Genomic DNA, 257,926 nt, shown 5'->3' on the forward strand with positions numbered 1-257,926 from the left:
GTCATGAAACCAGACCCCTTGTCCAACACAGAACAAAACTTTGCGACCAAGGGGAGGAAAAAAAAATGTTGTTGAGGCCACTTTTTAAAAAAAAAATTACTTCTGGTATTTTCAGATGCGTTGCTCCTTCTATAGTCGAGAAACTTTTTTTTTCAAAAGGATTCCATCCCAGTTGTAAAAGCTGTTTACTTGTGAAGGTGTGGGGGTTGGGGAAGTGGAGGCAAGGTGGATGGTTAACGCTTGTTAGCATAGAATTAAAATCTGTTCGAAAGTAAAACGGTTTCTTTTTCAAAATGAACCCCCCCCCGCCCCCTCCCAAAGCTAAGTGATTCTGGGAAAGCATTGAGTTGAAGAGAAAACTTTTTGTAAATGACTTCCCCCAGTGTTAATCTGGTAACTAACACGTGCTGGACAATATCAATTTCACAAATCTTTCTCCATTCTGAGGCAGAGGAGAAACAATTATTACCAGCACCTAGCTGTTACAGTATACAGTCAGGGCTTGCTTTCTTGTCATAGTCATAGAGCACAGAAACAGACCCTTTGGCCCATCTAATCTAAACTAAACTAGTCTCAAATGGGCTGCTGGCTCATTTCCCTCCAAAGTTTTCTTATCCATGTTTTTATCCAAATGTCTTTTAAACATTGTAACTGCATCTACCGCTTCCACAGGAAGTTTATTTCACATGTGAACCACCCTCTGTTTAAAAGAAATTTGCCCTTTATGCATTTTTAAAAATCTCTCTCCTCTCTCCTTGAAAATGTGCCACCGAGTCTCGAAATGCCCCATTATAGGGAAAATATAACTGCCATCAACACCGATACCCCTCCTGATTTTATAAACTTCTATAAGGTCACCTCTCAACCTCCTACACTCCAGTGTAAAAAGAAAGGGTCACAGCCTATACAGCCTCTCCTTATAACGCAAACCTTCCACAGAGAGGTGCAGCACGGAAACAGACCCTTCGGTCCAACCCGTCCATGCTGACCAGATATCCCAACCCAATCTAGTCCCACCTGCCAGCACCCGGCCCACATCCCTCCAAACCCTTCCTATTCATATACCCATCCAGATGCCTTTTAAATGTTGCAATTGTACCAGCCTCCACCACATCCTCTGGCAGCTCATTCCAGACAAGTACCACCCTCTGTGTAAAAATGTTGCCCCTTGGGTCTCTCTTATATCTTTCCCCTCTCACACTAAACCTATGCCCTCTAGTTTTCCCTCTAGGGAAAAGACTTTGTCTATTTATCCTATCCATGCCCCTCCATGTCTTTTATAAACCTCAAGGTCACCCCTCAGCCTCTGATGCTCCAGGGAAAACAGCCCCAGCCTATTCAGCCTCTCCCCATAACCCAGTAAACTCTCCAGGAGATAATTTTAAAAAGTGGGGGTTGTGGAGCCACACAGAACGAGCTCTGTCTCTGCTTTCTAGTCAGACTCTGGAAAGGGTTAGTGTTTTGATATCTTGATATCCCCCCCCCCCCCCCCCCCCCCCCCAAATGGGCTGTGTTATCCCTCTCTGAGAGGGTATGGGGTGAAAACATGATGTGAGTGCCTGCTGGTCCCATGTGCAAGGCAACAGCTTGCATGTGGTTTAAAAGCAAGGCATTTTTGGCTGCTTAGGTGATGCCCCTCACAGTCCAGTAGCTCTCTGGCACTCCCAGAGCCGATTCAGAGCCAATCGCACACAAGTATGATGGGTGGCACGGTGGCACAGTGGTTAGCACTGCTGCCTTGCAGCGCCAGAGACCCGGGTTCAATTCCCGCCTCAGGCGACTGACTGTGTGGAGTTTGCACGTTCTCCCCGTGTCTGCGTGGGTTTCCTCCGGGTGCTCCGGTTTCCTCCCACAGTCCAAAGATGTGCAGGTCAGGTGAATAGGCCATGCTAAATTGCCCGTAGTGTTAGGTAAGGGACAAATGTAGGGGTATGGGTGGGTTGCGCTTCGGCGGGTCGGTGTGGACTTGTTGGGCCGAAGGGCCTGTTTCCACACTGTAATCTAATCTAATCTAAAAGTAAAGACAGACAATTTGCGCACAGCAAGATCCCATGACCAGCAATTTGAGTAGATGCTGTGCTTTGAGTTGGGGGGGGTTGGGGGGGTGGTTGACCCAGGGGAGAGGAGAAGAAAACTCCCGTCTTTTACATTCTAATTGAAACACCTTGCCCACACATCTCTGAAGGTGGCAGGGTGGGTGGATAAGGCAGTAAAGAAAGTATTTGGGATGCTTTCCCTCACTGGGTAAGGTGCTGAGTCTAAGAGCAGGGATGCAATGCTGGAAATCTCATGGCCACAGCTGTGGAGGTTTCTCTACAGTTCTGGTCCCCACGTTACAGGAAGGATGTAATATCTCCGGACAGAGTACAGGGGAAATTTACAAGAACGTTTCCAGAATTTGTAAAGTGCAGCGCTGCAGAAAGATTGGATAGTTTAGGGTTGTTTCCTCTTAGAACAGGGGAGGCTGAAGGCTGGCTGAATCAAGCAGTACAAAATAATGAGGGGATTGGGGAGATCTATTCCTCTCACGGTCAGTTTCTAAGGGGTACGGATTTATGGTGATTGGCAGAAAGATAAGAAGGGACGTGAGGGCAAATCCTTTTCACCCAGAGGCTGGTAGGTGTCTGGAATTCTCTGGCCAGTCCAGTGTTTGCGACAGGAAACCCCTTCACTCATTTTAAAATGAAGCTGCAAGGTTACAGCCCCCCGGCTGCTGGTCGATGGGATTTGAACGGGTGGCTCGTTTCCTCGGCACAGACACGAGGGGCTGAACGGCCTCTTTCTGCACTGTAACTTTTCAGCGGTTGTTCAGTTCTAACAGACTCAAGTTCTGTAGAGGGAAGGAGTCCCATGCCTCCTCTCCTGGCCCGCACTCTGGTATGGTGCAGTTCGGTGGCTATGATCTTAGGAATGTGTCTGAGACTGGAACCTCGGAATGCCTCTCCTCTGTCGCTGAGCGGGTTAGTCTGGGAGGGCAGGCCAGAAGTGGAGGAACTTGTTTTGAGTTTTTTAAAAATTATTATGCACCCCTTTCCAACAGCCAGCGAGGTCTTATTTCTGCGTGGGCTGTTTGTCTTTTCAGAGATTGAGATTTTGCTGGTCCATTTGAGAAGTTGGTGCTCAGCTGCCTTCTTTAGCTGCTGCAGTCCACAGGGGAGATGGTGGCCTAGCGGTATTATGGCTGGACTGTTAGTCCAGATAAGTGTCCTAGATCTGAATCCTGCTGCAGCAGATGATAGAGTTTGAATTCCCTAAATACCTGGAATTAAAAATCTAATGATGATAAACTGTGAAACCATTGCTGATTGTTGGGAAATCTGGTTCACTAATGTCCTTCAGGGAAGGAAACTGTCATCCGTACCCAGTCTGGCCTACACTTGACTCCTGACCTACAGCAAGGGGTTTGACTCTGACTTGCCCCCTGGGCAATTAGGGATGGGTAATAAATGCTGCCCCATCTCCTGAATGAATAAAGAGAAATGTTCTTAGGGAGGGAATTCCCGGAATCTTTTAAAAATTCATTCCTGGCCAGCATTTATTACCTATCCCTAATTGCCCAGAGGGCAGTTAGGAATTAACCCCCTTGTTGTGGGTCTGGAGTCGCATGTAGGCCAGACCGAGTAAGGATGGTGGTTCCCTCCCCTGAACCAGGTGGGTTTTCCCCAGAATCGGCAATGGACTCCTGGTCACCATTAGATGCCCGATTCCAAATGTTTTTTTAATTAACTTCAAATCCCACCATTCGAACCTGCTTCCCAGAACACGACTGGAGTCTCTGGATTAACAGTCCAGCGATAATACCACTAGGCTGTTTGACTCCGTGACACTGAAAGAATGGCAAAGGATTTCCAAGCCAGGATGGTGAGTGGCTCAGAGGGGAACTTGCAGGGGGTGTGGTGTTCCCATGTACCCCCTGCCCTTGTCCTTCCAGATGGTAGAGCTCTTGGGTTTTGAAGGAGCTGTCGGAAGGTTTGGTGAGTGGGGAGCCAATTGTTATCTCTCCCTATGCGAAGGTGTGTGATTTTACAATGAAGGGTATGCTGTGAGGGGTAGAGGTGAGGACTTGACAGATCTCACTCTGTCTCTCTCACTCCTGGTGCTGAGGTGGGTAGGCGGTGTCCCAGATACAAAGACCACTGGTTTTTCCAAGGTGGAAGTTTTCATTCCTGATGACACAGGATTGTCAGTCAGCTATGTCAGTACCCATCTCTCCCCTCTACCCCCACAACCCCTGACTCTCTGTCTCTGCCTCTCTTCTTTTCCCCCACCCCCCCACCAATACCTCAGTAGTGAGACCTCTTCCCTGTGACTGCCCCCACACTCTTCCCTCACCCTCTTCCTTGCTACTGCTCTCTTTCTCTCCGATCCCTGGGAATATTAATGAAATGATGCTTGTCTCCTGATAGATCTCATGATTTGAGATTTTTTGTTTGCCTTGCCGTGTCCCCAAAAGCACAGGACTTGAAATTGTATAGTGTCTTTGTATGATCTGTGGATTTATTAATTGATTAAAATGGTTTCATTTGCACGACAAACAAAAAAGTAACATCCGTTGATGTAGCTCTGGCCTTTAATGTGGTAAACTTCCCCTGAGCTTGTTTAATGCAGCAAGTGACCTGGAGAGAAACGTCCAAGCCTCTACCACCTTGACAAGGCCACCACTCAGCCATGCCCCCCACCCAAGCCTAGTGCTCCCTCAGTCTCCACACTCAGGGGGATTGGCTGGGGTTTTGGGGGTTGGTGAGGGGCATTGGTTTGGGAGAGGGGATACTTGGCTAGGGAATGGGGGGGGGGGTTGGTGAGGGGATTTGGGGGGAGGAGGCTTGGCTAGGGAATGGGGGGGGGTGTGGGGGAGGAGGCTTGGCTAGGGAATGGTGGGGGGGGTGTTGGTGAGGGGGCTTGGCTGGGGAAAGGGGGGGGGGGGGTTGGTGAGGGGGCTTGGCTGGGGAAAGGGGGGGGGGGTTGGTGAGGGGGCTTGGCTGGGGAAAGGGGGGGGGGTGTTGGTGAGGGGGCTTGGCTGGGGAAAGGGGGGGGTTGGTGAGGGGGCTTGGGGGAGGAGGATTGGCTGAGGAATATGGGCGGTGTTGGTGAGAGGATTGGCTGGAGATTGGGGGGGGGAAATGAAGAATTGGTTGGAGATTGAGGGGGTTTGGTTTGGGGGGGGGATGAAGGATGGCTGAATGAGGGGGGGTAGTGAGGGACTTTGGGGGGGGCAAGGTTAGTTGAGGTTTGGTGAGGGGCATCGATTGAGGGTTTGTGGGTCAACGTTGGCGGGCATTGGTTGAGGATTTGGGGGTCGTAGTTGGCTGGGGATTTGGGAGGGGTGGTTTGGGGCATTGCTCGGTTGGAGATGGGTTGGTAGGGGATGGGGTGCTGTTTGGGCAAGGTGAAGATGGTGAGCACTGGTTCCTCTTTAGTCTTGGTGTTGGTCTCTGGGGTGAAGGGGGCTCCTGGTTGGAGTCTGTGATCGCTATGCCTGTGCTCTGGTTTCAGGGAGAGTTTGGCTCCGGTTGTATCCTCTACGGCGTGGCTAAGTACAACTCCACGGCAAAATCCCTGGTGGTGGAGCAATTTGGCAGCGTCACCCTCTGCGGCTTCGTCAGTGCTGTCTCAGTGGGTGTCGCCATCTACTGTTTTTGCACTGTCTTCTACTTCATTTACAGCAGCTTCATTGAGGAAACAGACAGGTGAGTGTTGGAGCTCCTGTGCCCGCTCGTGGTAGACTGTCCATGGTGAAAGACCCTCTGGAGAGATGTACTCCAAATCCCTCCCTTGACTGCCAACTGCGCGATGCAGTGCACCGGTTTCTTGGAGCTTACCTCTCAGCCCCAGTCACCTCCACCCACTGAGAGGAAGCCCCCCCCCCCTCCCTGACGTCTGGGTGTCCCCTCGATAACTCTCCCTCTGGCCGAGCCCCCGCACACCCCCAAAAAGGTGCCCTTTAAATCCGACCGACATCAGCTCCTGATGAGGTGCGGCGTCACGTGGTCGCCTGTGCCCAACTTCCTTCCAATGGCGCTATAGCAATGCACGTTTTCCCCTCCCACGTCACAGCGGGGTAAACTGGCGTGCAGGCTACAGCCAGGGTCTTTAACGGAGTTGGGGTGAGGATCGATCGATATTAGGAAACTGTGAGAGAGGTGGAGGAGGACATTCAGCTTCTTGGGCCCCCATTCAACATGGCCACAGCTGATCGTCCAACTCAGTCCCTGTTCCTGATTTTCCCCGCCCACCCTGTGCTCCGTATCCTGAGAGAGTCCTTCAGGCTAAAAGGATCAAACTCCTCTTTGAAAACATTCAATATTTCATCTTCACCTGCTTTCTGTGGCAGAGTCTCGCAGGCTCCCCACTCCCCAGGTTAAGAAATTTTGAATCTCAGTCTAAAACAGCCTCTTGTAGAGTGTGAGCCCCTGGGTCACCAGGAGCATCCTTCCTGTGTTGACCCTGTCTAGTCCTGTTAGAATTTTATAAGTTTCTATGAGATGACCCCCTCGTTTTTCTGAACTCCAGGGAACGTTGTCCTAACTAACTGATCCAGTCTGTCTCTGATCTACAGAATCAATCACCTTTGACCTGTGACCCGGGGGGGGGGGTGAGAGATGAGGAAGGACAGGGTTGGGTGGGGGTGGAGAGATGGACAAGATGGTGAGAGACCAGGATGTAGACTGTGTATGGTGGGGGGTGGGGAGCGGGTTGGGGAAGAAACCGGGAGGAGTTAGGGGTGGGGTTGGGATGGAGAGCTGGGGAAGGGGTTTGGGGAAAATGGAGATTATCGAGGGGGAGTGATGTTGGCGTGGGAAAGACAGAGGTGCCTGGGTGGGGATGAGACTGGGGATGGAGGGAGAGACCGAGGGGATGGGGAAGCGATGGGGTGAGACTGTAGTGGGGGAATGGGGTAGTGCAGAGAGATGGCTGGTCACACTGAGATTCTGTTTGTGTTTCGGATGCTCAGGGGCTCACGATGGCTCACTGCCTGTCTGGTGACAGCCGGCATCTTCCTCTTCCTCCTACTGGTCGCTGGCTGCCTCCTGCGAGTCGGCCTCAGCTCGTTCTGTCAGTCCCTTCTCTCGGAGACCAGGGTGGGCATCAAGAGGTAAGGAGGACCGGTGCCAGGGTGCGGTGGTGCCATGTGGCTGCAATTGCCCCAGTCCCTGGCGGAGGGTGGGGGGGGGAGAGGGGTGTTTCGATGATGAAGCATGGGGCTTCCAGAGGCAGGGAGTTGGAGAGTGCACCCCTCGCTCATTACAAAACCAAGAGAGAGCCCGAAGGACCGAGGGCAGAGAGAAGATTTGCATTTCCCTAGCGCCTTTCACCATCTCGGAACCTCACGGCCAACAAATCACTTCTTTTTTTGAACTGAGGCCACTTCTGTCGTTGCGGCCAACTGTCTCACAGCAGCAGTGGGAATGACCTAGGTCATTTTCTGTGTTTTTTTTTGGGGGGGTGGGGTTTTCTTAGCTGACTGCCCCATCTTAAAGTCACCTCATCCAATGGTGCAGCGCTGACCCTCTGACGGTGCGCCCGCTCCCTCGGCGCTGACCCCTCCAATTGGGCAATGTTTCTTCTGGGATTGTGTTGTCCTGGATGTAGTTTTGATGTTTGTCTGAGTGAGCTGGGAGTTATGGGAGGAGCAGGGCTTCGTGGCAAGGCTGTGTGGTTGGGGGGGGCGATGGAACAAACACAGTGTCTGGCTCTAAACCCCCTCTTGTTCCTCAGTTGCGCAGATAGTGAGAAAATGAATTGGACATCATCATACAACGGTTCCCGATTCTACCAAAACTTTACCAGTGCTGAGGTGAGACCAAGACCGTTTTACTATTGTGTTCTTTAGTGTTATGACCTTTCTGTGTCTGAACCCCCACTCTGTGGCAACTTCAGCTTACCTTAAATTATGATACCCCTCTGTCGGCCCAGTCCCCCCTCGCTCCGTGTACTCAAACTTTCTCCTGGAATCCAAGTGAAGTGGGACAGTCTGGTGAATTTGTCGTGCGTCTTGTAGCTGGTACACCCTGCCGCTACTGAGCGTCGGTGGTGGAGGGAGTGGGGATATGGTGCCAATCAAGGAGGGGCTGCTTTGTCCTTGGACGGGGTTGACTTTCTTGTGTTGTGGGGCTGCCCCCAACCAGGGGCAAGTCGGGAGTATTCCCTCACCCTCCTGACTCGTGCCTTGTTCTCACGTGCAACTGATCTACCAACCACCGAAATCACCATCTCAAAATTTTTTTTTGAAACCAGCATTTGCCACTATTAAAAACACCCCTGTGTAGCCAGTTCAACATTTTCCAAGCAAATGAAGGACAATGCAAACCATAAAGTGGAGGGGAGTGGGGAGGGGGTGGTAGGGAGGGCAGTAAATGAAAATGGAGTTTAGATTAGATTACATTACAATGTGGAAACAGGCCCTTCGGCCCAACAAGTCCACACCGACCCGCCGAAGCGTAACCCACCCATGCCCCTACATTTACCCCTTACCTAACACCACGGGCAATTTTAGCATGGCCAATTCACCTGACCTGCACATCTTTGGATTGTGGGAGGAAACCCACGCAGACACGGGGAGAATGTGCAAACTCCACACAGTCAGTCGCCTGAGGCGGGAAGGGAAATGAAGCCCTGAACCTATCCCACAGTGCCCACCTCCTCTCTGAAGGCAGTGAGAGCATTGAGCATGCTCCCTCTCCCCAGGTCAAACATAACCATTGGGGAGGGGTGGACAGTTGCTAGACACCCCCCCCCCCCCCCACACCCCCCCCAATCTCCACCTCCCCACAGCCCTCTGCCTGGACCTGTTTATAGCCAGTCTGGTTAGGCCCATATGGAGATCCTCTGACCTGCTCACTCCCCTCCTGGATTTGTGGCTACACAGGTTTACCTGCATTTTTAAAAATAAAAATCACACCACACCAGGTGACAGTCCAACAGGTTTATTTGGAAGCATACTAGCTTTTTGGATTTACCTGATGAAGGAGCGGCGCTCCGAAAGCTAGTGCTTCCAAATAAACCTGTTGGACTGTCACCTGGTGTTGTGTGATTTTTAACTTTGTCCACCCCTGGTCCAACACCGGCACCTCCGTGAACCACAACGTTCAAAATAATTGCGTCTTCGCAACACGCTGACTGCTCGGAGTACCATCTTGTTTCTGCAGACCTCGACCTGGGTGAACTTCTTCTTCTGGCTCGTGGTGTTAACCGTCCTCGTCGTGCAGTGGAGGCGACTCGACGGCTTCAGGCCGATGAACGGGGCCGATCCCGAGTGGAGCACAGCCGTGGCCGGAATCACGTCCGAGACCAAACCCTTGATCCCATCGGGAACCCGACCGTGAAAACCCCCTCGCGGCCGCTGCAGTGGAAACGTGGGATGAGCTGCAAGAAGAGTCGCGTGAGGATGTGTGTATTTGCCTGTTTGTGTTTGTAAGGGTTTCCCCTCTCTCTCTCTCCCCTGCTCAAAGGATTCCGTACGACTGACTAAAGGCGAGTTCCTGTGATTCCAGCCTTGGTGACTGCCTAACTGGGACTTAGTGCTAACGGGGGGGGGTACCATTTTTGCCTGCGTGTGCATGGAATACATAAAGCAGCTGGCTGGTGTCTGTTCAAAGTGACTTCCTCTTTTGAAATGGTTTTGTTTTACTCTGGACCAGCGTCCAACCGGAGTTGATTGTAGTCGAGTTCCTTATCTGGGGGGGGGTGGGGGGAATGGTCTGGGAACTGAGAGAGGTTTTCTGCAGGTGGGGGTGGGAAGGGATCATGTCTGTGGGATGGGGGGGGGGAATGAAGGCTGTCGATTCATAGGCACAGGGTGAGTGCTACGTCGTCCTGGCAGAGAACCTGAGACAGTCACCAGTCTGATCAGCAACAGCTTTTCAGTGACATGTGGACAAACTGGTTTTTTGTAACAAATCATCTGCCAAACTAAAGCTTCCTTCTCTGCGCTCCTTGGGACAATTTGTAAACGTGTGAGTTAAAGCAGAACGTGACATTTGTCTTGAAGGGAGGGAGGGCTAAGACCTCGACCACGCGAGGGTACAGTTACCTCCTCTCAGTACAGTATGAATGTCGACTCTCCCCTTACATTGGTATTCTTGCAAACTGTTCTGATGAGTGCAAAACAAAATAAAGTATATTTTTTCTTTCCCAGCAATAATCAAGCTCTGTATCACCAAGCAACCAAATAATTCATCTTCTAAACCTTCCTGTAGTTGTTGGGGCTGTTCCTGTAGTTGATAGGGACTGTCCATTTACCACCTGCCACACACACCCCAGCTACCCTGGTTAGTCTATCTGACACTGCAGTCCCCTCATCCCACTGCTGCCCTTTCTGCGGGATGCCGGTTGTACTACAGCATGTTAAATTTCAGTGTTAACCACTGCTGTGTTTGGTGGCACGGTGGCTAAATGGTTAGCACTGCTGCCTCACAGCACTGGGGTCCCAGGTTCGATTCCAGCCTCGGGCAGACTGTGTGTGGAGTTTGCACATTGTCTGCATGGGTTTCCTCTCACCGTCACAAAGATGTGCAGGCCCGGTGAATTGGCCATGTTAAATTGCCCATAGTGTCAGGTGCATTAGTCAGAGGGAAATGGGTCTGGGTGGGTTACTCTTCAGAGGGTCGGTGTGGACTAGTTGGGCCGAAGGGCCTGCTTCCACCCTGTAAGGAATCTAATCTAATCTGAAAAGACAATTACGTACAGTAGGAAATAGAAAAGGTCCAGGCCAATGCTTGCAATAAGTCAGCACTGTCTGTAATATCGGACTTGGAAACAGGAGTTGTCTACTCTGCCCTTTTGAAACTGCATACTATTCAGCAATGGCCTCCACCTGCTTATCTATTTGCTCAACTCTCCCCTGAGCCTGTGGTGAAGGGTGTTTTGTTGACTGAGTGTGAAATGAGGTGAGCCAGTCTCTCAATGCAAACTTACTCCTGGACCTCACTCCTAATTGCGAATCCATCGAGCTGCACTCTGCAATTGTATCCCATCTCAGCCGGACGGTCAGCAGTTTGAACCCCACTTCAAACTGGGCTGTGACAGCATCAAGGGGAAGGGTGTGCTGGCTGCTGTAGTACTTTGCATAAAATGTAAAGCAGAAGGGTTGCACCTACCCCTCTAGGAGGGTTAGACGTCCTGTGGCTGAGATTTTGAAGAGAGAAGCTCTTGTGGTACAGTGTGTCGTATCCCAGGTTCAAGTCACAACTGCTCCAGGGATGTGAAACGATATCTGTAAACAGCTTTGGTCAGCAAATGTCTGAAGAGAAGATCAGGGTTTATGCCACTCTTGCTGTCCCTGACCTGGTGTGTGAAACAAGATGGACTATCTTCCAGCTTGCTCAATTTTTTTTTTGAAGCACAAATGTAGTTTTATTCAAAAGGAGGAGACAAGATTTTGAGAAAACTACCACCTTCTACTTCCTTCTTATTCTCCCAAGTGACCGCGAAAAGGAACTTTTGGTTATCACGGACACTCATCACTTCTTCAGGAAGATCCCACCCTCCCTAACGGCAGGCATATGGTAGTGAGCATTCACACAGATGCTGTGTCAGATTCATACATTTGTAGTGCAGGGATCTGTAACAGGATTTAAGTTGACTGCTCACCTGTAACTGATTCCTGGATTCATTGATTTGCTGTACTGAGATAGCGTGGGGAAATGTTTTGCGCGCTGCACAGGCAGATCATACAACACCAAGTGCATCAGGGTGGCAGAACAGAGTGCGGAATACCGTGGCAAAGCTGAAGAGCGAGAGAGATCTGAACTAACATTTGAGCTGTCTGTTCAAAAGTCTGATAACAGCAGGGAAGAAGCTGTTCTTGAGGCGTGTGCCTATTCAAAGTTTTATATCTTCTCCTCGACAGAAGAGAGTATAATTGGAGTGGGAAAGGTGTTTGATTATGTTGGTTGCTTTCCCAAGGCAGTGAGGGGGGGGATGGATGGAAGGCTGATTTGTGTGATGGACTGGGCTGAGTTCATGACTCTGTAGACTCTTGGCTTCCTTGGAAGAGCAGCTATGCATCCAGATAGATACACCATAGAAAATATCCTATCAAAAACTGGCAAGATTGTGGGCATGCTGAATTTCTTTAGCCTCCTGAGGAAGCAGAGACGTTGTTGTGCTTTCTTGACCGATGTGTCAACATGGGTGGACCAGGACAGATTGTTGGTGATAGTCAGTCCCAGAAACTTCTGACGGTCTGGAATATCTCCATCGCAGTAGCTTTGTTGCAGACTGGGGCGAAACTTCCACTCTGCTTCCTGAAGTTAATGACCAGCTCCTTTTTGTTTTGTTGACATTGAAAAGATTGTCGTCTTTACACCACGCCCACCAAGCGCTCTCTACTTCCTGTATTCTGTCTGGTTTTTCTTTTGAGATCTAATGGTGGTAGCGTCAGCAGACTTGTAACTGGTGTTAGGGTGAAATTTGGCCACACGGCAATGAGTGTATAAGTAGTACAGAAGGGGGCTGAATACACAGCCTTGCAAGGTAACTATGTTGAGAAGGATGATGGAGGAGGAGTTGCTGCCCGTTCTTACTGAATGCAGTCGATGGGTCAAGAAATGGAGGATCCGGTTACAGAGTAGGAAAGCTGAGACCTAGGTCTGAGTTTATGAATAAATTTATTTGGAATTATGTTGTTTGAAGGCCAAACTGTAGTCAATAAGTGGGAGCCTGACGTAGGTATCCTTGTTATCCAGATATTCCAGGGATAAACGTAGGGCCAAGGAAATGGCTGGGGACCCGTCGCACCGATTTTCAGTGAATTGCAAAGGACCAAGGCAATCTGGAAGGCTGGAGATGAAGTGAGCCATGACCTAACCTCTCGAAGCACTTCATAATGATGGCGGTCAGAGCCACGGGGTGGTAGTCATTGTAGAACGCTGCATCATTTCTCTTTGGCGCTGGGATGATGGTGGCCTTGAAGCAGGCAGGGAACTTCAGCTGGGAGTAAGGAGAGGTTCAAGATGCCAGCGCATACGCCTGCCAACTAGTCCGTGGACTCCATCTTGGCCGGTCACTGTCCGTGGGTTAACATTTTTAAAATTGCGATTGGAGATCTAATGGAAGTGTTTGAACTAATACCATGGTGCATTTATAAATAAATAAAATCTGTTTTTCAGTTCTCAAACTTGGCTCCAGTGGTTTCTATGGGGTGTGGCTCGGGCAGGGATTGAGACATTGAAGGTCTGGAGTGGAGGGAGTGTGATGGAAAGCATGGTGGGGATGAGGTTAAATAGCTGAGAGCATCCCAGAAACAGGTTGGAGGACGAGTGTTTTTAAAATGTTACCACTCAACGGGGAGGTATTACGGGAATGGAGTCAAACAAAGCCGCTTTAGTACAGAGATACTGCTGGACTTGGCATTACAATGGCATGAAGTGACAACTCCCCTGTTAAACAGAATCATCATCGTCATCATCATTGTCGTCATCATCATCCTCGTCGTCATCGTCATCGTCATCATCATATGCTGAGGTGAATGAATCCAGCCACATCACCAAACTGGATTTCCACATCTGGAGATCTCTCTGCCCTTCTCTGTGGCCAGCAGGTACCCAGAAAGGTAAGTGCTCCCGTTCACTGAAGCTTGGTTAAGTTCAGTCCATCTGCCTGTTTACCGGGCACACACATTAAAAAGGGCCCTTGGTTGATCATAAAGGATTAGGAGCCCTCTGGGGAAAATAATTCCAAACAGTAAGAATGCTCTGAGATTCTTCCTCATTGTTAACTATGAGACTCCCTATTTTGAAACTGTGCCCTCTCGCTGTAGTCTCCCTTGAGGGGGAACAGCTTCCCTGAATTTACTGTGCCAAGCGCCTCAGGCGGGTGACTGTGTGGAGTTTGCACATCCTCCCCGTGTCTGCGTGGGTTTCCTCCGGGTGCTCCGGTTTCCTCCCACAGTCCAAAGATGTGCAGGTCAGGTGAATTGGGCATGCTAAATTGCCCGTAATGTTAGGTAAGGGGTAGATCTAGGGGTATGGGTGGGTTGCGCTTCGGCGGGGCAGTGTGGACTTGTTGGGCTGAAGGGCCTGTTTCCACACTGTAAGTAATCTAATTTAAGATCTTGACACAGAATTGCCCACTCATTCTTCTGAACTCCAAATGGATACAGGCCCATCACGTCATTGCTTTCTGCATGTTTAGGGAAGGGAATGACCTAGTATTACCACTAGACTATTAATCCTGAGACCCCTGGGTTCAAATTTTGCCCTGGCAGATGGTGTAATTTGAATTCAATAAGAAGGTGGAGTTAGAGTCTTAACGATGACAATGAACCTAATGCTGATTGGAAAATCCATCTGATTTCACTAATGTCCTTCAGTAAGGGTTTAATCAGTCTGATCTACCCCCAGAGCTACAGCAATGTGACCCTTTGCTACCCTCTGGACAATTAGGGACAGGGCAATAAATACTGGCCTGGCCAGTGATGCTCACATCCCAGTGAACTAAAAGGCATTGCAGTTGAGTGAACCCTCTCTCCCAAAGATATAAATACACTGAAGAGGTCAAACAGGGAACAAGTAAGGCCCCAAGGGGTGCAACCTGTGTGAGCGAGAGAGAAGCTGTAGGATATTGGAAAGTTATTGAACGAATACCTTTCTTCGGCCTTCACTCTGGTAAAGGAGAACACAGATAGGGAGTTCAGGAAAAGAGATTGTAAGGAACTTGCTCAGTTTGACACAGGAAATGGGGAGATACTGGAGGTTCTGTGGGACATAAAAACAGACAAATTCTGTCATGATTTGGAGATGCCAGTGTTAGGCTGGGGTGTACAAAGTTAAAAATCATACAACACCAGGTTATAATCCAACGGTTTAGCGTGCTTCTAATGAAACCTGGTGTTGTGTGATTTTATTTTTTGACAAATTCTGTGGCCAGGATGAATTGCACCCCAGACTGCTGTGGGAGGCAAGGGCAGGAAATTGCAGGGGGAATCTGACAAATTTTTGATTTCTCTCTGGCACAGGGAAAGGGCCAGAGGACTGGAGTATGGCCGATAATGAGTCCACTTTAAGGAGGGGTGGTAGAGATGAACCAGCAAATTAGACCGGTGAGTCTCCCGTCAGTGCAAGGGAAATTATTGGAGATAGTTCTGAAGGAGTGAATTAATATCCACTTGGAGAGCCATGAATTAATTAAGAATAAAAACAGAAGGCAATGGAGAAACTCGGCAGGTCTGGCAGCATCTGTGAAGGGAAATCAGAGGTAACATTGCGGGTCCAGAGGCAGCGTTAACCTGCGACTTGTCTGAACAGATCCTGCTGAGCATTTCCAGCAATTTCTGTTTTTTTGTGTTTGATTTACAGCATCTGCTGTTCTTTCAGTGTCTGTGGGTTAATTAGGGATAGGCAGCATAGCTTTGTCAGAGGCAAGTCACACCTAACAGCTTTGCTAGAATTTCTTGAAAATGTGGGGATGGGGGCAGTTGGTGTAGTTTGTGTGGATTAGAGCAAAGCTTTTGACAAGGTGGCACACGGGAGACTGACTGAGGAGGTCAAAGCACATGTAAATTCCACAAAACGTGGCGAGATGGATCAGAAACCGGCTTAGTAATAGGACATTAGCCCAAAACGTTGATCCTCCTGCTCCTTGGATGCTGCCTGCCCTGCTGTGCTTTTCCAGCACCACACTCTCAACTCTGAGCTCCAGCATCTGCGGTCTTCACCTTCTCTTAGTGTTCTATTACTAAGAATAGTGGTAGAAGGCTGTGACTGACTGGAGGCCGGTGTCCAGTGGTGTACCACAAGGATGAGTACTGGGACCCTTATTGTTTATTCTGAACGTCAATGATATTGATGAAAACGTGAAGGGAAATGTTAAACAAAATTGACACCAAGATTTGGAGTGTTGTCAACTGTGAAGAAGATTGTTATAGATTACAGGAAGTTATAGATGGGTTGGTGAGATGGGCAGACCAGTGACAGATGGTATTTAACCCTGATAAATGTAAGCTGATGCACTTTGGAAGAAATAACAAGGTGAGGTGTATTTAATTAATTGCGGGTCACTGGATAGCTTAGAGAAACAGAGGGATCTTGGGGACATCACTGACAGATCACGTGAAAAGAATAGTTAAGGAGACATATGGGATAGTTGGTTTCATCAGTTAGGGCAAACAGTTTAAGAGCAAAAGGAGGTAATGTTGGAGTTGTGAGCTAAAAATGTGTTGCTGGAAAAGCGCAGCAGGTCAGGCAGCATCCAAGGAGCAGGAGAATCGACGTTTCGGGCATGAGCCCTTCTTCAGGAAGGATTTTCCTGAAGCAGGGCTCATGCCTGAAACATCGATTCTCCTCCTCCTTTGATGCTGCCTGACCTGCTGCGCTTTTCCAGCAACACATTTTCAGCTCTGATCTCCAGCATCTGCAGTCCTCACTTTCTCCTAGAATGTTGGAGTTGTACTAAGTATTGGCCAGAGTACAAGGAGTAGTTCTGGTCACCTCACGACAGGGAGGTGAGCACACTAGAAAAGTTCACCAAGACATTGTGCGAGAGGGAGAAATGGAGCTACAAGCAGAGACTAGGCGTGGATTGTTTTCTTAAGAGCAGAGTAGACGGAGGAGGGGACACGATTGAGGTATATAAGATTATGAGGGGTATGGTCAGGGTGAAGAGAGAGCAGCTGTTCCTCTTGGTTGAAAAGGTCAATTACAAGATGGGGTGGAATAAAATTTTGGAGAAGGAGCAGGAGATTCAGAGGGGAGTTAGAAAAAAAAACCTTTTCTCTCAGCGGATGGTGGGACCCTTGAACGCACTGCCTGAGAAGATAGTGGAGGGCGGAAAAATCTGAGTGAGTATTTCAACTACAACATTGAAGGGCAAATGCAGGAAATTTGGATTAGCGCACTTTTAGTGGTACTGAAGACTTGACGGGCCTTTTCTGTGCTGTATGAATCTACGAAAGTTAGGAGACCAAAGCTGGATACAGTGCTCCAAGAACAATCTCAACAATGACCCTGGAACAAGACTTCCTTACTTCTACCATCCATCCCTCTTGCAATGAAGACCAACATTCAATATGCTTCACCACTTGATGCACCTGAATGCTGTCTTTTTTTTTTGATTCCATGTCCAAGATTCCTCTGCCTGGCAGTTCCTCCCCCTTTAAATAATATCTTGCAATCCTACTCTTTCTGTCATCGCTGATCTGTGCAAAGGCACTTGAGAACGGTGCCTGTGGCACAGACCATTTTAAAAACAGGAGGTTCTAGTATTTTCTGACCGGACAGCCTGGTGCGCACAAGGGCAATCTGGAACAATTCATAAACGGAGCAGAGGTGAACATATAAAAACTTGCCACGTGGTGTGGAAATATGGTGTCTAGCATTGTGCCGTTTCTAACTGTGGAGCATTCGCGATGAAGCAGACCACTGCCAATGGAGATGTCATATAGCAACCAGTGCCAAATCAATAAATCGGCAAAAAATTATACACCTCAAATATCACTAAGTTGACTGTATTATTCTGTCCAATTATTACGGTGACTCAGTGGTTAGCACTACTGTCTCACAGCATCAGGGTCCCAGGTTCAATTCTAGCCTCGGGGGACTGACTGGCTGTGGAGTTTGCACATTCTCCCAATGTCTGCGTGGGTTTCCTCCCACAGTCCAAAGGTGTGCAGCTTAGGTGAACTGGCCATACTGAATTGCCCACAGTGTTAGATGCATTAGTCAGAGGGAAATGGGTCTGGGTGGGTTACTCTTCGGAGGGTCAGTGTGGACTGGTTGGGCCGAAGGGCCTGTTTCCACACTGTAGGGAATCTAATCTAATTAGAGCTTTCAAAGATTTATGATTGAATGACCACACGAAATATCAACAATTGATTCAATGTTGAATACTGCGATGTCCGGATAGCCAGTTGAAGGTGTAAGTGAGAAGGCTGTCTGTTGCTAAGTTGTATTTAAGCCAAAATTGCATTATTATTTACAGCATAAATCACTTAAATAAAGTATAACAGTGACCTGTATACCCCCTGCATTACATTTCTCTTATTTAGTGTGTGCTTTTACATTGATCGTGTGGACCTCTTGATTATCTGAATATTGAATCAATCAGCACACTCCTGGTCCCATAGGTGCTGATTAATAAAAAAATGTTTGCTGTGGTTCTAAGTGGTCACTGAAGCTCTGTTTACAAGACTGGGATACTTGGGTTATGAAGAAGCACTTCAGTGGGTTTGAATGATCAAGAAAGACTGGGACGTTTTTCCACTGGAGTGTAGGAGGTGGAGGGGTGACCTTATCGAGGTTTATAAAATCATGAGGGGCACGGATAGGTGTCTTTTCCCCAGGACGGGGGATTTCAAGACTAGAGGACTTTTTTTCGAAGGTGAGAGAAGATTAAAAAAAGACACGGGAAGCAAAAGTTTTACACAGGGTAGTTTGCATGTGGAATGAACTTCCTGAGGAAGTGGTGGATGCAGGTACAGTTACAACACTTAAAAGACATCTAAGTAGACAAATAGGAAAGGTTTGGGGGGGGGTGAGGGGGATTTGGGCCTGGGGCAGGCAGGTGGGACTGCTTTAGTTTGGGATTATTTATGGAATGGACTGGTTGGATTGAAGGGTCTGTTTCTGTGCTGTATGACTCTATGAAGCAGAGAGAGAGTTTTTAAACCAGAAACAATGCTATTTACCTTAATAAGTGAATTCTGGATAAGGTTTAAAACACTCTCGGAGAATGCTGAGGGAGAGAAAGGGTATTTCCTGTACAGACTGTGTTTAAACAGCAGATGTAACGTTTCCCCGAGCCCAGTCTCCAACAGACCGCACAGAAATAGCCGTCTCCAATCTTCCTTTTATTTACACCATCCATTCACAGAAAAAAATTACATTCATTAAAAAATTGCTACTTGCAAAAATGTGTTTGTTTTTGCCTGAACAAGAATTTGTACAGAAAATGAAAAAAAAAGGATTCACATTGGAGGTGTTAGGGATCTGCTGTCAGTCACTGGTGGGTGCGAGGTGGAACACAAATCTCTGGCTTATCAACTCACGCCAACTTACAGACTACCATCAGCACTGTGCAACAACAGGCAGACAACGCTGGTGAGAACCTGTCCGTTATGGTAGCAGCAGAAAGGGATCAGACAGCAAGATTAGTGTTACACCTGAGGTGGGGCAGTGTCAAGGGCATTCAGCCAGGAGAGGACCCTGCCCAGCCGAGACCCACTCACGGGACGCACTCACTGTCTCGCTCACGGCAGCTTTTACCTTTTCAAAAGGTAAGGGGGGGAGGAAGTGGGGTGGAGAGTGAGGAAAAGGGAAGACAGAAAGGCCAGTGTTGCGGTTGGGGGAGTTAGCGGCTGACTCTGGGTCGCAGGCTGCTCACATCTTTGAACAGACGGCTGAGACAGACTGCGAAAGTCAAGGGTACGAGACACGAGGCAGTCTTTTAGAACGGCCGTAACTCTTGACGTGAAACTGTACTGGGAGTCATGTGCTTGGCTACTCCGTGTAACTGAGCACTGGGTAAATCGCAGTATGAACTAGCACGAGATTTCAAGTACCTTTCTGGTGTAAGCCGATGTACCTGTGCCAAGTTATTAGGCCTCGCTTCAAATTCCAAACCTCTCCTCCCAGGAAAACGGCTCACTTACCTGCAGGCTGCCACCAGGGGAGGCAGCAAGTGCTGTCACCGGAGCCACAAGGAGATTACAGAAAAGGAAAATCTTTGGCTTGTGGAAACCAGGTCAGAAAGACCAACCCATCTCGCTCTGTCTCAGCTGCTGCACAGAGCCCCCCTGCTTGGTAGTGCACGGTGAGGGAAGGAGCATGAGATGTCAATCCAGATGTTCACTCCCAGCAGGGGTTATTGGGTACAGACTCCACCTTGGGGGGAATGGAGGAAGGGCCAAAGAAGCAGAGCAGGTGGAGGTAAGGGGGCAAGGGAGCCTGCTCTCTTAAACCCCCCCCACCTTGGAGAGAACAAAGCGAGCACATAACGACACACCAAACGTTACCCGAACCCTTCTACAGATTAAAAAGTTGCCCTTGCCTTCTTGCTCTCCACGCTAAACATAAGGAAGAGGGCGGCGAGGAAGGAAGGGTGCCTGACGCTAACACCTGTCAGGAGGAACTGCACGCAAAAGATGCCTGGTCTCCCCGAAACGGGCGTCGTTTTCTTCAGGGGTAACATCACAACCGCACAATGGACACAAAACACCTCGCGGATTCGATACCGGTGCCTGGCTGTCTCTTCCTGCTCATCAGGGGCTGGGGATGGTGTTTTATGGCTGAGGGGCTTTAGAAAAAGGCAGGGTAAACAGAAATCGGTCCCTTTTTTTTCCCCAAGTATGTACATAGTTCACACGCCTTCGAGCCACCCCACCGGCTCGTCTCAGCTGTGTGGGTAATACTGACTGTAGTTCCATGGGTTCTGATATCCGTACGATCCATAAGGCTGCAACGAGAGAAAAAGACAATCGGAAAATTGGTGCAAGCCTCTGCCTACCGTGGAAAGCCCAGCCCAACCTTCATTTGCAACTAAATGCTCTCGACTGAGCCAGAAGGGCTCGAGCTATCGGTGAGACTCCAGCTGACACGGGGTGAAGAATCTGAGCGCTGCTGTACACTTTGCCCCATTGGACAAACTGTTGTTGCTGTTTTCACAGATTTGTTCCTCACTCGCTCCTGGGACGAGTGCATCACTGGCTGGGCCCAGTAATTACTGCCCGTCCCTAACTGCCCCCCCTGAGAAGGGGGTAGTGAGCTGCCTTCTTGAACAGCTACACCAGTCTGAGAGTGCACCTACACCGACTACGCCGCTCCAGAATTATGACCCAGCGACACTGAAGGAGTGGCCGATATATCCCCGAGTTGGATGGTGAGGGGCTCAGCAGGGGAATTGGCAGGGGGTGGTGCTCCTCTGCATCTGCTGCCCTGTTCCTCTCAGGGGGACACGGCTTTCAGAGATGTCAACAAAACAGAGTTTACCCTGGGAGAGGTGGGCAGGTAGAGAGCAGGCGACATTGTGGAGTGAGGGCTGGGACTGTGCACTGACAGGAGGAGAGACCATTGTCCACAGACATATTCAGACTGACCAGAAGGGCTCCTGTTTGCTGCCTGAAGGAGCAGTGTGTGTGTCGAGGGGACAGGGAAATTCTGGGGGGGGGGGGGGGGGGGGGGGGGGGGGGGATGAGGGGGTGGACAGATAGAGCCGTACCTGATACCATGCGCTGTAGTTGTATGCTGCCTGGCTGCTGGTCACATCGCCACTCATGAGGGCAGTGGAGCTGGTGCTGGTCGTGGCAGTGCTTGCTGTGCTGATTGTGGAGGCATCATCCATCCTCGCTCGCTTCTCCTCGAGTTCCTCAGTGCTGCACAGCCAAGGGTCACATCATCAACAAACACATCAGTGTTCTCAGGGAGAGGGTCAGTGGCAGACTCCTGTCCGTGAAGGGATGACTCATGGCCTTGGAGATCTTGGCCACTTTGTGCCCGCGTGAACCCACACCCCCATTCCCCACCAACCTGCACCCCAGTGTGTACAACTGGAGGGGTTTACCTCTTATACGCAGAGAAGGGGCCTTCTGCACAAAATCCAGGTCCAGCAGGGCTTACACTGGGCCCGGGGGGGGGGGGCAGGTGCTGTTGGAAGGACCAGGGGCCCTTCCCTGAGGGAGCACTGCACTGGGAGGACCAGAGACCCCGAGGACCAGGGCTCAGTCAAGAGGCTGGAGTCTGGAGGACTGATTCTGCATTTGATACCTCAACCAATATTAAAAGGAGACAATTTGATCAACGCAGATTTAGCAGGATATGGTAAATACACTGTTGTCTGCAAGGGGCAGGGACGCGATGCCTTCAGGAACACCAGAAGTGAGCACTGTCCTTTCATGCTCAACTCAATGGGATCTGGGCACTCTCTGCCAACTCTTGGAAGGCTGACTGCTCCCTCACATTGCAAACAGATAGTAGGCCAGGAGCAGTGAGTGACACTCTGCAAAGGCAGCGAAATCAAACAATCAGCTAGCACTCACCCGTTCTCAGCTGCTCGCTTCTTACTGGAGTTCTGCTTGAGGAGTTTCTGATGCTCATCATAAGCGTGTAACAAACTGTAGTTGGGATTGGGGGGTGGGAAGGGAGATGGGGATGGGGAGGAGAACAAACACATGGGACACTAAATCAGGCTCCGACAATGGGATACAGCAGGCACACACCACCTCAGGTTGCAGCCTGTAGCTAGTGAAGGGGCTAAATCACTCACCGCTTCCGAGAGAGAAGCTGAAATGGTTGTTTAATAGTCTCCAACCTCAGATCCCCAGTTGTTAACAGCCCAGCTCTTTCTAATCTTGGCTGAAAGTAGCAGGCATCACCAGCCCGCAGAGCAGAAAAAGGGCTGACTTCTGACAGTACAGCCAGGCGGATATTCACAGGGGTCCTGGTATGGTAGACAGGAAGGGAACCACTGTGAGTGCCCTCTCACAATAAAGGATCCAGTCTGAATGGGACACCCTTCACACTTGAAAGACCCAATGCACTCAATATTAAAGAACACAGTCACACCCAGTCATATTAACACAGGGGCACCTCGAATATCCAAACGAGGTGGGTGGGTACTATTTCGTTTGCATAATCGATTATTCGGTGAATTAATTAAATGCCTTTCCTCTGGGGCTTGGAGTTTTAAAAGTCTGCTCCCCATTTAGGTGATGAGACACACGAGTCCCCAACCCCATTTCCCTACCTGCCTCTCCCAACCCCATTCAACATTGCTCTCTCCACCCCCGCCCCTCCACCCCCACCCCTCTCCTGGGCAGCTGGACTGTACACCAACAAGACTGCTGCAGCTGCCTGTGTGGGGTCAGTCTCCAAATAGCATGCGCGCGCACACACACCACTTTTTACTGCAACTTTTGACAGGTTCCACTCTGCCCTGTACAAGGCAACGTTAGAGAGATTATCTGGGGAAGGGGGGGTGGGGCTAAGGGTACACCCCTCTGCAGAACTGCAGGGAATGTGTGTGTGTGTTGGGCGGGGGGAAAGAGAGGGGGGAGAGAGAGTGGAAGGTCAGTCATTTGGAAACGGTGCCTGTTTAATCACTGTAAACAAAAGACGCGATCAGTGTTGGAAACACGTCTTTGATGTTTCTATCGGGACTTCGAGATCTCCTTTGGATAATCGAAGTTCCTCTGTACGCCAGTCAAACGGAAGGGTAGGGAGCCGAAATGGAAGGGGGAATGGTTTGGAGTACTGGTGAGGGGGATTAAGTATTCCAATCAGCCTGAGACGGAAAGTGTGTGGGCTGGCAGTGAGACACTCAATTGTCAGTGTGGGCAATGACTGATCCACAATCTAGCATCCAGCACAGATAGGGCTATCTGCATCCTGCTGGAGTCCTGCTCCCAGCCTCTTTATCCCCCTCCACTGGCCTTTGACTGTCTGATATTGATGCCCCCCACCACCCTTCTGGTCTTCCCATTCTGAGTGGAAATATTCTCCTATGCTTTCAGAATTGGAGATATTCCGGAGTGCAGGAGGCGCAGCATGTCCGACAGCACAAAGATTTCGCGCCCCCCCCCCCCGCCACCACCAATACCAAACGGTGACACCCACCTCTGTACGTTGCAGCCAAAATCCTCCAGGAACTCGACTCTCCGCTGGGAGAAGACAATTTTGGTTTCGAGGGGGAGAGAGCTGACCAGCACTTGCTCGAAGCAGCCCAAGATGTTGCCCTCGTTCACGCGGATGTCACTGCTGAACTCCAGCTCCAACAGGTTGAGGTACAGCTTGGGGTTGTCCTGCTGAGGCCAAAGGCTCTGCATCAGAGGGAGGCAGCTACTGCAAAACTATCACCTCCCCACCCCCTCCCCCCCAAAAAACTCACGGAGAAACATACAAGGCATTCCCCCTCCTCCACCACACACACACAGAGACCGAAAACGTGCTAAAATACACTGCTAAGGTGGCTACCACCTCACGCCAGCCTGCATGGAGAAAGTCCATTCAACAACAGCACAGGCAGACTGTCCCCAACTGGACAGCCAGCTCCCAAGGAGCTGACACTTTGGTGGAAACCACCAGAAATTTGATCCCCAGGGACACTTTGCTCTCCTTAACCTGGAACTGGGAGAGATGGATTCTAGCCGCCAGTGCCAGCTGGTGTAGGAGCTTCAGAGTTTAGCGTGCAGCACCTCAACCCCTCGAGCCAGGCCCAGTATACCTTCATCCAACTTGCAAAAATAAAAACCCCTCTAAATGCAGCTTTGGCCTATTATTCCAGTTTGGGAATTGGAGTATTTCTCCAGTACAGGAGATGGGACACTACATTACAATTGCTATCTATTATCTTATTTCTTTATTTTTCTACTTACTTTAGGAAGGTAATGCTTAAATTATTCAAACTTAGGTACAAAGTGTTAAAAGAAACAAAGTGTTCAGGCACCTTTGTACTAAGATGGCACCAGGTCTGGCAACATTATACACTTTGCACTGTACTCCTGAACAAGAGTAAACATGACAGTAAAATCTAAAACCTTAAAAGGATGGGCATGGGAATCCACCTGCAATCCAGTCACAACAGCATCAAGTGACCGGAACAGGAAGACAGCTTCGACAGGTGTTCCGGACCGGAAAACACGGTTCCACTTTAATGTGCAACGTGTCAGGAAATAAACACAGTCGATGGTCTGAAACCTGCAGAGTCAGCATTTCAATGTTAGTGTTTTAAATACTCAGTGGAAGCCCTTGTTATTGCATAAGCAGTCCCTGGGATAGATGCTGAACAACATTTCCCTTCACAGATCTTATCAGGAGTAACAGGGTCACTCCTGTTAACTGGATGTCCTGTAACAGTGGGAGCGGTTGCAATTATTTGTAAATGGCACTTGGCTGATACAGGAATTTCGCAGTAGATTTGTTGGTTGGATGTGGGGGTCACTGGCTAGGCCAGCATTTATTGTCCACATCACCGTGGGTTTGGAGTCACCGGTGGGTTAAACCAGGCAAGGACTTCAGATTTCCTTCCCGAGAGGACATCAGTGAACCAGATGGGTTCTTCCAACAATTGACAATGTTTTCACAGTCACCATTAGGTTAGCCTTTTGTTTTGATGGATTCACATTTCACCATCTCTCTGATGGGACTCAAACTCAAATCTCCAGCCAGAACATCAGCCCGGGGCCCTGAATTACTAGCCAGTGTTAGTATTATGACACCACTGCTTCCCCCAAGTGTTATACATCAACGTGCAGTGCTCAAAGCAGCAGTGGGGCTGGCCACAAACACAGCTCTCAGAAATTCAGCTACTCACCACCCACTGGGTAAAATAAAAACCTGTTTCTGCTGACTATATGCCCTCCACCAGTTCTTCAGTCGTTAATCTTCAACCGGGGCCCAACTTTACTCAGTTCCCCGGTCGAAATCTCTCTCGTGATCTGGAGGAACTCTGCCGACTTCTACCTAACCAGCTTCAATTAAATCAGCTTCAGTTTGCTTCTGTATCTCCTTCGACAAGCTAACGAAGCTGCCCACTTGGGCCACATGGAGGTAATGGGCATGATACTGTGCAACGCAATTACCACAGAAGAAAAACTTGCATTTGTATAGTGCCTTCTATCAACCTGGGACATCCGTGAGTACTTCCACAATTAACGAAGCTCTCTGCTTCCCCCACCTTTTGAAAAGGAGCTCCAAAGACTCACATGCCACTGTCTCTCGCTTTAAACAGGGGATCTCCTTATTTTTCAAGAGTAACGGTTAGACTTGGGTTCTTCCAAAGGAGGAAGCATCCCTGTGACATCCTGACAGAGCACCAACTAAGAACGTTCCTCAAACTGAAGTAATAAAGGCAGCAAGCTTTCAAAAGGGAATTCAATAGATGGTTGGAAGAGAATAAACTTGAGAAGCTAGGGGAAGCAACAGGGGAGCGAGACTAATTGAATAAGTCATGCAGAGAGCTAGCACAGGTATGATGGGGTGAAGAGCCTCATTTTGTGATGTACCATGATAGGAATCATCACTTTGGAACACAGCATCTATCCGAACCAACCTCTCCCCATCTCCCTCACCTTGTCTCCCTCGATAGCCTCCAGCAGCACCTTCCGGGCCTTTGCCATGTTCTTCTGGACTTTCAGGAGTTGCCGGGCTAGCTTGATGGAGAAGAAGGAGGCCAGGGTGGTGCCCCTGTGCTGTTCAATGGCCTCACGCAGGAGTTCTTCTGCCCGGTCCAGGTGCCCGCAGCGACGCTCCAGGCTCACGCGCCGCAGCAGCACCATGGCCAGCCCTGGCACTACCATCTGGAAGGACTTGAGGATTCGGCGGGCTTCCTCCAGGTCACCTAGGGCAGAATTCCGTATCAGTCAGGGAGGGCTGAAGGAAAATGGCAAGATACAGCTGATGCACAAACCAGCTTCCAGCAGAGGCAGAAGCGTGTCACATTTCTGAGGGGGCCTCCCCATTGTCAAGCCCATCAAGCCCTTTCTCCAGCTGTACAGCAAGTCAGTATTGTGGAGTATCAGAGAGACTTTGTAAACTTCCTTCTCCTTGCATTTTAAATTTCACACAGCACCCCCCACAATCCTCACTCGTATCACCTTCACCCTCCTTGTAATCCCCACATAACAGACCGGTCACCCCTTCCCACTCGGACCTCTATACACCTTCCCCGTTAAACATGAGAAGCTGGGTCCGAGCTTGACATGTTGAGAGCTCTCTGTGACAGCCACCTGGGCCTTGACTGCTCACCCAGCTGACGCCCACCGAAGCTGCTCACCGGTTGCTAGCCTGGCCTCGTACCCACCCCTTGGTGAGAGCTGCGGTTCTGAACAGGTGAATCCCGCTCACAGCGGCTGCCCCTCAGTTGCTTCAGCCAACTCAGGGACAATACCAAACACCTTGCAAACAGCGAGCCTGGTTGACAAGCTCCCCTAAGGTCAGGCAGGCCATTAACTCCCGTGATTGAAAAAACAAAAGGGCCACTGGTCTCGAGAATCCAAGATGGGTTCTCTCGTCTTGTCTGCAGCAGGTTGAGACATTCATTTTGTGTGATTCACCCGTTTCTAGCCCAGCGGTCAACCGCCACAGATCGCGGGTTTGCCTCAGAAAGGACTTTGCAACAGCACGGCCTGACTCGAAACTGTGCAACAAATCGAGGTGGAACTGTTTGGACATAGTGTGCACTGAAGCAAACGGACTCCCTGAACTGTTATTAAAAGAGACACAATGGCCTCGTGTTAATCTTTTTTTTTTGCTGAACTCACATCCTGCGTAATGCTAAACAACACATGCCTCTGGATTTATGGTTCCTGTCTCCATTCTGGAGTGCCTGCCAGTTCAGCTCCGTTCACTTGATTAACTACTCTCACTTTGTCTGGTTGGCTCTCAAAGTTCAATCCCATGACTGTAACCCTCCCCCACACATACCAACACTGAAACGGTGATTAACAGAGCTCCCTGAACAGACCTTCTTACCAGGACGGGTTGAGTACAATGAGCTTATATTCAAATCAGAGTGAGGTGATTACATCAGATTATGAAGTATGCTCGACAGGAGGGAGGATGGAGAGGGTGCATCTTCCTCCTTTTCCCCCGACTGGAGGGTCTACAAATAGGAGGGGGCTCAGAATGAGGAGCTGTCAGTTTGAGGAAGAATTGCTTCACTTAGAGGCTTCCGAATCTTTGGAATTCCTTACCCGAGAGACAGCTGTGGCAGTGTAAACTGGCGGGGGTGACATCCATTGGGGGCAAAATGGTCAAATGACTAAATTATGCAGATAGATTGCATCGGTTAGGCTTGTATCCTCTCCAGATGTACATGATGAATGGATGAAATAATTGCCCCAGTACGATTTCACTGAACCGAGGCACAGGGAAGCCATTCGGCCCATGGTGACCATACTAGGTTTCTGCACGTTTGAATTTAGAGCCAAACTCTTGGCTTCAGCCTCACCAACCCTGCCCACTGTCATAACCATTCAAAGCCCCCTTGAATGGCTCAGCTTAACCTGCCTCCTCTACACTTCCAAACCCTACCCACTCACTGCGTGAAAAACAGACACTTTCTTCACCATACGTACTTCTTCTGCACAACACGTTTGAACTGTGCCCCACGGTTCATGACCATTTTATTCCCCTCCAGCCCACTGTCCAGACTTCTATCAAATCCCCTCCCTAGAGACAACAGTCCCAATTTCCCAATCTACCCTCAAACCTCTTCCATACTCTCTCCAGGGTGTTAACGTTCATCTGATACGATGTGGCACACCACTCTGGCCTTGGTCCAAACAGTCTTGTATAAGCTCATCATAACCTCCCTGCTGTTGTATGCGATGCTTATATTAACCAGCCTGATATACTGTGTGTGTAAATACCAGCTCTCTCATTCCACTATCTTTAATGACTTCTGTAGATTTACAGCGCACACTGTGTACAGTAGCTATTTCACAGTCACCTTCTTACTCTGTTGTGGGACCTTGACATTGTCGACAGAGCAAGTATTTGCCACCCATCCCTAATTGCCCCTTGAATGGAGCTATTTGCTCAGCCATTTCAGATGGCGGTTAAGAGTTGACCATATTCCCGAGAGTCAGGAGTCACAGGTAGGCCAGACCAGTTCCCGGCAGCAGATTTCTTTCTTCAGAGGAGATCAGTAAAGGAAGCAGGATTTTATAACATTGGAGGAAAGTTTCATGGTTACCCTCAGAGACTAACTAAACTCAACCACAGATTAATAGCTGTTTAAATCTGAACCAGAGTATTTAGACAGGCTTCTGTCTCTGCCAATAGGTAATAGGAGGGGGAGGGGGAGGTATTTTTAAGAGTCAAAGTTACAAATCACACAACACCAGATTATAGTCCAACAGGTTTAATTGGAAGCACTGGCTTTCGAAGCGCTGCTCCTTCATCAGGTGGTCGGAGCAGCGCTCCGAAAGCTAGTGCTTCCAAATAAACCTGTTGGACTATAACCTGGTGTTGTGTGATTTATAACTTTGTACACCCCCGTCCAACACCGGCATCTCCAAATCATGACTACTATCGACATTTTTAACAGTCAGAGATGTACAGCACAGAAACAGACCCTTCGGTCCAACTCGTCCATGCCGACCGGATATTCTAAAATCAATCTCGTCCCATTTGCCAGAACCCGGCTCATATCCCTCTACGCCCTTCCTATTCACATACCCATCTAGGTGCCTTTTAAATATTGTCATTGAACCAGCTTCCACCACTTCCCCTGGCAGCTCATTCCATACATTTTGGTGAGTAACATACCCCCTAGGTCCCTTTCCCCCTCCCCTCACCTTAAACCTACACCCTCTAGTTTTGGACTCCCCTGACCCCGGGAAAAGACCTTGTTGGCTAATCATCCTATTTGTTCCCCCCCCCCCACCAAGCTCACGATTTTATAAACCTCTATAAAGGTCACCTCCGATGCTCCTGGGAAACAGCCCCAGCCTTACGCAGCCTCTCCTCACAACGCTGGCACCGGGGAGCGACCGGCTGGGTCCTCACCTTGCTGTTCCTCAAAGGCGGCCCACAGCAGGTGCAGGGTGGGCTTCTTGGGCAGGTGGACCATGCAGGCCCTCTGGAAAACGTTGCGGACTCCCTCGACGCTGTGGTTCTCCAGGTATTTGGCATACTGCAGGCAGAAGGAAGTCGGAAAGGGGATGAAGGCAAACAAGATCGACTGCTCCGACGCGCTGGGCGCCGGTGTTAAAAAATAAAAAGGCATCATGGTACAGCTTATTGAGAACTGGAGGGGGCACTCACAGTGATAACACGCTTATACATTTCTTCAGCAATCCCTTAACTTCTTTAGTTTGAAGCAACACGTGCAGATAAAACAGCAATGGAATTAAAAGATTATGTTAGAAGTCAGATCATCAAAGTAAAATGTGAAATTTTTTTTTGTTGGAACGCTTGCAAAAACAAAAAAAATAAACCAACAAACACAAAACTTCAAAAAGGAACAAAAAAACACAAGCTGCCGATCGAGTAAGATCTGCAGAACAGCCGGGGGGGTGACCCCCCCGGGTGCAAGCTTCTGAGAAAAGGGGCTTCACCTTGATCCAGAAGTCCTCGTACAGAGCACAGGCGATCATACAGCGCTCGAACAATACCAGAACCCGCTCATTAGTGCCACTGGCAATCTCAAAATCCAGGTAGTCCTTCCAGTTTTTCAGCTGCACTCTCTCAAGGGGCTTGACGTGGAAGTATGGCCGCTTAATCTGAGGGCAGGGCGACAGAATAACCAGCAGCAGATGAGGGAACAGAAAACTCCACACTCTCCCAATTCTAGCCTCATGCACATTCCCCCTTCCTTAAACTATTCCAACCAAACGTAATTTATGCAGATTCTTCAGGGTTGATATATTTTCTGAACAATTCTTAGGCCCCGCCCTTCAAAGGGGGGCAGAGACGCGGGCAAGCAGAGACGGGCGGGCAGGCAGAGACAGACAGACAGGCAGGCAGAGACAGACAGACAGACGGTCGGGTGGGCAGAGACAGAGGGAGACAGACAGGCAGACGGGCGGGTAGAGAGTTGATTCTCCAAAATGAACATTGCCCACCCTGGAAGCACAGAGCATTGTCAATCTGAGCGAGGGTGAGCAAGTTACACACCGGGCAGTGGGTGCATCCTTACCGCCTCCTCAAAATTCCACCTCTTGCTAACTTCCTCCTCATTCAGCAGGTACATCTCATGCCGAGTGGCTGCCAGGTGGGCTCGGATCTTCTCCAGCTCGGTGTCGGCCTGGGAGGGAAGGTTATAGTGATAGGAAACTGGTCAGTGAAATTAGGGCTGCAAAATGGCAGACCTGTAAATAAACCTGAGAAAGAACCCTCCCCCCTACCCATGCAACACCAAGGCCACTCGGTCTGGTTTCTGCTAAAGCAGCAGCTCACAGGAAGGTGAGGGGGGGAACCGAGTCAAACACAGAGTGAGGAAAGTTGATGATCACAGCACTGTCCCTGGGTCAGGATGAGCAGGAGCTACTAACATTCCTGTGGCATGCTGCAAGCCTTTAAACCTATGGAGCAACACTGTGTCTCAAGGAGGACAAGTCTTGCTGGACTACGATCCAGAGAGCGTCAACCCATCGCCCAAGTGACAACTCCCCATCCCTGGACTCCTTGTCAACTGTCAGCTACGACTCTGCCATCACCGACTCTGCCATCACCACACATTCCAGCAACAAGTACCTGCAGCAGATCTGCAATCACCATCGGCTCATTCTGCCCACAACCTCGGGTTTGATCACAAAGGACTGACATACCAGCTTCATGAGCTTGGGAAACGGGACAAGTCACGTAAATGAACCTCCAGTGAGGAAAAACAAATTTGAACGGGTCACCTTCTCCTCGTCGGTGGTCCCCACACCGGGCGGAGGGTCGTCTCCAGGGGGCCCCTCGTCGCACTCCGTTTCAGCTGCCGCCAGGTTGCTCACGACCTCTGACCTCAGTCTGAGGAACTCATCAGTGGACAGGATGTCCTTCGGCGAGTAGCTCTGCACATGGTCCTTAAACCTGCATGACAGTCAAGAGACCCGGAGTTAGAGACAGCCTCTGGTTTGGGTAAAACCATCGCTGCGTGAGGTCTGGACCACAGGCAGGAGGGAACAGTTCCCCTCCAACTTCACTATCCTGCTGCCTAGCATCCTAACTTGCACAGAGTCCCATTTATTGTCGCTCCTTGCATGCACTGACTCACAAGAGCTCCCGGTCCGACAACACTTCAATGCTAAAATGCTTAGTTACGCCCTCATCTCTCCCTACCTCTGCAACTCCTCCACAGCCTACCACCCCCCCCCCCCGGAGATCTCTGCTCTCCTTTAATTCCAGTCTTGTGAACACCCAACAGGCTGGTTTGAACAGCTCTATTAGTGGCTGCGCCTTCAGCTGCTCACAGCCCCTGAACTCTGGAATTTCCTAAACCTCCGTGCCTCCTCCTTCCACTCATGACAGTCCCAAACACTGACCTCTTTGACCTTGTCTGAAGTCATCCATCCCCAACATCTCACATGTCAAATGTTGATTTGTTTGATAACTATCCTTGGGATCAAGGCTCAGGATGCTTTACTGTGCTAAAACACTGCGTTTTAGCACAGTAGGCATCAGGCCTGGGATGTGCGGCTAGCATTCTCCCCTACCTTGGCACAGCCTACTGTTCCTGTACCGTGAACTAATTACCAATATCCTTTGGGGGATGGAACTGGATGTCCTGAAGCAGACTGGGTCTCCATGGGAGACATGACACTAATTTGCTGCTGCAACAGCAGATCTTTAACAAATATCTTGCTGCCCCAGCCGACGTGAGCAACTGTGGACAAACAACTTCCGGCCTCATCTCGTTTGCGACTGCTTGTTTGATTTGGAACCAGGGAGAGGATGCATTGCTGCTACACAAGTGAACTGGACCAGTTATCAGCAGGGTTGCAAATCAACTTGGACACAATTGCACACTTACAAACAATTCAGGGTTAATGGCAACTTCCGGTCTAGTTTCAGTTGTAAACTGGGCAGTGGGTCAGAGGAGAATTGCCCACTTCTGATTGCCTCTGGATTTTAAACTTGGTTTCACATCTCTCCCAGGAAACCTCCACTACCAGGTGACGGGAAGAGTTCCAAGTGTGGTGCACAGAACATGGCGTTTGCTTGGGATGGGGTGGATGGTGAAGAGGGTCTTTTCCTGTTGGTCACTGGCTCCCAAACTGACACAGCGAATCCAGGGAGCGTCCTCTCTTTAACCAAAAAAGAAAAACGCATTTATGCAACACAGGCATCGCTGGCAAAGCCAACAGGCCCCCAACCATCTCCAACTAAGGAGAAAGTTCAGAGCAGAGAGTCTGTGGAACACACACACTTACAGGGAGTGGTTGAGGTGAAAGATGTTGATGTATTTAAGGAGAAAGCTGGATAAACATAGAAGGGAAAAGGGAGACAGAGGGGAGGAGTAGGAGGCGGCCTGTGTGAAGCAGAAACACGGATGTTTCCTGGTTTCTGTGCTGGACACCACTCGGGTTACCGAATCAATGGTGAGCATAATTTACAACACTGTGCATTAATCGTGCAAGAGCCCTTCCTTTACTTACTTCTCAAAGTGGTGACTGTACAATTGCGTAGGTATTGATAGCACCCGGTCATAAATGGCAGTTACAGCCTTCAGCTGACCCTGCTCCTTCTCCCAGTTCACATATAGATCCCAGAGCCGGTCAGAACGGAAGTCTGTGCCGGCTGCAGCCAACGCCATTTCAAACACACTGCAAATAAATACATAAATAAATAAACAAACAGCCCAAGGGGATCCATCAACAGTCCAAAGCAGTGCAGGCTACAGAGAGGCCAATAAATATGAATCTTGATTAGGAGCATTACATCAAGAACACCCTACCCACCATCTCAATGACTGTTTCCACTGTTGCTCAGGGGCATCACTCTACTGTAGCCTTTCAGATGAGACATTAAACTGAGGTCCCATATGGGTGGGTGCAAAGGTTCCCACAGGCACTGGTAGAAGAGCAGCTGGTGCCTGCGTGTGTGCGCACACGTGCATGGTTCAGTGTGCATGTGAGTATGTGTGCATACGCGTGCATGGGTCTGTGTGTATGTATGCAAGTCTGCGCGGTTGTGTCCGTGCACGGAGAGGGAGGATTCTACCCGGTGTCCCGAGGCCAACATTTCTCCTGCAAGAGCTTGCTGTGTGCCAACTGCAGTGCCTCCAACATTACAACAGGGTCTTTACTTCAAAACGTCCTTCCATTGACGAGAAATTCAAGTCTTATTTCCTTTATTTATGCAGCTCCTGGAAAGGTGGTGACACAGCAGCCAATCGGTTGCTGCAAAGCTTGCTCAATCAGCACGGACAGGTTCATCGGTTTAGGATGGTGCCAAGGACAGCCGGAAGAATACTCCTGATCTTCACCCGTGAGCAAGCTGCATTTTCTCAGCACCTCATTGGAACGTCAGCTATGCCCACAGCCAGCAGCTCAAACCTATCAGCTCCTCAAGACAGGGGGAGTGCTGCTGGTCGACCTGGAGAAAGGTACCACAGCCCGCGGAAAGAGAGGCCAGCTGAATGAAGGTCGCGGCAGATGGGCCCAACTATTGTTGGACACAGAGACTTTCATCATGATGACAAGTTTCAAATCCTTGGGGAGCACAAACGCTGGCGTGTAGGCTCAGAGTACGACTGCTGCGCATTAAGATGGTAGTGAATGGCAGTGAATCAAATAGGATAACCGAGAAGGAGGGACACTTCTGGACGTGGAAACAGTGCCTGCCAGGTCGTAGCCACTTGCTGCCAAACAGGACCGCCTGCAGTTTGCTTCTTTGACCAAATGCTGCCATCCCTTATTTTCCGTTTGTTAAGCCGGGGTGGAATTTCCCACACCCAAAAGATTCTGTGATCTTACATGCCTGGCCTGCCTCTGCAATTCTGTGTGCTGCAACAACCTGGGCTCTCCGTGAAGCCTTGCTGAAAAACAAGGGGTTGAAATAACACCAGTTCAGTCAGAATCCAGCTTGCTCAGAAACAGACAACAACTCAGGTTTGGGCACCAGGCACAGACTCCCCCCCCCATCCCTGTCCACTTCAAGGTCAGATGACATGGGCTTACCTCCGGAGTTTAGCAGGAGTTTCAGGATTGGTAGCATCGAGGATCTCCTGTAGGAATGTGATGTAGTGAACCCAAAGATCGACACTGAGTGGGATGGACTGGAGTCCTCGCTGGTAAACCTGCAGCAGAAAAACAGCAAGCTGCAACCATCGGAATGTATCGGGAGAATTATGGTATGTTTCAGAGAACGTGGCTCTAGGCACAGTGAAGCATGAAAGGAGCTTTATTCGGTATATAACCCCATGCTGTCCCTGTCCTGCGTGTTTGATGGGAACAACAACAAGGGAGCTTTACTCTGTATCTAACAAATCCTGTACCTGACCTGGGACTTTAATGGGGACAGTGTTGAGAGCTTTTCTTACACTTTAAAAGGGTACAGAGAGCTGTACCTGTTCTTGGAGAGTTTGATGGGGACACAGTTGCAAGAAAGCTTTACTTTCTGTTTAAAATACTAGAGGGAGCATTAATCTGTATCAAACCTTGTGTATTAACTGTCCTGTGGGTGTTTGATTGAGACAGTGTCTCTATTCTGTAGCTAATGCTGTGCTGTCCCTGTCCTGGGAGTTTTTAATGGGAACAGTGTAGAGAAAATTCTACTTTCACTTTAAAAAGGAATGGAAGCAGCTTTTACTTTCAGTCGACAGAAGATTATTCTGTACCTTACTCTATGCTGCCCCTGTCCTGTGAGCGTTTAATGAGCAGAGCTTGTGCCAACGGTGAAGAAGCTCCACCATCCTGCAGCACGGATTTCCATTAACTTGGGAAGGTGGCAGTAATACAGTCATTAACGTAAAGAGAAGAGAGAGGAAGGAGCAGGATCAGGAAGAGATTATTCACACGGTGAATTGCTGGATCTTGGGGGTGCTCTGATACGGAGAGCTGTTCAGGCAGAAACCATCGCAGAGTGGACAGAGCAGACACTGGTGTTCTGGGTGAGTGAGAGGAGGGAGGATAAACAGTTTTCATACACACTCTCAATCTCTACTGTTTACTCTATGCTGACAAGCAAAAAGGACATCTGCTTCACAAGATGTGCATGGGCAATGATTTAACTTTTTGCAGACACAAGTTGGCAGCTGTCATCACATCCAAGCAGATGACTCGAGCTGTAATCTGACAGATAGTTTCCCTGGAATTTGCCTGTCAGCTGGATCGCCTCTCGATAGAATGCAAGCAACATTTATCAGCTTAAATAACCCAAAAGAAACAGCAGCCCCCGAAGCTCCCCACGTCAGTGCCCTCACCTCCTCTGCCTCTTTGGTGAACCCCAGGCGTTTCTCTATGTCGGCATATTTCTTCCAGTAGCCATAACAGTAGGGATAGCGGGCGAAGAACGCATCGAATGCCTTCCGCACGGCCCAGATGTGATTCTGAAAGAAGACCAGAATGAATAAGAGAGCAGCCCAGCCCTGCACCACGCCCCGAGACACACTACCTTACATTCCAGTCGGAGACATTGCCAAACCTGCTGAGCCAGGAGCTCTGGGATACACTGCTCTCGGCCTGCCTGCTCGGCTGGGATTCACGTCCATAGCCTCAGCAACTGAAGCAGGCAAGGGAGTGAGGGAGCACCAACTCTCTGGGGAAGCTACAAGAGCCAATGACAGTGGAACTGCAGAAGAGAAAGTCACCTGACCTTGGTGCCCCAGCCATTTTCCTGTGGGGACAGGCTCGGTGACTGAAGGCGGGGATGGAGATCACAAATCCCATTTGCCTTGGAATATTCCTGTCCTGAAGGGATGGAGGAGGACAGGTGGGCCCCAGATAAAAAATAGAGCGAGCAGTTAGGAACGTTGGCCAGGCTACCCATGGAAAACACTCTAATTTTCTTCAAAAATACAGTTGGGACTTTTCTACACCCACCTGATATAGCCAGAGTTTAAAGTCTCATTCGGAAACAGCAGCTCCGACAGTGCAGCACTCCCCTGGTGCTGGCCCTGGGGGCATCAGCTTAGATCATTTGGTCAAGTCCTTGATATTGGCTTTAACTCTACAACCAACTCAAGTGACTGCGCAAATAGTTACTGTCCCATAGTATTCCACCCTCCCACTGCTGATCACTCACTAATTAAGGAACCTCACTGAAAGAACAGCACAGATGCCCGTACATTTCTTCACCCCCTCCAGAAGCATCCTCTCCCATTCCTCTACCAACCCACCAACTGACTGCTCTCTCCCCTCGGCCAATGGTGTTTCCTTTTCTCCAACCCATTACAGATTCACACCCATTGACAGACACTCCCCTACCACTAAGCCATACAGCTCTGCCCTGACCCCATTGTGCATTTGATCAAGGACCCTAAAATATAGAAGCAGAAGTTGGCCATTGAGTCTGCTCCGCCATGTGATCATGGTTGATCTGTTTCTCAAACCTTTGCTCCTGCCATCTCCTGTTAACTATTGACCCTCTCGCTAATCGAGATCGTTTAGGCCTCAGTCCTAAGACATTCAATGACTTGGCCTCCACAGCCTTCTGCAGCAGTGATTTTCACAACCCCCTCTCCACCCCCCCCCCCCCACCTCCTCATTTGTTCAAAAAGGTTGCCCCTTTACTGTGAGGCTGTGCCCTTGGGTCCTCGCCTCTTCCACGAGAGAAAACAACTATTTCACACCCTCTATCCAGGCCCCTCAGTGTTCTGGAAGTTTCAATCAATCAGATTGCCCCCTCAGCCTTCTAAACCTCACCAAGTACAGACCCAGAGTCCTCAACCACGCCCCTCATTCCCGGGATCATTCTGGTGAGCTTCCTCTGGAACCTCGCCAAGGCCAGCATAAACGTCCTTCGAGAAGGAGCCCAAAATTGCTCATAACATTCAAAATGCAGCCTGACCAGAGCTTTCTACAGCTTCAGCAGTACATCCTTGCTTTTGTATTCTAGCCCTCTCAAAATGAACGCTAACATTGCATTTACCTTCCTAACTGCCAAATGAACCTGCACGTCAACTGGAAGAGAATCCTGAACCAGGACTCGCAAGTCCCTTGGTGCCTCAGATTTCTGAAGCTTTTCCCGATTTAGAAGACAGTCTACATCTCTATTGTTCTGACCGAAGTGCCTAACCTCACACATGCCCCACGCTGTATTCCACCTGCCACTTCATTGCCCACTCTCCTGGTCTGTCCTTCTGCAAAGCCGCCACTTCCCTAACACTACCCATCCTTCCACCCTTCTGTGCATTACCTCCAAAGTTAACAACAATGCCCTTAGTTTCTCTGTCCAGATTATTACCATATAATGTAAATATAGAATCCCTACAGCACAGAAAGAGGCGATTTGACCCATCAAGTCTGCAGTGAGCCCCGCCCCCACCTCCGAAGAGCATCCCATCCAAATCTTCATCCTGTAACCCACATTGGGTTTTTATCATGGCTAACCTACACATCCTAGGACACTATGGGATTTTTTTTTTAGCATGGCCAACTAACCTAACTTGCACATCTTTGGACTGAGAGGGGAAATTGGACCACCCAGAGGAAACCCTGCAGACATGAGGAGAATGTGCAAACCCCACACAGGCAGTCGCCTGAGGCTGAATTGAACCTGGGCCCCTGCTGCTGGGAAGCAGCAATGCTAACCACTGAGCTACCTCACCTTCCAATAGTCATGGTTCCAACACGGACTCCTGTGGAATTCCCACTAGTCACCTGCTGCCATCCTGAAAAATCCCCCTTTGTCCACACTCCCTGTCTTCTGTCAGTCAGTCAATCCTCTACTGATGCCAATATCTTGCCCCTAACATCATGGGCTCTTAATCTTATTCAGCAATCTCCTGTGTGGAACCTTGTCATGACACATCGCATTAGTTGGTAACCCATCCAGTCCCATCGCTTTCATTGTCCTGGATGAGAAATATCACCTCTCAACCTCTGTGGGTAACACAGTGACACAGCAGTTAGCACTGCTGCCTCCCAACGCCAGGGACCCGGGTTCAATTCCTGTTTGGGCAACTGTCTGTGTGGAGTTTGCACATTCTCCCCTGTGTCTATGTGGGTTTCCTCTGGGTGCTCCGGTTTTCTCTCACAAATCCAAAGATGTGCAGGTTAGAGTGGATTAGCCATGGGAAATTGCCCATAGTGTTAGGTGCATTAGTCGGGGTAAATATAGGGTAGGGAAATGGGTCGGGCTGGATTACTCTCCGTAGGGTCAGTGTGGACTTGTTGGGCTAAATGGCCTGTTTCCAAACGGTCAGGAATCAAATCTAAGAACACCCTCTACCTCCTCCAGATGACTCCAACCTCAGAGAGAGCACCTTCATCCCACATCCTTACCACCTATTTCCACCTCCAATGAAGATTATGTTGTCTTTGTTAATCCATATTACCTCTACACCACTGTTTCCCTTGCTGGCCCCCTGATTTCCTTCCCATACAACCTGCAACTCATCCTGGATGCCTCTGACCAAGACGCTAGACTGTGCCAAGACCCTGTCCCCGCCGTCACATCCCTTCACTGTCCTGCAGGCTCCTCATCAACCTCAAAATTCTCTAGTCCCTGACCCACGCAGTCTCCCCTCTGCAGCAGATTGTCAAAGTCTTTTCAACCCTGCTTTGCTTTGAATTCACTTCCCTCTGTTTGACGTTAAATCGGTAGCCACACTCACATCAGGTGAAATTATATCCACACCCTCACCAGCCCTGCTTCAGAACCGAGCGACAGTCGCAATCCAAACACCGCCTCTGATCCCCACTTGTTCTGGTGTCAAATCACTCTCGCACTTTAGAGCCCCACCCCACTGCACACAAGGCATCACATTACAGAAGTGTTGCTAAAAATATCAGTGTTGGGGAAAAAAAAACTACAGAAGAGAGACCCTTGTCCACTTGCTCTCTTAGTGAAACTGCTGGTGGGAGTTTATCACCAGGAGAAAAAAAGGCAAGTGATATAGAAGGCATGCTAGCACAGTAACACCTACACAACGACTGCCTTACCTCTTGTTCTACATATTGCAGGACATATGTCCATCCTGTAAAATCATATGGATTGTCCTCAACTATTTTCCAATACTTCTCAAAGTCGGTGGGGTACGGAGGGACACTGTCCTCAGTCTCTATGACTCCATAATCACCAGTGGCCTGCCCGTACGCATCCAGACAGGCAGTGGTGCTCTCCGTCGCCATATAGTCTGCAATGTCAGGATGGATCAGTTTGTCCATTGCGTGTTCTGGCCCATTGGTGCTCGCAGGGAGCAGGGTCACTGCCTCCAGCGCTGTCGCACTGCTCGAAGAGTCAGCTGCCAGTCGACTCAAAGCGTCCTGACCATGGTCTATGTTCGTGCACTCGGCAACCAGTGATTCCTCGGCTGTTTCCTTGTCCATACCCAGCCCGTCTATTTCCATCTCTGCCGCAGTGTCCTGGTCACTTGGTGGGTTGGGACTTGTAGCCAGCTCCCCAGAGGAGCTTTGAACACCAGACGGACGTGGGCTTTCAGCAGCCAGTTTCTCTACTTCATTTCGGTCACGTGGGCTGAGACTGTCAGCAGCTGTCTCCCCTACAGTGTCTGTATCACAGGGACCAGGGCTATCTGCAGTCATACCCCCTACCGTGTCTCCATCACAGGGACCTGGACTGTCAGCTGCTGACTCCCCAACAGTGTCCGTATCACATGGGCCAGGACTAGCTGCAGCTGTCTCCACGCCAGTGTCGGTGTCACAGGGACCAGGGCTACCTGCTGCTGTCTCCCTGACAGTGTCGGTATCACAGGGACCGGGACTACCTGCAGCTCCTTGTTCTATGGTGTCTGTGTCACAGGGGCCAGGACTGTCAGCAGCTGTGTCCCCCACAGGGTCCGTATCACAAGGACCAGGACTCCCTGCAGGGCCCTGCTGCATAGTGTCTGTATCACAGGGACCAGGGCTTTCAGCAGTAGTCTCGCCGACAGTGTCCCCATCACATGGACCAGGACTACCTGCAGCTGCCTGCTCTATACTGTCTGTATCACATGGGCCAGGACTGTCAGCAGCGGTCTCCTCCCTAATGGCCCCACCACTTGGGCCAGTGGAATCAGCTGCTGTGTCCAGTAGCCTGTCGATATTACAGGGAGCAGGACTGTCTGCTGCGGACTCCTCGCCAGTGTCACCATCACTCGGGCCGGTGGAGTCTGCGGCTGACTCCTCTCGTGTGTCGTGGGGTCCTGTGGAATCAGCTGCTGATTCTTCCCCAGAGTCTCCGTCACTAGGGCCAGTGGAGTCAGCTGCAGACTCCTCCCCGGTGTCAGCAGTGGAATCTGCCGCGAGCTCCTCTCCAGTGTCTCCGTCACTTGGTGCTGGAGTACCGGCTGCGGATTCTTCTCCAGTGTCCCCGTCACAGGGGCTTGGGCTGTCAGCAGAGGCCTCCTCCACCGCAGTCTCATCGACACGCAGGCCGAGAACCCGAGTGGACACATTCTGCGTAATGCACGGATTACTCCCACCGCAGCGGCTTTTGTTGAATAGTTTCTGCTCATCGCCTGCAAAACAAAAAAGGAAAACGTTAATGCTCACGGACTGAAAGCAGAGTCATCGAGTCGTACAGCATGGAAATAAACCTTCAGTCCAACTTGTCCATGCCAACTAGATATCCAAATTAGTATACTCCCATTTGCCAGCAATTGGCCCAAATTGCTCTAAACCCTTCCTATTCATGTAACCATCCAGATGACTTTTAAATGTTGTAATTATACCAGCCTTCACCACTTCCTCTAGCAGCTTATTCCATGTACGTACCACCCACTGTGTGAAAATGTTGCCCCATAGGTCCCTTTTATAGCTTTCCCCTCTCAACGTAAACCTATACCCTCTAACTTTGGGCTCCACTACCTGGGGAAAAAGACCATGGCTATTCACCCTATCCATGCTGCAAGGTCACCCCCTGAGCCTCTGACACTCCAGGCAAAACAGCTCCAGCCTCTCCCTATCGCCCAAATCCTCCAACTCTGGCAATATTCTCGGAAATCTTTTCTGACCCCTTTCAAGTTTCACAACACCTTTCCAACACCGATGTCCTGTGCAGCTACAACATCCCAACTCCTTTACTTCATGCACTGACCAATAAAAGAAAGCACACCAAATGCCTTCTTCACTATCCTATCTACCTGTGACTCCACTTTCAAGAAACTATGAACCTGCACTCCAAAGTCTCTTTGTTCAGCAACACTCCCTAGGACCTCACCATTAAGTGTATAAGTGTAGACTTGATTTGCCTTACCAAAGGCAACACCTCACATGTGTGTAAACAGCAGTGATAAATAGTCGTAAGCCTCAGTGCCAGATGGGTTAACGATAGTGAGAACAGGTTGAATGTGCAAAGAAAATATTCAGGATGCTCCATGCTGCCGACATAGAATGTTCAGTTCCAAAATCTACCATGGGAAAATAATGAAGTGACAACAACAATCGCTTGCGAACACCATCCGCTACGAATACCCACCGCTCGCCCCGACCCCCCTCCACCGCTCGTCCCCGCCTGCCCCCCTCACTGTGCCCCCTCCCCCCTCCACCACAGGAAATTGCAGAGACAGCATGGATTAAGTTCACGGAGGGATTTGAAAAGCAGGAGTTTTTAAAAGAAAGGAGTGCTTAACTTTGCACAAATGTAGGTCATCTTTCACAAGGGAGAATGATGCAGTGGGACTCAGCAAGTTAGGACACAAGCAACAGAGACTTAAGCTATGTTGAATCAAATTAAACATGAAGTGTAAACTAAAAATAGCACAACAACCCTACGTAGTCATTGTACTACAGCTGTCACACTTTATTACGGAAGATGTCACAATCAATCAGGATTTTATAGAAAGGCTGGTGAATGAAATTGAAAATAGGACCAGTTCCAAGCTGTGCAAATCCTGGGGAAGGTAGCTCAAGCCTTGAAGCAAGAAAACCAAGTTTTGCGGGATTATTCCAACATTTTTCACCTTCATGGAACCTCAGCCGGCAGAACATGCTGCAGTCTTTAAAGGCAAAGACTACACGGGAGGCTGATATCCCCTTAACACAAAAAGCTGAATTTATCACCTCAAAATAAGAGCTTTGGTGACACACTAATAACTCACAGAGCATCACCAGCATTATGGGGAAAACTGACAGCTTCACAGCAGCTTTCACGATGATCAAACACCACAGCATTTTATAATCAAATCAGTAAAGTACCTGAAAGTGAAGCTGGTTTTGAAACATAGGAACCTGGCATTCAGTTTGCACACAGACAGGCGCCAGAAGCAGCAAGGTGGTAACGACCAGATCATCATATTGCTTGTGGGACCAAATTGGCCCCTATCCATCATGGGACAACACTACACTTCCAAAAATAGTGACAGTGGGATCCTTCTCATCCACCTCAAATATGCAGGTGGAGCCTCCATCTAGCTCAAAAGGTGGCTCTTTTGATGGGAGAGCTCCCTTGGCACTGGCCCTCTGACACTGTCCATCGCCTCAGCACCGACTTCTTCCCAACCCTTCCAACAGGATTGCACCCCCTCAATGCTGCATCAGACCATTAGTTTCTTCTGCTCCTCCATAACAACTGTGAATGTAAACTGTGTGATTTATGTACATAGGAAAGTTATTTTTAAAAAATAAATCTAAGTTTGAGTTTGGTTTGAACCTGTGGATTTTCTGTGCCTGAAGTATATTATTAATTTCTAAGTATGCTGTAGCCACGATGGTTTATTTTAAAAATAGTTTTGAAGCCTAGCTTTAGAGTGAATAAGTTTGTACGGACTTTGTTTGTTTTGTGGCCCATCAAGGTAAATAATGAGGCTTTCAAGGTTGTTCTTCTGGAACTTGATTTTTAAGCTTAAGGGAATAACGTATGAGGGGACAAACTGAGTTTTGCACAAAAATTGATGATGCAATGTGGAGAAGGTAGATACAATCAAGGCATTCAGGAGGAAATTGAGGTGATTGGTAGAAGCAATGTTTACAGTCAAAGGGGAAAGGCAGGAGAATAGCATCAAGTCATTCTGAAGAGGCGTGTTACTGGACTCGATACATCCACTTTGTTTTCCTCTTTCTCCATAGGAGCTGCCAGACCTGCCGCATTTCTCCAGCATCGTCTTTTTTTTTTAAAAAAAACACAGTACTAAGCCATGATGCTCATTCAGAGCCAGTGTAGCCATGGTAGGCTGAATGGTGTCCTCCAACACCACAACAATTCTGTCACTATTTACAGCAGAAGGGTGACGGTGGGGGCGGGTGTTACATCTATTCACTTCTGTGGGCCTGTGAGGAGCGAGTTACACATGTGGGGCAGAGGTTAATCCCTGCTAATCAGGAGTAACTAGGAAGATTGATGAGGACAGAGCAGTAGTTGTGATCTATATGGACTTCAGTAAGGCGTTCGACAAGGTTCCCCATGGGAGACTGATTAGCAAAGTTAGATCTCACGGAATACAGAGAGAACTAGCCATTTGGATACAGAACTGGCTCAAAGGTAGAACACAGAGGGTGGTGGTGGAGGGTTGTTTTTCAGACTGGAGGCCTGTGACCAGTGGAGTGCCACAAGGATCAGTGCTGGGCCCTCTATTTTTTGTCATTTACATAAATGATTTGGATGCGAGCATAAGAGGTACAGTTAGTAAGTTTGCAGATGACACCAAAATTGAAGGTATAGTGGACAGAGAAGAGGGTTACCTCAGATTACAACAGGATCTAGACCAGACGGGCCAATGGGCTGAGAAGTGGCAGATGGAGTTTAGTTCAGAAAAATGCGAGGTGCTGCATTTTGGGAAAGCAAATCTTAGCAGGACTCATACACTTAATGGTAAGGTCCAAGGGAGTGTTGCTGAACAAAGAGACCTTGGAGTGCAGGTTCATAGCTCCTTGAAAGTGGAGTTGCAGGTAGATAGGATAGTGAAGAAGGTGTTTGGTATGCTTTCCTTTATTGGTCAGAGTATTGAGTACAAGAGTTGGGAGGTCATGTTGCGGCTGTACAGGACATTGGTAAGGCCACCGTTGGAGTATTGTGTGCAACTCTGGTCTCCTTCCTATCGGAAAGATGTTGTGAAACTTGAAAGGGTTCAGAAAAGATTTACAAAGATGTTGCCAGGGTTGGAGGATCTGAGTTACAGTGAGAGGCTGAACAGGCTGTTTTCCCTGGAGCGTCGGAGGCTGAGGGGTGACCTTATAGAGGTTTACAAAATTATGAGGGGCATGGAAAGGATAAATAGACAAAGTCTTTTCCCTGGGGTCGGGGAATCCAGAACTAGAGGGGCATAGGTTTAGGGTGAGAGGGGAAAGATATAAAAGAGACCTGAGGGGCAACTTTTTCACACAGAGGGTGGTACGAGCTGCCAGAGGATGTGATGGAGGCTGGTACAATTGCAACATTTAAGAGGTATTTGGATGGGTATATGAATAGGAAGGGTTTGGAGGGATATGGGCCAGGTGGGACTAGTTTGGGTCGGGATATCTGGTCAGCATGGACGGGTTGGACTGAAGGGTCTGTTTCATGCTGTACACCTCTATGATTCTATGAGGGAGTTACAGCTGTTTCCTTCTGTGCTGAGGGTAGTTCCAGACAATCCCTCCATGGGGGTGGGGGAATTAACACTTATTTATCATTATGCAGGTAGGAGTGAGTTACATCACTTTCCCTCTATATAGGTGGTATTCCTCAGTACTGGAGGAAAGGGGAGAGAGCTATATCTAATTCACTTGACTCAGAAGGTACTTACATCTATTTCCCTCTATGGTGGTGGGAGCGGTGGGGAAGATCAAGAAAGAAGGTGGTGTGTGTGTGTCAGTAGCATGGTAGTTATACAAATCCTTTTCCATTTGGGACAAGGGGCTGTAGTTACATGTATAGTCAGTCTGAGAGAGGTGGTATTTACACTATTCCCTTCTATGGGGGGGGGGCATCCAGCTATAGGAAAGACGCTGTGAAACTTAAAAAGGGCTCAGAAAAGAGTTATAAGAATGTTATCAGGGTTGAAGAGTTTGAGCTATAGGAAGGGACTGAATACCGTGGGGCTATTTTCCTTGGAGCATAAGGGGTGACCTGAAGGTAGTTTAAAAATCATGAAGGTCATGGCTATGGTTAATAGCCCAGGTCTTTTTGCCCAAGATAGGAAAGTTCCAAAACATGAGGGAATAAGTTTAAGGTGAGAGAGGAAAGATTTAAAAAGGGACCTAAGGGCCAACTTTTCACAGAGTGGTGCACAAATGGAACGAGCTGTCTGAGGAAGTGGAGGAGGCTGGTACGATTGCAACACTTAAAAAGCATCTACCAAATGGCCTGTTTCCATGATGTACAGCTCTACAACTCTATGCCCTTCTATTGAGGTGCAATTCGTTATGCCTATTTCCCTCAATATGGAGGAGGAAAAGGTTGCAGTTACACATGTTCCCCTCAATAAAGAAGAGGAAGGGGTTGCAGATAAAACTGTTCCCTCAGTTACTTGTGTTCCCCTCGCTATAAAGAGATTGCAGATACCTGTGTTCCCTTCGATTGTGAAGAAAAGGTTGCAGTTACATGTGCTGTCTTCTCTTGGGGAAGGTGGGGAGGTAGTTGACTTTGCTGTCTTCTCTTGGGGAAGGTGGGGAGGTAGTTGACTTTACTTCCGGGTTCCCATCCGGGTCTGCTTCCCCCTCCAAATCCCCCGCCACCCACCGGAGTCCGGCTCTACGCATGCGCAGATCGCTCCGCCGGCTGCTCCTCGCCGCCATTACGAACGACTTTCCCAGCCCGACTTCGGGGGCGATGGTAAAGGGGGAGAAAGGAGGCTGACACAGGAAGTGTCTCCGTCTCTTTCTCCTCCGACTGTATCCCGACGACCGAGCAGGCGTCCATCTTCTTCCCCCCCCCTTACCCTCCCCTCCCCCCCCCCCACCACACAACCCCCGCCCCTTCCACGGCGTCGGTGACAAATCTCTCGTATCCGCCATCCTTTGCCCCCACCCCCTGTCGCTTCTCCCCGGTCGATATCGGCGCCATTCGACCGCTCCGCTCGTTCTCTCGCCATCAGCGACAGGACCGCGATCACTCACCGCCCGATGGAGCGGATGCCGGCGGATTCCGCTCGGGCTCCAGCCACGGATTATCCACCGCCTCCATTACTCCTGTCACCATCGTCTGAGGCACCGGAACCGGAAACTGCTCTGACTGGGGGGAGGGGAGGAAAGGAGAAGTTTACTGCAGCTTCACTGAAGATCATTCCAATTTCAATTACAGGTATTCATTTTCCATGACTATGGACTTATCACCGCAGATTGAACTTTTTATTTGGGTGGGAGTTTAAATAATGCACCCTCAGAGGTGTTTAGGAAACAAATCAGTTGATCCTAAGATGTCTGTACTAGTCATCACCAATATTAGGAGAACTAGTCAACGTTTTGCAAGCAATATTTCTGTTGCAATATTTTGGTCATCTACAGAGAAAAGCCGTGCTTACAAAATGTTTATTAAATTTCCTAATGGTGACTGGTGCAGGTGTCGAGGCGGCTTGGGATCAGCTAACTTGTTGCCTAAACTCCACTGAAGGTGTATTCTTTAAGCCCCCACAGTTACACACAAAGAAAAAGTTTAATTTACAATGATAAGTCACAATAATGGGAAATTAATGATTGAATTTGGAATGATCCTCAGCATTTATTTATTGCTGGGCTGACAGTTCTCAATCACTTTGGAATGATAACAGTCACACTTGCTATTGCAGACTCGTGCTTGCAACTATTTGCATGCATTTTTCATTACCACTGGATATCTCAAAGTGCTTTACAGTGAACTAATTTTGAAATGTACAGTAGTTATTTGTAAAGTAGGAATTGTGGTGGTCAATTTGCATTCATCAATCTTCAAACAGCAATGTAATAATCACCAAAGCATGGAGGTTCTGCAATGTTGATTGTGGGTCAGGTCTAGTCGTATCTGTGAAGAGAGATATAGTTAATGTTTGAAGTCCACTATTTCACTTCTAAACCGGAGATAATTGAGTGAAAAATCACACAACACCAGGTTATAGTCCAACAGGTTTAATTGGAAGCACACTAGCTTTCGGAGCGCCGCTCCTTCATCAGGTGAGAGAGAATTGATTTATTCTTCAACATAATGCTATAGTTTTTTTTAAAGTTATCCAGAGCCATCAAATGTTAAAATAAAGTTTTAACATCCTCATCAAAAATACAGCACTTCTGATTGTGTGGCCTTCCCTCCCACATTGGGAATGTCAGCTTTGATTTTAGTTTTTAAGTCCCTATAGTGGAACTTGAATCCAGAACCATTGTCTCCAAGGTGAGAATACGCCCAACTGAGTTGCAGCTGTTTTTAAAGAATATCAGGTTGTGGACATCACTTTCAATGTTTTAAAGTATATGAATAGGAAATGTTTCTCGGGATATGGGCCAAGTGCATGCAGGTGTGACTAGTTTAATTTCAGATTATGAGTGGCATAGACTGGTTGGATTGAAGGGTCTGTTTCCATGCTGCATGCCTCTAACTTGCTAAGCCAGCATTTATTTCCAATACCTCATTGTCCTCTGTGATAGTGAGCCACCTTTTGAACTGATTCAGACAATGTATTGTGCGGACACCCACAGTCCACTAATTTACTATTGTCACATATACAGTACCTAGGTGTGGCAAAAAGTTTTGTGTGGGGTGCAAGCAGATCATACTATACAAAGTGTACAGGGTAATAGAATAGTGCGACATTACACCCACAGCAATGCACACCGAACAAGATCAAAATTAAAATCCACTGTGTATCCCCACACTATTGTTAGGAAGTTCAAGCATTTTGACCTAACAACAGTGATAGAATAGTTCCAAATGAGATAGGTGACTGATCGGAGGGGAATTTGTTCCAATTCAGCTGCTGCCCCTGTCATTCTAGCTAGTAAAGAGATCACAGATTTGTTAGGTACTGTCACTTGGTGAGTTCTTGTGAACCTTGTACTGTAGATGGTATACACTGGTGCCACTGAGAGTTGGTAGTGAAAAGGGGAATGAATGTTTTGGGTGGTGGATAGGGGTACCAAGCAAGTGCTTTTTCCTGGATGCATTGAGCTCTGAAGGATGCTACACTCTCAGAGGTAGTTTGCATCAATCTGATTTTAAATTAAAAACCTTATCTCTAGCAGAAGGACGTTTTAACCATTACAGTCTTAATGGAAGAAGCTTCTGTGACACTACCACTAATCTTACTAAAACATTATCTGATTATCTCATTTTGATTTAGAGATCTTTGTCTAGTACAAACTAATAATATACTCCTCCACCAGAATGACTACTTAATTAACTGTAACCTGAGCTAGGATATCCTGAAGGAGTGAGGGACACTGCTTAAAATCAAGGCAGTGTTGTCAGCCTCTGTACATTAACAAGGTCTTTTAAAAAAAAAACACTTCTACCTAGGCTTGCGGAGAATCTTACATTGGAGTGGTAGCACGCCGTTCCCGAAGCAGATGGTCTGAATTTAAAGCCCACCTGCCCCAGAGGTGTGTCATAACGTTGGAACAATTAAATGCAGTTCTTTTTAATTAACCGGCCTAAGTCTAGTGATAGTGTCTCAACCTCGGTGGCAGAAAGGTGCAGATTCAAGTCCCAGGTGCCCAGAGCTGTCTGAACAGGTTGATAAAAATACTTCAAGTCATGGCTTTTTGGGGGGGGGGGAGGGGCTAGCATTTACTACCTATCCCGAAATCCCCTTGAAATGGTGTTGAGTAGCCTTTATGAACTTCTGGCGTTAGTATGATATAGGTACACCCTTAAAGAACAGTAAAATAGTTCTACAACAGGATGGTTTCCAATATGGAGGAAAAGCTTACAGGAGGCACATTTGCATTTGACTGCTGGATGGTTGTTACTTTAGTACAAATTAAAGTGTAATAGAAAGTATTGACAAAGGAACACAAGATATATTGGCACTGGAATAGGGTTTTGACAGTACAGACATCTGCTAACTTCTTGTTTATGTGAAAATAAACATGACCACTATTGGATTGTTAGAAAGACCACACACAAGACAGAACCAGCAGAATTTATTGTGCAGTATGTACAATTCCAGCTATTAAAATTTTATACAATATGTACAAATTAAATAATCAACCACAAAACCCTCACCTGTATAGAGCTCTTACATTTAGATTCCTTGCATTACGTGGAGAACCTGAAAATGGTTTGTGTAGGTCACATGTCTCAGATCCAAACAACCCTCAAAACCACAGATCTGACACATGTACACACACACACTCTCAAAATTGATACTTCCTGAAATTTTTGGTGGGAAAAAAAAGGGTTTTAAAAAAAAAGAAACATTGCTGATCGGGTAACCAGAAAGGATTGGAACGTTTTAGCCTTCAAAAAGCCAAATCCAAATAGAAATAAAACAAGAGGAAGCCTTATTCCTTAGGGAGCAATATTGTTTTGGGAGCAGTATTCTTCCAACAAACTGCCCGGTTTGTTTGATCTGCTTAACTTTGGTGGTGTCAATGGGTTACAACTCACATAGGTGCCTCTATCAAGACAACAGTGTTCTACTTGGTATCACAGCAACAAAGAGGGTGATTGCAGAAGAAAGGACAGCATCCAACACCATAGGAGGTCTAATTGCTTTCAACAGAACCCTGCATCCTAATTATTGTGTTACAGATTAATGAAGGCCATCACGCCCTCAGAATCTTTCTCTTTCCTCTCCCGCCCCCCCCCCCCCCCATTTTTATTACCAACACATCCTAGGCACTTTACAAATGAACACTGAGCGTTACCCAAAAGAGAGGGAGAGGGGACAATAACAGGCCTCACTGCCCTTCTGTTTTCCACTACAACAACCGGAAAAGATTCCTTGCAAGCTCTTAACACTGTCATTCAGAGCAAGAGCAACAGAAGCCACTAACTGCAAGCTCAATCCAGACCACACTGCAAAATTTACGTGACCCATCTCCCCCACAGCAAAACCATCAAGTGCCTACCTTCCCCAACCCTCCAATTAATGTCAACTGGCAGGTGGAAGGGGTTGTGGAGGTGACAGATCCTTCAACAGCCCCAAAAAACCTGACACACCCATATACAGAATGCTCTATCCACAGGGAGAGCCACACGAAAATCCCATCTCATCCTCACTCAGGGTCTCAGATGGGAGGGCCAATTCTTCCTGCATGCAGTTTAGTGGATGGAGGCTGTGAATGGGGGTCGTGTATTCCAACTAGCATGAGCCAGGTGGAGGAGTCCACATTGTCGCAATAGCACAATGGCTTTGCTCACCTTGCCCCCAGGGAGGGTGAGCTGTACAGCAGCCTCAGAAGTCAATCCCTTGGGATTCCACAGTACAGCCCACATCTCCAGCACATCCCTCACCAACCACCTTGGGACATGGGGAGATCGATCTTCCCCTTCACAAATCAGCCAACTCAATATTGACACTGGAAAGGGAAACTGAATTTTCCAAAGTCCTGGATTATATTGGTCACCAGAGGGAGAAGGGGAGACAGGTTCTCTCACACCGTTACTGCTGGCACCAATACATGCCAACAGGATTGTTGTGAAATACCAGCCAGTCATTCACTCTGTGAAGTGAAATTACAAAGCTTCTTTTTGCAAATAGAGAATGTAAATTTCTTGTGCATGCAACAATTAAATCTTTTAAATCGACAGGGGAACATTGAAGAAAGCAGTGGTGGGAATAAATCTGCACAATGCCATTTCCACTGTTCTTTACGCTGGGCAGAAATTGGCAAAAAGAGAGGAATGGGAAGGCAGGCCTGTCCCCTTCCCTCATGTCTGTTTCTGACAAACGAGTGGATTCACTTGCTTGACCCTTCCCAGAGCCTCTGAAATCACAGTTGGGACCAAAAATAAGAGAGTAAATTGCCAGGGGGCAAACCAGGGTGGGGGCTGCAGGCCCCTAGCCAATCCCCAGAGAACGATCGGCCAGGAGAGCGGGAAAGGAAAACTGACAAAACCCCCCTCTCCTCTTGATTAGCGCATGTTATATGCGCACAAACACAACTCTAATATATTTGACATGAAGTAAGAAATAGGGACTTCTCTACAATGGATTTGAAACGAGAAACAGAAAAGTGCTTTATGTAAAATTTTTTAAAAATCAGCCAATCTACAAGTCCCAAAGTCACAAGCTGTGTCTATTTAGTTTGAAAGAAGCTGTCAGTTTAATCCTATTGCAACAGGTGAAAGTTTAACTGCTGAAGTGTCCCTCTTGGACCTAGTTCCCAGATCTCCTATCCAAACCTCTTCACTCTCTTTCTCCACCACACCCGTGCCCAAGATTGACAAGAGGCTTATCCAGACACAGGAGAGATATTACCTCCCTCTCACAAGAAAAGGAGATGAGCATCTACTTAATTGTGATCATTGATCGCTCTGCTGTTTTATAATGTTTGAGAAAACTCTTGATCCAACACATGTGCCATATTATTAAACCAAGTGAATAGGAAGGTTGAAAACATTTGAAAGACGGGCAAATGATCTGCATGGTATTTAACGCAGCTGTCTTCCAGCATGTTGAGACTCAGTCCATTCCAAGCTGTTTTAACGCATGTAGCTGGAGGTGGATCATGTCACCTCTCACCCTCTGGCTGTTCATGCAGAGAAGGGGAGGGTACATCAAAGCTTTGGTTTTAGAGAATCCAAAGTCAAAAACAATTATTGCAGATGTGGTTGGTTGACAGCAAGTGTTTTTTTGGTGGTGGCGGGGGGCAGGGAGAAAGAGAAAAGGTCGCCAAAGTGCATCGAGGAGGGCATGTTCACTGTATGGATCGTCCCGTTGACAACAGTGGACACAGGGCTACTGAGGTGTGGTCCTGTCGCACAGCAACACCAGAGATAGACTGACTGTCAGATATTATACAGGGGGAGGGAGGAGAGAAGGTGGCAAATACAGAGAGAGAATGGGGCTGGTGGAGAGAGAGACAGAGAGAGAGAGACACACAGCACGAGCGAGCGTGCAAAGACCCTATGCCATATAGCAACAGCAGCCCTGTCCAAACCCAATTGACCTTCTGAAGTGGGGGTAGGCAGAGGGGAGGGTGGGAGAGAAATCTTGCCAAATTTTGGTACAAACATCAGGGTGTGTGCGCATGGAGAAGGACAGAACGAGAGAGCGTAAGAGATCGCAGCTGGTGTATCTGTTGCCTTTTACTGGACGTTTCTCGATATTCTCAGGCTTGCTGCAGAGTATTCAGCAGCGACATTCAAAGCTTGGATTCCCTGCATTAGGGTAGGATCAATGGCACTTGGTGATGGGTCGGGGTGGGTGGGGAATAGAGGGATGAAAAGAAAACACACCTTTGAGAGAGAGAGAGAGAGAGAGAGAGAGAGAGAGAGAGAGAGAGAGAGGAGAGGGAGGGAGAACACAGTGGCACCTTCTCTTGCTGCAGCCCAAGCCCTCCCCACGTTCTCTCTGGCTGTCTCCCATCCTCCTGTTTCCCTCCCATCCCTCCCACCGCCCGCCTCTGACCCGGCGTCGAGCCGTGTAATCTAATCCGAGCAGTCAGTGACGGCCACTGGGCAGGTCGAGTTTCCGCAGCCGCCGTCGGCGCAATTCGGCTGCATCTGGTTCACTGAGACCGTCCTTCTCATCGTCCGGGACTTCGGCCGAGTCAGGTACGGAATATCCCACCGCCCCTTCCAGGTCACTCTGTCCTGCAAACATTGAACAAAGAATAACATTGCTTTTTAAGAAGAATAAAAATAAAACCAGTTCACCCAAAAGCCAATGCAGGACCGTTGGGGGGGGGGGGGGGGGGGGGGCGGGGGGAGGAGGGAGGTGGTGGTGAAAGGACAGGGTTTCCATGCTGTGCATCTCTATGACTGGATCCTGAACGACTACATTATCTAGCCCAGGTCCTGCTCCACTTAAATGTTCACACTCTGGATGGTGAGCTGCTTTTAGACATGAGCCCCTGAGCTCATCTCTTCCCAGTTTGTCACCATGTCCCTCACGTCCGGTGGTTTGAATGAAAACCCCTCTACCCAGAGTTGGAGAATAAACGCCACGCGATGACAAAAGTGGTTGAGGTGAATGAACAGGGCGGAAAAAGGTGGGAGATATTCAACAAATTGTCATTGAGTGTATGCATTTGGTCCCTTTGGTGAAGTTTTTGTTTGAAAAAGCTAGATCAGAAGGAGTTTGTTCTGGAACCTAATCCAGTCTATGTCAGAGTAAATGCCTGCAAATCCCTGAAATTGTAAATGAAGCATTCCTTGTAACATAGTGGCTTATGACAGGTGGCATAAACATTGGTTAGTAATCAAGGACTGACTTCAGCTTACAAAATCCAAGAGATTGAAAGCTTCAGGCAGCTGTTGGAGGTGACCCGACTTGGATTAGAAGCAAGAGAGCGCGGTGTTGAGAGAGCACAGCAGGCCAGGCAGCATTCGAGGTACAGGAGAATCGATGTTTCGGGCCAAAGTCCCTCATCAGGAATGAGGCTTTTTGGCCAGGGGGCTGAGAGATAAATGGGAGTTTATCTCATTTATCTCTCAGGCCCCTCAGCCCACAAGCCTCATTCCTGATGAAAGGAATATGCCCGATACGTCGATTCTACTGCACCTCGGATGCTGCCTGGCCTGCTATCCTCTCTCAGTGCCATACTCTTGATTCTCATCTGCAGTCTTCACTTTCTCCTTGGATCAGAAGCAAGCTTTGTATTCTGCGAGAGACATGTGCAAGACTGTACAGAATTACTTCAGTATGGAAAAGCAAAGTTTAGTTTGTGGAACTTCCACACCAGAAGTGTTTGGTTATTAGAAGCTCGAGAGAGTTTGAGCTCTCAATCTTGAGACTATTCATGCAAGATGAGTTCACAGGTCAGATGTCAGAAACTGAGGAGAAACCAAACTTTATATTGAGGTATTCTTTGGATTTTAAATTGCAGTTTTGGATGTGAACATAGGAGATATAGTTAGTCAGTTTGCAGATGACACTAAAATTGGAGGTGTAGTGGACAGTGAAGAAGGTTACAACGGGATCTTGATCAAATGGGCCAATGGGCTGAGGAATAGCAGATGGAGTTTACGTTTAGGTAAATGTGAGGTGCTACATTTTGGGAAAACCAATCTTAGCAGGACTCATGCATTTAATGGTAAGGTCTTAGGGAGTGTTGCTGAAAACAGACCTTGGAGTGCAAGTTCATAGCTCCTTGAAAGTGGAGTCGCAGATAGATAGGATAGTCAACGTGGCATTTGGTATGCTCCCCTTTATTGGTCAGACTATTGAGTATAGGAGTTGGGAGATCATGTTGCAGCTGTACAGGACGTTGGTTAGGCCACTTTTGGAATATTGCGTGCAATGCTTGTCTCCTTCCTATCAGAAGGATGTTGTGAAACTTGAAAGGGTTCAGAAAAGATTTACAAGGATGTTGCCAGGGTTGGAGGGTTTGAGCTGTAGGGAGACGCTGAATAGGCTGGGGCTGTTTTCCCTGGAGAATCGGAGGCTAAGGGGTGACCTTATAGAGGTTTATAAAATCATGAGGGGCATGGATAGGATAAATAGACAAGGTCTTTTCCCTGGGGAGGGGGAGTCCAGAACTAGAGGGGCATAGGTTTAGGGCGAGAGGGGAAAGATTTAAAAGGGACCTAAGGGGAAACTTTTGCACAGAGTTGAGTGTGTATGGAATGAGCTGCCAGATGAAGTGGGGTGGAGGCTGGTACAATTACAACAATTAAAGGGAATCTGGATGGGTATATGAATAGGGATTAGAGGGATATGGGCCAAGTGCTGGTAAATGGGACTATATTGGGTTGGGATATCTGGTCAGCAAGGATGAGTTGGACCGAAGGGTCCGTTTCTGTGCTGTACATCTGACTCTACTGATGGCATTGGGAATAGATTGAAACTTTATTCTGCTGAATGTTGAAGTTGTTTTTCAAATGACTTTTTAGAATTAGAAATTACTCAGTTTGCTTCCTTTGGCTTTTTGTCTTTTGTGCTCCAAGCTTCTGTTGAATCTCTGCACCCTCATGTGACTGTTTTACAGTGAGATGACAAGGTGGGGTGGAAGGGAGCTGGTGTGGAGTAGAAACACCAGCGAGCAGCAGATGGGCTGAATGGTCTACTAACACGTTAGAAAATTCCTTGTCCTTCCACGACCGAGGATTAACCCTGCTTGTTCCCGGAAAGAATTCTCATGAGTAAATTTCTCTCTGATGCACCAAATGAAGTAGTGTGATGCTACATTCCTGTGCGTTATTTATTGTTGAAGTGTACTGTGTGGAGAATGATGTGATGACAGCAGGAGTTGATGTGTGAAGGTCACCAAAGCAAACGAACAAAAGCTTCAAAACCAAACAAAACCTCAGACTATCTCAACAAGAAACCTTCACACCCAACAACAGCAGAGGTTTTGCAAAACGCTCTTGTAATTCAGTCTTTTGACTTGAGGGACCCTGAACACACTTGCACTCCAAAACGTCAATAATGCCTTGCGTTTCCCCTTAACTTTGTGGCGTGAAGTCCAAATGGCTTCTTTCTTCCTATTTTCAAACCTCTTAAATCTTCCCCTTGGCTTCCCACTTGGAAAGACAAACAGGAAAAATGCCAGCTCAGAGACAGTCCCACATCAGAACTTATTAACCTATCCACCACCTACCAACACCTCCCCCCCCCCCCCCCCCCCCCCCCCCCCCCAAAGCCCCACCATGAAGCAAGTTGGTCAGCTTCTCGGAGACCAAACTGACTGGCTCCCCCCATGCCACCAAACAGATCCAGTAGAAACTGGTACCTATTTCTTCAGGTTGCAGGGGAGATTGTGCAGAGGTGCTGTCAAAAGCAGGAGGAGGGGAGTCTCCAGTAGAATCCACCTGTGATCCAGACGTTGGTTCCGTTGACTCTGTGCTTGGTGCTGAGCTGGTAGTTGCCGTTGGTCTGGGCGGACTAGATAAAGGACAGTAATGACACAGTGTGCATTTGAAAATCTACATTTTACTCTTAATGAGGTCTCCCTCCCTGCAATGGATCCAGAACGTAATCACTTGGTCACTTTTAAAGACCAGCCAGTTATGATCTTTGACAATTAGACTGTGCTGTGTAGCTATCGAGGGTGCCAAAGGTGACCTTGCTTCTAGGAGATATTTGTGACAAGGTCTCACAGGGGGAAGGGGCTGGTAAAGAAACAAGGCAATGGCCATCTGGTATTAAATCGTGAGACATTTAATCCAGAGACTTGGGTAGTGTTCCAGAGATTTGGGTTAGAATCCTCTTGTAATAGATGGTGGAATTTAAATTCAGGATGTAGGTTTGCTCGCTGAACTGGAAGGTCCGTTTTCAGACGTTTCGTCACCACATGAGGTAATATTTTAAATGAGCGTCCAGACGAAGCACTGCTTGTGTTTCCTGCTTTCCATTTAGAAGCTTGGGTTTCCTTGGGCTGGTGAATATAAATAGAAAGCAGGAAACACCAGCAGTGCTTCATCTGGAGGCTCACTGAAGATGTTACCCAGTATGGTGACAAAACGTCTGAAAATGAACCTTCCAGCTCAGCGAGCAAACCTACGTCCAGAAAGCTCGGCTGGAGCTACAAATCTTCTCAAAACTCGTTAATCTAAATTTAATTAGAAAAGAATCTGGAATTATGTCTAACGGTGACCATGAATCCATTACCAATAGCTAGGAAAAACCCATCTGGTTCACTAATGTCTTTTAGGGAAGGTAAATACCATCCCCACCTGGTCGGGCCAATATGAGACCCCAGACCCACAGCAACAGGGCTGACTCAACTGCCTTCTGGGCAATTAGGGATGGGTAATGAATGCTGGCCTAGCCAGTGATGCCCACATCATGTCAATGAATTTGAAGGCAGCTTTCCTTGGTGCTGCAAGATTTTTACTGTACTGCATGGTCAGAGGGATCAGACTTGAATTCAATCATCAGAATTCAGTAAGTCTGGACCAGCAGAGGGTCTGCAAGACACTGCACACATTTGGCTTAAACTGGGTGAGTCTGCACAAGCCTTATTCAATACTCGGCCCTGCGATACGGTAGTGCAGCCTACCTGAGAGTAGCGACAACAGAGAGGTATTGGTGGATCTGCACCATGGCTGCATCCAGAAGTGTGTGAATGTTCTGAAGACACTGCAGCCGCGCTTCCAGGTTCTGACGCTCCTGACCCTCCATTGCTCGGAGCTCCTCGTCCGTCAATCCAGCAAAGCCAGAAGGTGGCATCGGCATCGGAGGCATTCCTGAAAAGAACGAGGGGCAAAAAATAAATAAATAAGAGCAGCTGTAGCTCATATCCCACAGAAAGTGCTACTCCATGGGTGCCAACTCAAAGCTGAGTATCTACAAACAAATAAACACAAATACTGCAAAGCTGAAATAAAAATAAAGCACTAGAGAAACTCAGGTCAGACAGGACTGCAGAGAAAAACCAGAGGTAACTTTTCAAGTCCAATTTAATCCGGCTCTACATCAGAAATGAAGGGAACTGGAAAATGATGGTAAAGGGGAAGCAAGAGGAGATGAAATGGAGATAGTGAGCGTACCCAAAGTAAAAGAATAAAAAACAAAAAGGAGTGCTAATGGTGGTAGAAGAGTGATATAGATGCAGAATTAGGTGTTAATGATAGCAGTAAGAACTGACAGCACAGTGCCTTTGCGAACAGCAGACCCATTCAAACAAGACATCACGGAGAAGAGGAGGGGTTGCAAAAAAATGGAGGTGTGTGTTTATGGTCTGGAATTGAACAAGTCAATTCTCCAAGACTCCTCACCAGCACGAGTCTGACTGCAAGTAGAGCTCAACTTGATCTGACCAAACTGACACTCTGTTCTGTGCCATGTACCATTGTGAAGGTAATCCTTTAAGAGCAACAGGCCGGTCTGTAGCACAGTATAGCTGCAGACTGGGACAGAGTCAGCGTGCTAAACCCAAAGCAGCTGCAATAATGGGAGACTGGAGTTGCTCACGAGCACGTACAAACCATCACAGCGCATGCCTTACTCTTACCAAACGGAGGGGGAGGCATTCCCACCCAAGGAGCCGACGGGAAGGGAGGGAAGGAGAAGGGAAATCCTGGGATTGATCCAGCAGCGGAAGTCTCCAATCCAGTCCCCGACATGGTCTCAGTGCTCCGGGATTCTTCACCAGCTAGAGTTTACGGGGGGGAAGGAGAAATGGGGAGAGAAACAGAACAAGTATATTAATGCAAAGGCTCATTGGGGTTGTGGGAAGTAAGAGGCATTTCAGAAGAGACTTACAAATATCAGTGCGGTTCAGAGTGCTTAAAAATCAGGCAGACTTGTTTTCTGTACCTTCCCCTATACTCAAAAGTTAAGTAACTGAGTGCCAGCCAAACCCTTTGGGATAGACAAAGCCTTAACATCTGCACTCCTGATTGGACAGGGCTAGCTGGGAATTAGAGTAAATAGGGTGACAGTGGTGCTAATGCTATAATCTCCGGGATCATTACATTCCACTTGTCCACCCCACATGTCCCTATCCAGAACAAACTGATCTCTGGGCCTTTTTGGGTCAACAATGTGGAAGCTCAAACAGGGGGATTATGAACTAGTTGTTTGCCAATGGAGCTCAGTCAGGACACCACCTTAAAAAGGTTTATTCCACCTATTTCCTCATCTAAGAATACACTATGGTGAACACACAGCTTTTAGAAATCACTCCACGTCACTGCCCATTTTCTCCCATACCACACTCTGTTTTGAATGCTCTCCGCGGATCAACTGTTAAAAGCTCCGTTGCTTGCCAGAGTTGCTGGGATGGGTGACGTTAGTGAGAAACGGGCTCCCACTGGCAACCCGCCACACCCCTAATCAGTGCTGAGGGGGAATTGCATTCCCTTGCTCATTCCAGACACTGGGCCTGGAGTTGGGATTTGACTCTCGCACTTCGACACCAGATGTCAGCCTTGGATTCAGTGGGGTTCACTCAATCCAGAGTCAGAACTTTGAGTGTGTTCAGGTCTTCAACCCACCAGGGCTGAAACATGGGGCTGACATTCCCACAGCTGGCATGGAAGGAGGAGCTGCCCTGCCAGAGGACTGGCATGGAGGGAAGAGTTATTTCAGAAGCGGCCTATTTCTCCTTCCCCCTCTGTAAACTCTAGCTGGAGAGAACTCTCTCTTTCCCTCACCACGGCATTGCAATTCCGAGTAGCTCCTCAGCTTGATGGCCGCCTTCTCCCTTCGCTTGCTATGGCGATGGGCACTCTTCCTGGATTCCATCAACGGGTCAGAGGTGACTGAGGAACACTTCACCCCCACCCTCCTTTCTCTTTCACAGTCTTGAGTCTGTGACCTGGCTTGCCAGTGACATCACACTGGGATGCCGTGCCCCTCTGTGAGGTCATGGGCCAACCAGATCACGACCACACACAACATACTGACCAGCAAGCACAGGCTTTGGGGCCCACAAGTGCCGACTCCACTGACACCCGAGCACAAACCCAAGCTGACCCGAAGTTGGAGGCTGTCGCTGTCTTTCAGATGGGAGGCTAAACAGAGGTCTTGGTGGCCATGGATTCCACAGCCACTGCGTGGAGGCAAGAAAAGAACACACGTGCTAGGAGAAGTAGAAATATTAGTCGAGCTTTCAATACGGTCATGTGATCTTGACCTTCAACCCCATTTATTTCTCAATCACTGACATTTAAAAACGCCCCACTCACCAGCACATGTAATCAACGGAGATTTCACAATCCTCTGGGGTAGAGAATTCCAAAGACTTATCACCCTTTCACAGAAATAATTCCTCCTCATCTCAGTCCCAAGTGATCGGGCCTGTTAGCCAGAATCTGTACTCTAGATGATTCCCCGACTGCCAACGTCTACCCTGTTCAAGCCTCTCCAGAACCTGCCCTAGTCGCTTTCCTAATAGGCAACCGTCAAACACAGGTGACCCAAATGTCACCTCATTGGTGGGAGCCCGGGACCGTACAAACCGCTCCCTCCATTACTGTGGGTAGGCTGGTTGTCTTTTTTATTTATTTTTTGTTTTGGTTTCCAAAACAATGTTGTTGCTTCATGTTTCTCCCATTTCCCACCACCTCTCACGTTACCACTTACTGCTTGCCTGGCCCTCTGCACCAGCAGGAGCTGACGTGTTTGATTGTGGCACATTCGGAGCTGCACCAGGAGCCTGCGGGAAGAGGTGCTGGCCCATAGGCGGCCAGAAGGGGAACATTCCTGGCGGAAAGGGCGGCATCCCTGGAGGCACTGGGAAAAGGAACAGCAGCAGTGAGGACCAGGCACACCACACAGCGTGAACGTGTACAACTCAGCAACACACAAAGCCCTGTAGGGGGACCATGAAGTACAGTTCTGCCTCTCCCATATTCTCGCTGCAAGTCGTTCCCCAATACATGCAGTTGACCCCCCTGCCCAGTTCACCAGTTTTGCAAAGGTCCCCAGCAGTAAGACTAGCCTTAAAGTAAGAATTTATAGAATTAAAACCAACTCCAGGTGATTCACATTCCAGGTCTATACTTCCACCTTGTGGAAGTAGGCCCTTCAGCCCAAGTCCACACTGACCCCTCCAAAGAGTAACCCACCCAGACTCATTTATCTCCGCTCCCCCTTCATCTGACTTCACTAAAACACTTGACCAGAGTCAGAATCATAAAGCATGGAAACAGACCCTCTGGTCCAACTTGTCCGAGCTGACCAGATATCCTAAATTAATCTAGTCCCATTTGCCAGCATTTGGCCCATATCCCTCTAAACCCTTCCTATTCACGTACCCCACTAGATGCCTTTTAAATGTTGTCATTGTACCAACCTCCACCACTTCCTCTGGCAGCTCATTCCACAAACACACCACCCTCTGCCTGAAAAAGTTGCCCCTCAGGTTGCTTTTCAATCCTTCCCCTCTCGCCGTAAGCCTATGCCCCTCTAGTTTTGGACTCCCCTCTTCTGGGGAAAAAAAAAGTCCTTGGCTATTCAGCCTATCCATGCCACTCATGATTTTATAAACCCTGACAAGGTCACCCCTCAGCCCCCGACGCTCCAGGGAATATAGCCCCAGCCTGTTCAGCCTTGTCCTATAGCTCAAGCCCTCCAACCCTGGCAATACCCTTGTAAATCTTTTCTGAACTCTAACCCTGTCCTATAGCAGGCTGATCAGAATCAGAAGCAGTCCTATTTGCCTGTATTGGGACCACGTACCTGTCCAATGTCTTTTAAATGTTGTAAAGGGGGGTGGGTGGGCATAGAAGGGCCTTTACTTTGGAGGGGATTATTCCCACTGTCCTGGTCAGCTGATGCTGTAATCGTCCTATTGTTTAAGCAAACTGGCACTGAATTATGGATGTCAATAGGTTACTTATCTCACTGCTGACTACAGGGGGCTTACATACAAGGGACCGGACTTACTGAAACATGTCATTTATGGATGACACTTTAGGAAAAGGTGGCAATATAAACTCAAGCTGTTACGGACTGCTGCTATACAGTGGAATCAGTCAGTGTGGTGTGTTTCGGATTCTGAGCTCACGACGATGGCAAAGTTTCCAGCCCTTCCTATTTCAAGCACCTCAGTTGTTCCCCGACTGCTGAGATCCCTTCCAGAGCATCCTTCGAGAACAGCTCTTACTCACCTCCCCCAATTACTCCAATGCATCCCACCTTCCCGGAGATGTCCCAATGGTTCACAGAATCCCCACAGCGTGGAAGCAGACCGTTCAGCCCATCGAGACCCCCTACTGTTTCCCTGTAACCCTGCATTCCCCATGGCTGATTTACATAGCCTGCACATCCCTGGAGACAACGGGTAACTTCGCACGGCCAATCCAACTAATATTTGAATTGGGAAGAAACTGGAGCACCCGGAGGAAACCCATGCAGACACAGGGAGAATGTGCAAATGACAGACAGGGAGATGCCAGAGGGTCCCTGGCACTGGGAGGCAACAGTGCTAACCACTCAGCCAGTGTACTGCACTGAAGCTGCTTCAGACAGTCATGTTCTGCCAACCAATACAAAACCTACACAGCCAAATGTGATTTTTATTAAAGGGTGAATAAAAATGATTAACTGCTCAATGTAGTGGACATGGATAAGAATTCTTTGGCAAAGAGTGTAATTTAAATTAACTGGAAACTTGGAATAAAAACAAAGTTAGCCTAATGGCAACCACATAGCCTCTGTCAACGTTTGTAAAAATCTATTGTGATTCACAAAAAACCTTTATGGAAGGAAATCGGCCGTCCACCCCCATGTGACTCTAGACCCAGAGCAGTGCAGGCTGTTAACTGCTCTTTGAGAGGTCGGAGTAAGACACAGCTTAAAGGCATGTTGAACTGGCCAACAAACGCTACGGACTTGCAGATTTTTCCCTTAAGAACTGACCTATTTCCCTTTGGAAATCCCCTGTTGAATGTGCTCTTACCAGCCTATTCACAAAGCACTCCAGACAACCAATTCTCCTGGACCTTACTGATCTAATGTCATTCATTTGAAGCTACCTTCTTTAAAGCAGGAGATAGTAAACTGATTGATCTCCAGTTTGGCATTTCCAGTAACTCACCACTCGGCATCAACGTTTTCTCCCCGGAATGGTTTTGGCTTGGACTTTGAAACAAAAGTGCTGCCCCCTTTGCTCTGGGATCTTTCTGTCCACCCCAAACACCAGGGGACATAGCTTCCCCGTGGACCCTTCAAATCATCCTTAACACCTCAAATCTAATGGTGCCTTTAAGCTCCTATACCTAGGGTCAACACGTGCTCAAATTATCGCAGAAGTCAACCATTCTGTTCATTTGTTTTGGTGGGTTTTTTTTTTAAGAAAAAAGAAACAGCAAATAATTTAGGGCCAGTTTTTTTTTTCAGGCTCCGAGGCCGGTATACCCACCCTGAGGTAGCAGTATAGCAAAGCTTACTGGTTGTGGATAGAAAAGCATTGGCAAGGCAGGGTGGTGGGGGGGGGGGGGGGGGGGGGGGGGTAGGAGGGAAGCTGGGGAGTGGACAGATTCAGGTTGCGACTCACGATTGGGTTGCTGGGGGCCCAGGGGGGTCTGCGGCACCTGCGGCTGAGGCTGCTGCTGCGGTGGTGGCGGCGTCTGGGTGGGGAGTGTGACTCGCAGCACGTCCATGCGGCACGTGGGGCACGTCTGCTGCCGCTGGAACCACGAACGCAGGCAACTGCAGGAGGGAACAAAAAGGAAGAAGAAGGAGGGAAAAAAAAAAGAAAGCAGTTACTAGCTAGCAGGCGAGGAAAACAGACAGCAACACGCACAGGTCCATGCAGCGGGAGCACCGCACACACACACACCTGACCCAGGGCCTGTCTGGATGGCAGGCTTCCCGTCATGTTAAAGTGGGAGTCAAAGCAGAGATTCCTGGCAGAACGGACTAGCAACCAGAACTGGTTTGGGGCTGTGCTGGAGGGAGGCAGAGCAGGTTAGCACGATGCCATTTACAGATGAATAGTCGTCATGACTCCTCAGTCCCCTAATGGGTGATATTGATCGAGAAATATTGGGCTCTGGACGCCCAAATTCTCTTTAAATATTAAAAAGTGGAAGGGGGTTTTCTTAACAGCCACCCGAGGGGATCAGATCAAAACTGGTTTTAGAGTTTCACCCAAAAGACATGGAGCGAAAGGCTGGAGGAGTCACGCAAACCTCCGAGTGAACCCTGAACACGCAACCCAGAGAGGAAAAAGCTCTACCACGGAGGGATGGAGGCACATGGCAACGTGAGCAATTTCAACGGGCCAAGAAACAAACAGTGAGCTAGTCACACAAGGCCTGCATCACAGCACTACCTGCAGACAAGTGGAGATGCGCGGGAAGGAAAAACAAAAATCAGGTCAGGGCTACAAGTCTCCACATGATCGAATTTCACACTAACATCTGTCACTTGACAAAAAGACAAGATCACAGGGGGTGAACTGCTGGTGTCAAATGGGACACAGCACGAGATGGACAGGAAAATAAGTCGCGGAAGGCAAGAAAAGTAGCAGCAGCAGGCCATTCGGCCCCTCAAGCCTACCCCACTGCCCAATCAGATCCAATCCCTCACCCTATCCAGCAATTCCATAATAGCACCAGAGAATCGAGTCATCTGTTTGGAAGAATGTTATATTTTGCTCTGTGTGGGAGTGTCTAGAATTGATTAGGCGAACAATTGTCAATTGGAAACCTATTGGGGATCTCTCCACTCTATTTCATCACTGGATCTTTAACTTTGACCTGCACAGGTAGATGGGTGGGTGGCTGAATGAGAAACATCTGCTTCCAAGGCAAATTTAAAAAAAATTAAACTTCATTTTGATGTTAATCTACCGACTCGATGGTCCAGTTCATTATTTTCAAACCCGCTCAGGCCCTGGGATATGAGAGGGGAGATTGGAGATTGGAGATTGGCGATACTCACCTGGTGTGGAAGATGTGGTTACACGGTAGGCGTTTGGCTCCAGTCACCATCTCCTCACGGCAAATGATGCAGACGTTGTCGGTTTGCTGGAGCTCCTCTAGGCTGGCATCGGGGTACCTGCCGGAAATAGACTGAAGGTGTCATGGGGGCTTAGGACATCGCAAGTGACTCAGTGTAGCAGTATACACCAGCAGGAGACAGGCGGTGGATCTTGGGCTTCACTGGGTAAGAGTGAGTGACTGCGGACCTTCACGGCTCCAGTGATACAGAGTGACTGACACTGCCAATATATCTTTAGCAGTACAACAACGGGTGACAGGTCCAACTGTGAGAGAGACATTAGGAATATGTACTGGGTATTGTCAAAGACAGGGAGGATACTCTGAACAAGTATAAAGTTTCAGCTAGGCACCAACTACAGCATCATGCCCAGCTGCGGTCACTGCATTTCAGCAGGATGCAGGGGGTGTTCATAAAAATGGTTCCAGGGCTGGTGGAGTAGTTGAGACTGTATGCCATGGACTGAAAGTAGATTGAGAGGAAAGGAGAGCTCATCAAGAATAGGGCAGGATTATATAAAGTAGACAAAGCAAAGCTGTTCCCATTGACCGATGGAACTGTCTCAGGAACACAGATTTCAGGTGTTGCAGAAGCCCGACGAAGAGAAACAACAGATTTTAAGAAACGCAGCGAGGGGCAACTCACTGCTTCACAAGGTGGACTCTGGGTGGAGTGGGCTCCTGTGCTCTAGCAGCTTTGACCTCATGACATCCTGAAGCCCAAGGTTTGTGTGAAGATTTGCAGTTCAGCTGCCGGTTGCAGATGTTGTGGGCTTGTTCACTGAGCTGGGAAGTTGGTTTGCAGATCTTTCATCCCCCTTTCTAGGTGACCTGCTCAGTGCCGTGAAGCCTCCTGTGAAGCGCTGCTATACTGTGTCAGTTGGAACTTATTTGGTTTCATTCCCACTGTTTCTAGTTACTGCTGCCAGCGGTTTTGACCCAAAGCACTAACTACTCTGCCTGGTGTAAACAACATCTCTGGACTGACAGCCAGACTCCTCCGACCACTCGGATTTATGACAGCAAATAAACCAATAGCTCAACAACAACTCACCAGAACAAAAGACCCAATACCCATTGTGTGCGAGACATGCATGGTGTACTAGATTTTATGCAGGGACTGCACGAAACACTATTTAGGACAAACAGGCCGACAACTAGCCATCCACATTCGTGAACATCAACTAGCCACTAAATGCCAAGACCAGCTGTCCCTCATGGCCATACAGAGACACACAGGTGCGCGCACACACAGCCACAATCCATAAATTCGAATGGGCCAACACAACAATAGGACAGGCCAAACAGAAGAGAGTCAGAGAATTCCTAGAAGCTTGGTACTCATCCACGGACTCCATCAATAACATTGACCTCGAGCCAGCACACTGACCACTGGAACAAACAACTGGAACCAGCATCCGAAGCAGCGGGATCGAAACCAAATAAATTCCAACTGAAACAGTACAGCAGTGCTTCACAGGAGGCTCCATGACACTGAGGGTGTCACCTAGAAAGGGGACAAAATGTCTGCAAACCAAATTCCCAGCTCGGAAGCCTGTTGACCATCTAGACAGCAATGGTTAGAAGTGCGATGGAATACTCCTCAGGTGCCTGGCTTCAACACTCAAGCAGTTTGACATCATCCATGACAAAGCAGCATCCTTGATTGGAACCTAATTGTCAACCTTCCACAGTCACACACCCTCCATTACCTGTCACAGAACTGTGCCTGATCTACAAGACGCACTGCAGCCTCTCAGAACATTCCAAACCCATATTTTCTACGCTGAAGGACAAGGGCAGCAGATTCATGGGAACGCCACCCCCTGCAGGTTCCCCTCCAAGCCACACACCGCCCCAACTTGGAAACATACTGGCTGTTCCTTCAGTGCCTCTGGGTCAAACTCCTGGATCGCCCTCCTGAATAGCATCATGGGTGTACCCAAGAACTGCAACGGTTAAAGACAACAACGCCCCACCACCTTCTCAAGGGGTAGTCAGGAATATCCCAAAAAGAATCAACAACCAACTGGGAACAGCATGAGATCAAACAAGTTCTGCTGACCACTGCAGAGGATGACAATCAAAGAGGGCAAATGAGTGAAAGTGAGGTCACCAAGCTCAGTACTCACAGCGTGTTCATGTTGCGAATTGCTCTTCTCGACATGATGGCATCAGTCACTGCCTTCTTGAATTGCCTGGAAACGGAGGCAGGGAGACAGTTAGGTTTGTACGACTGCCACAAGCTCGTGGCCCAACACCAATCCCTTTGCACTGCCAGCATTCAAAAACACAGCAGGCCACAACAAGCTGCAAGGAACCTGTCAGCTAGGGGGGGAAAGCTGGGCAAGGTGGGGAAGGAAAGAGGCACAGAGAGACTATTTGGAAAAGATGGCTGATGGACGTTTATAGATTTCCAGGCCACAAGTCTAAACGTAAAAGAAACAGTTTCCCTTCTCAAAGTCTGGTATTCCTGTCCTGTTTTGGGAAGGCGCCTGTAACACCCTGCCACCAAAATGATGCAAGAAATAAAACTTTAAATACCTGATGCTGTGATCCTTTACTCTCAATTCCCCTCCTTGATAGAACTTCGTTCCAATCCTTTTAAATGCTTTCTCGAAGTATCCTAAGACATGACACTCCCAGCACAGGGAAATTCCCCAGTCACTCCAGTCCATATGCCTCCTTCAGCTAACTGGGTGAACAAAGCTGCTGGGTATTCATCTGGTTGGCTAGTTTGGGGCATCTTGCTGTGCCTATGAGAGGTTGGCAGCATTTGCTAACCTCATCTACCAGGATTGCAACTTTAAAAGGGACACACCATATGAAGTGTGTTGGGCCATCAAACAATCCGTACACACAGTGTGGAAGCAGGCCATTTGGTCAACATTGACCCTTTCAAGAGCATCCCACCCCTCTACCCTATTCCCTTTAAGCCTGCATTTCCCTTGGCTAAACCACCTAGCCTGCACATCCCTGAGGACTTTGGGCAATTTAGCACAGTGAACCCACCGTAAGCTGGACTTCACCAGTTTCCTCATTTCCAACCTTCCAGTTCAGCACTGTCCTCATGACCTGTCCACCTCCCTTCCCACTTATCCACTCCACCCTCCCCTCTGACCTATCACCTCCAACCCCACCCCCATTCACCTATTGTACTTTTTACTACCTTCTCCCCAGCAACCCCCCCACCCCCCAGACAGAGGGAGAGTGTGCAAACTCCACAAGACAGTCGCCTGAGGGTGGAATTGAACCTGGGTTACTAGCGCTGAGGCAGCAATGCTAACCACGGAGCCATCACGTCAAAGAATTGCTGAACTGTTCAAATCTGACCTTGATGGCACAGAGTCTAACTCTTACCCAATCTTGCCCAGCAGCTGAAAACTCAAGTTTCTCCAGACACAGCCCTTTCATCTCGGTGCTGCTGGTGCCATCAAGTCTACCTGTGCAGAAGGAGGGGGTTAAAATGAAACATCACCACCTTCTCATGTGAGCACTCACCTCATGGTCAGGTACATGGGACGGATGGCAAACAGAGGGAACGTGTGAACCTTGATCATTATGGTCATGAAGGCCATGTAGAGCAGCACCTTAATGAACCCTGAAACAGACGGAAAGATCAGCTTTGATAACAAGAGCAGCAGCCACGCACCACGAGAAAGATGGTACTATAACCACAGCCTGGAATTAAGCAAAGGATACCCGGGATGAAAGTTACCAGCTGATCTTCAATCTACCTATCAGAGTTCAAAACACATTCGCCCTTTCAGAGTCTCGTTTGAAACCCCAGAGCAAGCATTGCCACACATCTCACACCCTGCAATTTTACAAGCCGTCCCGACCACCCTGCCTGTCCACTACCCCTCCCGATACCTGTCAAGAGCTCAGTGTAGAGCATATACACAGCCTTGTTGTCCCAGGGATTGTCACTCTGAAGATCGATGGTGTGCAGAATGTATTTGATGAATATGGTCAGCACCATAGTGAGGAGAATGGCATACTGTAAGGGAACACAGGACAGAGATTAAAGCATCAGCCCCTCAACCACGACATCACCATCACTGCCCAAGAGTCTCACTAGCCCAACTTGGGACACAAATCGCTATTGTTTTAATGCCACTGTCAGTATCTGCCATCCAATGGGTCATCAGAACAACTAGGGTAAGGGTAATTGACGGAATCACTGATAAATTTCCAAACCTTTCAGGATATCGCTAGCTAGACCAGCATTTATTGCCCACCAAGGAGGTAGTGTGAACTTTTTTCTTGAAATAAAAACAGACGTTGCTGGAAAAGCTCAGCAGGTCTGGCTGCATCTGTGAAGATAAATCAGAGATAACGTTTCGGGTCTGGTGACCCTTTCCCAGAATGTTCTCTTCACAGATGCTGCCAAACCTGCAGAGCTTTTCCTGCAAGTTCTATTCTTGCTTCTGATGTATAGCATCTGCAGTTCTTTCAGTTTTTGCTTTCTTGAAATGCTGGACGTAGGTAGACCTATAATGCAGGCAGGCAACAAACTCTAGGATTTTGATTCCATGACATGGAAGGAATGGTAATATATCTCCAAGTTAGGACGGTCAGAATGGACCTTGTGGGTAGTGTTGCCACGGATGTGCTGCTCTTGTCCTTTGCATTGGTAGAGTTCACTGACATGGAATATACTGCTTAAAAAAAAAAGCACATGCAAGTTTCTGCAGATGGCATTGCCACTGAGTGTCAGTGTGGAGGGACTGAATGTGGTGGACAGGATGCTAATCGAGTGGATTGCTTTGTCCTGGATAGTGTGGAGCTTCAAGTGTTTTAGGATCTTCTAGGTATACAGAGTTTTCCACTTCACTCTTGACTTGAGCCTTGTAGAGTCAGGAGGTGACTCCCTCACTGCAGGAGTCCTGGCCTGTGACCTGTTCTCCTTGTCAAATCCCAGGAATAAGTGTCATTTCTCAAGAGATGACGACATGTTTGCCACAAACAGATAGAATTAAACAACTCAGCCCCACAACTCAGTCTTTAAACCTTGGTCACCTTTGGCAATGAGCTGAGAACTGAATTGTGGGTAAAATGTTCAGGTATAACCCTTACACCTGACAGAGGAAACCCAACTCCATTGCCTGCTACTCATCCACATTAAGGAGGGGCGGGGGAGTTACAACAGCGGGGGGGGGGGAAAGCAAAGAACCCATTAACTGTCTCCTGGTTGAAATGAAAGAGTGCTTGCTGGACTGTGACTATCGACTGAATAATTTCCCATTTTCTTTGGTAAAACCTGTGAAGTTATTTCTGAATGTATGGCGGTGGGGGAAAAAAAAAAAAGAGAGAAAGGAGAGAGATGCAGACACAGGACATGTCGCACTTTGGCTTTCTAGGGGCAGGGTGAAGAATTCACACATTAGTTAGACAGAAAGTGTTTATTTCCCAGTAACCGGGTAAAAGGCAGCCCTGGGGGGGGGGTTTACGTGAATACAGGTAGACAACTCTTTATCCAAAATCCCAAAATCCGAAGGTTTTTTTGTGAAGTTTTTATCTCAACAACAAGGTTGCTTGGCGAGCAAACAGTTGTCCCAACTCCACACCCACTTGACGCGCGTTACTCAGATGTGACGTGTGTGTGTGTGTGTGGGGGGGGGGGGGACAGGCCTCTGTCTCAGGGCCCGTTACTCTCACAGTCTGCTGTGCGGCAAGATTTTTAAAAATTTCACGGTCACTTATTCCGAAATTTGAAAAATTCGGAAGACCAGCTGGTTCTGAGAGTTTCAGATAAAGGATTGTGCACCTGGATTACAACTTTCAAGAGAGAAGAAAACAAGTTTTCAAAAGGTATTCATTCCCTGTTGGTGGCCCACAGGCATCCACCACTGTCACCCCCACACATTCCCAAGAGGAAATCCTCACCTCAAAGCCAAACACCAGCTGGACGGATGCTCCCCGGGTCATGATGCTGTGACAGGCATGGTTTACAAACAGCAGATCCAACAGAGCCAGTAAACCCATCAGTGCTGCAAGAGAAAGAAGGCAAGATGTTTCTTTAAAATCCTAAGCATGAACATCTGAATGCTGCAAACGAATGCTGTTTGTTAACTTGTGAAGCTGCAATTATTTTCCAGAGGTCATCATACCTAAGCAAGCTTTTGCAATAGCTCCCTGACAATGCCCCTTGTCTTCCACTGTCCTTTCAGGAGGTTCTCTGTTTCTACTCTTGCATTATAAGTTACTTGATCTTTGGTGTTTACACTATTTGTCCTTCAATTCCCCCCTGTCGATGGGACAGGGGCTTCTCTCTACTGTGAACAGCAGTTTGGCAGGTGCAGTTATAATTTCAGAATACCTACATGTATAATATTTAATAGCAATTACTTAAGCCTTGGATTATGGTGGGATCAGACTTTTCTTTCTTCACTTTACTAAATACCAGGTGTTGCACTTTCCCAAAGAGTTTTAGAAGGCACTTCATTATCTTCTGGTTACCATGAGCATAAAGGCCATGATTCTGGCTGTGGAATCTGCTGCCCCATCTGACAATTCTCTTCATCCACATGCAAAGCCAATAATCCCTCCTTTAGGCCCTTGGCCTAGGATCAGTTTGGTGAATCTTTGGTGCACTCACACTCAACGGCAAGACCATCCTCCCTTTGAACAAAACCGTATAATAAGTGTTTCTCGTATCACAAAAACTTGGTACAACTGCAGTCAGACATCACTGCTGTACTCTAATTGGACAGTCAACTTGCACACTACTTCTTTTATAAACTAACTCAGGAACATCGATGCCCAAGTCCCTTCAGGCATCTGCAGTTTCTAACCTCTCACCGTTTATGAAAATAATCTTGTTTCTCCACCACTGAAGGGAATAATTACACACTATTCACATTTTCTAATTTCTGGTCTTCCTGCCCCCCCACTCTAGATTTTCCCTTCTGATCTCAGTGGACAGTTTGCGGGCAGGATGATTTAAGGACAGGTCAGCAGCTTATGAGCAGAGAGACACGGCAGCGTGTAAGGGGGCCACAAGCAGCAGCGCCACCAGAAGGCTGGCTGCTCCCTTGAGCTCGATTTAAAAAGGTGGTCTGCTCTCCACAAGCTGTGGCAAAGACCAAGAAGACACGTCATCTCGAAGCAGCAGCTGTGTGGAGCCGTGAAGGGGGAAGGTCCACTTCAGTATTTAGTAACGTCTATGCAAATCCTGAGCACCTGCTTCTTGTAATTGAACTGGAGGGGACTGGGGATCTTTGCACAAACCAGTCCCTTTGCACAAACCAGTCCCTTTGCACAAACCAGTCCCTTTGCGCAGTTAGCTGCAGGTTAGGGAGTCACCACTTCGAGCCTGAAGGTCCAACGCCTGAAACCTAAATACATCAACGAGGATGACACAGATGGTGACAAACTGCATGAGCACTACACTATCAGAAGAGCCTTCATTCAGATGAGTGCTAAACCCTTTCTGCCATCTCAAGATCTCAAGGCAAATTTTTGTTTAAAATAAAAAGAATCAATTGTGGGTATGTGGGCATCACCAGCAATGCCAACATTTAACGTCCAGCAAATTGGTCTTTGTGCGAGCTTGCGCATCTCAAATAGTAAGTAACTGGCTGCAAACTGCTTTGGGATATCTCACAGTCAGCCAAAGGTGAAGAAATCACAACTCAAGTCATTGTGGAGACATGACTGGAATTGATCGGTCACAGAAAGAAGGGATTGGTGAAGTGACACGAAATGGTAGCGCAGTGACAACGGTCAGCACGGTCACTTTGTCACATGGGACTGCAGGACCTTGTTGGTGATTTAACTGAAACAGAAAACAGCAACCTAGAATCCCTACAGTGTGAAAACAGGTCCTTCGCCCCAACAGGTCCACACCGAACCTCCAAAGAGTAACCCACCCAGACCCATTCCCCTACTACTCTATATTTACCCCTGGCTAATGCACCTAACCTACACATCCCTGAACACTATGGGCAATTTAACATGGCCAATCAATCTGACCTTTGGATTGTGGGAGGGAACCAGAGCACCCAGAGGAAACCCATGCAAAGACAGGGAGAATGTGCAAACTCCACACACACACAGTCACCTGGAATCGATCCCTGATCCCTGGCGCTGTGAGGTAGCAGCGCTAACCACTGAGCCACTGTTCCACCTTTTCTCTCAGGGTGCCTCTGGTTCTGAGCAAAGGGACACACACTAGAGATTGAATTTCTTAATCAGGGCAGGAGGAAAAGATTTGGCTCCAGAGCAAGTGACCCAGAAAAAACCTCACCCCCCCCTGTATGGGAGAAGTTTCCACAGTCTCCCGGATCAGCCTGTTCACAGTAGCTGACCTGCGGACAAAGTCTGTATCCCCACTGGACTAAATGTAGACTGCACGAAACCCAAGAATGACGCGAAACTTTCACTCAACCATGAGGTACAATACTCACAGACAACTCGGAAGTGAAACAGCCACGAGATGTTTGGACTCCGTTCCATCTGTACAGAAACGCAAAATAGAAACACGTTCAGATGATGCACACACACACACAATCCACGACAGTGCAGTGCTATAGGCAAAACAAGCTGACAATGGGGGCGGCTTCCAGGCTCTATCTTCTTGGACTAACATTCAACCCCACTGTCTGCTGAGATTGCAACCTCAATCTAATGAATTTGCAGAGTCCCAGCCCTAGCAGGAAGAAGCTCACAACATGAAACGGTCTTGAATTCACTTGCTGTGGCTGGTGCAGGAAATGGCAAAAGCTTTTGATTGGAATAGCGTGATAGGAGCTCTACTGTGTCAAACCCCATGCTGTCCCTGCCCTGGGAGTGTTTGATTTTGGTGGGTGGGGGAAGAAAACAGTGAAAGCTTTACTTTCAGAAGTAGAGAGAGTAAATAGGGCTTTACAATGTTAATAATGAGCTCGAAGGGGTGATGCCTGGAAGGGTTCCATTTCTCTTCGCAGAGAGATGGGGAAGATCCTCTTCTCTCCTCTGCTTAAAGCCAGTGACAAGACCAAGACTTGGAACGCAGCTGAAACAATCTGAGGCGGAGAGGCGTCTGCTGTAGGCCATCACGTTGCTGCAGTGCACAGCACGGGAACAGCAAGTGGTTTCACATTTGGATTGATTGGGACAAAACTAACCTCCCCCACAATCCAGACTGGCAAAAGACTGTTTTCCAGTTGTTGTTGTAGCACTCAACCTTTCGGCCCATCATGCCTGTGCTGACTTCATTGAACTATCCAATCAGTCCCACAGTCTCCCTTCCATTCTCCCATGCCACTCTGTGGCCCTGCAAGTCTCTCCCTTTCCAAGTCTTCATCCAAATTCCAGTTTTGAAAAATTTCCACTGAATCTGGACAGCGAAGAAGGTTACCTCAGATTACAACAGGACCTTGATCAGATGGGCCAATTGGCTGAGGAGTGGCAGATGGAGTTTAATTTAGATAAATGTGGAGGTGCTGCATTTTGGAAAACCAAATCAGAGCAGGACTTCTACTCTTAATAGCAAGGTCCTGGGAGTGTTGCTGAACAAAGAGACCTTGGCATGCAGATTCATAGTCCCTTGAAAGTAGAGTTGCAGGTAGATAGGATAGTGAAGGCAGCATTATGTATGGTTAGCTTTACTGGTCAGTGCATTGCATAGAGGAGTTGAGAGGTCATGTTGCGGCTGTACAGGACATTAGTTAGGCCACTTTTGGAATATTGCATGCAATTCTCGTCTCTTTCCAATCAGAAGGATGTTGTGAAACTTGAAAGGGTTCAGAAAAAATTACAAGGATGTTGCCAGGGTTGGAGGATTTGAGCTGTAGGGAGAGGCTGAACAGGCTGGGGCTGTTTTCCCTGGTGCGTCGGAGGCTGAGGGAGGACCTTATAGAGGTTTATAAAATCATGAGGGGCATGGAGAGGGTAAACAGACAAGGTTTTTTCTCTGGAGTGGGGAGTCCAGAACTAGAGGGGCATAGGTTTAGGGTGAGAGGGGAAAGATATAAAAGGGACCTAAGGAGCTACCTTTTCAGAATGAACTGCCAGAGAAGTGGTGGAGGCTGGTACAATGACAACACGGAAAAGGCATCTGGATGGGGATATGAATAGGAAGGGTTTGGAGGAATATGGGCCAAGTGCTGGCAAATGGGACTGGATTAGGTTAGGATATCTGGTTGGCATGGACGGGTTGGGCCGAAGGGTCTGTTTCTGTGCTGTATAGCTCTGAGTGTATGTTCTTTCAGGCAGTGCGTTGCTAACAGCAATGACCCATCATCAACTGCGCCCCCTCCGCTCCCCTCAACCTTTTCCACCGTTCTACCAAAACAGAGTCAGCAGGAAGGGGATGGCTACAAAACCAGGTAGACAGTCTAATGCACATCTACAACGTGAATTTCACAGCATGTACATGCTTGATTCATCAGCACTCCAGGTGTGTGAAACACCAGAAACACTTACAAAGTCCACCCTGTCCTCAGCTAGCCAGTGGAAGCACTTGAGAAAGAGCAGCAGGGTGAAGAGGGCCACAAAGCGTGGACTGAAGTCATCCCTGAAGACAGTGAATGCCAAGCAAGTCTCAGTCACAGCGTACCAGGAACGCTCGATTAAATGCTGTAGAAAACAGGAAGAAAACAGCATTAGAATATCCAATCACCATGGCTGAACTGAAGGGATTCTCCACAACCTCGCAATCAGGAAATATTCATTCCGCAGACACCCTGTGGAGGGCTGGTAAGAATTTCATATATGATCACTTCTCATTTCCCTAAACCTCAGAGAATAGAGGCACAGTCTGTTCAAACCTCTCCCACAGGACAATTCTCAGTAACTGTACACAATACTCTCAGTGCAGTCTCACTAACACTCCATAAACCTGCAGCTTTCATCCGGCGCACAAAGCCTCTTGTAATAACAGGCCAACACATTATTTCCTTAATTGCTTGCTGCACTGGTGCAGAACAAGCCACAGACAGAGCAACGAGTGTCAGCGGACTGATCCCAAAACAAAAGGCTCTTCACTCGCTGGGACAGGTCTACTTAGGATGGCCTTCAGCCCACTTGACTGACTGAGGGGGAGGGGGGAGGGAGAGACTGAACACAGGAAAACTTTGCAAAGTCACATCAAGGCACTGCAAGTCAGCTCTACCTCAGTACTCATGTTTTAGCAATAACAGTGAACATACCCTTTGCCTGACGACTTAACCAGCTTTGAATTACACATGAACAAGGACACCTAGATTGTGCTGGACATCAACACTTCGCCAGTTCAGGCTGCCAGCAGTAAGTGTGCAGAGCACGAAGCAATGAATTCGATAGCTACTGGAGTCAGGGGGTTAAGAGCAGTGTGCATGTGTCAGAATATGCCAAAATATAGTTTTGGTTGTCTAAAGCCTGGAGGGACCTCTCAGCTATTAGAACTCTGCACCAGACAGGATTGGTGTTGTGGTGATGCTAATTCAGAGGCATCAGTACTGAGTGGGAGGCACCAATGGAGGGGACAGTGAAAACACTGTACTGTTCCTCCTTCAATACCACAAGCAAGTGCAGCAGTCAGACTAACTTCCTTCTACGTGCCAGTTACTGATCCGAGACCGCAGATGTCCCAGCGTTAGTCAGCCAATTAATCTGCCGTCAAGGCTGACGAGATTTGCAGCAGAGTTCCAGCTCAGAGGAGTGAGTCAGGGTTGGCCACGTGGAACAACATTGATAACGTTCTGACTTGAAACCTTGACACAACGCAGGGAGGTTTGTGGCCCTCTGACAAACAGGTGGCATCTACCTCAACCATGTTACAGACAGGCTTTCCACCTTACTTGTTGGGTGACTGGCTGAAACTTCACAAGGAGAACCCGAAAGGTGCCAGGCTATGTTAATAGCGTAGGGTACAAGGAGCTAGAAGTAGCAGACACAGTTACTGCCCTTGACAAGCCCTCGTGGCCACACAGACATTTCAACAAGGAACCAAGGGAATACAAGATGATTGGATACTTTCCCTTCATTCACACAAAGCTGGAACACTAATCCAGTCACTCCCTCACCCTATTCTTTCCCATCATTTTGGATTCCTCTTTGAAAACTATTAAGTCCATCTGCACAAGATCAGACAGCACAAACCCTAATCACCACTTCAGTTTCAAAGATTCCTCCTCACACATTGCCCCAAATACTGATGGGAAGTGTAGCCTTTGTGGGTCTATTCAGCCTCATTTTCCTCAACCACACCTGGAGGCCATTCAGCCCCCTTACATTGGGGCAGCCTGGCCTTGATACAACACTTCTCACTCCTACAAAAAAAACCCTCTACCTTCAGAAACTCCCCAGTGTGTTGTGCGCAGCCCCCATGAGGGACTTGGTCCAAGTCACTCTGGTCACGTGGGAAAATGCAGATGCCAAGGATGTGCACAGCAAGGTCCCACTCCCCGAAAAGGGTAGCAGAGGCAGGAACCCGAGAGACATTCCAGAACTACAAACACTTGAAATGCCTGTCTACTAGGTATTAGTCTGTGCGCCAGGTGCTGGAAAATGGGATTAGAGTAGGTGGGTGTTTGATGACCAACTAGGACATGATGGGCTGAAGGGTCTCTTTCTATGTCACAAAAACCTTTCCTTGAATGCTTCATCTGTGCGTCCTGGCGCACACACGCACATGAGCAATTAGGAACAGATTCTTATCATTGACTCTTTTGAAACCCTACTTCTGAGTACTCCCTTCACTAGCTCTATTCCAAGGAGAAACAGGCCACAAATAAACATGGAATGGAGAACGGTAAAAACAGTGACTGCAGATGCTGGAAACCAGATTCTGGATTAGTGGTGCTGGAAGAGCACAGCAGTTCAGGCAGCATCCGAGGAGCAGTAAAATCGACGTTTCGGGCAAAAGCCCTTCATCAGGAATATAGGCAGAGAGCCTGAAGTGTGGAGAGATAAGCTAGAGAAGGGTGGGGGTGGGGAGAAAGTAGCATAGTGTACAATAGGTGAGTGGGGGAGGGGGTGAAGGTGATATATCGCGGGGGGGGGGGGTGAGGGGGAGGGAAAAAAAAAAAAGAGGCTGGAGTGGATAGGTGGAAAGGAAGATAGGCAGGTAGGACAAGTCAAGGGGACAGTGCTGAGCTGGAAGTTTGATACTAGGGTGAAGTGGGGGAAGGGGAAATGAGGAAGCTGTTGAAGTCCACATTGATGCCCTGGGGTTGAAGTGTTCCGAGGCGGAAGATGAGGCGTTCTTCCTCCAGGCATCTGGTGGTGAGGGAGCGGCGGTGAAGGAGGCCCAGGACCTCCATGTCCTCGGCAGAGTGGGAGGGGGAGTTGAAATGTTGGGCCACGGGGCGGTGTGGTTGATTGGTGCGGGTGTCCCGGAGATGTTCCCTAAAGCGCTCTACTAGGTGGCGCCCAGTCTCCCCAATGTAGAGGAGACCGCATCGGGAGCAATGGATACAATAAATGATATTAGTGGATGTGCAGGTAAAACTTTGATGGATGTGGAAGGCTCCTTTAGGGCTTTGGATAGAGGCGAGGGAGGAGGTGTGGAATGGAGAAACTCAGGTCTAGCAGCAACTGTGGAAACTGCAGACCTACCAAATTTCGCCAACATTCTCAGCATTTGGCTTTCAATCAAGAGAACAAGCCTAGTGGCGTCATCAACCCTGGAGACATCATGGTATATTCCCTGTGCATCCTTTCACAAAAGCCCACCTCAACACTCCAGCTGGGACGAGATCACTGCTCTCTAAAGACTTAGCCTTCGGTACTCCCAACCCGGTGTAGCTGTTTTGTTAATCCTCCTTGATTCGTGGCTTGTGCATCAACACTTTCAACTAGGTACCCATATTAGCTCAACCTCTCTGCCCTCTCCTTTCCTCAGAGTCTGGCAAAAATTAGAAGACATAGGAGAGGAAGGAAGGCCATTCGGCCCATCAAGTCTACTCCGCCATTCAATCATGGCTGATGGGCATTTCAACACCACTTACCACACTCTCCCCGTAGCCCTTAATTCCTTTAATAAAAATTATAGAGCCATACAACAAGGAAACAAGTCCATGTCAACCATAATGCCAAAGAAAACTAGTCCCACCTGCCTGCGCTTGGTCCATCTCCCTCCAAACATTTCTTAATGTCCTTATCCAAGCGTCTTTTAAACATTGCAGTTGTACCCACATTCACCACTTCCTCTGGAAGTTCCTCCAAGTCTAAACCCAATTCTCTGTTAGTGAATGCACTGCCACGGCAATGTGCCAATGATAACCAAGGAAATGACATGCCGAGTCACCGACTGCACAACTTTGTAGCTGGCTCTTGACAGTTAGGTTGCAATAGCCCACCAGGGCCAGAGATTCCTACAGCCGTTACATTCTCACCTCCATCTCCGCAGCGCGCAGCTGCCCAAAGAACACCTTCCGCATGAACTTGCCGATGAGGAAGACCAAGACAAACGCCTGAATGTACAGCACCTGGTCAGGAAAAAACAAAGAGAATAACCAGCATGTTTATTCACGTTTGGGTAAAACTGCTGGCAAAACCAATCTGCAACTGAATGACGGGGGACGCCCTGGCAGCTAAATGACCAAATATCAGACCAATCGGCATGTTTTTCAGCTTGTTTCATCTGGGTTAGGAAGTTTGCAACTCAAGCCAGCAACCCTGGCTCAGCAGCAGGAGTGCTGCTACAAAACAGCCATCACGTGCCAAATGAGACAATAAGTGGAGGCTCATACAAGTGCATAGACTAGCGAGTGGTGGGTGTGTGCCTTTCACCCTATGCCCTGAGCCAACACTGAAACCAGGTATTTGCGGGAACAATTTCCAAAAAAAAAAAGCACTAACAGCATGTGGATTATTTATCTTCCTTTGGGCAGCTTTGCAATCGATCTTTGATGATACACTTGATGAGGGGACAGTGTTTACTCTCCCAAAAGGAAGATATTGGTTGCAAGAATCCCCTCTTCCCCCCCCCCCCCCGGTCTCAAGATATTGCGGATTTGATTATCCTAAAGTATGAAAAGACAATGAGTGCAACAGACCACGTGTGCTGTATTTGCACACCAGCTCCCTGGAGAGGTTTTTTTTAAAACTTGCACATCTCAACATTAGACAACTGTTTAGCAGAAGAGCTCCAATTTTATGGAAGTCAGACACCTCGGTTTTCAGAACAATCCCCACTCCAAGGGTGAAAGGAACAGTTGTACCACAGCAAGTTTTGCAGCTCCTTCCCAGTTAACTCGCAAATTCTTAAAATTCCTGCCAGTGCCCTAATATCATCTGAACTTCAAAAACCCAGCACCCATGACCACATATCCAGGGCCCCTGGCTCCTCTTCACTTTGTAGCACCTAACAAATTCAGATACCACCACGATTCCACCCAAATATTCAGTGTCACAATGATGGTTGTGTGAGGAACCCAGCATTTCAGTCCCCAATCCCTATCAGCCATTACTTGATTGAAAAGAAATTCCTGGATTTAACTCCAGAAGCTGTTTGGGTGCTTCCTTCCTGGGCACAGAAAAAGGACAGGGATAACGTTGCTTGCCTTTCCTACCCACCCGATTCCAGCACCCACAGTCATTGACCTGTCGGGAATAAGCTTTCTACTTTTAGCCCGCGTCTGCCTCACAGCATCAGGGACCTGGTTTCAATTCCACCCTCGGGCAGCACCATATGGAGTTTGCACATCTTCCTCATGTCTGTGTAGGTTTCCTCTCGGTGCTCCAGTTTCCTCCCACAGTGCCAAAATTAGGTGGATTGGGAAATGCAGGATGAAAGGACAAGGGGGTGGGATGCTCTTTGGAGGGTTGGTATGGACTCAGTGGGCCGAATGGCCTGTTCCCACACTGTAGAGGTTTTGTGAATCTAAATGAAGAAATGCACAGAGCATAAGTGAAGATTAAACTGGCTTCTGAGGCAACTGGGGCATTTGGTGAGGGAACATAAATGCAGCGAGACCAGGGGGAGCAAATCAGAAGGGAATCCAAATGTCTAATTGCAGCCTTAGTTGATGCACTGCACCATTAGTTAATTCTAGCTGTTTGGAGGATCTGGTTTCCGAAAGATGGAACTAGGGAGCTTACAAAGCTTTTCATCAATCCCCCCCGGGTGGACGTTTTTCCCTCACGTAAACCAGCAGTGCTCATTCACAGAGGCAGAAACAGCAGAAGAGAAACTGGAACAGCTTCTGAGGAAGGGTCACTCAACCTGAAACCTTAACTCTGATTTCTCTTCACAGATGCTGCCAGACCTTCTGAGCCTTTCCAGCAACTTCTGTTTTTGAAACGGGAACTGGCTTCGAGTTGCAAACAAGCCAGGCCAGGACTCCCAACGCAATAGGACAATATTCAGATGATTTTTCTCCTAAGTGGCCTTCCTCTGCCCTCCCAAACAGAGATGATAAAGATGCCACAGCAAGTCATCACCAAAATGTCTTCTTCAGCCAAAACAGACCACTGGGCATTTATGCAAAAAAAAAGGCTGGCCATGTTGCTATAAATTAACACAGTGACAGAAACAAAAAAATTTACTGAAAGACACATCTTAAACCTGCACAACTTTCAGGCTTGGGTTGATAAGTTTAAGTACATTTGTGCCACAGGCCAGGTAATCACCACCTCCAACTAACCATTCTTTCACAGGATGAGGACAGCCCTGGTTGAGTCAGCATTTATCACCAATCCCTAATTGCCCCGGGGAAAAAAACAAAAGGTGGCGAGCTGCCTTCCTGAACTGCTGCAGTTCCATAGGGGGTGTAGAGACACCCACAATACAATTAGGGGATGGATTCCAGGACTGGGACCCAGTGACAGCAAACAAACAATGCTATAGTTTTAGGATGAAGAATGGCTGGAAGTGGCATTCCCGTGAATCTGATGTCAGTTTCCTTCACGTAGTATCAGAGTTTAGAAGATGCTTTCTAAGCAGTCAGCATACGTTCCCTCCAAGATACTGTCTTGTGTTGGATACAGCTCCAGAACTACAGCAAGGAAACTGACGAGGGCACAGGAGGTTGCACAAACCTGCAATCCACTGCAAAGTGCCACTCGGAGTAGTCTCAATCTGAACAGAAACCAGTCATTTTACAAGATCAGCTAGAATAAAAATTCAACACCCTCTCATTTGAAGTACGTGAGTGTTCAGTGGTTCCCACTCAGGACCGAGACTCTCAGCAATATGTAATGCTGTGCTCTTGGGGCCTGAAGATTAGCTGAGGTTTGCCGCAAGTTCAGCTTCTGCTCGTAGTGGCAGCAAGAGGAAAGAGCAACTGGAACTATGTTGGAACAGACGCAGTCTTGAGTCTGATCGGCCATTCAACAATTCGGGTCAGAACCCCCACGTTGACAGCCTTTGTGTGACATGATTTGACCACGAAGTGTAAATGCCAAGGCAGACTGGTTGGGCTGAGGGACTGGTGTCAATGGCACATATTCTATATCTCTTGCCAGCCTATTCCCAGATGCGTAATCTGCCCCATGCCACCCCAAGTCATTAAACAACTGTCCTCTGGTAAAAAGCAATGAGCGGGGTGGGGGTGGGGTGGGCTTGGTCACAAAGATAACCATGACTGACTAGCCTGTCAAGATCGACAAACCTTGTGGTTGCTTGGCAAAGGTACCACAGAACAATGAAGGAGCTTTGCAAACTAATGCCTTTTGGGCCAGTGGCAGTTTGTGTCACATGGGTGAATCTCCAAGGGACTAACATTCTAGCACTCAAATACAAGGTCAAAACACTGAATAGAAAATTACCTCAAAACAACCACTTAAGGCCCACATGTATCTCAAAAGGAGTCATTGGGCTCCTTCCATATGGCAAAATAAAACAAAGAACTAGAGATCTGAAACAAAAAAAAAAGAAATTGCTGGTGAAACTCAGCAGTGAAAGTGTGTCACCAGACTTGAAATGTTAATTCTGCTTTCTCTCCTACTGGGTTTCACCAATTTCTATCCTTCCATACAGTACACCAGGCTACTGGAACCACATGGCTATGCGGCACACCAAAGCACTTGCCAAAATAAACAACAACCCCACAAAAGCATCACAAACTCAAAACTAGGCCGGAAAGCCAGACCAAAGTAGGAAACTCAAAAAATTCGGAATTGTTGGCTCGGAGCAACAGATCATGCTCCCCCATGAGTGATATTTCTGTCCTGAAACTTCAAAATCGATAGGCCTACCAAGTTAGCTTACCCTTGACAAAAACTGCTTTGCTCCATTTTCCAAGCCACAAAAATCAAGAGACCCACAAATGAAAAGCACACCGATCTCACTAAAATTAGTCATGCAAGCTCTTGAAGTTAAACATTAATAAATCATACAGACAACTACAGAAACAGTACAGAAAGGCACATCAATGTCACCTATTAGTGTAGCAAAAAGCAGTCCAACAATTGGTAACACAGGTAACATTAAACATTTTACTTCTTCCAGGTTATTAATTTACTCCTCCTGTGACTTCTGAGTGAGCTCCTGCAAATGGATCTTACCTAGGACTCCAGAAAGGTGGCACCTCACCCAATTCCCAGCCAATCCCACTCTCCCCCCAACAGCACTGCAGTAGCACGTTCACACCAAAGTTCGATAGTGCACCCTCCTGTGACTTGACCAGTAAAATCGTGCCAACCCTCCTACTGGCCAGCACAAAGGGAAACATTGCATTGTTGGAAGGTGCTACCTTTCAGTTCAAACATTGAATGGAGAATCCACCAGTCCTTAGTGCCCATTATTTCGAAGAAAAACCAGGTGAGCATTTTCATCTTTCGACCCAAATCACTGGTCACTATTCTGCCACATTTCCAACAACATCAGCCACTCTTAAAAGTTTTTAAGGGATATGATTGATGCTGGTTCAGCCTAGCGTTTATCCGGCATTCCTATTTTGCCCTGAAGAGGGTTGGTGATGAGTTGCTGCAATTCAGGGACAATTGCCACACTGTCTGGGAGTTCCAGAATTTTGTTACACCACTGGATGTAAAGGCATCTTGTTAAAACAAATCTTGGCTGTTTCTTAATCTTTATCAACTGGTCTAATCGTTTTCCATCTGTGCAGCAATCCAAAACGTACTCAAAAGATGGAGGGACTAACAGTTTGCCCCAGCCACACCGCCTCCAAACTTACCGCCATACTTGGGCTGGATTTAGTCAGATACACCACAGTAGGGTAAAACTGCCGCTTCAGGTAATAGGCATGGGTGACCACAGTTGTGGTGAGCACCAGGCTGGCTGCGGTGGCCAACGTCGATCGGACCATCGCGTCCCTCCCTGCGGGAAACAGCTTGCTGGAGATTAACCGGGAACCTGAGTCCCGGAACTGAGCCCTGGCAAAATGTTTTCTTTTCTTAAAAAAGAATAAGTCAGTCCTTCACCACCCCTCCTAAGGGGAGGTGTGTTGCTCCGAATGAGGACCACTTGGTGATCTGCTGGCACTCCTCAGCTAGACTTTGGGGATCCCACAGCTGCTTAAATAGAAAGAGAAACACAGATGATCACAATCTCCATAATATTTTGAATCCATAGCACGATGCAAATTCACAGCAGATCAGACTCTGAGATAAGGCATGCTGGAGTTAACGGAGCTGAAGGGAAACATTTTTAACAGCTGAAGAGTAGTAAGGAGAAGATTTAAAGTTTGTTTCATGTATTTGTGGGATGTGGATATCATTGACTAGGTTAGCAGCCATTGACTCATTCAGGAACAGTCAACCAAATTGCTGTCAGACTGGAGTTATACCTAGACCAGATCAAATCAGGACAACAGATTTCCTTCTCTAACAAACCAGATGGTTTTTAAAACAATGATAGTGATTGCATGGTCATATTTGGCCAACTCTAAACACCAATTTAAAAAAAAATTGAACTTAAAATGTCACCATATACCAGGGAAAAATTTAACCCCTAGTTCCCAAAGCCTTACCTTGGTACTTCTGGATTACTAATGCAGTCACATTACCCCAAAATCTCTCAAAGCAAAACACGGAACATGTCAAATCATCAAAAGTCAGAGGGGAGATATTTAAACAGCTGGAAGGTTTAGAGGAGTGGGGTTATTTAGATAGGTGGATGGGTTTTAGAGGAGTGGGGGGGGGGGGGGGGAAACTTTTTTAAACAGGATGGGAAGGATTTAGAAGAGGAGCTGGGAAGACATCCAAATCAAATCAAGTAGCTGAGGGAGGGAAAGAGAGCAGAAAAGCTGGGAAGACATCTTAAACAGATGAAGGGGACTAAGGGATCAGCTGAGGGGGGGGGGGGGGGACACTAACCCACTCCCCTGTTCAGGGGCAGCCAAGCCTTGAACCCGCAGACGCCACTTCCGAGGGTTCGCCCGGACTGGCGTTGGATATCTCCCCGCCCCCCCACCAGTAACCGCAGAGGAAACCGAGGGCAAGGCAGAGGGTCACCTCACACCGCGGGGTAGTACCTCTCTCTCTCCCACTCACCGACAGCGGACACCCTCCCGCCGCTCCGATTGCGATGAGACGTCTTCAGACAACTCACTTCCGGTCGGGGGGCGGTCGTCCGCCCTCTTTTGCCGTCCCCTACTTCCGTTCTCACGGCACCGGTGCCCGTGCTTTTACCGTCCCCCCGCCCTCCCAAACCCCGCCAACCCAAACACCAGCAGCCGCGCGCGACAAGCCGAATCCTCTCACCGCCCCCCGATGACGCCGATGCTGCCGCTCACGACGGCTCCGAATGCTCAACCCTCTCTCATTCGGTCCCCAATCCCTGCAGTCGGCGACTTATTGTTTTGTTCCGGTTTGTCCTCACTCCTCCCTCCCAGAATAGATCAAGGATACCGAGTCCGTGGCCACTTCCCATTGGTCGGCCCGCCGACGAATGAACGCACGGCAGCTCCGCGAGACCATGGTCGGCCTCGTCCAATCAGAACAGCCAGACGATGGCCTCCCCACTCACCAATCAGGAGCCACGACCTCCTGTTCGACCAATGGGATACCGCGTCGTGTGACCGGCGTGGGCACGTGACTCCACGCACCGTTGTATTTTAAAAACATTTTTAATTTTTAGGAAACAGAAGTTATGATGTGACGGAATGAATGAATCTTCGGATGGTTGAGATTTTCATTTTTCTTTCCTCTTGGGATGTTCATGTTGTTGTTGTTGTTGTGGAAGCAGCGGGAACGAGCTGGAGTCATGCCGGCGGTGCGGGGCGAGCTGTTGGTTGTCATAGTCACCGTGAGGCGGGGCGGGCCGCTGGTTGCCCTGGTCACCGTGCAGCAGGGAGGGGCGGGGCGCCGGTTGCCATGGTCACCGTGCGTCGCGGGGAGCGGGCCGGTGGTTGCCATGGTCACCGTGCGGCAGGGCGGGGAGCGGACCGGCGTCTGGCCGGGACGGAGGGGGCGCGGCGATCGGGTCGGAGGGCGGCCATTGGTCGCGACGCGCTGACCTCAGCACGGCGGCAACCTATGAAAAGCCGGTTGGCGGGCTGGGCGCCGGCTCAGGTGCGGCACGTGCCTCAGTCCAGGTGAGAGTAGCACGACGGCCATAATGGCCGCCGTATTGGGCTGAGGCGCTGAAGTGTTGGGGAGGGTGTGAAAGGGGTTGGATTGAGGCTGGGTATGTTGGGGGTTGGAAACCTGGGGAGGAAGGCTGGACATGAGGGTGTGGTGGTAGAGAGATTGGCCAAATTGGGAGTAGCTAAGGGAAGACATTTGGCTGCTGGGATGAAGGCATTAAATAAGAGAATGCTGATGTGAGTGATAAGTTGTGTATGGTATGGTATGGTATGGTATGGTGAGGTGTGTTGTGGAAGAAGACTGAGCAGGAAGTTTTGTGAGGTAGGTTGTTGAGGTGTGGAGTGGATACAAAAGGAGGTTTGGTGAGAAGTTGCACAATTTGGGTTGTCTGCAAATAAAAAGTTGGGGAGTTGGTTTCTGTTAGTTAGCTCTTCAGTTTAATGTGGTCAGTTGACTCAATATCCTGTCTGTTCTTCTACTCTTTGATCCGAAGTGCTACAGCTCTTTGAAAGCATTGGGTCGTAACCACTTGCTGTGGTTGATAGTACCACTATTTCACCCTCTTCTGGATGAAGATGTTTCTTGTCTCAATTCTCAATGGTGCATCCAACCTGTGTACTTGCACTAACCATGTGGTTCTAAGATCCTTGTTCATTGAGAACATCCTTCAAGACAGGCAGAGAGTAATAAGAAGGGCCTTGGTGTTTGGAAAGGAGAGAGATGGAAGTTAAACTGTGGGGTTGTAGAGTGAATGAATAATTATGTTAAGAGCTAAGGGGGAAAAATCAAAAGGAAGGGATGGATTGTAGGACAAGTTGAAGGGGGAGGCACAGGAAGTTATTGGGAGGATGGTGGAATGAATGAGTGATAGAACATGTGAGGATTGAGGGGAAAGGACATTAAGATGGAACAGACTTAGGGGCTGAAGGGAAGGATGTGGGAGTGTTAGGAAAGACATGCAAATGTGTGGGGATGAAAGAGGAAGAACATCATGGGTTGGGGAGATAGAGGGTATGAAGAGAAACTGCTGGGAAGAAATGAGGTGACTTTTTCTGGGACTCTTCTGTGAAAGAGTTTAAAATGTATGAGGTGAAACCTATATAATCTGGAGGCTGAAGTTGCTGAGGTTATAGAAGGAGGGGTGGATGTGGTGTGCAGGGGGAGGATTGTGATTTTTTTTCTCCATGTCTAAATGAACTAGTAATCTGGAGACCTCAGGCTAATGTTCCAAAGTTGGGATTAAATCTCACCATAGCAGCTTGCAGTGGTCCAAGAAGGTAGTTCACTGCCTGTCTTGGGGTAATAAATGCTCAGGCAGTGATATGTTTATCCATGAATAAATGTTACAAGAAAACTAGTGTATTTTCAATTTGGTTTAAAATTTGAATTGTATGCTACCTAAAGGGGAAAAATGAGCAGTTTAATTAAAATGTGTAATTCTTGAAGTACATAATTCTGAATCCACAGTTTGAGGTATTCATGATTTATTGGACCAATTTGTTGTTCACAAGTTTTTTGTTGTTTTTTTTCTGGGTAATCTCATGGTTACATTTTTATCCATGATTGTAAAAATACATTTGTTTCAGTGCCTCCTGAATGAAGAAATTAATGTGCTGTCCCTGTCTACAAGTGTTTCCAGACCTGCAGAAATATGGCTAACTGATAAGTGCCTCGTAAAAGCCAAGCCACACTGTTCAAAAGCAATTGCAGATGGGCCACCAATGCTAGTTTTGCCAATGTCCACATTTGTTGAGAGGATGGACAAAAATGTTTGGACCTTGGGGTCATTTAAGCATGTGGTGTTACCTACTTCGGCTGGGCAGGAGATTTTTTTCCTGATAAGGTTGAGTCTTTGCCTTTTATGTAAAAGAGTTCCAATGGAAGCAAAGTCTTTGAGCAGATTTTTGATCATCTGGGGGTTAAAGTGCACTGGAGTAGCCAGGAATGTGGAAAGGAGGCCACAGTTGGATCAGTTAGATCTTTGTGAACGGCTGAGCAGATCCGAAGGTCTGAGTCGCCTACTTCTCTCCTGTGTATGGAAAGAGACAGGTGTGTGTGCAAAAGTGCCACAATTAGCCCAAGAATGGGATTTGTCACAGTTAGACTATTTGAGTGAGTGTCTTGATTCTGTGCGTCTCTCTCCTCAAATGGCCATTTGAGATGGTTGGTGTCAGCTGCCTTTGGGGCTTGGAATGTTTTGTTCTAGCTTGGGCAGTGTTTCACTTGTCTCAGTAAGAAACATGTTTGTTCGGAGAGCTGGTGCAAATGTGGGCTGGGAAGTTTGTGCTTGTAACCATTCTATGGTTCTTCATCTTAGTTTGAGTATCTTTTCACTTCAATATCCTTGTAAAGGCATAGTAAGCCTTATCCTTCAATGATTTATTTGGCATTAATGCTTTGAGTTCAACCTGATGTGCAATGTATGATATTGGATGAAGGCAAAAGTCTTTTCACGTTAGTGAATTGATTTGGTGTTCATAAGTATGTGTTCTAACTGTAGAAAGTTGACTGTCTCAAACTAGTTTTGGTAAATTTGTGTTTTGTCCTGCATATCACCTTGGGATATTGATTTTTGCCTGTTGATCTTGAGATGCTCCCTCCTTTGGGAGTTCCATACGTGGTATCTTCCAGCATTCAGTGTAACCTCATGCTGGTACTGTATCACCACCTAATACTATACCAGGTCCTTAGGCTGTGCCCTTCTCCCTGAGTGAAAATGTTTTTCTGTAGAAATGTTGTCCAAATATCTTCCCACCCTCATCTTTGACAGACTGGATATTGAATTTGGTGCCTTGCTAGCTATTACTCAGGAGACGTAGAATTCAGAGCCACAAAGCCCTGATTAAAATGACTGAAATAATTTATTCCTGTAAATGTGAAATGAACTTTATAGAGAAAGCAGGTGCTGGAGGAACTTGGCTGGTTTTTACAGTAACTGAAGAGAGAGTTTCAAACTGAATGTGACTCCTTTTTCAGAACTGAAATTGTTGCTCATGTTCATGATGCATTTGGCTGCAGATGTTGCTACAGATCCTAAAAGGGTGAAAAACTAGGCTAGTTAATACCTTCCCTTTTCTACAATAGCAACTGTATGTCATGGCTTAGCCCTGTAGACCTGGTCCTATATGATGTGAATGATGGTGTATGTACACTCAGTTAATCTTGTGTATCAATTGATTCGGGAAGATTGCCAACAAATAGTCTTCATGCTTAAAATTCACCTGTTGAAGCTGATTTCTTTAATGGTGTTAATGTACTCCAAGTCAGAGTTGCACAGCCTGGGAACAGACCCTTCAGTCGAACTTGTTAGGCTGACCAGATATCCTAAATTATTCTGGTCCCATTTGGCCCATAATCCTCTTAAACCATTCCCCATTATGGACCCATCCCGATACTTTTTAAATGTTGTCATTGAACCAGCCTCCACTGCTGGCAGCTTATTTCATACACCCTTCACTCTCTGGAAAAAATTGCCCATTTGGTCTCCTGTCACCTTTAAACCTACATCCTCTTGGTTTGGACGACAATACCCTGAGTGGGAAAGATCTTGACTGTTTACCCTATCTAAGTCTCATGATTTTGTAAACCTTTGTAAGGTCACCCCTCAGCCTCCAATGCTCTTGGGTGTGGTGGGGGGAGGTAAGCGTGGAAACGAAGCCCCAGTCTGTTCAGCCTCTCCCCAAAGCTCAAACCCTTCAATTGTGGCAACATCATTGTAAATCTTTTCTGAGCCCTTTCAAGTTGAACGACATCTTTCCTATAGCAGGGAAGTCAGAACTGAATGCAGTTTGCCATAATCACAAAATGATGTGCTTAGTCTAGGATTCTATCAATGTTCAACTTCATAATGTTTTTAGCTCATTTTTGCACTCCTGAGAAACTTGGTTGAGCAGCTTCTGGATTGGCAATTATGTACTAGTAAGGTGCATTCAACCCCTCAAATATTGCTTGTAGAGAAGTTGAACCTGAATTGAGCATAATTTCCAAGACTAAATTTCAAATTTTAAGTCTGGTTTACTGGAGAATTGAACAATGACTGTGGAGATTTCCTTGAACCTGCTAATTGGCATGTGATTTTAACTCTTTTTTTTTTCTTTACTGCAGACCACCCCTAACTGCCCTCATTTACCATCATGAGGCACAACCAGACCCGCTCTCAGAATCCCTCTTCGGTCACCGTTCAGGTGAAGCCAGGGGTTTCAAAACTGTCACATCAGGGCCGGGATTTGGTTTCTCGGAAGCCACGGCTGCACGAGAGGGGTGAAGGGGAATCCAGTAAGATGTCAAAAGTCTCAAAGGAAGTTCCATTTGTCATACAGAACCAGGAGTTGGAAGCATTTCTTAAACTTCTCGGTATGTCTGAATTCATTTTATTGTCAAATTGTGTATTCTGATGTTTTATATTTCTCCTTTCAAACTCTGCAGCTGGAACAGATATATAACTGCCAAACTGATAGATGTCACATTGAATTGAAATGAATATTGGGATTGGCGCTGGTCATTTAGTACTTGAACAGGGATGAAGATCTTCCAGAATATTGGAATAGATAATTAACTAACATCCCCAGTTAGATGGGCATAAGGGGACTTGGACTATTGTTTAGAGTTCCTGGGCTAGTTTGCTAACACAAGTTTACATCTCCACAATGCCCTTCTCAACCCTGGGGCACCCCAGAGTGCTTTATAGACAAAAGGTGTTGCCTTTGTAATGTAGGTCCTGTGGCTCTGTGAGCTTCCACAAAAGCGCAATCTGACCACCCTGAGAATGTCTACAACTTGGTAAACAGGCCATTTGGCCCAACGAGTCCACATTGCCTCTCAGAACAGCATCCCACCCAGATTCTTTCACCAAAACCCTTTTGTCCCATGGCCAATCTGCCATCTTTGGACTGTAGGAGGAAACCCACACATGGAGGATGTGCAAACTCTGCATGGAGTCACCTGAGTGTGGAATTGAACCAGGGTCCCTGGTGCTGAGACAGCATGAGACCATTTAGCCCAAACATGGCTAAGTTTCTCGACCCTATTCTCCTGCTTTCTCCCCATAAACCCTTGATTCCTTGATGCTCCTGAACCTATCTATCTTGGTCTTAACCATACGCAATGAGCTGGCCTCCACAGCTTTCTGTAGCAACAAATTCCATAAATTCACCACTCCCTGGCTGAAGAGGTTTCTCCTTCACTCTGTTCTAAAAGGTATTCCCTTGGATCCAAGGGCATAACCTTAGAGTTAGTCTCTCCTACCAATGGAAATATCTTCTCAATGTCTGCTGTCCAGGCCATTTGGCATTCTGTATGTATCAATTAGATCACCCCCCCCCCCCCCAAATATCCTTCTTCTAAACTAGATTGAGTTTGGTCTCAGTCTTCAAAGGTTCCTTATGTTAGACTTTTCGTTCCGGGGACCATTCTTGTGAACCTCCTCTCAACCCACTTCAAGGCTAGTAAATCCTTCCTGAGGTATGGGGCCCAAAACTGTGCACAATACTCCAAATATGACCTGACCAGAGCCTTAGAGCCTCCAGTAAGTCCCTGCTTTTATAGTCAAGTCCTGAAAGTACATGCCATTGTTGCATTTGACTCAATCTGCAAGCTCACCTTGAGAGAATTCTGGTTTAAACTTCCAAGTCTCTTTGCATTTCAGACTTCTGAATTTTCTCCCCAGTTAGAAAATAGTTTATCCTCTATATTCCTCCTACTAAAATGCATGGTCTCTCATTTTTTTCATGTTTTACTCCATCTGCCACTCTTTCGCCCACTCACCTAACCTGTCCAAATCCTTCTGCAGCCTCCATGCTTCCTCAATGCTATCTGTGCCTCTACTTGTCTTATTGTAGGCAAACTTAGCCAGAATGCCTTCCGTTCCTTCATCTAGATGGTTATGTAAAAGGAAAAAGTTGTGGTCCCAGCACTCAGCCTTGCAGAACACCACCCTGTCACTGGCTGTGATCCTGAAAATGACCCTTTTATCCCTACTCTTTCTGTCAGGTAGCCAAGCTTCTACCCATGCTAACACCTTGCCTCACACCATGGGGCCCTTACTTTATTCAGTGGCCTCCTGTGCAGCATTTTGTTGAAGACCTTCTTATAGTCCAGGTAGATAATATCCATTGGCTCTCCTTGGTCTAACGCTTTCTTCAAAGAATTCTAGCAGATTTCAGACATGACCTCCCTTAGATGAAGATGTGCCAACGACTTTGCCGTACTTTACCATACACTTGGTTACCATACACCGTGGGCGGCACGGTGGCACAGTGGTTAGCACTGCTGCCTCACAGCGCCAGAGACCCGGGTTCAATTCCCGCCTCAGGCGACTGACTGTGTGGAGTTTGCACGTTCTCCCCGTGTCTGCGTGGGTTTCCTCCGGGTGCTCCGGTTTCCTCCCACAGTCCAAAGATGTGCAGGTCAGGTGAATAGGCCATGCTAAATTGCCCGTAGTGTTAGGTAAGGGGTAGATGTAGATGTAGGGGTATGGGTGGGTTACACTTCGGCGGGGCGGTGTGGACTTGTTGGGCTGAAGGGCCTGTTTCCACACTGTAAGTAATCTAATCTAATCTAAACTTCCAAGTATTCAGAAATCTCATTCCTCACAATAGATTCCAGGATCTTACCTGCAACTGAGGTTTGGCTAATTGGTGTGTAATTTTCCTGTATTGTCCTACTCTCTAGCAGAAGTGTCACGTTTGTATTTTCCAGTCCTCTGGGACCCTTCCTGATTCTCATGATTCCTGAAAGATCAACAGTAATACCTTCACCAACTCTGCAGCTATCTCTTAGAACTTTGGTGTGTAGTCTCGTCCAGGAGATTTAGCCACTTTTAGGCCATTCAATTTTACTAGCACCTTCTCCTTAGTAACAGCCACCATACTAAGTTCTGCCATTACTCTGATTTTTTGGAATATTACTAGTGTTTTCTACCATGAAGACTGACAAAGCAATTATTCAGTTCCTCAGCCTTTTCCTTGTTTGCCACTACTATCTTTCCAATATTGTTTTTCAACAGTGCAGTGTGCACTTTTGCCTTTTTTAAATTTTTTGTCCTTAATCAAAACTCTTAATCTTTCTTAAATTATTGGTTAGTTCACCCTTGTATTTAATCTTCTCCCTCGCTTTTTTATGTTTCCCTCTGTTGGTCTTTGTAAGCTTCCCAATCCTCTGGCTTTTCCATTGCCCCTCACTGCATTCTCTGCTGTCTCTTTCTTTTATGCTATCCATCACTTCCCTAGTTGAATCATTTTCTCTTTCCCCCCCATATCATGCTGCTTTATCCTCAGGAATCTCTACTGTGTGTCTTCTGAATTATTCCCAGGAACCCCTGCCGTTGCTGTTCGATAGTCTTTTCTGCTAGGCTCCTTTCCTGGTCATAGATCTACAGCATAGAAACAGACTCTTCGGTCCAACTTGCCCATGCTGACCAGATATCCCAACCTAATCTTGTCCCATTTGCTAGCATTTGACCCATATCCCTCTAAATTCTTCCTATTCATATACTGATCCAGATGTCTTTTAAATATTGTAATTGTACCAGCCTTGCCACTTCCATTGGCAAATCATTCCATATATGCACCACCTGCGTGAAAACGTTGCCTCTTGGGTCCCTTTGTCTTCCCCCTGTCACCTTAAACCTATGCCTTCTAGTTCTGGACTCACCCACTGAGAGAAATACCTTGTCTATTCATGTTATCCATGCCCCTCATGATTTTATAAACATCTATAAGGTCACCCCCCCCACCCCGGCCTCTGACACTCCAGGGAAAACATCCCCAGCCTATTCAGCTACTCCCTATAGCTCAAATCCTCCAACCCTGGCTTTATCCTTGTAAATCTATTCTGAACCCTTTCAAGTTTCACCATATCCTTCCAATAGGAATGAGTCCAGAATTTCACAACATTCCTAAAGTGGTCCAACCAGTGTCTTGTACAGCTGCAACATGACCTCCCAACTCCTATACTCCTACTCTGACCAATAAAGGAAAGCGTACCAAATGCTGCCTTCACTATGCTATCTACCTGCGACTCTACTTTAAGGAGCTACGGACCTGCACTCCAAGGTCTTTGTTTAGCAACACTCCCTAGACCTTGCCATTGTGTATAAGTCCTGCTAAGATTTGATTTATGCAGCACTGCACATGTATTTAAATTAAACTCCATATGTCACTCCTTGGCCAATTGGTCCATTTAATCAAGATCCTGCTGTACCATTCTACCCATCTCCTTCCTCATGCTGCTGTAGTTGCCTTTATTTAGCTGTAATACTATTACCTTTGATTCTATGTTCTCCTTCTCAAGTGGCAGAGTAAATTCAATCATTATGAAGGTTTCCTCACCTTAAACACCCTCATCAAGTCTATCTCGCTGCACAACACTAAATCCAGTATTGTTTGTCCGCAGTGGGTTCCACCACAAGCTGCTCCAAAAGCCATCTTGTGGATATTATGCTAACTTTCTTGCAATCCACTGCCAATCTCATTTTCCCAGTCCACCTGCATATTGAACTTCTCCAAGGTCACTAACTTTGCCTTTCCTGCACTGTCTTTGATCTCCTGATGTATCTTGTACCCCAGCAGACAGTTTAGTTTAATCTGTCTGCAGCCCTAGTTAGCAATTCACTAGGACTCTGCTGCTAACCACTGAGCCACATTACAGCCCCATAAACCATACCTGCTGAAACTCAGCAGTGCCCTGTTTAGATTAGATTAGATTACTTAGTGTGGAAACAGGCCCTTCGGCCCAACAAGTCCACACCGCCCCGCCGAAGCGTAACCCACCCATACCCCTACCCCTACATCTATATCTACCCCTTACCTAACACTACGGGCAATTTAGCATGGCCAATTCACCTGGCCTGCACATCTTGGGACTGTGGGAGGAAACCGGAGCACCCGGAGGAAACCCACGCAGACACTGGGAGAACGTGCAAACTCCACACAGTCAGTCGCCTGAGGCGGGAATTGAACCCGGGTCTCTGGTGCTGTGAGGCAGCAGTGCTAACCACTGTTGTTTTAGATGCGAGTTTTCTTGTGCTCAATCTCCGGAGTGGAACTTGAGCCCACAGCTTACTGGAACAGAGATGAATGTTACGACCAATTTGCAAAATTTTTAATACCGACTTGATGGACATAGCTTGGCCTCTCTGCCCTGACTTGAAGGTGCTGACTGTGCAAGGGTGAAATTATACAGGCGTCAGCCATTCTTCACCAAAACCAGATGGACTGCAGCAGTTCAAGGGACAGTCTACTGTTACAGTCTTAAAGCAATTAGGAATGGGTAATGCATACTGCGGTTGTGTCCATGGGGGAAGGAGAGAAAGTTAGAAATGACGGCCACAAAACCTTTATCTTGACATGGATAGTATTTTTGAACGAAAGCAATTTTTTTCTGATACTGCACCAATCCTCTTTTTTTTTAGTTTTGCTGATGGGATGCACAGTCAATATGGTATGATCAAAATGAAAATACTTTGCTGCCTGTGATTCCGTGGCATGCTGAAATAACCCTGAGAACAGCTGCTAGTTTAGAATGGTCCAGTACTGATGGGATAATGTTGCTCAGTGAACTACACAAAATAAACACATTCAGCACGAGCAGCTAATTTTAGAAACTGTGGTCACATAGGTCACTGGCTGCCATTCTTTTCAGCAACTATCCTTGAGCAGCAGTGAGCTGAAGGACTGTCTTGAACTATTATTTCTGAAGAACTAACATTGATCAGCTTTGAGCGATTTAACATTGTGATTTGTTAATATCCCCCAAGGAACTTTGATTGTGTTCTTGAGCAAACTATGATATAAGGACACTTGAGGATATGCTGGAATAGGACACCATGGGAGATTTGCATTTCTTAAAAAGGATCCCTTTAAAGGTAGTGGGAATCAGAGGCTTGGCATGGAGGCAACTTAAGACTAATAGTGAAGTAAACAAAATGGGGCATGACAGAAATCCAAGATTTTAACAGTTCTAGTATTAGGACCAGGCAGGGAAATGTTACGGAGGGCGTGAAAGCCCAAGATGTGCACCTTTTATCATTTAAGCGGAGTGTTGAATCGTTGGAGATGAAATTCAAAACTGGTGCAGTTTGAGAATAAGTGTCCCATTCATGAAGGAGATGGGGAGGAATCTCTCCTTAATCATACAATATAGAAACAAACCCTTTGGTCTAATTTGTCCATGATTACCAAGCTTCCCAAGTTAAATTAGTCATGCTTACCAGCCTTTGGCTCATATCTCTCTAAACCTTCCCTAAGTACCTATCAAGGTCTCTTAAATGTTACAACTGTACCTGTCTGCCACTTCCTTTTGACGGTTCATTGCATTTGTGAGCCACTGTCACCTGTGGCTGGAGATGAAACTAATCTTTGGTAGGGACCCCTTCAATTTTTTTCCCTAACTTCGCGCAATATCCTAGGAAACACTTGATCAGGTCTTGGGGATTTATCCACTTTAAGACCTCCAGCATCACCTCTTCTGTAATGTGAATTGTTTTCAAGGCACCTAAGCTTATTTCAGAGTTTCCTGGCCTTGACTTCTTTCCATTTCTTTCTCCACAATAAGAACTGATGTGAAATATTTTAGTATCTCTCTCCCGTCTCCTGTAGTTCCACACCCAGACAACTTTAAGGGCCCAATTCTCTCCTGGTTTCTTTTTTACTCTTAATGTACTGTGGAATCTCCTTAATCTTAAAACGCTACTTCATCCTTTTTTTTGTTTTTCCCTTCATTTCCCTCTTAAAAATGTCCCCACACCCCATACCCTTAGATACACTTGATTCCCAATTGTCTATACCTAGTGATTCCTTACTCTTGACCATAGCCTCAACACTTTTTTATAGTGGAATTCTCCTCTTGGTGAGCAATGGCAGCTGGATCATTGGATGTATCCTAGACTGAATTAGGCATCCTTTAGATCAAGGACTCGCAAGCAAGGAGAAGGTGATCACATGTGGCCTCAACTCCACTTTCCAATCTAATCAATTATGGCTTTACACCAAAGTAGCTTCAAGGGGCTGAATGGCCAACCCCTAGTTATTTTGTTTTATCTTTTTTGATCAAGGTGGTTGGTACCTGATTTAAACTTCATTCTGCAGGAAGTCCAGAGTGAGACTGGAAAGATTTTAAAAAAAACCCAAGGGGCAACTTTTTCATACAGAGGGTGGTGCATGTATGGAATGAGCTGCCAGAGGAAGTGGTGGAGGCTGGTACAATTACACCATTTAAAAGGCATCCGGATGGGTATATGAATAGGAAGGGTTTGGAGGGGAATTGGCCAAGTGCTGGCAAAGGGGACTAGATTGATTTAGGATATCTGGTCAGCATGGACAAATTGGACCACAGGGTCTGTTTACATGCTGTACATCTGACTACACTATAATGCATTGGTGGCAGTCTTGCTAAAGTGCCAGAGCCAGGATTAAAAGTCAACATTTTTGAGGTCAACTGTATCTTGCTGATACTAGAGGAGCAGTCCATCTTGTGGCTGTGATGCATCTGCATCTGCTCCTGCTCATCAATGTTAAACTCGTAAAAGGGTAATATGTTCAGCTAATTCCTGAATCTCAGTTCCAGATCATTGCCTTGTTAAAGGCTCAATTTGGTGATTCTGTCTTGGTTCTGAACACTCTCTCATTCCAGTGTGAATAAAAACACCAAGTGTAGAATGTGATACCTGACTGCTCTTGAAAAGAATGAGCTTACCCGCTGTCTTGATTTGTTTCTGAAAGAATTGAGAAATCAGAAGCTTTTGTATTTTTCAAAAGTCTCAGCATTTCTTCCTTTTATAAATATACTTTAGGTTGTCTAAAATGTTGTGGACAGTGAATTATTGGAAAAATTCCATTGCATTTTAAAAAAAAATTTCTTGCAGTCCTTGCATGGGATTTTTTTTGCACAAAACACTACATAGGACAAACAGGAACACAGCTAACAATCTGCATCCATGAACACCAACTAGCCATGAAACGACATGACCAGCTATCCTTAATAGCCCCGCATGCAGATGACAACATGAGTTTGACTGAGACAACACGATTATAGGACAAGCCAAACAGAACAGCCAGGGAATTCCTAGAGGCATGGCACTGATCCACAGATTCAATCAATAAGCACATCAACCTGGACCCAATATACCGGCCACTGCAGCGGATAGCTGGAACTGACAACCGGAAGCGGCAGAGACAAACCACTACAAATGCCGGAGGAAAGATCACAGAAGCGCTTCACAGGAGGCTCCCAAGCACTGAGGATGTCACCTAAACAGGGGACGAAATGCCTGCAACACAAATTCCCAGCTCGGTGAACAGAACCACAACAACGAGCACCTGAGCTACAAATCTTCCCTCAAACTTTGAACTACAGCATCGTTCACAAGTACTTTGAGATGTGTTGCTTAAAATGCTACATATTATGCATTATATTAAAATATTTTGATCTGGAGGTATCCCCTTAGGTCTGTGCTCTCAATACGATCATCGGCTGGTCTGATAGTGGTCTCATTCCACTTTGCCTGTTCCTGGACTCCAACTGTTTGTAAATATGTCTAATGCAACTTTTGCAAATATTCAAAAACTGCTTTTTTTGTGTTGGAGGGGAATTCCTCTCTGCAGTGGAATGACCTCACATGGCTGGGTGAAGATGCTTCCTTTTGGATTCCTGTAGTGATCAAGTTTGTAGCCCTGAGCATGCTGTTACTCCAAGCCACCAGAGGGCATCTTTGTTCTGCATTCAAAAAGTCTTGAAACCCTGAGGGAGGGTGGGGGCTGGTTGGAGGTGGTAGAGAGAAACTGAACGTTGCCTTAATGTCCAGTTAAATAATGAGTGGCAATAAAGTGGAGGCAAAAATGCAATTCAACTTGGCTCCTGTCTCTTAAGGCACCAAAATGAGTATTTCTTAATGATTAGTATTATAGTCAATAAAGGTTTGCCAAGGGATACAATTGTAGTTCTTGGGTTCTGCTAAATGGAGAGTTAAATTTCTAAGGCACCCGATTGGAAGTTTGCGCTCTCAATAGGCTAGACTGGCTTGTGAGTTTTCCCATATTGTGTGCAATGGTTTTGCTCCTAGAATGTGGGTGCCGAAAAGCCTGCAGTTGTCTTTTCTCCTCCCCTGTGTCGATGCTTGTTTGGTAGCTTGCTATATTTGGTCTGTATTTTGTTTCTTGCAGATGACGAGATGATTCAGGATTTCCTCTGGATGGACAGTTGCTGCCGAATTGCAGATAAGGTATTGGGCAGTGGCAGCCACATGTGCAGTTTGGGATACTGGGCTCGAGACATGAAATGAGTAGCTCTAACTTACGGGCAGTCTTGAAACAAACACCATTCCAGGCTTGGGTGACTGAAGGTTGCACACATTTTGTGTCTGTGAGTTTCCTCTAGTGCTTAGGTTTCCTCCCACAGTCCATAGTTGTGCAGGTTAGGGTAGATTGCCCATGCTCAATTGCCCTATAGTGTTCAGATGTGCAGGCTAGATTAGCCATGGGAAATGTCAAGATAGGGTAGGGGGCTGGGTCTAGGTGGAATGCTCTTTGGAGGGTTGATGTGGACTTGATTGGCTGAAAGGCCAGCTTCCATGCGATATGGATTCAGTGTGCCCTGCAGGCATTTGAGCAGTGTCCTATGGCATTTATTGTTCACCCCACTCAAGTTTATAATTCTAGCACGGTGTTTGGTTCGGAACTATTTTCAGGTTTTTCAGTTGTAGCTTGAGTGTTCAGATTTTATCTGACCAAGTTAAGTCCCAAGGCTCAATGTATTAAATTTTCAGCAATCTATATTCTAGAGTGTTCAAAAGGCCAAATGTGCTGGCACTTCAGAGCTACAGGTGTTGATGGAAGTGGTGCCATTTAATGTGGTCTGGGTGACAACAGCCTGCTGGTTGCATTCTGTAGATATTTCACTCACCTCCACTTTTGGGTGTCACTCTGATCCCCAGTTGGTCCATATATCCTTGGCTGCCTTCCGGTTGTGATTTTAGATACTTGTTGAATGGCACCCACCTGTGCAGTTAGTTGAATTATGCAATCTGTACTAAAGCAAAAAAAAGCTGGGAATTGCAGTGGGTCAGGCAGCATCTTTTGGAGAGACTTGATGAAGAGTCATGCCTCAAAACGTTAGCTTGCTCTGTCCATAGATACTGCCTGACCAGCTGTGATCTCTAGCATTTTTTTACTGTTTTAGTTCAGATTTCAGCATTTGCAGAAATTAACTCCCATTAGGCAATTTGCCTGTGTACTGGCAGCAATCTCACTCAACCAGTCATTCCACATTCTTGCAAGCTGAACATGACTTCAGTGGTCAAATGCACAATTGTCCCTGTCTTGTTATAATAAATTGTTGGAAGGCACTGACCATACAGTTGACAGTGTAGCTTAATGACCTGACATACTGTATATCAAATGTTGCATAGTGCTAATTGAGTGGTGAGCTGAGTTTACTTTCAAGATTATATCATGATTAGCATAACGTTGAAAGGTCAAGAGGAACTGGTTCAAAACATTGTGAAACGGGCACAATATGCCTCTGCAACATGTGTTTACTAGCTTTTTGCACTACACTGACTCCTCTTTTGGTTCAGGAGTAGGTGCTAGGAGTGAGACTTTCTAATGGAGAGGCTTCTGAACCAAACTTGTTCCTGTTTTGAGCAAGAATAAGTGAATGAAACAGTGCAGTGAACAGGAGTGGGATCACACCAGGGTTAATTGTAGTATCCAGACTGATGAACTAGCTTTGCTAATCTAGGATTCTGTGATGCATGTTTGTTTGTGAGCCAACAAGTCTCATTTACCTCTTTTTTTGTATCTGAACCCCAACTGCTCTTTTTCAGTATTTATTGGCCATGGTGCTGACTTACTTCAAACGTGCAGAGCTTCACATAAGTCAGTACTCCAGAATGAACTTCTTCTTGGCACTGTAAGTACATGCCTCTTAATTGTGGCAGTCAGCCTCCTCCTGTAGGGTTGGGTCAGGTGCTTGTTGTCTGGTCAGAATCTATTTTTATCTTTGCACCTGGAAGGCAGTTGTGACTCCAAGTCTTACTTTTATAGAGTCCTACAGTACAGAAACAGACCTTTTTAGTCCGACTTGTCCATGCTGACCAGGTTTCTGAAACTAAAGTGCTCCCGCTTGCTTGCAATTGGCCCATATCCTTCCAAACCTTTCCTATTCATATTTGTCCAAATGTCTTTAACTGGTGTAACTATACCTGCATCTACCGCTTCTGGCAGATCATTCCACATACTCACCATCCTTTTGTGTGGGATTCACTCTTAAAAGAATATAATGCCTCAATATTTGTCTCTTTGGAAAGCTTCTCACTTGCCAGTGGTCCCTTCACCTGAGAACAGTTGACTCCAGTCAATTTTTTGCAAGTTCCCCTCTCATACTGTCCATTTGCTTTACTCCATTTAGAAACTTTCACTTTTATACAAGACCTAACCTTTTCCACAACTCTTTTAAAGCTTTTAGAATTATGATCACTGGCCCCAAAGTGTTCCCCCACTTGAGTCACTTGCCCTGCCTATTTTCCTAAGCCAATCCAGTTTTGTTCCTTCTGTTAGTAAGTGTATCTACATGTTGATTTCTATTGAACACATTTTAACAAATTCTTCCCCATCCAAGCCCTTAACATTGGCCATCCCACTCTGTTTGGAAAGTTCAAATGCCCTAATGTTCTTGCAAATGTCTATGATCTCTCCATGTTTGCTCCACCATTCCCTGTGTTTATTGGGGGGGCCTACAGCACAATCCATCAAGGTGATCACCTGATGAGTCTTGCCCATATACAGCAGGAAGAGAACCCCTGCTTCCAGCTAAACAAGAAAAACCAAGCCCACATCCAGCTTCAAGACCCCAGCAGTAACTGCTACTGAAAGCTTAAACATCCTAGTTCTGTGGGAGCTTGACCCCACCCATTCATGAATACGCAAAATGGCTGCGTCCAATACAATTGTGGTTAAGAATTTGTTTTTACAAGCAGCCTGACAATTCTTAACAGGGTTAACTGGCAGGTCTTTGTAATTGCACCTGCAGGTACCTGGCAAATGACATGGAGGAGGATGAGGAACAGTACAAGTATGAGATATTTCCATGGGCATTGGGTGACAACTGGAGGAAGCTTGTGCCGAAATTCCTCAAATTGCGGCTGGACCTGTGGGCTCAAATGGATTACAAGGCGGCAGTCAGCCGGCGATGCTGCGAGGAGGTGATATGCTGGACTTGGTGTTTGTAACTTCAGGGTAACATTGATGCTTTATTGTGCTTTTTGCTTATAGCCCTGGGCCAGTGAGTCACTTTAGAGCTCAACTCAGTCTTCGCTGCTGTTCAGTTTGTGGGCTAGCAGACTCTGCAAGCTGACATTTTATGCTAAACTGAGCTAGGTTGCTCTGTGGTTAGCACAACTGCCTTCCAGCACCAGGGAGCTGGGTTTGATTCCAGCCTTGGGGAATCTGCACATTCTCCCCATGTCAGTGTCGGTTTCCTCCAGGTGCTCTGCTTTCCTCCCACTGTCCAAACAGTGCAGATTAGGTGGATTAGTCATAATAAATTGCCCAGAGTGTCCAGGCTAGGTGGGTTAGCCATGGGAAATGCAGGGGAGGGATATGATTGGGTCTGGGTGGATGCTGTTCAGGGGGTCAGTGTGGATCTGGGCTGAATGGCCTGCTTCCACATTGTAGGGATTCTATAGCTTCCTGAATCATACATTGGATGCTTGGGTGATCAGTCTACAAAAGATCCTGTTGCCCTTCAGGGATTTGTACTAAGGACTTGGTGTTGCCGCCCATTGCTTCTCAGAATTATTGGGAGATGGGTCTGCACTCACTGCTTGGCTGAGCCCGGAGTCAATGCCCAATGCACAGAGGGTATCAAGCAGGGGCCACAGTGGTTGTACAAATGTTGAAATATTGCTCACTTCCATTTCTGGTGGTTTGTATGCTGTTTCTCATTTTCTTCACCCAATGAGATGTTTGTGCCTTTGGTTTCTTTGCTGAAGGTGATTGCTACTATCCCTTGCCATTATATTTGGCACAGAGACCGCCCAGTTCATCACAGTGGTGCAATCAGAAGCTACCTGCAGAAAGAAACAGTACCTTACCCACAGGGGCCCAGTGGGACACCACCATTCTGCACACTCTGCAATCGCTACCGGTGCTACTTGGACCTTGATTCGGATTCTTCATCTTCTTCCCCAGAGAACACTGTCTTGTTGGATGGTGACTGGCCCCAAGATCTATTAATATTGTCACCAGCTGTCCTGATAGACCATGGAATAGAAGGTATGGCCTCACTGAGCTCTGGGGTTGGCTTGTTTTTTAAGAGGATGTCTGTAACCAAGACACGAGCTGAATGATGCTTATGTGGATAAGATTGATCGCTCATGTCAGGAAGCTTTTAGCTCAAAGGAATGAGATTACTTAGCCCATGGAATGACAGAGCATGTGCAGTTAAAATATATCTGGTGAGACACCAAATCTAGACCTCAACTTGGTGACCACGCAGTCAGCCATTGTGCTTTCTCAGTCATTCATGGAATCTAGGCTTTGATAGCTGGGCCATTGCTATTGCCTTTAAGGTGATGAACTGCTGTGTTGTCTGTTCCTGCACCAGATCAATGCTGTTAGGGATGAATTTCTAGGACTTGCTCCTGCAACATTAAAGGAACATGTCTGGATGTTTTCTCGGGTTGGAGAGTCTGAAATGGCAGGGGGTGGTGCTCACGTGTATGTCCTGCCCTTGTCCTTCTAGGTGGTAGAAGTTGTGAGTTTGGAAATTGCTGATTTAAGAAATATTGGTGATTTTTCTGCAGCATTGCACCTTTTCAATGATGTGTGCTGCTACCATGCTTCAATGGTGGATGGAGTGAATGTGGTGCTAATCAAGTGTTCTATTTTATATGAATGGTGTCAAGCTTTGCATCCAGGGAAGTAAGGAATGTTCCATCATAATCTTTGGCTTATAACTTGTAAAAATAGTGGACTGACCTTTAGGGTCAGGAGTTTAGTTAATTGGTCAAATTCCTCATCCTTTAGCTACAGTATTTGTAGAGCTGGTCAATGGTAATCCCCAGCATATTGTTGGTGGGATTGAGCAATGGTAATGCCTTTGAATGCCAAGTGTTTGATTAGATTCTCTTGCCTGCCTCTCATATGGCAAAGTACTTGCCAATCCAAGGCTGGATATGTCAGTGTCTTGCTGTATGTGGATATGTTTCAGTATGAGGAGTCGCAAATGGTGCTGAACACTTTATAGCCATCACTGACCATCCCCACTTTTGATCCTTATGGTGGGAAAGCCATTGAAGCAGCTGAAGATGATTTGAGCCCAGGACATGCCCATAAGGAACACCTGCAGTGATGTCAGTCAAACAGACCCTTCAGTCCAACTTGTCCAGGTTTTGAAACCAAGCCAGTCTCACCTGCCTGCACCTGGCCCGCATCCTTCTAAACCGTTCCTATCTTTGTACCAATCCAAATGTCTCAAATGTTGTAACTGTACCTGCATCAACCACTTGCTCTGGCAGTTCATTCCATATGCAAACCACTCTGGAAAAAGTTACTCTTTCGGATCCTTTGTCTTTCCTTTCTGCTTTCCTTTCTCCTGTAGTTTTGAAGTCCCCTACAGTAGGAAAGATCTCTTTTTGTTATGCATCTTATCAATGCTGCTCATGATTTTATAACATCTTAACATCACTCCTTTTAACTCCTTAAACCCCTCTAGTGAAAAATGTCCCAGCTTACTCAGCCTCTCTTTACAACTCCAGTCCCAGTAACACCCTTCTAAGTTGGGGCTAAGATGACCATCACCAAAACAAATCTTCCTTGTGCTTGGAGTCTAATCCAAAGGGTTTTCCTCCAGATTGCCATGACTCTATTTTTGGTCTAGGAGAAAGTGAGGACTGCAGATGCTGGAGATCAGGCGAAGTGTTGCTGGAAAAGCGCAGCAGGTCAGGCAGTATTCGAGGAGCAGGAGAATCAACGTTTCAGGCAGAAGCACTTCCTCAGGAATGAGGCTTGAGCCAAGGGGTAGAGAGATAAAGGGGAGAGGGTGGGGCTAGGGTATGGTAGCTAAGCATGCAATAGGTGCATGAAGGTGGAAGTAAGGGTTGAGCAAGTAGGTGGGAAGGAAGATGGGCAGGTCAGGAGGGTGGTGCTGAGTTGAAGGTTGGATTGGGATAAGGTTGGGTGAAGGGGCAATGAGGAAACTGGTGAAATTCACATTAATCTCGTGTGGTATGAAGGTCCAAAGGTAGAAAATAAGATGTTCTTCCTGCAGGTGTCGGGTGACTAAGGTTTGGCAATGGAGGAGGCCTAGCATCTGCAAGTCCTTGGGATAGTGGGTGGGGAGTTGGTGTTTGGCCATGGGCCGGTGGGGTTGTTTCATGCATGTCCCGAAGATGTTCTCTGAAGCATTCTGCAAGTAGGTGTCCTGTCTCCAATGTAGAGACTGCATCAGGAGCAATGGTTACAGTAAGTTACATGTGGAAATGCAGGTAAATAGCTGGATATGGAATGCTCCTTTATGGCCTTAGACCTAGGTATGGGGGAGGTGTGCGTGCTGATTTTGCATTTCCCACAGTGGGAGGGATGGTGGAGGGCATGATCTGCATTTCATAAAGAATCTATTTCCTTTCCCACCCCTATCTCTAGTCTGTAAAGACCATTCGCTCCACAACTCTTGTCACAAAGCTAGTCCCTTGTTTTTCAAAAAGCTGTTCCTTAGCTCGAGATGACTCTGTCCTTGGTTTTTTTTTTGAGGGTAAATAAACTGGGCCAGGTTCAGACCAGCTTGGCTTGGGACAGATGAAAAAGATTGAGGCCTTTTGTTTATATGTAAACAGATTAGACTTCAGGCCAAAGTGGTCATGTTTTAGAAGTGACCTGTGTAATGAAAGGGAAGTGGTCCGCTCTCTAGGCTGAGCAGTTTTACATGGGTCTTGAACTGGGAAGTTCAACAGGGAGCTGTGTGGAAACTTTTTTTTCTGTCCTTCAACTTCAACCTGTGAGCATGTGTTCCATTTATCCTGGTTTTAAAGGGAGTTTGCTTATTGGGACTGTTTGTTCAGGACAGCATAATTGAGTCTAGTTTGGGCACTGAGTTCTGTTGGTTCTTTATTCTGTTCTTTGTTTCATTGTGTAATTTTGTGAATAAATTTGTTTGTAATATCTAGTAGTCAACCTAGCTCGCTCCAGGTAATTTTCACTGTACACTTACCAAAACAAATTGCAAAGCTATGGTCTGGGGCTGCCTGCTTAATGTTCTGAGTGGTCTGGCCTAGTCCATAACACCCTAGGTCCAAGACCCCCCACCAATCCATCCTTCCCTTCAACACCTTCCTCCGTCACCACCAGAATTGAAACCTGCTCCCTCACCTCTGTCCAGGGTCCCAAAGGAGCCTCCCAAATCCATCAGTGATTTACCTACACTTCCACACAGGTCACTTAGTATACCTGATGCTGTCACTTTTACACTGGGGAGACAGGATGTCTACTTGCAGAACGCTTCAAAGGACATCTGAGACATGCACAAAGCAACCCTGCCACCCTATAGCTGAACATTTTTAACTCCCCCCTCCCACTCTGCCTAGGGTATGAAGGGACTGGGCCTTCTCTATCACCAAACCCTAGCCCCCTGATGTCTGGAGGGAGAACACCTTATCTTCAGCCTTGAGACCCTCCAACCCCAGGACATCAGTGTGGATTTCACCAGTTTCCTCATTTCCCCTTTTCCCCCACCTTATCTCCGATCCAACCTTCCAAGTTGGTACAGCTCTCATGTCCTGTCCATCTTTCCCACTGATCTGCTCCATCATCCTCGCAGACCCAGCACCTTCACCCCCACCTCCATCTACCTATTGCAGTTCCAGCTACCTTTCTTGCGCCCCACCCCGCTTCCTTGCCCTCCCCCCCCCCCCCCCCCCCCCCCTTCCATTTATCAGCTGAAGTGGGTAGGGAGATGAGCCTCATTCCTGATGAAGGGCCTATGCCTGAAACGTCAATTCTCCTGCTCCATAGGTGCTGCCAACCTGCTCTGTTCATCTGACGCCACACTTTTGACACTCTTTTTGGTCTGGCCCCTTAATGCCACAGCCAGGCAGATACAACCTTTATGTCTATACAAATTCTTTTCAACTCTCCTGTGGAGTTGAGGTCTCTCATTGACGCTTAGGCCAAGGCTATAACGAAGTCAGGCAGAACCCAAACTAGGTGTCAGTGAGCCTGATACTAAGCATTGAATGACTCCGATTAGACTGCTAGGCAACAATTTGCCTGGGTTGGACTTGACCTGTTTTTGTGTACCAAATGTACCTGGACAATTTTTTTAAAATGCTAGTACTGTAGCTGTATTGGAATAGCTCAGCCTGGAGAGCCAACTTTGATTACTATTGCTGGAAGTATTGTCAGGGTCATACATAACCTATGCAGTATCCAGTGTTGTCAGCTGTATGTTGATATTATGTGTAGTGAATTGAATTGGCTGAAGGTTGGCATCTGAGATACAGGCTGAGAATTTTGATATTTCTGGTTGTTCTGATCACTGTGCTTCAGTTCAGTCTTTAGTATTGATGTGTTGGACTTTCCTCTAAGGGATGGGGATATTTGTGGAGCCACCACCTCCTGGGAGCTGTTTCATGGCTGGATGTGACTGCTAAACTTTGACTTGATCATATAGGGTTTGACTCTTTTTTTTTCGCTTGCTGTTTATACTGTTTGGCACACAAGCAAATCTGATCAGCTTCACCAGTTTGACACTGCATTTTTCAATATACCTAGTGTGACTCCTGGCATGCCCTTTGCACTCTTCTTTTGAACCAGATTTGATCTCTTGCTTGATGGTAATTGTAGAGTGGGAGGGATACACTGTTGGACTGCAGATCTGTTTGAAATCTATCCCATTCTGAAAGTACCATGCAGCCTGATGGTGGGTATCCTCAGTGTGGATTTTCCCATGTCCATGTTTGTCCTGCTGTGAAATATTTCAGTAAGATCAATGTTGAGAATTCCTTCCTAACTGTATGTACAGTACTGTGCTGCCAGCTCTGCTAGACTGATTCTTCCATTGGGCCAGGACATAACCAGAGGATGTGCAATTGAACTTAAGCTATAGCAGGACATGTGACATTAACTACTGAGATGGTTCTGTAAGCTTTGGCACTAGCCCCCAGATGTTAACAAGGACTTTTCAGGTTTGGCAGGGATGTTTATAGTTTTTTAGGCACGTGGTCTGTTAAGGTTTTGGTTGAAACAAACCATTTCAAAAAGCCTGAAGTTGAGTCTATCATATTTGAGTCTGGAGGTATATGTAGGCCAGACTAAGGGTGGTAGATTCCCTGCCCTGAAGGACATTTCATGAACTTTTTTGATGGTTCCGTTGTTGTCAGTGGACTTTTTTCCATTGTGATCCGTTTTAAAATGTAAAACAAATTCCTCCATCTGCCATGGTGGGGTTCAAACATGGTCTCAGAGTATTACCTGAGTCTCTGGATAATTAAAATACAACTAGGAAGTGCTGGAGGAACTCCGTAGCATTCATAGAGCGAAGCAAGGGGTTAACATCTGGGTCTGTAACCCTTGTCAGACTGGAGTTCTGGTGAAGGGTTGCTGGACTCAAAAGTTACCTCTGCTCTTTCCAAGGTGCTGTGAAACTGGAGTCTCTCCATCAGCTTCTGGATGTTTTCAGGTTTCCAGCCTTTGCAATTGTTATCTTGGGTTACCAATCCAGCACTAAGATCACTCTAGTCCACTAACTAACTGTTAATCCCTGTTAGCTAAAGCCTCACTAATTGACTGCACCTTGGTTTTCCAACCCTGCTGCCCTGTGGCCAAACACTTACCCCAAGACCTTGGGAGGATGAGGTGGTGGTGTGTGTGTGGGGCACATGGCATCAGTAAGGCCTTTACTCGTTTCCTCATTTACAGACACAGACACCCCGCTACAAAAAACCTTATCGCAGTCCTAACCTTCCAGCTTGGCTCTGCTCTCATGAACTGTCATACTTGTCCATCTTCTTCCTTATCTGCTCCACTCCCCTCTCTGACCTATCACCATTACCCCCAACTCTGTCTACCTATTGCACTCTCAGCTACTTTCCCCTCACCCCCACCCCTATTGATCTCTCTTTTTTTTTTTCTCTCTCTTTCTCTTCTCTCCTCACCCCCCCCCCCCCCCCCCCCCCAAGCCCACAAGCCTCATTCCTGATGAAGGACTCATTCCCGAAATGTTAATTCTCCTGCTCTTCAGATGCTGCCTGACCTGTGCTTTTCCAGCACCCCACTCTTGACTCTCATCTCCAGCATCTGCAGTCCTCACTTTCACCTTTGGTTTTCCTTAGTCAGCTGCACCTCATCCAACCTTTTCAAACACAAGTGCCTCTTCTCCCTTGACTATCTCTCTTGCCAGTCCAATTGTTGACCTCCAGTATGTTTGCTGTTCCTCATGATTTCTTATGGTCAGATCCCTGCAACATTCTTTGTTCTGGCATTTTTCCTCACATCTGCCTTGTAAGGCTTTATATATTCACTTTCAATGTTGGTACTAGAATTGGATTGCTTAATACTGCTTTTTGGTTATCAAGTACTTTTTAGATTTTTGTTTCACTTTTAACCATCAACAGGCTTTTGGCAATTATATATGCTATTGTGGAACAATCATCCTGATGTGACCTTTTTAAACGTCACTGGGAATAGACATAACTGCAAAAGTATAATTGTAAGATCAGTAACAATGTTTAGTGTTCTTAGCAGGATTTATACACTTAATGGTAAGGTCCTGGGGAGTGTTGCTGAGCAGAGACCTTGGAGTGCAGGTTCATAGCTCCTTAAATTGGAGTTGCAGGTAGATAGGATAGTGAAGAAGGCGTTTGGTATGCTTTCCTTTATTGGTCAGAGTATTGAGTACAGGAGTTGGGAGGTCATGTTGCGGCTGTACAGGACATTGGTGAGGCCACTGTTGGAATATTGCGTGCAATTCTGGTCTCCTTCCTATCGGAAAGATGTTGTGAAACTGGAAAAGGTTCAGAAAAGATTTGCAAGGATGTTGCCAGGGTTGGGAGGTTTGAGCTACAGGGAGAGGCTGAACAGGCTGGGGCTGTTTTCCCTGGAATTTTGGAGGCTGAGGGGTGACCTTAAAGCTTAAAATCTTGAGGCAGCAACGATAGGGTAGATAGCCAGGTCTTGTCCCTGGGGTGGGGCATTCCAAAACTAGAGGGAATAGGATTAAGGTGATAGAGGAAAGACAAAGGGACCTAAGGGGCAACTCTTCCATGCAGAGAGTGGTGTGTGTATGGGTGAGCTGCCAGAGGAAGTGATGGAGGCTGGTACAATGCCATTTAAAAGGTAACTGGATGGGTATATGCATAAGAAGGATTTAAGGGTTTTGGGCAGCTCAGTGACTTGGCACTACTGCCTCACAGCTCGGGACAGTTTCATCCCACCCCTGGGTGACTGTGTGCAGTTTGCACGTTTGTCTGTGGGTTTCTTCCAAGTGCTCTTATTTCCTCCCACAGCCCAAAGATGTGCAGGCTGGGTGGAAATGGAAGGTTACAGGGTGAGAACAGGTGAGTGTCTGGGTGGAATGCTCTTCAGAGGGTTGGTATGGACCCAATGGGCCAAATATCCTGCCTCCACACCAGGGTTCTTGGATTTTTTTTTTTGAAATGCAGCAATCTTAGTTTCTAAATGATCTGCCTGGTTTTCAGTTGAATTGTATGGTACCCAGTGTTTTATATCAGAGCTCTTCATATGCTTCCTCAAGATAAGACTTTGGGTGTACTTGCTGATCTTGATTTAAAATCGGGAAATTGGACATCACCGCCTCTATTTTGGAGGGGAGCCAGAAAGGACAATGCTGTGTTACATTGACTTGTTTCTGTTAGTCCTACAGGAAGCTTTGGTCAGTACCACACCTGATGGACAAGATTACAGCTGGTGCATGTAGAGTGGTGACCGGTGTGCCTGCCTACAGCTGGACCTTTTAGATTTGACACATGCCAGCACTGGTGTTTCTATTACTTAACCCTGTTGAGCATTTTTATGATCTGATGCACTTTATGATTTTTTTCCCCCTGTCTGGCTGCCAGCCCCCTCCCCCTTGTGAGACTGAGGCCAGGAAGGGAGTTGTTAGCAACTGAACTTTAAATGGTTACACTCAAATGTTAAGACATTTGTTTGCAATTGAATGTATATTTATTGCTGTGGAAATGATTAATGTATAGAATAAATATTGGCAGATGAACATGCATGTCTGTGTTTGACATTATTGCCTCTATTGACTGGTGATCCAAGTAGGGTGATCCAAACTGTTACCTTGTTTAAAATTGTAGAATCTCGATCTTGAGCTGTGGTTTATATCCTAAGGCTTCAAGTTGAGAAACAAGCTTTTGAGTCACTGGGGAAGGTAGTGGGGACATTGTTCAATTTACAAAGGCCAAATGCCCCTCCAAGTCTAAACAGATTGGGACACTACTTCATTTTTCTAAACTTCAGTGAGGTGATCTCCTTGAAACATGAGATTCTTAAGGGGCTTGGCCGGGTGACTGCTGAGAATATTTCCCCCTCATGGGGTCTCTGATTGGAGGGCGTTGTCTCAGAATAAAGGGACACCAAGTAACTGAGATGAGGAAGAATTTCTTGTTGAGTTGTTGGGACTCCTGGCCCCAGCTGTGGGGCCAGACCTAATATTTCAAGGCTGAGAGATTCTTAATCAGCTGGGGAATTGAGGGTTATGGGAAATGTAGGAAAAGTAGATATGAGGACTGATCCAATTGAATGGTGGAGCAGGCTTGAGAAAAGTTATTTACCCCATTATTATTTTGAATGATCTGAAGTCCTAATCTAAATGACACTTGTTACAGTATAACAAATACTGTTAGTCAGTTGTACAGCATGGAAACAGATCTTTTGGTCTAACTCAGCCATTCTGGCCAGATATCCTAAATTAATCTAGTCCCATTTGCCAACATTCTGCCCAATAACACTCTCTCTCTCAAACCCTTCATATTCAAATACCAATCTGGATGCCATTTAAGTACTATAATTGCACCAGCTTCCACCACTACTTCTGGCAGCTCATTCCATCCACACATCAGCCTCTGAAAAGTTACCCTCAGTCCTCTTCAAATCTTTCCCTTAAACCTATGCCTTCTAGTTTTGGGCTCCCCTACCCTGAGGAAAAATACCTCTGCAATTCACCCTATCAAAGGTCTCCTGATTTTGTAAACATCTAAAGGTCACCGCTCAGCCTCCATGCTGTGGGGTTGGGGCCAGCCTGTTCAACTTCCGTCTATAACCTGGTGTCGTGTGACTTCTGACCTTGTCCATCCCAGTCCTAACACGAGCACCTCCACATCAGGATCAGTCACGATCGTAAGACTTTAACACACGAGTGGACACAAGGCCATGCAGCCCATCGGGTCCACGTGTTTTAGTGGATCAGGCTTGAAGGGCTGAATGGGCTACTGTGCTCCTCTATTCTGTTTTCAAAGGGAATTGTATGAACACTTGGAGAGATTTGCAGGAATATGGGAATCCTTGGTGCATGCATGGAATGAGCTGTCAGAGGAAGTAGGGGAGGCTGGTACAATGACAGCATTTAAAAGGCACCTGGATGGGTATATGAATAGGAAGGGTTTAGATGGGCATGGGCTCAATGCTGGAAAATGGGACTAGATTAGGATATCTGGTCAGCATAGGCATGTTGGACCAAAGGGTCTGTTTCTGTGCTGTACATCTGATTCTGATGTGCATGTTGCTGACAGGCTCACTGCTTGTGAGCCCCTAATCCTTAATTTCAGAGGGCAGTTCAAAGTCCACTACGTTGCTGTGTATGTGGTGTCACATGTAGGCCAGTCTGTGAAAAGGGCTCTGACTTCCTTCCCTCAACAATATTCACAGATCACAAGATGTACAAGTGGAAGGCTATTTGGCCCATCACGTTGGTGATCCGGCTGGGTTTAGGAGCACTCTGGTATTCTTGCCGATTCCCTATGATATTTATCTGGAGTTGGGATCCCTGCTTGTAGTGAATCCCAGCAGTGCATGTTCGTGTGCACAAATGTGCCCCATTTGGTCACAATGGGAGTCCACATGTGAACTACTGTAGAACCTCAATTGTCTGAATTTCAGATTATCTGAATGAGATCTCAAGGTTTTTGTTTTTTTTAAAAAAAACAAACTATCCATTATCTGAACAATGTTACCTGACAAAATATTCCCCGCCCAGGTTGTTCAGTACACTTTTTCTCCTGATTTCCCCGCCATCTCCCAAAATACATAGCAGCCATTCAGATAAAGAAATATCTGACAGCAGTTGTTCAGTGGGATAGGGTATAATGCAAAATAGTGGATGTCTGCTATTGAGGATACTGGGGACAAAAAAAGTAAACTGGTTTGACTAGACTGCGTTAATAAGAAACAATTTTTCAAATTCTCAATTTGCTGCTGAAGTGAAAAATGCCCTCCCTTGGAAGCTGAAGTGTATAGAACCCAGTTAAAACAGATTTCCACGGTGTTTACATAATATAAAGTGCAATAGCAGGCTCACTCCAATGTTTAAGTTTGATATACATTATTCAGTAAATATTTAATAAAGGTGAAGTTGCTGAGATTGAGCACTTAGCAGTTTCTCCCAGTCTTGAGCAACCTCACTTCCCCCACCTGCCCTTCAAACACCACACTCCTTCAATAAACATGGGTGAGGTGACAGTGTGATATCAGGTTTGTGCTGCCTTTTGAGGTTAATATGTCAGTTAATTGGTTGCCTTTGTATCAGATTGTCACATGACATTTATACTTATGCAATCTGGTCCCATAAGGAAGTATAAAAGTGTCACACTTTGAGCAGGATTTTGTGACCTCTCAACACCATAGAGTTGTTCTCATCACAGGTGAGTGTAGAGGGGAAGAGTGCTTTAGAAAACTTGCAGATCGCAAACAGCAGGCTATGTCGTAGTCTGTGTTGTGAAAATGATTGTTAACGAGGAGTGTTTGGTTTGAATATTCTGAGATTTGTGCAGTCAATAACCACTTGGCTTGAAGTGCCATCTTTAACATGGTAAAATGTCTTGAGGCATTTAATTGGCAAGATAAACAGCATTTGACACTGAGCCAGATAAGATCATGTTCCCCTCCAAGCCTGCATCAAACCTTTTTTGACAGTGTCTGCCATTCTTCCCCTGTACCTGGGTTCGAGCTCTGGAACTCCTTCACTGTCAGCCCTGCGGGTATCCTAACACTGCACAGGGGAAGCAGAATGCCAGTGGTCCGATCTGTAGGTTCGTGGTGTGTTGTGCCTCATGGGGCTGGGGGAAGATTACAGAAATGCTGGGGAATGAGTGGGTTTTACAAAGTAGGAGGAGTTAAAATCAAGAAATTGCTGGCTGGGGAGCCAATACGTTCCCAAGTAGAGGGTGATGGGGATGGTTTTGACTGATTTTTTTTTAACAATGCTGGGAGAATTTGAAACCTTTTAGAGGACGGTGGACTTTGGCTGCAGAGTATTGCAGCAATCCAGTGCCTGAAGGACTGCGGTTCAAGTTTGCAAGTTTTGCATCGAAGGCTGAGGGGTGATCTGAGGTTTATAAAATCATTGAAGGGGCATGAATATGGTAAATAGACAAGGTCTTTTCCCTCGGGTGGGGGAGTCCAGAACAAGAGGATTTAGTGGAAGAAGGGAAAGATATAAAAGGGACTGAAGGGGCAACTTTTTCGCACAGAGGGTGAGAAGTGTGGAACGAGCTGCCAGAGGAAGTAGTGGAGGCTGGTACAATTGCAGCATTTAAAAGGCATCTGGATGGTATATGAATAGCGAGGGTTTAAAGGGATACAGGCCAGGTGCTGGCAAATGGGACTAGATTAGGTTAAGATATCTGGTTGGCGTGGACAAGTTAGACCGAAGTGCTGTATACCTCTGACTCTGACCATGACTGTCCTGTGTCTCTGCCAGTATGTGGTTGCATTCTCTGTTGCTGTGGTTGAGATCAGTGAACCTCTCAGAAGCAGAACTGCTCCTGCTTTGTGTGGAGAACCTTTGACCCAGTCAGACAGTGTATTGAACCATATTTTTGTTTTATACTGACACTCCCAACCACCAAAAGTTGACGGAATTATCTTTAGTGTGGGTGTGTTGGAAGGAATGGTCAGAATCAAGGCTGTAATAGGCTCTAGGGGAGTAGACCCTCCAGTTATGTTCATCACAAACCTCTTTAATTATCACACTCTAATCTGGCCTTGGCTGCTGAGGTTAACCCCTTAATGTACCCCCCTCTCTTTCACGCTGCTGCTTATAACCAACCTCTTTGACTCAGCCCCTTCTGTTTTACTTCAGAGGATGTGGGTATCCAAGGCCAGCATTTACTGCCTATCCCTAACTGCCCTTGGGGAAGCTGGTGGGGAGCCACTTGAACTCCCCACTGCGATCTGTGTGGTGAAGGGGGACACATGGTGCTGTTAGGGAGGGAGTTGAAGGATTTTGACCCAGCGACAGCAAAGGAGTGGCGAAACCATTCTGGTTCAGATGTGTGGCTTGGAGGGGAACTGCAGGTGTGATGTTCCCACCTATCTGCTGCCCACGTGATGGAGTCCAGGGATTTTAGAAGGCGCTGCACATCAGTGGTGGGGGAAGTGAATGTTGAAGCCGGGGGGGGGGACAGCTTTGTCCTGGATAGTGTCGATCTTCTGGAGTGTCATTGGAGCTGCCTTGCCCAAGTGGGGAGTATTCCAACACTGTTCCTTGTCGATGGTGGACCAGTTTTAGGCATAGCGGTGAGTGACTCACCACAAATTGTCTCCTCTTGTGGTCCAATGCCAAATTTTTATAACACTCCTGCACAGCACCTCAGGATGTTTGTTTATTTTGAGTCTATCCAAGTCCCTGAAGCCGCAACTCTGTCACAACAGAGTTTATCTGAGATTTTCAGCGTTTCCCATTCCTTGGTCTGAAGGATATCTGCTTGGAGATCCCACTCAGAAGGCTGCTCCCTCTGAACATTGCAGGAGGTGCTTAGTTCTCCAATTAATGTTCCGATAGATGTTTCCACCACTCAGACCTGTTGGCACATTACCCCACTCGCTTCCATCCAGGGCCCCAAACAGTTTCACCTGCCTCTCCTCCAACCTAGTTTATTGTATCCGGTTCTCCTGATGTGGTCTTCTCTACATTTGGGGAGACTAAACGTAAACTCGGGGCACGTTTCGCTGAGGATCTCAGCCGGGCCCACGCTGACATCCCAGGCACTGCCCAATTTTAATTCCCCTTCCCCCCCCCCCCCTCCCTTACCGACATGACCATCCTCGACCTCCTCCATTGCCACAGTGAATCAGAGCGCAAATTGGAGGAACAGCACCTCATCTTCTGTGTGGGTAACCTACAGCCTGGAGGACTCGACACTGAGTTCTCCAATTACAAATAACTCCCCTTCCCATTCCCCTGCCTCCTTTCCCAGCTGTCCCCCCCCCCCCCCCCCCCCCCCAATCCTCTGACCTTTCCTTCCAGCTCTCAACCGGATTCATTCCTCTCATTGACCAACCAGGCCGTACCCTCTACTTGTGTTCACCGATCCCCACCGTACCACCCCACTCCTCTCCCCTCCCCATCTTTATCTGCAGGTCCCCTTATACCCACCTCCAGCCCTGAAGAAGGGTTACACCTGAAATGTTGTCTTCTCCACTTCCTGGTGTTGCCTGGCTTGCTGTGTTCTTCCAGCCTCCTGCTTGTCTACCTTCACTTCCCCTCTTGTCTCCTGCTCATGCCCTCTGGAGTTTGGCTTAAATGTCTGAACTTCATCTGTGTAAAAAATGTACTTTATTCATAAACAAAATCTTAATGTGCGTTCACAGGTACTAAAGTAGTTCTGTTGCGTGTCATCTCAGGGCATGCACACCAAGTGACACAATGTACCAAGGTTCATAGAGATCATCATAGAATCCCTACAGTGTGGAAACCGGCCCTTTGGCCCAATAAGTCCACACCGACCCTCGGAGCATCCCACCCAGACTCATTCCCTTACCCTAAATCTACCCGCTAACCTACACATCCCTGAAGAGATGGACAATTTAGTATGACCAATTCATCCTAAACCGCACATCTTTGAACTGTGGGAGGAAATCCATGCAGACACGGGGCGAATGTGCAAGCTCCACACTGACAGTCACCGCGGCTGGAATCGAACTGGGGTCCTTGGCGTTGGGGGGCAGCAGTGCTAACCACTGAGCAGTCATGCCGCCCCAGGTTCTACCTGTCCCCGGTGTTGCTGGTACTGGCCTTGGCATGGCAGAAAGCTCCAAGTGGTTGGACCATTCCGTATCACCTGATCCTTTGTAAAATTTGCAAAGAAGAAAACTACCTTTGACCACTTCCTGATGGACTTGTGGTCAGCACGTAGTGTCCTCAATACCCTGGGGGGGGCGAGGAGAGGGTGGATCCTGTCGCACGGTTCCCTGAGCAGCCTGTCAAACTCATTCGGCAAAACGTCCCATCACCAGAACTTTCCACCAAGCGCCAAGACATAGCTTGGTTGATGGTGCCTGTCAGATCCTTCATGAAGCAGCTGATTGGCTGGGACGATGGTTTTGGAGGGGGGGGGGGCACGTGCAATTGGGTGTAGTAGATTGGGGTGATGGGAGTGGAGGGTTGGGGTGGTGGGGGGGCAATGGGGGTTTGGGGGAGTGGGGGTGGTAGGAGGGTTGGTGTGGGGGGTTCTGGTTGGGGGGGGTTGCAGGGTGGTGGGTGTGTTTGGGTGGGGGGAGGTTTGGGTTCGGGATGGTGATGGTGGGTGTGTTGGCTGCGCGGGGGTGCAGGGTGGTGGGTGTGATTGGGAGGGTGTGGGTTGGGGAGATGTTGGGGGATGCAGGGTGGTGCTGGTAGGTGTAAGGGGTTGGAGGGTGGTGGGTGTGTGGGTTCATGGGGGGTGTGGTGGTGATGGTGGTGGGTGTATGGGTTGGTGGAGGGTGCGAGTTAATGGTGGTACAGACTGTCGAACCTCCTGGAATATTCCTTTGCAATGAAGGTCTGGAGAAAGATGCAATGATTTTTGTCGAGGTTCATGTGACATGGGACTCTGTGCTCTACAGTCTGTTCTCTGGGGCGCACACCAAGACAATCATCAACAGAGTTTGGAGGATCGTTGACTTGGTGAAAGATGCTCTTTGGTATGGCCCAACACTTATTGGTCTTACAGTGTAAAGAGTTGATCTTGACCGGGTGCTGCAGACCGGTGCATTCAGAGGACCAGGACTAGGTGCTGAGAGATGCAGTAAAGCCTGGGGCAGCTGCTGCCAAGACACTGGGGAAGGAGCACTCTCGAAGGTCTTCCTGCTGAGGTTTAACGAGTCTGTTCAGTTATCAGACCCTTTCATCACCTCAATGCATGTGAATACTCTCCCACATGAGTAAGAAATGCCTTTGTTTCATTTTTGTATCTGTAGGGAGTGACCGAAATTTAGATCCAACGAAGCAACCATGAAGCTGCTAGCGGCCCTGGCTATCTGCTCCTCATTCTTCCTGGTGACTGCCAGAAACCGGCCTCAACCTTGTTGTGAGTACCTTTTTCTTAAACTGCACTGCCTTGGATTCCAAGGCGATAGGATAGAGAGGGGAAACCATGCATCTTATAGCTGGGATACCCGAATAACTGAGTCTTTCTTTCTGGGTAAAAGCAATGACTGCAGATGCTGAAAATCAAATACTGGATTAGTGGTGCTGGAAGAGCACAGCAGTTCAGGCAGCATCCAACCAGCAGCAAAATCAACGTTTCGGGCAAAAGCCCTTCATCAGGAATAAAGGCAGTGAGCCTGAAGCATGGAGAGATAAGCTAGAGGAGGGTGGGGGTGGGGAGAGAGTAGCATAGAGTACAATGGGTGAGTGGGGGAGGGGATGAAGGTGATAGGTCAAGGAGGAGAGGGTGGAGTGGATAGGTGGAAAAGAAGATAGGCAGGTCAGACAAGTCAAGGAGACAGTAACTGAGCTGGAAGTTTGAAACTAGGATGAGGTGGGGGAAGGGGAAATGAGGAAGCTGTTGAAGTCCACATTGATGCCCTGGGGTTGAAGTGTTCCGAGGCGGAAGATGAGGCGTTCTTCCTCCAGGCGTCTGGTGGTGAGGGAGTGGTGGTGAGGGAGTGGCGGTGAAGGAGGCCCAGGACCTCCATGTCCTCGGCAGAGCGGGAGGGGGAGTTGAAATGTTGGGCCACGGGGCGGTTTGGTTGATTGGTGCGGGTGTCTCGGAGATGTTCCCTAAAGCGCTCTGCTAGGAGGCGCCCAGTCTCCCCAATGTAGAAGAGACCACATCGGGAGCAACGGATACAATAAATGATATTGGTGGATGTGCAGGAGAAACTTTGGATGTGGAAGGCGCCTTTAGGGCCTTGGATAGAGGTGAGGGAGGAGGTGTGGGCACAGGTTTTACAGTTCCTGCGGTGGCAGGGGAAAGTGCCAGAATGGGAGGGTGGGTCCCAGTCCACACACCCCTACGACCCACCCTCCCATTCTGGCACTTTCCCCTGCCACCGCAGGAACTGTAAAACCTGTGCCCACACCTCCTCCCTCACCTCTATCCAAGGCCCTAAAGGCACCTTCCACATCCATCAAAGTTTCACCTGCACATCCACCAATATCATTTATTGTATCCGTTGCTCCCGATGTGGTCTCCTCTACATTGGGGAGACTGGGCGCCTCCTAGCAGAGCGCTTTAGGGAACATCTCCGAGACACCCGCACCAATCAACCAAACCGCCCCGTGGCCCAACATTTCAACTCCCCCTCCCGCTCTGCCGAGGACATGGAGGTCCTGGGCCTCCTTCACCGCCGCTCCCTCACCACCAGACGCCTGGAGGAAGAACGCCTCATCTTCCGCCTCGGAACACTTCAACCCCAGGGCATCAATGTGGACTTCAACAGCTTCCTCATTTCCCCTTCCCCCACCTCATCCTAGTTTCAAACTTCCAGCTCAGTTACTGTCTCCTTGACTTGTCCGACCTGCCTATCTTCTTTTCCACCTATCCACTCCACCCTTTCCTCCTTGACCTATCACCTTCATCTCCTCCCCCACTCACCCATTGTACTCTATGCTACTCTCTCCCCACCCCCACCCTCCTCTAGCTTATCTCTCCACGCTTCAGGCTCACTGCCTTTATTCCTGATGAAGGGCTTTTGCCCAAAACGTTGATTTCGCTGCTCCTTGGATGCTGCCTGAACTGCTGTGCTCTTCCAGCACCACTAATCCAGTATATGAATCTTTCTTTCTGTCTGTTCTTTTTGGTTCTCATTTCCCAAATATTCCAAAAAGTCCACTTGTGGCCCATGGACTGCCATTGGATTGGCCAGTGCTTCTTCACGACTGTGATGCACATTCGCAACACACACTCTATGTCCGACGTGCAACCCGAGCAAACCATTTCCAATGGAAATGGAGTACACAGTGGGAACAAACTTCTCTCCGTGCACCAAGTTCCACGCTGAGGTCCCTCGATACGATTTCAATGCTCTTCATGTGCGCAGCTCCTCAGAAAGCTGGAGAAACTGAGCAGGCAACATCTGTGGAGTGAGACTCAGTTAGTGTTTCTAGCCTAGCATGACTCTTCAGAGCTTTATCTCTGTTCTTCTCTCTTCCCCCCCTCCCCCCCACCCCCGCCCTGTCTCTTTCTCTCCAAGGATGCTGCTGAGTTTCTCCATATTCAGTTTCCAGCACCTGCAGTATTTTGCATTTACTCTCAAAGATCATGATGTAAAATCATATTGAGACATCTCAAAGCGAAACATGCTCAAGTGGACTTTATAGTGCCTGCTGTAGCATTAAGGTTGTGATGTGCTTTTACAAAGTTTATGAATGGTGCTCTTACAAGTGAAATACTGTGGCAGTTTGTTATAATTATCTCCAGGCGGACTGACTGGGAGACTATCCCAGTCCTGTTGCTAAGCATGCTGGGATGATTTACAGGCCTGTTTGGTCAAAACTCTCCATCTGCAGCCAATGACCTAGCCAGGCACTCAAAGCCAATACATCCAGCCCAGAGGCAGAAATATTGCCTACTGCACGACGAGGCTCCTTAATATGGGTGTGGGGCGTCATCAATTCAATGCCCTTGTTTTTGGAAGTTCCAGGGGAAATAATTGCTCCACGTTTAGCCAAATGGGAGCCCATTATGAACACTAGCAATTGGAATTAGGTCAGCCGAGTGAGCCTCGTAGAACGAGTTCCCTGAGTGGGGCTGCTAACCCGCTCCAATCTGGGAGCCCTGGCTGACAGAGATACAAACAGGAGTGTCAGAGGTTCTGTTCATCGAGAGCTAGTTCTAAGGGAGCCAGACCAGTGTCAAGGACTATACACGTGTAAATAAAGGGTGACGGGACACCAGCCCCTGTGGGGTTTTTTCAGACAGCTCGTTTGGATCGTCCACTTGGGGGCCAAGTCTGTACGAACTTTTCTGAAGGATAATGAGTAACAGGTAAAGAGCCCTCAGGTGTACCCGATCTTTCTCTCAGCACAACAGTCAGTACTTCGCTACAAAACCTATCCTCCCTCCCTCTCTCATGTCCTTCCTACTCCAGACTTCCCTCCAGTTTGCCTGGGAGAGCTTAAGAAAATTAGAGGAGAAACCCACAGGCTCACTAAGAGAAAGTTGCACTGGAATCTTTCTCTCCCGCCCCTCTTAGGTAATGGAAAGATTCCAGGAGATCACGTGAACTCCGTATTATCTATAAATACACCTTTTGTCAATATATACACCCACACCCACACCACACCACACCCAAAACATTTTGTGACCTCTTGTGAAATGCATAATGAGGCGCTGATTAGCGGAACTTTACAAAGTGCTAATGTGGATGGGAATAAATGACCTCCTCCCTCCCCCTTTGTGAATAACAGTCGGCCACTTGGTCCCTTTGAGCTCCTCTGCTATTTAATAACATCATAGCTATTCTGATTTTAACCTCTATCTCAACTCCAAATTCATGTATATTCCCGATTAATCTTTCATCCCCCTCAGAGGACAATACTGGACTTTTTATTTCTTTATTTTCCAACTGAACCATCTGTACCGAGGTACCTTGTACCAAAGATGGCACCGTATGTATGGCAACTTGTCAACTTTTTACAATGAGTAGATGTGACAATAAAGCTAATTCAATTCCATGGTAATCAAGAATGTATCTACCTCTGCCATAAAGATATTGAATCCCGCTTTGACACATGTCTCCTGACACACCTTTCCCATTTAGATTCAAGTAGTCTAGGTGAAAGAAGACAGAGGAGTCACTTGATGGAATGGTGTTGCCCCTTGTGGGAGAGTTTAGGACAAAGGCATGTGGCTTAAAAGTGTAAGAGGGATGTTATCAAGCTGGAGGGGGTTCAGAAGAGATTTACCAGGACGTTGCCGGGTTTGGAAGGTTTGAGTTACAAAGAAAGGCTGGGACTTGTTCTTCACTGGAGTGTAGCAAGTTGAGAAGTGACCTTTATAAAAGTTTATAAAAAAATCAGGGGAATAGATGGCAAGTGTCTTTTCTCTAGGATGGGAGAATTTCAAGTCCAGAGGCACATTTTTAAGGGGAGAGATTTAAAGACATGAGGTTCGTGTGTGGAATGGCCTTCCTGAGGAAGTGGTGGATGTGGGTACAATTACAACTTTTGAAAGACACTTGGCTAAGTACAGAAATAGGAAAGGTTTGGAGAGAAGATGGGCCAGGAGCAGGCAGGTGGGACTAATTTAGTTTTGGGATCATGTTCGTCATGGACTGGTTGGATCCAAGGATCTGTTTCCATGCTGTTTGACTCTATGCATGGTCTCCCATTTAGAACAGAGATTAGGAGGAAACTTCTGAGTGTTGAATGTGTGGAACCCTCTCTCTTGGCCAAGATTGGGGTTGGGGAGAGAGAGAGAGAGACTTGTCGTTTATGTGATATTGTGCCAAGACAGGATAGCATGTGATCTCAGATGGAAACTTTTCCACCTGATAGAGTCACAGGTAAGTTGAAAGTTGTGAAAGGACATGGGGGATTGATGGTGTAAGTGCCGTGGATGGAATTCAATGCGGAGAAAGTGAGAAGCCGGACATTTCAAAGCCGAGGAGGGTGAATTGGGAAACTTTATTTTTCGCCGAGATGTGGAAATATGAAAGAATTTTGGGTATGTGGCATTTTAACCACGAGAGGGTAGGCAGGCACAAAAAATAATTTAAAAGGTGGAATGATGGCTTTTATCCAACGGAGAACAGGAAAGAAGTAATGTTTCAGTTATATCCAAGTCTTGGATAATTTTAGAGTGCTAGGTTCCACTTTGTGTGCGGAGTGTCAGGAAAATTCTCTTGACCTTGGTGCGGGTACGGTGCAGGTTGAAGGAGATGGTACAGTCATGTTAATGAAAGAGGTCTAAGTATCGATTAACACCTCGGGTAGTTTGTTTGACACAGTTATGAAGCCGACGTTACATCAAGCTAACGGGTTACTGCCTATCCAGCTTGCCAGGCAGAGTCATAACATTGCATACACATGGGGCATTGGAATTCTTAAAAGTGAGCTCTCAGATGCAAGATGTACGTATAATAGAGTCTAGATTAGAGTGGTGCTGGAAAAGCACAGCAGTTCAGGCAGCATCCGAGGAGCAGGAAAATCGACGTTTCGGGCAAAAGCCCTTCATCAGGAAAACAGGCAGAGAGCCTGAAAGGGTGGAGAGATAAATGAGAGGAGGGTGGGCCCTTCAGGCTCTCTGCCTGTATTCCTAATGAAGGGCTTTTGCCCGAAACGTCGATTTTACTGCTCCTCGGATGCTGCCTGAACTGCTGTGCTTTTCCAGCACCACTCTAATCTAAACTCTGGTTTCTAGCATCTGCAGTCATTGTTTTTACCAAGTACACATAATAGATATCTGGACTTAACAAGGTTAAAATAACAAAAAACAATTTCTATAATATGTTTTGGAACAGGTCACACCCCCTCAAAATATATTAAGAAGGTAGCTTAGACTCTAATTTTGTTTCTTTATATAAAATAAATGCTGTGTTCCAGATGCAATTCGATTGGTCAAACTACTCGAAGTTAAGCAAAACACAATTTATTCAAACACGTTAGGTACAATACAACAAAAGAGAAAGGAAGTTGGAATAATTTAACTCTATTGGAAAACTTAACAGAATAATGGATACAGTAATTATTACTAATTGACTGTTCCAATACAGTAGCATCCGAAAATGCGCCCTTGGCAAAAGGCAAAATCAGAAAACAGATTTTGTCTCACGTGCAATCGAGCAGCCCAGCTTTTGACTGCAATCGAGAGAGGGAAAAAATATCTTCTGCTTCAATCCCCCAACGGCAACGTCTGCTGAAAACTAAAAACTAAACATTTCAGGTTCTGTGGATGGAAACTGGACCACACCCATTCAGGCTGCTTCTATTGTTCCAGTTTTCTTTAAAAAAAACCCAAGGCTTCACAGGATATTTATTTTCTCATAGATTGTTGTTCCAAGACGCCTATTGACAAAATGCTTCAACAGGGTGACTCTCTTTGTAGCAAGACTCCCCTACGTGGAGCATTGTGTGTTTGGATCAGGGCTCTTGCCTTATCAGATGCAGAAGACCCATAAGAAATATTGAAGTAGGGAGGATTTGCTAGAGTTGTACAGTGTCATACCTGGCACATAGGAAGATGGTTGTGGTTATAGAGTCACAGTACCATAGAGTCAGACAGCAAGAGAACAGACTCTTCGGTCCAACTAATCTACGCCAACCATGTTCCCATTCCAAACTGGTCCCTCCTGGCCTATATCCCTCCAAATCTTTCCTATTCATGCACTTATTCAAATATCTTTTAAATGTTGTAACTGTACCTGCATCCACCATTTCCTTTGGCAGTTCATTCCACACACTAACCACCCTCTGTGAAAAAGTTGCCCTTCAGATCCCTTTTAAATCTTGACACCTATTCCCACAATCTCTCTCTTAAATAAAACCAGGACAAAACACAATTCTTAAAGCCACAGCATTGTCACAAGCAATAAAAATAGTGATGCAACTTGATAAGGTGGTTGATAAGGGGTGGGCAGGAGTTTTCCTTTGTCTGTGTAAGGAGCTTGTGCACGTAAATGTAAAATAGCAATTAATAGCTCAAATACAGAACTTTAAAATTTCTCGACAGAACGATGTGGAAATTGCACACGAGTGACATGAGAGCAGATCACATCAATGCATTTAAAGAGAGGTTTCATATGTGACAGAGGGATAAGGGGATCTGGGAACCAATGTGGGCAGAGCCCATTAGAATGGAGGAAACCCAAGTGGGATATAATCTCTGGCAGAGTCTACTTGGGCTGAATGGTCTCCGTTTCTGAAAATCTAGTGGCTTGACAATGGAGAATGGTGAACGTGTACAATGATCCACTCGAATAGACCTGTGCTGCCTATAACAGAGCTTTTCCTTCACTTTGTATCTTGCAGATGGACCCATGCTTCTGGAAGGTCAAATGTTGACCGTGAGTATCAGGATCATCATGTTTGGTGTCTCTGATTCCTCCCCCCCCCCCCCCCCCCCCACAAGAGTTTTGAGGAGGGGCATTGAATCATTAATGTCTGTGTGCCCATGCCTGCCTGAAGCCAAGTGTGTTTACATGCTGGACCCCTCTTCTCCGCAAAGGACATGTCCAACCGTGGCACCTTGATTAATTAAACAAAAGCATGGAATGACCACTCTTCCCTGGCGTCTTTGAACCTAAACCCGTGTCAGGTTGATAATTGGTCATTGGTACGTTCTCTGTAGCAACCCACTGACTAAGCAGAGTCACTTGCCCACCAAACAGCAGCCTATTGTGCAGTTTACATTGTTGTTCCCCTTGTAGATTTTGCATTTTTTGCCATCCGGTCCTGCTGAGTGCAAGACAAAACGTTTCAACAGGGTGACTCTCTTTGTAGCAAGACTCCCCTATGTGGAGCATTGTGTGTTTGGATCAGGGCTCTTGCCTTATTAGGTGTAGAAAGTCCATAAGAGATATTGAAGTAGGGAGGTTTTGCTAGAGTTGTACAGAGTCATACCTGGCACATAGGAAGACGGTTATCAGAACTTTATGATTCTGTGACTCTGTAACCACAACCAGCAAGGGAACAGACTCTTCGGTCCAACTAATCCATGCCAATCATGTTCCCATTTCAAACTGGTCCCTCCTGCCTGCTCCTGGCCTATAACCCCAAATCTTTCCTATTCATGCACTTATTGACATTTCTTTTAAATGTAACTGTACCTGCATCCACCATTTCCTTTGGCAGTTCATTCCACACACAAACCACCCTCTGGTCTCTTTTAAAAATAAGCCCCCCAGATTTGAACTCTCCCACCTGAGGGAAAAAAAACCCTTGCTATTCAAGTTATCTATGCCCCTCATGATTTTATAAACCACTATAAGGTCCCCTCTTAACCTCCTAAGCTCCAGTGAAAAAGTCCCAGCCTATCCTTATAATTCAAACCCTCCAGTCCTGACAAGTAAATCTTTTCTGAACCCTTTACAAGTTTAGTAATATCCTTCCGATAACAGGGCGACCAGAACTGGACGCAGTATTCCAGAAGAGGTCTCACCAAAGTCCTGTACAACCTCAACATGACTTCCCAACTGCTGCACTCAAAGGTCTGAGCAGTGAAGCCAAATATACAAAACAGCTTCTTAACCACCCTGCCTACCTGAGACCCAAACTTCAAAGAATTATGTATCTGAAACCCTAGGTCCCTCTGTTCTACAACACTACCCAGGGCCTTACCATTAACTGTATAATGGTTTTAATTGTAAAAGTCCTGCCCTTGTTTGTTTTACCAAAATGCACAACCTCACATTTATCTAAATTAAACTTCATTTTCCACTCCCCAGCCCATTGATCCAATTGATGAAGATCCCTTTGTAATGTTAGCGGTGGCACCAATTTTGGGGTCATCCACAAAATTACTAACCATGCCTCCTAAATTCTCATCTGAATCGGTCATATATATGACAGGCAGAAGTGGATCTTATAAAATTGATAACGTGCATTTTGGAATAACCAAACCAAAACAATTGTCTTCGGCCAGTCATCTTGGCTCCAGGACATCTCTGTGTGAGTCCCTCAGGGTAGTGTCCTGGGCCCACCCATCTCCAACTGCTTCGTCAATGACCTTCCCTCTATCACCACTTCTGACCTTATGATACTTGCTGCTTGTTCGACTCCTCGGAGACTGAAGCAGTCCCCATGTTCGAGTGCATAGGTTTGCATTTCCATCTAACAAGCAGCACACACGCCATGCGAGTGCCTGGCAATCATTATTTCCGATAGGAATGCGCCACACCGTCGTCCTCGACGTTCAATGGCATTAACATTGCTGAATCCCCATTTTTTTAATTGCATAGTCCTAGTGAACCATCATGCTACACTCACGCTCTCTCTCTCTCTCTCTCTCTCTCTCTCTCTCTCGAGGTTAAACCTAAAGGTCACCATGCCTTGGTTGAGGGGCAAGGTTGATAAGCCTATGACAATTTTACCTTCATACCTACCTCACAATTAATGTCTTAGGGTGGTACCAATGATCAGAAACTGAACTGGGCCAGCCATATAAACACAGCGGCTGCAAGAGCAGGCTGGGAATCCTGCATCGAGAAACTCACCACTCTTCTCCCCCTCCCCCCCCACCAAGCCTATCCACCACTTACTGGGCATAAATCAGGAGTGTGATGGAATAATCCCCACTTGTCCCTGGATGGGGACAGCTCCGACAACACACAAGAAGCTCAACCCCATCCAGGATGAAGCAGCCCATCTGATTGGCACCCCATCCGCAAATAGCCACTCCCTTCACCACCGACACTCAGGAGTAGCAGTGTGTACTATCCACAAGATGCACTGCAGACACTCACCAAGGCTCCTTAGACAGCACCTTGTGAACCCAGGAGAAGGACATGTGGGAACATCACTCCCTGCAGGTTCCCCTCTGAGCCACGCACCATGTTGCTGTTCCTTTACTGTCATTGGGTCCGAATCCTTGAGCTCCCTCCCAAACAGCACCTTACACCATATGGAGCACCGTGGTTCAAAAAGCCAGCTCCCCAGGAGCAATCACTGCTGGCTCCTGGTAGTGATGCTACAACATCTCTTAAAGAGAGAGAATCGGATGCTGTCTCCATTTTCTCGTTTTCTCAGCCTTTCCTGCTATTTCCTTTCCCCCTCCTGTTGGCATTGACTTCCTCTTTTACCAATGACTGCACTGATGCTTTAGGGACTGTAACGATCAATTACCACCACCTCATCATTTGAGAGATCTCTATGAGGTCTTCCCTCTCGAAGAGAAAAGAGCCGATCTTTCCTCCCGCCCCCCCCCCCCCACCCAAAAAAAAAGCTGCTGTCGACTTTTCTCACGGGTATAACATTTTCCAGTGCTGGTCTCATCCTTCTCAATTTTATTTTATAGGTCGACCCAAACAAACACCTTGAGGTGTGGTCCAAGTTCGCCTTTGACGGGATGCAAAAGAGGATATACACCAAAAGTGTGCTGCTGACGGACAAAGGCGTTAAGGTCTCTGTGTTCAATTTCCTCCTGTACAAAGAGGTGAGTTCACAGACCAACAGGGCTTCTGATTGATGAGGTAACCCCCCCCCCTCCCATCATCCTGACAAGGAGCCCTCAGCGCTTCCCACCACATGCAGCAGCATTCCATATCATTGTTTCACAGTGAGGGATAGAAATACTGGGATATCTTCCATTCAGACTTTCAAACACCACCTCTACACTGTCCCCACATCAAACACTCCACAGGAACAGGGACAGCACAGGGTTAGATACAGAGTAAAGCTCCCTCTACACTGTCCCCCCCATCAAACACTCCACAGGAACAGGGACAGCACAGGGTTAGATACAGAGTAAAGCTGCCTCTACACTGTCCCCCCATCAAACACTCCACAGGACAGGGACAGCACGGGGTTAGATACAGAGTAAAGCTCCCTCTACACTGTCCCCCCATCAAACACTCCACAGGAACAGGGACAGCACAGGATTAGATACAGAGTAAAGCTCCCTCTACACTGTCCCCCCATCAAACACTCCACAGGAACAGGGACAGCACAGGATTAGATACAGAGTAAAGCTCCCTCTACACTGTCCCCCCCATCAAACACTCCACAGGAACAGGGACAGCACAGGGTTAGATACAGAGTAAAGCTCCTTCTACACTGTCCCCCCATCAAACACTCCACAGGAACAGGGACAGCACAGGATTAGATACAGAGTAAAGCTCCCTCTACACTGTCCCCCCCATCAAACACTCCCCAGGACAGGGACAGCATGGGGTTAGATACAGAGTAAAGCTCCCTCTACACTGTCCCCACATCAAACACTCCACAGGACAGGGACAGCACAGGGTTAGATACAGAGTAAAGCTCCTTCTACACTGTCCCCCCATCAAACACTCCCCAGGACAGGATTAGATACAGAGTAAAGCTCCCTCTACACTGTCCCCCCATCAAACACTCCCCAGGACAGGATTAGATACAGAGTAAAGCTCTCTCTACACTGTCCCCCATCAAACACTCCCCAGGACAGGGTTAGATACAGAGTAAAGCTCTCTCTACACTGTCCCCCATCAAACACTCCACAGGACAGGGACAGCATGGGGTTAGATACAGAGTAAAGCTGCCTCTACACTGTCCCCCCATCAAACACTCCACAGGACAGGGACAGCACAGGGTTAGATCCAGAGTAAAGTTTCCTCTACACTGTCCCCCTGCCATCAAACACTCCCAGGGACAGGGACAACATTGGGTTAGATACAGAGTGAAATTTCCTCTACACTGTTCCCCATCAAACACTCCCAGGACAAGTACAGCACAGGGTGAGATAGAGAGTAAAGCTCTCTCTACACTGTTTCCCCCATCAAATACACCCAGGACAGGGATAGCACTGGGTTAGATAGTGGGTAAAGTTCCCTCCACAATGTCCCCCATCAAACACACGCAGGACAGGGACAGCACAGAGTTAGATATAGAGTAAAGCTCCCTGTACACTGTGAGCAAGTCACATTGCTATTATTGTTTGGGACTCAGACTGTGAAGTGTTGAAAGATGTATCACATTAAGCTTGATCTGTATTCAATGATGTTTGAAGGCTGTGAGGAAACCTGCTTTCCGATTTAATTTCAGATTTGGTCTTTGTGAGATGTTGGAGATTTTGTTTGTCAACATGCATTGAAATGGGTTCTTTAAAATCATTGAGGTGACCAGTTCAGTGCATCAGAAATTAAGGGCAAGAGTCAAGAACCACAAAGTCAGAACTTTATTTCAATTATATCCCGTCTTCTTGCCTTACCTTACCTTCCTTTTTTCTCTTCTCCTTCTGAGTAAGGCTTGATTCTTGTATTGTTCTTAAAATAATCATTTTCCATCTGTAAAGTTTACTCCCGACGCACAGTGCCTCAGTGGTTAGCACTGCTGCCTCCCAGCACCAGGGTCCCGGGTTTGATTCCACCCTCGGGCGACTGTCCATGTGGAATTTGCACATTCTCCCCGTGTCTGCGTGGATTTCCTTTCTCAGTCCAAATATGTGCAGGTTAGGTGGATTGGCCGTGTTGAATTGTCACAGTGTTCAGGGATGTGTAGGTCAGTTGTATTAGTCAGGGGTAAATGTAGAGTAATAGGGTCAGGGAATGGGTCTGGGAGGGTCAGTGTTGACTTGTTGGGTCAAGTGCCTGTTCCCGCATTGTAGGGATTCTATTCTGTATGTCAGATTGAAATAGCTCTGGAAATCATTGTTAAAGGAGTCCCCTATGTAAACAATTGTGTCACGACAATTGCATGGTATAACTGTCACTCTACTGTCTACAACATTGCAGCATTGGAGTTAGAACAGAGAAACTGCTTGGTCAATTTAATCTTCAATGAATTAATTTAAGAAGTAAAATTAATGCATTAACACACTTTACAACAGCAGTATGTGTGGGATGTTGAGCACAGAATAACTCAATGGATGGGAGAGCGAGGTCTAGCCCTTCCCACTGGGGTGGTGGGCAGTTGGTCAGAGGTTCTGATCTGTCGAACTGGGTGGTATTGTAAAGTTCCCTTGTGTAACTCCTCTCTGTTTCTCTCTACTTGCAGAACATTATGTTCCAATTCTACCCCCAAAATAATACATGTGTGAAGACTCCCCTCCGTGTTCCATTCCTGCCCATTGCAATTCCCCACAATGCAACATTTGTTTCTCAAATCTACATCGGAGGCTCCTCTGCTCCAAGAGAGGGGATACTGGCCAATGTTTGGAGTGGCGAAATTGACACTGGTAAGAGCATGGGTGGATTCCTATTTAACCTTCTCCTTCCTGCTTATCTCTCTCTCTCTCTCGCGCGCGCACGCGCTCTCATTACGAGAGAGCTCACGAGCTGAACGGGACCCTTTCTTTGGAGAGCACGGTGTGCCAGTTCAGTGCTGACCTCCCCCTTCAATCAGATTCCAGGTGAGAGCTGTGAAATCCTCCTTAATGATCATTTCTTCCCCCTCATCCCCTGTCAGAATGTTGAAGGATACCATCCTGTTGGGCTGACAGCCAGGTTTGAACCTCCTCTGGTCTGCATGCCAAAGGATCCTCTGAAAAGGTGGAGGTCATTTAGCCCCTTCATCACCTTCCACCATTCCATAAAACAATGGCTGCTCTGTCATCTTGACATCTACGATTGACTCAACATCGACTGCCTTTTTTTATTTTCCAAGATTGCTAAGGACCTGTCCTTTGTGTACAGACATTTACAATCTTTCTTGAAAGATCTGATGTTATGTCTCATGATGTCTTAAAGAGATGCGCCGATGATATTGTCAGTGTACCATAACTGAGGGTGCAGAGATCTCGTACTCTTTCTTATCCCAGGATCCCTTGAGGCATAACATGCTGCTGAAAGCTTGTTGCTCTTTGTAACCTTAACTGCATATGAAGAATGTAGTGTCCACATCTAATAGGTAGAAGTGGGTACTGCAGATGCTGGAGATTAGAGTGGTTCTGGAAAAGCACAGTAGGTCAGGCAGCATCCAAGGAGCAGGGAAATCGACGTTTTGGGCAAGTGCCCTTCATCAGGAGTCAGTTGTTCTAAATGTCTATTGCTCAATGACACCCTATCCACGCCCAGTTTCTTATGATGATAACATGAGCCTTTTCACATCAGGTAAAGTACCCTTTTGGAGACTAGCTCTCCCTGAGGTTAACATGGCTGTCTTCAGAAGCCTCCACAGTTTTGCTGTTAGATATTTGGAAAACTAATTGAAGGGCAACCAGACAACAACCTTGGACAGTAGGGAATTCAGACACTGCAACTATTTGTTGCTCTTCAGTATCGGTTTTTGAGAGGACAGTCATCTGTACAGATTTGTAGACAGGACACTAATCATCAAGACAACACGTTTTTAAACATTAGACTGTTATTTCAAAATCAAAGAAATTTCTAGGAGTGCCTTACTTAAAAGGCTAATTATCCATTCAGGAGAAAGTGAAGGCTGCAGATGCTGGAGATCAGAGTCAAGATTAGAGTGGTGCTGATGAAGAGCTTTTGCCCGAAACGTCGATTCTCCTGCTCCTCGGATGCTGCCTGACCTGCTGTGCTTTTCCAGCTCCACTCTAGTTGTCCATTTAGCTGAACCAAAGAGTACCAACCTGTACTGAAGCACAGATGGTGCTCTTTCTCTCTTTAAAAGGAACAAGCATAAGAGACTGGCAGAGCAAATTACAGCAGATGCTGGAATCTGTGCTGAAAATAAAAAAAAAGCTGAGGACATCACAGCTGGTCAGGCAGCATCCATGGAGAGGAAGCAAGCTAACGTGCCGAGTCTAGATGACTCTTCATCAGAACTGTTAGCTCTTCATCGAAGCATTTGCTTGCCCTCTCCATATAAGAGGCTTGAGACTCTTTGAAAATAAAAGATGGCCAAATGGTCCGAAAAGTACAGACCCAAAGCTCCTCCAGAAGAAAGTACGCTTAAAACCTGGAGCGGGTGTCCAGTGAAAACATGAATCTTCACTGAATTATAACTGTTCCAACAACAGGCAGATCTATACTACAGATTGAGTGGTAGGTGATCCAGAAAAGATTGGAGTTGTGTTTGAAGCCCAACTCGAGAGAAGAATGATCTTTAGGATTAGCAGACACCAACCCCAAGAAGCCTATTGATCAGTTCCACAGCCAAGGATGATTATGACCTTCCCAAAGAGGAACTGTCTTGAGAGGTTCCTCGAAATGGTCACCATCCCTACATCTGTTTCACTCCTTTAGGAAGGACCTTTTGGGCACGTGCAAGGGCCAGAACATTGAATTGCTTGAGGATGAATCCAAGTGTCAAGTCAAGGTGGCAAACCCAGCAAGCATTTCATGGTGCAGCCAAAATGATTACAACAGTCAGCAAGTGGACCAAGCCACCAGCATCTGTTAACGTTGTAGTCTGTGCCCCCCCCCCCTACCCAAATGTGCTCCAAGCTTTTCTGATATGGCGGTGGCACCAAGGGACAGTGGGCACTCCTGGTGAGGAAATCTGATTCCAAAGCCTGAGCCAGACCCAAAACAAACCACAGGTGACCCTCAAGCTGGTACAAAGGTGCATGAATAGAAACCCATCGGCAAAATACAGAGCCAACCAAGCAAAAGGTCAATTTCAGAAGATGACAAACTCAAAGCTACAAACCAACATGGGAGCTAGTGCCTGGGTCGTACAACTCTTCATCCGGGAAGACATGTACCTAGTGGCACTTTGTGGGTCAAGTCACTGAAGTGTTACCAGAGCAAAGGCCTGCTCTCTCCTTTGTGGGAGATGATCGGTGGTGGATTAGCGTGAGGTCACCACACTTCAGATGAGGGGAAAGGTTGAGAAGAGCCCATCATGGTAACCTCAGCCAGTGTGGGAATTGAACCCATGCTGTTGGCATCATTCCAACCAGCTGTCCAGCCAATTCAGCTAGCCAGCCCCGACCCCATGGTGCAGCCTACAAGAACCCACCTCACGGAGTTCAACAGTTCATGAACTGTGTGTGTTGGTAGACTCTCAATGCAATACAGTCCGCCACCTCCCCTGGGCTTTCCGAAATGGTAACTCCACTGACCCCCATGTAGTTATAAATTCAAGCGATTCCTCTCATGCTCCCCCCCCCCCCCCCCCACCCTCCGTGATGGAACAGTCTGCACGTGATGCAATCAAATCAGTCAACCTCTGTCCAAATGGAGACAAAAACAGATATTTCTGGAGAAGCTCAGCAGGTCTGGCAGCATCTGTGGAGAGAAACCAGGGTTAATGTTTTGCGTCAGGTGAACCTTTTTCAGAACTGGGCAGTTGACTTAACCCTGTCTTTACCAATGTGTGTTTTTTTGTTTCTCCCCCGCCCAGTGCACTATGTAGTGACGTTCACGGAAGTCGGCTGTCTGCCCGTATCTGAGGTCATTTACACCAAGGAGACCGGCTGGGTCACTGAGATGTGAGTAGCTTGGCGTTCTCTCTGCCTTTGTCCTATAATTCATTCGTTCCCTCCCCCAGCATCTCACCCCCTCCAATCCTCTCTGTTCTCGCGCCTGTCACTCGCTGGGCTGCATGGTGAAATGTCCTGGGATTGGTGACTGGGTAGGTCAAACTATGGCCACTGAACATGGCTCTCTCCTCCCACAGCAGCACATGAACACGCTGAGGGGGAGAAGGGTGAGGGGGGGGGTGTCAATGTGTGGAGTTAGCTCTGTTTCCCTCCCCTCACCCATCCCCAGCTCCCTCAGCCCAGAGATACCAGAGCCACTGCTGCCCTCAAATGCAAACATGGCACTCTACAACCGCTGAAAAGTTACAGCGCAGAAAGAGGCCGTTCAGCCCCTCGTGTCTGTGCCAAGGAAACTAGCCGCCTGCTCAAATCCCATTGACCAGCAGCCGGGGGTCTGTAACCTTGCAGGTTCTTCAGGAGCAGACCCGGCTTCATTTTAAATGAGTGAAGGGGTTTCCTGCCGCAAACACTGAACTGGACAGAGAATTCCAGACACCCACCAGCCTCTAGGTGAAAAGATTATCCCTCTCGTCCCCTCTAATCCTTCTGCGAGTAACCTTAAATCTGTACCCCTTTGGAAACTGACCACTGGAGGAATAGGCAGAAGTGAGGACGGCAGATGCTGGAGATCAGAGTCGGGAGTGTGGTGCTGGAAAAGCACAGCCGGGGCAGGCAGCATCCTGAGGAGCAGGAGAGTCAACGTTTCTGACAAAAGCTCTTCATCAGGAATGGCTTTTGCCTGAAACGTTGACTCTCCTGCACCTCAGATGCTGCCTGACCTGCTGTGCTTTTCCAGCACCACACTCCTGACACTAAGGGAATAGATCTGTCCGCTCTCCCCAATCCCCTCATTATTTTGTACAGCTTGATTAAGCCAGCCTTCAGCCTCCCCTGTTCTAAGAGAAAACAGCCCTAAACTATCCAATCTTTCTGCATCGCTGCACTTTACAAATTCTGGAAACATCCTTGTAATTTTCCCCTGTACGTCCTGTTATGTGGTGACCAGAACTGTACAGAAACCTCTAGCTGTGGCCTTACTAGTGTCTGATACAGCTCCAGCATTGCGTCCCTACCCTTGCATTCAGAACCAGTGACAGAAAGCATCCCAAATACTTTCTTTAACTCCTTATCTCCACAACGTTCCACCTTCAGGGACTTGTGGGTGTATTGTCCAAGGTGTCTCCCCTCCTCTACCCTGTCAATACCCTCCTTGCTTGCTGTGTTTCCTTTGCTCTGTTTTTCCTTCCCCAACCCAGAACCTTCAGATTTGTCACACACACACCCCCGCCCCCACCACCAACGCGATCAAACCATCTTCCTGCAATCGACACCCATCCTCTTTGTTATCAGTCAGCGTCACACTCTCGACCTGGACAATCTGCATATTTCCCAATTGTGCCTCCCACATTTAAGCCTAAATCATTAATACTTTGAGCAGACAGCATGGGGACCCAACTCTGTGAGCCCCCTGTGGAACACCACTAGAAACCACTTTCATCTATCATCCTTTATCCTTCATTTCCTGATGCCGAGTTACTTTGGGTCCATCTCGTCCCATTCCCCTGTCTGCCACTTGGGGCCTTGTCTGAAGGGAGCTGATTCAACCCTGCATTCACTGCACTACCCTCCCCAATCCCCCCGGTTACATCCTCAGCAAATTAAAGTAGCAAGATACAATCTTCCCTTAGCCAAACAATGCTGACTATCCTGGATTAATCAGTGCCTTTCTAAGTGACTGTTTCTCTCAATTGATTTTTTTTAAAAAGTAATTTGCCCGTTACTGAGGCCAGACCGAGCGATCGATAATTATACGGCCTATCCCTCACATATTTGGTCCCTTGAACAAAGGGACAGGCATGACCTTCCCGCACACACCAACTCCACGGAGCCACTCCCAGCACAAAACATTTGGACTTGGAGAGAAGATGATAAAATGTGGAGCAGGAAGGGCACAGCATTGGAGGAGCAGGAAAGTCGACATTTTGGTTCGGGACCCTTCATCAGGACTTGTAGGGAATCTCTGCAGTCGGCCTATTGAATCTGACCTTCCAATGAGCATCCCACTTCCCCCATCCCTGTAACCCTGCGTTTACCCTGGCTAACACCGCCCCCCCCCCCCCCCCAACCTGCACGTCCCTGGGCGCTTAGCATGGCCAATCTACCTTAAACTGCACAACTATGGACGATGAGAGGACACCCACGTGGACACATGGAGAACGTGCAAACTGCCACCCAGACAGTCAACAGAGGGTGGAGTCAAACTGAGGGCAACCCACAAGCCCATCCCCACAGCACCAGTACTGAGGAACTTCTCCCGTCTACCTGGGAGTCTGTCTCAAGGTGCCTGTAACAGTGCAGCACTCCAGCAGCAGCAGCACCACACGCGTCAGCTGGAGGGTCAGGAGGGAGACTCGACCTTTCTGACCTTGAGCCACCGCTTTCCCATGTCTGGCACTGGCTGCTGGCTGTTATGACCTACCTGCGTCACCAGAGGGAGCATGGGTACCATTTCTGGGCTGGGAAGGTGTGCTGCAGTGAGATTCCCTGCTCAGGGACACACACTGGTCCCTGCAAATGGGAATGGGGCCTGGAGCCTTCCATTCTCAAACAGCTGTCTTGTGCAATACACAGACCCTGAGAACACAGGAGATCATTCAAAACGCAGCCTGGACTCGCCACAGATGGAGAGGAATATCCTTGTTCATTCCCTTGTGTTGTATGGGGTACTGGGTCTAAAATCAACAGGAGAGGAGCTGAGGGAGATGTATGATAAATGATCCTCCCAACCTGATTTCCCTCCACGGACCTCACTTCTACAGCAGAGGCCAGAGGTCCACACTGCAAGTCCTGAGTGCACAACTCAGGGAGAGAGTGAAGCTGTTGCTTCTTACTGAGTAAGTCAGAGTTCGTCCATAATGTGTAACAGCACCTACACCCCCTCCCTATCTCTGTCACCCCCTCTAGCCCCTACACCCCCTCCCTATCTCTGTAACCCACCTCCAGCCCCTACACCCCCTCCCTATCTCTGTCACCCCCTCCAGCCCCTACACCCCCTCCCTATCTCTGTCACCCCCTCCAGCCCCTACACCCCCTCCCTATCTCTGTCACCCCCTCCAACCCCTACACCCCCTCCCTATCTCTGTCACCCCCTCCAGCCCCTACACCCCCTCCCTATCTCTGTCACCCCCTCCAGCCCCTACACCCCCTCCCTATCTCTGTCACCCCCTCCCTATCTCTGTAACCCCCCTCCAGCCCATAAACCCCCTCCCTATCTCTGTCACCCCCTCCAACCCCTACACCCCCTCCCTATCTCTGTCACCCCCACCAGCCCCTACACTCCCTCCCTATCTCTGTCACCCTCTCCAGCCCCTACACCCCCTCCCTATCTCTGTAACCCCCTCCAGCCCCTACACCCCTTCCCTATCTCTGTCACCCCCTCCAGCCCCTACACCCCCTCCAGCCCCTACACCCCCTCCCTATCTCTGTCAGCCCCTACACCACTTCCCTATCTCTGTCACCTTCTCCAGTCCCTATATCCCCTCTCTATTTCTGCCATCTCCTCCAGCCCCAGACCCCTCCCTATCTCTGTAACCCCCCTCCAGCAGCTACACTCCTCCCTATCTGTCACCTCCTCCAGCCCTGATACCCCTCCCTATCTCTGTCACCACCTCCAGCCCCTATACACCCCTCCCTATCTCTGTAACATCCTTTAGCATTTACACACCCCTCCCCTTCTCTGTCACCTCCTCAAGTCCCGACACCCCTCCAATCTCTCTGTCACTTTCTCCAGCCCTGACATCCCTTCCTGTCTCTGTATCACCTCCTCCAGTCCTGACATCGCTCCCTACCTGTATACAAACTCCGGCCACTACACACCTCTCCTTATCTCTCTGACCTCCTCTAGCTCTGACATCCCTCCTTACCTCTGTACACCACCTTCTCGTCCTTACGACCAAGGACAAACCAGCCCACTTGGTTGACACCCCATGCACCACCTTCATTCACTTCCTTCACCACTGACATAGTCACAGCAGTGTGTACCATCCACAGTGGACCACAGCACTCTCCTTGGACAGCACCTTTCAAACCGACACCCTCTACCCCCCTCAATGGACAAGGGCAGCAGGTACCATTTCCCACTGAGCTGCACGCCATCCTGACTTGGGAACTAGATCACTTGTACCTTCCCTGTCACTGGGTCAAAATGCTGGCACTCCCTCCCTCACAGCACTGTGGGTGCCCTGCAGGATTACAGCAGTTCAAGAAGGCCGCTCACTATCACCTTGTGGTGGGGAGTGATTAGGGATGAGCAGTGACAATTTGCAAGGATACCAATAAAGGGGGGAAACCAACCAATCTGAACAAATCCTGTCAGTTAACTGTCAATCATCATCCCCTGCTGCATGGCACTGTCACGACCAATTAGAGCCCACCTGGCAACCCATTAGCATTCTTCTTTCATACAGGACAACATGTTGGTTTTCCCTTCCATTGGAATTCTTGCAAATTGTCCCGATCAGTGCAGGATGAAATGCGTTGATGAAGATGCCTTTTGCTTTCAGGAAGATTCACTGCTTTAATTCCAGCAAAACCCAAACGTCAGTGAAGAGTCGCTGCTATTTACACGCTAAGGTTTACTGCTGAGGCTGGCTCAACTGGAACAGGCTTCATTTTGGCAAATTCATGTGCATTCACTCGGAGCTATATTCCTTCGGCTGGTACCTCTCCCCAAGACAAACTGCAAACCAAACTTCAGTAACACATGTGGGTTCCTGTGAACTCCGTTTCCAACAGTTTTTGTCTGGTTTCTTGCCAGAGCGGCAGACATACTGTATTAGCCTACGCTCTCTCTCATACCCCACTTTGAATTATTCTGACTGTCACTGCGCCTCTGTTGCTTGGAGACAACCTAGTTTTTGTCCTCTCTACCTTTTTCTCTCATGCACTGAGCTGCTTATCCCTACCCCCTTCCCCAATCTCCATGTGGACTTGCAGTGTCAGTGTGGAGTTTGCACATTCTCCCTGTGGGTTTCCTCCAGGTGCTCTAGTTTCGTCCCGCGATCCAAAGATGTGTACAGGTTAGGGTGGATTGGCCGTGCTAAATTGTCCACAGTGTTCAGGACTGTGTAGGGTGTGCGCAATAGTCAGGGATAACTGCAGGGGAATGGGTCTGGGTGGGTTACTCCTCGGAGGGTAAGTGTGAACTTGTTGGGCCGAAGGGCCTGTTTCCACACTGTAGGGATCCTATGACTCTAATAAACAAACCGGCTTCCAACCTCCTTACCAAGCCCAAAGTAACTCTACAAATTGAAAGTTCAGAAGAAAAATCTCCACCCTATACACACCTTGCTAAATATCAATTAATTCTGTGGTTAGATGTTGTTCTTAACACTGAACAAGCCTGTACTCATTTTGTTTTTATTTAAATTTCTAGGTTCTATGACTTAACCACAGGAATCAGTGATCCCAATGTATTTATCCCTCCTCCCCAGTGCCTTGAACTGAACAAGTGAGAATATTGGTTCTCAGATCCGGTACAATTGTAAGATTAATCTGACAATCTGAAATAAAGAACAACTGTACCCTTGCTCACTCTGTTTATTGAGGTAGGAAACTTTGCCAGTCAAATGTCCGGAGATCATGCAGCGACCTGACTTCCCCATCACTAATACAGGCTTTGAGATAAGGCTAGCCAGCATTACAAAATGGTGGTAGACTCTCAATGGATGCATTGTCACACCTAAGTGGAACCGCACACTGGAAACTGAGCCGGAAGGGTCACAAACAATAAGGTTTTGAAAACGCTGCTGGGAGTCAGAGGACTTGAATTCAGGGGAGGCTGGCTAGGGTGGGATTTTTCTCACTGGATCGGAGGAGGTCGAGGGGTGATAAAAATCATTAGGGGCAGAGACAAGGTGAATGGCAGGTGTCTTTTCCCTAGGATGGGGGATTTCAAGACTAGGAGGCACATTTTTAAGATGAGAGGAGAGAGATTTTGAAAAGACATGGTGGGGGGGGGAGGCAATTTTTATTTTAAACACACAGGTTGGTTTGTGTGTGGAATGAACTTCCTGAGGAAGTGATGGATTGTGGGTGCAGTTACACAAACACCTGATGAAGGAGCAGCGCTCCATAAGCTAGTGCTTCCAATTAAACCTGTTGGACTATAACCTGGTGTTGTATGATTTTTAACATTTAAAAGTGGGTAGATGAATAGGAAGCATTTGGAGGCATATGGGCCAGGAGCGGGGCAGGTGGGACTAGTTTAGTTTGGGAATATGCTCGGCATGGACTGGCTGGACTAAAGGGTCTGTTTCTGTGCTGTTTGACTCTTAAGTACATAATATTCTCCAATTTTACCTAATTATCAGACCCAAATTGACAAAAAGCATGCACCAGGTTACTGTACTTAAAAAGGAATTAGTTTATTACAAGTACCATATACGCTCGAGTAATAGTCAAATTTCTTTAGACTACTTTTTAAGGTTACACTTATGAGGTCGACTATTCATGGATTTTAGTTTTGTGGGGCTGAACTTAATACTGTATTGGTCTCTAAACGAGGAAAGAAAGAAAGCGCAACCAATTATGGTAATTAACAGATACAGACAATAGAAGCAAAAATTGAATTACCAGTAGTAAGCTTTCATTTCTACCTACAAAAAGTCCAGCAGGAAATATAATACAACTTTAAATCACAATTACCAGTACGTCGGAAACATGTCAAATGCAAAAGTTCATTAGAATCCTGCTTAATCATACGTTCAGCATCTTCAGCACCGAATAAATCTTCATACACATTAGGGTGAAGGTATCATCATACAGACCCTCCTCTTCCTCGCTGTCTGTAGTTAGTGATAGAACAACTTCTGCTGCTTCTTCGTCATCTATGTCAGCCCATAGATAATTGTCCTCTGTGCTGTCTAATGCATTCGAAGTTCCACATTTCTTGAACGATTTGAAAATAGTGTCAGCTTTTATTTTCCTTCTGTGAATCAATGAAGCATTCGCCCATCAGAGACAGTGACAGCTTCCTTACGTGTATGTTGTTTTTCCTGTATCACCCATCCAGTTATCCCACTTCATTCTCATCATGTCCTTAAATGGCTGATTAATACCAATATCTATCTTATTGTTACCAACATCTGTTGGTTGCAAAACTCTGGGAATTACAGCTACGTCAGTGTCCTGTGATTGAATGTTAGCAACAACATTCGTCACTAGATGGGATCTAAACTGGTCCCAGACAGGCAACTCTTTTCCTTGTGTAGTCCATCAGTAAATTCCGAACTTCCCTTATCCACCTTCATCAATCCAGCCTTGTGGGAGTACATGGATAACAATTCCTTTTGGAAATTTCTCCTTTGGCGAAGTTTTTTTCCCCTCAAAAACAGCCATCGGTTTTAACTTAGTGCCATCAGCCATACAAGAAATAACATTGGAGCGGCATGGTGACACAGTGGTTAGCACTCCTGCCTCCCAGCACCAGGGACCCAGGTTCAATTCCCGCCTCGGGCAACTGACTGTGTGGAGTTTGCACATTCTCCCCGTGTCTGCGTGGGTTTCCTCCGGGTGCTCCAGTTTCCTCCCACAATCCAAAGATGTGCAGGTCAGGGTGGATTGGCCATACTAAGTTGTCCCATAGTGTTCGGTGCATTAGTTAGAGGGAAATGGGTCTGTGTGGATTATCTTCGGAGGGTCAGTGTGGACTTGTTGGGCCGAAGGGCCTGTTTCCACACTGTAGGGAACCTAATCTTAAAAAAAAAGGAAAGCCACTTTCCTCATGGCCAGTGGTTCTCACCAATACTGTTTGTTTCTCCTCTTTGGTTTGCGGTTCAATTCTCCCACATGTCGAGAGTAATAGGTGATTTGTCCGTGTTCCCAGTGCATGGTAACTTGTAGCCTTCCTTCTGCCGAATTCTGGTCACCAGCTGGTGACACTGAAATGTCTTCTCGTTCAGCAGGCACTTTTTGTGCAAACTCAGTTCTCTGCTGAAGTGCAAAGTCATGCCTTCTGACGGACCTCATGTACCACGTAGCATTTGCCTGTAAAATCTGAAATTCCATCCTTCCCTGATTCGTCTTGTGCGTGGATTCTGATTAACACATTAGCACTAATACATTTTCCAGTTTGACCCATTCTCTAGTGCCCGCTCAGCAACCCTTGTTTTCTCCAATGGTGACCCCTTGATTAGTTTACCTCTGTTGGCGCACTTGCGCGTTAGCATTGTCTGAGGTTGGTTCGATATCTTTTTCCGAAACACAAAATTCTCTTACCGCTCCAGATATTTGTGCTCTCTGCAACTTCAATACCTTGCGGTTTAAACGCTGCTGTACGTTGGGTTTTTTTCCCCCAGGAGGGCATTTTTACACAAAATGATGGAGAAATTTCAAAACCTCAACTCGGTACATGACTATGCCATGAGCTTGGTTGTCACCTGACTCTTTCGAACCGAATTGCTGTGAATTGTGCACCAAATCACAATAGCACGAGAAAAAACTTCATTTCCCCGTCGTAACATTTATGTACGGGACAATACCTTGACTCTCAAATGTTGATCTGTTATCTGTAAAGAACTAGGGTTGACCTTTGCACAGGAAGGATTTGGAGGGATATGGGCCGGGTGCTGGCAGGTGGGACTAGATTGGATCGGGATATCTGGTTGGCATGGACAGGTTGGACATAAGTGTTTGTTTCCGTGCTGTACATCTCTATGACTCTATATATGGAAAATTCCAGACTTTTTGGCCAAATAGAGAGGGTCAACTTTTACATGAGATCGACTATCACTTGAGTATGTATGGTAATTAGACTCTAGCCACAGAGCACAGTGGCTCAGTGGTTAGCCCTGCTGCCTCCCGGCACCAGGGACCCGGGTTCGATCCCACCCTTGGGTGACTGTCTGTGTGGAGTTTGCACATTCTCCCCGTGTCTGCGTGGGTTTCGTCCGGGTGCTCCGGTTTCCTGCCACAGTCCAAAGATGTGCAGCTTAAGGTAAGTTGGCCATGCTAAATTGTCCCATAGTGCCCAGGGATGTGCAGGTTAGAGTGGATTGGCCGTGCTAAATTGTCCCATAGTGTCCAGGGATGTGCAGGTTAGGGTGGATTGGCCGTGCTAAATTGTCCCATAGTGCCCAGGGATGTGCAGGTTAGAGTGGATTGGCCGTGCTAAATTGTCCCATAGTGTCCAGGGATGTGCAGGTTAGGGTGGATTGGCCGTGCTAAATTGTCCCATAGTGCCCAGGGATGTGCAGGTTAGGGTGGATTGGCCGTGCTAAATTGTCCCATAGTGTCCAGGGATGTGCAGGTTAGGGTGGATTGGCCGTGCTAAATTGTCCCATAGTGTCCAGGGATGTGCAGGTTAGGGTGGATTGGCCGTGGGAAATTGTCCCATAGTGCCCAGGGATGTGCAGGTTAGGGTGGGTGAGCTATGAGAAATGCAGGGATGGATGGGATGCTTCTCAGAGGGTCGGTGTCAACTTGATGGGCTGAATGGCCTGCTTCCACACTGTAGGGATTCTATGATTAAACAGTTATAATCTGTCAGCAATAATACTACGAATTTAAACTCTAATCCCCCTTACACACACACACACACACAAACTAGCAGTGAAATAGAAGGAAGGCTGAGAGACATCTGGTGGTTCTTCTGCACGTATTACTGAGATGATCTTTGAATCTTATGCTGCTTCTCTGTCACTTTTCAAGAGAGAGAAGTTGCTGCTTCACTAATGAAGGCCTCTGACTTATCCATTAAAATATCACAGCTTACAACACCTGCTGGAATAAAGGTGAACCCGTCGTCTTCTCGTCCAAAATGGGTTTTGACAGTAAAGGACAGAGTGAGAAAGCCCCTCCATTGCTGGAGCTTTATCAGTCTTCGTCAGAGACAATAACAACTGCAGATGTTAAACAGGCAGGTAGGAGGCTGGGGGAACACAGCAAGGCAGGCAGCATCAGGAGGGACAGCAGGAGGTGGGGGAACACAGCAAGGCAGGCAGCATCAGGAGGGACAGCAGGAGGTGGGGGAACACAGCAAGGCAGGCAGCGTCAGGAGGGACTGGCAGGAGGCTGGGGGAACACAGCAAGGCAGGCAGCGTCAGGAGGGACTGGCAGGAGGCTGGGGGAACACAGCAAGGCAGGCAGCGTCAGGAGGGACAGGCAGGAGGATGGGGGAACACAGCAAGGCAGGCAGCGTCAGGAGGGACAGGCAGGAGGCTGGGGGAACACAGCAAGGCAGGCAGCGTCAGGAGGGACAGGCAGGAGGCTGGGGGAACACAGCAAGGCAGGCAGCGTCAGGAGGGACTGGCAGGAGGCTGGGGGAACACAGCAAGGCAGGCAGCATCAGGAGGGACAGGCAGGAGGCTGGGAGAACACAGCCAGCCAGCTGGAGACATTTCGGGTGTCCTGAAGAAGGGTTACGCCCGAAACGTAGACTTCTCCACCTCCTGATGCTGCCTGCCTTGCTGTAGTCTCCCAGCCTCCTGCCTGTCCCTCCTGACGCTGCCTGCCTTGCTGTGTTCCCCCAGCCTCCTGCCAGTCCCTCCTGACGCTGCCTGCCTTGCTGTAGTCTCCCAGCCTCCTGCCTGTCCCTCCTGACGCTGCCTGCCTTGCTGTGTTCCTCCAGCCTCCTGCCTGTCCCTCCTGATGCTGCCTGCCTTGCTGTGTTCCCCCAGCCTCCTGCCTGGCTCTCCTGACGCTGCCTGCCTTGCCGTGTTCCCCCAGCCCCCTGCCTGTCCCTCCTGATGTTGCCTGCCTTGCCGTGTTCCCCCAGCCTCCTGCCTGTCCCTCCTGACGCTGCCTGCCTTGCTGTGTTCCCCCATCCTCCTGCCTGTCCCTCCTGATGCTGCCTGCCTTGCTGTGTTCCCCCATCCTCCTGCCTGTCCCTCCTGACGCTGCCTGCCTTGCTGTGTTCCTCCAGCCTCCTGCCTGTCCCTCCTGATGCTGCCTGCCTTGCTGTGTTCCCCCAGCCTCCTGCCTGTCCCTCCTGATGCTGCCTGCCTTGCTGTGATCCCCCAGCCTCCTGCCTGTCCCTCCTGATGCTGCCTGCCTTGCTGTGTTCCTCCAGCCTCCTGCCTGTCCCTCCTGATGCTGCCTGCCTTGCTGTGATCCCCCAGCCTCCTGCCTGTCCCTCCTGACGCTGCCTGCCTTGCTGTGTTCCCCCAGGCTCCTGCCTGTCCCTCCTGATGCTGCCTGCCTTGCTGTGTTCCCCCAGCCTCCTGCCTTGCTGTGTTCCCCCAGCCTCCTGCCTGTCCCTCCTGACGCTGCCTGCCTTGCCGTGTTCCCCCAGCCTCCTGCCTGTCCCTCCTGACGCTGCCTGCCTTGCTGTGTTCCCCCATCCTCCTGCCTGTCCCTCCTGACGCTGCCTGCCTTGCCGTGTTCCCCCAGCCTCCTGCCTGTCCCTCCTGACGCTGCCTGCCTTGCTGTGTTCCCCCAGCCTCCTGCCTGTCCCTCCTGATGCTGCCTGCCTTGCTGTGTTCCCCCAGCCTCCTGCCTGCTACATTCTTGAGGGTGTTCCCTGGCCTGAGAACCAGTCGCATGACAAGAGGCTTCTGCCGTTGATGACTGGTCGCTCGTCCTGTGGGGCACCCAGCCTCAACTGTGCACAGAAAGCACTTGCCTCCAGTTCGTCTGCAAACACCTCAGTTCCTGCTGTTCACACCAAATGCTTGACATGTGGCTCTTGCTTTTCAAAACGTGCAGCAATACTTTAAAATGGTGGTTTTAAATCAGTTTTATCTCATTGAAGAAAACATAAATAGGAGGTGGAGGAGGCCGTTCGGCCCTTAGAGCCTGCTACCCCCATTCAATATGATCATGGCTGAACATCCCAGTCGGTCCCCTTTTCCCATTCCCCCCCCACCCCCCTCACACCTCAGAACCAAACCTAACTCCTTAAAAACATCCCGTGTTTTGCACTCGGCTGCTCCCTGTGGCAGAGAATTCCACAGGCTCCCCACTCTATGGGGGATGATGTTACTCCTCGTCTTGCTCCGAAAGGTGCTGTCAAATATCCTGAAAACTGTGACCCCCGATTCTGGATTCCCTGGTCATCAGGACTTCATTTCCTTCCTGCATTTACTCTGTCTATCCCTGTTAGAATTTTATAGTTTTCTGTCAGAGATCCCCCATATTTTTCAAAACACCAGTGAGTACAGTCCAAACTAATCAAGTCTCTCCACAATCTTTGTCACCCCCTCCAGCCCCTACACCCCCTCCACATCTCTGACACTCCCTCCAGCCCCTACACCCCCTCCCTATCTCTGTAACCCCCTCCAGCCCCTACACCCCCTCCCTATCTCTGTAACCCCCTCCCAGCCCCTACACCCCCTCCCTATCTCTGTAACCCCCTCCAGCCCCTACACCCCCTCCCTATCTCTGTAACCCCCTCCAGCCCCTACACCCCCTCCCTATCTCTGTCATCCCCTCCAGCCCCTACACCCCTTCCGGCCCTACACCTCTTCTCTATCTCCTCCAGCCCCTACACCCCCTCCCTATCTCTGTCACCCCCTCTAGCCTCTACACCCCCTCCCTATCTCTGTAACCCCCTCCAGCCCCTACACCCCCTCCTTATCACTGTAACCCCCTCCTGCCCCTACACCCCCTCCCTATCTCTGTCACCCCCTCTAGCCTCTACACCTCCTCCCTATCTCTGTCACCCCCTCTAGCCCCTACACCTCCTCCCTATCTCTGTCACCCCCTCTAGCCCCTACACCTCCTCCCTATCTCTGTCATCTCCTCGAGCCCCTGCATCCCTCCCTAACTCTGTCATCCCATCCACTCCCCCTACACCCCCTCCCTATCTCTGGAATCTCTCGCCCTGTTTTTAAGCTGTTTCCTAAAACTCTGAGACTCACACTCAATGGAGGTAAGATTAGGGTAGAGACAAAATACTTGATCAGCATTAAATCTTTGTCACAAATAATTTGGGCCACTTCATTGCATTGGTAGGCACTATATCAAGACAAGTTGTTGTTGTAATTATACACCACCACCACCACCACCACCACCACCACCACCACCACCACCACCACCACCCCCCCTCCTCCTCCCCCTGCCCACAACCCTACAGTCCTATTTCACTCCCCCCTGTTGAAGTCAGAGTCACTCCATCATGGAATCTTGCAGGAGAGAGAGAGAGTCTCGATCGACTGGATTAAATTCAGGATATCCGTTCGGCATGGGCGAGTTGGGCCGAAGGGTCTGTTTCCGTGCTGTACATCTCTGTGACTCTAAGTACAGAATGACAGCTCACACCTGCTGTCCAACAACATCAAACAACGGAAGGTGTGAGGTTATCACGGCATGGGCTTTGGGAATTAATACTGAAAAATTCAAATTAAAAAATGGAGAATTCCTCAGTTTAATCCAACAATTGGCACTGCCTCAGTACTGTAAGGACAGATTGTACCAAACAAGGCTGTTGATGTCCCCTTGGTGAAGGGGAAGCAGTAGGATCCCTACAGTGTGGGAGCAGGCCATTCAGCCCACAACAACCCCAAAGACCATCCCACTCTATAATTCCCATGGTTCCCATGGGTAATCCACCTAACCGGCACATCTGTGGGGTGCAGGAGGAAACCCATGTGGGGGAGAATGTGTACACTCCCAGGGTGGGATTGAACCCAGGTCTCTGGGTCCCCAGTGCTGTGAGGCAGCAGTGCCAACCACTGAGCCACAACCCCCCACCCCCGTGCCTTCCTAGAGAGAGAGAGAGAGAGAGAGAGAGAGAGAGAGAGAGAGAGAGAGAGAAAGAAAGAAGTTACACCTTTGCCCAAGGTGTAACGTCTGGCTGGGTGTGGAGCGATCAATCACTCAGTCTGCATCGTCTCTGCCCAGGGCAACTCCCAGCCTCAGAGAGGCAAACTATTTCCCACACTGAGTCAACTTTACAGCCATCACTGAAGGGGAAGGTGGGGGAGGAGCTTATTAGAAGACAGCGTTGCTCTCTCAAACCCTGCCAAATCAGAAAATCAAATCTCTGGCAGTGGTTCATAAGTAAGCAGCCGACTAATGTATCATCCAGTGAGATCAATGTAAGTGAGTTTACAATCAAAATACGTGCTGCTTGCGAACCCATCCAGCATCCTGCATTAATGTGGAAATGCCATTTCTAATCATTCAAACAGGAAGTGGCTGACGCAACCAGCCGTTCGAGTTCAAGGCATCAGGCAGCTCTAATTACTAGGATGTGATTGAAAACAGAAGAAAGCTTCGCTGTACTTACTGCATTCCTCACCCCCTGCAGTCTCCCTCAAAGTCCTGTGCCAAACCCCTTTTCTGGCCAGGATTCTGTTTCTCTCAATTTGTGCGCAGGATGGGATTCTCGCTGGCCAGGCCCAGCATTAATGGCCCGAATTGTCCCTTGGGAAGGTGGTGGGGAGCTGCTTTCTTGAACCTCGGTCGAGATACCCACACAGTGCCAATTAGGGAGTGAGCTCCAGGAACCGATGGCGATGAAGGGACGGCCGATATATTCCCAATTCTCCATCTCTCTGCAGCAATGCACAGATAAACCAGCTGTTGTACCCTGTACCGGGCTGTAATCAACCATTCAACCCCCAACTCACCACCCACCCAGCCCATTCTGTAACATGCCCCTCTGCCAATCTCCCATTCCACCCTGGGGCACTGAGATGGAAGATGCATAGAACATGGAACAGTACAGTGCAGCACAGGCCCTTCGCCCCTCGATGTTGTGCTGGCCTTTTATCCTACTCTAAGATCAAACTAACCTACATACCCTTCATTTTATTACCATCCATGTGCCTATCCAAGAGTTGCTTAAATGTCCTTAATATATCTGACTCTCCTACCGCAGTGCATTCCACGGACCCACCACTCTCTGGGTAGAGAACCTACCTCTGACATCTCTGGAAAACGTCCTCCAATCATCTTAAAATTATGCCCCCTCGTGATAGATATTTCCACTCTGAGAAAAAGTCTCTGGCTATTCACTCTATCTGTGCCTCCCATCGTCTTGCACCCCTCTGTCAAATCTCCCAGACTGAGGGAGTGCTGCATTGTCAGAGGTGCTGTCTTTGGGACAGACACTGAGAGCCAGCCCGATCATCTCTGATGTGTCAACCACCACCTTTTATTGGACAGACAGCAGCCGTATGTAGGGGCCGCTGTTTGCTCCCTTTCTCAAGTAGTAAAGACAAAAGCCGTCCTTGCGTTTCTGTCTGTGGGATCTTTCTGTGCGCAATTCCTTGGTTCCCTGTATGGGAGCCGTGACGACGTTTCCAAAGGTGGCGCTGTCAGGTGCACTGAGACGAGCTGATGCGGTGAGGGTCTGTCCATCTTCACTGATCATCACTCTCCCTGCGCAGTCACATCACTTTCCCTTTGAACAGCATTCGGGCTGCTCTTGTTGTCTGGTGTTTCCCTGGGAAGCTGGGTTCTGGCCGGGTGGGGGGGGTGTGGTGGCACGGGGTGTTCCCACCTTGTCTTGTGCTTCCATAGCTTGATACCCAGCCCCAGTCTGTCCCAAACTGATCCAAATACAACAAACCATTCATTAATCAGCACCTGGGAGGGAGCAGGGGTTGATCAAATATTCTGGTTGACGAAAAGATCCATCATCAATTTAACAAACACACGCTAAGATAATAAAATCATCACGCAGGGGATATACACGTTTAGAGTCATAGAGATGTACAGCACGAAAACAGACCCTTTGGTCCAACTCTACTCCATGCTGACTAGATATCCTAAATTAATCTAGTCCCACTTGCCAGCATTTGGCCCATAAATCCTCTAAATCCTTTGTAATCCAGTCTCCACCACTTCCTCTGGCATACACACACCACCCTCTGCGTGAAAAATTGCCCTTCGGTCCCTTTTAAATTTTTCTTCTCTCACCCTAAACCTATGCCCTCTAGTTTTGGACTCCCCTACCCCGGGGAAAAGTCCTTGCCTATTTACCGTATCCATGTCCCCTCATAATTTTGTAAACCTCTATAAGGTCACCCCTCAGCCTCTGACGCTGCAGGGAAAACAGCCCCAGCCTGTTCAGCCTCTCCCTGTAGCTCAAACCCTCCAACCCTGGCAACATCCTTGTAAATCTTTTCTGAACCCTTTCAGGTTTCACTACATCCTTCTTATAGCACATCTCTGTTAATACTTTTTATTTACAACATACATCACTTAGATAATAAAGCAACTTGGCCTTAAATGTACCAGAAAAGAGCTTTTCTCACTCACAGGCTGACCTGACTACTCAGACCTTGCGGTAACCGGAACCTTCTGGTGTTTGTTTTGGCGGTTTATCGAAAGTGCCGGTTCATTAGGTGCCCGTTGAAACAGAGTTTGCCGAAGTCCTCACTCTCCGATTACAAACAACGGTTTTGAAGGTGGGCCTTTGAATCTCCTTGAGTACTTCCCTTGATTTTACAGCCTTCCAGAACCCAATGTGGCAATGAGATATTTTTATTTAACCATGACCAAGAGCTACTTTCTTCCAGTGGACATTTGGTTGGAACTGGATGGTAGAAGTGAAGCACGCAGTTGTTTGATTACACAGACAGCACTGTATTCCCTTCATAATTCATATTTAATCTTGCAAATGCAGATTGATGATGCTTTACTCGTTGTCTAGAGAATAGCATCCATCCGATAACAATCCACTTCGTGTACGTCTATTTGAGTAAGTCCGTTGTTCTTAACTAATAGCTGCATCCATGTCTTATTTTACCAATGATTTGGAGATGCCGGTGTTGGACTGGGGTGGACAAAGTTAAAAATCACACAACGCCAGGTTATGGTCATCAGGTGATAGTGGACTAGTGTGCTTCCAATTAAACCTGTTGGACTATAACCTGGTGTTGAGTGATTTTTAACTTTATTTTACCAAGCAATTGAGACAGGTTAATTGGTTCTACAAAAAAAGATCAATGCATCTGGTCCAAAAAATAACATTCTGGTCATCCAACCTGGTATGAAAATTCCATGTTCTAGCAATCTAGAGCAATATCTTTGCTGTTTCGCAGTGAGATTGCAGTCATTTTGAAACTAACAGAGCTGAAGGGAATTTGGTTTCAGAGGGTGGACTTCTAAAAAGCCAAGTTTATCTGTTTAGGGTTCAGCAAATAAGTCCAGTGGTTTATAGCCAAAATAGAAATGTAATATTCTGCCTTGTCTCAGTGATCTGTCTTCATATGAGACCTAAGGGGCAACTTTTTCACACAGAGTGTGGTGTGTGTATGGAATGAGGAAGTGTGGAAGCTGGTCCAGTTACAACATTAAAGAGTTATTTGGATGGGTATATGAATAGGAAGGGTTTGGAGGGATATGGGCCGGGTGCTGGCAGGTGGGACTAGATTGGGGTTGGGATATCTGGTCGGCATGGACGGGTTGGACCGAAGGGTCTGTTCCTGTGCTGTACATCTCTATGGCTCTATGTGGATCATTGGGGTACCTTCTGGGGAAGGTGGGACCTGTACAAGAAAGAGAGATTGCACTTGAACTGGAGGGGCACCAACGTCCCAGGCAGGACGTTTGCTAGAGCTCTTCAGGAGGGTTTCAACTAGATGGGTGGGGGGGGAACCCGAGCTACCGATCAGATGATGGAGTAGGGAGAGAACAGCCAGATACATCATGCAGACAGTCTGTGAGGAGGGATAGGCACTAGATAGGGCAACGATGCAGTTAGTGTGATGGGTTGACGTGTGTCAATTTTAATGTAAGTGGTATCAGGAATAAGGGTGACCAACTCAGAGCGTGGATCAGTACTTGGAACTATGATGTTGTGGCCATTACAGAGACTTGGATATTACAGGGACGGGAATGCTTGTAGGATGTTCCAGGGTTCAGATGTTTCAAGAGGAATGGGGCGGGGGAGGTAAAAGAGGTGGGGAAGTGGCATTGCAAATCAGGGGTAGCATCACAGCTACAGAAAGGGAGGTCATCGAGGAGGGTTTTGCTCCAGACTCAGTATGGGTGGAAGTCAGAAACAGGAAGGGAATAGTCAGTTTATTGGGAGTTTTCCACAGTACACCCACCCCAATAACAACAGAGACACCTGGGAGGCGGAATTTGGAAATGTGTAGAAGTAACAAGGTTGTTACCAAGGGTGACTTTAAACTTCCCCAAAAATTGATTGGAACTTGCTTAATTTAAATAGTTTGGATGGCGCAGTTTTTGTCAGGTGTTTCCAGGAAGGGTTCCTGACACAATATGTAGATAGGCCGACTAGAGGGGAGGCCATATTGGATTTGGTGCTTGGCAACGAACCAGGCCGGGTGTCAGATCCCTTGGTGGGAGAGCATTTCAGTGATATTTATCACAACTCCCTGACCTTCCCGATAGTCATGGAGAAGGATAGGAACAGAAGGTATGGGAAAGTATTTAATTGGGGGAAGGGGATTTACAATGTTATTAGGCAGGAATTGGGGCACCTAAATTGGGAACAGATGTTCTCAGGGAAATGCACAACAGAAATGAGGAGGTTGTTTAGGGAGAACTTGCTGCGAGTGCTGGACAGGTTTGTCCCACTGAGGCAAGGAAGGGATGGTAGGGTGAAGGAACCTTGGGTGGCAAGGAATATGAAACATCTAGTCAAGAGGAAGAAGGAAGCTTACTTAGGGTTGAGGAGGCAAGGATCAGACAGGAATCTAGAGGGTTACAAGGTAGCCAGGATGGAACTGAAGAATGGACTTAGGAGAGCTAGAAGGGGGCATGGAAAAGGTTTAGCAGGTAGGATTAAAGAAAACCATAAGGTGTTCTACACTTATGTGAGGAACAAAAGGATGGCCAGAGTGAGGGTAGGGTCAATCAGGGGTATTGGAGGGAACTTGTGTCTGGAGTCAGAGGAATTGGGGGAGGTCCTTAATGAATATTTTGCTCCAGTCTTCACAACTGAGAGGGATCTTGATGTTTCTGGGGACAGAGTGAAACAGACTGATATACTCGAACAGGTTGATGTTAGGAAGGAAGATGTGCTGAAAATTTTGAAACACATAAGGATAGATAAGTCCCCTGGGTCGGATGGGATATAGGAGGAGAAAGTGAGGACTGCAGATGCTGGAGATTCTCTTGCTCCTTGGATGCTGCCTGGCCTGCTGCACTTTTCCAGCAACACATTTTCAGCTCTGAGGGGATATAGCCTGGGTTACTACAAGAGGTGAGGGAAAAGATTGCTGCACCTTTGGCGATGATCTTTGTGTCCTCACTGTCCACTGGAGTAGTGCCAGATGATTGGTGGCTGGCAAGTGTTATTCCCCTGTTCAAGAAAGGGAAATAGGGATGATCCTGGGAATTACGGACCAGTCAGTCTTACATCTGTGGTGGGCAAAGTATTAGAGAGGATTCTGAGAGACAGGATTTATGATTACTTGGAGAATCATAGTTGGATTAGAGATAGTCAGCATGGCTTTGTGAGGGGCAGGTCATGCCTCACAAACCTTATTAAATTCTTTGAGGATGTCATTAAACATATTGATGAAGGTAGAGCAGTGGATGTGGTGTACATGGATTTTAGCAAGGTGTTTGATAAGGTTCCCCAATGTAGGCTTATTCAGAAAGTAAGGAGGCATGGGATACAGGGAAACTTGTCTGTCTGGATACAGAGGGTGGTGGTAGACGGAAAATATTCAGCCTGGAGCTCGGTGACCAGTGGTGTTCCTCAGGGATCGGTTCTGGGACCTCTGCTCTTTATGATTTTTATAAATGACTTGAATGAGGGAGTGGAAGGGTGGGTTAGTAATTTTACCGATGACGTGAAGGTTAGTGGAGTTGTGGATAGTGTGGAGGGCTGTTGTAGGTTGCAACGGGACATTGACAGGATACAGAACTGGGCTGGTAAGAGGCAGATGGAGTTCAACCTGGAAAACTGTGAAGGATTCACTCTGAAAGGTTGAATTTGAACGTAGATTACAGGGTCAAAGGCAGGATTCTTGGCAATGTGGAGGAACAGAGGGATCTTGGGGTCCATGTCCATAGATCCCTCCCAAGTTGCCACCCAGATTGATAGCATTGTTCAGAAAGCGTATGGTGTGTTGGCTTTCATTAGCAGGGGGATTGAGTTTAAGAGCCGCGAGGTTATGCTGCAGCTCTATAGAGCCCTGGTTAGACCACACTTGGAATATTGTGTTCAGTTCTGGTTGCCTCATTATAGGGAAGATGTGGAAGCTTTAGAGAGGGTGCAGAGGAGATTTACCAGGATGCTGCCTGGACTGGAGGGTATGTCTTATGAAGAAAGATTGAGGGAGCTAGGGCTTTTCTCATTGGAGCGAAGAAGGATGAGGGGTGACCTGATAGAGATGTACAAGATGAAGAGGGGCATAAATGGAGTGATAGACAGAGGCTTTTTCCCAGGGTGGAAATGTCCATCACAAAGGGGCATAATTGTAAGGTGACTGGAGGAAGGGTAAGGGGAGATGTCAGAGGTAGGTTGCCCACACAGAGTGGTGGGTGCGTGGAATGCACTGCCAGCAGAGGTAGCAGAATCAAAGACATTAGGGACATTTAAGCAACTCTTGGATAGGCACATAGAAGTTAGTATAATGAAAGGCATGTAGGTTAGTTTGATCTTGGAGTAGGATAAAGGGCTGGAACAACATCGAGGGCTGAAGGGCCTGTACCATTCTATGTTCTAACTGTAGGAATTCCGAGCTCCCCAGCAACTTCCACAACCTCAGACTTTTACACAGGGCACTCTCTCTGAAATACACACCCTGTTACACTCTCTCTCAAATACACGCCCTGTTACACTCTCTCTCAAATACACGCCCTGTTACACTCTCTCTCAAATACACGCCCAGTTACACTCTCTCTGAATTACACACCCTGTTACACTCTCTCTGAAATACACGCCCTGTTACACACTCTCTGAATTACACACCCTGTTACACTCCCTCTGAATTACACGCCCTGTTACACTCTCTCTGAAATACACGCCCAGTTACACTCTCTCTCAAATACACGCCCAGTTACACTCTCTCTGAAATACACGCCCAGTTACACTCTCTCTCAAATACACGCCCAGTTACACTCTCTCTCAAATACACGCCCAGTTACACTCTCTCTCAAATACACGCCCAGTTACACTCTCTCTCAAATACACGCCCTGTTACACTCCCTCTGAATTACACACCCTGTTACACTCTCTCTCAAATACACGCCCAGTTACACTCTCTCTGAAATACACGCCCTGTTACACTCTCTCTGAAATACACGCCCTGTTACACTCTCTCTCAAATACACGCTCTGTTACACTCTCTCTCAAATACACGCCCTGTTACACTCTCTCTGAAATACACGCCCTGTTACACTCTCTCTGAAATACACACCCTGTTACACTCTCTCTCAAATACACGCCCTGTTACACTCCCTCTGAAATACACGCCCTGTTACACTCTCTCTCAAATACACGCTCTGTTACACTATCTCTGAAATACACGCCCTGTTACACTCTCTCTGAAATACACGCCCTGTTACACTCTCTCTCAAATACACGCCCTGTTACACTCTCTCTCAAATACACGCTCTGTTACACTCTCTCTCAAATACACGCCCTGTTACACTCTCTCTGAAATACACGCCCTGTTACACTCTCTCTCAAATACACGCCCTGTTACACTCTCTCTGAAATACACGCCCTGTTACACTCTCTCTCAAATACACGCTCTGTTACACTCTCTCTCAAATACACGCCCTGTTACACTCTCTCTGAAATACACGCCCTGTTACACTCTCTCTCAAATACACGCCCTGTTACACTCTCTCTCAAATACACGCCCTGTTACACTCTCTCTGAAATACACACCCTGTCACACTCTCTCTCAAATACACGCCCAGTTACACTCTCTCTCAAATACACGCCCTGTTACACTCTCTCTGAAATACACACCCTGTTACACTCTCTCTGAAATACACGCCCTGTTACACTCTCTCTGAAATACACGCCCTGTTACACTCTCTCTCAAATACACGCTCTGTTACACTCTCTCTCAAATACACGCTCTGTTACACTCTCTCTCAAATACACGCCCAGTTACACTCTCTCTCAAATACACACCCAGTTACACTCTCTCTCAAATACACGCCCAGTTACACTCTCTCTGAAATACACGCCCAGTTACACTCTCTCTGAAATACACGCCCAGTTACACTCTCTCTCAAATACACGCCCAGTTACACTCCCTCTGAAATACACGCCCTGTTACACTCTCTCTCAAATACACGCCCTGTTACACTCCCTCTGAAATACACGCCCAGTTACACTCTCTCTGAAATACACGCCCTGTTACACTCCCTCTCAAATACACGCCCAGTTACACTCTCTCTCAAATACACGCCCTGTTACACTCTCTCTGAAATACACGCCCAGTTACACTCTCTCTGAAATACACGCCCAGTTACACTCCCTCTGAAATACACGCCCTGTTACACTCTCTCTCAAATACACACCCAGTTACACTCTCTCTCAAATACACGCCCTGTTACACTCTCTCTGAAATACACGCCCTGTTACACTCTCTCTCAAATACACGCCCTGTTACACTCTCTCTCAAATACACGCCCTGTTACACTCCCTCTGAAATACACGCTCTGTTACACTCTCTCCCAAATACACGCCCAGTTACACTCTCTCTGAAATACACGCCCAGTTACACTCCCTCTGAAATACACGCTCTGTTACACTCTCTCTGAAATACACGCCCTGTTACACTCCCTCTGAAATACACGCCCAGTTACACTCTCTCTGAAATACACGCCCTGTTACACTCTCTCTCAAATACACGCCCTGTTACACTCCCTCTGAAATACACGCTCTGTTACACTCTCTCTCAAATACACGCCCAGTTACACTCTCTCTGAAATACACGCCCAGTTACACTCCCTCTGAAATACACGCCCTGTTACACTCCCTCTCAAATACACGCTCTGTTACACTCTCTCTCAAATACACGCTCTGTTACACTCTCTCTGAAATACACGCCCTGTTACACTCCCTCTGAAATACACGCCCAGTTACACTCTCTCTGAAATACACGCCCTGTTACACTCTCTCTCAAATACACGCCCTGTTACACTCTCTCTCAAATACACGCCCAGTTACACTCTCTCTGAAATACACGCCCAGTTACACTCCCTCTGAAATACACGCCCTGTTACACTCCCTCTCAAATACACGCTCTGTTACACTCTCTCTCAAATACACGCCCAGTTACACTCTCTCTGAAATACACGCCCTGTTACACTCTCTCTCAAATACACGCCCAGTTACACTCTCTCTCAAATACACGCCCAGTTACACTCTCTCTGAAATACACGCCCAGTTACACTCTCTCTGAAATACACGCCCTGTTACACTCTCTCTCAAATACACGCCCAGTTACACTCTCTCTGAAATACACGCCCAGTTACACTCTCTCTCAAATACACGCCCTGTTACACTCCCTCTGAAATACACGCCCTGTTACACTCTCTCTCAAATACACGCCCAGTTACACTCTCTCTGAAATACACGCCCTGTTACACTCCCTCTCAAATACACGCCCTGTTACACTCTCTCTCAAATACACGCCCTGTTACACTCTCTCTGAAATACACGCCCAGTTACACTCCCTCTCAAATACACGCCCTGTTACACTCCCTCTGAAATACACGCCCAGTTACACTCTCTCTCAAATACACGCCCTGTTACACTCTCTCTGAAATACACGCTCTGTTACACTCTCTCTCAAATACACGCTCTGTTACACTCTCTCTGAAATACACGCCCAGTTACACTCTCTCTGAAATACACGCCCAGTTACACTCTCTCTCAAATACACACTCTGTTACACTCTCTCTCAAATACACGCCCAGTTACACTCCCTCTGAAATACACGCCCAGTTACACTCTCTCTCAAATACACGCCCTGTTACACTCTCTCTCAAATACACGCCCAGTTACACTCTCTCTCAAATACACGCCCTGTTACACTCTCTCTCAAATACACGCCCAGTTACACTCTCTCTGAAATACACGCTCTGTTACACTCTCTCTCAAATACACGCCCAGTTACACTCTCTCTGAAATACACGCCCAGTTACACTCTCTCTGAAATACACGCCCAGTTACACTCTCTCTCAAATACACGCCCTGTTACACTCTCTCTCAAATACACGCCCTGTTACACTCTCTCTCAAATACACGCCCTGTTACACTCTCTCTGAAATACACGCCCTGTTACACTCTCTCTGAAATACACGCCCTGTTACACTCTCTCTCAAATACACGCCCTGTTACACTCTCTCTCAAATACACGCCCAGTTACACTCTCTCTCAAATACACGCCCAGTTACACTCTCTCTGAAATACACGCCCAGTTACACTCTCTCTCAAATACACGCCCAGTTACACTCTCTCTCAAATACACGCCCTGTTACACTCTCTCTCAAATACACGCCCTGTTACACTCTCTCTCAAATACACGCCCAGTTACACTCTCTCTCAAATACACGCCCTGTTACACTCTCTCTCAAATACACGCCCTGTTACACTCTCTCTGAATTACACGCCCAGTTACACTCTCTCTCAAATACACGCCCTGTTACACTCTCTCTCAAATACACGCCCTGTTACACTCTCTCTCAAATACACGCCCAGTTACACTCTCTCTCAAATACACGCCCTGTTACACTCTCTCTCAAATACACGCCCAGTTACACTCTCTCTCAAATACACGCCCTGTTACACTCCCTCTGAAATACACGCCCAGTTACACTCCCTCTGAAATACACGCCCTGTTACACTCTCTCTCAAATACACGCCCAGTTACACTCCCTCTGAAATACACGCCCTGTTACACTCCCTCTGAAATACACACCCTGTGACACTCCCTCTGAATTACACGCCCTGTTACGCTCCCTCTCAAATACACGCCCAGTTACACTCTCTCTGAAATACACGCCCTGTTACACTCTCTCTGAAATACACGCCCTGTTACACTCCCTCTGAATTACACGCTCTGTTACACTCTCTCTCAAATACACGCCCTGTTACACTCTCTCTCAAATACACGCCCAGTTACACTCTCTCTCAAATACACGCCCTGTTACACTCCCTCTGAATTACACGCCCTGTTACACTCCCTCTGAAATACACGCCCAGTTACACTCCCTCTGAATTACACGCTCTGTTACACTCTCTCTCAAATACACGCCCAGTTACACTCTCTCTCAAATACACGCCCTGTTACACTCTCTCTGAAATACACGCCCTGTTACACTCTCTCTGAAATACACGCCCAGTTACACTCCCTCTGAAATACACGCCCAGTTACACTCTCTCTGAAATACACGCCCTGTTACACTCTCTCTCAAATACACGCTCTGTTACACTCTCTCTCAAATACACGCTCTGTTACACTCTCTCTCAAATACACGCCCTGTTACACTCTCTCTGAAATACACGCCCTGTTACACTCTCTCTGAAATACACGCCCTGTTACACTCTCTCTCAAATACACGCCCAGTTACACTCTCTCTGAAATACACGCCCAGTTACACTCCCTCTGAAATACACGCCCAGTTACACTCTCTCTGAAATACACGCCCTGTTACACTCTCTCTCAAATACACGCTCTGTTACACTCTCTCTCAAATACACGCCCTGTTACACTCTCTCTCAAATACACGCCCTGTTACACTCTCTCTCAAATACACGCCCAGTTACACTCTCTCTCAAATACACACCCAGTTACACTCTCTCTGAAATACACGCCCAGTTACACTCCCTCTCAAATACACGCCCAGTTACACTCTCTCTCAAATACACACCCAGTTACACTCTCTCTCAAATACACGCCCAGTTACACTCCCTCTGAAATACACGCCCAGTTACACTCTCTCTCAAATACACGCCCAGTTACACTCCCTCTCAAATACACGCCCAGTTACACTCCCTCTGAAATACACACCCTGTTACACTCCCTCTGAAATACACACCCTGTTACACTCTCTCTCAAATACACGCCCAGTTACACTCTCTCTGAAATACACGCCCAGTTACACTCTCTCTCAAATACACACCCAGTTACACTCTCTCTCAAATACACGCCCAGTTACACTCCCTCTCAAATACACGCCCTGTTACACTCCCTCTGAAATACACGCCCTGTTACACTCTCTCTCAAATACACGCCCTGTTACACTCTCTCTCAAATACACGCCCTGTTACACTCTCTCTGAAATACACGCCCAGTTACACTCTCTCTCAAATACACGCCCTGTTACACTCTCTCTGAAATACACGCCCAGTTACACTCCCTCTCAAATACACGCCCTGTTACACTCCCTCTCAAATACACGCCCTGTTACACTCTCTCTGAAATACACGCCCAGTTACACTCCCTCTGAAATACACGCCCAGTTACACTCTCTCTGAAATACACGCCCAGTTACACTCTCTCTCAAATACACGCCCAGTTACACTCCCTCTGAAATACACGCCCTGTTACACTCCCTCTGAAATACACGCCCAGTTACACTCTCTCTCAAATACACGCCCAGTTACACTCTCTCTGAAATACACGCCCAGTTACAATCTCTCTGAAATACACGCCCAGTTACACTCTCTCTCAAATACACGCCCAGTTACACTCTCTCTCAAATACACGCCCTGTTACACTCTCTCTCAAATACACGCCCTGTTACACTCCCTCTCAAATACACGCCCAGTTACACTCTCTCTCAAATACACGCCCAGTTACACTCTCTCTCAAATACACGCCCAGTTACACTCTCTCTCAAATACACGCCCAGTTACACTGTCTCTCAAATACACGCCCAGTTACACTCCCTCTGAAATACACGCCCAGTTACACTCTCTCTCAAATACACGCCCCGTTACACTCTCTCTCAAATACACGCCCTGTTACACTCTCTCTGAAATACACGCCCAGTTACACTCTCTCTGAAATACACGCCCTGTTACACTCTCTCTCAAATACACGCCCTGTTACACTCTCTCTGAAATACACGCCCAGTTACACTCTCTCTGAAATACACGCCCTGTTACACTCTCTCTCAAATACACGCCCAGTTACACTCTCTCTCAAATACACGCCCAGTTACACTCTCTCTCAAATACACGCCCAGTTACACTCCCTCTGAAATACACGCCCAGTTACACTCCCTCTGAAATACACGCCCTGTTACACTCTCTCTCAAATACACACTCTGTTACACTCTCTCTGAAATACACGCCCTGTTACACTCTCTCTCAAATACACGCCCTGTTACACTCTCTCTCAAATACACGCCCTGTTACACTCTCTCTCAAATACACGCCCAGTTACACTCTCTCTGAAATACACGCCCTGTTACACTCTCTCTCAAATACACGCCCTGTTACACTCTCTCTCAAATACACGCCCTGTTACACTCTATCTGAAATACACGCCCTGTTACACTCTCTCTCAAATACACGCCCTGTTACACTCTCTCTCAAATACACGCCCTGTTACACTCTCTCTGAAATACACGCCCTGTTACACTCTCTCTCAAATACACGCCCTGTTACACTCTCTCTCAAATACACGCCCTGTTACACTCTCTCTGAAATACACGCCCAGTTACACTCTCTCTGAAATACACGCCCAGTTACACTCTCTCTGAAATACACGCCCTGTTACACTCCCTCTGAAATACACGCCCAGTTACACTCTCTCTCAAATACACGCCCTGTTACACTCTCTCTCAAATACACGCCCTGTTACACTCCCTCTCAAATACACGCCCAGTTACACTCTCTCTCAAATACACGCCCAGTTACACTCTCTCTGAAATACACGCCCTGTTACACTCTCTCTGAAATACACGCTCTGTTACACTCTCTCTCAAATACACGCCCAGTTACACTCTCTCTCAAATACACGCCCTGTTACACTCTCTCTCAAATACACGCCCTGTTACACTCTCTCTCAAATACACGCCCAGTTACACTCTCTCTGAAATACACGCCCTGTTACACTCTCTCTCAAATACACGCCCTGTTACACTCTCTCTCAAATACACGCCCTGTTACACTCTCTCTGAAATACACGCCCTGTTACACTCTCTCTCAAATACACGCCCTGTTACACTCTCTCTCAAATACACGCCCTGTTACACTCTCTCTGAAATACACGCCCTGTTACACTCTCTCTGAAATACACGCCCTGTTACACTCTCTCTCAAATACACGCCCTGTTACACTCTCTCTCAAATACACGCCCTGTTACACTCTCTCTGAAATACACGCCCAGTTACACTCTCTCTCAAATACACGCCCAGTTACACTCTCTCTCAAATACACGCCCTGTTACACTCTCTCTCAAATACACGCCCTGTTACACTCCCTCTGAAATACACGCCCAGTTACACTCTCTCTCAAATACACGCCCTGTTACACTCTCTCTCAAATACACGCCCTGTTACACTCCCTCTCAAATACACGCCCAGTTACACTCTCTCTCAAATACACGCCCAGTTACACTCTCTCTGAAATACACGCCCTGTTACACTCTCTCTGAAATACACGCTCTGTTACACTCTCTCTCAAATACACGCCCAGTTACACTCTCTCTCAAATACACGCCCAGTTACACTCTCTCTCAAATACACGCCCTGTTACACTCTCTCTGAAATACACGCCCTGTTACACTCTCTCTGAAATACACGCCCTGTTACACTCTCTCTCAAATACACGCCCTGTTACACTCTCTCTGAAATACACGCCCTGTTACACTCTCTCTGAAATACACGCCCTGTTACACTCTCTCTCAAATACACGCCCAGTTACACTCTCTCTCAAATACACGCCCAGTTACACTCCCTCTCAAATACACGCCCAGTTACACTCCCTCTGAAATACACACCCTGTTACACTCTCTCTCAAATACACGCCCTGTTACACTCTCTCTCAAATACACGCCCAGTTACACTCTCTCTGAAATACACACCCTGTTACACTCTCTCTCAAATACACGCCCTGTTACACTCTCTCTCAAATACACGCCCAGTTACACTCTCTCTCAAATACACGCCCAGTTACACTCTCTCTCAAATACACGCCCTGTTACACTCTCTCTGAAATACACGCCCTGTTACACTCTCTCTGAAATACACGCCCAGTTACACTCTCTCTCAAATACACGCCCAGTTACACTCCCTCTCAAATACACGCCCAGTTACACTCTCTCTGAAATACACGCCCTGTTACACTCTCTCTCAAATACACGCCCAGTTACACTCCCTCTGAAATACACGCCCTGTTACACTCTCTCTGAAATACACGCCCTGTTACACTCTCTCTCAAATACACGCCCAGTTACACTCTCTCTCAAATACACGCCCTGTTACACTCTCTCTCAAATACACGCCCAGTTACACTCTCTCTCAAATACACGCCCAGTTACACTCTCTCTCAAATACACGCCCAGTTACACTCTCTCTCAAATACACGCCCAGTTACACTCTCTCTCAAATACACGCCCTGTTACACTCCCTCTGAAATACACGCCCAGTTACACTCCCTCTGAAATACACGCCCTGTTACACTCTCTCTCAAATACACGCCCAGTTACACTCCCTCTGAAATACACGCCCTGTTACACTCCCTCTGAAATACACACCCTGTGACACTCCCTCTGAATTACACGCCCTGTTACGCTCCCTCTCAAATACACGCCCAGTTACACTCTCTCTGAAATACACGCCCTGTTACACTCTCTCTGAAATACACGCCCTGTTACACTCCCTCTGAATTACACGCTCTGTTACACTCTCTCTCAAATACACGCCCTGTTACACTCTCTCTCAAATACACGCCCAGTTACACTCTCTCTCAAATACACGCCCTGTTACACTCCCTCTGAATTACACGCCCTGTTACACTCCCTCTGAAATACACGCCCAGTTACACTCCCTCTGAATTACACGCTCTGTTACACTCTCTCTCAAATACACGCCCAGTTACACTCTCTCTCAAATACACGCCCTGTTACACTCTCTCTGAAATACACGCCCTGTTACACTCTCTCTGAAATACACGCCCAGTTACACTCCCTCTGAAATACACGCCCAGTTACACTCTCTCTGAAATACACGCCCTGTTACACTCTCTCTCAAATACACGCTCTGTTACACTCTCTCTCAAATACACGCTCTGTTACACTCTCTCTCAAATACACGCCCTGTTACACTCTCTCTGAAATACACGCCCTGTTACACTCTCTCTGAAATACACGCCCTGTTACACTCTCTCTCAAATACACGCCCAGTTACACTCTCTCTGAAATACACGCCCAGTTACACTCCCTCTGAAATACACGCCCAGTTACACTCTCTCTGAAATACACGCCCTGTTACACTCTCTCTCAAATACACGCTCTGTTACACTCTCTCTCAAATACACGCCCTGTTACACTCTCTCTCAAATACACGCCCTGTTACACTCTCTCTCAAATACACGCCCAGTTACACTCTCTCTCAAATACACACCCAGTTACACTCTCTCTGAAATACACGCCCAGTTACACTCCCTCTCAAATACACGCCCAGTTACACTCTCTCTCAAATACACACCCAGTTACACTCTCTCTCAAATACACGCCCAGTTACACTCCCTCTGAAATACACGCCCAGTTACACTCTCTCTCAAATACACGCCCAGTTACACTCCCTCTCAAATACACGCCCAGTTACACTCCCTCTGAAATACACACCCTGTTACACTCCCTCTGAAATACACACCCTGTTACACTCTCTCTCAAATACACGCCCAGTTACACTCTCTCTGAAATACACGCCCAGTTACACTCTCTCTCAAATACACACCCAGTTACACTCTCTCTCAAATACACGCCCAGTTACACTCCCTCTCAAATACACGCCCTGTTACACTCCCTCTCAAATACACGCCCTGTTACACTCTCTCTCAAATACACGCCCTGTTACACTCTCTCTGAAATACACGCCCAGTTACACTCTCTCTCAAATACACGCCCTGTTACACTCTCTCTGAAATACACGCCCAGTTACACTCCCTCTCAAATACACGCCCTGTTACACTCCCTCTCAAATACACGCCCTGTTACACTCTCTCTGAAATACACGCCCAGTTACACTCCCTCTGAAATACACGCCCAGTTACACTCTCTCTGAAATACACGCCCAGTTACACTCTCTCTCAAATACACGCCCAGTTACACTCCCTCTGAAATACACGCCCTGTTACACTCCCTCTGAAATACACGCCCAGTTACACTCTCTCTCAAATACACGCCCAGTTACACTCTCTCTGAAATACACGCCCAGTTACACTCTCTCTGAAATACACGCCCAGTTACACTCTCTCTCAAATACACGCCCAGTTACACTCTCTCTCAAATACACGCCCTGTTACACTCTCTCTCAAATACACGCCCTGTTACACTCCCTCTGAAATACACGCCCTGTTACACTCCCTCTGAAATACACGCCCAGTTACACTCTCTCTCAAATACACGCCCAGTTACACTCTCTCTCAAATACACGCCCAGTTACACTCTCTCTAAAATACACGCCCAGTTACACTCTCTCTGAAATACACGCCCTGTTACACTCTCTCTGAAATACACGCCCAGTTACACTCTCTCTCAAATACACGCCCAGTTACACTCCATCTGAAATACACGCCCAGTTACACTCCCTCTCAAATACACGCCCAGTTACACTCTCTCTCAAATACACGCCCAGTTACACTCTCTCTCAAATACACGCCCAGTTACACTCTCTCTCAAATACACGCCCAGTTACACTGTCTCTCAAATACACGCCCAGTTACACTCCCTCTGAAATACACGCCCAGTTACACTCTCTCTCAAATACACGCCCTGTTACACTCTCTCTCAAATACACGCCCTGTTACACTCTCTCTGAAATACACGCCCAGTTACACTCTCTCTGAAATACACGCCCTGTTACACTCTCTCTCAAATACACGCCCTGTTACACTCTCTCTGAAATACACGCCCAGTTACACTCTCTCTGAAATACACGCCCTGTTACACTCTCTCTCAAATACACGCCCAGTTACACTCTCTCTCAAATACACGCCCAGTTACACTCTCTCTCAAATACACGCCCAGTTACACTCCCTCTGAAATACACGCCCAGTTACACTCCCTCTGAAATACACGCCCTGTTACACTCTCTCTCAAATACACACTCTGTTACACTCTCTCTGAAATACACGCCCTGTTACACTCTCTCTCAAATACACGCCCTGTTACACTCTCTCTCAAATACACGCCCTGTTACACTCTCTCTCAAATACACGCCCAGTTACACTCTCTCTGAAATACACGCCCTGTTACACTCTCTCTCAAATACACGCCCTGTTACACTCTCTCTCAAATACACGCCCTGTTACACTCTCTCTGAAATACACGCCCTGTTACACTCTCTCTCAAATACACGCCCTGTTACACTCTCTCTCAAATACACGCCCTGTTACACTCTCTCTGAAATACACGCCCTGTTACACTCTCTCTCAAATACACGCCCTGTTACACTCTCTCTCAAATACACGCCCTGTTACACTCTCTCTGAAATACACGCCCAGTTACACTCTCTCTCAAATACACGCCCAGTTACACTCTCTCTGAAATACACGCCCTGTTACACTCCCTCTGAAATACACGCCCAGTTACACTCTCTCTCAAATACACGCCCTGTTACACTCTCTCTCAAATACACGCCCTGTTACACTCCCTCTCAAATACACGCCCAGTTACACTCTCTCTCAAATACACGCCCAGTTACACTCTCTCTGAAATACACGCCCTGTTACACTCTCTCTGAAATACACGCTCTGTTACACTCTCTCTCAAATACACGCCCAGTTACACTCTCTCTCAAATATACGCCCTGTTACACTCTCTCTCAAATACACGCCCTGTTACACTCTCTCTCAAATACACGCCCAGTTACACTCTCTCTGAAATACACGCCCTGTTACACTCTCTCGCAAATACACGCCCTGTTACACTCTCTCTCAAATACACGCCCTGTTACACTCTCTCTGAAATACACGCCCTGTTACACTCTCTCTCAAATACACGCCCTGTTACACTCTCTCTCAAATACACGCCCTGTTACACTCTCTCTGAAATACACGCCCTGTTACACTCTCTCTGAAATACACGCCCTGTTACACTCTCTCTCAAATACACGCCCTGTTACACTCTCTCTCAAATACACGCCCTGTTACACTCTCTCTGAAATACACGCCCAGTTACACTCTCTCTCAAATACACGCCCAGTTACACTCTCTCTCAAATACACGCCCTGTTACACTCTCTCTCAAATACACGCCCTGTTACACTCCCTCTGAAATACACGCCCAGTTACACTCTCTCTCAAATACACGCCCTGTTACACTCTCTCTCAAATACACGCCCTGTTACACTCCCTCTCAAATACACGCCCAGTTACACTCTCTCTCAAATACACGCCCAGTTACACTCTCTCTGAAATACACGCCCTGTTACACTCTCTCTGAAATACACGCTCTGTTACACTCTCTCTCAAATACACGCCCAGTTACACTCTCTCTCAAATACACGCCCAGTTACACTCTCTCTCAAATACACGCCCTGTTACACTCTCTCTGAAATACACGCCCTGTTACACTCTCTCTGAAATACACGCCCTGTTACACTCTCTCTCAAATACACGCCCTGTTACACTCTCTCTGAAATACACGCCCTGTTACACTCTCTCTGAAATACACGCCCTGTTACACTCTCTCTCAAATACACGCCCAGTTACACTCTCTCTCAAATACACGCCCAGTTACACTCCCTCTCAAATACACGCCCAGTTACACTCCCTCTGAAATACACACCCTGTTACACTCTCTCTCAAATACACGCCCTGTTACACTCTCTCTCAAATACACGCCCAGTTACACTCTCTCTGAAATACACACCCTGTTACACTCTCTCTCAAATACACGCCCTGTTACACTCTCTCTCAAATACACGCCCAGTTACACTCTCTCTCAAATACACGCCCAGTTACACTCTCTCTCAAATACACGCCCTGTTACACTCTCTCTCAAATACACGCCCTGTTACACTCTCTCTGAAATACACGCCCAGTTACACTCTCTCTCAAATACACGCCCAGTTACACTCCCTCTCAAATACACGCCCAGTTACACTCTCTCTGAAATACACGCCCTGTTACACTCTCTCTCAAATACACGCCCAGTTACACTCCCTCTGAAATACACGCCCTGTTACACTCTCTCTGAAATACACGCCCTGTTACACTCTCTCTCAAATACACGCCCAGTTACACTCTCTCTCAAATACACGCCCTGTTACACTCTCTCTCAAATACACGCCCAGTTACACTCTCTCTCAAATACACGCCCAGTTACACTCTCTCTGAAATACACGCCCTGTTACACTCTCTCTGAAATACACGCTCTGTTACACTCTCTCTCAAATACACGCCCAGTTACACTCTCTCTCAAATACACGCCCAGTTACACTCTCTCTCAAATACACGCCCTGTTACACTCTCTCTGAAATACACGCCCTGTTACACTCTCTCTGAAATACACGCCCTGTTACACTCTCTCTGAAATACACGCCCTGTTACACTCTCTCTCAAATACACGCCCTGTTACACTCTCTCTCAAATACACGCCCAGTTACACTCTCTCTCAAATACACGCCCAGTTACACTCTCTCTGAAATACACGCCCAGTTACACTCTCTCTCAAATACACGCCCTGTTACACTCTCTCTGAAATACACGCCCTGTTACACTCTCTCTGAAATACACGCCCAGTTACACTCTCTCTCAAATACACGCCCAGTTACACTCTCTCTCAAATACACGCCCTGTTACACTCTCTCTGAAATACACGCCCAGTTACACTCTCTCTGAAATACACGCCCAGTTACACTCTCTCTCAAATACACGCCCAGTTACACTCCCTCTCAAATACACGCCCAGTTACACTCTCTCTGAAATACACGCCCTGTTACACTCTCTCTCAAATACACGCCCAGTTACACTCCCTCTGAAATACACGCCCTGTTACACTCTCTCTGAAATACACGCCCTGTTACACTCTCTCTCAAATACACGCCCTGTTACACTCTCTCTGAAATACACGCCCTGTTACACTCTCTCTGAAATACACGCCCTGTTACACTCTCTCTCAAATACACGCCCAGTTACACTCTCTCTGAAATACACGCCCAGTTACACTCCCTCTGAATTACACGCTCTGTTACACTCTCTCTCAAATACACGCCCAGTTACACTCTCTCTCAAATACACGCCCTGTTACACTCTCTCTGAAATACACGCCCTGTTACACTCTCTCTGAAATACACGCCCAGTTACACTCCCTCTGAAATACACGCCCAGTTACACTCTCTCTCAAATACACGCCCAGTTACACTCCCTCTCAAATACACGCCCAGTTACACTCTCTCTGAAATACACGCCCTGTTACACTCTCTCTCAAATACACGCCCAGTTACACTCCGTCTGAAATACACGCCCAGTTACACTCTCTCTGAAATACACGCCCTGTTACACTCTCTCTCAAATACACGCCCTGTTACACTCTCTCTCAAATACACGCCCTGTTACACTCTCTCTGAAATACACGCCCTGTTACACTCTCTCTCAAATACACGCCCAGTTACACTCTCTCTGAAATACACGCCCAGTTACACTCCCTCTGAATTACACGCTCTGTTACACTCTCTCTCAAATACACGCCCAGTTACACTCTCTCTCAAATACACGCCCTGTTACACTCTCTCTGAAATACACGCCCTGTTACACTCTCTCTGAAATACACGCCCAGTTACACTCCCTCTGAAATACACGCCCAGTTACACTCTCTCTGAAATACACGCCCTGTTACACTCCCTCTCAAATACACGCCCAGTTACACTCCCTCTGAAATACACACCCTGTTACACTCTCTCTCAAATACACGCCCTGTTACACTCTCTCTCAAATACACGCCCAGTTACACTCTCTCTGAAATACACACCCTGTTACACTCTCTCTCAAATACACGCCCTGTTACACTCTCTCTCAAATACACGCCCAGTTACACTCTCTCTCAAATACACGCCCAGTTACACTCTCTCTCAAATACACGCCCTGTTACACTCTCTCTGAAATACACGCCCTGTTACACTCTCTCTGAAATACACGCCCAGTTACACTCTCTCTCAAATACACGCCCAGTTACACTCCCTCTCAAATACACGCCCAGTTACACTCTCTCTCAAATACACGCCCTGTTACACTCTCTCTCAAATACACGCCCAGTTACACTCCCTCTGAAATACACGCCCTGTTACACTCTCTCTGAAATACACGCCCTGTTACACTCTCTCTCAAATACACGCCCAGTTACACTCTCTCTCAAATACACGCCCTGTTACACTCTCTCTCAAATACACGCCCAGTTACACTCTCTCTCAAATACACGCCCAGTTACACTCTCTCTGAAATACACGCCCTGTTACACTCTCTCTGAAATACACGCTCTGTTACACTCTCTCTCAAATACACGCCCAGTTACACTCTCTCTCAAATACACGCCCAGTTACACTCTCTCTCAAATACACGCCCTGATACACTCTCTCTGAAATACACGCCCTGTTACACTCTCTCTGAAATACACGCCCTGTTACACTCTCTCTGAAATACACGCCCTGTTACACTCTCTCTCAAATACACGCCCTGTTACACTCTCTCTCAAATACACGCCCAGTTACACTCTCTCTGAAATACACGCCCAGTTACACTCTCTCTCAAATACACGCCCTGTTACACTCTCTCTGAAATACACGCCCTGTTACACTCTCTCTGAAATACACGCCCAGTTACACTCTCTCTCAAATACACGCCCAGTTACACTCTCTCTCAAATACACGCCCTGTTACACTCTCTCTGAAATACACGCCCAGTTACACTCTCTCTGAAATACACGCCCAGTTACACTCTCTCTCAAATACACGCCCAGTTACACTCCCTCTCAAATACACGCCCAGTTACACTCTCTCTGAAATACACGCCCTGTTACACTCTCTCTCAAATACACGCCCAGTTACACTCCCTCTGAAATACACGCCCTGTTACACTCTCTCTGAAATACACGCCCTGTTACACTCTCTCTCAAATACACGCCCTGTTACACTCTCTCTCAAATACACGCCCTGTTACACTCTCTCTGAAATACACGCCCTGTTACACTCTCTCTCAAATACACGCCCAGTTACACTCTCTCTGAAATACACGCCCAGTTACACTCCCTCTGAATTACACGCTCTGTTACACTCTCTCTCAAATACACGCCCAGTTACTCTCTCTCTCAAATACACGCCCTGTTACACTCTCTCTGAAATACACGCCCTGTTACACTCTCTCTGAAATACACGCCCAGTTACACTCCCTCTGAAATACACGCCCAGTTACACTCTCTCTGAAATACACGCCCTGTTACACTCTCTCTCAAATACACGCCCAGTTACACTCTCTCTCAAATACACGCCCTGTTACACTCTCTCTGAAATACACGCCCTGTTACACTCTCTCTGAAATACACGCCCAGTTACACTCTCTCTCAAATACACGCCCAGTTACACTCCCTCTCAAATACACGCCCAGTTACACTCTCTCTGAAATACACGCCCTGTTACACTCTCTCTCAAATACACGCCCAGTTACACTCCCTCTGAAATACACGCCCTGTTACACTCTCTCTGAAATACACGCCCTGTTACACTCTCTCTCAAATACACGCCCTGTTACACTCTCTCTCAAATACACGCCCAGTTACACTCTCTCTCAAATACACGCCCAGTTACACTCTCTCTCAAATACACGCCCTGTTACACTCTCTCTCAAATACACGCCCAGTTACACTCTCTCTCAAATACACGCCCAGTTACACTCTCTCTCAAATACACGCCCTGTTACACTCTCTCTGAAATACACGCTCTGTTACACTCTCTCTCAAATACACGCCCAGTTACACTCTCTCTCAAATACACGCCCAGTTACACTCTCTCTCAAATACACGCCCTGTTACACTCTCTCTGAAATACACGCCCTGTTACACTCTCTCTGAAATACACGCCCTGTTACACTCTCTCTGAAATACACGCCCTGTTACACTCTCTCTGAAATACACGCCCTGTTACACTCTCTCTCAAATACACGCCCTGTTACACTCTCTCTCAAATACACGCCCAGTTACACTCTCTCTGAAATACACGCCCAGTTACACTCTCTCTCAAATACACGCCCTGTTACACTCTCTCTGAAATACACGCCCAGTTACACTCTCTCTCAAATACACGCCCAGTTACACTCTCTCTCAAATACACGCCCAGTTACACTCTCTCTCAAATACACGCCCTGTTACACTCTCTCTGAAATACACGCCCAGTTACACTCTCTCTGAAATACACGCCCAGTTACACTCTCTCTCAAATACACGCCCAGTTACACTCCCTCTCAAATACACGCCCAGTTACACTCTCTCTGAAATACACGCCCTGTTACACTCTCTCTCAAATACACGCCCAGTTACACTCCCTCTGAAATACACGCCCTGTTACACTCTCTCTGAAATACACGCCCTGTTACACTCTCTCTCAAATACACGCCCTGTTACACTCTCTCTCAAATACACGCCCTGTTACACTCTCTCTGAAATACACGCCCTGTTACACTCTCTCTCAAATACACGCCCAGTTACACTCTCTCTGAAATACACGCCCAGTTACACTCCCTCTGAATTACACGCTCTGTTACACTCTCTCTCAAATACACGCCCAGTTACACTCTCTCTCAAATACACGCCCTGTTACACTCTCTCTGAAATACACGCCCTGTTACACTCTCTCTGAAATACACGCCCAGTTACACTCCCTCTGAAATACACGCCCAGTTACACTCTCTCTGAAATACACGCCCTGTTACACTCCCTCTCAAATACACGCCCAGTTACACTCCCTCTGAAATACACACCCTGTTACACTCTCTCTCAAATACACGCCCTGTTACACTCTCTCTCAAATACACGCCCAGTTACACTCTCTCTGAAATACACACCCTGTTACACTCTCTCTCAAATACACGCCCTGTTACACTCTCTCTCAAATACACGCCCAGTTACACTCTCTCTCAAATACACGCCCAGTTACACTCTCTCTCAAATACACGCCCAGTTACACTCCCTCTCAAATACACGCCCAGTTACACTCTCTCTGAAATACACGCCCTGTTACACTCTCTCTCAAATACACGCCCAGTTACACTCCCTCTGAAATACACGCCCTGTTACACTCTCTCTGAAATACACGCCCTGTTACACTCTCTCTCAAATACACGCCCAGTTACACTCTCTCTCAAATACACGCCCTGTTACACTCTCTCTCAAATACACGCCCAGTTACACTCTCTCTCAAATACACGCCCAGTTACACTCTCTCTGAAATACACGCCCTGTTACACTCTCTCTGAAATACACGCTCTGTTACACTCTCTCTCAAATACACGCCCAGTTACACTCTCTCTCAAATACACGCCCAGTTACACTCTCTCTCAAATACACGCCCTGTTACACTCTCTCTGAAATACACGCCCTGTTACACTCTCTCTGAAATACACGCCCTGTTACACTCTCTCTGAAATACACGCCCTGTTACACTCTCTCTCAAATACACGCCCTGTTACACTCTCTCTCAAATACACGCCCAGTTACACTCTCTCTCAAATACACGCCCAGTTACACTCTCTCTGAAATACACGCCCAGTTACACTCTCTCTGAAATACACGCCCAGTTACACTCTCTCTCAAATACACGCCCTGTTACACTCTCTCTGAAATACACGCCCTGTTACACTCTCTCTGAAATACACGCCCAGTTACACTCTCTCTCAAATACACGCCCAGTTACACTCTCTCTCAAATACACGCCCTGTTACACTCTCTCTGAAATACACGCCCAGTTACACTCTCTCTCAAATACACGCCCAGTTACACTCTCTCTCAAATACACGCCCAGTTACACTCCCTCTCAAATACACGCCCAGTTACACTCTCTCTGAAATACACGCCCTGTTACACTCTCTCTCAAATACACGCCCAGTTACACTCCCTCTGAAATACACGCCCTGTTACACTCTCTCTGAAATACACGCCCTGTTACACTCTCTCTCAAATACACGCCCAGTTACACTCTCTCTCAAATACACGCCCAGTTACACTCCCTCTGAATTACACGCTCTGTTACACTCTCTCTCAAATACACGCCCAGTTACACTCTCTCTCAAATACACGCCCTGTTACACTCTCTCTGAAATACACGCCCTGTTACACTCTCTCTGAAATACACGCCCAGTTACACTCCCTCTGAAATACACGCCCAGTTACACTCTCTCTGAAATACACGCCCTGTTACACTCCCTCTCAAATACACGCCCAGTTACACTCCCTCTGAAATACACACCCTGTTACACTCTCTCTCAAATACACGCCCTGTTACACTCTCTCTCAAATACACGCCCAGTTACACTCTCTCTGAAATACACACCCTGTTACACTCTCTCTCAAATACACGCCCTGTTACACTCTCTCTCAAATACACGCCCAGTTACACTCTCTCTCAAATACACGCCCAGTTACACTCTCTCTCAAATACACGCCCTGTTACACTCTCTCTGAAATACACGCCCTGTTACACTCTCTCTGAAATACACGCCCAGTTACACTCTCTCTCAAATACACGCCCAGTTACACTCCCTCTCAAATACACGCCCAGTTACACTCTCTCTGAAATACACGCCCTGTTACACTCTCTCTCAAATACACGCCCAGTTACACTCCCTCTGAAATACACGCCCTGTTACACTCTCTCTGAAATACACGCCCTGTTACACTCTCTCTCAAATACACGCCCAGTTACACTCTCTCTCAAATACACGCCCTGTTACACTCTCTCTCAAATACACGCCCAGTTACACTCTCTCTCAAATACACGCCCAGTTACACTCTCTCTGAAATACACGCTCTGTTACACTCTCTCTCAAATACACGCCCAGTTACACTCTCTCTCAAATACACGCCCAGTTACACTCTCTCTCAAATACACGCCCTGTTACACTCTCTCTGAAATACACGCCCTGTTACACTCTCTCTGAAATACACGCCCTGTTACACTCTCTCTGAAATACACGCCCTGTTACACTCTCTCTGAAATACACGCCCTGTTACACTCTCTCTCAAATACACGCCCTGTTACACTCTCTCTCAAATACACGCCCAGTTACACTCTCTCTCAAATACACGCCCAGTTACACTCTCTCTGAAATACACGCCCAGTTACACTCTCTCTGAAATACACGCCCAGTTACACTCTCTCTCAAATACACGCCCTGTTACACTCTCTCTGAAATACACGCCCTGTTACACTCTCTCTGAAATACACGCCCAGTTACACTCTCTCTCAAATACACGCCCAGTTACACTCTCTCTCAAATACACGCCCTGTTACACTCTCTCTGAAATACACGCCCAGTTACACTCTCTCTGAAATACACGCCCAGTTACACTCTCTCTCAAATACACGCCCAGTTACACTCTCTCTCAAATACACGCCCAGTTACACTCCCTCTCAAATACACGCCCAGTTACACTCTCTCTGAAATACACGCCCTGTTACACTCTCTCTCAAATACACGCCCAGTTACACTCCCTCTGAAATACACGCCCTGTTACACTCTCTCTGAAATACACGCCCTGTTACACTCTCTCTGAAATACACGCCCTGTTACACTCTCTCTCAAATACACGCCCTGTTACACTCTCTCTCAAATACACGCCCTGTTACACTCTCTCTGAAATACACGCCCTGTTACACTCTCTCTCAAATACACGCCCAGTTACACTCTCTCTGAAATACACGCCCAGTTACACTCCCTCTGAATTACACGCTCTGTTACACTCTCTCTCAAATACACGCCCAGTTACACTCTCTCTCAAATACACGCCCAGTTACACTCTCTCTCAAATACACGCCCTGTTACACTCTCTCTCAAATACACGCTCTGTTACACTCTCTCTCAAATACACGCTCTGTTACACTCTCTCTCAAATACACGCCCTGTTACACTCTCTCTGAAATACACGCCCTGTTACACTCTCTCTGAAATACACGCCCTGTTACACTCTCTCTCAAATACACGCCCAGTTACACTCTCTCTCAAATACACGCCCAGTTACACTCCCTCTGAAATACACGCCCTGTTACACTCTCTCTGAAATACACGCCCTGTTACACTCTCTCTCAAATACACGCTCTGTTACACTCTCTCTCAAATACACGCCCTGTTACACTCTCTCTCAAATACACGCCCTGTTACACTCTCTCTCAAATACACGCCCAGTTACACTCCCTCTGAAATACACACCCTGTTACACTCCCTCTGAAATACACACCCTGTTACACTCTCTCTGAAATACACGCCCTGTTACACTCTCTCTGAAATACACGCCCAGTTACACTCTCTCTCAAATACACACCCAGTTACACTCTCTCTCAAATACACGCCCAGTTACACTCCCTCTCAAATACACGCCCTGTTACACTCCCTCTGAAATACACGCCCTGTTACACTCTCTCTCAAATACACGCCCTGTTACACTCTCTCTCAAATACACGCCCTGTTACACTCTCTCTGAAATACACGCCCAGTTACACTCTCTCTCAAATACACGCCCTGTTACACTCTCTCTGAAATACACGCCCAGTTACACTCCCTCTCAAATACACGCCCTGTTACACTCCCTCTCAAATACACGCCCTGTTACACTCTCTCTGAAATACACGCCCAGTTACACTCCCTCTGAAATACACGCCCAGTTACACTCTCTCTGAAATACACGCCCAGTTACACTCTCTCTCAAATACACGCCCAGTTACACTCCCTCTGAAATACACGCCCTGTTACACTCCCTCTGAAATACACGCCCAGTTACACTCTCTCTCAAATACACGCCCAGTTACACTCTCTCTGAAATACACGCCCAGTTACACTCTCTCTGAAATACACGCCCAGTTACACTCTCTCTCAAATACACGCCCTGTTACACTCTCTCTGAAATACACGCCCAGTTACACTCCGTCTCAAATACACGCCCTGTTACACTCCCTCTCAAATACACGCCCTGTTACACTCCCTCTGAAATACACGCCCAGTTACACTCCCTCTGAAATACACGCCCAGTTACACTCTCTCTGAAATACACGCCCAGTTACACTCTCTCTCAAATACACGCCCAGTTACACTCCCTCTGAAATACACGCCCTGTTACACTCCCTCTGAAATACACGCCCAGTTACACTCTCTCTCAAATACACGCCCAGTTACACTCTCTCTGAAATACACGCCCAGTTACACTCTCTCTGAAATACACGCCCAGTTACACTCTCTCTCAAATACACGCCCTGTTACACTCCCTCTGAAATACACGCCCTGTTACACTCCCTCTGAAATACACGCCCAGTTACACTCTCTCTCAAATACACACCCAGTTACACTCTCTCTCAAATACACGCCCAGTTACACTCTCTCTAAAATACACGCCCAGTTACACTCTCTCTCAAATACACGCCCAGTTACACTCTCTCTCAAATACACGCCCAGTTACACTCCCTCTGAAATACACGCCCAGTTACACTCCCTCTCAAATACACGCCCTGTTACACTCTCTCTCAAATACACGCCCTGTTACACTCTCTCTCAAATACACGCCCAGTTACACTCTCTCTGAAATACACGCCCAGTTACACTCTCTCTGAAATACACACCCTGTTACACTCTCTCTCAAATACACGCCCAGTTACACTCTCTCTCAAATACACGCCCAGTTACACTCCCTCTGAAATACACGCCCAGTTACACTCTCTCTCAAATACACGCCCTGTTACACTCTCTCTCAAATACACGCCCTGTTACACTCTCTCTGAAATACACGCCCAGTTACACTCTCTCTGAAATACACGCCCTGTTACACTCTCTCTCAAATACACGCCCTGTTACACTCTCTCTCAAATACACGCCCTGTTACACTCTCTCTGAAATACACGCCCAGTTACACTCTCTCTGAAATACACGCCCTGTTACACTCTCTCTCAAATACACGCCCAGTTACACTCTCTCTCAAATACACGCCCAGTTACACTCTCTCTCAAATACACGCCCAGTTACACTCCCTCTGAAATACACGCCCAGTTACACTCCCTCTGAAATACACGCCCTGTTACACTCTCTCTCAAATACACACTCTGTTACACTCTCTCTCAAATACACGCCCTGTTACACTCTCTCTCAAATACACGCCCTGTTACACTCTCTCTCAAATACACGCCCTGTTACACTCTCTCTCAAATACACGCCCAGTTACACTCTCTCTGAAATACACGCCCTGTTACACTCTCTCTCAAATACACGCCCTGTTACACTCTCTCTCAAATACACGCCCTGTTACACTCTCTCTGAAATACACGCCCTGTTACACTCTCTCTCAAATACACGCCCTGTTACACTCTCTCTCAAATACACGCCCTGTTACACTCTCTCTGAAATACACGCCCAGTTACACTCTCTCTCAAATACACGCCCAGTTACACTCTCTCTGAAATACACGCCCTGTTACACTCTCTCTGAAATACACGCCCAGTTACACTCTCTCTCAAATACACGCCCTGTTACACTCTCTCTCAAATACACGCCCTGTTACACTCTCTCTGAAATACACGCCCAGTTACACTCTCTCTCAAATACACGCCCAGTTACACTCTCTCTGAAATACACGCCCTGTTACACTCTCTCTCAAATACACGCCCTGTTACACTCTCTCTCAAATACACGCCCTGTTACACTCTCTCTCAAATACACGCCCTGTTACACTCCCTCTCAAATACACGCCCAGTTACACTCTCTCTCAAATACACGCCCAGTTACACTCTCTCTGAAATACACGCCCTGTTACACTCTCTCTGAAATACACGCTCTGTTACACTCTCTCTCAAATACACGCCCTGTTACACTCTCTCTCAAATACACGCCCAGTTACACTCTCTCTCAAATACACGCCCTGTTACACTCTCTCTGAAATACACGCCCTGTTACACTCTCTCTGAAATACACGCCCTGTTACACTCTCTCTCAAATACACGCCCTGTTACACTCTCTCTGAAATACACGCCCTGTTACACTCTCTCTGAAATACACGCCCTGTTACACTCTCTCTCAAATACACGCCCTGTTACACTCTCTCTCAAATACACGCCCAGTTACACTCTCTCTCAAATACACGCCCAGTTACACTCCCTCTCAAATACACGCCCAGTTACACTCCCTCTGAAATACACACCCTGTTACACTCTCTCTCAAATACACGCCCTGTTACACTCTCTCTCAAATACACGCCCAGTTACACTCTCTCTGAAATACACACCCTGTTACACTCTCTCTCAAATACACGCCCTGTTACACTCTCTCTCAAATACACGCCCAGTTACACTCTCTCTCAAATACACGCCCAGTTACACTCTCTCTCAAATACACGCCCTGTTACACTCTCTCTGAAATACACGCCCTGTTACACTCTCTCTGAAATACACGCCCAGTTACACTCTCTCTCAAATACACGCCCAGTTACACTCCCTCTCAAATACACGCCCAGTTACACTCTCTCTGAAATACACGCCCTGTTACACTCTCTCTCAAATACACGCCCAGTTACACTCCCTCTGAAATACACGCCCTGTTACACTCTCTCTGAAATACACGCCCTGTTACACTCTCTCTCAAATACACGCCCAGTTACACTCTCTCTCAAATACACGCCCTGTTACACTCTCTCTCAAATACACGCCCAGTTACACTCTCTCTCAAATACACGCCCAGTTACACTCTCTCTGAAATACACGCCCTGTTACACTCTCTCTGAAATACACGCTCTGTTACACTCTCTCTCAAATACACGCCCAGTTACACTCTCTCTCAAATACACGCCCAGTTACACTCTCTCTCAAATACACGCCCTGTTACACTCTCTCTGAAATACACGCCCTGTTACACTCTCTCTGAAATACACGCCCTGTTACACTCTCTCTCAAATACACGCCCTGTTACACTCTCTCTCAAATACACGCCCAGTTACACTCTCTCTGAAATACACGCCCAGTTACACTCTCTCTGAAATACACGCCCAGTTACACTCTCTCTCAAATACACGCCCTGTTACACTCTCTCTGAAATACACGCCCAGTTACACTCTCTCTCAAATACACGCCCAGTTACACTCTCTCTCAAATACACGCCCTGTTACACTCTCTCTGAAATACACGCCCAGTTACACTCTCTCTGAAATACACGCCCAGTTACACTCTCTCTCAAATACACGCCCAGTTACACTCCCTCTCAAATACACGCCCAGTTACACTCTCTCTGAAATACACGCCCTGTTACACTCTCTCTCAAATACACGCCCAGTTACACTCCCTCTGAAATACACGCCCTGTTACACTCTCTCTGAAATACACGCCCTGTTACACTCTCTCTCAAATACACGCCCTGTTACACTCTCTCTCAAATACACGCCCTGTTACACTCTCTCTGAAATACACGCCCTGTTACACTCTCTCTCAAATACACGCCCAGTTACACTCTCTCTGAAATACACGCCCAGTTACACTCTCTCTCAAATACACGCCCTGTTACACTCTCTCTGAAATACACGCCCAGTTACACTCTCTCTCAAATACACGCCCAGTTACACTCTCTCTCAAATACACGCCCTGTTACACTCTCTCTCAAATACACGCCCTGTTACACTCTCTCTGAAATACACACCCTGTTAAAGTGTTTGGAAATGCAGAGACAGTTTATACACAGCAAGATCCCACAACCAACTATGGAGGTGTGACCTTCCGACAGTGCCCGCTCCCTCAGTGCTGACCCTCCCACAGTACCCGCTCCCTCAGTACTGACCCTCCGACAGTGCGGCACTCCCTCAGCACTGTCCCTCCGACAGTGCCCACTCCCTCAGCACTGACCCTCCGACAGTGCGGCGCTCCCTCAGCACTGACCCTCCGGCAGTGCCCGCTCCCTCAGCACTGACCCTCCGACAGTGCGGCACTCCCTCAGCACTGACCCTCCGACAGTGCCCACTCCCTCAGCACTGACCCTCCGACAGTGCGGCGCTCCCTCAGCACTGACCCTCCGGCAGTGCCCGCTCCCTCAGCACTGACCCTCCGGCAGTGCCCGCTCCCTCAGCACTGATACTGAGTTGTGGGCCTGCTTTACAGTGTCTCTGGCCTCTCTGGGGTAAGGTTTGAACCCACAGTCCCTTGCCTCGAAGTTGAGAGAGATCCCCACTCATGTTGCTGGAGATAATATCACACCCAGAAAACAAGGAGGGAGTGTGTGGCTGGAACATACTCAATGTCGTTACCCTGTCCTAAAACCCGCACTGTCCCTCAACGGTGTGCACATATTTACATGAATCTACGATGTTGGTAAATTGAAGTGGAAAGAGATTGTTAAATTTCCTTCCTCATTGAAAGCTGAGGGTTTTATAGGAGTGTCAGCTGCACAGTGAACAATATTACTCAGAGCTGGGGGAAGGGCCAGTCTCATACAGACAGGCAGTTTCTGCTGTACTGTGGCTAACACATTAGCGTGAGAGAACGAGAACTGAGTGCTGAAATGAGATGTTGCTTTAAAAGGAAGTGTAGATACAGGAATGGGTCAGAAATCACACTCTCACTTCAGGCTCCAGGTTTCAATGGAACTCGCCTTTGAACCCCCTACAAGGCAGGATACTGCCCCCGTCCTGGAAGTGTCTGATGGGGACAGTGCAGAGGAAGCTTTATTGTGTATCCCGTCCCCCCACAAACTCCTGCCCCAGCGCTGACCCTCCGACAGTGCCCACTCCCTCAGTACTGACCCTCCGACAGCGCCCACTCCCTCAGCACTGACCCTCCGACAGTGCCCGCTCCCTCAGCACTGACCTTCCGACAGTGCCCGCTCCCTCAGCACTGCCCCTCCAACAGTGCCCGCTCCCTGAGCACTGCCCCTCCGACAGTGCCCGCGTCCTCAGCGCTGACCTTCCAACAGTGCCCATTCCCTCAGCACTGACCCTCCGACAGTGCCCACTCCCTCAAAGTGCCCACTCCCTCAGCGCTGACCCTCCGACAGTGCCCACTTACTCAGCACTGACCCTCCAACAGTGCCCACTCCCTGAGACAGTTCCCACTCCCTCAGCACTGACCTTCCGACAGTGCCTACTCCCTCAGCGCTGACCTTCTGACAATGACCACTCCCTCAGCGCTGACCCTGCGACAGTGCCCACTCCCTCAGACAGTGCCCACTCCCTCAGCACTGACCCTCACACAGTGCCCGCTTTGTCAGATAGTGCCCACTCCCTCAGCTCTGACCCTCCGACAGCGCCCACTCCCTCAGCTCTGACCCTCCGACAGTGCCCACTCCCTTAGCACTGACCCTCTGACAGTGCCCACTCTCTCAGCACTGACCATCCGACAGTGCGGCACTCCCTCAGCACTGTCCCTCCGACAGTGCCCACTCCCTCAGCACTGACCCTCCGACAGTGCCCACTCCCTCAGCACTGACCCTCCGACAGTGCCCACTCCCTCAGCACTGACCCTCTGACAGTGCCCACTCCCTCAGCACTGTCCCTCCGACAGTGCCCACTCCCTCAGCACTGACCCTCCGACAGTGCCCACTCCCTCAGCACTGACCCTCTGACAGTGCCCACTCCCTCAGCACTGACCCTTGGACGGTGAGGAGGTGCTAATATGCCAGAGGGCATTGAGGTTGAAATGGGTTAAATAAAAACCAAGCCTTGCCAATGTGCCAGGATCAATAATTATTAACCAAAGACAGGTTTGTACCTAATGGGCGGGCAGAGGGGGAGGTACAGATGGCACCAGGGGGTGGTGTCCTCTCTGTGTTCCCTGGCACATGGACAGGACCAGTCCTGAGCGGGACCCCGTCGGGAACGCGCGCGGTGCATTGCGCTGTGCGCGTGCCCGCCGCGCCTGGGAGTGGCGGAGGCGCGCTCCGGGTGTGTGCAAACCGAGAGAGAGAGAGAGATCGGTGCGGGGAGAGTGGGGGTGCTGGCCGAGTCGGTAAGTGAGATGGAGCAGCAGCAGCGGGAGGGGGAGAGAGAGAGAGACTGTTACAGGGAGGGGGGGAGAGAGAGAGAGAGACTGTTACAGGGAGGGGGGGAGAGAGAGAGAGACTGTAACAGGGAGGGGGGGAGAGAGAGAGAGAGACTGTTACAGGGAGGGGGGGAGAGAGAGAGAGACTGTAACAGGGAGGGGGGGGAGAGAGAGAGAGACTGTTACAGGGAGGGGGAGAGAGAGAGAGATTGTAACAGGAAGGGGGAGAGAGAGAGAGAGATTGTAACAGGAAGGGGGAGAGAGAGAGAGAGACTGTTACAGGGAGGGGGAGAGAGAGAGAGATTGTAACAGGAAGGGGGAGAGAGAGAGAGAGAGACTGTTACAGGGAGGGGGAGAGAGAGAGATTGTAACAGGGAGGGGGAGAGAGAGAGATTGTAACAGGAAGGGGGAGAGAGAGAGAGACTGTTACAGGGAGGGGGAGAGAGAGAGAGAGATTGTAAGAGGAAGGGGGAGAGAGAGAGAGAGACTGTTACAGGGAGGGGGAGAGAGAGAGAGATTGTAACAGGAAGGGGGAGAGAGAGAGAGAGAGACTGTTACAGGGAGGGGGAGAGAGAGAGATTGTAACAGGGAGGGGGAGAGAGAGAGATTGTAACAGGAAGGGGGAGAGAGAGAGAGACTGTTACAGGGAGGGGGAGAGAGAGAGAGAGATTGTAAGAGGAAGGGGGAGAGAGAGAGAGACTGTAACAGGGAGGGAGAGAGAGAGAGAGAGAGACTGTAACAGGGAGGGGGAGAGAGAGAGAGACTGTAACAGGGAGGGGGAGAGAGAGAGAGACTGTAACAGGAAGGGGACAGAGAGAGAGAGACTGTAACAGGGAGGGGGAGAGAGAGAGAGACTGTTACAGGGAGGGGGGGAGAGAGAGAGAGAGACTGTTACAGGGAGGGGGGGAGAGAGAGAGAGACTGTAACAGGGAGGGGGGGAGAGAGAGAGAGAGACTGTTACAGGGAGGGGGGGAGAGAGAGAGAGACTGTAACAGGGAGGGGGGGGAGAGAGAGAGAGACTGTTACAGGGAGGGGGAGAGAGAGAGAGATTGTAACAGGAAGGGGGAGAGAGAGAGAGAGATTGTAACAGGAAGGGGGAGAGAGAGAGAGAGACTGTTACAGGGAGGGGGAGAGAGAGAGAGATTGTAACAGGGAGGGGGAGAGAGAGAGAGAGAGACTGTTACAGGGAGGGGGAGAGAGAGAGATTGTAACAGGGAGGGGGAGAGAGAGAGATTGTAACAGGAAGGGGGAGAGAGAGAGAGACTGTTACAGGGAGGGGGAGAGAGAGAGAGAGATTGTAAGAGGAAGGGGGAGAGAGAGAGAGAGACTGTTACAGGGAGGGGGAGAGAGAGAGAGATTGTAACAGGAAGGGGGAGAGAGAGAGAGAGAGACTGTTACAGGGAGGGGGAGAGAGAGAGATTGTAACAGGGAGGGGGAGAGAGAGAGAGAGATTGTAAGAGGAAGGGGGAGAGAGAGAGAGACTGTAACAGGGAGGGAGAGAGAGAGAGAGAGAGACTGTAACAGGGAGGGGGAGAGAGAGAGAGACTGTAACAGGGAGGGGGAGAGAGAGAGAGACTGTAACAGGAAGGGGACAGAGAGAGAGAGACTGTAACAGGGAGGGGGAGAGAGAGAGAGACTGTAACAGGAAGGGGACAGAGAGAGAGAGAGACTGTAACAGGAAGGGGACAGAGAGAGAGAGAGACTGTAACAGGGAGGGGGAGAGAGAGAGAGACTGTAACAGGAAGGGGACAGAGAGAGAAAGAGAGAGACTAACAGGGAGAGAGAGAGAGATTGTAACAGAGGGAGAAGGGAATGCGAGAGAGAGAGAGATTGTAACAGAGGGTGGGAGAGAGAGAGACTAACAGAGGGAGAAGGGAATGCGAGAGAGAGACTGTAACAGAGCGAGAGGGAGGGAGAGAGACTGTAACAGAGGGAGGGAGAGAGAGAGAGAGGGAGAGAGAGAGAAGGTAACAGAGGGAGGGGGAGAGAGAGACTAACAGAGGGAGGGAGAGAGAAACTAACACAGGGAGAGAGAGAGAGATTGTAACAGAAGGAGAGAGATTGTAACAGAGGAAAAGAAAGATAGAAATTGTAACAGGAGAGAGAGAGAGAGAAAAAAACAGAGGGAGGGAGGGGAAGAAAGAGAGAGAGAGACAGTGGAACAGAGGGAGAAGGAGAGAGAGGGAGAGATGCTAACAGAGGGGAATCCCTGTAAATACTGACACACTCCCCCCTCCTCCCTGGGACCCCCTGTAAATACTAACACTAACACTTCACGCACCCCCGGGGACCCCTTGTAAATACTGACACACTCCCATCACCCCCCAGGGAGTCCCTGCAAATACTGACACTTCCCCTCCCCACAGGGACACCCCCCCCCCAGTAAATACGTACACACTTCCCCACCCCACCCCAGGACCCTTGTAAACACTGACATATTCCTCCTTCCCCCATAGACCTCCTGTAAATACTGACACACCGGGTATCCCCTGTAAATACTGACAAACACCCCCACAGAATCCTTTGTAAATACTGATTCATCCCATCCCCCCCCCCTCCCTCCCCCTCCATGATATTAGGGATGATACCAGGGATGATACCATTGGGATGTAGTCATTGGCCTGTTTTGATGGAGATCAGTGACTCAGTCACAAACCTGTACACCCCTGGTATGCACTATCAGCTGATAATTTTGGGATTTTGCACTTTTTCTTGGTTATCGTTAATGCTGGTGTGTGTGTGTGTGTGTGTGTGTCTGTCTGTCTGACTGTCTGTCTGGGTGTGTGTGCTGTGTCAATGCTGATCTCTCCACCCTGTGCGTGTGGATTGACACAAACCACTTTGTGAAAGTGTGCTTCACTCTGGTCTGGGAACCGCAGCAGTGCCAACTTAGAAACAGCCCAACGAGTAACAGGTTGAACCTCATCTGGAACCTCTTGGTGAATCCTACCAGCGGTGTCGGAGCTGCAGGTGGTTAGTTTGTACAACAGGAACACACTGCAGTTACACTCTGGTAAACGGTACGGTGCACGTTGCACTGTCCTTGTCTCGAGGCACCCCATTGTCAGCTATGAATGGTCCCCATTAGTGGCTATCCACACCCCCACCCCCAGGATAACTGTAAACCACTCCTCTCTTTGCCCAGCTGGTTTTCTGTCTATCTCTGGACTCAGAATTAACATTCTGGGTCGAGATGACCTTTTCTCAGAACACATGTCGCCGAAAGGTCTGTTGCTCCGAAATGTTAACTGGTTTCTTTGCATGGATGATTATCGGCCCTACTGAGCTTTTCCAGCGATTTCTGTTTCTGATTTACAGCATCTGCTGTTCTTTTGGCTTCACTCGGGGTCTTGTATCCTTCAGTCAGGTCATCCCTCACCCCGCTAGACTCCAGTCAAAACAGGCCCGGTCTGCCCTACCTGTTCCCCAAAGGTTGCTGCTCATTCCAGGTATTGTACGAGTAAAGCCCGTCCAGTGTCTTTCCACGATTAAATCACTGCGGATGCTGGAAATCCAGACTGAAAACAAAAAGTGCTGGAGATCCCAGTGGGTCAGGCAGCATCCATGGAAGGAGAACAAGCCAACGTTTCCAATCCAGATGGCTCCTCATCGGAGCTCTGATGAAGAGTCATCTAGACTCGAAACGTGATCTTGCTCTCTGTCCAAGGATGCAGCCCTGACCCGCTCAGATCTCCAGCACTTTTTGTTTCCCTCCAAGGTATCGATATTGTTCTGAAATCAGAACTGCACACTCGAGGTGCGGTCTCACCAAAGCCCGAATTGCATCCTTCCTTTGATGGTCAAGTCCTCCTGTAATAAAGAATAGCACCCCATTACCTTCCAGTTGCCTCCAGCCCAGTGTTCTGTGACTCCGGCTACACTGACACACTCTCATCATTAGCAATCTCCTGCACCTCTCACAATGCACAATCATCACGCCTCACTGAGTTCAACCGGAGATATCCGTGTACCCTCCGGCCCTGTAACTACCACAGTCCCAATGGTATGGCCCCAGCACAGGATGGTGTTGACGGGTGAACCCTGTGGAACTCCAGGGCATACAAGGCAGTCTTGTTCCTGAAACCAGATGGGGTTGCACCAGGCTGAGCTGTTACACAGGACGAAGGGGTTACACAAGGAGGTTTCAGCTGCTGACATTGCACAACGTTGCAATGTTCACTTCAAACTGTAAAGCAGACAGTGAGTGACCCTTACTGTGCTGAATAAACCCTGACTCTGTACGGTTACACAGTGAGTGACCCTTACCCTGCTGAATAAACCCTGACTCTGTACGGTTACACAGTGAGTGACCCTTACCCTGCTGAATAAACCCTGACTCTGTACAGTTACACAGTGAGTGACCCTTACCCTGCTGAATAAACCCTGACTCTGTACGGTTACACAGCGAGTGACCCTTACCCTGCTGAATAAACACTGACTCTGTACGGTTACACAGCGAGTGACTCTTACCCTGCTGAATAAACCCTGACTCTGTACAGTTACACAGTGAGTGACCCTTACCCTGCTGAATAAACCCTGACTCTGTACGGTTACACAGTGAGTGACCCTTACCCTGCTGAATAAACACTGACTCTGTACAGTTACACAGTGAGTGACCCTTACCCTGCTGAATAAACCCTGACTCTGTACGGTTACACAGTGAGTGACCCTTACCCTGCTGAATAAACCCTGACTCTGTACAGTTACACAGTGAGTGACCCTTACCCTGCTGAATAAACCCTGACTCTGTACGGTTACACAGTGAGTGACCCTTACCCTGCTGAATAAACCCTGACTCAGTACGGTTACAGAGTGAGTGACCCTTACCCTGCTGAATAAACCCTGACTCTGTACAGTTACACAGTGAGTGACCCTTACCCTGCTGAATAAACACTGACTCTGTACGGTTACACAGTGAGTGACCCTTACCCTGCTGAATAAACACTGACTCTGTACGATTACACAGTGAGTGACCCTTACCCTGCTGAATAAACACTGACTCTGTACGATTACACAGTGAGTGACCCTTACCCTGCTGAATAAACCCTGACTCTGTACGGTTACACAGTGAGTGACCCTTACCCTGCTGAATAAACACTGACTCTGTACGGTTACACAGTGAGTGACCCTTACCCTGCTGAATAAACCCTGACTCTGTACGGTTACACAGTGAGTGACCCTTACCCTGCTGAATAAACCCTGACTCTGTACGGTTACACAGTGAGTGACCCTTACCCTGCTGAATAAACCCTGACTCTGTACGGTTACACAGTGAGTGACCCTTACGCTGCTGAATAAACCCTGACTCTGTACGGTTACAGAGTGAGTGACTGTCAGTTAACATTGTTTTCTGGAGTTCAGAAGGATGAGTGGAATCTCCCCGAAATCCGTAAAAATGGAACAGGCCTCGACTGGGTAGATGCAGGAGAGACGTTTCTGATGATGGTGGTGTCTGAAACCAAGGTCATAGTCTCAGGACATAGGCTGAACCGTTCGGTAAAGATAAAGTCTCATTGTCACAGAGAGGTCGATAGGTCTCCTCTCTTATAAGTCCGTAAGGACACGAATAGCCATTTGGCCCCTTTTCTCCGTGCCTCTTTGTTGTGGTAACATCCTGTCAGCATTTACCCTGCCAAGCCCCTGAGGACTTCTGCATGTTTTAATGCGATCACCCCTCATGCCTTGAAACTTCAGGGAGTAGAGTCCCAACCTGTTTAACCACTGTCCCTCCATACGGGGCATCGTTTTGGTGAGCCCCCTCTCTGAACTGACTGCAGTAAAATGATATCTTTCCTTAAATCCGGGACCAAAGCTGCTCATAGTGCTCCAGCTGTGGTCTCCGCAGCACCTGGTCCAGTTCCCATAAGGCTTCCTTGTTCTTAACCTTTAACCCCCTTGAAATAAGGGGCCACATTCCACGACCCTTCCTGATTACCTGTTGCCCCTGGGTACTAGCTTTCTCTGCTTTGTGCATAACCTTTGTCCCTTTGTACTGCAGCTTTCTGCAGTTTCTCTCCATTTCAATAACACTATTCTCTTGTTCTCCCTTCCAAAATGAACTTCACATTTTCACACATTATACTCTATTTGCCAACTTTTTACCCACTTCACCTATCAATATCTCCCAATAAACTGTTTGTATCCCTCCCACAATCTGCGTTCCCAATTAGTCTGCAAATTTGGCGACAGTACATTCACTTCCTTCCCCCAAGTCATTAATATATATCATAGACAATGGTCATATAGATTGTAAACAATGGTAATATATATTGTAAACAATTATAACATCCAGTAGGAAACCATGGTAATGCCCAATGGAAAACGATGATAATATCTAATGGGAAACCAGGGTAATATCTAATGGGAAATGATGGTAATATCTATTGGAAACAGTTGCAATCCCAGCAGTGATCCCTGTGGAGTCCATTGGTCACGGGTCACCAATCCGAAAAAGATCCCTTATCCCCACCCGGCCAATTCCCTATCCAGGCCAGTAACCCACCTCCAACACTGCAGGCTCTTGTGACTTAACCTTTTGCGATGCACTTTCTCAAACACCTTCTGGAAGTCCACACTGACTGGATCGCCTCTGGTTGAAACTTCCTTGAAAATCTCGAAGACGTTAGTCAGCTAGGATTTCCCTTTCATGACACTGCTCGATCAGGTGGTGATTTTCCAAATGTTCCTGCTATCACTTCCTAAATAATTGATTCCAATACTTTCCCAACAATAAATGTTTGGCCAGTTGGTCTTAGTTACATGCTTTTTGCCTCCTTCCCTTTTTGAATAGGGTGTCACATTGGCAGTTTTCCGATCCAGAATCCAAGGATTTTTGGAAAGTTATAACCAATGCATCTATTTTCTCTCTAGCTTCCTCTTTGAGGATCCGAGGATAAGAACCATCAGAGGCAGGGACTTAGCTGCCTTGCATCTCTCTCATCCTACTTCTCTAGTGGTGGTGAGGGCACTTTGTGCCTCCCCTGTATTCTTTAGTATTAATGGAGTGTTTTGAAGTATTTTCCACCATAAAGTCTGACACAAAATACTAGTTGAACTGCTCTGCCATTTCCTTGTTCCCCAAAAGCATCTCCCCGGATTCATTTTCGAAGGGGATGTGTTCACTTTGACCTCTCTTCCCATTTTATTTAGTTACAGCAGCTCTTACTGTCAGGTTTTATGTTCCTTGCCAGTTTGCCCTTGAAGTATATTTTCTGTCTTTATTACCTTTCTTTGTTGGATTCTTAATTAATCTCAGTCTTTGGGGCTATCACTGACTTTTACCTCCTTTATGTGCATTTTCTTGATACCCTCCTTTGAGTCTTTCCTCCTTACTGCTGGAGTGTCACAAATTACCTTCTTAAATATCTGCCACTGTGTGCACACTGCTTTTCTGCTCCTCTATCTACATCAGCTAACTCAATTTCTCATTTCATTGCAACTCCCTTTATTTAAGTTAAACACTTGTTCAGACTCAATCTTCTCACTCTCAAACTGAATATTGAATATGATCATGTTATGATCACTACTTCCAATGTGATTTTTTTTTAAACTCAGAGGTCATTTAGAGTCATAGAGATGTACAGCACGGAAACAGACCTTTCGGTCCAACTCGTCCATGTCAATCCTTAATTAATCTAGACCTATTTTCCAGCATTTGGCCCATATCCCTCTAAATCCTTTGTAATCCAGATGCTGTTAAATGTTGCAATTGTACCAGCCTCCACCACTTCCTCTGGCAGCTCATTCCATACACGCACCACCCTCTGCATGAAAAAGGTTATCCCTCAGGTCCCTTTTAAATTTTTCCCCTCTCATCTTAAACCTATGCCCTCTAGTTTTGGACTCCCAACCCTGGAGAAAAGACCTTGTCTATTTACCCTATCCATGCCCTATCATTATAAACCCCTATAAGGTCACCCCTCAGCCTCTGACGCTCCAGGGAAAACAGCCCCAGCCTGTTCAGCCTCCCCCTGTAGCTCAAACCCTCCAACCCTGGCAACATCCTTGTAAATCTTTTCTGCACCCTTTCAAGTTTCACAACACCCTTCCCATAGCCGGGAGAACACATGAAGAACCTGCCTCGTGACACACTAGATCCAAGATGGCCTGTTCCCTGATTGGTTCCACGACAGTTTCCCAGATGAAAATGATCCCAAATGAATTATTGTCATGGCTACCCTTTCCAATTTGATTCCCCCAGTCAACATGAAGACTAAAGTCGCCCACAGTTGTTGCTTGACTCTCTTTTACACGCTCCTGTTATTTGTTGGTTTCTAGCCTTTCACACAGAGCCATGACTGTTTTTGGGGTCTGTCCATCACTCTGGCCAATGTTGTATTACCTGCACTGCTTTAATGCTACCCAAAGGACTCAACATCATCCAATCCTGGATCACTCTCACAGTTGTCTTTATTTCGCCTATGAATAGTTGTGCCCAGACCATCTTTCCCGCCTAAACAGCTCAGTTATCCCTGATTGTGAAGTTCTCCCTGGTTTGATCTCCTTGTAACAAGGCCATTGGCACGGTGGCTCAGTGGTTAGCACTGCTGCCTCCCGGCGCCAGGGACCCGGGTTCGATCCCACCCTCGGGTGACTGTCTGTGTGGAGTTTGCACATTCTCCCCGTGTCTGCGTGGGTTTCCTCCGGGTGCTCCGGTTTCCTCCCACAGTCCAAAGATGTGCAGGTCAGGGTGGATTGGCCGTGGGAAATTGTCCCATAGTGCCCAGGGATGTACAGGTTAGGGTGGATTGGCTGTGGGAAATTGTCCCATAGTGTCCAGGGATGTGCAGGTTAGGGTGGATTGGCCACGGGAAATTGTCCCATAGTGTCCAGGGATGTGCAGGTTAGGGTGGATTGGCCACGGGAAATTGTCCCATAGTGTCCAGGGATGTGCAGGTTAGGGTGGATTGGCCACGGGAAATTGTCCCATAGTGTCCAGGGATGTGCAGGTTAGGGTGGATTGGCCACGGGAAATTGTCCCATAGTGTCCAGGGATGTACAGGTTAGGGTGGATTGACCATGGGAAATTGTCCCATAGTGTCCAGGGATGTGCAGGTTAGGGTGGATTGGCCGTGGGAAATTGTCCCATAGTGTCCAGGGATGTGCAGGTTAGGGTGGATTGGCCGTGGGAAATTGTCCCATAGTATCTGGAGATGTGCAAGGTGGGTGAGTGATTCATGGGAAATGCGGGGCTATGGGAATAGGGCGGGATGCTCTGTCGAGGGACGGGGGCTGGGAGGACCTGGATTGCTGGCTGGGTCTGGGGCAGCACGGTGAGCCAGTGTGCGGCCTGTATGTAGTTTAGTGGTTGATTTTCACGAGCGCAGATTCGATTGCTTGAAGGGCCTATATCTGAGGTATAGATCTCCCAGACTTGAGGTTTGTAAATACTGGTGTCTTGTTTCAGAGTTCTGACTGGGTTCTGCCTCTTGCTGTCTTCCTTGTGTAGGTGTTTATCCACGTGCAGGCTGCAGACTGAGCTGATGTGAGGATGCACTCAGGGTTCGCAGGGAGAGTTTACAAACAGAGGCAGAAACAGCTCGGGGCAGGCAGACACGACCAGGCCTTCAAATACCTGGGGCAGGATTACGAGAGGCTCCGTGATGATTACCTCGGCCGAGGGGGTCTGTTCGACGATCCGCATTTCCCTGCAGGCTCCACCAGTATTGGGTATAAAGAGCTGGGTCCGCACTCCTCCAAAACACATGGCATCTGCTGGAAAAGGCCAAAGGTGAGTGTGAGCGGGGCGGTGAGTGTGAGCGGGGCGGTGAGTGTGAGCGGGGCGGTGAGTGATCAGGGCGATGAGTGTGAGCGGGGCGGTGAGTGGTCAGGGCGGTGAGTGTGAGCGGGTCAGTGAGTGTGAGCGGGATGATGATTGTGGTCAGGTCAGTGAGTGTGAGCGGGGCGGTGAGTGTGTGCCAGGCAGTGAGTGTGAGCAGGGTAGAGAGTGAGTGCGGGGCAGTGAGTGGTCAGGTCAGTGAGTGTGAGCGGGGGGTGTGTGAGCGGGGCGGTGTGTGGTCAGGTCGGTGAGTGTGAGCGGGGCGGTGAGTGTGAGCGGGGCGGTGAGTGGTCAGGTCAGTGAGTGTGAGCGGGGGCGGTGAGTGTGAGCGGGGCGGTGAGTGGTCGGGTCGGTGAGTGTGAGCGGGTCGGTGAGTGGTCAGGTCAGTGAGTGTGAGCAGGGCAGTGAGTGGTCAGGTCAGTGGGTGTGAGCAGGGTGGTGAGTGAGCAGGGCGGTGAGTGTGAGCGGGGCGGTGAGTGGTCGGGTCGGTGAGTGTGAGCGGGTCGGTGAGTGGTCAGGTCAGTGAGTGTGAGCGGGGGGTGTGTGAGCGGGGCGGTGTGTGGTCAGGTCGGTGAGTGTGAGCGGGGCGGTGAGTGGTCAGGTCGGTGAGTGTGAGCGGGGCGGTGACTGTGAGTGGGGCGGTGAGTGGTCAGGTCAGTGAGTGTGAGCGGGGCGGTGAGTGTGAGCGGGGCGGTGAGTGGTCGGGTCGGTGAGTGTGAGCGGGTCGGTGAGTGGTCAGGTCAGTGAGTGTGAGCAGGGCAGTGAGTGGTCAGGTCAGTGGGTGTGAGCAGGGTGGTGAGTGAGCAGGGCGGTGAGTGTGAGCGGGGCGGTGAGTGGTCGGGTCGGTGAGTGTGAGCGGGTCGGTGAGTGGTCAGGTCAGTGAGTGTGAGCAGGGCAGTGAGTGGTCAGGTCAGTGGGTGTGAGCAGGGTGGTGAGTGTAAGCAGGTCGGTGAGTGTGAGTGGGGCGGTGAATGGTCAGGTTAGTGAGTGTGAGCGGGGCGGTGTGTGGTCAGGTCGGTGAGTGTGAGCAGGTCGGTAAGTGTGAGCGGGGCGGTGAATGGTCAGGTCAGTGAGTGTGAGCGGGGCGGTGTGTGGTCAGGTCGGTGAGTGTGAGTAGGGCGGTGAGTGTGAGCGGGGTGGTGAATGGTCAGGTCAGTAGTGTGAGCGGGGCGGTGAGTAGTGAGGTCGGTGAGTGTGAGCGGGGCAGTGTGTGGTCAGATCGGTGAGTGGGAACGGGGCGGTGAGTGATCAGCTCAGTGAGTGTGAGCGGGGCGGTGAGTGGTCAGGTCAGTGAGTGTGAGCGGGTTGGTGAGTGTGAGCGGGGCAGTGTGTGGTCAGGTCGGTGAGTGTGAGTGGGGCGGTGAGTGGTCAGGTCAGTGAGTGTGAGCGGGGGCAGTGAGTAGTCAGGTCAGTGAGTGTGAGCAGGTTGGTGAGTGTGAGCGGGGGCAGTGAGTGGTCAGGTCGGTGAGTGTGAGCAGGTCGTGAGTGGTCAGGTTGTTGAGTGTGAGTGGGTCGGTGAGTGGTCAGGTCGGTGGGTGTGAGCGGGGCGGTGAGTGGTCAGGTCAGTGGGTGTGAGCGGGGCGGTGAGTGTGAGCAGGGCGGTGAGTGTGAGCGGGGCGGTGAGTAGTCAGGTCAGTGAGTGTGAGCGGGGCGGTGAGTGGTCAGGTCGGTGAGTGTGTGCGGGGATGGTGAGTGTGAGCGGGGACGGTGAGTGTGAGCGGGACAGTGTGTGGTCAGGTCGGTGAGTGTGAGCGGGGCGGTGAGTGGTTAGGTCAGTGAGTGTGAGCGGGTCGGTGAGTGTGAGCGGGGGCAGTGTGTGGTCAGGTCAGTGAGTGTGAGCGGGGCAGTGTGTGGTCAGGTCGGTGAGTGTGAGCGGGGTGGTGAGTGTGAGCAGGGCAGTGTGTGGTCAGGTCGGTGAGTGTGAGCGGGGCAGTGAGTGTGAGCGGGGGCAGTGAGTAGTCAGGTCGGTGAGTGTGAGCGGGGCAGTGTGTGGTCAGATCGGTGAGTGTGAGCGGGGGCAGTGAGTGGTCAGGTCGGTGAGTGTGAGCGGGGCAGTGTGTGGTCAGATCGGTGAGTGTGAGCGGGGCGGTGAGTGTGAGCGGGGGCAGTGAGTGGTCAGGTTGGTGAGTGTGAGCGGGGCAGTGTGTGGTCAGGTCGGTGAGTATGAGCGGGGCAGTGTGTGGTCAGGACGGTGAGTGTGAACGGGGCGGTGAGTGGTCAGTTCAGTGAGTGTGAGCGGGTCGGTGAGTGTGAGCGGGGGCGGTGAGTGGTCAGGTCAGTGAGTGTGAGCGGGTCGGTGAGTGTGAGCGGGGCGGTGAGTGTGAGCGGGTCGGTGAGTGTGAGCAGGGCGGTGAGTGTGAGCGGGGGCGGTGAGTGGTCAGGTCGGTGAGTGTGAGCGGGTCGGTGAGTGGTCAGGTCAGTGAGTGTGAGCGGGTTGGTGAGTGTGAGCAGGGCGGTGAGTGGTCAGGTCGGTGAGTGTGAGCAGGGCGGTGAGTGGTCAGGTCGGTGAGTGTGAGCAGGGCGGTGAGTGGTCAGGTCGGTGAGTGTGAGCGGGTCGGTGAGTGTGAGCGGGGCGGTGGCTGGTCAGGTCGGTGAGTGTGAGCGGGGCGGTGAGTGTGAGCGGGTCGGTGAGTGTGAGCGGGGGCGGTGAGTGGTCAGGTCAGTGAGTGTGAGCGGGTCGGTGAGTGTGAATGGGGTGGTGAGTGGTCAGGTCAGTGAGTGTGAGCGGGTCGGTGAGTGTGAGCAGGGCGACGAGTGTGGTCAGGGCGGTGAGTGGTCAGGTCGGTGAGTGTGCGCGGGGCGGTGAGTGTGAGCGGGGGCGGTGAGTGGTCAGGTCGGTGAGTGTGCGCGGGGCGGTGAGTGTGAGCGGGGGCGGTGAGTGGTCAGGTCAGTGAGTGTGAGCGGGGGCGGTGAGTGGTCAGGTCAGTGAGTGTGAGCGGGGGCGGTGAGTGGTCAGGTCGGTGAGTGTGAGCGGGGGCGGTGAGTGGTCAGGTCAGTGAGTGTGAGCGGGGGCGGTGAGTGTGAGCGGGGGCGGTGAGTGGTCAGGTCAGTGAGTGTGAGCGGGGGCGGTGAGTGTGAGCGGGGGCGGTGAGTGGTCAGGTCAGTGAGTGTGAGCGGGGGCGGTGAGTGGTCAGGTCGGTGAATGTGCGCGGGGCGGTGAGTGTGAGCGGGGGCGGTGAGTGGTCAGGTCAGTGAGTGTGAGCGGGGGCGGTGAGTGGTCAGGTCAGTGAGTGTGAGCGGGGGCGGTGAGTGTGCGCGGGGCTGTGAGTGTGCGCGGGGGCGGTGAGTGGTCAGGTCAGTGAGTGTGAGCGGGGGCGGTGAGTGTGAGCGGGGGCGGTGAGTGGTCAGGTCAGTGAGTGTGAGCGGGGGCGGTGAGTGGTCAGGTCAGTGAGTGTGAGCGGGGGCGGTGAGTGGTCAGGTCAGTGAGTGTGAGCGGGGGCGGTGAGTGGTCAGGTCGGTGAGTGTGCGCGGGGCTGTGAGTGTGCGCGGGGCGGTGAGTGTGCGCGGGGGCGGTGAGTGGTCAGGTCAGTGAGTGTGAGCGGGGGCGGTGAGTGGTCAGGTCAGTGAGTGTGAGCGGGGGCGGTGAGTGGTCAGGTCAGTGAGTGTGAGCGGGGGCGGTGAGTGGTCAGGTCGGTGAGTGTGCGCGGGGCTGTGAGTGTGCGCGGGGCGGTGAGTGTGCGCGGGGCGGTGAGTGTGCGCGGGGGCGGTGAGTGGTCAGGTCAGTGAGTGTGAGCGGGGGCGGTGAGTGTGAAAATGACCCTGTATATAATGAGGATATGGAACCTGAGCAGCCGATAATTGACAGGGCAGAAGGAACGGGCCGTTGTTCGAGGGATTCAGGTCCGAATCCATGCTTCGAGTTTGTGCAGTTTCCAGTTGAGTCCGAGAGGTTGTTCAATGCCCCAGCTGGATCAGGAGGTGTGGTTCCTCCAGATGGGACGGACCCTTGTTACAATGTTCCATCAGGACTCCTCCATCATTCCCAACACTTCCTCACTCCTTCACAATTACAGAAGGTGTAACACTCCCCTTTCACCTCCTTGTCAGAGGTTTCAAACACACCTTCCAACTGAAGCAGTATTTCATGTTTGCTTCTTTCAGCCCAGTCACTGTCTCACTGTGCAGTGTACATTTCACTGGGAAGATCACACACAGACTGGGGAATACCACCTCCGCCCCCTGTAGGAATGGGATCCCAAACTTCCAGCTGCTTGTTATTACAGGAAAAACACAGTGCTCTCGTACTGATGTCTCGGAGTGTGAGCATGAGTGTCCCAGTGAGATTAACAGACACTGCCAATAGATGTCACCTTGACGGTAATAATGGCTCAGGTATACCCTACTGAAGGTTTGATTGGAGCACAGTTAAGCTCAATTGTTCTGGGTGGCACGGTGGCTCATTGGTTAGCACTGCTGCCTCACTGCACCAGGGATCCAGGTTTGATTCCAGCCCCAGGCCATTGTGTGCAGTGTGTACGTTCTCCCAGAGACTTGCATTGGTTTGCTCCCAGAGTCCAAGGATGTGTAGGTTAGGGTGGATTGGCCATGCTATAGTGCCCAAGGATGTGCAGGTTAGGGTGGATTGACCATGCTAAATTGTCCCATAGTGCCCAGAGGTGTGCAGGTTAGGGAGGATTGGCCGTGCTAAACTACCCCATAGTGTCCAGGGATGTGCAGGTTAGGGTGGATTGGCCGTGGGAAATTGCCCCATAGTGCCCAGAGGTGTGCAGGTTAGGGAGGATTGGCCGTGCTAAACGACCCCATAGTGTCCAGGGATGTGCAGGCTAGCCATGGGAATTGCAGGGTTACAGGACTAGCGTGGGATGCTCTTCAGAGGGGCAGAGTGGACTTAATGGGCCAAGTGGCCTCTTTCTGAACTATCGGGATTCTAAAAGGTGTCAACAACTAACTGCCTTTATGTATCCACAGGAAATATGTTCCAACCCACAGTTCATCGTGGATGGAGCGACACGCACTGACATTTGTCAGGGAGGTTTGGGTAAGGTCATAGTTCCAATACAATCTGATTTAGCCTGTAGTGCGCTATCAGTGATACTACATTAACAACTCAAAGCTTCTGGGGTATATGGGTTGTATTCCCGCAGTAGGGTTTTAATAAAGTGAGCTTGGAGTTTATAAAAGGAAGAAGCCAGTGTATTGGTGCCTGCATAACTGCCCTCCAATGGAGTTAAAACCCCCATGTCTGGGTCAGTAATGCCCTGCGGGGAGGGGAAATCTGCTGTCGTTACCTGGTCTGGCCTACACATGAATCCAGACACACGTCGATGGGGTTGACTGTTCATTGCCCTCAGAAATGGCTGAGCGAGCTGAACGTTTCGATCCCAAATTCACCCTCTCAGGAGCCACAGGAAAAGGCTAATCCAGAGAGACAGAGACAGACTGTGCAGAGTGATCCAAAGAGTTCTGTGAAGGAAATTGGGTATGTCTGTAAAGACTAACCAATTGTTCCAGATGCACCGTAGAAAGCGTTCTATCCAGATGCAAAACGGCAGCTGCTCTGCCCAGGACCCTGAGAAACGACAGGGAGCCGTGAACACAGCCCAGTCCATCACACAACCCAACCTTCCAACCACCAACTCCATCTACGCTTCCCACTGCCTCAGGAAGGCAGCCGATGTCAGAGACCCCTCCCACCCCGGTTATAACCTCCCCCAACCTCTTCTGTTGGCCAAAAGATATAAACACGTAAACACACGCACTGACAGGTTCACGAACAGCTTCTTCCCTGTTGTTATTAGACCGCTGAATGGACTCTCACATTGATCTCACTCCCTGTACACCTTCTCTACAGCTATAACATTGTATTCCTCGCTCTGTTCTATCACCCTGAGGCACTTTGTTTGCTACAATTTGCCTATACTGCACACAGAACAAATCTTTTCACTGTACTGAGGTACGTGTGACAGTAATACATCAAATCAACAAGATCTCGGTTGCCCTTTACCCAGTTCCATTCTGAGGGTGAGAATGTGAACAGTTATATAGGATTTGGAGTTAGCATGCTTTCGGTCATTGCCACTCATTGCATGCTGAAATATTCTCTCACATCCTCCCTGGTGTCTCTCCCCCAAAACCCAACACCTGCCTTTTGCTATGCTTTCCTTCATTGGTCAGAGTATTGAGTACAGGAGTTGGGAGGTCATGTTGCGGCTGTACAGGACATTGGTTAGGCCACTGTTGGAATATTGCGTGCAATTCTGGTCTCCTTCCTATCCGAAAGATGTTGTGAAACGTGAAAGGGTTCAGAAAAGATTTACAAGGATGTTGCCAGGGTTGGAGGATCTGAGCTACAGGGAGAGGCTGAACAGGCTGGGGCTGTTTTCCCTGGAGCGTCAGAGGCTGAGGGGTGACCTTATAGAGGTTTACAAAATTATGAGGGGCATGGAAAGGATAAATAGACAAAGTCTTTTCCCTGGGGTGGGGGAGTCCAGAACGAGAGGGCATAGGTTTAGGGTGAGAGGGGAAAGATATAAAAGAGACCTAAGGGGCAACTTTTTCACGCAGAGGGTGGTATTTGTGGAATGAGCTGACAGAGGAAGTGGTAGAGGCTGGTACAATTACAGCATTTAAAAGGCATCTGGATGGGGACATGAATAGGAAGGGTTTGGGGGGATATGGGCCAAGTGCTGGCAGGTGGGACTAGATTAGGTTAGGATATCTGGTCAGCATGGACGAGTTGGGCCGAAGGGTCTGTTTCTGTGCTGTATGATTCTATGACTCTCCTCAGTGGCTAACGGGATTAGCCAGTAGACCCACATCCTGGGAGTGAACCAAGTCTACTTCCCCGACTGGTTTTCCCTTTGATTTGCCGAGTTTCCTGCTCGCTTCTGTACTGTCTCTGATATCTCCCTCTGGGTTTCTGTGGATTTTACAATCACCTCCTGCTGACACTTTGGGAGGTCAGAGACTCAGGGCTCTCGGCCAAACCCACTGCATCATTCACTCTGCAGGCAGCACCTTCCCAAAGATTCACTCACTGCCCTTAAACCAGAGCGGAAAACTCACCAGGCAGCAATCCCAACGCTGGGGTCAGGACGGGGCCCAGCCTCTGGGAAGCGGGCGTTGGACGGGCGAGGGCTTCATAGGAATGGGACCGTTTATGTTACAAAACAACATCTGTTCATTCAAGGAGGGAGCGACATTCAGCAGACACCCTCCAGCCCCTACAGCCCCTCCCTATCTTTATAACCCCCTCCACCCCCTCCCTATCTCTGTAACCCCCGCCAGCCCCTACACCCCCTCCCTATCTCTGTCACCCCCCTCTGGTCCCTACACCCCCTCCCTATCTCTGTCACCCCCTCCGGCCCCTACACCCCCTCCCTATCTCTGTAACCCCCCTCCGGCCCCTACACCCCCTCCCTATCTCTGTAACCCCCCTCCGGCCCCTACACCCCCTCCCTATCTCTGTAACCCCCCTCCGGCCCCTACACCCCCTCCGGCCCCTACACCCCCTCCCTATCTCTGTCACCCCCTCCGGCCCCTACACCCCCTCCCTATCTCTGTAACCCCCCTCCGGCCCCGACACCCCCTCCCTATCTCTGTAACCCCCCTCCGGCCCCTACACCCCCTCCGGCCCCTACACCCCCTCCGGCCCCTACACCCCCTCCCTATCTCTGTCACCCCCTCCGGCCCCTACACCCCCTCCCTATCTCTGTAACCCCCCTCCGGCCCCTACACCCCCTCCCTATCTCTGTAACCCCCCTCCAGCTTTTTTTGTCACCTGTTGATAATACATTTTCAGTGTCATATTTTCCTGACGAAGCTTGGGAGGTTGGACACCGTTATGGGTGGTATATAAACCTCGGAACAGGGGTAGGCCATTCTGCCCCTTGAGTCTGTCCCACCAGTCAGTGAGATCATGGCTGATCTGGGGCCCAATTCCATAAAAGCTGCCTTTGCCCCTCTACCCCTTTTACTCCTTTGTTGAACAAATATTTCTCTCTTAGACTTCAAGACAGGTTGGTTTAGCCAGATAACGTGGAGATGTTTGAGGTTAGGAATTTGTAAATTATGCAGACGCAGGTCTGAATTGTAATCTGAGCTGGCTACAGGTTGGGTGTGTCTCTGTGGGAGGTAAATTGTCCTTTTGGTGAGCAGTGTTTTAGATCCCTCCCTGTGGTATCAGGATGCACTGCTTTCCATTGTCACAGAGATGTACAGAACAGAAACAGACCCTTCCGTCCAACTCATCTGTGCCGACCAGATATCCTAAATTAATCTAGTCCCAATGGCCAGCATTTGGACCACATCCCTCTAAACCCTTCCTATTCATATCCCCATCCAAATGCCTTTTAAATGCGGTCATTGTACCAGCCTCCACCACTTGAGTGATGCTATGAGAGTGTAACGGAGAGTGACAGAGAGAGAGTGGGAATGTGAGAGTGTGTACACGTGTCAGACTGTGGACAAGTGTGTGAGTGTGTGTGCGTGGGTGTGCGTGTACCTAATCGAAGAGTGTGGCACTGGATAAGCACTGCCGACCAGGCAGCATCCGAGGGGCAGGAGAGTCGAAGTTTTGAGCATAAGCTGTTCGTCAGGAATGCAGCATCTGAGGGGGCTGAGAAACTCTCCAGCTCCTCGGGATGCTGCCTGACCAGCTGTGCTTTTCCAGCACCACACTCCACGACTCCAAACTCCAGCATCTGCAGTGTGCATCTGAATATGTCTGTGTGTGTAAATATGTGAGAACATGCGCATGAGTGTGACAGAGAGTTGTGTGTGTGCGTGTATGAATGTGACAGTGTGAGTTGAGTGTGTGTGTGTGACTGTGAGTTGAGTGTGTGTGTGTGACAATGTGTTGAGTGTGTGTGTGAGTGTGACAGTGCATGTGTGACGGCGCGTTGAGTGTGTGTGCGTGTGTGACGGCGCGTTGAGTGTGTGTGCGTGAGTGACAGTGTGAGTTGAGTGTGCGCGCGAGTGACATTGTGAGTTGAGTGTGCGAGCGCGTGACATTGTGAGTTGAGTGTGCGAGCGCGTGACATTGTGAGTTGAGTGTGCGAGAGCGTGACATTGTGAGTTGAGTGTGCGAGAGCGACATTGTGAGTTGAGTGTGCGAGCGTGATAGTGGGTTGAGAGTGCGTGAGTGACAGTGCGTTGAGTGTGTGTGCGTGAGTGACAGTGCGTTGAGTGTGTGTGCATGAATGTGACAGTGAGTTGAGTGTGTGCGCGAGAGTGACTGAGTTGAGTGTGTTTGAGAGTGACAGTGCGTTGTGTTGTGTGTGAGTGAGTGACAGTGTGAGTTGAGTGTGTGTGTGTGAGTGACAGTGTGTGTGACAGTGTGAGTTGAGTGTGTGTGTGAGTGTGAGTTGAGTGTGTGTGACAGTGTGAGTTGAGTGTGTGTGTGACAGTACGTGAGTGACAGTGAGTTGTGAGTGTGACAGTGCGTTGAGTGTGTGTGCGTGACAGTATGAGTTGCTGTGTGTGCGTGACAGTGCGTTGAGTGTGTGTACATGAATGTGACAGTGAGTTGAGTGTGTGCGCGAGAGTGACAGTTGAGTGTGTGTGTGAGTGACAGTGAGTTGAGTGTGTGTGTGTGTGTGCGCGCGAGTGACAGTGCATTGAGTGCGTGTGCGAGAGACGGTGCATTGAGTGTGCGTGTGAGAGACGGTGCATTGAGTGTGAGCGCGTGTGACAGTGTGAGTTGAGTGTGTGTGCGTGACAGTGCGTTGAGTGTGTGTGCGTGTGTGACAGTGAGTGTATATGACAGTGTGAGTAGAGTGTGTGTGTGCAAGTGACAGTGCGTTGAGTGACTGTGTGTGACTGTGTTGAGTGTGTGTGTGCGACTGTGTTGAGTGTGTGTGTGCGACTGTGTTGTGTGTGTGAGAGTGATAGTGTGTTGCGTGTGTGAGTGACTGTTGAGTGTGTGTGAGAGAGAGTGACTGTGTGTGACAGTGAGTTGTGTGTGCGCGTGTGACAGTGTGAGTTGAATGTGTGTGTGAGTGACAGTATGATTTGTGTGTGTGTTTGTGTGACAGTGAGTTGAGTGTGTGTGAGACAGTGTGAGTTGAATGTGTGTGTGTGAGTGAGTGACTGTGTGTTGTGTGTGCGCGTGTGACAGTGTGAGTTGAATGTGTGTGCAAGTGACAGTGTGAGTTGGTGTGTGTTTGTGTGACAGTGTGAATTGAGTGTGTGTGTGACAGTGTGAGTTGAATGTGCGTGTGTCAGTGTGTTGAGTGTGTGTGTGAGAGAGTGAGTGACTGTGTGTGTGTGAGTGACAATGTAAGTTGAGTGTGTGCGAGTGACAGTGAATTGTGTGTGTGAGTGACAGTGTGAGTTGAGTGTGTGCGAGTGACAGTGAGTTGTGTGTGTGACAGTGTGTTGAGTGTGCGTGAGAGAGTGAGTGACTGTGTGTGACAGTGTGTGCGAGAATGACAGTGTGTGTGAGTGAGTGTGCGTGAGTGACAGTGTGAGTTGAGTGTGTGCGAGTGACAGTGAGTTGTGTGTGTGACAGTGTGTTGAGTGTGCGTGAGAGAGTGAGTGACTGTGTGTGACAGTGTGTGCGAGAATGACAGTGTGTGTGAGTGAGTGTGCGTGAGTGACAATGTGTTGTGTGCGCGAGTGACAGTGTGAGTTGAGTGTGTGTGTGTGTGTGTGTGTGTGACAGTGTGCTGAGTGTGTGTGTGTGACGGTGTGTTGAGTGTGTGAGAGAGTGAGTGACAGTGTGTGTGTGAGTGACAGTGTGTGTGAGTGACTGTGTGAGAGAGTGACTGAGTGTAAGAGAGAGAGTAAGTGACTGTGTGTGTGACAGTGTGAGTTGAGTGTGTGTGCGAGTGACAGTGTGAGATGTGTGTGTGAGAGTGACAGTGGGTTGAATGTGTGAGTGACAGTGTGTGAGAGTGAGTGACTGTGTGTGCGTGAGTGACAGTGCGTTGAGTGTGTGTGAGAGAGAGTGAGTGTGTGACAGTGTGTTGAGTGTGTGAGAGTGAGTGTGCGTGACAGTGTGAGTTGAGTGTGTGCGAGTGACAGTGTGAGTTGTGTGTATGAGTGACAGTGTGAGTTGTGTGTGTGAGTTGAGTGTGTGTATGTGACTGTGTTGAGTGTGTGTGTGTGACTGTGTTGAGTGTGTATGTGAGTGACAGTGTGTTGAGTAAGTGACTGTGTGTGAGACAGTGTGAGTTGAATGTGTGTGCGAGTGACAGTGTGTTGAGTGTGAGAGAGAGTGAGTGACAGTGTGTGTGTGATAGTGTGAGGTGATTGTGTTGAGTGTGTGTGCGCGTGACTGTTGTGTGTGTGTGGGACAGTTTGTTGATTGTGTAAGTGACAGTGTGTTGAGTGTGAGTGTGAGAGTGAGTGACTGTGTGAGAGAGAGAGTGACTGTGTGAGTGACAGTGTGAGTTGAGTGTGTGTGTGAGTTGAGTGTGTGTGCATGACGATGACAGTGTGAGTTGAGTGAGTGTGACGGGTGGGTGTGACAGTGTGTGTATATGAGTGAGAGGTGCAGTGGGAGAGTCACATACCTGTGGGAAATATTTGGCCACAGAATACAGCCAGATCGGTGTTTCCACGCCTGACTGCGTCTGTGGGTTATTCAGTAACCAGGAGTGATCACTGTTTCCAAGAAGCACTGGCTCTTTGTTTCCAGCGTCAATGTTTCCTTCTGCCTGGAACACGCAGTGACTCCGCCATTGGGCAGGATGTTTGGGAACATGGTGAACACAAGGAACAGCTCATTGTGCCTCAGGACTGTAGCCCGAACGATGGCTGAACTTCCCACGTCCTGGACACTACAGGAAAGGAATCGGCAGCAGCTCCCCCCTCCGGGTCTTCCAACGGGAGCAGCAAGCTGAGGTCACTGCCACGGGGCCATTCAGCCCATCGAGTCTGCCCTCAGTCAGTCAATGAGATCATGGCTGACCTGACCATCCTCAAGCCTTTGCTCAATCCCCCTTCAAAATTACATCTCCGGCTTGAATATACCGAAAGACCCAGCCTCTGCGACCAGGAATTCCACAGATAGACTCCCATCGGGACAGAAGAAATTCCCCCTGTGACACTGTGGATGACACAGTGCTCACTCCACAGCTTTGACAGTAACAGAGGGACTGGCTTAATATTTGGCGGCGAAATAGGCAGGGTGTGCCCGGGAGAGGGGCATTGCCCTGGGCACACCCGTGATTCAAAGATCCCGGGTAATGCACTGAGGACATTGGCTCACACCCCTACACAGTAGGCGGTGACATTTAAATGCAATACAGAAAACAAATGTGGAATTAAAAAAAAAGGAGAGATTGCAGAACGCTGTGTGAACAGAGGGATTGAACATCTTCGTACATGAGGTTTAGGTTAGATTACATTACCGTGTGGAAACAGGCCCTTCGGTCCAACAAGTCCACACCGACCCGCTGAAGCGCAACCCACCCATACCCTTACCTAACACTACGGGCAATTTAGCATGGCCAATTCACCCTGACCTGCACATCTTTGGACTGTGGGAGGAAACCGGAGCACCCGGAGGAAACCCACGCAGACACAGGGAGAACGTGCAAACTCCACACAGTCAGTCGCCTGAGTCGGGAATTGAACCCGGGTCTCTAGCGCTGTGAGGCAGCAGTGCTAACCACTGTGCCACCGTGCCGCCTACAGGTTAGTCAGGTCTTTGGTGGCATCTCTTCTGGTCTACTGTGTCCAGTTACAGGAGACTGTGTCCAGTTATCAAGCTGGAGAGGGCTCGGATTGACCAGGAGGTTCCCGGAAATGGAAGTTTTGAGTTCCAAAGGAAGGATGGATAAGGCTGGGACTCTTTTCATTGCTGTGTTGAAGGTTCAGAGGTGACCCGATAGAAGTTTATAAAATAATGAAGGGTACAGATAGAGTTAATGGTAGGTGTGTTTTCCCCGAGGACGGGAGATTTCACGACTAGGGGGCCTATTTTAAAGGCGAGAGGAGAGAAGTTTTAAAAAATGGCACAAGGGACAATGCTTTTATACCGGGGGGGGGGGGGGGGGGGGGGGAGTTCATTAGATTAGATTACTTACAGCATGGAAACAGGCCCTTCGGCCCAACAAGTCCACACCGACCCGCCGAAGCGCAACCCACCCATACCCCTACATTTACCCCTTACCTAACACTATGGGGCAATTTAGAATGGCCAATTCACCTGACCTGCACATCTTTGGACTGTGGGAGGAAACCGGAGCACCCGGAGGAAACCCACGCAGACACGGGGACAACGTGCAAACTCCATACAGTCAGTCGCCTGAGGCGGGAATTGAACCCGGGTCTCTGGCGCTGTGAGGCAGCAGTGCTAACCACTGTGCCACCGTGTCGCCCAATGTATGGGTGTGGGTACCGTTACAATCTTTAAAAGACATTTGGATAAGGACATGGAAAGGAAAGGGTTTGCAGGGATATGGGCCAGGAGCAGGCAGGGGGGACTAGTTCACTTTGGGGTGCGGGTCGGCACGGACTGGTTGGGCCGAAGGGTCTGTTTCTGTGCTGTTTGACTAAGAGAATGTTAGTCTGCAGACACAGCAAGTGATCGGGAAGGCGAGAGCGAGATTGGGGGTCGTTGTCAGGGGAACAGGATATAACAGAAAGGGGGATTTTACAGCTGGGCAGGGCCTGGGTGAGACCATGTCTGTATATAGTTTCTGTTTTGCTCCATGAGGCAGGACCTGGGCTGTGAACGTTCACTTGAGCAATTCTGGGGTTGAAAGGACTTAGCTTTTTCAAACCAGTTGAGCAGATTGAGTGTGTGGAGGGTCAGAGAATGAGAGGTGACCGCATTGTAAGGTCCCATCCTGAGCGGGAAATGGGGTAAATATTGTGAGGTTCTTTCCCCTCACGAGGGAGACAGAGGACAGGGTTTAACAATAAGAGGCATCCCTTTGAAGAGGGAGGTGAGGGCTATTTATTTTCTGGAGGGTCATTGGGATTCTCTTCCCTCAGAGAGCAGTGAGAGCTTGGTCATTGGATACAGTAGTCTCCCGCCTCCCCCTATCCATGGGGGATATGTTCCAAGACCTACCCTGGAAACCTGAAACCGCAGATAGATGTGAACCCATTCATTTCAATGGAGCATTTACCTTCGCGGCAGGTCCCCGGTTCTGGAACGTTCCCTCCAGTATGTTCAGGCCGCGGTAAACGATTCTGCAAGTACGACAGTTGGACTGTATATTCCAAGGCCAGGATTGACAATTTTCCTCAGTGACAAGGCTGGAGGGTTAGGGTGGGGTCAGGGCGAGGGTTAGGGTGGGGTCAGGGCGAGGGTTAGGGTGGGGTCAGGGCGAGGGTTAGGGTGGGGTCAGGGTGAGAAGGCAGGGTGAGGGAGAGGGGTTGGAGGGAGGGCGTGGGGTGAGTGAGGAAGAATGAATGTCGTTTGGGGGGGGGGGTTGGGGAAGGTGTGAGTTGACCTCCGAGGCCCTCAGACAGCCCCCTCCCCAGGGAAAAGACATTTGGGGTGGGGGTTTGTGGGGTGGGGGTCTCCCCTCAAGGAGCAGGGTGGGGCTCGAGTCCACAACTTCACCCTGAAAGGGGGCATCATCTCCGGGCTACCCCATCCCTCCCTGGGGTACATCCCCGATCGCTCCCCTATCCCTCCCTGGGGCACATCGATCCTGTGACCAAGGTGCTTTGTTTTCCAGGTGACTGCTGGCTGTTGGCAGCCATCGCCTCCCTGACTCTGAACGAGAAGATCCTCCATCGAGTGGTACCCCATGGTCAGAGCTTCCAGCATGGCTACTGCGGGATCTTCCATTTCCAGGTAGTGGGGTGTGTGGGTGCTTCCATTTCCAGGTGGTTTGGAGGAGGGGAGAGGTTGGAAAAGTGTGGCATCTGCCGTTGCCTGGTAGTGGAGCCGGGTAGGTGTGGGATCTTCCATTGCCTGGTAGTTTTGAGGGGTGGAGGTTTGGTGGAAAGTGTGGGATCTTCCATTTTGAGATAGTTTGGGGGGGGGGGGAGAACGTATAGAATCTTCCATTTCCAGGTATTTGAGGTGGGGGGGGGGGGGGGAGGGGAGTTGGGGAGAGGGTTGGTGTGGAGTCTTCCATTTCCAGGTGGGGAGGGGTCATTGGGGAGAGGGTTGGTGTGGAGTCTTCCATTTCCAGGTGGGGGGGGGGGGCTGAGGGGAGTGCTGTGGAATCTTCCAAACCCAGGTGGGATTGGGGTAGACAGGGTTCCTGAGTGATGGTAACTCCCATTCCCCCTTTTACAGTTCTGGCAGTTTGGTGAATGGGTGGAGGTGGTGATCGATGACCGACTCCCGGTGAAAGATGGAAAGCTGGTGTTTGTCCACTCGGCGGCTAGGAACGAGTTCTGGAGCGCCCTCCTGGAGAAAGCCTACGCCAAGTGAGTCCCAGCCGCTCTCTGTTGCTCGCTAGGTGACCCCTGACCTCCTGACCCTTCCCTTCACGGCCTGCCGTGTCAGGCTGCCCACTGAATGTTGGTGGGCCTTTCAGTCAAGAGGAGCTTTGTAAATTTCCAAGCGTTCTCTCGCCCCACTCCCATCCCCGCACCCCTGGCATTAGGAGGTCAGCCATGATCCTTGTCAATCCCTCACCCTTTCCCGGTATCCTCCTCCTCCTCCTGCGAGTTGTTTATCGAGGGGGTTGGCGAGATTCCTGCTGGGACCTGACCCTGGAGTCGCGCGTTTGTGCCTGTGTCCGAGAGATCCTGCTCTCCTTCTCTGAGGTGGGACATACCTGCAACAGGAGAGGGTCACCAAGGCTGACCGCTGAGACAGTGGGATGGAGAGGAGATTGAGGAGACCGGGCCCGCAGTGGGGAGCGTGCCTAAAGGCAGGAGGTTTTGAGGGGATTGCAGGAAAAGCAAGGGTGCTTGGGGTATGGACTCTGCTGCCTGGGAGAGGAGTTGAGGCAGGAAATTTCACAACTTTTAAAAAGTACTTAGATGAGCAGTGTCATAACACTGCAGGCTGTGAGGTCCAGTGTGGGAAAACAGGCCTGGTGTAGGGAGTAGCGTATTTTTGGCAGTACAGATGAACAAAAGGGCTTGTCTACATTGGTTGAAGAACACAAAATTCGACAAGGGGGGGAAGAATGCTGGAAGACTTTATTCATACATGGGATGGTGACTATGCAGAGGCCGAGTCATTGGGTGTATTTAGTCAGAGGTAGTTAGATTCTAGTGAGGGGATCAAGGGTTATCGGGAGAAGCCAAGAGGGACATGTCGTCCATGATCGAATGGCGGAGGAGACTCAGTGGGCCGAATGGCCTCATTCTGCTTCTATACCTTATGGTCTAAGAAGGTTCCCTGTCCATTCCCAGGCTTTGGACTGCAGACTTGGAGGGACAAAGCGTGGGGATTGGGTCTAGTACCAAAAGATCGCACACTCAGGATGAGGGGTCGGCCATTTTGGAGCGAGATGAGGAATTCCTTTACTTGGAGGGTAGGGGTGCTTTGAAATTCTCAGCCCCCCCAGAGGTTTGACCAGTGAGAATATTTGATGTATCGAGGGACGGTGCGGGGGAAATGATGTCGAGACCAATGATTGGCTGTGGCCTCATTGGGTGACAGAGTAGGCCAGATGGGCTGAAATGCCGACTCGCTTTGGAGGCCACGATATAATTGCCGCCCTATCGGCGTACGCTGAATGCTAACCATTCACTGTACCTCAGGAGGAACCAAATAGAACCAGTTTAGTTCTGGGAAGTTTGGTCAGCATGGACGAGTTGGACCGAAGGGTCAGTTTCCCAATGTATAACTTTATGACTTCCCAAAGCCTGTCCCATCATCTACAAGGCACAAGGCAGGAGGGTGAGGGAATACTCTCCACTTGCCCCCTGGATGGGGACAGCTCCAACAACACTCGAGAAGCTCGACACCGTCCAGGGACAAAGTAACCCCACATGATGGGAACCACATCCCCCCTCCCCCCCCCCCCCCCCCCCCCCCCCCCCACCGACGCTCAGTAACAGCAGTGTGTACAAGCTACAAGAGGCGCTGCAGAAACTCCCCAAAGATCCTCAGGCAGCACCTCCAAACCCACGGCCGGTTCCATCCAGAAGGACAAGGGGCAGCAGACACAGGGGAACACCACCCCCCTGTAGGCTCCCCACTCACCATCCTGACTCGGAAATATATCGGCTGTTCCTTCAGTGTGGCTGGGTCAGAATCCTGGGATTCCCTCCCTCAGGGACACTGTGGGGCATCCCACAGCACATGGACTGCAGTGGGTCAAGAAGGCAGTTCACCCCCACCTTCTCAAGGGGGCAACTAGGGACGGGGTGATAAAATACTGGGCCCAGTCAGCGATGTCCTGTGAGAGAATAGAAAGGACCTGAGAAGATATCAGGGGACTGAGAGAAACCCACGTCACTGTGACGTTGACTGTGTTCTAACCTGTGTCCACAATCTGACACCGACCAGACCTGGGAGCAAACTACTGCAGATGCTGAAACACAAACGTGCTGCAAATCACAGTGGGTCAGGCCAGCACCCATGGGGAGAGAGCAAGCTAACGTTTCAAGTCCAGATGACTCTTCATTTGTGTTTTCAGTAACTATCAGATTTGTTTCTTTGAAAAAGCATCCAACCATTGCTATATTTGAATTCTGTTTGTAATAAAGTTGACCCATTTCAGTAAACCACATGATCTCACCACCCCGTCAACTACAAGATAAGGATCGAGTGAATGCAGTTTTTCTAATCAGTCTACACGCCAGCACCAGCAGAGGGTGTGAAGTGGATGCAGTGCTTAGATTTTTCTGACTCCTTGTGTATTCAGACTGCCCCTTGAGATTACAGCAATTTCGTTCTTTGACCTGCTGTCAAACCTTCAGTTTACCGCTCAGTGAAAAACGAGCGGTGTACGTTAGAAATAATGTCCAGCAATCTGCGTTTGCAAATGTAAGCAGCAGTCTGTCCTGTGGCAACTAACAGAGGTGAGTAATCTCCCACACAGTCATCGCTCTTTCCATTTGGTCACCACCCCACAATTCAGGATCATTCCTAGAGAGTCGATTCTCTCAAACTTTGAAAATTGGCTGTATCTGAAAATGTAATATCTATATTTGTCTGCCTCTTCCTTCTCTCAACAAATCTCTGCATTTCTCCTTGTCCAGCTCTCCCTCTTGTCATCTGCTGTATTTTGCCTGGTTGCTTGTCACACACTCTCCCTCTCCCTCTGACTGTCACCCTTATTTCTCTCTCACTCTACCCTCTGCCCCATCTCCCACCTTCCTCTTTTTTTTGTCCTTGCCTCTCAATATCTCTTACTGACCCTAGCTCACTCTCTGAACTGAGCCTGGGAGTTTCTCTCTCTCAGGGAGTGCCTCTCTCTCTGCCTGTCTCTGTGTCTCTCTCTCTCTCTCTCTCTCTCTCACACACACACACCCACCCATCTCCCTGCAGATGTTCTCCCAGAGTCCAATGGGACCTTGAGCTGATGGGATGACGTGTGGCAGATGAAGTTTAATTTAGATAAATGTGAGGTGCTGTATTTTGGTTAGGTAAATCAGGGCAGCACATATACAGTTAATGAAACGGTCCCGGGGAGTGTTGTGAAATGGAGACCTAGCAGTGCGATTACATAGCTCCTTGGAACAGAAGTCTCAGGTAGCCAGGATAGTGAAGAAGGCGTTTGGTATGCTTGCCTTCATTGGTCAGAGTATTGAGTATAGGCATTGGGAGGTCATGTTGCAGCTGTTCAGTATATTGGAAAGGCCACTCTTGGAATGCTGTGTTCAATTCTGGTCTCCCTGCTTTAGGAAAGATGTTGTTAAACTCGAAAGGGTTTAGAAAAGATTTAGTAGGATATTGCGAGGGATAGAGGAGGGTTTAAGCTACAGGGAAAGGCTGGACAGGCTGGGGCTGTTTTCCCCGGAGCGTTGGAGGCTGAGGGGTGACCTTATAGAGGTTTATAAAATCATGAGGGGCATGGATAAGGTAAATAGACAAAGTCTTTTCCCTTGGGTGTGGGAGTCCAGAACTAGAGGGGCATAGGTTTAGGGTGAGAGGGGAAAGATTTAAAAGGGACCTAAGGGGAAACTTTTTCACGCAGAGGGTGGTACGTGTGTGGAATGAGCTGCCAGAGGAAGTGGTGGAGGCTGGTGGGTATAGGAAGGGTTTGGAGGGATATGGGCCGGGTGCTGGAAGGTGGGACTAGATTAGGTTGGGATATCTGGTCGGCATGGACGGGTTGGACCGAAGGGTCTGTTTCTGTGCTGTGCATCTGGAGGACTCTCTGACTCTCCATATTTCTCCCCTCTGTACAGATTAAATGGTTGTTATGAAGCCCTCTCGGGAGGTAGTACATCTGAAGGTTTTGAGGATTTCACGGGAGGAGTGACGGAAATGTATGACCTTCGTAAATCGCCCCATGACCTTTACCAAATTATCGAAAAGGCTCTGCAACGTGGTTCACTCATGGGCTGCTCCATTGACGTAAGCTCAGTTTGGCACCACACCAGGCACCGTCAGCATTGACCCTCCGACAGTGCCCACTCGCTCAGCGCTGACCCTCCTACAGTGCCCACTCGCTCAGTGCTGACCCTCCGACAGTGCCCACTCGCTCAGTGCTGACCCTCTGACAGTGACCACTCGCTCAGTGCTGACCCTCCGACAGTGCAGCACTCCCTCAGCACTGACCCTCTGACAGTGCCCACTCCCTCAGCACTGACCCTCTGACTGTGCCAGCTCCCTAAGTGATGACTGTCTGACAGGGCCCGCTCCCTCAGCACTGACCCTCCGACAGTGCCCGCTCCCTTGGCACTGACCCTCTGACAGTGCCCGCTCCCTCAATGCTGATCACCCGACAGTGCCTGTTCCTCAGCACCGACCCTCCGATAGTGCCCGCTTCCTCAAAACTGACTACCCGGCAGCGCCTGGTCCCTCCGCGTTGACCCTCCGACAGTGCCCGCTCCCTCGGCGCTGACCCTCTGACATCTGCCCGCTCCCTCGGCGCTGACCCTCTGACATCTGCCCGCTCCCTCAATGCTGATCGCCTGACAGTGCCTGTTCCCTCTGCACCGACCCTCCGGCAGTGCCCGCTCCCTCAGCGCTGACCCTCCGGCAGTGCCCACTCCCTCAGCACTGACCCTCCAACAGTGTCCGCTCCCTCAGCACTGACTCTCCGACAATGCCCACTCCCTCAAAGCTGACCCTCCGGCAGTGCCCGCTCCCTCAGCGCTGACCCTCCAGCAGTACCAGCTCCCTCAGTGCTGACCCTCCGGCAGTGCCCACTCCCTCAGCACTGACCCTCCGACAGTGTCCGCTCCCTCAGCACTGACCCTCCGACAATGCCCACTACCTCAGCGCTGACCCTCTGACAGTGCCCACTCCCTGAGCGCTGACCCTCCGACAGTGCCCACTCCCTCAGCGCTGACCCTCCGACAGTGTCCGCTCCCTCGGCGCTGACCCTCTGACATTTGCCCGCTCCCTCGGCGCTGACCCTCCGACAGTGCCCACTCCCTCAGCACTGACCCTCCGACTGTGCCAGCTCCCTAAGTGATGACTGTCTGACAGGGCCTGCTCCCTCAGCACTGACCCTCTGACAGTGCCCGCTCCCTTGGCACTGACCCTCTGACAGTGCCCACTCCCTCAATGCTGATCACCCGACAGTGCCTGTTCCTCAGCACCGACCCTCCGATAGTGCCCACTTCCTCAAAACTGACTACCCGGCAGCGCCTGGTCCCTCCGCGTTGACCCTCCGACAGTGCCCGCTCCCTCGGCGCTGACCCTCTGACATCTGCCCGCTCCCTCAATGCTGATCGCCTGACAGTGCCTGTTCCCTCAGCACCGACCCTCCGACAGTGCCCGCTCCCTCGGCTCTGGTCCTCCGATATTTGCTTGTTCCCTCAGCACCGACCCTCCAACAGTGCCCGCTCCCTCGGCGCCGACCTTCCGGCAGTGCCTGCTCCCTCAGCACTGACCCTCGGACAGTGCCCGCTCCCTCAATGCTGACTGCCCGACAGTGCCTGTTCCCTCAGCGCTGACCCTCCGACATGTGTCCGCTCCCTCGGCGCTGACCCTCCGACATTTGCCAGCTCCCTCAGCACTGACCCTCCGATAGTGCCCGCTCCCTCAGTGATGACCGTCCGACATTGCCCACTCCCTCAGCACTGACCCTCTGACAGTGCCCGCTCCCTCGGCACTGACCCTTTGGCAGTGCCTGCACCATCAGTGCTGCCCCTCCAGCAGTGCCCGCTCCCTCAGCACTGACTTTCTGACAGTGCCCGCTCCCTCGGCGCTGACCCTCCGGCAGTGCCCGCTCCCTCGGCGCTGACCCTCCGGCAGTGCCCGCTCCCTCGGCGCTGACCCTCCGGCAGTGCCCGCTCCCTCGGCGCTGACCCTCCGGCAGTGCCCGCTCCCTTGGCGCTGACCCTCCGACAGTGCCGCACTCCCTCAGTTGTCCCTTTGAATGAATATTCCTGGGAAATGACCTGATATGTGTAAGTGATGAAGTTTTCACTGATGATATCTCTTCTTGCCAATACTCAAACATGACGTGGCAGTGCTGGTGTTGGACTGGGGCAGACAAAGTTAAAATCACCCAACACCAGGTTACAGTCCAACAGGTTTATTTGGAAGCACTAGCTTTCGGAGTGCTGCTCCTTTGTCGGGTGATTGAATACTCCAACAATATGACTGCTGTTTGATCGGTCTGACAGTCTTTTTACTTCCCCAGATCACCAGCCAGTTCGACATGGAGGCTGTGACGTTCAAGAAACTGGTCAAAGGTCATGCTTACTCCCTCACTGGTGCCCGGGAGGTCAGTCTGTAAGCCCATACAGAACGTGTTAGTCAGAAATAAACTGCTTCTCTGTGTCCCCCCTCCCTGTCTCTTGGTGCTGGGTGGGTATCAGTGTCTGTTTGATGGTTCTCTCCCCCTGTGTCCCCCTCCCTGTCTCTCGGTGCTGGGTGGGTATTAGTGTCTGTTTGATGGTTCTCTCCACCTGTGTCCCCCTCCCTGTCTCTCGGTGCTGGGTGGGTATTAGTGTCTGTTTGATGGTTCTCCCCCTGTGTCCCCCTCCCTGTCTCTCGGTGCTGGGTGGGTATTGGAGTCTGTTTGATGGTTCTCTCCCCCTGTGTCCCCCCTCCCTGTCTCTCGGTGCTGGGTGGGTATTGGAGTCTGTTTGATGGTTCTCTCCCCCTGTGTCCCCCTCCCTGTCTCTCGGTGCTGGGTGGGTATTGGAGTCTGTTTGATGGTCCTCTCCCCCTGTGTCCCCCTCCCTGTCTCTCGGGGCTGGGTGGGTATTAGTGTCTGTTTGATGGTTCTCTCTCTGCGTCCCCCTCCCTGTCTCTCGGTGCTGGGTGGGTATTGGAGTCTGTTTGATGGTTCTCTCCCCCTGTGTCCCCCTCCCTGTCTCTCGGTGCTGGGTGGGTATTGGAGTCTGTTTGATGGTTCTCCCCCTGTGTCCCCCTCCCTGTCTCTCGGTGCTGTGTGGGTATTGGAGTCTGTTTGATGGTTCTCTCCCCCTGTGTCCCCCTCCCTGTCTCTTGGTGCTGGGTGGGTATTATTGTCTGTTTGATGGTTCTCTCCCCCTGTGTCCCCCTCCCTGTCTCTCGGTGCTGGGTGGGTATTGGAGTCTGTTTGATGGTTCTCTCCCCCTGTGTCTCCCTCCCTGTCTCTCGGTGCTGGGTGGGTATTGGAGTCTGTTTGATGGTTCTCTCCCCCTGTGTCCCCCTCCCTGTCTCTTGGTGCTGGGTGGGTATTAGTGTCTGTTTGATGGTTCTCTCCCCCTGTGTCCCCCTCCCTGTCTCTCGGTGTTGGGTGGGTATTGGAGTCTGTTTGATGGTTCTCCCCCTGTGTCCCCCTCCCTGTCTCTCGGTGCTGGGTGGGTATTGGAGTCTGTTTGATGGTTCTCTCCCCCTGTGTCCCCCTCCCTGTCTCTCGGTGCTGGGTGGGTATTGGAGTCTGTTTGATGGTTCTCTCCCTGTGTCCCCCTCCCTGTCTCTCGGGGCTGGGTGGGTATTAGTGTCTGTTTGATGGTTCTCTCCCCCTGTGTCCCCCTCCCGTCTCTCGGTGCTGGGTGGGTATTGGAGTCTGTTTGATGGTTCTCTCCCCCTGTGTCCCCCTCCCTGTCTCTCGGTGCTGGGTGGATATTGGAGTCTGTTTGATGGTTCTCTCCCTGTGTCCCCCTCCCTGTCTCTCGGTGCTGGGTGGGTATTGGAGTCTGTTTGATGGTTCTCCCCCTGTGTCCCCCTCCCTGTCTCTCGGTGCTGGGTGGGTATTGGAGTCTGTTTGATGGTTCTCCCCCTGTGTCCCCCTCCCTGTCTCTTGGTGCTGGGTGGGTATTAGTATCTGTTTGATGGTTCTCTCCCCCTGTGTCCCCCTCCCTGTCTCTCGGTGCTGGGTGGGTATTGGAGTCTGTTTGATGGTTCTCTCCCTGTGTCCCCCTCCCTGTCTCTCGGTGCTGGGTGGGTATTGGAGTCTGTTTGATGGTTCTCCCCCTGTGTCCCCCTCCCTGTCTCTTGGTGCTGGGTGGGTATTGGAGTCTGTTTGGTGGTTCTCTCCCTGTGTCCCCCTCACTGTCTCTCAGTGCTGGGTGGGTATTGGAGTCTGTTTGATGGTTCTCTCCCCCTGTGTCCCCCTCCCTGTCTCTCGGTGCTGGGTGGGTATTGGAGTCTGTTTGATGGTTCTCCCCCTGTGTCCCCCTCCCTGTCTCTCGGTGCTGGGTGGGTATTAGTGTCTGTTTGATGGTTCTCTCCCCCTGTGTCCCCCTCCCTGTCTCTCGGTGCTGGGTGGGTATTGGAGTCTGTTTGATGGTTCTCTCCCCCTGTGTCCCCCCTCCCTGTCTCTCGGTGCTGGGTGGGTATTGGAGTCTGTTTGATGGTTCTCTCCCTGTGTCCCCCCTCCCTGTCTCTCGGTGCTGGGTGGGTATTAGTGTCTGTTTGATGGTTCTCTCTGTGTGTCCCCCTCCCTGTCTCTCGGTGCTGGGTGGGTATTAGTGTCTGTTTGATGGTTCTCTCCCCCTGTGTCCCCCCTCCCTGTCTCTCGGTGCTGGGTGGGTATTAGTGTCTGTTTGATGGTTCTCTCCCCCTGTGTCCCTCTCCCTGTCTCTCGGTGCTGGGTGGGTATTAGTGTCTGTTTGATGGTTCTCTCCCCCTGTGTCCCCCTCCCTGTCTCTCGGTGCTGGGTGGGTATTGGAGTCTGTTTGATGGTTCTCTCCCTGTGTCCCCCTCCCTGTCTTTCGGTGCTGGGTGGGTATTAGTGTCTGTTTGATGGTTCTCTCTCTGTGTCCCCCTCCCTGTCTCTCGGTGCTGGGTGGGTATTAGTGTCTGTTTGATGGTTCTCTCCACCTGTGTCCCCCTCCCTGTCTCTCGGTGCTGGGTGGGTATTAGTGTCTGTTTGATGGTTCTCTCCCCCTGTGTCCCCCTCCCTGTCTCTCGGTGCTGGGTGGGTATTGGAGTCTGTTTGATGGTTCTCTCCCCCTGTGTCCCCCCTCCCTGTCTCTCGGTGCTGGGTGGGTATTGGAGTCTGTTTGATGGTTCTCTCCCTGTGTCCCCCCTCCCTGTCTCTCGGTGCTGGGTGGGTATTAGTGTCTGTTTGATGGTTCTCTCTCTGTGTCCCCCTCCCTGTCTCTCGGTGCTGGGTGGGTATTAGTGTCTGTTTGATGGTTCTCTCCCCCTGTGTCCCCCTCCCTGTCTCTCGGTGCTGGGTGGGTATTGGAGTCTGTTTGATGGTTCTCTCCCCCTGTGTCCCCCTCCCTGTCTCTCGGGGCTGGGTGGGTATTAGTGTCTGTTTGATGGTTCTCTCTCTGTGTCCCCCTCCCTGTCTCTCGGGGCTGGGTGGGTATTGGAGTCTGTTTGATGGTTCTCCCCCTGTGTCCCCCTCCCTGTCTCTCGGTGCTGGGTGGGTATTGGAGTCTGTTTGATGGTTCTCTCCCCCTGTGTCCCCCTCCCTGTCTCTCGGTGCTGGGTGGGTATTGGAGTCTGTTTGATGGTTCTCTCCCTGTGTCCCCCTCCCTGTCTCTCGGTGCTGGGTGGGTATTGGAGTCTGTTTGATGGTTCTCTCCCTGTGTCCCCCTCCCTGTCTCTCGGTGCTGGGTGGGTATTGGAGTCTGTTTGATGGTTCTCTCTCTGTGTCCCCCCTCCCTGTCTCTCGGTGCTGGGTGGGTATTGGAGTCTGTTTGATGGTTCTCTCTCTGTGTCCCCCCTCCCTGTCTCTCGGTGCTGGGTGGGTATTGGAGTCTGTTTGATGGTTCTCTCCCCCTGTGTCCCCCTCCCTGTCTCTCGGTGCTGGGTGGGTATTGGCGTCTGTTTGATGGTTCTCTCCCCCTGTGTCCCCCTCCCTGTCTCTCGGTGCTGGGTGGGTATTAGTGTCTGTTTGATGGTTCTCTCCCCCTGTGTCCCCCTCCCTGTCTCTCGGGGCTGGGTGGGTATTAGTGTCTGTTTGATGGTTCTCTCCCCCTGTGTCCCCCTCCCTGTCTCTCGGTGCTGGGTGGGTATTGGAGTCTGTTTGATGATTCTCTCCCCCTGTGTCCCCCTCCCCCTCTCTCGGTGCTGGGTGGGTATTAGTGTCTGTTTGATGGTTCTCCCCCTGTGTCCCCCTCCCTGTCTCTCGGTGCTGGGTGGGTATTAGTGTCTGTTTGATGGTTCTCTCCCTGTGTCCCCCTCGCTGTCTCTCGGTGCTGGGTGGGTATTAGTGTCTGTTTGATGGTTCTCTCCCCCTGTGTCCCCCTCCCTGTCTCTCGGTGCTGGGTGGGTATTGGAGTCTGTTTGATGGTTCTCTCCCCCTGTGTCCCCCTCCCTGTCTCTCAGTGCTGGGTGGGTATTGGAGTCTGTTTGATGGTTCTCTCCCCCTGTGTCCCCCTCCCTGTCTCTCGGTGCTGGGTGGATATTGGAGTCTGTTTGATGGTACTCTCTCTGTGTCCCCCTCCCTGTCTCTCGGTGCTGGGTGGGTATTGGAGTCTGTTTGATGGTTCTCTCTCTGTGTCCCCCTCCCTGTCTCTCGGTGCTGGGTGGGTATTAGTGTCTGTTTGATGGTTCTCTCCCCCTGTGTCACCCTCCCTGTCTCTCGGTGCTGGGTGGGTATTGGAGTCTGTTTGATGGTTCTCTCTCTGTGTCCCCCTCCCTGTCTCTCGGTGCTGGATGGGTATTGGAGTCTGTTTGATGGTTCTCTCTCTGTGTCCCCCTCCCTGTCTCTCGGTGCTGGGTGGGTATTAGTGTCTGTTTGATGGTTCTCTCCCTGTGTCCCCCTCCCTGTCTCTCGGTGCTGGGTGGGTATTGGAGTCTGTTTGATGGTTCTCTCTCTGTGTCCCCCTCCCTGTCTCTCGGTGCTGGGTGGGTATTAGTGTCTGTTTGATGGTTCTCTCCCCCTGTGTCACCCTCCCTGTCTCTCGGTGCTGGGTGGGTATTGGAGTCTGTTTGATGGTTCTCTCTCTGTGTCCCCCTCCCTGTCTCTCGGGGCTGGGTGGGTATTGGAGTCTGTTTGATAGTTCTCTCCCCCTGTGTCCCCCTCCCTGTCTCTCGGTGCTGGGTGGGTATTGGAGTCTGTTTGATGGTTCTCATCTTTTCCAGGTACGTGCTCGGGGAGGTTTGGTTAAACTGGTGCGACTGCGAAATCCCTGGGGGGAGGTGGAGTGGACTGGAGCCTGGAGTGACAGGTCAGTGGATCTCCCCTTCCCTTTCCTTATTTACAAACTGGTGTAAACACGTCTGGACCAGTTCCAGGAGAAATCTCTCAGCTGCCCCCCTGGGTGAAAGGTTTGACTCGGCACAGAAGGTTGTATCCTTTGGAAGGAGGAGAGGCGAAGTCTTTGAAACAGCCAATATCTGGCGTCACTTCCAAATCCGTGCCCTCTGACCCCAAGGGCAGCAGATGCCATAGGAACAACGCCCTCTCCGATTTCCCTCCTAGCCGCACACCATCCTGACTTGGAAATGTATTGGCCGTCCCTTCAGTGTCACTGGGTCCAGAGTCCGAGAGCTCCCTCCCTAGCGGCAGTGTGGGGACTGCAGCGGGCCAAGAAGGCAGCTCCCCACCTCCTTCAGGAGGCAGTTAGGGACAGGCTATAAATGCCCCAGCACTGACCCCATCAGGGCTGCCCACATACTGTGAATTAGTGAAATAGCAATCGACAGGGAGGGTGGTTCCCTCTCGTGGGAGAGGCTAGAACGAGGGGGAACAGTTTCAAAGGAAGGTGTCTCGCTCTGAAGACAGAGATGGGGAGAATTTATTTTCCGTCTCTGACGGTCACGAAAGTGTGGAAGCCCCTTCCTCTGGGTCACTGAATCCTTTTAAGATCAATAGGTTCTCAACTGATGATGAGTTAACAGGAATCAGCAGATGTGTGGTGTTGAGGCTAGTTTTATTGACTGTGACCCTCTTGGAACGGCCCCTTCTTCGTCAACGGGGAACTTTTTTTTGTCAGTTCCTGATTAACTTTGATGAACTTTAACTTCTGGCCTCAAGAAGTGCCTCCTTCCTTCAGACGAACGTGGGCGATAGACAGTGTGGGGTCAGGATCTGGGATCAGGCCTGGGGCCTGGTAATGGGCAGCCATTTTCCGAATGCAACATTCTCCTAATGTCCCCCCTCCCTCCCTCCCTCCCTCGGGCTATAGAGTCATAGAGATGGACAAAACGGAAACAGACTCTTTGGTCCAGTTTGTTCACGCCAACTGAATATCCTAAATTCATCTACAGAGGAGCCTCGAATATCCAGCATTCGATTATCCAAATTTCGGATTATCCGAACATGATCACAAAGTCCTGATGCTTGGCTAAACTGTAATTTAGCATTTGATTATTCAGACAAAATATTCCCTGTCCATGTCGTTTGGATAATCGAGGTTCCTCTGTAGTCCCACCTGCCAGCACCCGGCCCATATCCCTCTAAACCCTTCCTATTCATATACCCATCCAAATGCCTCTTAAATGTTGCAATTGTACCAGCCTCCACCCCATCCTCTGGCAGCTCATTCCATACACGTACCACCCTCTGCATGAAAAAGATGTCCCTCTTAAATCTTGCCCTTCTGACCTTAAACCTATGCCCTTTAGTTCTGGACTCCCCCACCCCAGGGTAAAGACCTTGTCTATTTATCCTATCCATGCCCCTCATGATTTTGTAAACCTCTATAAGGTCACCCCTCAGCCTCCGACGCTCCAGGGAAAACAGTCCCAGCCTGTTCAGCCTCTCCCTGTCGCTCAAACCCTCAAAGCTTGGGAACTTTTCCAGATTCTCTTTAATCTGTGGCCTTCTGGTAACCACCCATTCTGCTGCTTGATCCAGCAGTCCCCTTTCAGATTCTCGATTCAGTCTCCCTTCTGAACCATAAGTGACAGCCACTGCCTGTCAATTAATAAAAACAAATACAAACTCTGTTCTCTACTGTTTGTGTAACAGTTTCAGAATTCCTTACTGCACTAACTTGTTTCCAGGCTACACTCTCCTTGGTTGTCTGGTGACACAGCGTGTTACAGTTAAACCTTTTTGAGGGCCGAGTCTTCCAGACTAGGTCTGTTCAGCGCAGGCCTGTGGGAATCCTGATGCCAAGGTTTGCAAAGTGCAACCTTTTTTTAATCTTCGGTTATGGGCGTTACCTAATGAGCCCAGCAACGTATCGCCCATCCCTCATTGCCCCTAGAGAAGGTGGTCTGAGCAGACTACAGCCTGGAGGTGCTCTGGCCTGTATGGTGCAGATAGAACCGCCCATACTAACTGTCTAATTAATAAGACTTGCATTAAAAGAAAATAATGAAAAAAATTCTTCCCTGTCATTATGAGACTGCTGAATGGACCTCTCTAACTTCAAATGATGTTGATCTGTCTTTGAGGATCTCCAGTGTGTGTGTAACCTATCTGCCTCACTCTGTCTAAACACCCAAACATATTCTTGTTTGCTTTGATCTGCTCACAAAACACTGCTTTGCACTGTACTCAGGTACACACGACTACAATAAATCCAGTCAAATTAACAGCCATTAAGAAGAAAACTCTGATCCTTAACCAGTATGGTGACAATTCCAACAAAGCTTTATCTCCTTTGGGAGTTTTGGACCCCATACCCATGGTGTTGTATGGTTAGAATGGACTCCCACTGTACTACCTCCAGGACTGAGCACATCCCCTCCAGGTGAGGACCAGCGAACTGTTTATAAATATTCAGAATCATTTTGTTTTAACTTGTCCATAGGAGGTGGGTGTTGCTGGTGAGACTGACCTTTGTTCACAGATATAGAGAGGCAGGGAGGGAATGCCGGAGTTAAAGGTGTAAGAGGACAGAGGTTGGGGATTAACGATCGACAGATCATGACTTGAACCTTCCTTCATGGATTTAGTCAAAGACCTGCAACTACTCTAGAGAAACTCCAGAGGTTGGCAGAAGTCAGCGTGACACTGTCCAAGGTTAGCACTCAGTGGCAGAAGCATTTTTAACAGCACTGTCCGACAGAGCGGCACTCCCTCAGCACTGACCCCACTCCCTCAGCACTGACCCTCCAACAGAGCCTGCTCCCTCAGCACTGACTCTCCGACAGTGCCCACTCCCTCAGCACTGACCCTCCAACAGAGCCTGCTCCCTCAGCACTGACTCTCCGACAGTGCCTGCTCCCTCAGCACTGACACTCCGAAAGTGCCCGCTCCCTTCGTGCTGACCCTCTGACAGTGCCTGCACTCTCAGTGCCGACCCTCCGACAGTGCGACACTCCCTCAACGCTGACTCTCCGACAGTGCGGCACTCCCTCAGTGCTGACCCTCCGACAGTGCGGCACTCCCTCAGTGCTGACCCTCCGACAGTGCGGCACTCCTTCAGCACTGACTCTCCGACAGTGCGGCACTCCCTCAACGCTGACCCTCCGACAGTGCGGCACTCCCTCAACGCTGACCCTCCGACAGTGCGGCACTCCCTCAGCACTGACCCTCCGACAGTGCCGCACTCCCTCAGTGCTGACCCTCCGACAGTGCGGCACTCCCTCAGTGCTGACCCTCCGACAGTGCCGCACTCCCTCAGTGCTGACCCTCCGACAGTGCGGCACTCCCTCAGCGCTGACCCTCCGACAGTGTGGCACTCCCTCAGCGCTGACCCTCCGACAGTGTGGCACTCCCTCAGCGCTGACCCTCTGACAGAGCAGCCGACCCTCAGTACTAAAGGTAAAGTCACTTTTTTCTACTGGACTCTAGGGCTGCTCTGTTACTCGAGAGAAAATGGTGGTTTAACTGGTGATGGTTTAACCAGAGGGTCACTGTGCCTCAGATGAAGGGGGAGCCCTTTATGGTAACATCAGCCTGAGTGAGCACTGAACCCATGCTGTTGGCACCATCGTGCGTGACAAACTGAGCTCTCTCTTCTAACCTCACCCACTACCCAGTGTTCTATCACCAACTGTCAGCCTGGCGTATGGGGCCTCGGACCCACAACTAACAAAGGGGAGTCAATTTCCTACTTGGGACCTGGGCATCCTTGGCACTGCTGCCCTGGGGAAGGTGGTGAGAACCTCTGCAGTCTCGATGCTGTACAGACCCCAGTGCAGAGCCTTGAGGGAGGGAGTTGCGGGATTCTGACCCAGTGACACTGAAGGAACGGCCGGTATATTTCCAAGTCGGGATGGTGAGGGGCTCAGAGGGGAACCTGCTGAGGGTGGCCTTGTCTCGCTGACTGAGGATTGTTTATAAACTGCTCTTGTTTCTCCTGCAGGTCGAGTGAATGGAACAGTGTGGACTCCTCGGACTGCAGCTCGATGAGAATAAAGCTGGAGGACGGTGAGTTCTGGTGAGTACAATTGGCAGAGGATGGGGTTACCCGATCAGTTCCCAACTCGGCCCTGAGTTATCATGGCTCCTGCTGCCCTGTCTGTCCCCCCATCAAACACTTCCCCAGGACAGGGACAGATACAGAGTAAAGCTCCTGTTACACTGTCCCTCCCATCAAACACTTCCCCAGGACAGGGACAGATACAGAGTAAAGCTCCCTCTACGCTGTCCCTCCCATCAAATACTCCCAGGACAGGGACAGCACGGGGTTAGATACAGAGTAAAGCTCCCTCTACACTGTCCCCCCCCATCAAACACTCCCAGGACAGGGACAGCACGGGGTTAGATACAGAGTAAAGCTCCCTCTACACTGTCCCCTCCATCAAACACTCCCAGGACAGGGACAGCACGGGGTTAGATACAGAGTAAAGCCCCTGTTAAACTGTCCCCCCGTCTAACACTCCCAGGACAGAGACAGATACAGAGTAAAGCTTCCTCTTCAATGTCCCCCCCCCATCAAACACTCCCAGATCAGGGACAGCACAGGGTTAGATACAGAGTAAAACTCCCCCTACGCTGTCCCACCCTTCCAGGGCAGGGACAGCACTGGTTTAGGTCTAACTCTGCTTGGAGGAAAGAGTTAGATTAGATTAGATTACTTCGTGTGGAAACAGGCCCTTCGGCCCAACAAGTCCACACCAACCCGCCGAAGCGCAACCCACCCAGACCCATTCCCCAACATTTATCCCTTCACCTAACACTACGGGTAATTTAGCATGGCCAATCCACCCTGACCTGCACATTTTTGGATTGTGGGAGGAAACCGGAGCACCCAGAGGAAACCTACGCAGACATGGGGAGAATGTGCAAACTCCACACAGTTAGTCGCCTGAGGCAGGAATTGAACCCGGGTCTCTGGTGCTGTGAGGCAGCAGTGCTAACCATTGTGCCACCGTGCCGCCCATGAGTTGTGAGAGAGGTGGGTCTGATGGGCCTTTTACTTGGCCACCCTTGTACAGATCACCCAACACCTCGGGAGGGAGCTGGCTGGTCCTGGTTCAGTGCCTGGACCTCCGTCGCTCTGCGGGACCCCCCTCTGGCACATGTGCAGGAGCTTTTGTGAGAGTGTAGCTGGGGCCTGTGCTCAGTTTGGACATCACTGGCTGTTGCGTGTTTGCGATGAGGGACTCTGAGGGTGGATTGTGGAGGTTCGGGGCCTGTCCTCCAATTGGAGATTAAGCCCACAGACTCCGGAGGTTAGATTAATACGAGGTGATGGTATCAGAGAGTTGGGTAGTGGAGATGTCCAAAGCAGGTGCCAAGGACTGGGATGTCTTACACTGAAGCATCGGAGGCTGAGGGGGGTTTATAAAATCAAGAGGGGTTACAGATAGGGTTATCGGTAAGTATCTTCTCTCCAGATTTCAAAACTAGGGCACACATTGTTAAACCGAGAGGAAAAAGATTTTAAAAAAGACATGAGGGCCAACTTTTCTTACACAGAGAGTGGAATGAACTTTCTGAGGGCATGATAGATGTGGGCACTGTTACAATGTTTAAAAAGCATTTGGATAAGGACATGGATAGGAAAGGGTTTGGAGGGATATGGGCCAGGAGCAGGCAGGTGGGACTGGATTAGTTTGGGATGATGGGCAGCAGGGAGTGGTTGGGCCGAAGGGTCTGTTTCCGTGCTCTCTGACTGAGGGTCACAGGGAGCTGGGATAAGTGAGGCGAAGTCTTTCTCTCTGAGCATTAGGAATCTGTGGATCAGTCACCAAGTGTGTGCAAGGCCGGGATCTGTAGCGTCAGGGGATTGAGGGATGATCCGCCGATGCCCAGTCGAGTGGTGGTGGTGGTTCTTGAGGGAATGAAAAGCCTCCCATATTAACCTTTTCCACATGTTCTCCCCCCCCCCCCCCCCCCCCCCCAACCTCTACAGGATGTCCTTTGGTGACTTCCTCAGAGAATTCAACCGCTTGGAAATTTGCAACCTGACGCCGGATACTCTGAAATCGGAAACGATCTGCAATTGGAGCACCTCTCTGTACGAGGGCTCCTGGAGGCGTGGGAGCACCGCTGGAGGCTGCCGGAATTATCCAGGTATCTCCGGAGATCGGCGACTCCCTGCCAACAGACCCACCTGTCTCGGAGGCCCGGCGCTACCCACCCTGACCCCGTTTACTCGCTTCCCTGCTCGCCATCCCCTCGAACTCCCCATTCCCAGACGCGGGATCCGCTGCCTGGAGAGCATTCACCCAGCCTCTCCCAAACCCGATTGGGAAAACCGTCCCGATCCTCAAATGGGACCTCAGCCTCTACACCTGTCTTGTGGACCTTGTTGGAAGCCCTTGCTGAGCTGCTTTCCGGAACATTCCGCTTTGGTTTCAGTTTCTCCGGCAGAATTCAACTTTTCCTGTCCCTTGTTTTCTGAGCCCCTCAGGTTTAATGTTCCATCAAAGACCCTGTGTACGGGACACAGAGAGAAACTGGGACTGAGGCCTGCATCTCCTTGGGCCTACTCAGCTTCCATTTTCCTGCCCGTTCCCCGAGAGACGGAAAATGTATCTAATCCCAGCCCAGAATATATTTAACGATGGACCCCGTGAGAAAATTCTCGGAAATTCTCTACCGCATGACTGAAGAAATGACCCTCCCCCTCATCCTGAGACTGTATCACCCTCACACCCATGTTCTAGATGCTCCAGAGCAGGGGCAAACACTCTCTCTGCCTCCACCTTTTCGGAGCCCCGTCAGAATCCCGTCTGCCTCAGTGTGATCACCGTCCATTCCCCTAAACTCCAGGGAATATCAGCCTCTCCTGGGGGCCTTCTCTCTCTCCGGCCTTCTTACATCGAATCCCTCCACAACTGCTGACAGTGCGTGTCCACCTCACCTCTTCCACCCGCTCCTCATTTTAAACGTTTCTGGCGCACGGCCCCCAAACGTTTGCCGTTTCTGTCTGACCCCGGCCTGGTTCGGCTGGTTCTTAAAGCGGATCCTGACTGGATCAGCTAGCTGGATGAAACTGGATCCCTTCCCTACGGTCGATTAGTTTTCCTACAGTGTGGAAACAGGCCCTTCGGCCCAACAAGTCCACACCGACCCTCCAAAGAGTAACCCACCCAGACCCATTTCCTTACTCTATATTAAAATCTAGCACTATGGGCAATTCCCCATGGTCAATCCACCCTGACCTGCACATCTTTGGACTGTGGGAAGAAACTGGAGCACCCGGAGGAAACCCACACAGTGCTGGGGAGAAGGTGCAAACTCTACACAGACAGTCGTTGAGGTGGGAATTGAACCCGGGTCCCTGGCACTGGTTGGCAGTGCTAACCACTGAGCCGCCCATTCTTGACTTGATTCTTGGGTTGGCTGTTCTCAAAAGCGACGAGTGTGTGGTGCAGTCTGAACCCATTCCGCGCTGGTTCTGACAGCTCCTGACATCACTCTGCCCTCTACGTTGTACCCCACCCTTGGCAAGGTCTCTGACAAACTGCACATAAGAGAGAGAGAGAGAGACAGATCGATTGATCGAGCGAGATTGATTGATCGATCTATGGTCTTTGGTGCTCCTTGTACTGTACGTCCCATGGGATGTGGGTGTGCAGATTAGGCGCAGTTTTCGTTCCTCATCCCTAGGCCAACACAGTGGCTCTCCAGACCTACTTCACAGTCGGCCACAGTCAGGCTGTGGGGTCTGGAGTCACGTGTAGGCCCCGACTGAGTAATGGTGGCCAATTGCCTTCGAACTGGCCCAGCTTCTCCACCTCACCGTTCATAAAGAAATTTGCTCACTCGCACCCGGGACGGTCCAAATCAATCTCCCTCCCCAGCTTCTCGGGGACTCTCCCATCCTTCCCAAAGGGATGGGGGCCAGACTACAGTACTGTCGCTGAGGGTGACCCAGAACTGTATTAACCGTTCAGTGAAACATTCACCCCCCTCCCTCTGCAGCTCTCTGCTGCTCCGGGACTCTGTCTCTCTATTCACCTCCTCAACACGAATTCCAAATCGATGGGAAGGATTAGGCCCAGGATCTGAGCTTTATGAAGGATGTTGTTGTATCTGGAATACAAGGCATCCCTGGAGTGCCTTCTCTTCAATCGAACATAATCCATGATGGAAACGGTACTGTGTCTGTGAGCTCAGTATTGATTGTTCCTCACTGGGAGAACACTCTCTCTGTGGTCTTTCGACTTGGAAGGCGTTACCGTTTCTCACTCGGTCATTCCTCCGGGAGCTTTCAGAATCCATTAGCTTTAATTAATCCACTCCCAGTGTCCCCGGGCTGTCAGTGCCAATCTGAAATGTTCTTTTCTCACTCGTCTTGTGTGGACTGGTTGTGACCCTTCATTCAACACCCCTCCCTGCCATCTCTGCCAACACCCCTCCCCAATAGCCCCTCCCCTCACCTTCATAGTATGTCCCCAATACCCCTTGCCGAGCCCCAAACCTCCCCCATCTCTGCCTACTCCCCTCCTCCATCCTCCTCCATCTTTGTTCTCCACTCCCCTCCCACCCTGATCCATGTTCAGGACCCCTCCCCTCCCCGTGCTGAGGGTTACCTGGAGTTGGAGGGGTTGGGGGGGGGGAATGCAGAAGGGGTTTCCCTTTTACTGACGGCAGCGGCTGCTGTTGTTGTTGTTGTTCCCCTCGCCCACCCCCAGCCACGTTCTGGATAAACCCCCAGTTTAAGATTGAACTGAAGGAAGAGGATGACGACCGGGTGGGAATGGAACCCGGCTGCAGCTTCCTGGTCGCCCTGATGCAGAAAGATCGTCGCAAACTCCGCACCGCGGGCAGGGATATGGAGACCATCGGCTTTGCCATCTATGAGGTGGGCACAGGGCAGTGTTGGCGGTGAGCAGCGGGGTGACTCCCATTGGGAGGGAGGGGGTGAGGTGGGTGAAGGATTGCTGGGCTCTGGGGCGGGGGGAGTCTCAGAGCCGATGACAGATTGCTCATCCTTAGATTTTTTATCTCTCTCGCTGTCTCTCTCTCTCTCTCTCTCTCTCTCACACACACCCCCCTGAAGGTTGGGGAGTGGCGGCCGGAGGCATCACAGCTCAGCTCCTTGCTTGACCCTGCTTCCTTCCTCACCACAGACCCCCACCTCATCACCACCTCAGGGACCAGTGGATGGGGCGGGGGAGCTGCTGTAAGAGTGTGACTGGGATTGGAGTGGGGGGGGGGGGGGGGGGGGGGGATGTCGATGAGGGATAGGGCTGGAGTATAATCGAGAGGTACGTGGTTCCAGTGTGAACAGCAGCGAGGTCACAGAGGGGCCGACTGGTCTGGTCCCCAGGGGTTGATGCGCACACACTCTCTCTCTCTCTCTCTCTCTCTCTCACACAAACACACACACGTACATATACGCACATATACATACACACATACATATATGCACACACACACTTACATGCGCATACGCACACACATAAACGCATGCACACACACACATACATATACACACACCACTTCCTGGGAAGGGTCAGGTTTCTCCAGACCCGCTGAATTCTGGGCGAGGGTCTGGGAGATACGTGAGGCCAGGATATCTGCACAGCCGAACCGTGCTGTCGCTCTGACAGGTTCCTGCGCACAGCAGGATCCTGTAGGTCTCTCTCTCTCTCTCTACCCCTCCACCTCCCCCTCCTTCTCCTGCTTCATCCTGCTCTGATTTCCAGCCTTTCTGTTTTCTCTGCAGGTCCCCCCTGAGGTAAGTCATCCTGTCTGTCTGTGGATCACCGGTCAGAGCAGGTAACAATCGCCGAAAATATTGTCTTGTGGTGGCGGGACAGGGTAGGGGTGGGCACTGAGTCCGGGAGACGGGGTGGGAGTGGGCAGTGAGTCCGGGGGGTTGGGTGGGAGTGGGCACCGAGTGCGGGGGACGGGGTGGGAGTGGGCACCGAGTGCGGGGGACGGGGTGGGAGTGGGCACCGAGTCCGGGGGGGCGGGGTGGGAGTGGGCACCGAGTCCGGGGGGGTTCGGGGTGGGAGTGGGCACTGAGTCCGGGAGACGGGGTGGGAGTGGGCAGTGAGTCCGGGGGGTTGGGTGGGAGTGGGCACCGAGTGCGGGGGACGGGGTGGGAGTGGGCACCGAGTGCGGGGGACGGGGTGGGAGTGGGCACCGAGTCCGGGGGGGCGGGGTGGGAGTGGGCACCGAGTCCGGGGGGGTTCGGGGTGGGAGTGGGCACCGAGTCCGGGGGGCGGGGTGGGAGTGGGCACCGAGTCCGGGGGGCCGGGTGGGAGTGGGCACCGAGTCCGGGGGGCGGGGTGGGAGTGGGCACCGAGTCCGGGGGGCGGGGTGGGAGTGGGCACCAAGTCCGGGGGGGTTCGGGGTGGGAGTGGGCACCGAGTCCGGGGGGGTTCGGGGTGGGAGTGGGCACCGAGTCCGGGGGGCGGGGTGGGAGTGGGCACCGAGTCCGGGGGGGGGGGGCGGGGTGGGAGTGGGCACCGAGTCCGGGGGACAGGTTCAGTGTGAGCGAAGGGGTCAACGGTTAATAGCGATCCAGGAATTTTAAAAGTGGAATGGAAATTGCGCCTCCTCCTGTTCGTTCTGAGTGTTGTATCACCAGGCACTCCTTAACATCCAGCTATTCAGCTGTGGGGTGCATCACAGTAGGATGTGTTCCGGTGTCCACTTTCTGATCTCCCGGTTTTCCCGTTGAAGGGTGGGATCTGTGGATTTGAGTGGGGAGTGGGAACATTCCCAAACTCGGTTGCATTTGCTGGGAGGTACGCCCTGAAGGGTGGGTTTGAGAGGTTGCAGTAAGAGTGACGCTGGGAGCTGTTAGCCTGGGTAAGTCTCCCGCTGTGTTTCTCCCCCCCCCCCCCCCCGCTGTGTTGCAGTACGCCGGACGCTCAGCTGTTCACCTGAAGCGAGATTTTTTCCTGACACACGGCTCGCAAGCTCGTTCCGAAATGTTCATCAACCTCCGGGAAGTCAGTACCCGCTTCAAGCTGCCTGCCGGAGAGTACATCATCGTCCCCTCGACCTTTGAACCCAACAAAGAGGCCGACTTCTGCCTGAGGGTGTTCTCTGAGAAGCGCTCACACTCTGAGTAAGTTCACACTTGGCAGATTGCGCTGGTGTCATCATTGGGCTCCAGGGTCAGCCTGATATCCCACGGGCACGGGTTCCGATTTGAATCTAACTTTGATTCAGAATTCTAGAATCGAGAGCTAGTCTCCGCGATGGGGACCACGGATCTCCGAAGCTGTCTTTGCTTTTTATTCATTCCTGGGATGTGTGCGTCGCTGGCTAGGCCCAGCATTTATTGTCCATCCCTAATTACCCAGTGGGCAGTGAAGAGTCAACCCCATCGCTTGTGGGTCTGGAGTCACATGTAGGCCAGACCGAGTACCAGACGGCGGTTTCCTGTCCTGAAGGATATTAGTGACCCAGATGGGTTCCTCGAACAATTGACAATCAATTGATGGTCATTGTTAGACCCTTAAGTCCAGATTTGTTTGGGAACTGCCGTGGTGAGGTTTGAGCCCAGGTCCCCTGAATACTACCAGGATCTCTCTCTGGATTAACAGGCCATGGACAATACTTGGAGCCATTGCTTTGTCTGGTTCCCTCATGTCCTTTCTGGGGAAGGAAGCTGATGACCCTCCCCAGCCTGGCCCATACACCCCAGCGCCTTCAGGACTGGCTGAGCCAGAAACTCAGTGTGAGGACCAGTTCGGGACAGCTCCTCAATGGGCCTCACCGGTTACGCCCACATTTCGGAAAATATAAATGGCGGCAAGTCTGGGGGGGGTAAAGCCTCACGTGGGGCCCTGAGGTATTTACCTGTGTGACTGAGGGCTGTTTCTGTTTCTGTGTTGTATACAGGGAACTCGATGATGAAATCAGTGCTGACCTCGGACAGGAGGTAAGATATCAGATGTCGAAAGACTGGGACTACAGACCATTTTGCTTGTTTTATTTTGTTCTGTTCTCTAGAATCTGAGACAGGAGGATGTCAGAACAGGGCAATGGAACACAGTGTCTGACACTGCACACCACACAGCTTAGGGTTAGATACAGAGTAAAGCTCCCTCAACACTGTCCCCCAATCAAACACCCTCAGGTAAGGGACAGCACGGGGTTAGATACGGAGTAAAGCTTCCTCTACACTGACACCCCCATCAAACCCTCCCAAGACAGGGACAGCATGGGGTTAGATACAGGGTAAAGCTTTCTCTACACTGCCCCCCCCCATCAAACCCTCCCAGGACAGGGACAGCACGGAGTTAGATACATAGTAAAGCTCCCTCTACACTGTTCCCCCCCCCCCCCCATCAAACCCTCCCAGGACAGGGACAGCACGGGGTTAGATACAGAGTAAAGCCTCCTCTACACTGTCCCCCAATCAAACACCCCCGGGACAGGGCCAGCATGGGGTTAGATACGGAGTAAAGCTCCCTCTACACTGTCCCCCCCATCAAACCCTCCCAGGACAGGGACAGCACGGGGTTAGACCTCTACATTGAGGGACCATCAACAGGACAGCATGGATTGGGAGCAGGGAGATGGGGGAGTCTGGGAGAGAGGGCAGAGTGGTGGCGAGTGGGGATGGGGATTGTTGATGGTGAACTGGGTTGGTTGGAGCGTGTGAGCCCTGTGTGACAATGTTGTTGTGACTGCAACAGGAGGAAGTCCCTGAACACGCAATTGATGAAAAATTCAAGAGTCTCTTCAGGCAGTTGGCTGGAGAGGTGAGTGTGTGAAGTGTGAGGGTGTCAGCTGGTCTGTATTATAAAAACTACCTGCATTGATACAGTGCCATTCATGTTCAGACAAACGTCACAAGTGCAATTATCAAACACAATTACAGAGATAGGGAGGGGGTGTAGGAGCTGGAGGGGGTTACAGAGATAGGGAGGGGGTGTAGGGGCTGGAGGGGGGTTACAGAGATAGGGAGGGGGTGTAGGGGCTGGAGGGGGGTTACAGAGATAGGGAGGGGGTGTAGGGGCTGGAGGGGGTTACAGAGATAGGGAGGGGGTGTAGGGGCTGGAGGGGGTTACAGAGATAGGGAGGGGGTGTAGGGGCTGGAGGGGGGTTACAGAGATAGGGAGGGGGTGCAGGGGCTGGAGGGGGTTACAGAGATAGGGAGGGGGTGTAGGGGCTGGAGGGGGTTACAGAGATAGGGAGGGGGTGTAGGGGCTGGAGGGGGTGACAGAGATAGGGAGGGGGTGTAGGGACTGGAGGGGGTTACAGAGATAGGGAGGGGGTGTAGGGGCTGGAGGGGGTTACAGAGATAGGGAGGGGGTGTAGGGGCTGGAGGGGGGTTACAGAGATAGGGAGGGGGTGTAGGGACTGGAGGGGGTTACAGAGATAGGGAGGGGGTGTAGGAGCTGGAGGGGGTTACAGAGATAGGGAGGGGGTGTAGGGGCTGGAGGGGGTGACAGAGATAGGGAGGGGGTGTAGGGACTGGAGGGGGTTACAGAGATAGGGAGGGGGTGTAGGGGCTGGAGGGGGTTACAGAGATAGGGAGGGGGTGTAGGGGCTGGAGGGGGGTTACAGTGATAGGGAGGGGGTGTAGGGACTGGAGGGGGTTACAGAGATAGGGAGGGGTGTAGGGGCTGGAGGGGGTTACAGAGATAGGGAGGGGGTGTAGGGGATGGAGGGGGTTACAGAGATAGGGAGTGTAGGGGCTGGAGGGGGTTACAGAGATAGGGAGGGGGTGTAGGGGCTGGAGGGGGTTACAGAGATAGGGAGGGGGTGTAGGGGCTGGAGGGGGGTTACAGTGATAGGGAGGGGGTGTAGGGACTGGAGGGGGTTACAGAGATAGGGAGGGGTGTAGGGGCTGGAGGGGGTTACAGAGATAGGGAGGGGGTGTAGGGGATGGAGGGGGTTACAGAGATAGGGAGTGTAGGGGCTGGAGGGGGTTACAGAGATAGGGAGGGGGTGTAGGGGATGGAGGGGGTTACAGAGATAGGGAGGGGGTGTAGGGGCTGGAGGGGGTTACAGAGATAGGGAGGGGGTGTAGGGGATGGAGGGGGTTACAGAGATAGGGAGGGGGTGTAGGAGCTGGAGGGGGTTACAGAGATAGGGAGGGGGTGTAGGGGCTGGAGGGGGTGTAGGGGATGGAGGGGGTTACAGAGATAGGGAGGGGGTGTACGGGTGAAGGGGGTTACAGAGATAGGGAGGGGGTGTACGGGTGGAGGGGGTTACAGAGATAGGGAGGGGGCGTAGGAGCTGGAGGGGGGTTACAGAGATAGGGAGGGGGTGTTGGGGCCGGAGGGGGTGACAGAGATAGGGAGGGGGCGTAGGAGCTGGAGGGGGTTACAGAGATAGGGAGGGGGTGTAGGGGCTGGAGGGGGTTACAGAGATAGGGAGGGGGTGTAGGGGCTGGAGGGGGTTACAGAGATAGGGAGGGGGTGTAGGGGCTGTAGGGGGATACAGAGATAGGGAGGGGGTGTAGGGGCTGGAGGGGGTTACAGAGATAGGGAGGGGGTGTAGGGGCTGGAGGGGGGTTACAGAGATAGGGAGGGGTTTGGGAGTCCTTTGTAATTGATCCTGTTAAGAAATCAATGGGAAGTGGTGGTGATATTGTTATCCGGATGGATTTTCCTCCTCATCTGTCTGGTCCAGATTGAAGGAATGTTCCCTTTCTTGTCTTCTACAGGACATGCAGATCACAGTGACTGAGCTCCAGACAATCCTTAACCGTGTGGTAGGAAAACGTAAGCAGTCCCGGTGCTCCGCGGTCTCTCCGTTTGCCCAGTCTCGGTTACTCCCCCTTGCCTCTAACCGAGCTCTCTCTCTCGTGTCTTACCTCTAGACCAAGACCTGAAGACCGATGGTTTTAGTCTGGATTCCTGTCGATGTATGATCAATCTCATGGATGTATCCTCTCGAGAGCAGTATGTCACACGTAGGAAATCTGAGTTCCGAGCTGGTCAGGGCCTGCCATCCCCCTGCCCCCTCTAGGTGTAGGCATCGAGAGATGGTGGCATCAGGTTGTGTTTGGGATCTGGAGGAGTGGGCTCCCGGGATGTGGACGTGGGAAAACCGGCATCAACTCTCATATCGGGTCGGGGAACAGTTGCCATCTTTGCGATATGTTAGCGCCCGGTTCATTCCGTGGTTTTCCTTAAATGTTGCCACCAGCGAGACGGGAACGCCAGGCTGGGTCTGACCGAGTTCAACGTGTTGTGGAACAAGATTCGCAAGTGGCTGGTGAGTGATCATTTTCAGGTCCATCTCCTCCTCCTGCAGCTGGGGTTCAGGGATTAAGCTTCAGATTTCCCTTTGTAAACCGCTCTGCCCTCTCTCTGATTCTATCTCCTCTTGTCCTTACCCTTTCTGTTGCTCTGAGGTGCTGGTCCCTTTGACTGACTTTTTAAAAATTTGTTCCTGGGGTGTGGGGGTTGCTGGCTTTATTGCCCGTCCCTAGTTGCCCCCTTGAGGAGGTGGGGGTGAGCTGCCTTCTTGACCCCCTGCAGTCCGTGTGCTGTGGGTAGACCCACAGTGTCCCTTAGGGAGGGAATCCCAGGATTCTGACCCAGCCAGACTGAGGGAACGGCGAGATATTTCCAAGTCAGGATGGTGAAGGGCTCGGAGGGGAACTTGCAGGGGGTGGTGTTCCCATGTATCTGCTGCCCCTTGTCCTTCTGGATGGAAGTGGCCGTGGGTTGGGAACGTGCTGCCTGAGGATCTTTGGGGAGTTTCTGCAGTGTATCTTGTAGCTGGGACACACTGCTGCTACTGAGCGTCGGGGATTGGGGGGAGTGGGGTTGTGGTGCCAATCAACCCTGGATGGACAGTACTGCCCTTCCTTGGCTTGATGACGTATGTTGGACTTGTCTTACCAACATGACATCAAGACCCTCTCAGCTGGCTGGAGAACGGTGGCACAGTGGCATAGTGGTTAGCACTGCTGCCTCACAGCACCAGGGTCCCAGGTTCGATTCCGGTCTCGGGTGACTGACTGTGTGGAGTTTGCACATTCTCCTCCCCGGGTCTGTGTGGGTTTCCTCCGGGTGCTCCAGTTTCCTCCCACAGTCCAAAGATGTGTAGGTTTGGGTGAATTGGCCATGCTGAATTGCCCATAGTGTTAGGTGCTTTAGTCAGAGGGACATGGGTCTGGGTGGGTTACTCTTCGGAGAGTTGGTGTGGACTTGTTGGGCCGAACGGCCTGTTTCCACACTGTAGGGAATCTAATCTAACAGTCTCGGTCTCGCTCTGCTTCCCCCCGCCACACCGGATCAATATCCACCCCTCAACTCAGTCCAACATTGCCAAGGATCTGGGCCAATCTCACATTGTGTGTGGGATCTTGCTGTGCACACATTGGCTGCCACGTTTCCTAAATGACAATGGTGCCTGCACTTCAAAAAGGTGCTGCTCCGTCTCTAATGTGGTTGGGGGAGGAGGGGACGGGATCCCTGAACAGCGCTAGGTGAATGCAGTCTGTCCTCCGAGGAAGGCCCCATCTCTCCTCCCTCCCTCTCTCTCTCTCTTCCTGTCATGTCTAAGAGCTGCTAATAGTGGACCCAGCGCTGAGCTCAGTCTGGGACTATTTCCTGGGCCATTCACGGTGATGTGGATCTGTCTCTGCAGGGAGTTTTCCGACAGTTTGATCTGGATAAATCCGGCAGCATGAACGCCTACGAGATGAGGCTAGCATTGGAGTCTGCAGGTACGGCGTCGCGCGCATACACACGCCACGAGCTTCCGACAGGCCAAGCCGCATCACTGCCAGCTTGGAGTCACGTGTAGATCCACAGCCTGGAAACACAAGGACGTCTCCGTGTGGGAGAACAGGGATGAGGCAAAATCTCTCCTCTTGGGGAGGGTGGAAGGATGAATCTGTAGAATTCTTCCGCCGCGGAGAGAGGAGTCGTGGACTATATTCGAGGCTGAGGACAGGGAGAAGGCAGCAGAATGGGGTTGGGAAACTCATCAAATGGTGGAGCAGACTGGATGGGCTGAATGGCCTGATTCGGCTAGAGTATCTTATGGACGGCATGTTTCCTTCCCAGTAAACCAGGAGGGTTTTTATAGTAATAAAAACAGAAATTGCTGGAAAAGCTCAGCAGGTCTGGCAGCATCTGTGGAGAGAAATCAGAGTTAACCTTTCAGGTTGAGTGACCCTTCCTCTGAGGTATTTATTACTATAAAAACCCTCCTGGTTTACTGGGAAGGAAACATGCCGTCCATAAGATACTCTAGCCGAATCAGGCCATTCAGCCCATCCAGTCTGCTCTGCCATTTGATGAGTTTTTCCAGCAATTTCTGTTATTTTTGTCCGATTTACAGCATGCGCTGTTCTTTCAGGTTTTGTTTAGCAATTGGTGAGAGGGTCATGAAGATCTAGTGGCATGGGAGTTTAAAAAAAATCATTTATAATTGTCCAGAAGGCAGTCAAGAGTCAACCACATCGCTGGTGGGTCTGGAGTCACATGTAGGCCCAGATCAGGTAAAGATGGGAGATTTTCCGTTTCGGAGATTTTCCATTTCCCATTAGTGAAGCAGATGGTTATTTTTTTCTGACAGTCGCAAACATTAGACTCTTAATTCCAGATTTTTATTGAATACAAATGCCACCGTATGCTGTTGCAGGATCCAAACCCGGGACCCAGGACGTCACCAGGGTCTCTAGGTTAATAAGCTAATGATAAGACCCCTTAGGCCAAGACCTTCACAGTTCAGGAATCCAGAACCGGAGGTTAATGTCCTGGGCACATTGGAATCCCATCATGGCAGGTGGGGGAAATGTGAATTCGATTCAATGCAAAATGATCTGGAATGAAAAAGCTTTAGTGTAAAAATCAGACAGCGGAACCATTGCTGAATGTTGTACAAACACATCTGGTTCACAAACCTTCTTTGGGGAAGGAAATCTGCCGACCTACACATGACTCCAGGCCTGAGGCAATGTGGGTGACTCTAAACTGCATTCAGGGTGACTAGGGATGGGCAATAAATATCAGTCTAGCTGGTGAGGCCCACATCCCCAAACAAATCTTTTAAAAGTCTAGCTTTCATAGAGTCGTAGACATGTACAGCACGGAAACAGACCCTTCGGTCCAACCTGTCCATGCCGACCAGATATCCCAACCCAATCTAGTCCCACCTGCCAGCACCTGGCCTATATCCCTCCAAACCCTTCCTATTCATATACCCATCCAAATGCCTTTTAAATGTTGTAATTGTACCAGCCTCCACCTCTTCCTCTGGCAGCTCATGCCATACACGTACCACCCTCTGTGCGAAAAAGTTGCCCCTTAGGTCCCTTTTATATCTTTCCCCTCTCACCCTAAACCTGTGCCCCTCTAGTTCTGGACTCCCCGACCCCAGGGAAAAGATTTTGTCTATTTATCCTATCCATGCCCCTCATGATTTTGTAAACCTCTATAAGGTCACCCCTCAGCCTCCGACACTCCAGGGAAATAGCCCCAGCCTGTTCAGCCTCTCCCTGTAGCTCAAACCCACCAACCTTTGCAATGTGTTGTAAATCTTTTCTGAACTCCTTTATGCTTAACAACAACTTCCTGTAGGAAGGAGAGCAGAATTGCACACAGTATTCCAAAAATGGCCTAACCAATGTCCTGTACAGCCGCGACATGACCTCCCAACTCCTGAACTCAATACTCTGACCAATAAAGGAAAGCATACCAAATGCCTTCTTCACTATCCTATCTCCCTGAGACTGTACTTTCAAGGAGCTATGAACCTGCACTCCAAGGTCTCTTTGTTCGGCCACACTCCCTAGGATCTTTAATACCAGATTTTATTAATGGACAGAAAGTTCCACCAAGATGGGATATGATCTTGTTCTTGGAGTATTAACGTGGATTTCTAGCCCAGTAACACTGCCAGCATCTCCTCTGCAAGGTGAGGGTCCAGTAGAGGTCTTGACAAGGCCTGGTGTACTCATTGCCTGGGCCTCTAGGCGTGTGTTAGCCTCAAAATAGACTGGCAGCTCCAGACTAACACACCATTGACAGGCCCAGCCCATCCTCACCCACGCTCCCCTGCATTTCAGACAGTGGATAAAACTTGGGGGTTTAATCTTGCGCCTTAAATGTGTCCCCGCGTCCTCCCCATCTCCCTGCAAAACCAGCCCCAGGAGAAGTAAACCCTGGGGACTTGCTGCTCATTTGCCTTATTTGGTTGGCTGTGCAGTAATGCCAATGTGTTGTGTATAGGCTGCTTTGAGAGCTCTCCGAGGGCTTTGATGAGGTGCCGTACAAATGCAGATCCTTTCTTGCACATTCCAGTTGCTTATGGGGCCTCCATTCAAAATCCGATTTGGCCCCTGAACTTCCCTCCGCTCATGAATCGGAAGCAGGAGCCTGTTCCAGTTTCCAACAAGTCAGTGGCTGATGTGATGAGTTTTGAACCTGGAATCTGGTCTGCCTGTTTTTGAGCTTTGAAGAGATTAATCACCTCTGGGATCTGCCTTTCTACAAAACAGTCACCACCCAGAAAGGGAAGCTCATTGAGGGGTGATTCCCAGAGGCATGACAGGTTCTCTGTCAGGAGTCACCCTGCAGAGTGCACAGCTAGGCTTTGGGCCTGATTGGGCAGGGGCTTCGGGAGAGCTGCGGCAAAAAGTAAAATCTCAGGCAACACCCCCACCCCCCTCCTCCCCGAGCTCCGGTTTAGTGATGTCCGTGTGTCTGACTCCACTCTCTCTCCCCTTTGCAGGGTTTAAACTGAACAATCACATGCACAATCTGCTCATCACACGCTACGCGGAGCCTGACCTGTCTGTCAACTTTGATAACTTCATCTGCTGTTTAATCCGCTTGGAGAGCATGTACAGTGAGTGCCCCCTAACCTCCATTTCACATGTGCTGATTTGTATTGAATTGAATTTATTGTCACGTGTACCGAGGCACAGTGAAACACTTTGTCTTGCGAGCAATAGTAAATAATAGGTAAACAGCGGCAAAAACAAAAACACAGGGACAGGCGAATGGTAAGAGTTTGAGAGTCCATTCAGTATTCTAACAACAGTCGGGTAGAAACTGTTATGAAACCAGCTGGTGCCTGTGTTCAGGCTTCTGTACCTTCTCCCCAATGGTAGAGGTTGTAGATAAACATTGTCAGGGTGGGATGAATCTTTGAGAAGGCTGGTGGCCTTTCCCTGACAGTGGGCCTGGGAGATGGATTCTAGAGATGGGAGGTTGGCCTTTGTGATTGTCTGGGCCGAGTTCACCACTCTCTGTAACTGTCTCCGATCTTGAATGGTACAGTTCCATACCAGGTTGTGATACATCCAGACAGAATGCTCTCGATGGCGCACCTATAAAAGTTGGCAAGGGTATTCGCCGTCATGCCAAATTTCCTCAGCTGCCTGGGGAAGGAGAGACGTTGGGCCTTTGTAACAGTCCGTCCACATCAAGAGTCCAAGAAACCTTGTTATGGATGACCACTCCCAGGAGCTTGACACTCTGCACTCGTTCCTCCTCTGTGCTGTTAATGTGTAGGGGGGGGGACATGAGTAACATCCGGAATTGTTACCTGTATCCGCCAGGGGGGGTCTCCTGCTTGAGCTTTTGCCTTTATGCCGGGAGAAGAACCATGGCATTGTGGTCAGAGTTCCCGAAATGAGGGCGGGGGGAAGGAGTGATGTAGCAGTGGTCTAAATTGTTCACACCCCTAGTGGGGCAGGTAATGTTCTGGTGGTACTTGGGCAACACCTACCTTAGATTGGCTTGATTGAAGTCTCCAGTTCCAATAAACAGAGCCTCGGGTGTTAGTGGTGGGGTATAGCACATCCAGAGCTTGTGGTGGTATGTACACAGCGGTAACTTCCCGTGGTAGGGAGAAGAGGCGGCATTTGATGGTGAGGACTTCATTGCACCACAAGTTGATTTTAAAAAGCAAACCCCTCCACCCTTTGTCTTACCCACAGACACAGTACAGTCCAAACGATGGATAAAGATACCATCAGCCTGAAGTGCGCGCTGGGGAATGGATGGGTTGAGCCCAGTTTCTGTGGTGCAGAGTGTGCAGGAGTCCCACAGCTCACACTGGAAGCTGAGCCGTGATCTGAGTTTGTCCATCTTGTTGTCCAGAGATTGTACATTTGCTCAGAGTAAGCTAGGCACGGGGGGCTCTTGAAACCATGTAGTCTCAGTCTAACTAGCAGGCCGGCACCCTAACCCCACTTCCTCACAGGTTTCTTACATTTGAGTGGTCCGGTGGTCTGGTGACTGCTTCCAGTTCAGTGATCCTTCCGAGGACCTTGTGGAGCAGGAAGGTTGCAGTTGGGTGTATTTTTGCGGAGGGTCTGTTTATGACCCAGTGCAGCAGGTAATTTACCGTGTGCGGAGAGATTGTGCTTAGGACCCAGTGGAGAAGGTAGGTTTCTGCTTGTGTTCTGAGTTGTCCAGTTAGTTCCTGGTTTCGGTTGCCAGCGACTCGCTGCCACAGGTTCAGCCACATTTCTTTTTAGTTCAGAAGCGTTTGGGCTGGTCTCCAGGTACGTTCTGATGGATTTCATGTCAGACGGGTGTCTTATTGGGCCGGGAGCATTTGTGAGTGTGTGTGTACCTTTTTGTCTGTCTGCACCAGTCTGACTTTGTGCCTGTCTGTCTTTTGTGTGTGTGTGTGTGTGTGTGTGTGTGTTGATGAGAACCAGAACAGTGAGATTGTGACAAATCACTGTGCTGCTGTCTCACTGCAGGATCCTTTGTGATGCTGGATACAGACCGAGATGGTATTGTCACTTTTGATGTGTATCAGGTCAGTACTGAGATTTGTACTCCCTCATCCCTGCCCAGAATAGTTACCCTTGCAATCAGTCAAAGCTTCAAAATAAAAATCATAGCATGATGGAATTCCCTACAGTGTGGGAGTGGGCCATTCGGCCCATCAAGTCTGCACTGACCCTCTGAAGACAATCCCAGAGCCATACCTGTACCATGTATCCCTGCGTTTCACATGGCCGATTCACCTGGCTTGCACATCTTCGGACTATGGAAGAGAGCACAGGGAGACACTGGGAGAATGGGCAAACTCCACACAGACAGTCGCCGAAGGGTGGAATCGAACCTGGGTCCCTGGTGCCCTGAGGCAGCAATGCTAACCACTGAGCCACCGTGCCGTCATGGTTAAAGCATGCAGTACCTTTAACTCAGCCAAAACGTGGTCACCATTAACCCCTGAACCCTGCATCGGTGACGCCACCTCAGAAATACCTTGCGGGCTGGGGGAGGGTGGGGGTGTTCTGAGCCAGTCCAGCCTCTAAACCTGATCTTTCTGTTGTTCCCACAGTGGCTGATGCTGACCATGTTTACTTGAGAACGATGCTGTGAAGTCTTGCCTCCTGCTGCTACGCCCCACACGCGTGCTTCCCACACCAAGTGCCTTCCACTGCTTAGACAGTGGACACTGGCCTTGTCCCGTGTCTTGCGAACGTCCCTCGCATCCCTCCCCCACCAGCAAACACCCCTCCCAGCTGCAGCTACATTTTATCTTGGATTCGGAGCTAGGTTTCCGGGTGCTGTTTTATGACTGTGTACGTGTCTGTGTTTTTTTTTAATTATTATTTCCGAAGGGCTGCCAAACCTTTTACAGGAAACTCAAATAAAACGTATCGACAGAATTAAAAATGCAAAGCTCACGTGGACACTTGTCGCAGGTCTCTTCGGTACGAGGGACGTTGAGCCTGTCTCCATCTCTCTGTCGCCCAGTGTACAATGCTGCAGATAGGGTCCTCTGGTCTTAAACACACCTATCTGTTAGCAGCTTCCAACACCGAGGGGTGGGGGGGGGGGTGGGGGGGAAGGGATCCAACCCTGGGCAGAAACTGGGGACAAAGTACTAGAGTCCACGAGGATTGAAGTCTGAAAATGTGAAATTGTTCAATTTGGCAGGAAGAGGATATGATCTAAATGGGGAGGGGGTTACAGAGCTCAGACATGTCGAGGGATCTGGGGGTGCTATTGCCTGAACCTCACATTTTGAGAATGCAGGTACAACGAGCAATGAGGAAGGTTCACAGAGTCTTCTCATTTATTGTGAGGGGAGTTGAATATAATTTTTTTCCACAGTGAGTGGTTCATGTGTGGAATGAACTGTCCAGAGGGAAGTGGTGTGCGCGGACCAGAACATCTGCGTTCGTGTCCCACTTACTCCAGAAATGTCTTCCAACATGCCTGAACAGATTGGTTAAGAAAAATCTGGAAAACTCCAGGCAAGTGTTGGATAATGGAACTAGAGAACTCACGCACGACGGCAAAAATGAGGACTGCTGATGCTGGAAATCCGAGTCTAGATTAGAGTGGTGCTGGAAAAGCACAGCAGGTCAGGCAGCATCCAAGGAGCAGGAAAATCGACGTTTCGGGCAAAAGCCCTTCATCAGGAATTTTTCCTCGGATGCTGCCTGACCTGCTGTGCTTTTTCAGCACCACTCTAACCTAGACTCTACTTATGCATGATGACCAGTAGGGATAAAATGAACCAAAGGGCTTGCTGTAAAACTCTCTGAATCACTCAGGAACAAAACTGATAAGCAAAACTGCCCCATTTGCGTGCCTAACAATGTCCGTGTCCAATGACAGACAGAGCAAAGTAATCAACAACTGACTGGTCAGATTGAAACTCTGCAGTGCTGTCACATCCAGTCGTGAATGGTGGTGGATAATGAGACAACTCACTGGAGGAGGGGGCTGGGCAAATATCCCCATCCTCAACGATGGAGGAGCCCAGCACATTGTTGCAAAGATAAGGCTGAAACATTGGCAGGAATCTTCAGCTCGCAGTGGGGAGTGGATGATCCATCTTCCAGAGGTCCCCAGCATCACAGATACCAGTCTTCAGCCAATTCAATTCACTTCATGTGATGCCAAGATATGGTTGGAGACACCAGATATTGCAAACCCTTCCAACACTGTGTTAAAAGTACTGAGGACAGTTACAACACTTGCATCGACCCAATAATGTGGAAAATTGCCCAGGTATGTCCTGGACATAAAAAGCAGGACAAATCCAACCTGGCCAGTTCCCACCCCATCAGTCTACTCTCTCATATTAACGTTCTGGAAAGTGTCATCAGTAATGCTATCAAGCAGCCCCTGCTCAGCGACGCCCAGTTTGGGTTCCCCCAGGGCCCCTCAGCTCCTGACCTCATTACAGCCTTGGGTCAAACATGGATAAAAGAGCTGAAATCCAGAGGGGATCGGAGAGTGACAGCCCTTGACATCAAGGCTGCATTTGATCAAGTGTGGCATTGAGGAGCCCTAGCAAAACTGGAATCCATGGGTATCAGGGGGCCAACTCTCTGCTGGTTGGATTTACACCTGGTAGATAGGAGGATGGTTGTGGCTGTTGGAGGGTCAGTCATCTCAGCTCCAGGACATCTCTGCAGGAGTTCCTCAGGGTAGTGTCCTAGGCCCAACCATCTTCAGCTGCTTCATCAATGACCTTCCCTCCATCACAAGGTCAGAGGTGGGATTGTTCATTGATGATTGCACAGTGTTCAGTGCTATTCATGGCTCCTCAGCCACTGAAGCAGTCTGTGTTCAAATACAAGAAGATCTGGACAATATCCAAGCTTGGGTTAATAAGTGGCAAGTGGCATTGCCTGGCATTTGTGTGGTATCAATGACCATCTCCAATAAGATGATCTAACCATTGCCTCTTAACATCCACTGTTGTTACAACTATTGAACACCCCTCCCTCCCCACAACTGACCAGCAACTGAACTGGACTAACCACATAAACATAGTTTTTGAATGTAGGTTTGCTCACTGAGCTGAAAGGTTCATTTCCAGATGTTTCATTACCTTACTAGGTAACATCTTCAGTGGACCTCAGGCGAAGCAATGCTGAAAATTCCTGTTTTATATTTATGTTTGGGTTTCTTTGGGTTGGTGATGTCACTTCCTGTTCCTTTTCTCAGGGGGTGGTAGATGGTACATAAACATAATGGCTACAAGAGCAGGTCAGAGACTGAGAATACGTCAGTAAGTACCTCCCTCCCCCCCTCTGTCCCTCCCTTCCCCCCTCCCTCCCTTCCCCCACCAACACTCAGTAGCAGCAGCATTTATCAATGCGCTGCAGAAACTCACCAAAGATCCTCAGGCAGCACCTTCCAAACCCATGGCCACTAGTATTTGAAGAACAAGAGACATACATGGGAACACCACTTCCTGCAAGTTCCCCTCCAATCTCCTCACCATCCCGACTTGGAAATATCTCGCCGTTCCCTCAGTCTGGCTGGGTCAGAATCCTGGGATTCCCTCCCTAAGGGACGCTGTGGGTCTACCCACAGCACATGGACTGCAGGGGGTCAAGAAGGCCCCTCCCCCCCCCAAGGGGCAACTAGGAACGGGCTGATAAATACTTAGCCCAGCCGCAATGTCCTGTGAGAGAACAGAAAGGAACTGAGAGAAATGCACTTCACTGTGATGCTGACTGTTTCAATCTGTGACCACAATCTGACACCAACAGACTTGTTTGTTTAAAAAAGCATCCAGCCATCATTATCTTTGATTTCCTGTTTCTAACTAAACAGACCCACTTCAACAAACCATATGATCTCTCTCTCACACACACACACTCTCTCACAGACACAGACATACACACACTTTCTCCAATGCCCATTCCTCTGGCCTCACCCATTCCCAGGGGGAGGGCACCTATACCTAACCTGTTGGTATTAGCACCTCCCCCCCCCCAGTGCAAGGTAGACCACAGCAAGAGGGGTTCTGCAGTGGTTCTAAACAACTGTCCATTTGTTTTCCTCTCGAAAAGGAAGGTACCAGCACCCTTTCCCTTGTTAAATGTCCCTGTTGTTGGAACAGTGAAAGCTGGAACAGAAGAAACCAGCAATTCCACGTTCCATTTTAAACATGATTCTCTGTTTGATACAACATCCATTAGTCAGTGTTGGGGGCTCAGGCAATGGGGCTGTGGAAACATCCTTCAGGGAGGGGACAGAGCAAGGAGGCGTTTGGCTGCAGTAATAACACCCCTCCACCAGATGGGGCGATAGAGCTGTGCAGCAAATTCAAAGTCTTTGCTGTCCTCTGATGGTGGGAACAGAGATCTGCAGCACAAAGGCAAAGAGAAAAACCTTTATTCATTCACAGGAAGTTGAAGAAATGTCTGAATAGGCCCAGCGTTTATTGCCCAGGGGACAGTTAAGTGTCTGTGGGTCTGGCATCACATGTAGGCCAGACCAGGTAAGGATGGCAGGTTCCTTCCCTAGAGGACATTAGTGAACCAGATGGTTATTTCTGACAATTGACAACATAGTCAGCGTTAGATTCTTAATTCCAGATTTTCTTTTATTGAATTCAAATTCCATCGGATTTGAAAAGGGGTCCTCAGGACATTATTTGGGGGTTTCTGGATTAACAGACCAATGATAATATACTGGAATAGCAAAATAGCAGGTTAGAATGGCCTCCTCCTGCCTTTAATTTCTTTGTAGTTCTGGCTCTTTGAAGTCATTCTTGAAGATCAGTTTGAGATTTCCTCCCACATTGGCGACAGACTGTGGCCAAATTGAAAGGAAATTATTTCTGGGAAATTAACTTTTTGCTATTTTGGCCGTGCTTCAAAGATTCTGTGGCCCCAGTTAACTCTCCACACATGAAAAGCTAATGTACATGCCATAAATTCTTCCCATCTGTCTGCCACCTTCAAACAACTGACAACTTTGTTTTGTTTCTGCCTGTTGTGAAATTTAGAAAGATCAGTCAAACCATCCCAATATAATATGGGCTTGCCTGACCTCAAGGCATCCCAGAGTAGTCTATAATCAACAAGGGAAGACTATATTCAGTCAGGCACATCCCTCTCAGCTCATCAATGTTACAGTTCTACTGCTTCTCCATTGAGGTGCCTCTGTGTCTGGTTAATGATCTGTAACTATCACATAAAACGAAATCATAAATCTTTTCATTAAGAGCTGATATCTCACCAAGGAGTTTTCACACAGACAACAAGCTGTTCAGAAAACTCTGCTCACATTTTGACAACTGTCACAAATTCTACCTCAGTTGCTGAGACAATCCACAATCCAACAGTACAGCACTCCCTCAGTACTGACCCTCCAACAGTGCGGTACTCCCTCAGTACTGACCCTCCGACAGTGCGGCACTCCCTCAGTACTGACCCTCCGACAGTACAGCACTTCCTCAGTACTGACCCTCCGACAGTGCGGCACTCCCTCAGTACTGACCCTCCGACAGTGCGGCACTCCCTCAGTACTGACCCTCCGACAGTGCGGCACTCCCTCAGTACTGACCCTCCGACAGTGCGGCACTCCCTCAGTACTGACCCTCCGACAGTGCGGCGCTCCCTCAGTACTGACCCTCCGACAGTGCGGCACTCCCTCAGCACTGACCCTCTGACAGTGCAGTGCTCTGTCAACACTGACCCTCTGACAGTGCAGTGCTCTGTCAACACTGACCCTCTGACCCTGCGGCGCTCCCTTGGCGTTGACCCTCCAACATTGCCCACTCCCTCAATACTGACCCTTCAACTCTATGGCCCTCCCTCAATACTGATCCTCTGACAGTGCGGTGCTCCCTCAGTGCTGACCCTCCGACAGTGCAACACTCCCTCAGCGCTGACCTTCCGACAGTGCGGTGCTCCCTCAGTATTGACCCTCCGACATTGCGTCGCTCCCTCAGCACTGACCCTCCGACAGTACGGCATTCCTTCAGTACTGACCCTCCGATATTGTGGCGCTCCCTTAGCACTGACCCTTCAATAGGTTGAAAGTTGATAAGTCCCTGGGGCCTGATGGTCTACATCCCAGGGTACTGAAGGAGGGGGCTCGAGAAATCGTGGATGCGTTGGTGATTATTTTCCAGAGTTCGATAGATTCGGGATCAGTTCCTGCGGATTGGAGGGTGGCTAATGTTGTACCACTTTTTAAGAAAGGAGCGAGAGAGAAAGCAGGAAATTATAGACCAGTTAGTCTGACCTCAGTGGTGGGAAAGATGCTGGAGTCTGTTATAAAGGATGAAATTACAACACATCTGGATAGTAGTAACAGGATAGGTCAGAGTCAGCATGGATTTATGAAGGGGAAATCATGCTTGACTAATCTTCTGGAATTTTTTGAGGATGTAACTCTGAAGATGGACGAGGGAGATCCAGTAGATGTAGTGTACCTGGACTTTCAGAAAGCTTTTGATAAAGTCCCATATAGGAGGTTAGTGAGCAAAGTTAGGGCGCAGGGTATTGGGGGCAAAGTACTAACTTGGATTGAAAGTTGGTTGGCTGACAGGAAACAAAAAGAGTAGTGATAAACGGCTCCATTTCGGAATGGCAGGCAGTGACCAGTGGGGTACCGCAGGGATCCGTGCTGGGACCACAGCTTTTTACAATATATGTTAATGATATAGAAGATGGTATCAGCAATAACATTAGCAAATTTGCTGTTGATACTTAGCTGGATGGCAGGGTGAAAATGTGATGAGGATGTTAGGAGATTACAGGATGACCTGGACAGGTTAGGTGAGTGGGCAGAGGCGTGGCAGATGCAGTTTAATGTGGATAAATGTATGGTTATCCACTTTGGTGGCAAGAACAGGAAGGCAGATTACTACCTAAATGGAATGAAGGTAAGCATGCAGGTACAGCAGGTAGTGAAGAAGGCTAATAGCATGCTGGCCTTCATAACAAGAGGGATTGAGTATAGAAGCAAAGAGGTTCTTCTGTAGCTGTACAGGGCCCTGGTGAGACCACACCTGGAGTACTGTGTGCAGTTCTGGTCTCCAAATTTGAGGAAAGACATTCTGGCTATTGAGGGACTGCAGCGTAGGTTCACGAGGTCAATTCCCGGAATGGCGGGATTACCTTACAATGAAAGACTGGAGCGACTGGGCTTGTATACCCTTGAGTTTAGAAGACTGAGAGGGGATCTGATTGAGACATATAAGATTATTAAAGGATTTGACACTCTGGAGGCAGGAAACATGTTTCCGCTGATTGGTGAGTGCCGAACCAAAGGACACAGCTTAAAAATACGGGGTAGACCATTTAGGACAGAGATGAGGAGAAACTTCTTCACCCAGAGAGTGGTGGCTGTGTGGAATGCTCTGCCCCAGAGGGCAGTGGAGGCCCAGTCTCTGGATTCATTTAAGAAAGAGTTGGATAGAGCTCTCAAGGATAGTGGAATCAAGGGTTATGGAGATAAGACAGGAACAGGATACTGATTAAGGATGATCAGCCATGAACATATTGAATGGTGGTGCAGGCTCGAAGGGCAGAATGGCCTACTCCTGCGCCTATTGTCTATTGTCTAATAGTGTGGCACTCGCTCAGCACTGACCCTCCGACAGTGCAGCACTCCCTCAGCGCTGACCTTCCGACAGTGCGGTGCTCCCTCAGTACTGACCCTCTGACATTGTGTCGCTCCCTTAGCACTGACCCTCTGACAGTACGGCATTCCTTCAGTACTGACCCTCCGATATTGCGGTGCTCCCTCAGCACTGACCCTCCAACTGTGCCTGCTCCTTTGGCGCTGACCCTCCAACAGTGCCCACTCCCTCAATACTGACCCTTCAACTCTATGGCCCTCCCTCAGTACTGATCCTCTGACAGTGCGGTGCTCCCTTAGCACTGACCCTCTGTTAGTGCGGCACACCCTCAGTACTGACCCTCTGACAGTGCAATACTCCCTCAGTACTGACCGTCCGACAGTGTGACACTCGCTCTGTACTGACCCTCCAACAGTGCGGCACTCCCTCAGTACTAAGCCACCGACAGTGCGACACTCACTCAACACTGACCCTTCAATAGTGTGGCACTTGCTCAGTACTGACCCTCTGACAGTGCAGCATTCCCTCAGCGCTGACCTTCCTACAGTGCGGCGCTCCCTCAGTATTCACCGTCCGACAGTGCAGCACTCCCTCAGCGCTGACCTTCTGACAGTGCGGTGCTCCCTCAGTACTGACCCTCCGACATTGCGTCGCTCCCTCAGCACTGACCCTCTGACAGTACGGCATTCCTTCAGTACTAACCCTCTGATATTGCGGCGTTCCCTCAAAACTGACCTTCCAACAGTGCCTGCTCCTTTGGCGCTGACCCTCCAACAGAGCCCAATCCCTCAATACTGACCCTTCAACACTATGGCTCTCCCTCAGTACTGACCCTCCAACAGTGCGGCACTCCCTCAGTACTGACCCTCCGACAGTGCGGCACTCCCTCAGTACTGACCCTCCGACAGTGCGGCGCTCCCTTAGTGCTGACCCTCCAACAGTGCGGCACTCCCTCAGTACTGACCCTCCGACAGTGCGGAGCTCCCTTGGTGCTGACCCTCCGATAGTGCAGTGCTCCGTCTCGGTGCTGACCCTCCGACAGTGCGGCGTTCCCTTGATGCTGGTCCTCCAACAGTGCGGAGCTCCCTTGGTGCTGACCCTCCGACAGTGCGGCTCTCCCTCTTGGTGCTGACCCTCCGACAGTACGGCGTTCTCTTGGGTGCTGACCCTCCGAGTGTGGCGTTCCCTCTCGGTGCTGACCCTCCGACGGTGCGGCGATCCCTTGGTGCTGACCCTCCGACAGTGCGGCGTTCCCTTGGTGCTGACCCTCCGATGGTGCGGCGATCCCTTGGTGCTGACCTCCCGACAGTGCGGCGTTCCCTTGGTGCTGACCCTCCAACAGTGCGGCGTTCCCTTGGTGCTGACCCTCCGACGGTGCGGCGATCCCTTGGTGCTGACCCTCCGACAGTGCGGCGTTCCCTTGGTGCTGACCCTCTGACCGTGCAGTGTTCCCTTGGTGCTGACCCTCTGACCGTGCGGCGTTCCCTTGGTGCTGACCCTCCGACAGTGCAGTGCTCCCTTGGTGCTGACCCTCCGACAGTGCGGCGTTCCCTTGGTGCTGACCCTCCGACAGTGCAGTGCTCCCTCTCGGTGCTGATCCTCCGACAGTGTGACGTTCCCTTGGTGCTGATCCTCCGACAGTGTGACGTTCCCTTGGTGCTGATCCTCCGACAGTGCGGCGTTCCCTTGGTGCTGACCCTCCAACAGTGCGGCGTTCCCATGGTGCTGACCCTCCAACAGTGCAGCACTCCCTCTCGGTGCTGACCCTCCGACAGTGCAGCACTCACTCGGTACTGACCCTCCGATAGTGCGGTGCTCCCTCGGTACTGACCCTCCGACAGTGCGGCACTCCCTCTATACTAACCCTCTGACAGTGTGTCGCTCCCTCGGTACTGACCCTCCGACAGTGCGGCGCTCCCTCTGTACTAACCCTCCGACAGTGCGTCGCTCCCTCGGTACTGACCCTCTAACAGTGCGGTGCTCCCTCTTGGCGCTGACCCTCTTACAATGCGGCGCTCCCTCAGTACTGACTCTCTAACAATGCGGAGCTCACTCGGTACTGACTCTCCGATGATGCGGCATTCCCTTGGTGCTGACCCTCCGACAGTGCGGCGCTCCCTTGGTGCTGACCTTCCGACAGTGTGACGTTCCCTTGGTGCTGACCCTCCGACAGTGCGGCGTTCCCTTGGTGCTGACCTTCCGACAGTGTGACGTTCCCTTGGTGCTGACCCTCCGACAGTGCGGTGATCCCTTGGTGCTGACCCTCCGACAGTGCGGCGATCCCTTGGTGCTGACCCTCCGACAGTGCGGTGCTCCCTCTCAGTGCTGACCCTCCGACAGTGCGGCACTCCCTCAGTGCTGACCCTCCGACAGTGCGGCGATCCCTTGGTGCTGACCCTCCGACAGTGCGGTGCTCCCTCTCAGTGCTGACCCTCCGACAGTGCGGCGTTCCCTTGGTGCTGACCCTCCGACAGTGCGGCGATCCCTCTCAGTGCTGACCCTCCAACAGTGCGGCACTCCTTCGGTACTGGTCCTCCGACAGTGCGGCATTCCCTTGGTGCTGACCCTCTTTACAGTGCAGCACTCCCTCTCAGTGCTGACCCTCCATAGTGCGGCACTCCTTCGGTACTGGTCCTCCGACAGTGCGGCACTCCCTCGGTACTGGCCCTCCGACAATGTGGCGCTCACTCAGTACTGACCCTCCGACAGTGCGGCGCTCCCTCGGTACTTACTCCCCAATGGTGCGGCACTCCCTCGGTACTGGCCCTCCGACAATGCGGCGTTCCCTCAGTATTGACCCTCCAACAGTGCGGCACTCCCTCTCAGTGCTGACCTTCCGACAGTGCGGCGTTCCCTTGGTGCTGACCCTCTGACAGTGCGGTGTTCCCTTGGTGCTGACCCTCCGACAGTGCGGCGCTCCCTCGGTACTCGCCATCCGACAGTGCGGCACTCCCTCTGTACTGACCCTCCGACAGTGCGGCGCTCCCTCGGTACTGACCCTCCGACAGTGCGGTGCTCCCTCGGTACTGACCCTCCGACGGTGCGGCACTCCCTTGGTACTGACCCTCCGACGGTGCGACGTTCCCTTGGTGCTGAGCCTCTGACAGTGCGGCGATCTCTTTGTGCTGACCCTCCGACAGTGCGGCGATCCCTTGGTGCTGACCTTCTGACATTGCGGCGTTCCCTTCGTGCTGACCCTCCGACAGTGCGGCGATCCCTTGGTGATGACCTTCTGACATTGCGGCGTTCCCTTCGTGCTGACCCTCTGACAGTGCGGCGTTCCCTTTGTGCTGACCCTCTGACAGTGCGGCGTTCCCTTCGTGCTGACCCTCTGACAGTGCGGCGCTCCCTTGGTGCTGACCCTCTGACAGTGCGGTGTTCCCGTCGTGCTGACCCTCCGACAGTGCGGCGTTCCCTTCGTGCTGACCCTCCGACAGTGCGGCGCTCCCTTGGTGCTGACCCTCCGACAGTGTGGCGTTCCCTTGGTGCTGACCCTCCGACAGTGCGGCGCTCCCTTGGTGCTGACCCTCCGACAGTGCGGCGCTCCCTTGGTGCTGACCCTCCGACAGTGTGGTGCTCCCTTGGTGCTGACCCTCCGACAGTGCGGCGCTCCCTTGGTGCTGACCCTCCGACAGTGCGGCGCTCCCTTGGTGCTGACCCTCCGACAGTGTGGTGCTCCCTTGGTGCTGACCTTCCGACAGTGTAGCGCTCCCTTGGTGCTGACCCTTGACAGTGTGGCGTTCCCTTGGTGCTGACCCTTGACAGTGTGGTGTTCCCTTGGTGCTGACCCTCCGACAGTGTGGTGTTCCCTTGGTGCTGACCTTCTGACATTGCGGCGTTCCCTTCGTGCTGACCCTCTGACAGTGCGGCGTTCCCGTCGTGCTGACCCTTCGACAGTGCGGCGTTCCCTTCGTGCTGACCCTCCGACAGTGCGGCGCTCCCTTGGTGCTGACCCTCCGACAGTGTGGCGTTCCCTTGGTGCTGACCTTCCGACAGTGTGGTGCTCCCTTGGTGCTGACCCTTGACAGTGTGGCTTTCCCTTGGTGCTGACCCTCCGACAGTGTGGCGCTCCCTTGGTGCTGACCTTCCGACAGTGTGGCGCTCCCTTGGTGCTGACCCTTGACAGTGTGGCGTTCCCTTGGTGCTGACCTTCCGACAGTGTGGCGCTCCCTTGGTGCTGACCCTTGACAGTGTGGCTTTCCCTTGGTGCTGACCCTTGACAGTGTGGTGTTCCCTTGGTGCTGACCCTCCGACAGTGCGGTGCTCCCTCTCTCTGAACAGGGAATATTTGGTGGGAGATTGAACTGAGGCATCCAAAATCAAGAAGGGAGTATTGGATCAAGTCAATGAGGGAGAAACCCTTCCGGAACTGACGGACTCAGATTGAAGGTGATTGGCACAAAACAAAACTGAGAAAAGCCATGAAGAAATATTCTTGAGCAAGTGGGCTTTCTCTGGAACTACCCAGCCCTAATTGGAAATTGAAACATTGGTTCCGACTGTTACATGGTTACCCTGGCCAGTCATACATCCTCGATTTATAGACCAGCAAATGTTATGAGCAACGGGGAATGAAGAGATGTTCAGAAATAATTAATTTGTAAAAAATATATTGAAAAAAATTATTTGTTTACCTTTTTGTCCATGAGCAACTGATATTAAATTTCTGCTCATTGACTCTGGCACATAACTCGGGATATATATTCTCATCACACTGTGATGCTGTAACACTTTGCTGAGTATTGCTTTTATCAGAATTGTTGACAACTGTTTAAGAAAGAAATCCAATTTGCGATATTTTTGCCTGATTGCATCCAATTGCTTCCAGTGACTCTGCCGGGGGTTTACTGTCATCCAGTGGTTTACCAGTCCTCTATAACCTTGCTGTTTACTGCTCTCAAAACACAACTCACTGCAGGGACTCTCAGCGCTTTCTGGAGGGTGGTGTGTAGTAGGGGGGTGTGAGCAGTTATTTCGGGTGCTAGCATGGAACCAGTTAACCTGTGGGATGTGGAGGTCGCTGGCTGGTCCTGGTATTTATTGCCTGTCCCTAATTGCCCCTTAAGAAAGTGGTGGGGAGATGCCTTCCTGAACCGCTGCAGTCCATGAGGTGCAGGGACCCCCGCACAGTGTTGTTAGGGAGGGAATTCCAGGATTTTGACCCGGCGACACTGAAGGAACAGCCGATATAGTTCCAGGTTGGCACGGTGGCTATTGGTTAACACTGCTACCTCACAGTACCAGGGACCCAGGTTCAATTCCATTCTTGGGTGTGGAGTTTGTGCATTCCCCTGTGTCTGTGTTCTCTGTTTCCTCCCACAGTTTGGAGATGTGCAGGCTAGGTGGGTTAGACATGGGAAATGCAGGGTTACAGGGATAGAGCAGTGGGTCTAGGTGGGATGCTCTGTGAAGGGTTAGTGTGGGCAGAATGGCCTGCCTCCACACTCTAGGGGTTCTATGAATGGTGAGTGGCTTGGAGGGGAACTCGCAGAAGGTGGTGTTTCCACGTATCTGCTGCCCTGTCCTTCTAGGTGGGCGTGGGTTTGTAATGTGTTGTAGGAGGAGCCTGGTTAAGTTGCTGCAGTTCCTCCTCTAGATGGTACACACTGCTGCTACTGAGTGTCAGTGGGGGAAGGAGTAGATGTTTGTGGATGTGGTGCCAATCAATCGGGCTGCTTTGTCCTGGACGATGTTAAACATTTTTTGAGTGTTGCACCCATCCAGGTAAGTGGGGAGTATTCCATCAGACTCCTGACTTGTGTGTTGGTGACAGGCTTTGGAGAGTCAGGAGGTGAGTTACTTGCTTCAGGATTCCCAGTTTCTGATCTGCTCTTACAGCCACTGTAGCTATATGGTTGGCCCAGTTCCGTTTCCGGATGTTCGTAGTGAGGGAATAAATGATGATAGCATTGAATGCCAAGGGCTGATGGTTAGATTCTACCTTATTGGAGATAATCTTTGCTGCTGTTTGTCAGGATATCATCCAGATCTTATTACATTTGAACATGGACTGCTTCAGTATCTGAGGAGTTGTGAATGGTGCTAAACATTGTGCAATCATTGTGGTAAAACATTCCCAACTCTGACCTTAAGATGGAGGAAAGGTCATGGATGAAGCAGCTGAAGATGGTTGGGCCTAGGACACTACCCTGAGGAACTCCTGCAGAGATGTCCTGGAGCTGAGATGACTGACCTCCAAAAACCACAACCACCTTCCTATCTGCCAGGTGTAAATCCAACCAGCAGAGAGTTGGCCCCCTGATACCCATGGATTCCAGTTTTGCTAGGGCTCCTCAATGCCACACTTGATCAAATGCAGCCTTGATGTCAAGGGCTGTCACTTTCTGACTCCCTCCGGATTTCAGCTCTTTTATCCGTGTTTGACCCAAGGCTGTAATGAGGTCAGGAGCTGAGGGGCCCTGGGGGAACCCAAACTGGCTGTCACTGAGCTGGTTATTGCTGAGCAGGGTCTCCTTGATAGCACTGTTGAAGACAACGTCTATTATTTCACTGATGATCGAGATTAGACTGATGGGGTGGTAATTGGACGGGTTGGATTTGTCCTTTTTTTTATGTACAGGACAGACCTTGGCAATTTTCCATGTTGTCGAGTAGATGCCAGTGTTGTTACTGTACTGGAACAGCTTCACTGGGGGAAGGCATGGCAAAACTTCCAAAACAATGCCCAACATTACATCGAAGCAATATCTAACTCATCCAATACAACATCCAATGTTACTTCCAACACGCCCAACACAATATCAAACTCAACATCCAACTCACACTCCAGTGCGAAGGCTAGCTCCCACAACATCCAACTCATGGGTCCAACACAACGACCAGCTCACCCATTACAAATTCAAACTCAACATCCAACTCATGGGTCACCCACAATTACCAGCTCACCCATTACAAATTCAAACATAATATCCAACTCACGGGTCACCCACAACGACCAGCTCACCCATTACAAATTCAAACTCAACATCCAACTCATGGGTCACCCACAATTACCAGCTCACCCATTACAAATTCAAACTTGTAACGATACCCTAGCGCCGTGGATCACTGGTTGGCCTAGGATAACCGACTCCGGTCGGTGTGTATCGCCATTCGATTCTGGTCTGGAGTGCGGCCGTATGGGTGCCGCCTCTCTCCTTACTTGCACTTCATGTTCATGGGGAACCTGGTGCTAAATAATTCGTACAAATTCAAACTCAACATCCATCTCATATGATGCAATGTTCATCTCAAATTAGCCCCTGTCCATCTCACTGAGATAGGTATTGAATTCACCCAGTCAGGCACAACAATGTTCTTTCTCTTGAATAGATAACTCTATTCTATATCTCCATGGCAACCTGAATTACACCCAATGATCTTGGTGAGCTCTGACTAATATAGTTCCATCCTGCAACATAAGATCTTTTGGCTTGGAAGGAGTGAGATGGACGGTAACAGTCAGATGTAGATGCCAGCACAGACTGACGGCCGGCCTATAGCACTGTAAGCTCAAAACAATATCTTTTCTTATTGATTCTCTGCTGTTACCCTCCTTTTTAATGTCAAATAAAAACAAAAATGTTGGAAATCTGAAATTAATATAGGAAGTTCTGGAGAAACTCTGCATGCCTTACACATCTGTGGAGAGAGAAACAGAGTTTCTGTTTCGATTCTGGGATGACTTCTTCAGAACTGCTGGTGAGGAACTGCAGAAACAGGGAGGAAGAAGAGTCAATGGGCTCAAAAGGTTACCTCTGTTTCTCTCTCCACAGATGCTGCCAGACCTGCTGAGTTTCTCCAGCGCTTTCTGTTTATAATTCCCTTTTAGCATCTCTCTTTATCCATTCTGTTCCTTCAATTGTGTGCTTAACGAGCAGCATTTTGCATCACTGATACTAATCCTTCCATCAAATCTTAATTACATTCCCTGTCCCTTGTGAAGTCTCTATTTATCTGAAAATTAGTTTCTTCATCCAGATCAGCTACCTAGACAATGAATGAGTGTGCAAGCTTACTCCACACCAACAATATGAGAACCATCATGCTTCAAACCTTTTCAGTTCTGAAAAAGAATCATATCAGACTTGAAATATTAACTCTGTTTCTCACTTACATACAGCACAGAAAAAACCCTTCTGTCCACCTTGTCCACACTGACCAGATATCCTAAATTAATCTAATTCCATTTGCCAGCAGTTGGCCCATATCCCTCTAAACCCTTCCCTATTCATATACTCATCCAGATGCCTTTAAAATGCTGTAATTGTACCAGCCTCCAGCACTTCCTTTGGCAGCTCATTCCGAAC

General features: G+C 49.3%; 5 protein-coding genes across 16 annotated transcripts in view; 3 read left to right on the plus strand and 2 right to left on the minus strand.

Moving 5' to 3' along the window:
- Window positions 1–13,117, plus strand: part of LOC140457107 (transmembrane protein 179B-like) — a 13,367-nt gene extending 250 nt beyond the window's left edge. The window contains exons 2-6 of one of the 2 annotated variants that reach the window (XR_011953321.1): window positions 5,494–5,687; window positions 6,953–7,093; window positions 7,717–7,795; window positions 9,147–9,387; window positions 12,687–13,117. Coding sequence is in view for 1 of the 2 variants with exons in the window: in XM_072551106.1 (XP_072407207.1) it covers window positions 5,494–5,687; window positions 6,953–7,093; window positions 7,717–7,795; window positions 9,147–9,323 (591 nt within the window). In the remaining variant the exon portion in view is untranslated. Of the gene's footprint in view, window positions 1–5,493; window positions 5,688–6,952; window positions 7,094–7,716; window positions 7,796–9,146; window positions 9,596–12,686 lie in introns of those variants that run through there. The other variant, XM_072551106.1, reaches the window with a different exon arrangement.
- Window positions 13,118–18,763: 5,646 nt separating this feature from the next.
- LOC140457108 (pre-mRNA-processing factor 39-like) lies at window positions 18,764–46,613 on the minus strand. 2 transcript variants are annotated; one of them, XM_072551107.1, is made up of 15 exons: window positions 46,048–46,192; window positions 45,945–46,007; window positions 39,467–40,983; window positions 35,785–35,910; window positions 34,541–34,659; window positions 33,017–33,184; window positions 31,280–31,451; window positions 30,571–30,678; window positions 29,990–30,154; window positions 29,439–29,565; window positions 25,997–26,265; window positions 23,544–23,728; window positions 21,968–22,042; window positions 21,151–21,304; window positions 18,764–20,388 (listed from the first exon to the last, which is right to left on the minus strand). In XM_072551107.1, the coding sequence occupies exons 1-15, from the start codon at window positions 46,175–46,177 to the stop codon at window positions 20,326–20,328; spliced, it is 3,441 nt and encodes a 1,146-aa protein (XP_072407208.1). In that variant the 5' UTR covers window positions 46,178–46,192; the 3' UTR covers window positions 18,764–20,325. The 2 variants fall into 2 exon arrangements, with proteins under 2 accessions (XP_072407208.1, XP_072407209.1); XM_072551108.1 differs by lacking the exons at window positions 45,945–46,007; window positions 46,048–46,192 and adding an exon at window positions 46,499–46,613.
- Window positions 46,614–49,474: 2,861 nt separating this feature from the next.
- On the minus strand, window positions 49,475–85,588 carry syvn1 (synovial apoptosis inhibitor 1, synoviolin). Of its 4 annotated transcripts, none has more exons than XM_072551109.1 (16): window positions 85,431–85,588; window positions 83,903–84,239; window positions 79,157–79,249; window positions 75,264–75,416; window positions 73,265–73,313; window positions 70,743–70,846; window positions 68,727–68,853; window positions 68,355–68,454; window positions 66,986–67,051; window positions 64,795–64,911; window positions 63,404–63,558; window positions 60,487–60,636; window positions 58,412–58,552; window positions 57,458–57,644; window positions 56,189–56,340; window positions 49,475–53,108 (listed from the first exon to the last, which is right to left on the minus strand). In XM_072551109.1, exons 2-16 carry the CDS (start codon window positions 84,032–84,034, stop codon window positions 52,957–52,959), a joined length of 1,878 nt encoding a protein of 625 aa, XP_072407210.1. In that variant the 5' UTR covers window positions 84,035–84,239; window positions 85,431–85,588; the 3' UTR covers window positions 49,475–52,956. The 4 variants fall into 4 exon arrangements, with proteins under 4 accessions (XP_072407210.1, XP_072407211.1, XP_072407212.1 ...); XM_072551110.1 differs by lacking the exon at window positions 85,431–85,588 and adding an exon at window positions 85,221–85,346; XM_072551111.1 differs by lacking the exon at window positions 85,431–85,588 and adding an exon at window positions 85,221–85,299 and having other exon boundaries at window positions 83,903–84,242.
- Window positions 85,425–140,302, plus strand: LOC140457110 (speedy protein A-like). Of its 7 annotated transcripts, XM_072551118.1 has the most exons (8): window positions 85,745–85,850; window positions 90,360–90,608; window positions 99,413–99,471; window positions 101,074–101,159; window positions 102,279–102,450; window positions 103,240–103,522; window positions 118,664–118,773; window positions 125,661–125,697. In XM_072551118.1, the coding sequence occupies exons 2-7, from the start codon at window positions 90,389–90,391 to the stop codon at window positions 118,699–118,701; spliced, it is 858 nt and encodes a 285-aa protein (XP_072407219.1). In that variant the 5' UTR covers window positions 85,745–85,850; window positions 90,360–90,388; the 3' UTR covers window positions 118,702–118,773; window positions 125,661–125,697. The 7 variants fall into 7 exon arrangements, with proteins under 7 accessions (XP_072407218.1, XP_072407216.1, XP_072407219.1 ...); XM_072551117.1 differs by lacking the exons at window positions 85,745–85,850; window positions 118,664–118,773; window positions 125,661–125,697 and adding exons at window positions 85,425–85,536; window positions 111,118–111,482; XM_072551115.1 differs by lacking the exons at window positions 118,664–118,773; window positions 125,661–125,697 and adding an exon at window positions 111,118–111,482 and having other exon boundaries at window positions 85,671–85,778.
- Window positions 140,303–183,809: 43,507 nt separating this feature from the next.
- Window positions 183,810–242,950, plus strand: LOC140457111 (calpain-1 catalytic subunit). Its single transcript, XM_072551121.1, has 22 exons — window positions 183,810–183,950; window positions 193,432–193,713; window positions 198,691–198,760; window positions 208,365–208,483; window positions 208,934–209,067; window positions 212,956–213,124; window positions 215,367–215,450; window positions 220,202–220,287; window positions 224,323–224,397; window positions 226,318–226,478; window positions 229,049–229,218; window positions 230,086–230,097; window positions 231,230–231,441; window positions 232,221–232,260; window positions 233,021–233,086; window positions 235,000–235,057; window positions 235,156–235,220; window positions 235,485–235,553; window positions 236,937–237,015; window positions 240,030–240,146; window positions 242,017–242,075; window positions 242,607–242,950. The coding sequence occupies exons 2-22, from the start codon at window positions 193,474–193,476 to the stop codon at window positions 242,631–242,633; spliced, it is 2,112 nt and encodes a 703-aa protein (XP_072407222.1). The 5' UTR covers window positions 183,810–183,950; window positions 193,432–193,473; the 3' UTR covers window positions 242,634–242,950.
- Window positions 242,951–257,926: the final 14,976 nt, after the last annotated feature.

The sequence above is a fragment of the Chiloscyllium punctatum genome, chromosome 31 (genome assembly GCF_047496795.1).
Source record: "Chiloscyllium punctatum isolate Juve2018m chromosome 31, sChiPun1.3, whole genome shotgun sequence".
Taxonomy (NCBI): domain Eukaryota; kingdom Metazoa; phylum Chordata; class Chondrichthyes; order Orectolobiformes; family Hemiscylliidae; genus Chiloscyllium; species Chiloscyllium punctatum.

Excerpts from the sequence above, each read along its gene's own strand:
- LOC140457108 (XM_072551107.1), bottom strand. The coding sequence starts at position 46,177 with ATGGCGGCGAGGAGCAGCCGGCGGAGCGATCTGCGCATGCGTAGAGCC. Across the intron at positions 33,185-34,540 it reads ACTCCTGCTAAACTCCGGAG|TGTGTTTGAAATGGCGTTGG; the intron begins GTAAGCCCATGT and ends ATTTATTTGCAG. Across the intron at positions 31,452-33,016 it reads TACAGTCACCACTTTGAGAA|GTTTAAGGACCATGTGCAGA; the intron begins GTAAGTAAAGGA and ends ACTGTCATGCAG.
- syvn1 (XM_072551109.1), bottom strand. The coding sequence starts at position 84,034 with ATGGTCCGATCGACGTTGGCCACCGCAGCCAGCCTGGTGCTCACCACA. Across the intron at positions 63,559-64,794 it reads AACCACATCTTCCACACCAG|TTGCCTGCGTTCGTGGTTCC; the intron begins GTGAGTATCGCC and ends TCCCTCCTGCAG. Across the intron at positions 53,109-56,188 it reads CCTGCAACCTGAAGAAATAG|GACAGAGTGACCTGGAAGGG; the intron begins GTACCAGTTTCT and ends CAATGTTTGCAG.
- LOC140457110 (XM_072551117.1), top strand. The coding sequence starts at position 90,389 with ATGAGGCACAACCAGACCCGCTCTCAGAATCCCTCTTCGGTCACCGTT. Across the intron at positions 99,472-101,073 it reads GCTGCCGAATTGCAGATAAG|TATTTATTGGCCATGGTGCT; the intron begins GTATTGGGCAGT and ends GCTCTTTTTCAG. Across the intron at positions 102,451-103,239 it reads GCCGGCGATGCTGCGAGGAG|GTGATTGCTACTATCCCTTG; the intron begins GTGATATGCTGG and ends TCTTTGCTGAAG.
- LOC140457111 (XM_072551121.1), top strand. The coding sequence starts at position 193,474 with ATGCACTCAGGGTTCGCAGGGAGAGTTTACAAACAGAGGCAGAAACAG. Across the intron at positions 215,451-220,201 it reads CCCTCACTGGTGCCCGGGAG|GTACGTGCTCGGGGAGGTTT; the intron begins GTCAGTCTGTAA and ends CATCTTTTCCAG. Across the intron at positions 224,398-226,317 it reads CTGGAGGACGGTGAGTTCTG|GATGTCCTTTGGTGACTTCC; the intron begins GTGAGTACAATT and ends CAACCTCTACAG.